General features: G+C 37.9%; 1 protein-coding gene across 2 annotated transcripts; it reads left to right on the top strand.

The window, feature by feature from the left end:
• Positions 1-48,831: 48,831 nt before the first annotated feature.
• On the top strand, positions 48,832-180,117 carry FUT8 (fucosyltransferase 8). 2 transcript variants are annotated; one of them, XM_082059525.1, is made up of 13 exons: positions 48,832-49,121; positions 76,169-76,248; positions 88,614-88,680; positions 99,418-99,511; positions 111,950-112,375; positions 121,591-121,706; positions 121,875-122,040; positions 130,734-130,848; positions 141,967-142,204; positions 163,678-163,924; positions 165,092-165,268; positions 172,156-172,306; positions 177,965-180,117. In XM_082059525.1, exons 5-13 carry the CDS (start codon positions 112,173-112,175, stop codon positions 178,280-178,282), a joined length of 1,731 nt encoding a protein of 576 aa, XP_081915651.1. In that variant the 5' UTR covers positions 48,832-49,121; positions 76,169-76,248; positions 88,614-88,680; positions 99,418-99,511; positions 111,950-112,172; the 3' UTR covers positions 178,283-180,117. The 2 variants fall into 2 exon arrangements, with proteins under 2 accessions (XP_081915651.1, XP_081915652.1); XM_082059526.1 differs by lacking the exon at positions 88,614-88,680.
• The last annotated feature ends 108,241 nt before the right edge of the window (positions 180,118-288,358 follow it).

Here is a 288,358-nt window from a genome sequence, read left to right on the forward strand (position 1 = left end):
AGGGGCAGTGTCTCTTTCCTGGAGATTTACACTATCTCTTGAAGTGTAAATTTGCCTCCCGTTGGTGGGTGGAAACAAACTAGTGGAGCTGAGCATAAGTACTCTCAGCAAGAGGTGTTCACAGTCTGAAAAGGTGATACCTAGGAGCAGATAATAATGTACGTATTTCACCATGGTCCAAAGCAGAAAGCAGCCTGCCAAAGGATGCATGGCTGGTTGTATTGTTCTGGAAATAGTAAGGGAAAAATATACAGATTCTCATAGGAACATTAGATTTCTTTTTGTCTTGTTCCCTGAGCTAATCAGCAATTTCCTGGAAGGCTCCATGTTTCAGTGACATTTCTGTGCCTAACCGAATATCTCCTTAGGGAGAAGTAAAGTTCCTTTGTATACTTCATAGATGGTGTTTCCTTGCCAGTATTTGACAAGTTAGACAGAGGTGGCAGATGGAGTGAGCCATTTCAGAGTGGCACAGGGTCTGTCCAGCCAAAAACTGCAAGACCCAGTGGTGGTAACTGCCACTATGACCACTGCTGGTGCTCAATCTGGTGTTGAAGATTTTACATTTTGATATAGACAGATAGATAACCCACATGATTCTACTCTTTTACTATGTGGTTACAGACAGTAATGCACTGTACCTCTGTTTTCCAACTGCGCAGCGGGCTCTTTTATACTTTATCAGCTTGTTGTGAACTGTATTATAATGAATTCTCTGTGTGAAGAACTTTGAGAATCTCTTGGAACAACTGAAGAAATACCAAGTATTAGAAGTACTTATGTGAGTTACTCGACCACACCATTGCACTGCCAGTTTGGTCATTAGCTGTGGTCTATACCTAATGTTTTTGAGAACAAGATATAATCATAGAATCATTTTTGTTGGAAGAGACCCTCAGGATTATCGAGTCCAACCATAACCTAACTGTGGCATTAATCCACATCCCTAAGAACCTCATCCATATGTCTTTTAAACATCTCCAGGGATGGTGACTCGACCACTTCCCTGGGCAGCTTGTTCCAATGCTGACAACCCTTTCTGTCACAGATTTTTTCCTAATATCCAATCTGAACCTTCCCTGGTGCAACTTGAGGCCATTTCCTCTCATCCTATCTCTTGGTACATGGGAGAAGAGATCAAAACCAACCTCACTACAACATCCTTTGAAGTTGTTGTAGAGAGTGATAAGGTCTCCCCTCAGCCTCCTTTTCTCCAGGCTAAACAGCTCCAATTCCCTCAACCGCTCCTCCTCAGACTTGTGCTCCAGACCCCTCACCAGCTTCGTCACCCTTCTCTGAATTCTCTCCAGCACCTCAACGTTTTTCCTGTAATGAGGGGCCCAAAACTGAATACAGGATTCGAGGTGAGGCCTCACCAGCACCGCGTACAAGGGGATGATAACTTCCCTAGTCCTGCTGGTCACACTATTCTTGATGTGCACCAGGATGCCGTTGGCCTTTTTGGCCACCTGAATTCATCACTGGCTCATGTTCAGCCAGCTGTCAACCAACACCTCCAGGTCCTTTTCTGCCAAGCATCTTTGCAGCCACTCTTCTCCAAGCCTGTAGCATTGCATGGGATCCCTGTTAAAGGAGAATGGAGAATGATGTGAGAACTGCACAATTCTCTTGCTCAAAAGATGACTGGAAGTTATTTAGTGAGTTGATGAATGGTATTGTCAGCTTGCCTTTATGCTGATGTGCCTTAAAGCATTCACTTTCAGTACTCCTTTCTCTCTTTCATCAGTTTTTTCTATAATCAACACTGTCTTAAATATATTTTCTGCTTCTTACTTCAAATATCAGTCCATTTGCCTATTCATTCCTGACTCTGAGGTGAACGGGAGGTGTTTCAGTTATGAAGTCAAGATGCTCTGGTGTAGTGGGTTTGCTGACTTGGTCAGAAAGCCTGGATTTTTGTGACTTAAGAGCTGTGGCTATGCAGTCAGTTCAACCTAGCACAGACCCATGCTTATCACAGAGAGTGGTAATCCCCCATCTTCTCTGCTTCTGTAAGTATTCCTCTGTTCCCCCTGGTAAGGCACTAGCATTTGTGTGGCCAGATAAACTAAATCAGGAAAGTCATCCAGTTAAATTATCTTCCCTCTTCACCCTCTTCCACCCTCCCCTCACTCTTCTGTTCATTTTCCCTCTTCCCTCATTTTTCTTTGCCATGACTTTCTTTGTCCTTTCTTTTTCTGCCAGACCCGTTACCTGACCTAGCTCACCGTGTACCTGAATGGGCTCTTATACCTAGACAAGGTACGTAGTGGGAGTGTTTAGTGTTATGGAGGTGGGCAGAACCATCCCATTCACCATTGTCATGGATTTAGCTTACATTAATGTGACTGTGTAATCACAGACAGAATGGCTGGGGGACTAATTCTTTTCCATCCCTGATCTCTATAGAAGAAGCAGGAAGCTCTAGGAAGTGGTGTCACTGGGGACAGAAATCAAGAGGTTCTTGCTTTTGAAACCTGGGAGATCCAGGAGTTTCCAGGATGCTGTGGAATATACTTATTGATTTAGCTCTGATTTTTGTCAAACTGCAAAGGCAAGCCTGAAAGGAGCATCCCTAGACACAGCTGGGATGATTGTGATGGTATGAGGGTGAGTAGTCATTTTGAAACATGATAATTTAATGTACCCTGTGTGCATTGACAGGCTTCTTCAGATTTTCAGCTGGAAAGGTAAAGTTGCTACCTTCTAGGACAAAATAATGACAAAGGCACATGCTGCACAGCAGAACATTAAATGGTGTCTATAAGACTGGGTTGGAGCCTAATCATAGCTTTGAAGGACGACACTGAGGATCTTAGCCTTCTCACTGCCTTTTTTTGCTTTAGGATTATTTATTAAATTTTTAGTGCAGTGTGGGTAGGTGTGCCTATGTTGTCAAAGGAGTAATCAAGGACTGAGGAAAAATGAGGGGACTACCACAACAGTCATTAAGGAAAACTGTGAATAATAACAGATCTTCTTGCCATTGAAATGCTGAAACCTTTCATGACTGTAAACTGTAGCACCCAGGGGAGAAACTGATGAAATAATTAAGAGCTAAGCATGTTGAAGGTTTTTACATACCAGAATGATATGTATATACTGCTCAAAAGACTAGAACAATTTCCAGAGTCTGAAAGACATAGAGGAGAAGCTAGACTCAATTAAGAAGAGTAATACTTGGGCTGGCTGTCTTTCCTGATGAGCTCTGCTGTGTTGTAAGCAGCCTTCGAAAGGAAGCATTGTTCCTTATACATGGGACTTTGAAAGCTTCAGTGGTCTGGAGGGATCAATTTGAAATGTACAAGAGAGAACAATCCCACAGTAGCAGGAAGTTAGAACACATCGGGAAATGACGGTTTTCTCATTTTCTGAAATAACAAGCTGCCCACAAATTTTGGAACAGATTGTTAAATGATCCCTAATAAAGTAGTTGCTTCTATAGCTAGTCAGTTTACTCACCTATTCGTGAGTATAGAGGCATGCAGAAATTAAATTCTCAGTTATACGTCTTAATTTTTCTCAGCTAGCACACAGAAACGTACGTTTTCGCCTCAGAACTACTGTTGCTACAAGAACTGTAATGACAAAGAAAAGTCTAACATTTGGGGTATTAATCTCCAAATATTTAAGTGGATTTTTTTTAAAGACATACATCTAACCTTCCCCACTTCCTCTTGTTCCCCAGCCATAGCATTTATATTCTGTAATTGGAAACAAATACTTGAAATTCTACATAATGCTTCAAGAACTAATTGACCTGACACTCTGGACTTCTCGTGTGCTTTGCCGAGCTATGCTTTTGAATAATTTACCAAAAGAATGGTAATAAACCATAAAATATTAATCAGGCTTTCTACAGAACATAAGTTGGAGGGTTTTATTTAAGTTGCAAGTGTGTTAATTTCTCAGACAATCAGCGTAACTCTGTCAACATGATCGAATCTGGTTTGTGAGTCTGCTGTCTTTCATCTCAAAGAGGCCTTTTGCTGATGGAGTATATTACAGCATTTCAGTATTAACTTTCCTCCTGCTCCACTGGGATGGATCCTGTCATGTCTGAATATAAATTGTTGAGTCCAATAATGTAAATATAAGAACATAAAACCAGTCATACCTGGTCAGACCAATAGTCCATGTAATTCAATATCTTGTCTTCAACAGTGGTCACAAATAAGTCCTCTTTGGGCCCAAAGACAAGGCCAGTGAGCTTGGAGGCAGTAGGTGGCTGAGCAGCATAAATGTTTTATAGCAGTAAATTTTAAAAATTCTTTGCTCTATTTAGAGAACTATTTTTGGTAGGGGAGTTTGGCATATTTTAATGTGTTTTCTTATTCAGGAAAAAAATGTTTTAATTGTAATCCCAAATGAATGGATCATTGAAAACCTGTGCAAATGGTAGTTTACTGGAATGTCCACCTTTAATTCTTCAATACACAAACTGCTCCCAATTTTTAGAGAGATAGTAGTCAACTTAAGTGGTTTGAAATAGAGACTGGGTGCTAAGAGCATTTTTGGACAAATCAGTGAATATCGGCTGTCAGAAAAAAGTGCCTTGCAATCCCAACCCCTAAGCAGTCTAGTTTTGTTCAAAAGTATTAAAGATAGATTGTCTTTCTGAATTCACTTTTTGCATGAATTCCCAAGAAAAATTATGGTAAGCAGATTGCTTGTATGTGTTCAGTTAAAAGATATTACAATCAAAAAAGTCTGACCAACCTTTTGTCTTCCACTTATCTTGTGAAATTTTGAGAATGGCACCTGTTTATTCTCTTTCACAGCAAGATAACTGATCCTATGGGTGGCAGGCATCACAACCTCAAAAATTACTACTTTTTTTAGGAGACTGAATCAACAATCCTTAGTAGGCATCTCCTAGGACTCTTAAAATCAAATTATTTTGAAGAATGTTGAAAGTAATTCTGGTTCTATTTAGTTGGTTTATAATCCATGTCCTTTCTGTATGTTCGCTTTCACCTTTTGTTTTTGAATAGGCAGAGACATTTCTCGTGTTCTGTTCCCTGCCCATTCTTTCTCAGATCCAATAGGAACAGGGCTACAGCAGCAACATTACACTGATTCTGAGCATAAAACTTATAATCAATCAAATTTTTATATATTTTCATACAAGTAGTCTGAAAGCTCATCTTCTCTAACAGTATGTGTATGGGGACATCAGAAGAGGTGGTGAGAGTTTGAAGTCCCAGTGTTCTGTGTATGATGCCCTATTCTAGGCTGCTTAATATTAGCTGAAATCATCATGACCTCACAGCTTTCAGTTGCCCTGAAGAGATGAGCAGGTGACTCTGGCTGAAGTTAGATAAGACAGTAATGAAGCTACAGAGAAGAAGTGCTCAGATGAAAACGCTCTTCTCCAATAACAATCACTCCCATTGAATGCAAGCCTTAGGGTCCTCTTAGCCTGTGCTGCACAATCAATAGCTGCAGAGGTGAAAAATGTTAATTATCATCTGTGGCTGGCAAGGAGATTGTGCTGGATCCTAATAATGTAAAACTGGCCAGTGTGACTGATGTATTTCTAAGGTACAGACTGGAACCATTCTAAGTGTTCATATATAGGAGTAATTCATGATGGTATGAAATGGAAATACTAAAAAGGGCACAAATCTGTGAATATGCAAAAATCTGCAAGAGGGAAATACTGATTAACTGGACTGTATATCCAGTCAATTGGGATATATCCAATATCAATTGGGATAAAAAATAATTATGATGGAAGAACCAGCTTAGAGGGATCTTAGTGATGTAGCTTCTGAAGGATCAGTTCTGAGACCAGTCCAATTTACAGTTTTCTTTATGATACTGACACAAAACCAAAATTATGGTCATGAAACTTACTGGTGGCCCAAAGTAGGCAGATACCATCAGATGACAAACTGGGATATGCTACAGAAAGAACCAAAAGATCTTAAGGATCTGAGCCTGTGGAACACATTGTTTTTTAATATTTCAAAATATTAAGATCATGTATAAAATTAATAAACAGAAATTTTGTGACATGCTTGGAGTTCATGAGTTGGAAATGACAAAAGCAGACAAAGACACAGGGTATCTGTGAGCTGTCAGTGTAACAGAATCATAAAGAAAGTGCAGTCTTAGGACTTGTATCAAGCAAGTGAAGGAAGAAATAAAGTACTAGTAGTAAGGTACAAGGCATGACTATGTAGACTTAAGAGCAAGCATGTTCAAGAGACAAGAATTAAAGTAGGACAGATGATGATGAGAATGGAGAGTTTACAATACAAAGGGGATTAACAGAGTCTGCCTGGTTTAGCCTTGGGAAGCCAAGGGTGAGAGGGCAGAAGTTCTGAAAACCCACAGTAGAGTCTGGGGAAGGCAGAAACGAAAGAAGGAGAGGTCTTCCAGCTAAAGGGCAATTTTGGCTTTAGAGCAGATCGTACAAACTTGTCAAGAAAAACTGATGTTCCTTCTAATTTCCAGACTTCTGACAATCAGAACACTGACATTCTGAGACAGCCTTTCAAATGGACTTGTAGGACAAGGAACACAAATTATTTGACAATGGACTGTAAGCTGTTTAGGCGAAGGCTGTATTCTATGATTCTTGCAATAATAGCAATCATTAACAGACTCTTTATCCCCCAGCTGACATTAAAAGATCAAATGAGTATTTTCAGCAGCAGTAGAACTGATGAAACCTGGTTTCCCATAGGTTTTTGTATTGGGGTAGGACTCTCCTGTAGACCCTTTGATGTCTGAAAAGAGGCTACTTGCTGCCTCTCCCCAGTAGGGGCATTCCTGCATTTCTACACCTGGCTGCCTAGTTTCACAACACCAGTAAGCACACTATATCCTCTGATGAATTGGGTTAAAACTGGCTAGCAGTGTTTTGGAAGAGATGTGTAATAGTATGAAGACATTGACTCATTTCCTTTGAAAAACAGGCCAAAAAACCAAAGCTGCTGGGGAATAGATTTCTTATGTTAGGGATGGTTCAGCTGGAAGGCTTAAGCATAACCAGATTCAGTTTGCTTTCCAGTAGAATACACACCTCACTGCTCTGACAGACTCTCTGGTAATGGGAAATTGTGTAAGCAGCCTACTGCTCCTCACTGGAGTCCTTGGTCTGTCAACCTGGTTTGCTCTTCAGATTCACAGGACTTCATTTACAAGCAAAGGCTCATGAATGAAGCTGCCCAGAAGCTGGCTGCATTTTTATTCTGAATGAAAAAGAACTCCTTAAAAAACCTGATTTTGGGGTTTATATTCTCTTAGTTCCCTTTAATTTACGAATGACTGGCTGCAATTTATGTTCACGTGGTCCTAGATTAAATCCCAGAAAAAGGCTGGTTGTGATTTTTTGTGCTTTTAAATGAAGCCTGTTATTTTTCAGTTTTCCCGGACTTTATACCAAGCAAAGCAGATGGAGAAAACATTATCTGAAAAGCACTGACATCCAGCACAGACACTGAAATGTTGAATCCTGAAGACATTTGCATTTGCGCCTTTTCAGTTTGCTGCCCAACCTGTCTTCCTGCCTCCTTATTCCTATGGTGAGCACTCTCAACTGGAGACTCCTGAATGTATGACTGTTATGGGAGAGAGAGAACGAGGAAGCAAGGAGAGGTTAAAGGAAGTGTTTGAAGGGACCTAAATTTATTCTTTTGTTGGTGTAACTGTGGAATGTAGGAGTGGTCAATGAAAGTCAAATTGTAACCGAATGAACGTAGCTGGAAAAAAAAATGGGTTTGGTAGGAATCGTTGTGAATACAGGCTATATGTTCCTGGTTTGGAGATTACCAAGCATGCTGAAGTCTTGTTTAGTCAGGTCTTTATGATATGTGAATGCAACTGATCACCTGTATCCTGAGTAGACAATGACACCATGCACACAGCATGTGGAAATGCTGTATGCATGACAAGCGGTATAACTTCTGATGCTGGTTGTGAGTTAAACCAGAGAAAATATTTTTGCTCGAACAGCAAAGGTGCTATGTGGATGGAGACAAAATGTGTGTTTTGGACTGCAGTTTCAAAGTCTCTGTCACTAAGACCTATTCCTGCCCTCAGTATAATTGCGATAAAAACTACAGTGACCTCATTGCTGAAACAGCTTAGTTCTGAGGACAATAAGAAATACTAGTTAATATGCACTCAAACCAATATAACCAGTTTTAATTCAACCAATATTAATGTTTATTATTGCATGTTCTGTTTACACAGTAGTCCAAACACTTTTTAGATGCTAAGCAGCAACAACAAGCTGTTAATTATTATTTTCTGTAATTCACTGAGAATTATGTTCACTGAGAATCATGCTGGAATGCAGAAGTCTAGTTGTAGAAAACCTTCTAGGATATACTGAAAAATACTTTACAGACATGACAGACTACACTGGTTCCAGTTGTCGGAGTCTGATGCTCTTTGAATGTCTCTAGCTAAGGCCTCCTCAAGCTCCTTAATTCTAGTACCTTTAATAACAGATCCAGCTCTTGAATCAGCTTTGTATCCACATTCCATCCTTGCATATCAGCTCCCCCAGAAATGTGTTTTAATCAAAACCTCTTCTCAAAAAGAAAAAAAAAAATTGGTCATTTTTCTTTCAAAGATAATTGCCTACATGTAGGCTGTAAAATGTCACATTACCATACAAAGACCCTTTAAAAAAACACTGAGCCCTGTTGGAAGCACATTCTGTTAGGGTATTCAACTGTCTTCTCCCTAATTCTGGGAGTCTGAAAATGCTTTAGTAGTGCCCAACTTATAAACCCTGTCTTGAGGTGGAAACAGAACACCCTTGTCAGGAGTACTTTGTCCCTGCCTTGCAGCTGAGAAGCCTGAGATATGTTGAAACTAAATGGCTTGGTCAAAGTGCTGTGACAGCACTGGGCAGACAGATTTGGGATATTGCCTGCAAATTCTGTGGTTTTATTGAAAAGACATTCCTTTCTGCTGATTTCTAAGCATTTCTCTGGCTTTCTAGAAGGATTGTGCATGGAAATAAACTATTCTTTTCAAGTTCATTCCTGCCACTGGGCATTACCCACTGCCAGAACCTTCCTGGTCACATAATTATTCCCACAACTGCCATCAGCGTGTTGCAGAGGATTATGCAGCAGGAGCAGATGAACTGCTAAACAGACCCTATTTTCCTATAAATTGTATCAGTAAGGAAGAAGGACAAGAAGTAAAACAGGGGAGGATCATGGAAAGAGGCACAGCTGCTCCTGAGCTCAAATGTCTTTTGCTGGTTTTGAGTTCATGGCTGCAATGCTGTAAATGGAGTTCAGAATTGGAATTAACTCTCCAGAGCCGTAAAAGAACATTAATTAGTGCTCCTTTGTAATAAAATGGGTTCTCCTCATACATTTTAAAACTGGATGAGTGAAACCCCAGAAAAAGGAATGAAGAAAATAATCCCTTCTTTGGCAGACATATAGGCAGGATTCTAATTAATAGGGCTTGTAATTTTTATGATTCTTTGACAGTGGCCTTCAAACCTCTGTAGGATTAATCAGTAAAAGGACTGTAGTCCTACTACTTGGGAGCCTTACAGAATACTTTTACAAGGTATGCAGTAGCCAGGAGAAAATGTCCAGATGGGAATACTTCATCAGCAAGACGTGAATATTGCACTCTTGGTTTTGATTCTGCCTCTGAGTTTTCAATCTGAGGTCAATATTTTTCAACTCAGAAACTCACCTTAAGCAATCTACATTCATATTTTGAGAAGTCTGCTGCATGGAAATCTTGCTACTTTTATGTAGAAGCCCTTCACATAGATTTACAGACCAACAATTGACATCTCCGTTTTGTTATCATTTTTTCCCCACAGTCCACTCAGATTAATGATGACATTAACAATTGACATTTGGTCAGATGTAGGGTTGGAGAAATAACCTGCTATCCTGGCTCAGACAACTCAAGGGCATTAGGGCTTCCAAGCACTAGAGACTTCCCCTCTTGCAGATGACTCTTCTTGAAAGAATAAACAATCCGCCAGGAACATTAGTACCCCATGTACTGCGTGAGGTCTCCTTTAATAAGCTGTACATACTCCTCAACTGACTGTGATGCAGAGATCCTCAGTTCATAACAACAACTGTACTAACCCTGGAACAGCTCTGTGCCACGCCTAATAAATACTGCTATGGTAAAATAATGTGCAAGGCTCTCCAGTCCCAGAGAGAACTCTGCAAACTTATGAGGAAAACTTAATTTTCCAGACATTCTTGTGCCAGAGCTCTGCTTTGTGGGGCAAGTGGTGTGGAGTGATCCAGGAGGAGCTGTGGAAGGAAGACGGAAATTTCTCAAATCACATGTGCGTCTGTGTGTGATGGGGAAAGAAGTGAAGCCTCTTTGTCCATTGGGTGTACCTCAGCCAGGGTATGGCTATATTACACTCAAACTAGTGACATGTTACAGGTGCATCCTAGCTAGGTTTAAACTGCCTCATTTTGTTATTGGTCCAGTGCAGCACAGAGCCCAGCATAAGCTCATTTTCTTCAGCTCCTTAGCTGCGTTTCATTCCCATTTTGATCTCCACTCTGTGAGATGAGTATGGCATGCTATACCCTGAGTAGCTAATTTTAAACCTGGACATATCTCCGTGCTATACGGTAGTCAGTGGGATGGCTATATACCCAGTGTGGCGAGAATACCTTCCTCTTGCTGCTCATCATGCTCAAATCTCTCCATGAGAACAGAGTCTGTCACAACTGGGAGGCAACCCGAACTCTGTTGTGGTTCATTAGGAACAACGAGCCTAGCCGTGCCCACATCCCGTCTGATGCGTTGCTGTTGTATTCTTGTTTCCTGTCTTGTTTCCTCCCCAGTGCTTCCCGCCCCTCTGCTCTACCTGGAGTGGTGTACAGCTGAAGCCTCTGGTGCACAGGCTCAGTACTGTGAGATACGCAGCACAGTTTGGGGCATGATCAGATACTGTGCCTGAGCTAAGCCCTTCTTAAGATAAGAAGCTTTTCTTCTGATCCGTGTTTGTTTGATCCCAGCAGTGTGAAGGTTGATCTAGGTAAGAAATCTGTCCACTGGGAAATACCGTATTTCAAAAATGAATTACATCTGAAAATGAAGGGCCAGATTTTCAGTCCCCAACAAGATTCCTTTGAACAAGAGTACTGACATGGAAGTGCTCTCCACACCTACCTCACAGCCAGCAGTGGTTCCTGTGCCATCATTGCTTGAATAAGCACAATAGCCTTAATTTCTGATTGCTGCCTTTGGCTTGAGGAATATATTGAAGATAGTGGTAGTGGGAACTGGGACACAATGCAGTCTAGCAACCAAGGTTAGAAGAATGGTTTGAAAGGAATCTGTGGACAGAGTGCTCCGAAACTTTTCAAACAGGAGCTGACCCCTGCTTGCTCCAGGGTTAAAAGTTAGAAAGGACATCATCTGCCTTTGATTCCCCTGCCTAACTGAAAGCTCATGCACTCGGCCACAGCTTTTAATTTCAGAACCAGATCCTATTTTGCGCAGAACAGCACCTGCAGAGTCAATAGTTCAGCTAAAATGGCAAACACTCTCATTGCCTGTATTTGGCTATAAATACATCATCAGCTAGAACCAGGTTATTTCCCAAATGGTATTTTCCTATTACAGGGATTAAAGGGCCCAGTGGGTGGAAGTGATTGTTTAAAAAATTATTCTGATACGGGATAGCTTGTTGGTTTATATTCCTTAAAAACCTCAGGTTGAATGAAAACTGGCATCTGCTTTAAATGAAACAAACATACAAACTTCTTCTTCAGATCTCTTTCTCTCTAAAAAAAGCCAGTGTATTCTTTTGTGTACAGCATTTCTGCAGTGAGATAATTCCTAGTTGTTTTCCTTTGTTTGGATCTGGACTGAAAGCTGAGATGAAGGTGTCTGACTAAATCATATTGAAAGAGAGGGAAAATCCCTCAAAGGTGATGGTAAAGATGAAGGAGATAGAATATGTCTTTCCTCATAAAGGACTGCATTTATTTTCGAAATGTTGTGCTAGTGTCTTCTACAAACCACATTCAACAATGAATGGGAAAAGCATCCTGAAGAGAACAGTACTTTCATAAACAGTGTATCTGTTACATTGCTATCAGGGAGCTGCAAAAGAATTTGGATTTTTTGTTATAGTAAATGCTGGAGTTGGTTTTGCCTTGACATACAGTTTAAATGACTATGGAAATCTTAGTCTCACTTTAGAGGTGGAGATCATTGAAGATGAAGATGAATACAGATATAATCACTCTTTGCATGATTGTACCAGCCATTTAAAGACTTCAAAAATATGATGGTGTGGGAAGCTATTGTCTGAGAACTTTCTTCTTCTCTACCTTTTCACAGACTGGAGGACAGCATATACACCAGTATTTTATTTTGCAAGAATTAGGGCTTTTAAAAAATAAAGCAGATGGGAATATCCACTGTGTTTATGAAGCGCAGTTTGCAAAGACTACAGTTCCCAGTCTGTGGTATCACATACATGTTCAAGTGGAGAATCCTTAGAGTATAGCTGAACAGAAGCAGCCACATGCACCACACATTAAGTACAGAAGCACTTTTCCAACAACCCTGATGGAAGTTTACAAGTTAGTTTCCAAACTACTATGTGAGATCTAAATATTCAGTGTGCCAATATCTTGATGTACTGATAAAGCAGAACTCCCCTCTGTACTGGCCTGCCCTGTCCTGTCCTGTCCTGCCCTGTCTCCCAGCTGTTCTGACAGCTTAGCAGTTAAGGCCTATATCTAAATAGAGTTTATATAATACAAGCTAGAAATAAGAAACTTAATTTTGCTAGAAATAACAAAATAAATCAAGGACTCCAACATGAAGTCTTAAGGAAGGAGGTTTTCAGACAAACAAATTTGCTAAGAGTTTCTTTTTGCAGACAGGTTTCATTGAGGAGAAAAAAAAAGCAACTGAACATTTTTTAAACATTTTTTCAAGCAAGAAAATGTATTAGAAGTTATTTTAAGTCCCTGGATTTGTCTGTCAAACTTGATGGTACCTGCACTACAGAAAAGAGCAAGAAGGGAGGTCACCATGCCTCACAGAAGGTGTAGGCTGGTGGAGGGCTCAGCCTCCAGGGGAGGTGTGAGCATGAAGTATGTGCTAGTTTAGAGAGCTGCGGTTTGATATTGTGCTGAGACAAAGCAAAATACTCTGCTTTCAGCTTTGTGTTTTGAACCTAAGATTTCACTTTGGTTATCCAAAGAGGAAACAACATTCTGTCCAGCCTTTATTCCAATAGGAGGCTGCTATCATAGCTAGTGTTCAAGTGAGTAAGAGATGAGTTAAAGGTCTTTCAACCTTCAGAAAGTGTTTCTGCAACTTGGACAAAAGCACTGTGGGGGAACCTTTGGAACTAATAGGCATGTCTTAGAAAAAAGTCTGGCAACTTTGCATCCCATCGTCTGTCCCTCCAAAAAAAAAAATAAAAGAAAGAAGGAAAAGAAAATAAAAAAACAAAAGTAAAAGGGAAAAGGATGCCTGTATTCAGGTTTTGTCTGCATGGGATGAAAACTTGTAGGCACTGATGGAGTGCCAGCATAGTAACCCAAACCCAGTGGGGCTATATTTCTCGGAACAAAGCTTCTTTCAGAGAGCTGTTATTTCTGTTTGAGAATATTGTGCCCCAGCAATGAAATCTTCATGTGTTTTATGCGTTCTGCTGTTTGTCAGTGAAAGTGCTTTATCATTTGTTTGTCACCCGGCAGGACTCAGGCCCAGATCTCCTCTAAGTGGCTGATGCGATCACCTTTCAGTCTGTGACTGACAAACTCACAATCCCTTATTACTGTCAGCATTGTGGGTATGCTGAAGTATTAAAAGCTCTTTCTTGTTCCATCAAAGGAAGAATTAACCTTTTGATCTACTTTGCAGCATTCTGAACCCTGGGTTGTTTGTTTCATGTTAATGAAATTCAATCTTTGTGCAACAGCAGAGGCTTCTTAAATCTTACAATTCTTCAGCAGAGGCTGGGAATGGAAACCTGATCTCACAAGTGTGGTCTGGAGCCTTGTTGTCAAGGTCATTCAGCCTTTCTTGAACAGAAAGAAACGGTAGTAAAAATAATATAAACTGTTTTCTGTTTCATTTTTGACCATTTATTGGATAGCAGGGATTTTTTTTCCTCCCCATCTTTACTATTAGGTCCATAGCAGTCCTATAAACAGCATCTTGTCAAAATACTGTCTCGAAGCAGTCCTGTGAAAAGGTCTTCTGTTCTTAAGTCTGCCGTGAAGAATAGCTGGGAGGTCTGTGCCAAATTAATTATATTAGAGATTATTCTAGATATTTCTAAGCTATGTATGAATTTGCTTCAACTCTGTATATCAAGAATGTGTGTAGAACAGGATTACCGATCACTTTCTCGAAGACTACTGATGGTCTTTAGTCCGAGAGTTGAGGAGGGCATGGTAGGAGAGTGTTAATGACACTAGATTCCTTCATTGATCATTAAAACAGTAGAGCTGGGCAGGAAAGATGCCGGTACATTCCAGCTGTTAGCACAGGGTTGTTTTACAAAGCACAGTTTGCAGTGCCACGCCATGTAATATGAGGAAAAGACACTGGATTGCTGTTCGCAGCAATTTTCCACAGCCATTTTACTTGTTGCAATCCCTTGCCTGGGAGGTATGCAATTTCCATAACGTCAGAGCATGTGTCTCATGGGTTGAAGCAGATCAGTTCTGTGCTTAGGTGGGGAATGCACTACACTTGCAGGATGGTGATCTTATGAACCTTTTTGATTCCTTTTTTATTTTTGATAGGCTGTACAGTACGTGACTTGCAGTTTATGCACTCATAAATCCTTGTGCTTGTAATAAAACTGTTGAAGCGAAGCTTTCACAAAGTATGGTTCAGATAATCCCAGAAGAATTTGGAAGCTTTTTTGGAACTTCTTTTGGCTGTCAGACTGGTGTGGACAGGTGGCTTAGGGTGCATGCATGTGAGAGGGAGAAAGAGAGGGACAGAGGTTTTAATATGATTTTAGGTATCACCTAGTTCTAGACAGGCTGGCAATGCTGAGAGATTAGCTTTCATCCTGGTATATTGGCACTTGCAGTTCAGGCTCCAAGCGCAAATACAGCACAATAGACAACAAAATTCTTCGAATAGCAGCAAGACAAAAATAGGATTGTTTTTGTATCTACATGAAAAAGCAGCAAGACTCAGGCTCTGCCTTACAATTTAAAATGCAATAAATTGTACCAAGTTGACTATGACTGTCATATTACCCCTTGTGTACAGACGGAAATTGAGGCCACAAAGAGGGAGAGTGACTTCCTCAGGATGATACAGCAGCTCTTCAGCAGAAGCTGGAAATAGAAACCCAATCTCACAAATATGGTTTGGAGTCTTAATGTCAAGGTCATTGGCCTCATCAGAACAGAAAAAAATTGTAGAACAGAGAACACAAACTATTTCTCATTTAATTTTGAACTATTTATTGGACAGAAGTTAATATTTTGCCTTACTATTAATGCCGCTCCTTCAGCGATGCTTTGAAACACAAAATACTTCAGGACATGGAAACTGTCTGAAATTGATAAATATTTTGCTGTCTAGTCCCACGCTACATCACTGTTCTTCTCCTCTCGGTTTCTTTCAGTGTGAAAAGACACATTTAAAAGCTGGTATCAATGCTTAATATGTAGACTGTAAAAGCATGAGATATTTGGAACAATACATCAATATTGTGTGGGATTGTGTTATTCTTAGCGCAGGAATTTTCTATTCTCATATAGAAAACTAAACTCCAAGTGTGCAGAGGAGACCAACTCCACATTTCACTGATTACAAGATTTTGCAGTCATACTAACAGCACAGCATTCAGCCTGCATGGACCAGAGCTGCAGAGCAGAGGTGCTTCACCTGTTTTAATTCCTCTTCATGCCCCTGGGAAGCAAATTCACAGGTAGAGAGGCTGGACGTGGTACAAAGGGCTTCCATTCATCTCTGCTCTCATTCCAACCCAAGACTCCACTTCTGCCTCTCTTGGCTCAAACAAGGCAAGATCACAGCTGGGAAAGGTTAGTTCTAACATGAGAATTTCAACAAAACTTAGCACAATGTGCTTTCTAATGAAAGAAATTAGAGTCCTCTTTCTCCTGGCAGGTGTCTAGCTTTTTGGCCAGGTTGTGTTTGCTTCCTTATTTTCACCTTACATCTCCATTTCTTAAATAATTACAGAACTTTTATTGACTTGCCTTGTACTACTTTGAAAGCAAATATAGAGCTGCAAATTTGCACCTGCAAATGTCAGAATAAATAAGGATGTTGTGCCTCTGAACAGTTTCACCCATATGAAAACATAGTCCTAAATTAATCTGAGTAGCTAAGGTGTTGAAGGAAGGAAATTGGTTATGATTTGCCAGGCTAAACTCATTTTTCTTTGCATCTTTTCACATATTAACTGTCTATGGGTTCTCTGGAAACTGAAGCACTTGAGTAGGAAAAAGAGAAACCAAGAAAAGAATGCTTTAGTTAAGAAATTAAAAGAAAATATTTTCAGAATAAAAAGTAAATATTTTTAGCTATTTGCAATAAAACATTTCCATTGTAATTACTGTGGCAGGCCTTAAGACAACTTGCTACATGATTAAGAATACATGACCGTATATTGAGTGTAACTGTCCTCTGCTTTCATATTATTATATATTAATACTACCATAACTTGATCTGAATATTTAACATTTCTATTAGCTTTCTGAGACATTTTTTTGGAGCTGACTATTTGCTAGCATGGAGGAGACGAAAATGCTTTTGAAGAGAGGCAGTATAGAAGATTAGAGAAGTAGGAGTATCCAATTCAATTATTTTCCCCTTGAAATGTTCTTTGCTTCATTTCACAAGATCATACTCTCTGTATCAAAGCTTCTCCATAAGCTTAGTATTTCTGCTGTGCCATCTTTTCTTTGCAAGGTATGCCACCACTTTTGTCCATTTTGGAGAGTTTACTTGGCACTGTTCTCACAGAATATGTCGAGCCTTCCATATTAGATACTGTACTAATAGTTTTTTCCAGCAATATATAGTGGGAGCTGCTGCCTGGGTCTATGGTTTTAAGATTGCTCTTTTCTTCCTACAAAGAGCAATAACAACAGTAGCTTCCCCTTGCCCATCTTAAATCTTCTGAATGGACCGAATCCCAATACACACGTCTATAAACCCCGTTGAAGTTCTGTCTCTAACAACTTTTTACTGCTTTCAACATGGATTTTCAAAATATTTTAACCACCTACTATTCCCATTTTGTACGTACAAAGGAAAAACAGACTGTTTTGCATTTCATATAGACATCTGGGGCAACATTATGTATTTTGTGAGACAGCAATGGAGAAATATGCATTCTGTAAACTAGATAGTACTGAATCCTGTGTGACGGTTAGTTTGGGAGCGAGTATTTATCATCTGCATGATCTCATCTCAGTCTTTCGCTGTTATTTCATATTTACAGCCTAGACTAAATAACTTAATAGTTTTTATGCAGTTTGTCTTTTAAAACCAGCTATGAATCATATATTCTAGACATAATCTTGATCATGGAAACTTCAGCCTTTGAATTATACTTTCTAATGAAGCTAGCCTACTTTGTTGCTTGTCTGGAAATATTATAAATAATCTAAGCAAATAGTATACATTTATATTGTACATCCCTCTTTCTCCTTCCATTGCCTTTTCCCTTCCTCCTGGTAAGAAATCTTCTATTTACTACAGTTTCTTTCAATGAAGATATGAAAGTATTTTATTTTCCTTCTGATTAAACTACATTTCTGGGATCTGATTTTTTTTTATTATTATTATTATTTTTACTCAATAACTTGTCTCTTCTGTGACCAATTAGTAGATACAGTTTTAATTACCAAGTGATATTTCATGGGTGCCAGAATATTGGAGGAAAAGTCTTATAATTGCTATAATGAGAATTAGTTTGCCATTTTATGATCCAGTCATAATTGCCTCTTAATGCTTCATCCCTCAGAGGATCTGATACACATGACCCTAACATATTGTTTGAAATATGCTACCACTGCGTTTTCCGTCCTCTCCCCTCTCCTTTTACGTGTTCTTCATTGCTGTGTTTTATTCTTGGCCATTGGAACATTTCTGAAAAATTTCTTTTTACTTTTTGGTTTGGTTTGTTTGTTTTGATCAGAGAGGGACAAGAAGTTAATTTTAGAGTTTCTGGTTTTTACCAGAGAGTTCCACCTTCTACTGCACAGGGTTCTAATGAATGGCTTAATATTAAATTTAATTATTCTTCACTATAAACAGTGAACTGCTGCTTAAATATTTCATTTTATTATCAACTACATTCCACAAGTGTTCACTCTTTTTTTAGGTGTTTCATGGACCAAAGATTAAAGTACTATAATATACATCTGCTGAGGGTTTTTTTTCAACTATTACTTAAAACTTTTAAAGATTTTTTTCTGTGCTCATTGTACTTATTTCATAATTTGGTATCTTTGAATTTTAATATAATGGTTTGGTAACCAAATGAAACCATGAAGATAAGAGTCATGTTTATCTTGTTCTCCCATAATATGATTTTTGTTTAGGTTGTCAGTTTTTTTCCCCTCCAGGAGAAGTCAGAAGATTTTTATAGATAATTTTGATGCTCACTTGAAAATGTCTCCCAATGTAGTTTCTCCAAAACATGAAGCAGTTAGCATTGATAGCTACACAGTTACAGTTTTCCTCTTCATGGTCTAGGTGTGTGATTCCATATGGAGAAATCCTCTTTTACATTAACCAAAGATCTTCTTTCTTTACAAAGCCTTTCCAGGGCTGTTTCACTTGTGGAAGTATTATTACGTACAATCCTCAATAGCAGCATTTTAGACTCTCTCATTTACATTAAAGGAGATCTATGGGACTCTGTATTTCTAAAAAATCCATATTTGGTTTAAGTTTTAAAATTGGATTTTTGTGACAAGTTGATGATTGGCAAACCGTCTGTCGCCAGTGAAGTGTTTTTACAATCTGGGAGCTGATGGTATCTCAAACATTTCGTAGCATTTACCAGCACATCCATTTGTTCAAGAGTCTCTGTTTTTAACAATTTCATTGTCTTGCTGAGGCCACCTGGTACCTCTTTCATTATATTAGAATCAAGACATTTTGATATCTGTTTCATACTGGCTCTTGCAGCATAAAAAACTTATTGATTTGCTTCTTTGCAAGAGTTTATTTCCTAAAATGCTCTAGAGATGTTAATAGGCTTGCTTTCTTAATATGGCATTTTTGTCTTTAAAGTAGAGTGTTGTTGGATGGAGATATTTGTTTGAAATCACTCAAACTCACAATCTCTGTGACTTCTTCCCCACTTGCAGAGTCTGTCTTTGCCAAATAGGTGAGCTGTCTGGGATTTTCCTGATACCCATGTTCTTGATGCTATCTTCACATTCTTAATTTCTTGGAATAAGTTTGTCTCGTTCTGTAATCATTTTGCATTTTTATGCAACCCATAGTGAGGTACTGGAGGTCCTCAGACACTACTCTTCCCCCAGCTAGAGAAGCAAAATGGGGCAAGATCAAGAACAGTAATACAAAATACTAGCATATGTGAGGTTAAAATTAGGCCTTACTGTTTACCTGAGAAATTACTGAGCTTTCTTGCCTACAGACAATGAAATAATTTCTGTGAATCATTATGTATGATATAGCAGTGAGGCTTTATTTAAGTAGAATTTGTGAGCACCCACAGCGAAAAAAGTGTTTATGAAAAGGAAGCACTCAGGTTCATTGGTATCTAGTATTTTGGAACAAATATCTGGTTAATAACAATTGACAAAGACCATCAAAAGTACCCAGAACCCTGAAGTGAAAATATTTAGCATTAATCAGTAATCACTGTAGTGGTAATTAAACATGATTCTGTCTTCAGCTAAATGGATATGTGGCAAAATCCATTATTGTCTTTGCATTAGCTTGTGTATGCCTCTTTAGGACAGCTCATATGAATGAAGAATTTGGTTTTCTTAACCAAATATGATTTCAAATGAAAAGGGCAAGCTGTTTTGTTATGCAGCTGTGGGCTTGTCAGTCAGTTAACGTCAAATTTCTTTGGAAAGTTCAAATATGAAGTACATTAAGCTTCTAGTAAAGACAAAATCTGGGTAATTGATTTGGGTAAATCAGCAGACCTTACTTGACTTCAGTTAAAAATCTTGCTGTTTAGGTCTGATTAGAGATGCCCTTGTATTTACATGTTTAAAAACTGGGAGTTGCAGAATCCTACCTTATCATGATAGTAGCATTTTTTCCCTGTTCAATGCAAAGCAGCAGGGAATTAGGTCCCAGCTTCCAGTTAAATTTGGAAAATGGGAACAGCAGTGAGAGACAGCTTTTAAATATATTACAAAGTCAAATAACCATAATGCAGTCTCCATTTATTTTTCATCACCTTCCTTATACGTGTGAATAGTGACACTGAAGTGCAACTATATTTAATCCTTGTTTAAATCAGCTTCCGTCAACATAAGCTGTACAGCAAGGTCAAGACAGTAAAACCTTACCCAGGAGTGGAAGTAATCGTAGCATGAATTACATCAACTCTCCACCTTTCAGGGCACAAAACCAAGACCAGTGCCGCAGTGTCTGGGACCTGACCAGGGCCAGGACAACAACAACAAGCATTTTTCAGTGGGCTTTTGGTTCAGAAGGCAATGTCCTCTCCCAGCAGAAAGTCAGGTAACAAAGCAGCCTCTCACTCCTGTGAGGGCAAAACCCTGTCGATGACCAAGGGTACTGTTGACAGAAGGAAGTATGACTCATATTTTGGCTTCAGTAAACTGGAATACTATCAGGGTGACTCTGGAGTTGTATTACTGCTGTTTCTATCACAGCAATGACTCAAAATATAATGAACTGTTGGTCCATGTATGTCTTAGTAATGTTTTCATCTCTGTATCCTGGTACATATAATAGAGATGTTATGAACTGAAAGTCAGTGAATTCTTGGCCCAAATAAGTAAATCATAAATTATGTTTGTATGGAAGCAGCGTAATAGATTCCCAATCTGATGTACAGTTATTATGAGATAAAGAATAATTGTCTTAAGTTTGTGAATTTGCTCTTCAAGATCTCCTACATGAAAGAGCATGGAAAACAATTATCTTGTGAATGAGAAATTAGCTAAAGGAAAATTTCATTGGTCTGAGACAGACGTTTGAATTGCTGGTCTAATGCTGCTGCATTTATACAGAGCCTTTCACAAATCCTGACTGATGTCATGTCACAGAGGCACCCCGAGGTTAGTTTAAGGGACAACAGGGTCCAAAACAACTTTTATTAAATCGGTGAGAAACAGGGTTTTAGCACTCCAAAAGTGACTTAAATACAGGTTCGGATATCAGTTGAGGAAAATTATTAAGGGGCAGCAACTAATACAACAGGCGGTCCACAGAGTGCATGCACATGGCTTCACCCAAAACAATGCTGGAGCCGTCCCTGAGTCCCGGAGGAGTACACGCTTGCCTGAACACGGTGTGGGATTATTTTAAAGAGATACACGTACTCGTAGTGAGTACGGAAAGTGTACACTTGCGATTGTGTGAGGGTAAATTTATAATACACTCGCAATCCTGCGAGGGTTAATTTACTTACACGTGCAAATGTGCACAGAATATCACACGTGCTTATGTGGAAGCACGGGAGGAAAATACACTCGCGATTGTGCGAGGAAATAATTTATACACGTGCTCGTATTGAGCACGGAAAGTTACGCGTGCAAATGTGCACGGAAAGTACACGTGCTTGTATTAAGCACGGAAAGTACGCGTGCAAATGTGCACGGAAGGAAAATATACCCGCGATTACGCGAGGATGAATTTTACACGTGCTCATATTGAGCACGGAAAGTTACATGTGCATATGTGCACAGAAAGTATAAATATACTCGCAATCCTGTGAGGAGAAGTTTTACTCACACCCGTGGTGGCACGGCAAGTGGAGTCTCCATCCCGGGGAGGGGGCTCTCAGCGGCAGCATCTTGCTCGTGCTCCGAGAGACCAGAGACAATGGGCGGAGTCTCGACGAGAGTCCCGTTTTTATATTGGCTGATCAGATCTAACTGTAGGCATTCCAAAAGCTTCTCTGCACCCCCACACTGGCTGTGGGTGCCCCTGAAGCCTCCAAACATCCCCCACACTGGCCACAGGTGCCCAGCAGCTCACTGGCGCCTCGGCACTCCCTTCTCCTAACGGCCCTGGCCAGGGTGCTCTGGGGCCAAACAAAAGAAGCTGTTAGCCTCAAGTAGCAGAGAGAGAGGGAGATGTGCCTAATCCTTCCATACTGAAGGAGGGAGGGGGAGAGAAGGCGAGTTTGCATTCTACCACATATCAATAAGTGACATCATAATAGAACATTATAGAGTGGTATTTTAGATGTTGTAAAGCCCCAAACTAGTAGTGCGCTAGCAGAGAATGAAGCCTCAGGACATTCAGGACATCCAGCCATTTTTTTTTCCACAAGAAATCTGTGGAAAAGTTCCTTTCAGCTATGTTTGTGACTCTCTTTCTAGACTTGTCTTCCAATAATGTTTTCCCTGGCCTACCATGAGTGGGTGAAAACACTACTTAGTGTATTAAAATAGTTCTGAGGACACCGAATGGGGAATGTTGACTTTGCATCCTCTGACTCTTATTTTTTCAGATTGTTGAGTTTGTCTATTGCAAGATTCTCTTAAAATGGCTAAAGGCACAAATGCCTCTGTGACTTCTAGCAATTCCACCATTGTTTTCTGTAAAGGTCACTCCACTGAAGAGAAGCTGCAGTGATCTTTACGAAGGCAAGAGAACCTGCCTGAAAATGATAAAAGAGCAGCCACACACAGAGCCTTTGGTAACTCTGTCATCCAGAGAATGAGTTCCTTGATCTCCTGGGATTACTTCAGTATACTTTTGCCTTGGAATGAGGCTTGGTTTAAGCCATAAACTATTTTTTGTCAGCATAGCTATTCAAAATGTAGAAAATTCGGAAAGACATATGCCAGTTGAAGAAGCAGGAGTACTGAAAACCTTCATAGTGGTACATTTCTCCATAAGGACAAGGATGTCATTTCTACTCAGCTGCTGCTAAGGTTGCTGAGATTGTGTTTGTCTTACCTGAAAATATCCCAAGGCTTAATATGGTTTATATGGCTCTTCAGACAGACCACGGGTCTGCAGGACTGGGTTTCTCTGGTCTGCCCTGTGAGATTGCTGTTGAAACCCAGGGCCCCAACCCATGGCTTCAGGCTTTTCAGGTTATGCCAAGCTCTGGCACAGCTCGCTGCTTCCACACCTACGAATCTGGGAGCACTGAGGCCACTTGACGACTTCCAGGAGTTCAGACATTGATTTGTGCACATCTGTAGAGCCTAAAATGTTTACAAGCAAATATTTGTGGATCAATGAATGATAATTTTTCAATTTAAATGTTGTTTTTTAAATGTTGTAAATAAAATTCTGCCCTGCTCAAGGGACAATCAGTCAGACTGCCAGTGTTCGGAGCCTGAGCTGTCACATGCTGACAGTGCCTAGAGCTGGGATATGTCTGGAGCTCATTTGCTTCCCTGACCTCCCACATCAACCAGGTATTAAGGGGCAGGAAGATAGATACAGGTAGGCAGGAGTAGGTGTCCTGAATCCCACCTTGTCTGCCACATGTCCTGATATTTAGATCCTTAGTTACTGTTTGGTAAGCTTGTGTGTACCTTTTAGAGAAGATCTGAAGACTGCACCTCTGTTCCAGCTGTAAGGGATGCCAAATTTGGAAATATTCTTCCAAAGAGAATGCTAATATTGTTAGACTTCTGGGATTCCAGAATGTTGTTTATCCCCTCAGAAGGGTAACTACTCCATGCCTCAGTTTACCTCCAGTACAGGCCATCTACCTCTAACATGGGTGCTAATGGGAGTATGGAAGCATACTTCAAATGTTACAGAGAAGATCTGCTACAGAACCACGTGCTGGAGCTTCACCATCTTTAGAGAAGTGTCTGTAGGAAGTAGATTCTCCACAGTATCTGGATCTTAACTTGGCCTGAGGCAAGAGCTCCTGCTGACTATATGCCTTTAAGAGGCAAAACTGCTGTTGAGCTTCTGGTGACTTGCCTAACCTCTAAGTTTGAAACAGCTGATTTCAATGCAACTAGAAAGCTGAATGGGGGTTTCTCCACTTCTATCCAGGATGTGACACTTCACATAAGGATCTGTGAAGTAAACTACCAGAGAAGTCTATAGAAGTATAGAATTGGCCAGAAAATGTAATTAAAACAGCTTGAAAGAAGAATGTTTCAAAAGAACATTCTTTGTGAACTTACAAATTTCAGTAAATACTCCTCAGGAAAATTGAATAAAATGAAAACTGGGTTTGAATAATTTCATTTCAGAATTTTGACATTTCACTTAGCATAGGATGTTTTTACTTTAATTCTTTTATTGTTTCCTAAAATTTAACTAGTAGTGAATTTTTTTCTGTTACTACTGCCATGTGCCATAATCTGATAAAAGAGCTGTATTTATTTCAAAAATAATGAATTGAGGTTGCTACTTTGTAATGGTTGAAATATTTTATCTGTTTTCCAGATCAGAGTATCTTCTCTTTGCATCATAATGAAAGTAGTAATAAAAACAGACAGCACTTTGATCTAGAAAAAGTACTTGTTCTAATGAGTAAGAACTTACTCTTCTTATAGATTTTGAAAATGAAGGCGTCTGTGCTTCTTCAGGAAACTTTTCCTGACTTTCTTTAGCATTAAACTGTAAAATAAATACTGTATTCTTCTAGCACAGCATAATGTCAGCGAGACAAAGGTTAAGAAGCATTTTGCACTGGTACAAACGTTGCATTCGCAGCTCATCCAAACATTTCTGTGTCTGGCAGATAGCTGGGAGATGAAGCACCAGTGTCTTTGTCTGATCAGATGCATGGGACCAAAGCCCAGGCATTCAGTTCTTTGACAATCTACCTGCTGTTCTGAGAGACCAAGTGTGCTACACATCTGACCTGGTCTGTACTGCCCAGCTTTCCTCAGCTGGGTTGTGGAGGGGTGGGAGTTGCTTCCATTTATGAACACGCACAACCTGGCTGACCACTGTGTTGGGTAAAAAGGTCTTTCTTCTATGGCTGCCGCAGAGTGCAGCAGGCCAAGAGCCGCTTGATCCATACTGCTGAACTCTGAACGGAGCCTGCTGCAATAACTGGAAAGAGATCAAGAGGGCTGAACAGGGTATGAAGGAGAAAGGGAGTATGGATTTCTGAACTGCCCCAAATTGAGGTAAAACGTTACTGTTGTTTTGACAAAGAAGAAAGACATTCTTCAAGCTAGCTGAAGTGCCAACTAAGCCACTTGAATGATTCTGGGAAAGAGAATAATATTGCCAAGGACAAACTTAGCCTTAAAGAGGTTCATGGCTTTCAACAATGATGGCTATCAGATAATGATTAGGGCATCTTGTCTGGAGCTGAATATGAGACCCAACTAAGCAGAAGAATCACAGAAAGTGCTGATAGAGAAGATATGTGCAAGGTTAAAAGTAAATACTGCCTTTTTTTTTTCTGAGCAGTTTTTGCCAGCTTCTGGGAGTGGCTCTCTATCCCTGCTGAAAAATATTTCAGTATGTTCTCAAGTGCTTCGTTCTCTTCCAGCAGGTTAGATTACTTGAGGGCATATATTTGTCTTGGTATATGATTATGCAATGCATTCTCTAGTGGCTAAAAACTAGAAAGAATCTCAAGATCACATTTGGAAGAAGACGGCAAGTTTTATACATATATCTCTCACCTGTAGAATTATCTCATGCAGATCAACATAGAAGAACAATAATGGCAAGTTGAAGAGAAGGTTGTACTGTTGCTGTCACAGGTCTGTGGCTATGTGGAAGATTTCAGCCTCAGCAACCACCAACTGTCACCACCATCCTCTCCACCATTACACAATGCATCTTTTGTTCAGACCAGCATGAGCACAGTGCTTTTTGGAGAATTGTGTGTGCTCTTTGTAGGTAAAGGACTTCTACAGTTTAATCTAGTTATAGACAATGTAGTTAATGTCATCTCAAAAACAAAGAGAAAAGCAATGTAGATAGTAGCAGGTGTGACACTAACATATTTAGCAATCATGTCCTCTTCTAACATGCTGTTTATTAAATGTCATGGTTGTACACATTTACTCACTTTTTTCCTACTGGCTTGTGCAGTCATCTATTCCCTGTTTAATTTTGCAGACTTGTTAATACATCCTTGTGACTTTCTTCAGGGAGCTTAACCTAGTTTATCCAAATGTCCATAGTCCTAGCTGTATTTAGTTAGGGTTTTTATATTGTTCCACCTCTGTTTCCTGCACAGCTGTGTGTGCTTCTTGCAGATGAAAGATCTGTACAGTCCTAGTTATTTATTGATTACTAGATTCACACTGCTTGGGAACAGGAAGAAAAACAGCAGAGTCAGTGGCAGGTGGAATGATTTTGTCCAATTACAGTTGAAAAGTCTTTGTCATGAGTCCAGTTACACTCCTCACGCCTCTCTCTTAGAGCATTCTGGACTGACCTGCCAGTATGGCTTCCTCAGAAAGTTATCCCATCCACGGCTGCGTACTGGACAAGATTGTCAAGACTGTATCCAGCATTGTGTGTTTCTCTGAGCTATCTAGCTGCTGGTAAATATTGGGTTTTTTTCTATGTTAAACACCTGTGTCCTGTATCTGTGAAGATACTGCAGACTGATCTCTAGAATTGACTGTGAAACCCATGAGAGAAAGCACAAGTGGTTATTTCAGCAAACTCATATCTTTCAGATGGCCCTTTCTGATCAGGAGATGGTATGTTTGGTCATTATTTCTGTTTCGTCATAGAGCAGAAACTTGATATAAAACCCTTGTCCCAAAGCTCATCTATATATAACATTACACAGATAATTAATATAGGGAAAAAATATATCTAGAAGGATGATTATATGTTATAGATACCTGAAATGTGAGATAATCATGATAGGCATGAGATGGTAGTAGTAAAGATAAGCTTCTGGCTACATACTACTGACAGTTAAGGGTTAAATATTTTTTCCATATTTTCCATTTTGTGCTCACATCCTAAAAAGAGATAAAGAGGAGAATTTTTTCTTATAATAGAAATATTTATTTCTCAACTGCAATGTGTGACATGATAAGATGACATTTTAGACTTGGTCTATGTCAGAAAGATACTGAAAGAACAGTTAAGACAACAGCAAGGAAAGATTGTGTTAAAAGGAGCTACCTTCTTTCTGGTAAGTAACAAGGAGAGGAGCTCCTGCCAGCTTGTCACTATAAGAAACAAGCTCTATGATCTTAAACAGTTTTCAACATCTGTGTTTCTGCAGTGGCTGACAGAGAAGCAAATCTGTTTTTTATCGTTGCAGTGCAGGCTGCTGTAACGTCACTGTGGCTAACCTCTGATTGTGTCAAGGACAGGACATTCCAGTAACCTCAGGGCAGGGAAATATGACAGAAAAAGTCGAGCAACAGGATACTATAAATAGGGAGAGAGAAGGAAAAATGAGCTGAAGAAAGCTTTCAGAAGAAAAGTAACTCTTCTTCATTTTGTGTTGTCTTTTGCACGTTCAGAAAGTTTCATTTTTAGTGAAGCTGTGTCTAAAGAAAGATTATTATGTGGCAAGCAAAGCTGGCCAAATATTAGAAATACAGATGCATTTTTTTCAGTCTGGGAAAGACAACATTTTCTGATGTTTTGTGTAAGCTGGAATTTCCATTGCAAATACCAACACATAGGATTTCTGAAATGCAGTATGATCCCTGGCAGCTGCTGGCTGGAATCAGTATGGTGCTCATTGGGCTCAGTGCTGCCCGCCTCCTGAGCACCAGCTGTGACTTTCACGATCATGCTAATTTTGCTCAGTGTCTGCTTCCTTCCCTGGTCTGGATCACTGGGATGGGTCTGTCCTTTGGGTTGCCTTGTGATTTCAGAGTTTCTAGGCCTCTGAGCCAGCTGGCTCCCTTGCTTGCAGAGTCTGAATTCCTGGCGATCTCCTGGAATCCCACCCCATTATTCATCAAAGATGCTGATCCTGGTGCTGACGCCAGCCTGCTCTGATGAATCCATGTCATGTTGGAGAGCTCACAATCAGCTTTGACTGGGACACTGATTAATTGATACTCCCAGAGACACTGATGCACAGGCACATCATTATTTTTAGTTCCCTTGCTGTATAATTACCAGACATAATTCAATATTTCTCTCATGAACAAAGCATTTACCAGTTATGCTCCACCTGCCCCTTTGGCAGCGTCCACAACACAGAATAGCTAGGCAGGCCTGCCAGCCCCTTCCAGCCTTCCTCCTCAAGCCCTGGCACACAGTTGCAAGGCAGAAGTGATCTAATGCCCATTACTCAATTTTCTTCACACAGTTCATCCTTATGTCAGCTTATTCTTTCCCCATATCTGCATCTCTGTACTTGGCCACCTGTGCCTGTTGCCTTCTGTCTCTTCGGTCAGATGGTACTACTGTATTTCACACTGCTGCATATGCTCACTTTTCTTCTTGTCTCATTATCTCCTCCTTCAGTTTGCTGAGCTGTCTCCTGCCCTCCAACCTCTTTTTCCTTATTGCCTGTCACTGGGGAGCCACAGCTTCCTCTTCTCTTTCCTTCTGCAGAACCTGCTGGCCACACTATTTTCACTATCCTTTCCTCTCCTCCTTTTCAATAAATTGCTCTCTTCTGCCTTCTTCCCAGTTCTCTTTCTATTAAATGCTGTCTCAATATATCTTACCTCCTCTTTCAACAATTGTCCTGAAGCCATGACAAAGTCAGCTTCCTTTTTGTCTTGCCTCATTCATCTCCTTTCCACTCAATAACCACAGCTCTTCTTCCTATGGGATTTGTTCCACCCAGTTTCTCTTATTTCTTAAGGCTTATTTGATCCAGCTATGTGTATGTTTATATGAGCATCTATATCTAATGACCCATTTTTAAACCCACTGGTAAGCTGAAACCTCAGTGATAACAGAGTGAAGGTCTTAAAAATACCAACTTCCTGCAGTTTTCATGGAGATTGATGACTGAGTGAAGAAGGAGGATCTGCACTTGCCTCTACTGCTGGAAAGGCTGCAGCATGTACTCGCTCCAGTGAATGCACAATTATTAATTATTATTAATGCTCGACACCAGGAAAACCTTTGGTCAGAGTTCATATTTCCCAGGACAACAGAAAATGAAATCACAAGACATAAATTTGTAAGAAACCAGACATCACAAATTCTGTTGCTCACAGAACTGCTCATTTTTCAGTCTTTCATGTGACCTAATACTCAGTGTTTCATTATTTAAATTTGTTTTCTTTCTTTTTTTATTTCAAATTTACTTTTATCTTGGTTGACTTCCTTAATCAAAATGTCTCATACAAATTTTTAGTCTCTCAGGTCTCTGGTTTGACCTCCATTTATGAACCCATTCTTTCTGCATCTTGACTTCATCTTCTTCAAGATATCACTCTTCATATCTCCAAATTCTCCTTTGTACAATATCTTCTCTCTTAATGTTTCTTCCTTTTCCCCTGTTTTCTTTCTTCTTCATTTTCTCTCATTTTCTTTCTTCTTTTTATCTTGTTTTGTATCTAAGCACCCTTCTCATGGATGTCAGTTCTTTAGTTTTGTAGCTGTTGGCGACTGCCATTGTCTCTGAGCACTCTCCTTATAATCTGGTGCTCTGTAATTGAGAAAATAGCTTTTTAAATGCAGAACTAAAAACCAAAACGAAACACAAAAACCCACAACAAGAACACCAAAACCCACACGCACGCATGCACACACACACACAAACAAAAAGAAAAAAACCTTAGTTTTTCTACCAGGGAAGACTACAGTATCTTTCTGAAACTTCATAAAACTAATTAGTAGCCACAGTAAAAATTCAGCTGCCCTTTTATCAGCCTTGATAACTTTTTGTATAAATGTTCTCATTTTGTCACATACACAAGAAATCTTTCCCTTGTTACAGGTTGAAACAAAAATTAGTTCCTGAGCCACGCAAAGTTATTCTGCACAAGAGTTCATGCAATGAAAAGGCTGTGTGGCTTACAAGTCATACAAATCTTATTTTGCTTATTTTATTCTCAGTGACTTTTCATTAGTAGCTCATGCTTTAAACAATAGTGGACAATGATGTTGGGACCTTCTGAACAGAAGAATATCGACACTTGCCATGGAAATACTTCTAGTAAAAACCAACAAGAACAGAAATGAAAAAAAGCAGGATAAATTGTTCTTTCACCCTAGACTTTCAGCTGAATTGTTTCAGAAATACCAACAATTAATTAAAATCAGCATTTCCGAAGATCCTAAATCACATACTTGCAGAGAGAATTTCTTACATCCCTAAATAAAAATACAACCGATGCAAGAAATCAAATATAGAAGTCTTCTATAATTCAGTGACAGATAATGAGAGGCAACAGAGAAGAAAAGTGCTCTCTAGTGGGCCTGATTATGAGGGATGCTTCTCATTTTCAATTTAAGAACATGTAGAGGCATCTCTGCAGCAGAGTTTTCAATCATTGTATTTCATAATTTCCAGAGACCACACACAACTGCCTGGATAGGAGTGAAATTAAGATCTTGTACTAAGTGAGAATTTGATTTTGCCCTGGGCAATTTCTGCAGAAAATTTTGTTAGTATAATAATTTTCAGCCTGCGAAGTATTACAGGTATAGCAGTACAACAGACAGCTTCATCTCCACAACCAGTAACAGCTTTGAGCGACAGTAGGTACAGCTCCCACTTTCAGTCCTATATTGAGCAAACAGAAATTAAGCAAATAGGAGTAAGGGAACTGCAGCTTACTTGTGTACTATCACATCAGATCATGAGTCTTAAACTAACATGACATAAATGGGCACATCTCACATGACAGGCAATAACTTCAGTTCTGAGTTTTGAAATATCATTTTCATTATTTGGTCTTTATGTCATGCTTAAGCTAGAACAAGAAAGCTTCTAAAAAATATTATTTAACATATGTGTCAAACCCTACTGTGCAGATAGCAGTTTATGCTTTAAATTTGTAATAGCTGGCTGGCTTGTAGTGTACTACTGCTCATGTAATTGCCATCAAACTTTAGTGTTTTGGTCAAATAGTTATTTGCTGTTAAGTACAATCTGCTTCTTACGTGTTGCCTGTAGAGACCTATGAAATTATCAGCCTATGATGAAATAGCTTATGGAAGTGGATTGAAGTTGAGGCTAATAGTAATGGTTATATATTTGCAGTGAAGTCTAGAGAGCTTCCTTAGGTCACTATTTTTCTAGAGACTATACAGACAAATAGTTTAAAAGTGCCTACTTCAGTTACAAGAAACATTTGCTGTATGAAACATGCAGGAGAAAGGGAAAGCAATTACGTGTACATAGTTGGTTGTGTGGGGCTTTTTTTTTGTTTGTCTTTTTTTTTTTTACATAGGGTTTAAAAAAACACCAAATCTGCCTACTTTATCAATGAGAATCTCCCCAAAACAAACATCTCAAGTGAAATCCACCAGCCACAGCAGACAGACTGAATCAAATACTGGTAGAAAAGTGTAAATTGCTTCATATCATCTCAATAGCATTGATTTTTTACTTCAGTTATCACAATGTTCACTCTTTCCTCCTGATCATTTTAGTGAAAACACTTTAAAAGCGCACTTGCCCTACTACCTTAATTTCTTAGGTCTCCTCAAAACCTTCCTTGCCCCTGGACTAACTGCTAAACCTTCCCTCACTTGGTTTATTTAGTTTTTCTTCAATTATCTGTTTGTTGTTGATTCCAATTTGCTAAAATTTCTTGTTAAATACGTGGGATTTAAGCCAATGAAAGATCTCCAGGAAATCAAGTGAAATGTGATCACTTAGGTGGAATATTTTCCCCCAGATCTTCAGTAGCAGAAATAAAAGCAGTGTAAAAGTCGGCCATTATCTCATTAAAATCTGTTTCTGCTTTCAGCTCATAACTTCACTAAATTAGCATTAGAAGAACAGACCTTTATGTTAAATTCATTGCAGAGTTGTGCCAACAAGACTAGTTGCTTTTTAGTGGTCCCTCATTGCCTGTTTGCACAAAATTATAGCAAAACCCTGAACAGTAAATTAAAATGGAACACAACCTTTTTATGTTGAGCTTAGAGTAGTTGAAAGCTTAAGCTTCTGTAGAACTCCATAATTATTGCATAAAGCTTGTTTTCCAGATTTAAAATTCTGAATGATTGATTAATTAAAAACACTTGCAATAATTAATGTGCATGCTAGAGGAAGCCAGAAATTGTTTACATATAATTGCTTATGGTTCATTTTATTGTACATACAAAAAAACTTGATATACTGTCTCTCTCCCAGGACTTAGGACTCCACAGACTAACACTGTCTGGGTGCCTGATTTTAAGTTATTCCCTGCAGTAGGTTTTTCTCTTATTTTGTTCTATTTGTGACCGTGCAGTTTCTGACCATGTTCTCCTCTTTCTTAGAACCTTTATGTTTTTGTGGCAATGAGCTCCTCATTGTCTTTATGCGCATTAATGTACTAATGTAATTTAATACTTTTAGACACTGTAGGAAACATTATCTCTGTTTAATAACTATTGCTATGAAGTACAGAGTAAGCCAGGTTGTTGGCAGATGTTTGCAAATGTGGTGAATTCAATGGCACTTAACAGTATTTTGTCCTTGTCTCTTTGCATGCCATGTACTTCTTTCACAACAAGGGTTCTCTAAGCCATAATCCTACAAAGGGACATAACGTGATAAAATGTCTGTATGTAATTTAGGACTACAAATTGCCAAAAGGATACAAAAAACCCAAACAAACATCTCTGTCAGCTCCTGTTCTACCTGACAGTCTGAGCAAGAAGGGTTGCCCAAGCCCATTTAAATAGTAAAGATATAATACTGGTTTGCAGAGTCATTTATCAAAATCTGATCTGTGAAACTGCAAATGGACAGAGACTGGAAGGCAAAATGACTCAAAGGGCTTTAGTTTTTATAGTATATATATAATTACAAATGACATTATGGTCCATATCAGCTTGTACTGGAAGAAAAGCAAAGATTTGAATTCAGTTTGTTTTGTTCTTCCTTGTGTCTAGGCTGTTCAGGAATATATTATGGAATGGGGACCAGGCAGGCTACTGGATCTGCTTCAGTATTATCATAACATCTTTTTTATGTAATCTCCATTTTGAGCTGATCAGTTGATTTTGATGATACCTGCAAGAGACACTGTCTGTGGGAGATCTGCTTATTCAGAGGGCATGTGTTTGAGTACACATGCTGAATGGAAATTTTCCACCTCATAAAATGGGCAGAAGGCAGATCCTGAGTCTGCAGCTCCCCTGAAAACTCACCCAGAGCTGTAGAGGCAAGTTCACCCACAAAGACTTCATGGATCTTGTCATTCTACCTGTTCCTAGTGATGCAAATTCAGCGTGGTGCTGTTGCTAGATGTTCTTGTCATTCTTCTCCTACAGATTACTAACCAAGGAACCACTGTCTTTGTCCGTGGATGCGCTAATTGTGGAAGAATGGTCTATGGAAGCTCAATGACTCTTAAAGATGTGTATGTTCTTCCAGTTAACCCAAGCACAGCCCCCAAAGTTTACAATTAATAGTTTCACATGTATTTCAAAGCAAAATGCTGCTTCTTTATGTCCAGAATTTCCTCTTAAAATCACCTCTGCCTCTTATAGGCAACCACAGTCTTTTCTGTGCATGAAGATGGAAAGACTTTATGTGACTGAAGGTGATTTTTAAGCTGATAGATATAAGGCCTTTAGCAGCTGGAAAAAAGAGATCACTATGTTTCTCGTAGTGTCTGTCGTTTACTTTGGAAAAGTCTAAGTTGTCAGGTATAAGATACCATGACATTAGTTTTTTTCCTCCATGTGGAAATAGAGTATAATAGTTATTGCAAGCTCATTAGTATGCTTCGAATTTATCTCCTGCTTTATTGTGCACTGATTACTCCTTGTGGACAAGCCCATTAGTCTCCACCAGCATGTTTACGGTTTCCCCAGAAGACATGCGACATGCGACAATGCAGTCACCTGACTTTACAAGTGAACCAATTTGAAAAATCAGTCCCAGTGCATTAAAAACAACAACAACAAAAACCCAAACCAAAACAAACCGAAGAAAAAACTATTAATCTTTCCTAAAATAATTATTTTGCCCACCTCACTCTTTTCTCCTGGCAACACATGAAAATGATTTTATACCACACTACCAAGTAAGTTTTTGTCAACGTTTGCGTAATTACACAATTCACTCATTAATAACGTAACCAAGATAAACTCAAAGTGATGACATCTTTTAATACTGAACTGTTATGTATTCTTTGTATCACATAAAGTATTATTAAGTCTTTGGGGTTACATAGAAATCAGTTAGTCAGACTGTAAAGGTGTCAGACAATTAGGCTAGGCATTTGCTGTTATTTCAAAATTGGCAATTGAAGGTAATCTATTTGATTAAAGAATTAGCATTTCCAAGTTTTGCTGTGCTGTGATTTTGAGGCCTGATTTAGCAACAAGTGAAAACCAGGTTTATTTGGTAGTGTGTTGCTCTAGAACAGGCAGGGAGAGATGGTTAAGCTTAACCACTCCTCCGCATGGAGTGGAGAAGTGGAGGCTTCACTTACTCTGAAATGGATCACTGATGCTTTTCTTTTACCTGAGAACCTGTATTGGGTGTACTGGGCCAGATAAAAGGCCCAGCTAGCCCAGTGCTTCATGTCCAGTGCTGGCCATACAAGAGATGCCTGGGGAAGAACAAGGCAAGCAGGAATGATACTTCCCCCTAATACATTCCTAAGCTCCAACTGTTTTCAGGTCTGGCATTCCTTGGGATGGATGTGTTTTTGAGGTGTTTATTAACCCTTAGAGACCTCTCCTTGAGCTCAAGCAAGCTTTATTAGCTACAGCATCTTTGTGGAAAGAAGTTGCACAGGTCCATCACCTGTCACATGAAGAACCACCTTTCTTGTTGGCTTTGAACCTGGCTGCCACCAGCTTCTTCTCTTTTCTGGACTAAAGAGTCCTAGCTAACTTAAATCATTCTCTGAACAGAAATCTTTCTTTTCACCTTTCAACATTAATGGTAAATTAGACATTTTGCCCTTTGATAATAGAAATTATTTAGTAGCATTTGAACAGTTAGCCCAACAACTTCTATTGCATGGAAATATTTAACGTCTGTATCTTCCTGCATACCTGTCTGTCAGATTCTAAATTGGTGCAGATCTGTTAAGTTTGCTGATTTCAAAGGAGCTCTACCTGTTTAGACCAAATTCAGCTGTGATTCAGGATTTCTTCTTCTATTTATTGCTGGTGATACAAATTTAATAGGTGTCTGAATATTTTTACAACCTTTGTAGCCCTCCTTAAAAAAAATCAATTGCTTAAATGTTGAAAATAATCTCTCTACAGAATTAAATTATAAAGAGAAGTTTGTAAAACAAAATAGAGCTGTGCTTTTTCTTTCCAAATTAAGATCTACTTCCTAGTTGAATTTGGTCTGATATTACTGCTTTGATAAAAACTGGGATTATGAAAACAGTGTATGCCCTAGAAGAGCCTTATATAGCTTATTCTGTGGATAGTATGAGAATACTGAATATTTCAGTAGTGGATACCTCAATGCAAATATGACAGCGATGGCTGGGGTGGACAAGTAACCTCTATAAGTGAAAAGTCTTTTAAATTGTGCATGTTTAGGATGAACATTCAGCAGCATTCAAAGCAAATGTGAGCTTTTATGAACTGAAAAAAAGATTGTAAAATAAGCAAAGTGAAGCTAACTAAATGCTCTATACAAGGAATCTGTGGAAGCAACAGGAATAGGTGTAGGCGCAGCCTGTCTTTTTAACCACCGTGTTAAAAATCAACACGCAAATTGTTTATACAGGAGTCAAAACCAAACCAAGCAAACTACCTCAGAGCTGGGCAGCACTCCACCCAGGCAAGACTTGTTACATCATGCCTTAAAACTGCCAGTGAGAGCTTCAGGGAATATTAGCATTGCAGCCAACATTACAATAACTCAAGCACCAGCTAATGAACAACACATGGGGCATGTAGCTGGGCTTACTTTGCTTTGTAGAGCTGGTCACACTCTTATTGTGAAGAAAGGTTGGATCAGATGATCCTTAAGGCTCCTTCCAACCTGGTATTCTGTGATTCAATACTCAACACTATGGTTATTGCATTTCCGTATGTAAATATTAACTCTGATCTACATGTGTGCACTTTTTCAGCAGTTTGATGAGTCACCTGAGGCAATCATGCAATAAAGAGCTTGTTTACAAATTCTGAGCAAGATAGTATTTAACAGGAAGCAAGTCACACAGTTGACTTTTACATTCAAACACGCCACATGACAAACTATATTTCACATTTCAGATATTAAACAACTCTGTCATTCCTGGTTGTCTCTTGAGTCAAATTTTATGCCTTTATGAGTGAATTTTATTTTCTTTCTGGCCTAGTAAGCTTTGGGCAGAAGGTGGCAGCCTGAAGAATCAGCCGGCATACTGTAGTTTCCTCTCCTTCAGAGATCCAGAGGTCCAGTTTCAACCAGCTGATTTTGTTAAAGCAATGAAATTAAAGGTTGACCAGGGATATAGGCTCTCATACTTCACTAATTAAGTGCCTTTAATTACTGAAAATTGAATGGAGACGCTTGCTGTCAGAGGCAAGTTACTTGGTAACTGCTAGCTGTGGAACCTTCTTAGGCTTTTCTATAAAGTATCAAGTGTACAATTCCTGTGCTCCTTAGAAATATGAAATATATTTCTGTGTTGCAGAAGCAGAACAAGTATGTTTCTTTACAATAGCTCTATGAGTCTCAGCTTACAGGGAACCGTGGGGCCTCCAGCACTGTTTTCAGCAGACGTAAGTAAAGCTGAGAGGCTGCGGCAAGTCACGGTACAGGCAGAGCACTGTACACTGGATGATGTGCTTCCAGAACAGTTGCACTTCTTATCTGCTGTTTCATAGTGCCAGCTTTGGACACTGGTGCCCACGCTGCTATCTGCTAGCTACTCAGACTGATGCATCAAATAACATTATTTTCTACCAGTTTCCCTCAATTCTGCATGGGCAGAGGGTGCAAAGCTTTTATAGACTATTTGCCACTCACACCCTTCAGTGTGGATTCTGGGCCGTATCTTCCTGTTGATGTCAAGGAATAGGACCAATTACTTAGGAAATTACTGCCAACAGCGTACCATTAGCTGGAAGTAAGCTGGGTAGCCTCCTGCAACAAACCGCCCTGACCTTTTAATTTATGAGGCGTTATTTTAGATCGCTTATGGTGTGCCAGGTGAAAAGAGCTATGTGGAGCTCAGCGCCATTCACACTTGATGAACACTTGGATTATACTTATGCTGTTCTGCATCCACATTTCTGCCATTTTCCTTAAGAAAGCTGGTAGCCAGGGAGTTTTTCCTTGGTGTGTATGCAGCAGCATTTTAGTAAGTGTAGCCTCGTACTGTCTTTCAACTTCCAAAGTGACTCAGGAGTACCTGAGGTCTATTACACAATGCCATCAGTGTAATAGCTAATATTTTCAACTGTTTGCCCTGCAGGATCCCAGAGCATTTTCCAAAATAATATACAAGTGTCATTTACTGTGCATGGTAAGAGACTTATTAAATAAGTAACATCTGAACCTTACAGCTGAGTAAATATTCCACCCATTCAATAAAACCTAAAGTCACAGCCTACACAGGCTGGGTCTCAGTAAGAGTTGACGAAAGTTGGCATTACCAGAGAATATAAAATCTAATGAAATGAAATTTGATAGGTCTATTAACAGCCAGAAAGAGCCCCAGGAATAGGGTGTGTGATGAAATCTTATGATAAAAAAGCAGCTCACCTGTATTCACTGAAGGTTTGAACTTTAGAATAAAAAACTTCAGTTGAATTACTGTTCCCCCTAAGATACCAATAAAATAAAACATTTGTCATACCTAGGGAGAAATAAAACTTTGCAACCATTTCTGACAAAAATCATGTCCAATATTATTTGAAAAGAAAATATAACATCAGTACTTGTTATATCTCATTGCTGTCCTCTGAGAGCCACCATCTAACGACCTTAGCTTTTTTGCAAATGTTGGCTTGCTCCCTTTGCAATGGTTGTTATCTCACAATTCTGCAGATCAGAATGGGAAAAGGCAATGATGAACAGATTAATAAAGCTGATCAAAATTCACACAACTAATCAACAGCAGAGCTGATAGGAGAAACATCTTCATTCCAGTTCATCTACTGCAGCTGTATTCATCTACATTTGTAAGGTATATCTAACACCAAGTTTATCCTGCCAGGTTAACACATACCAAAAGTGTCAGGTTTCGTGCAGCTGCCCTGCCAGAGGTGTGGGTTATCCAGCATGGTTACACACTTGTTCTTCAGAGTAATGAAGCTGAATTTTACCATTTACTTTGTAAAAAATTTCAGCAGTAGCCAATCAGTGAATTGAAAATCTGGACAGAATAAGTTGGAGAAGAGTGGATTGAAAAAAAGTATCAGGACAGGAAATGCAAATCAGTATTACAGTGCTGGCGGAGCTGATAGGCACTCCGGCCGAAGGCAGCAGCTGGTCTCTCTGAAAGGCAGATTGCATGATTATCCCACAAAACTAGCAAAAGCCACTTCATATATTTATCTTTCTTGTAAGAAGGAGACTACTGACACTTATAGTAACAAAATGGCATGAAGGTTTCTCTCCACTAGCCACCAATATTAATTTCTGGCAATAGTAGCTATTTGGTTCATGTCAGTGGACATTTTTAAACATTTAAAGATATTGCAGTAGAGATTTGAAATGTCCTTTTACATATGCATGTTCTGATTAAGAGTATCTAGAACTGCATGAAAGTTGTCTGCTTGTGACAACAGCCCTACTGTTTCAAGAGGTGAAATGGTCAAAGGTTTTGTATGTACTTTTATGGCTATACTGATGTTGATATGGCTGGCTGCTATAGAGAACTCAGAAAAAGCAATTGGCAGATGAGACATGACCTGAATTATTTGTTGAGGTGGGGACAGAAGCTGCTTTGCTTCTCCTGGCAGTGCAGAATAGAATGTCAGTCCAATAGGCACCTGCATTTCTTTCTAAGAGGTGCTGTTCATCAGCTTCTAGGAAACACTCCTTAGTTGTTTATGCCTCCAAATCTTTCTCAGGTTTTGACTGTGTGTTATCGATATGTTTGTGGTATGTAGAAATACATGTATAAGTACTTCATAACAATACAATTAATTATTTAACTCTGTAATTGCATTATTATACCTCTTTTAAATTTTGTGTTACTCAGGTGTGAGAGAGATTAAAAAAATAAAGCTTATAATAATTATTACAGGTTTGAAGCCATCCTGGATAATGACTATCCTTTATGGAGTGGCTATAGAAGAACCCTGGAATGATTAAAACCTGCTTTATAAATCCTGCTGCTCCAAGATCTGTGTTATCATTAACATGCTTTTGGCTTCTCAGTGGTTAAGCTGTATCTACGTGTCAGTTTTCACCAGTTCCCTCCCATGGCATCCCTATTTCTGTTATCACATATGAACATGATTGTAGGATTAACAGGAAATAGAAACATCAAATGGAAATAACAATTTGTTTTAAAATATGTTTGTTAAAGATTATGTAAACTTTTCATCCTTGATGTCTCCAGTGACAAAGTAGCTAAGCTGCCTTCAACCCTTCCCAGGAGGCACCTCTTAGAGCTCAAAGAGCAAGTCTCATTTGAACATGATACAAATATGTGCCATGTAGACTGTGTAAGATTGTTTTGCTGCACTAACCATGATAGTGGGTGGGATAAAATATTTTGCCACCTACCAGATGTTTTGTGGCCATCCTGCAAGGGTAAATACAGTTGGGTGGAATTGGTAATTAAGTTTGATTTATTTTTGCTAATGTCAGACTAGATATATCTGTGTTTCTGGGTCAGTCTATCTATAATATCAGCTGCAGAATGCATGGGAAGAGAAGAGCACAAAAAGAGGTTCACCCATTTTGAATCCTTATGTGATAGGAGTCTTCACTTAAGTACTGTAGGCTTTTGGGGGTAACTCAAATTATGAAAGCACATCTCCCTAGATTCAATGTGCAAACGAAAATGTTGTACTACCATTTTAGAAAAGGTGAATTTTAATCTCATATGTGCAACAGCTTCACATCCGAATTTTGCTTCAGAATTGAAAAAAGTTTGCATACAGCAGATAGCCTATTATTAGTACAAATAAAAACAGTCAAACACAGACTTGCTTAGAAAGTAAAAGTGGGTCTTCTAGCCCTCTTTCAGCTATGGCCAAATCAGTAATTGCCTTTGGTAGTTATAACGTCTGAAAGTGAACAGTGCTTTTTGTGTTGCTAAAAGGCATTGCACCAAGTCAGCTTAATCTGGAAGAACTGGTAGAAGAGAAAGTTGCTTTAAACATTGGTTAAATACTTCATCTAAGAACTATTAGACTTTTCAAACCCAGTAACTGTTCATTACCAATGTTGAAAAAAAAAAATCGGGCTGATTGTTAGAAATGCTATGAAGTCATCACTTGCATATTAATTCAAGAAAGATGAAAGCTTATTGCTGAAAGTCAGTTTCAATCCTTCATATTAAGTAACATAACATTTTTCAAAATTACTAGAGAAGTCTGAGTAACTTGGTTTTTCTAACTACATTGAATCTTATATTCCTTCTTGAAGGTTAGAAGTAATTGATTATCCAAAGAATCCAGAGTAAATTAATGAGATAGCCAGTGCTGAAACCTGGCAACAGTTCAGTGACAATAGCTTTGTTTCTCCCCACTGGCTGGCAGTTTCCTGGTTACAGTGGGACACCAACAGAGCTCCCACCAAGTAGGAATGCTGGATGTTAGAAGTAAAACCTTGAACAACCTTGGTGTTTGGCGGAAAACCAACACAGACAGGCATACTGGAGTAGCGTGCTCACAACAGCCCTTCGTTCCCAGCAAAAAGCCTGGTATGTTTTGAACCAGCTGGAGTTTTTTTCCAGGGATAATGGAGTTTTGTAGGGAAGAGAGTCCTGAAAACATCTATCACTATAGCACAGCCCATTTCCAGAGTTGCAAGTACAGAGTTGAAGGGCTTGTTTTATTTCCTGCTGGTGGAAGTGAAGGCTGTATTTATTTTCTGGGAGATACTTTATGACTGTGGGGAGGTTATTGTATTTTTATGAGATACAAAGTCATGCTTTAAACTTGTTTGTTAGCCACAGTCTTTGCTTTGTGCCACGGTTCCTAGAAACAGGAATGAAATTCAGCCGAAGGCCCTGCATATAACTTTTAAATTTCTAGGTAGGATACAGTGTCTGGTTTATTTGGCACTCGCTAGTAGGCAGATCCTTTTTCTTAATGTACTTGCTAATGGAGGGAAAAACTGGTCATTCAAGTTACACGTGGGACATGTGATTTGAGAATGGGCTGATAAGTAAATGGTACTGATCAACTGATTTTGCTTGCTTATTAGCTGTTTTTCCATTTGTGCCAAATACTGGTAGATGCAAAAACAATGAAATGCCCTCGGGAAATTTCAAATTGTAGCTATTGATGTAATAATAAGTTCACTGAAATTAGTAAAAAGCAAAATAAAATAATTAAGCTTAATGAAAACTTAATTGAATAAAATGTGTTTGTCTTGTCTGGTTTTGGTTTACGGAAGTATTTATGTCCAGAACTCAGCAGTTTCATGTGACATGCTGGGCCGGTGCTACAGGTTGTCTTTCTCTGGCAGATCTTTTATTAGCTGATCATCCTTTGAAAGTGTGTGCATAAACCATTTGCAAAGACAATGCTAAGAAAGAGGACAGCTGGGTTCATTACTTGAAAAGGTGATAGCATTTTCCCTATAATCACAGATAAACTGTTCCATGTTTCTATTTCAGGCTGTAGACCAGACCAGGCTGTTCTTGAATGTAAGTTTACCTTCACAGGAAATCCATTGTTTGGAAAGCTAATGGAGCCACCACACCCTGTGCGCACACAGATGGGGCTCTCAGATAAGTTCTTGTTCTTCAACAGACATGAATACCTTCAAATTATCTGATAACGCTATTGTTAAAGTGCCAATACTGAAAATCCTACAAGCAGTGATACCTTTATTTACATTAATTTATTGGGGTAGGGAACTTGATCTGAGCAAGGAAGAAAACTAGCAAGTAGGAACTGTGGTGTCCAGACCAATGCAAAGACAAATCATCAATCTGGAATAAATCACTGTAAATTTGCAATAATCCCAAATTCAAGGTCCGTGTTCTTTTCAAAGGAAAAGAGTGACCTGGTATACAAAAATACTGACAATCCAGAAGCTTTATTTATTTGCCCGTGGGTGTATACAAGCAAAAATCTACTCAGAAGAAACATTGTGGCATAGTTAAGTGCTCAATAATAATCACCACTTTCCCCTTCCCTCTAGTGGTAGAAATAGAAGCTGAGTAAAGCTGGGAAATTTTAATGCAAAAATGTACTGATGATGAACAAGCATGTCTCCTTCATAGAGGGAAATAGTGTCTAGAAGAGAGAATTAATACAGCTTTAACGTACTCTGCAAAAAATGTAGACACCAGAACTCTTTTGAGTATCACGCATTCAGTTATTGTAAAATAAATCCGAGCGAGGAAACCCTCAAATACTGTAGCAATTAACATCTCAGTAATACCACATTAACATATTTAGATGTTTGTAATCACTACTCAGCTCTAGAAATGCTGCCTCTCCTAGTCTTTTACAGCAGAAAAATGATGAGTTTGCCTGTCTGTGTGGATGTATTAGCTTTTCCAGGAGTAAGAAATGTATGGAGACAATCTGAAACATGAGAGAGAAGACTTCCTTCTTGTAGTCTCCATATACACCTAGACCAGAAATTTCATTTCAGATTAAGTCCTACTGAAATAGTAGATCATATGCAATAGATTTAGCAACTTTGGGAGATTTATTTGGAAAATATAGTTGCAAAACTCAATTTGTTTATATGACAGTTCTGAGTGTGTGAAAAATCTGATTTTTAAAGTTATAGTCTCCCTTTGTTTCTTCTACAAAAAGCCTGGTTAAATACAAGTAGATTTTCAGATGAAAACCTAAAGGCACGTTCCTACCACCAGCGTAATCCTGACAAAAATGAAACTCTTACTCCAAAACTTAAGGCACTCAAAGAAAAGGGACAAACCTTTGAAAATGCTTGTCCAAATGGCCAACAGTTTATGAAGTCAAGTATTTCTGTTATAAGCACCTGAAATGGGATGTCGAAGTGGGAAGTGCTGGGCCAACTTCAGGTGGCAGAGCCCACACTGCGGTCAGCCCAGCTTGTAATGCAAGTTGCATTGTAGGATTTTAATCTTGAAGCAGATCTACTGTTTTGGATGATCCAAAACACACTTTTTGGATAATCTGTATTTTACTCACTCACATGAAGGGACAAATGATTGTGTTTGCATAGCTGTACTACTTCTGGTTCAATTTTAAAAAATAGACATTGCCCCTTTTGTCTTTGCATTTACAATACTGTCTTTCAAATATTATGAATGTTTCATCTCTGTTCTGCTGAGGTGCACAGGCTGCTGCTGTGATAGTGAAGCTGTCCCTGCTTCACTCACCCAGAAGTCATACCAATGTGCAGCAATATTTTCCACATAATCACAAGCATCTCTGACGTTTATTGAACATCCACAATGTGATTTTTTGATTACATGACCTGCCCAGCTCATTTTAATAGTGTTTGCACTTTGCTCCTTTTGACCTTTATGTTTTCGTGTGCTGTAAAACCAGTGTGTGAAGAGAAACAAAATGGTATGCCACATCAATCCCTGTCAGAACTCAAAGTGAAGTGTTGTAAAAGTGGAAGCGTCAAGAAAGAATAAGTTTACTCTGATTTATATAAACACTTTATTCAAATGCTTTGGATACAGATAAACAGTCCTTATGCAATATTTGTTATGGTTTCACCTGCTTCAAGCTGGAAACTGAAAGTGTTTTGATTAATGGGACAGAAAAGTTTGTTGAGTTACTCTACAGCTGCAAGTACTTATGCTGAAGCGCTATCTTACATCTTGTAACAGCAATTCGTCTCAGTAATTCAAATTTTTTTTCTTGTTTTGTTTCGGTTCTTTTTTTTCCATGGAGGAGGAACCATTACTTCTACTGCACTTACAATGACTGGCTGTACCTGCTGGTACTTCCTGGAAAATGAAAAGTCCAGATTTTGGTGTTATTCTTTATGGACATCAATGTAAGTCTCAGTTAAAATATTTTTTAAACTTTTTATAACATGAATAACTTATGTTATTTTCAATTATTTGAAATTCTGTTTTACCTGACACTGAGACTTAACAAGTGCAACATCGCATTTCAAAACACTGGAAGAAATAGGAAAAATTCTGAGGGCTAGAAAAGAAACATCTGATGGACCCTTAAAAACATTCTTTAGAATGTAAGAAATTTGGTTTTATATTACATATTTGATAATATTCTTAGGCATTTTTTAAAAAGTTATATTCAACTGTGGCAGTTTCTGTAATTTCCCTGTTGATTGTGGCTTGATTTTCTTTTAACCTTAGCAACATGTTTTCTTCAATTCTCACATTGCATTTCTGCAGATAAAAGCATACAGCTTTCCTGACTGGTACAGTGTCTGGGTACTCATAACAGGCTGACTTCTAAATGCAGGATAAATGAACTGATTTGGATGTCTATGTATTTCCCAGCTCATCCTCCTCCCCAATATGTACAGTCTTTTAGAGGGACAAAGGCGTAACACCCTCCCACCCCAGTTCCATTTTTCAAAATGTAATTTCCACATTTGTTTCTTAAATATACTGGATCTAGGGTTGTTCCTACTTTATATGATAAAATAAAGCTGGCATAAATTATGCAAAAACTTTATTATTCTTTGTAGCCAACACAGAAAAAAATGCTTGTTACACTGGGTACTTAAGTTCTCCTGTTTTATAATGGTCTGCAATAGGTAATATAGAATAGCTGGCAGGAAGTAAACTAGCTTGCAACCCCAAGCTGCATATGGAGCAATTCAGATGAGTGTGGGGTTTAATTCTGCTGTCACCTGTAGAACTGTACATCTCTATAAGCAAAGTATTTGCAAAGTACAGATACAGTGCAATAAAAAAAATTGTTCAGAAAACCTAAAGTAAACAAACTCCAAACCCGACATTTAATAAAAATCGCCAAACCAGTTCCAGAAATATTTTTAAATGCTTCCAGCTCTGGTCATTCTTTCTTTCAAACTTATTTCTATGACTATGACAGCTAAAAACTGAGTTTGCTTTTGATGTTTTTGAGGCAATCATAAAACTCGAAGGGACAAGGACTTAAGAAGTAGGGTATTTTTATAGGGGTTGATGGTATCCATTAACATTGCTTTATGACACTGGAGTTTGGAGCTGGTGGAGAGCAGGAGACACCTAACATTGTACAGAGAAATAAACAGTTCACAAAAATAGAATTTTGCAACCTTTGAGGGTTAAATGTGGACTCCAGCATGTCTTCATGTGTTTCAGGGGCAAAGCTAAAACATCTTTACATTTCTTTTTAACTCAAGTTGCTACTCAGAGTAACTTCTGAGGCAGGTGGCAGGATGTCTCATCAAAGTGAAACTACAGTTGCCCTGCTGAGATTCCACCTGCTATGTAAAAGTGCTAACACCTTCTTGCCAAATTGAAAGAATTACCTGACTCTAGCAGATTTTGAGTCTGTATCAGTTAAAGGCAATTTATTAGGGTTGTGAGATTAAGCACTAGAAAATGTACACTGGACAACTACAACTATTAATTGAAGTCTCTACCTTAAGACTGAAGAACTGTCTGACATAATTTGTTTTCTACTCATAGGAGTGAAAAAGGGCCCCATGTTTTAGTGTATATTTCCCTTCTGAAGAGTTTCAGGGCAGCCACAAACCAAGACTCTGACCCTGGGTCACCTATTGAAGGAGTTGTTGCTGGAGTCACACATAAGGTTCTACACTTAATGAGTTTTTTGTGGTAAAAAAAATAGCTATTGGCCTCTTTGTCTTGTTTGGGAAATGTACTTCTAAATGTACGTACCTGCTGCATTTAGCATTTGTAAAAAGTTAGCACTCTGTAAAAGCACTTCTCTCAGTAGCTTTTCATATCTCTCACTGGTCATTTAAGTTTCTTTCTCCCATTATGCCATGGCTTAGCACTACTCAGGTCACCAGTTCCTCAAAATAAAAATGAGGCTGATAGCAGCAGATAGTTTGAACTTGAATACAAATAAAAATAACTCATAACTACACAAGTCATGTGTAGATTGTTCACATCTCATCCACTGTTAGCTCCAGTGGATATTGGATCAGTCCTAGTACTATATAGTTTTCTTTGGGTTAAGATAATATGCCTATAGCACAGAATGTCATGGGCTTGAAAGTAAATAAACAAGCAGTAGTATCACTTGAAATGCACTTAATTTCACACTATAGTAAGTGCAACTGAAATAATATTCATGACATAGCCCATTTATTGTAGGCCTGATTTTCATCCAGTTTGTGGACAGTGTATCTCAGAACTGTTTGCATTGAAAATACCATACTATTTCGTGGGTTAATAAACAGATCTATGTCCATAAAACAGTATTTTCCCAGAGGCAGCTCTTCAGTTTTCAGATGTTGCCCTGGACAATTTTATTTTCTTTCAGAATCTTTCTTTAGGTGAGAACTTCCGATCAAAATAACATGCTGTTAAATGTGTCATATGGAAAAATGTGCCTTAGTTTCTGGATCATCTTGACGCATCATAGAATGGTTTGGGTTGGAAGGGACCTTCAAAGCTCATCTAGTCCAATCCCCCTGCAATGAGCAGGGCCAGCTTCAACTAGATCATGTTGCTCAGAGCCCTGTCCAGCCTGGCCTTGAATGTTTCCAGGAATGGGGGCTTTCTTTCCTAACCTGCACTGCATGCTCTTTTGGTCTTTTTTCTTATCTCAGACTTTTCAAATGTTTTTCATTTGCAGCACTGTTTTTTGGTTTTGTTTTTCTTTTCCATTAAGAAATCGCAGGGTAGCAAGCTTAGGGTTATTAACGGCAGTTCAGTTTTTCTTACTTTCCTCTTATGCATGCCTCAGCAATAAATCACTAGTGGATTCATATAACAAATGGAAAAAGTCTCTAAGCTCTTTTGAAACAACCTGTATAAACACTGTACCTAACGTAATGTTTTCTGGAATCCAAATCCTTGACCAAGTTTGTTAGTAATTATAACAACTATCACAGGAAGAGAGGCTCGCAGCAGCAACTCGGTACTTGACAGCCACTGGTGATCTCCTTAAGATTTCAACTTCTAAACTAATCTCTAGTCTTACCAGTTAGAAATTAAAACCTTAGGGAAAACAGATATATTCATTATTTTTGCATTTTCAGATCTCTCTGGAAGGTTGCTATGAGCACAGAATATTATAAATCTCCTCTCTGTCCTCCAGACAACGTTTGCAGTAGCTGTGCCCCAAGCTCTGTGTTAGCAGGCAGCTAACACATTACAGTCAGAAAGAGAAAAAAGAAGAGACACTTCCATAGACCTTATAAGCACATTTATGAATGTTTACTAGTTCTGGGAAACAAAAAGAAGAGGGCTCGTGGAACAAACTGGAGAAGACAAGTGTGAACAAATACAGAACAGAGGCCAATATGCAGGACAGCTCTTCTGAGACTGGGAATGGGTCTAAGAAAAATGTTAGAAAACATCCTTCTCTACCAGCACTGATTTTCACACAAATCCTGGGATACTGAAACATAATTCTAGTGCGATTCCCACTCCACAAGTTACCCTCCCATCTCTGCTATTTAATCTCCCAAGAACACTGAAACATTCCAAGTGCACGGTGCGATATAAACTTCGAAAATGTGTACAGGTTTCCCATACAAATGCTTAGGAAATAATAGTTACATTAACTGCCCTGAAATTGCACATCTACCTGAGTTCACCTGTGTTTATGTGCATTTTCAGGAAGCATTTTGATGAGCCACAGAGGCCATATGTGCTAAAGCAGCCGTCAGACAAGTGAGGGGTGCTTACACGGAGCAGGCCTCTCCCATGTCCCACGCTCACCCAGCAGACACCGAGCACGTAACTCATCATTAAATCTTGTGTGATTTCTGTCCATTGCAGGCATCGCTGAATTAAAAAATCAAACTATCCTGAGCTCCGTCGCTGGGCAGACAGAGCAGCGTTGCGGCGGGGAGCTGCCTGGTGCACACAGCAGCGCGGGCAGGGGCTGCGGGCAGCGCCTGCGGCCGCCGGCGAGCACCGACCGGCCCTGCCCGCCAGCGCGGACCGGCTGCCCGGGAGCTAAAGCCGACACTGGCAGAGCGATGTCTCCCCAGCGGGCCTATGCCCTGCAACCCCTCCCAGTGCCTCATCTCCTCGGAACTCCCTGGCAGGAAGGATCGCCGCCGCGGCGCTTCAGCCGGGCGCTGCTCCGCGCACTCGCCCGTCGCCGGGGCGAACCCCCCCACCCCGGCCTTTGCCGCCGCCCTGCAGGGAAAGCGCAGCGGGCTCCCTCCCGCCGCGCCCGCAGCCTCTGCCGTGCGGAGCAGGGGGGGATGCCGGCCCCGTCTCGCAGGCCCAGGGCAGCCGCTCCGGCCCGGCCGCTGGGACAAGGGGACGCAGCAGAGAGCGGAGCAGGGGGGGAAACGACCCCGGCGCGCATGCGCGCCGCGCGCTCCAGCGCTGCATGACGAGAGCGCTCCAGCATCACCAGCAGCCCGGCTGGCGCTCCCATAGGCTGCCTGCTCCCGGCAGGCGCGCGCCCGCGGCGGAGCTCTTCCTAGTGCGCTCGCGGGGACGCGCGCGCCGTCGCTGGCACCGCCGGTTGCTCTCGGCGCGCGCTGCCCGGCGTACGCCGCTGCTCGCTGTCAGCTGCTCGCGCGGCGCTCCCCGCCCTTGGCGCGCGCGCGCTGCCCGTGCCTCTCGCTCCGTCTTCTCAGTCCGCCCGCGGCTCCGTTACGCGGCGGCGGGTTCCTGCTCCTGTCTCCTCACCGCCCTCCCCCGCTCTGCTCGCCCCGGCATCTGCCCGCGCCCAGCACCCTCGGCGACGGCAGCGCGGGCCCCGCCACCGGCGCCGGCACTCGGGTAAGGGGATGCGGGGGCTGAGGGGGAGCCGCGGCGGCGGGGAAGCGGGTACCAAGCCGAGACCGGGCTCCTCAGCCAGCGCTCCCCATCCCTTCTCCGGGCCTGGCACCGCCGCTGTTGCGACTCCGGCGCTGCTCAGCAACCGCCGCCGCCGGGGAGGGGTGTGTGTGTGTATGGCGGGGAGGGGGCCGGTCCCCTGCCGTGTGCGGGGTCCCCGTGGGCTCCCTCACCTGAGGGGCGCTGGCGGGGCCTGAGCCGCCGGAGAGCGCGGCGGGGGCGCTGCGCCCAGTGGGGGAAGGGGAGGCCGGGGCTTGGCGGGCGGCTGGGGCATCACCGTCGGCAGCGGGGCCGAGCCGGGCCCAAAGAGGGGGGTGCGTGGGAGCCCGGGCGGCGGCGGCGTTGCCCCGGGGAGCGCGGCTGCCGCCGTTCCGTGCGCCGCCGCCGCAGGCGGCCTCCAACTTTCCTTGTCCCAGGAACTGCGGCCGTACGACGGGACGCCTTGTTTTGAGAGAGAGAAGTACACGGGAAACGGGGGCTTTATAGACGGACCTTCCAGTCTGGGGCTGCCTGGTAGCTTGAGGAAGTGCTTGTCTTAGAAGGGTGCAGAGCCATCGGTTGCTCCTTGGGGCTCTTCCCACTGCGACCTTTACCGTATTTCAGCACATTTAACTGCTTTGGTCTAGGATTCTGTTACTGATAAGGCTCCAGCGATTTTGTTCACTAGTCAAGTTTGTGCTTAATGTATCCTCAGGTCTTTCATATGTGTGTGGGAGAGGGTACCCACTGTGTTATAGATGCTTTCCAAAGACCAGGCTGTGACCCTCTGCTTTCAGAAGCTCATGATTGAGGGTACAAGAATAGGTAGAGACTATCATGACATGGGCCAGGTTGTACCAAAAATCCTATGGGCATAGCTAGACATTTGCTGACAAATTGCTTGTTGAAAGACTCCAAGTTCTTTGGGGCAATACCTGTTCTAGTGTCTTCAGTGCATGCATGGTTTAGTGTGCAGTACTGTAATGTGGTCAACACACTGTGATCCATATGCTGTGTGAACATGGATGTGGAAAACAGCCATGTGTCTGGAACATTTTCACTTTGTGATCACATGTCAGCTGAAATATATGTTTCAGTATACACATGTACATTTGTACATATATGTTTACTTCCTCCCTCTACCCTAAAATGCAGTGTTTAAGGTCTAGGCATTAACTGAAAGCTAATGGTGTAAATACTTAACAAAGATGGTTTAGGTATGAAAAGGTTTTTTGATTTTTTTTTTTTTTTTAAATCATCCTCCACTGTAAATTGTTAAAAGACTTCAGAAAAGTCTGAACTGAGAAAGCAAATAGATGGCAACATTGCATGTGCTGCTGCTGCTGCTGCTGCTGCTTGGGGTGGTTTTACAGAAGGCTCTTCTACAATTCTTTCCATTATTAAAGAAAGCTGCTATTAGGAGTTGGTGATTATGCTTTGATGTACTTTCAATAACATCTGTTTCTCTGGTTATTACAGGTGTCCTTACTGCCAGATTTTCATTGATACTTACTAGGATCTTGTATGCATAAATACATGTACCTTAAACTGACAAACTAGAGTATTGCAAAGTTTGCATATTTTCCCAGCAACACATAATGAGAAAACCTTTTTTCAGTGTTGAAAGTGTATTTAATTATTCATATTTTCTGAGCAAGCAGTTCATTGAGGGAAGGGTAGGAATCAACCTAGTGTGTTGAATCATTCAAATTCACCCTTTTAGTGTTGTAGCTGCCAGGACATTTGACAACTGGGAAATACAGAGGATCAGGCTGGAAGATGAAGTTCTTCTCTTCCCCCCTCTGTCTTCCCCCCTCTGTCTTCCCCCCTCTGTCTTCCCCCCTCTGTCTTCCCCCCTCTGTCTTCCCCCCTCTGTCTTCCCCCCTCTGTCTTCCCCCCTCTGTCTTCCCCCCTCTGTCTTCCCCCCTCTGTCTTCCCCCCTCTGTCTTCCCCCCTCTGTCTTCCCCCCTCTGTCTTCCCCCCTCTCTCTTCCCCCCTCTGTCTTCCCCCCTCTCTCTTCCCCCCTCTCTCTTCCCCCCTCTGTCTTCCCCCCTCTCTCTTCCCCCCTCTCTCTTCCCCCCTCTCTCTTCCCCCCTCTCTCTTCCCCCCTCTCTCTTCCCCCCTCTCTCTTCCCCCCTCTCTCTTCCCCCCTCTCTCTTCCCCCCTCTCTCTTCCCCCCTCTCTCTTCCCCCCTCTCTCTTCCCCCCTCTCTCTTCTCCCCTTTTGCTTTAAATTTTGGCAGTTTCATTAGCTAACTGAAAAGATATTAGTTCTAGCTAATATTAGAACAAGAAAAAGGGTTAGCTATGCTTGCTGGAGTAGAAGTAGAGCTAACTTACCTTAAGTGAATTAGTAAAGGTAGTACTAAACCACATAGGGGCCTCCTTTTGTTTTGACATCTGTGGTTCATAATCAGTTTATTTGGATGGTAAACAGAGGCTTGATTGTATAATGGAATGTTTATGTATTATAAATATTGCAGAACATTCATAGGATTAATCTGAAAAATTATATTTTTGGTCCATTCTTGTCTCTCTGTAGCTGTATATAATTACTGCTTTGTCTGTCAGATCTATTCTAAACCAATGATATTCCCAGTCTTAGAATTTATGTACAGTAAAAAATAATAATAATTTTACATATACATTAGCTGATCAGTGTCTTCATTGACATTTAAGGGGATAAAGATGAAGAAGATTTGGACTTGAGTATTTAAATCCCATTGCAGAGTCAGAATTTAAAATAAAATGTAATTACTATAATCTTAGGCTGGTCTGGAGGGGGAGCTAGTGTCAAAGCAAAAAGTGACAATTTTTTTCTAGACTCGTTCAAAAGCTTGCTGTTTGGTCATAGAAATGCTTCTGATACAATAAGAAAAACAAATGCACATGATGCGTACTATGTATGATTACATTAATATGCATCTATTTTATATGATGAATGTAATCTGCAAGTGAAGTGATGTGTGTGTATTTTAGGGAAACAGTGCATATGTTTTGCTATTATGCAACAAAAACTATAATCAAAGAACTTTGAAGTTGCAAGATTAAGCTCTCATAAATCATGAAATGCCAGAATTAGGGATTTTTGTAAGAACTGTAATTTGGCCTGTAAATATATGGTTAAATGTTACACTTTTCTCTACAATGTTTCTTTCAGTATATAGCATAGAATGGCATAGATCGTGTTCAGTGAGCAATACTGAATCTTATTTCTTGGTATCGAATAACGTGCGGCCTCACTATTTGTTATGTGCTGTTCGTACTGTACCTTCTTAATTTCCTCTTTTGCTGTTTCATTACCTTAAGTCTAGTGTCTACCTGCAATGCCTGTCTTATTAATAGCACACTTGCCAACATTTCTAGTGCATATGGCAAAGCCTTCATATAATACAGTGTCGTTATTTAATTTTTTTAGCATCTTATTCAGTAATACAGCAAGAGTACCTTGCACGCAAGGGCACAGAGAATAAGGTTAAATCATCTTCAATTTTTGTGATGCGACTAGATTTTTTTTTAACTGAGTGTTAGGTTTTGGGTACTCATCTGTTAAAAATAATTCTTTGCATTTAAACAAAGTGTTCAATGTGCTAGATTAAAAAAAGGCAGGAAGCCTGATGGGCAGGAGGAAGCTTTCTATCATGTGGGACTGTATTACAGCATGTAAGTCTTTAGGAAGGCTGTAATGTGTGTATGAGACTTCTGCAACTTGAGCTAACAGCGGATGTTTCATTAGTAATTTGTAATGCATCTGTGGTCCAAATCCTATGGTCTGTGAATGGTTTTCTGAGATTTTTAAGTGTTTCAAAGTAGTGACAAAACTCTGGAATCTTGGGTTCTATTCCAAGCTCTGGGAATGAGCATGTTCTAGTGGATACTGATTTTTCTGCTTATTCCTTCTGTGGTATCTACTTAAATATATTTCTGTCCCAATCTGTTTTGCCTTATTCTGAAATTTTTATCACAGTCTTGTTTTCCCTACATAAACAGTTTGTTTCTTGCTCAAGGACTTCTTATCTGAGGTCCAGAACTGCTGTGCAGGCAGTTTCTAATTAATAAATTGTTTATCCCAGTGTTCCTTCACTGTTTGAATCCTATCCAGCAATTTGAACTCCTGCCTGCTGATCTCAGGCTTCTGTCCACTATTGTCAGCTTCACATCCAGTTCTCTATCATGGCTAGGATCTGTCTTCTCTGTGTTCTGTGTTTCCACTGGCTCCTGCTCTGTCTTCTAAAGTTTTCCAGCTTTAGTGTTGTATTTCATTCCATTCTACCTGCCTAGCTGGTCTGTGTGGCCAAATGGACTGTGTCTGACAATGCTGATAGAGCTGGCCAGAGTCACAGTGAGGTCCTTCCTTAGCATCCTTGAAACATCTTGGAGATCAGGAGAGCTTTCCGATGACTGGAAAAGGACATATGTTGCAGCCTTCAAAAAAGCCCAAAATTCGGTCCAAGGAGCTAGAAAGCTGGCTGCCTTCCTTTTTCTCCTTGGGAAAATAAGGGCATGGGTGTTCTTGGAACGTGTTTCTGGGCACAAGAAGGAAATGATTTGGAACAATTGGCATGGATTTATCGAAGGTAAATCATTCATGACTAGCCTGATTGCTTTCTATGGTAAAATGGCTGAATTGTTGTATGAGGGAAGAACAGTGGATTTCATTTACCTTGACGTAAGTGAGGCTTTCAACTCTGTCTCCAACAATATTCTTGTACTCACATTTGGACATTACAGTCTGAATGGATGGAGAATTAGATGGGTAAACTCAGAAAGTAGTGGTTAACGTGTCATATGTGGAGGTTGGTAACAAGTGAGGTTCTACAGGGGTTCATCCCATGAAGGTGATGGAGTGTCCAGTTGTGGCTGCAGATGATACCAAATTGAGAGGAATAATTGATATGCATGAGGACAGGGCCTGCCATTCAGAAGGACCTTGGCACTGTAAACACAAGACACATCTGGACCCTGATGAAATTCAACAAGGACAAATGCAAAGCCCTGAAGGAAGAGCACCTTGCAGTGATACAGGGTCGGGACTGACTGGCTGGAAAGCAACTCTGCTGGAGAAACCTGGGGTCCTGGTGGACAGCACTGTGGCCGAGGTCTAGCAGCAGCATGCTCCTGCAGAAAAGAAGGGCAACAACATCCTGGGCTGTATTAACAGGAACTTCCAGCAGATGGAAGGAATTGATTATCCCTCTCTGCTTGGTGCTCATCAGGCCACATAGAGTACAGCACCCAATACACTTCAATACAGGAAAGACAACAGAAAATAATTTGGTGGAGGGCTACCCAGATGGTTAGGGAGCTGGAGTACTTGCACTTTGAGAAGAGTGTGAGAGAGCTGGATTTGTTCAGCTGGAGAAGAGGTAGCTTCAGGGGGATCTAACAACAACCTGCTGGTGTCTTTGAGGAGATCTTTGAGAAGATGTTGTCAGGTCCTTCACTGAGGCATCTGGTGGGAGGACACGAGGCAGTGGTCGTAAATTGAAACAAAGAAGGATCACACTGGATATAAGGAGAAACTTTCTCTCCATGACCATAGTTAAGATGTGGAAGAGGTTACCCAGAGAAGCCTCTGTCTTAGAGGTTTTCAAGACCCAACTGGATAAAGATGAGTAACCTGTTCTGATCTCATGGTTGACTTTACTTTGAGTAGGAGGTTGGACTAGGGACATCTGGAGATCCCTTCCAACCTGTATTATCCTGTAAGTCTACAACTGTGAATGCTTAGCTCTCGGAAGCCTTATACTGGAATGCAGTCAGTACAGACAGAATCTGTGGGTGACTCAGCTATAACATATCAAAAGAAAAGCAATAACAGTAACGTTACAGTGAACTTGACAAAAACATCATTTGTGTGTCAGGATATGCATTTTGCTGTCCCTTAGGAGGATACATGTGGAGTTTAAAGCATGCAAGTGATTAAACTTTTTAAAGTAAAAATTGACTTTTGCAATGTGGTGAAAGTGTATTTTTCTATAGCTTTCCTTGGAAAGGGGAAAAATGTTCTACTTGCAAAGTGTTTTGCTTACACTCAAGTAGCTCATCTTTGAGATGGACACATGTCACAGAATGGGTCATACTGGAAAGCCTTTGGCAACTTAAAAGAAACTGAAAAATGAATCTTCTAGAAGGAAATATCTGGCAGCCTTAAAAATAGCTGATATTTCTGGGTAATTTGTCATGATATGTATATAAATTCATGTTATGTAGCTCAAAATGCGTCATTTCAAGGTGGTGATTTTCTATCTGTTGAATCAGTTGCAGTCAATTCTGAGGTGTGTCCCCCTCCTCCCCATACATGAAACACCAGTTAGTTCCCTCACATAATTATTGTTTCTTTCTGTTCTTTTCCCCCCTCCCTTCCTCCTTTCCTTCTTCCTCCACATTTTCAAAGTGGGGACGGGGGACAAATAAAATAAGAGAAGCAGTCCTAAGATAAAAGGAACTGAGTAACTGTATTGGAAGACTTTTGGCTATAAGTCTCCAAATCGAAAGAGTTAACTGTAGCAAAGAGCTATTGTTAAATGACAGGCTGGGGAGGCTGGGGATTTGTTAGTGTGTTTTGTTGTTGTTGTTGTTTTGTTTGTTTTGTTTTTTGTTTGTTTGTTTTAATTTTAATTTTTGTTATTGAAGCATGAGATGCTGTGTGAGGAAGTCTTTAAATGACCTTTTTGTGAAGATTTTGCTGCTTTATGTGTATTTGCTAACCGGTAGTCTTTAGGGATCCTTCCTAAGACAAGTAGTGATTTCTGTAGCAAAGCATAGTTTCCAGCAAGTCAACCATTTTACTTATTTCCATCAAATATTAGATATTAATAAAACACTGCAGGTATTAGTAATTCTAGATTTTGGTGAAGTTTGTACTGCTACAATTGCTTTATAATAGCAATATTAATTCTGAACATAAATACTTTTTAGGAGCCTGCTTTCATTATATGTTTGCTTCATAACTTTATAGTGGTAAGGTGAATAATTTTCTCTAGTAATAGAGAGTTTCTTTTATGAGACAGTTAATAGCAATGTGTATCACCATGACATTATTAATTCTGCGAGCTAAACCCTATTTTTAGAAGGTTTTGGTACGTTGCTGTATCTTACTGAAGTTGATTCTGACTTGCTGTGTGTTAGAATCTTTCTTCAAAGCATTGCTCTTCCCAAAGGCTTTGTATAAGAACAGTAAGAATTCTTTTCCAACAACCTCCCAATGTTCATCTTTAGTTTATTAAATTACTTATGTTGAACTCCACCATAATTTGGTTAGAACTTGCACAATGTCATGGTAACTTTTTATGGTAAGTCTGATTTGTATGGGTATAAGTACAGTTGTCAAGCTTTTTTCAGCTCAAAGTTCTTGAACGTCTTTGCCTATAAGGAGATTTCTGTTGTTCTGTTTCCAAAATGTGAGCTTTCATATTGCCTGTAGCCTTTGCCTTTAGCTCCATGCCTCTATGATGATAAAACATGTAATATACCTGAAGCAAGTATAGAGGTTTCTGATAGGGTGTACTTAGCTGACATCTTGTCTCTTTCTGGGTGTCGGCTAAGCAGCTTCCTCTGTTTGACAATCAGCAGATGAGTGTATGCTTGAGACAGAACAATTTTTGCTGTTGCAGCATATGTAGCATGTTGATGGTCTCTTTTCTCTCTCCTCTTCTTCTCTCACCCTGAGTTGTATGAGGCTGGGTTTTAGTCTTATGTCTTCAGTCTTCAGTTTTTCTCAGCTGCAAGTGTTTGTTCCTTATTTAGGGCAAGGTTTAAATTCACAGAAGAAAAATATCCTTTTTTAAAAAAAAATATTCATTATTTTGTTTCCCCTATTTATGGTTTTATTTCAGTGAGACACCTTTGTGGTGTTGTACCAAGGCTTACTATGCTTAGATAGCCTCTGCACTTTCTTTTTATGTGGTCTGTTTTTTTTACCTTTTTAAAAGGTTTGGAAAGAGTTAGACACAGTTCACAATCTTCTGGGTGCATGTCTTCACATTTCTGTTTATTAAGTCTGTTTCACAATTCTGCTGGGATTTTTTTTTTTTTTTTTTTTTTTTTTTTTTTTTTTTGTTTTAGTAGAACAACATCTTACTTTTTGATCTGTCCATTGCTTGGGGTGTTTTCAAGTTATAGCAGTTATGGCAGTATGAATTACACCTTTCCTCTGATGTAGCCCACTGTTTAGGACACAGTGGCATTGGAAGATGCTTTCCTCAAGTTCTTCATTGCAGATGTCTAGTCAGTGCTCTGGATTTTGTGTTTAACTCTTAGATGTTCTCTCTGCCACTTTTGTTGTCTTTTAGCTTCAGTGAAGTGGTGCTGGATTAAGTATCAATAATGTTAAGTTTGCCCTACCAGGCTGTAAAGATGGATGGCAATTTGGGTATTATGACAGTTTACATTACACCCTATAACAACATCTTCAAACTCTGCAGATGTGAATAGACTTTGTGTACTTCCTAGGGAGCAGGGGATGTTGACCCTTAGGAGGCTGTTAATGGTTTCTTCTGATGTCATTTTTTTTCTTCAGTGACAGCAGGACCTTGGAATGCACGTGATAAAGCCCTTTTATCCTTCTTCACCTGATTACAATGGATAGCACTCTTAGAGGATGAGAGATTCAGTACAACCTAGAGCAAAGAGACGTTGGTCTCTTGAGCAGTTAGACATACATGTAAGATACAGAGGTTTCAGCAGGATTTAAAATGCTTCTTGGATTTTCCTGTACAACGTATTGCAGTGTCATGCATAGGTAATGATAGATAATAATTCTGTAGCTTCTGTGTCTACAGAAGTGCTGAGAGAACATTGTCTTTCTTCAGTTGATTGCCCTTCAGATCTTTGTATGTGTGCACAAAATCACTTGCTTGCAGTTTATCCTCAGGCATGCTGAACACACATCTCCTAGTTGCTTCAAGCTATTGGGTCAAGAATAGGAAATATCCCAAGTACTGAAATTTGACAGCAGGGTTGTAAAACCAGGTCTTGAGTCGTAACAAGATATTCTGGTATTCTCAACCAGAGATGTTGTGATCCTAGACCCTCCACAGAATGAGTTTGGGACACAGTTTTATAGAACTTTTTTTGCTTACTTCCAAGACCACTGTTTTCTAAAGTCCTACAGGACATAAGATCAGGCTGTCCCTGCTTACAAAAACAGTTAAAATTTTATGACCAACTATATATTCAGTTGGGACTTCCAGGACTCTGCCTTTCCTGGCACATTTTCATATGTAGATTGTGAGTACATCTGCTATTCCAACTGTGTCAACCTCAGCTTCGCTATCTGAATGCTATGGCTGTTTAGGGCAGGCTTGCTTATTCTTCAGGAGCATAGAAGGGGAACCATCTAATCTGTATGCCTACCTAAGTGGATTAGTTAGCTGGATGAATGTCTCCAGTGTCAGTCTGTTCATTGTTCCAATTGATTCCTTGCTGAAACAAACTCTTTTTTTTTTTCTTTGCTATGTGTAATTTTTTTCTCCATGGTCTCACTTTGAGGGTTTATCTATGCTTTCTTACTCTACAGTTCTGCTATTTAAGCAGGGAACACTCATGCCATCTTTCCTAGAAAACATTTCATATTATAGGGATACCCGAGTCCACTGCCCTTTTGTAATGGTATTTTTTTCTGTTTTGGCATCCTACTCTCTTTCTTTCCTGAGGTAAGTTGTTTTTTTGGCTATATCTAGACAGTAGAGGGAGGATCTACCATTGTGAAGCTACTCTCAATAATCTTTGAATGCTCATGGCAATTAGAAGAAGCACTGAAGAATTGGAGGAAAACAAATATCACTCCTTTGTTCAAGAAGGGCAAGAAGGAGGACACAGGGAACTACAGACTGGTCAACCTCACCTTGATCACAGGAAGGGTGATAGAACAACTAATCCGGGAAAGCATTTCCAGGCATGTGAAGGATGAGAAAGTAATCAGGAGTGGTCAGCATGGGTTCACCATGGGGAAGTCATGCTTCACCAACTTTGGTAACTTTCTGGGATGAAATGACTGGCTTGGTAGACAAGGAGAGAGCAGCGGACATTGTCTACCTAGACCTTAGTAAGACTTTTGACACCGTCTCCCATAAGATTGTCATAGAACAGCTGATGAAGAATGGGCTGGATGAGCAGACAGTGAGGTGGATTGAAAAGTGGCTTGATGGCTGTGTCCAGAATGCGATGATTACTGGCACGGAGGCCAGTAATTAACAGTCAATACTGGGGTCAATACTGGGTCCATTCCTTTATAACACATTTGTTAATGACTTGGATGATGGGGATACAAAACTGGGGACACAAAACTGGGAGCAGTGGCTAATATTCCAGGGGTTTGTGCTGCTATTCAGAGGGACCTCAAAAGGCTGAAGAAATGGGCTAGCAGGAACCTCATGGAGGTCAACAGGGGGAAATGCCAGGTCGTGAACCTAGGGAGGAACAATCCCATTTGCTGGGGGCTGACTGGTTGGAAGGCAGTTTTGCAGAAAAGGACCTGGGGTTCCTGGTAGGTACCAAGTTGAACATGAACCATCAATGTGCCCTTGAATAAAAAATGCTGACGGGATCCTGGGCTGCATTGGAAGGAGTGTTGCCAGCAGTTTCAGGGAGGTGATCCTTCCCTCTTCTACTCAGCACTGGTGTGTCTACACCGGCAGTACTGTGCCCAGTGATGGGCTCCTCAGTACAAGAAAGACATGGACATACTGGAGAGGGTCCTGCAAAGAGCCATGAAGATGATGAAGGAACTGGAGAATCTGTCCTGTGAGAAAAGACTGAGAGAGTTAGGGACTGTTTAGCTGAGAGAAGGCTAATGGGAATCTTGTCAATGTATATAAATACCTGAAGGGAAGTACTAGAGTCAAGGTAAGCTGAGGGATGGTACAGTGTACTTTCTGGGTCTCCGTAAGAAAGGCCTGACAACAAATGGCTTAATAAGATGACTGTTTTAGTAAGACAGACTAAGAAGAGGAATATAGATAGCATGTTAGTCTTACATCCTTTCAGAAACTGTCCTCTTCCTATTTGTGCAAATGCCATGTTGGTTAAGGCACCTGTATGATACTTTGTATTTTGCTACAGATTGTTTAGGAAAATAAATGATAAATCTTGATGGCTTTCTGTTTTTATAGATTATTTGACTAATTTTTAATGTTTCTAAAAATCTGAGCTAGTACATGGAGGTATGATTTAGTGTCGCATGAGAAGTGTCAACTAAAATATCAATTACATGGTTATTTTTGAAAATAATTGTGAAAAATAGGAAGCAGAACTGTATCTTGTTAATTTCAGAGTGCTGTCACAAAAGTTGATATAGATTCTAAACAGTCTTCCTCTGACTTTCTTCGTGTTTATATAGCTAATGTAAATTTGGAAACACTTTTCACAACTTTTAAATGTTTATTTAAACATTTTCTCATGATACTGATGTGAAATGTTGCAATATGCCCACACTGTGTTAGAAGGAAAAGGTGCATTATAGTTTCCTGCTGAGATGTTTGTAAATAGTGGGCGTAATTCAGTGATACCTGCAACTCAAACATATTTAGCCAGTACGGTTTTTGTTTGTTGAGGGGTTTTCAATTTATTTGACTTCTAGGGCACTAAAGAATAGCTTGTGTGCCTAATGCTACTGTATGCTATTTCTGTAATTCAAGTGCTTTTCAAAATCATAAACGAACAGGGAATCTTTAGATTAATAATCTTTGTTAGATTAATAATCTTATGAATGGGTAGTATTGTTGTTGCTTAAACTTTTACCTTCCCTGGCAGAATCAACTGCAAGGAGATTGATTATTTCCTTATCTGGCTTAGATGTATCTCTTATCAAAAGAGATGGTAGCTTTAACTGTGCTATTTGAAATCATAAGTGCTTTGGAATGGAAGTGTATGGAATGCTCCTTTGGACAATTATTGTCTTGGTTGATGCTTTAAAATGTTGCATCAATGTGGTGTTTATTAACTGCCATTGCCTGGTGTTGAAGGGCATCTAGAGCTCAGAGCCCTTTGATTATGGCATTTTTTTAGTTATATGTTAGGTCATATGTGATTGTAGAGAAAAAAAAGCTGTGAACTGTGGATTTCCATCTGAAAATTCTTCAGCTGTGTTTGGATGTGCTCTGTGAAGACCTACTGTTATTTTTAAGGTGGATAGTCCCAGGTATGCACAGCTGGTATGAAATAACATTAAAAACAAACCAAACCAAAATACACTGGAACAGTATTTAAGAATAATCAGTGTAAATACTTCTTGTGGTGTGTTAGTAACACATCAGTGTGAAAAGTTTCTGCTGGAACGTGGTAAACCAAAATGGAATATTGTCTTTTGAACTGTGATTTCTAATGTCATTTATACTATTGCAGGGCCTTGTCTTCCCTGACTGCACTTTCTATGTGTGTATAATTGGTGACAGTTACTCAGTCATCATATGTAGTGTGCGGAGAAAAGATACTTATAAAGAAGAGTTATCAGTTCTTGAGGATGCAGTTTGAGCTTCAACTAAACATTTTGGTTTTTTGGGTTTATCTTGCTCTTTTTCAGCTCTAGATTTTCTGTTTCCCAATGGAAATGCATGAAATGTAGTGACAATTTTGTCCTTCTTTATCCAGTAGGTTCTCTAATGAGTTCAGTGATGGACAGTACGAATCTCAAACTGTATCTCTGTAAAACTAAGCATATAGTGAAAGCTGCTACAAAATGTGCTTTTACATCAGGCTTCAGATTACATCTAATGTTTTTTAACATTGTCTCAATGTTTTTTTCTTTCATGCTTCCCTGAATTCTTCCGTATATTGCCTTTTCCTTTCCTCCTGTCCTCTTGCTGGGATCAGGATTTATCAGAACACCCAATTTCACAATTCCATATCTCTTGGTGTTTGAGTACTGCCTTGTCTTTTTGCATGGTGTCTGTCAGCACCTCTTGACTGCTGTGGGAAAGGGTGATCTATTGGCTAAGTGAAGCTGTTGTAATGAAGAAAAACAGAAGCAAAGCTTGTTATGATTTATGAAGTCCTTTGCTGTATGGAAACTAGCTTATACGTAGGGTATAGATTATATGCTTCCATATTATACACATATAGATATACATATATACAAAATTATTATAATTATAGCAGATTATATCTAATCCTGGTCACATAGGGTAGCTTGTGCCATGGTCATTGCATAGCGTAGGGAAACCTGAATTACTACCAATATATACTTGTTTTGGGAATGAATGAAGATCTCTCAGTTGTGGAGCGTTTAATCCACAGTAAATTCATTGCAGCGGGTCCGTTTGCTTTTCTGCATACATTATAGAATGAAAGAGATAAAAAGATGAAATTCAACTTGATTAAACTCAACATGTAACTTTAAAAATGATATTTGCTTTTTATCCCTAAGTAGGGAAGACATATGTGTAATTTTCTAAAAATTTCCTTAATAAATTAAGCATCAGAGGAATGAGAGAGGAATGCAAGATTGCCTAATGGACAGTAAAAGTGGGAGACAGAAAAATAACAGAACCACTTCACAAGGAACCTTTGTGCATGCATTTAGCAATAGTCTCTTCTTAATATCAGACTATTTTAGTCTGTTTGTGGTGAAGCGCGCTCAAGGAAAAGACATATCAAAGATTATTAAAATACAAGCAACTTAAAAGACTGAAAGCTCTCTGAAATGAAATGTGTATTAGTACATGTTTTTTTCCCTAACATTTAGGCTCTATAAAGCTTGGTGTGTACTATTTAGGAATAGTTTCAAAGGCATTTTCTGGTGTACTGAAATATATAAATTGCATATTTTTTGTGTAGTATTCATGCTAATGGAATGATATTCAACTCAAATTTTCAGCTTCATTCATTATCAGGCACCATCAGCCACCTAACAGACAAATTTCAAAAAGGTCTTTCAGATTTTTCTTGCTGAACATCCCTGACCACTTCTTTGATCTTAATTGCTAGAATCTCAGCTTTGATAGTCTTCTTGACCTTTGTTTGAAGATCTACTTTTGATTAGCCTGTGTCTGCTAAGAATGAAGCTGCGGCATGGTCTCGCCTCAAGGGAAGCAGTGTTGTGTCTTCCTTTTTTCTCAGCTTCCTAGATGCTGAACACTACTTGCATCTGGTCATAGCCTTCCCACGGAGCAGCAATGGCAGCAGTATGCAACTGATACCATCTTTGACATCTGCACAGCTGCTGGTATGGTTCTGAATCACAGCAGTGAAGTTGACCACAGTCTTGTTATTGTCACCCTACTGCTATTTGACCAATCAGTTAATAAAAGCAGAGTCACTCAAGCTATTTGACGATAGACTTTGGAATAAAATGCTATGATTTTTATTTGATTCATGTTGAAAACACTCAAAATGAAAGAAGAAATTATGTATGAATTCCTAGTGTAATTTCCATAGCAATATCAGACTGTGTGCTCACTGTGGGCACGTTTGAAGAAGTTACCTTTTTAAGAAAGAAGAAAAAAAAGAGGAAGGAAAAGGATAGACATATAAAGCACAATAGAAGATGCTGTTTCTTTCTTTTAATCTGCTACTACATGAATTGTTTCAGTACATATATAAAAGATTCTTAGTAATTCTGTTGGCATTGGTATTTCTCTTGTGTGTTCACTTCTCTTTCAATATAAATTTCTCTCTAAAAGACTGAATAATAGCATTTGTAGGGGTAACTAGTATTTGTAGTGGGTGGTAACGTGTATGTTTTTTAATTTTTTAAAAACTTTATCTCTTTTATTTGAAGTTTGATAAGCTGAATTAAATCCCACACTTTAAAATAATCCCTTATAATTAATAAAAAGACCCTCTAGATCTTTTTATATAAATAAGAAATAGAAAAAAAATAGATTTTGTTTTTGGCTTACAGCCACTTTACTTTTTGTTGTGTTTTCAATAGCACAATAGTTTTTCAGTGACATGCATGGTACTGTCTTTTTTCTTTTGTGAAGCTTGTTGATTGAAATCTTCCTTTTTTTCTTCTTTTTCTGTGATTGTCAAACATTGTATTCATAGCTTTCTCTTCTGATAGGATAGGCTTTCTCTTTTGAACTAATTAATGTACTCATAACAAATAATCATGAGGTTGTACTGCAAAAAGTTTCCTTCCTCAAATTCAAACACAAGTTTGTTTCTTACTGAGAGAACAGGTTTTGCCTTAATGTCTTTATGTTGTCTGTATTCTCACCTAACAACTTTTTAAATTGGGCTTTCCTGACAGCTCTTTTCAGTCTTTTCTTTCAGTAACCTGTGTCTAGAGAGAGTGTTCTCTCTGTGTGATTTCCTTGCCTCCACATTTCCATATTATTGCTTGAATTTCTAAAGATGGTTACTACTTTGCTGTTGTCTTGGTTTTGTGTACTCCTCCAGACTTTATCTGCATTTAATTTTTGTTTCCTGAAGCTGGTTTGATTTCAAATCCCTTTTTGGCTGCATTGACACTAATAAAGTGGACTATTATCTGCTATTGAGGACAGCTGACATGGACTGAGATTTGTCCTTTCTCTTTATCTCTCAGCCTTCAAACAGGTAGCTGCATGCACAGTGCCATTTGGAAGTTGTCCTGGCTGTTTGATAACCTTTAAGGATGTTTCCAGAGGTTGGAAGAGTGTGGTTGGCCTTGATCAGTCAAAAGTATTTCAGGGCTTATTTTAATATGGTTATTTGCTTTTCAGTGTCTGTGAAAGTTTCAAGCTTTAGTATCTTGATGTAACCTTTTAGGGTAACTTCTGTAAAGCCAATAGTCAAGCCAGTTACCAGCTAGAGGTTAACTCAGTTATATCTATGATCTGCTTCCTGAAAGGTCTATCCTGTGAATCATTAATCTTGTGCTTTGAATGATTCTGCTAGCTGTCTAGAAAAAAAAAATACCCAAATAAAATAGAAGAACCAAAAAAAGCCACAAACAACCTTTCTTAACAGTCTCTCCAAACCCTCATCCACTTAAATTTTCTTCATTGGTAATTTATAGGAGATCTATACTTTCCTTCTTACTTTCTCATTTTAATGTTATGTGGAGTGTTTGGCTTCTGTTGCATTCTGGGTCTCAGAACAAGTATGCAAACCTTAGATATTCAAGGTAAGATTTTCTGCTCCACCATCTATATCTCTCATTCCTGAGCCAGTTATGCCCTCCAACTTTATTTAGTATCTCACTAAATGTGTTTTGTCAGGTGAGTCATATTTTTGTTTACTTTCTGAGATATCCAGCTACTCCTGTTTTATTCCTGATAGTTTTTGTATTAACTTACAGACATCAAGGAAGCTCTGAAGATAGATAGTCTACTGTTTGCCACCTTTTCCTCACTATGCCCCCCATGCTCACTACTCATCACTTTGGAGTTGTGATCTAGATTGCCATATGTAACTCTTGTTATTTTATTAAAAAGGACAGACTTTAATTTGCTCAGTGGTGATATGAATAACAGCAGATTTTTAGCTTGCCAGGATGTGAAGCACAGATGGCACTTCACATGGCTGAGAAGAAGTGGGACTCTGGGGAAAAGAAATGTAACGTATGTTCTCCTGGATTTAAGAGAGCTGATGTCCAGTGCTTGCAGCATTTTCCTTAATTTTTTCCCAAATTTGCACTACACATGCTAGTCTGTAATGCATTAGCAATGTCACTGTAGCATACATGAAACTTCCTAAAGTGAAAAATGTAGGGCTGCAGACATCGAATAAGAGTGTCCTCTGGGAATATTTGGATATGTCAGCTAGGGTCATGTGTATTTTTTTTAATAAAAAGGAAAAATGAATCAAGTCATTGGGCCAGTGTGTCTTGAAGGTGGGGAGCAGGAAAGAAGTTGAGAACTGCACAGTGTCACATTGTGAAATGGTTACCCAGATTATGAAGAAGGCTGAAGTACTCAATGACTTCTTTGTCTCAGTCTTCACCGACAAGAGCCACACTGCCCAAGTTGTAAAAGGCAAAGGCATGGTCTGGGAGGATGAAGAACCTCCCACTGTAGGAGAACATCAGGTTTGAGACCATCTAAGGAACCTGAAGGTGCACGAGTCCATTGGACCTGATGAGGTGCATGTGTGGGTCCTGAGAAAACTGACAGATGAAGTTGCTAAACCACTGTCCATCATATTTAAGAAGTCACAGCAGTCCGGTGCAGTTCTCACTGACTGGAAAAGGGGAAACATAACCCCTATTTTTAAAAGGGGAAAAAAGGAAGACCTGGAGAACTACAGGCCAGTCAGTGTCATCTCTGTGTCCAGCAAGATCATGGAGCAGATCCTTGTGGGAACCATGCTAAGGCACATAGAAAATGAGATGATTGATGACAGCCAACATAGCTTCACTAGGGGCAAATTGTGCCTGACAAATGTGGTGATCTGCTACAACTGGGTTACAGCATTGGTGGATAAGGAAAGAGCAAGTGACATCACTGATCTGGACTTGTACAAATCATATGACAGTGTCCTGCATGACATCCTTGTCTCTAAATTGGAGAGACATGCATTTGACAGATGGACCACTCCATGGATAAGGGATTGGCTGGATGGTCACATTCAAAGAATTGCAGTCGATGGCTCATTGTCCCAGTGGAGAACAGTGACAAGTGGTTTTCCTCAAGGGACGGTATTCAGACTGGTGCTGTTTAATGTCTTTTTCTTTGACGTGGACAGTGGGACTCAGTGCACCCTCAGCAGGTTTGCAGATTACACCAAGATGTGTGGTGTGGTCGACATGCTGGAGGAAAGGGATGTCATGCAGAGGAACAGGTGTGAGAGATGGGCCTGTGTGAACCTCATGAAGTTCAGCAAGGCCAAGTGCATGGTCCTGCACATTGGTTGGGGCAATTCCAAGCACAGTCATAGGCTGGACATAGAATAGATTGAGAGCAGCCCTGTGGAGAAGGTCTTGGAGGTGTTGGTTGATGAAAAGCTCAACATGAGCTGGTAATGTGTGCTTGCAGCCCAGAAAGCCAACGATATCCTGGGCTGCATCAAAAGAAGCATGATCAGCCAGTTGAAGTAAATGATTCTCCCCCTCTGCTCCGGTGAGACCCCACCTGCAATACTGTGTTCAGCTTTGGGGCCCCCAGCCTAAGAGGGACATGAACCTGTTGGAGAGGGTCCAGAGGAGGCCACGAAGATGATCAGAGGGATGGAGCACCTCTCCTGTGAGGACAGGCTGAGAGAGTTGGGGTTGTTCAGCCTGGAGAAGAGAAGGCTCCAGGGAGACCTTATAGCAGCCTGTCAGTACTTAAAGAGGGACTACCAGAAAATTGGAGAGGGACTTTTTGACAGGTAGTGACAGGACAAGGGGTAATGTCTTTAAACTGAAAGAGGGTAGATTTAGATTAGATGTAAGGAAGAAATTCTTTACCACAAGGGTGATGAAGCACTGGAACGGGTAACCCAGAGAAGTTGTGGATGCTTCATCCCTGGAAGTGTTGAAGGCCAGATTTGATGGGGCTTTGAGCAACCTGGTCTGGTGGTGGAAGGTGTCCCTGCCCATGGCAGGGGGAGTTGGAACTAGATGATGCTTAAGGTCCTTTCCAACCCAAGCCATTCTGTGATTCTGTGATTTGTGGATTACATTCTGTGTGACCTACCCTAGCAAGCAAATAGATTAAAAATGTGTTTATATTTGGAATGTTATTAAATAACTTGGCCTTTTAATATTCCCATGAAATAAATCAGTTGATTACGTACTGTCTGTGTACTGTATCACTTTTGTGGACCCTTCTTGATTTATGCCTTGAGAAGCTATGATATGTGAAAATTTAAAGGGAATTTGTACCTTACAGCAACTGTTCTATATTTTCTTCTGGTAAGGATAAGCACTTTATGATTCTGAATTTTGCTCCTAATTGTTATTTGTGCCATTAAAAATGCTGTACTCTTAGAACAAGGTCAAAGTGGCAAAATCCAATGTACCTATGTGATGTGTGCCCCAATGATGAGCAAAACTAGTAAACTGGTAACAACAGATGCAGAGAAGGCTGAGATACTGAACAACTTGTTTACCTCAGTCCTCACTGGCAAGCTGTCTTCCCACACTTGTTGAATGGATGAACTGCAAGGCAGGGACTGTGGGGGAGTGAAGTCCCTCACAGAGAGGATCAGGTTCGTGACCACTTGAAGAACCTGAACATACATTAATCTATGGGATCTGATGAGAGACACTCCAGAGTCCTGAGGGAACTGGCTGATGTGGTTACCAAGCCACTCTCCTTGATATCTGAGAAGTCATGACAGTCAGGTGAAGCCCCCAGTGACTGGAAAAAGGGAAACATCACAACCATTTTTAAAAAGGGTAGAAAGGAGAACCCTGGGAACTACTGATCTGTCAGCCTTACCTCTGTGCCTGGGAAGATCATGGAACAGATCCTTCTGGAAGCTATCCTAAGGCACATGGAGGACAGGGAGTTGATTTGAGAGAGCCAGCATGGCTTCATGAAGGACAAGTCCTGCATGACCAACCTAGTGGCCTTCTGCGATGGAGTAACTACATCAGTGGACAGAGGAAAGGCTATGGATGTTGTCCATCTGGACTTCTGTAAAGCCTTTGACATGGTCTCCCACAACTTCCTTCTCTCTAAATTGGAGAGGTATGGATTTGATTGGAGGACTGTTCAGTGGATGAGGAACTGGCTGGATGGTCACACCCGGAGAGTAGTGGTCAATGGCACAATGTCTGGATGGACACTGGTGACAAGTGATGTCCCTCAGAGGTTCGTACTGGGACCAGTGCTGTTTAATATCTTTATCAATGACATCAACAGTGGGATTGAGTGCACCCTCAGCAAGTTTGTGGATGACATCAAGCCGAGTACGTGCCTGAGGGACAGGACACCATCCAGAGGGACCTGGACAAGCCTGAGAATTGGCCCCATGCAAATATCTTGAGGTTCAACAAGGCCAAATGCAAGGTCCTGCAACCCCTGGTGTCAGTACAGGTTGGGGGATGAAGGGATTGAGAGCAGCCCTGTGGAGAAGGACTTGGGGGTACTAGTGGATGAAAGATTGGACATGAGCCAGGAACGTGTGCTTGCAGCCCAGAAGGCCAGTTGTATCTTGAGCTGCATCAAAAGGCCAGCAGGTTGAGGGAGGTGATTCTGCTTCTCTGCTCTGCTCTGGTGAGACCCGACCTAGAGCACTGCGTCCACCTCTGGAGCCCTCAGTACAGGAAAGACATAGGCCTGTTGGAGAGAGGCCAGAGGAGGCCACAAAAACAGAGGGCTGATACAACTCTGCTGTGAGGACAGGCTGAGAGAGTTGGGGTTGTCTCTGGGGAGACGTTAATTATTCCAGCATTTCAGTACTTAAAAGGGGCCTACAAGAAAGATGGGGACAGACTTTTTCGCAGGGTCTGTCACATTAAGACAAGGCATAGGGGTTTTAAACTAAAGGAGTGGGGACTCAGGCTGGACACATGGAAGAATTTTTTTACAATGAGAGTGGTGAAACACTAGCAGTTTGCCCAGTGAGGTGGTAATGTGCCATCCCCAGAAACATTCCAGGCTCGGGGCTCTGAGCAACCTGATGTAGTTGTAGATGTCCCTGCTCATTGCAGGGTGGTTGGACTAGATGAACTTTGAAGGTCCCTTCCAACCCAAACTATTCTGTGATTCTATGATAAGGAAAACAAAGTGTGAGGAAATCTGTCATTTGGCCTTGTTTTAAGGAATTTTGAGGAATAATGCTTCCAAATCTGTGTCTTGTTTGATTAAAGTAGAATTTCATTGAACGTTTTTATGCCCTTCTCAGACCTATAGTAGTCAAAACTTGTTTGAAGGGGAACCATCTCTAGAAAACTGAACTGCAGAAAAATCCTGTGCACTTCATTGCAAAACAGCTAATTCCTAAGAGCCTTTCTTGGGTGTGCAGTAGAAATTAGATGATTTGGCTTTGATCCTTGCATATTATGAATTTAGTATATTCCACGTTTTCTTTTGCTCTTAGCAGTAAAAAATCTTAAAATAAAAAATATAATACATAATAAATATATAGATAATCTTATATCTATCCTTTTCAAGTATATTTATTAAAAATGTTAATCTTTCCCTCTTTTCCCCTGGGATGTATTCTCTTTCCATATTTGCTTAAGGAAACTTGCTTAGCATCAGCAACTAACAATAATGCTAGGCCGATTGATGGGTATAAGAGAAATCAAGTTCGTTTTTTCAGCTAAATAACTGTGTGTCTCTTGTCTTAAAATTGAAAAGCACATTTTGAGCTTCACTTGGCTTACAGAAAGAAAGTTTATAATTTGTTTTTCTTTAACAAACATGAAAAAAAAACAGTCAGTGTAACAACTTAGCTGATTTTTAAGCTGTTTTGTTGTTTAAACTGCTTCTTTTCTTATAATATTTTTCCTAACATAGGTTTAGTTGCTTCTCTGCCAGCTACTTGTAACTGTAGAGCTGGCACTGAAGTAAGCGACTTCACTAACAAGCTGGTCTGTTTGCTTCTGAAATTGCTAATATTAGAGAAGGCAGGATTATTATACTTAGTAATAGAGATTATCTATGTGTTTGGAGTAATAGAAAGTGATTTAATTAAAATAAATAAATTGCAAATTCACATACTTGAGCGCTGACAAGAACTCCTGGTATAACTGGGCTGGCAATCAGAGGTAGGTTGTCGTCGTATGGCCTAGATCCTCATCTGTTTCATTCTCAGGTGATGTGCCTTTGTGAGAGTAAAACAATTCTAAGACACATCATCTGGTTTCTAGCTTTAAAAAAAAATCATTAGGACCAGCCAATAAAGTGTTGGTTGATTTGCGCTTATGATGGTTTATAGCTCTGATCACATTTGCACGTAGAAAAGATCGAGTCGTTTGGAACAGGAAGAACTGTTAGTGTGATTATGCTGAAGTTGAACTTGCCTTCATAAAGAAGAATGAAATAAAGGGTACTGAGGGAGCTGGTGAAGGTGCTCACCAAGTCACTTTCAATCATTTATCTGCAGTGCTGGCTAACCAGGGAGGTCCCAGTTGACTGGAAGTTGGCAAATGTGACGCCCATGTACAAGAAGGGCTGGAAGGAGGATCTGGGGAATTACAGGCCTGTCAGTCTGATGTTGGTGCTGGAGAAGGTCATAGAGCAGATCAACCTGAGTGCCATCCCGTGGCACATACAAGACAACCAAGCAATCAGGGTAGGTCAGCATGGGATTACAAAAGGCGGGTCCTACTTGACTAGCTTGTTCTCCTTCTATGACAAGGTGACCTGCTTAGTGGATGAGGGAAAGGCTGTGGATGTTGTCTACCTAGACTTTAGTAAAGCCTTTGACACTGTTTCCCACAGTATTCTCCTGGAGAAAGTGTCTGCTCATGGCCTGGATGGGAGTACTCTTCACTAGGTAAAGAACCGTCTGGATGGCTGGACCCAAAGAGTTGTGGTGAATGGAGTTAAATCCAGTTGGTGGCTGGTCATGAGTGGTGTTCCACAGGGCTCAGTACTGGGGCCAGTTCTGTTTAATCTCTTTATCAATGATCTGGATGAGGAGATGGAGTGTACCCTCAGTAAGTTTGCAGATGACAGCAAGTTGGGTGGGAGTGTTGATCTGCTGGAGGTTAGGAAGGCCATACAGAGGGATCTGGAATGGCTGGATTGATGGGCTGAGGCCAAGTGCTGGGTCCTGCGCTTGGGTCACAGCAACCCCATGCAACACTACAGGCTTGGGGAAGGGTGGCTCAAGAGCTTCTTGGTGGAAAAGGATCTGGGAGTGTTGCTTGACAGCCGGCTGAACATGAGCTAGCAGTGTGCCCGGGTGGCCAAGAAGGCCAACAGCGTTCCTGGCTTGTATCAGAAACAGTGTGGCCAGCAGGTCTAGGGAAGTGGTCGTCGCCCTGTACACAGCACCTCGAATATTGTGTTCAGTTTTGGTCCCCTCACTACAAGAAGGGTATTGAGGTATTGGAGTGTGTCCAAGGAAGTACAACGAAGCTGGGGAGGGGCCTGGAGCACAAGTCTTATGAGGAGCAACTGAGAAAACGAGCTGTTTATCCTGGAGAAAAGGAGGTTGAGAGGAGACCTTATCGCTGTCTACAACTACCTGAAAGGAGGTTGTAGCATGGAAGGTGTTGGTCTCATCTCCCAAGTAGCAAGTGATAGGACAAGAGGAAATGGCCTCAAGTTGCACCAGGGCAGGCTGAGATTGGAAAAATTTCTTCATGGAAAGGGTTGTTAAGCACTAGAACAGGCTGCTCAGGGGAGTAGTTGAGTCATCGTCTTTGGAGGTATTGAAAAGATTTGTAGCTGTGGTGCTTTGTATATGGTTTAGTGGTGGACTTGGCAGTGTTAGGTTAACAGTTGGACTCGATCTTAAAGGTCTTTTCAATATTAAACATTTCTATGATTCTATGAATTTGGCAAATAAAGGCTAGGAGGAAATAAGAATAGTCTTTATTGGGTGTGAGGTTGTATATGAGAGAAACAACTCAAAATAAATACAACTGAAGGAAAAACTTAATGATAAATCTTGTTTGTAAAAATCAGGGGGTGAGGTCTACTCTTACAAAATTGGTAATAAGGAGAAAGAAACTCAGTGGTTCAATATGATGCTTTATATATTTATGTAAAAAGGCTGTGTAAGGTGATAAGATTGATCCTGGAGTCAGAAATTAAAAATGAACATATGATATTTCTTGTTACTGGAGTAATAGAAATCTCTGAGAAAGAGACCAAGAAAGTATTTGATTGCTATTTGTCATAAAGTTTCCAGTTTTACAAATTTGATTCTTCAGGGCTACCACTGCTGTCCTGTAGATATCAGAATGGAATATTTATTTTTATCTTTTTGCTGCATAATTTGTTTTTCTGAAGCAGAGGCAATTCGCCTTTGACTAAAGGTGAGATTTTGAGTGAGGTGTCTGATTCTTCCTGTGATATTGGGAAAGTACTCCTGGCCACATATATGGATCTAGTGTCTGTGTTCAATCAGTTTGCCACAGTCAGAGGGGGAAGGGAGGACAGAAGTGCTTCCTTTTTTCTTCCCCCCTGCTTCACTCTTTTGTATTGTTGAGGTGATGTAGGTATTTTCAGCTAATGCTTCTGTAGTAGTTGGAGGCACTTACAGCGTTGCTGACATCCTTGAATTCTCTTCTCTTGCTGTTGTGTATTCAAGATTTGCATATTTTTAAAATTCAATTTAAATTACATGAAAAGTGCTGATGAAATGTTTTGGACTTGGTTTTGAGTGTGTTCTTGTAATGCAAGAAACTGGATTAAACACTCCAGGTGGTATTGAACCCTTTATAAGGATATATTTTTTGATGAATATATTATTTTTTCTAAAAATAAAAGGTAGCAACTCGTCTATGTTTACCGAGGAATTCAAAATCAGAATCGGGAGTATAACTAAGATTTACTATCTGCAAATTCATTTCATGACCTTTGTCTCCAAAAAAGGTCTCTGAAAGTGGAGCAGACGTATCTGGAAGGCACCACTGTCTAATTTATCTAGTGATATTTGTAAATACTATTTAGGTGACTGAAGAGCAAATGCAAAGATTTTTAAAAATTGTTGGAGTTTTTACATTATAAAGGGAATTCTGTTTTCATGGATGCATTAGCAATATTAGGCTGGAAAGTTGTAAGCTTTCGGTAGTTTTAAAGTTTTGAATGACTTGGAGTAAGTTGGCTATTTTTTTCCACATTTCCATAAAAGATCCTGAAACAGACAGTTACTTTACATTAATCGTGATTGTCTTAAAATAAAAGACCTTTATTTTATACCTCTTAGTAATAGATTTATGGATGAAAAAAAAAATGCTGGTCTCCTGCATCTTTGTTTCAATATAGCATTTGTTACTACTTTGTGAGTTATTCTGAGCAGACAATGGGCTACAAGAAAATATTCTAAAACCAGTGCATAGCTGGTTGCAAAGCAATACTCAGAACTCCGATTAAAATTTTATTGTCATACAGGTAGCATCTGCTAAGTGGAGCTACGAATAACTTGACCAGGCTAAGCGTGACTGTTTTCTGTTAAACCAGCTCAACATATTTCACTGATTTCTATTTTCTTTTCTTTTTTTTTTTTTTAATTATTTGTGTTCTGGACAAATTTTCCAGATCAGAGGTATAAACAACATTGGAACTTTTTTCCCCTCAACCCCTCTACTTTTTCAACAGCTGTTAAATAGCTACTTCACTCTGATGGTATGTTAGTGTGGGAATAAAAAGACCCAAATATTCATGCTTTTTTATTGTCCTGTGTTTTTTTGCGTATTTTAGGACAACAGAGTTGAAAATTTTGGGGAGCTTTTTTGTAGGGCATGGTGAATTGCCAAGACTGGTAGGATTCTGGCCTATTGGTATTGCCCATAGTTCTGGTGCTTACAGATAAACCAACTTGTACATTTGTTAGTAGTTATTTGCATTACATGAAATGTAAACATTTCTACTTCCTGTTTACTTTGAGCCAATCTGTCTAAATCTACTTTTCTACACATGTAGCTCTCATAATATACTACCTTCTACCTGTTATTGGGGTAGCAAACACGGACTTACAAGAAAAATACAGCATAATGCTTCATATAAAATTAAAAGTAACCATCATTCTAGACTGTGCCCTAATGGGTTCACTGGAGGGCTTGGAACAGGTGGGCTCCATATGTAGTTTTGCTTGGCTTCCTGGCTCACCTTCAGTTGATATTTTCACCTCTCAAATTTTATGAAACAGGTCGTGTAACTTGTTTGATGAGAAATACAATAAAATAACTAGTTTAGTTTTTGTGGAAAGCTAAAATCCTGATGTTACTTTTTATGCAGGGGTTAACAGTGTTGTATTCTTTTGTTTTGATTTCTGAGATGCTTTATCCCAGGAAATGCTCTGTCGTTTTTATTGAGGACATCCTTAGCTGAAGTATACCCAAAGTATCAACCTCAAATGGAAATGAAAATGGGTTCTCTCACTCTTTCTCCAGGCACTCCATTTTTGAAAGTTCAAGGGGTCTGACCTCGTAGGTGCTGATTATTTCTAAATAATTTATTACATAAAAAAGAAAATACAGAATTCAGTCTTTTTTATCACTGTTGCTGCTTTTGAGATTTTTAGAGTTGCTAGTTCACAGTGTTCATTTAACAGTACAGCTGCTAAAGCTTCTCTTCAAGATATAAAATAAATTTTCATTCAAAAATAAGACTAATTTAGCAGAATTCTCATTGCAGTAAAAGGCAATTATCTGAAGCATTTATCATTTTCTCTTCACTTCTATTCCTGGTACTATTGTTATTTTAATTGGTTTCCTATTTATTTTTCTTCCCCAGTTTTATCCCTTTCCTTGAAGTCAGGTTCACAAATTAGCTTTTTCAACATCCAATTTATTGCTGTTCCAGAGTCTGATATGTACAGCTTTTGATTGCTTTTCTGTTAAATGGCTAACAATCAACACTTGGTTCAGTAGTATACAGCCATTCCGAATTAGCGAGACCACTATTACAAAATGACGTAATAAGTTCATGCCTTGATAACCCCAAAGTAAGACTTTGTTCAAAGCAGTCTACTACATCATATATGGTCTGCTATATATATTATGCACAAACATAAATAAACAAGTGGTACAGACCAACTTAATTTACTTACACCTATTTTAAAGGTATAGCCTGTTCTTTTCCATGTGGCAACTATTTCAGTTTGAGGAGTTTACTATTTTAATTTTTGGCATCTGGTCTTAGGATACTGATCCTATAATTTTTCTTAGTGGTCTTTTCCTAAAGTCTGGCTATATATATCCCGAATGAATCCACTGCCTTCTCTCCCCTTGCTTTCTTCATTTGTTTTCATAGATTCCTTGAGGGTCTATACTTAACCTTCATTGTTATTTTTGACAATGAAGCAAACAGTTTCTATTTTTTCATATCTCAGTGTAAATAGAGGTTGTTAAAGGGTATTAATTTCTGTTTTCATAAAAGTTTCGCTGCAAATCATCTAATCACAATCATATAAAATTCTAAGCAATATTTTTAATAAGAGTGCATGCATCTACTGAATGCTGCATATAAAGAATGAAAACATGGATAAATAAGGATAAAAACTAATTGTCTTCTTTTTGTCTTCTACTTTCAGGAATTACCTAGGCTTCAAAATGAAAGTGAGGAAGAAGTGTCCCCAGAAGTATTAATTTGAACAGTAATTATTGCTAATAAGTAAGTACTTCCCTTCCTCTGTGATGCTGCCTGTACTGAGACAAAAACTAGATGTAAAGAAACTAGATAAAGACCTGCACTACCTAAACAACAACTGAAAACTTCCTTCCTGTTGATGAATCCTTGTCAGCTGGAAAAAGCAAACTTTCCAAAAGAAGGTCAGGTCCTTTGCTTTTTTGTCAGATCACCGACAACATTTTTTCAATTAGACACCCATTTCACCTTTCTGTTCTCTTTACACCCATTTCTCTCCCTTTTCTGCTTTGCCTCTCACCTCTAAAAAGATGAATTCTTTGATAGATACATTATGTATCCTCTGTCTTATGTACAAATGTCTTCTGTATTCTTTGACTGTATTTTTAGGCCCTTTCACCGATATCTGAATTGCAGATATTACATGTATTTCTCACAGATCAGCAGTAGTTCCGTAGCAGCTGCCACAGGCCCTATTCCATGAGGTTTGTCTGAGAATTTTAAGTAACTAGGCTGCTGTGGCTGAAAACTGTTGTGTGCTCTGGGATATCGTAGATCCAGTGCTAGATTTTCTCGAAGGGTGGCAAGTATTAAAAACTTAATATTACAGATCCTTATGTTTTTGAAGGTCTATGCAAGTACCATAATAATAATTTAAATAAATAAACTGATTATAGAAAATAACTCTCTTCTTTTTGAAAAGTTGATTAAAGAATGAACTTTGCTGAAAGGTGAATTCAGGTGTGAATTTGGAAACCAAGCATGTCATGTGGTTATTCTTTTTTAATGCAAATGTAGGAAAGACTGCTATGATTGTTAACTATGATAAGGGTAAGAAGGTTGTGAGATTTTCTTGAACTTTCAGAATTAAAAAAATCACACTAACAGGTCAAGGCAAATTTGTTGCAGATGAGATGCTTTTACTGTTCACTCAACTTCAGTAATGGTTGTCAAGCTGAAGACATTTATAGTACTCTCAGTTATTATGATTTATTTATGCAGTCATAACTGTTGAAGTACTTCGTTAGTCTAAGAATTTAATGAATCGTTACAAGAAAGAAGAAAATGTGGGACTTAAAATGATGGAATAAAAATAGTTCTGAGGCCTCATGGCCAGGACAGAACAAAGAATACGATGGTAGCTTTCCAGGCATCCTGTTTCCAGTTAGGTTGCCTGAAACTGGGTTAGTTGTTGTAACTGCTTACTATTGCTGGAAGGGGTTGTTTCCATTTCTTGAACCCTGCTCTCCTCCATATGTGAGTCCTGCTGAAACCAGTTAACTAATTTATCTTACAAACCCAACAAAAAGGTAGCTAGTTGTGTTTCTTGTTTTTTGTGTTGGATCAGCTCAGGTAAGAGTTCAGAAAGTGTTAAAGTGAGAGCATGAACTGTCCCTTAAGGCAGTGGGTCTGTGCAGCAGTTTGCGGTAAGGCTGTGTTAAAGCTTATAGACTGGAAATAGTCAGTCTGAAGAGACGTGGCTTCTGTGAGAGCTTTAGACTAGAACTGGGTAATCTCTCCAGATCTCTCCCAACCCTTTCTCTTAGTAGGAGTGATCTGTTGATGCTGAATAGAGACAATGATTCAGAGGGAAAAAATCTTAGTAGAAAACTAAAAATTTTGTGTGTTCCAGGACCTGGAAATGAATGAAAAGTACACGTGAAGAACTTGCATGACTTGTCCAAACCTTACTTCTTATCAGACTTGGCTGCTCCCTTGTACATGATATTATGTAATACAGCAATTTATCTGGATCTTAGTTTACAGTTTTGTAATTTTTTTTTTTGTTTAAATGTGAACCTAGATGCATACTTATATGCTTGTTTATACTTAGTTTCTGTACGTCATTTTGTACTACATTTCATACTACCTTGATTTGTCTATAAATGGTGGTGATGGTTGCGTCTTATGTAGAGATGCAGTCCTTCCTTTAGCAAGGACAAAGCACAATGATTGAGAACTGCATGAAACCTCTTTTTGCATTTTTCTGTTCAATTTGTGTGGGAAGATGATTAAGAGGATTTGTGCAGGTCTATAAACTGCAGTGTCTGGAGCATTAGTTAAGCCAGTAATTCTGTATGCATTGCTCAACTACTAAGGGAGATTGAGCAGTGGAGAAAAGCTGATTTGATCTTAATATCTAGGTGAGATCTAGGTAGTACTGGTAGGTTGATGCAAGTTACTAATTAATACAGCAAAGACAATACCTTTCCTGTATTGCTTGTTTATGCAATCTATGGATTATGTTGGATTCCTGCTTCCTGTCAGATTGCATGGCAAACTGCATTCAGAAATATTTTCTGCTGTCAGAGTCTGACCGGGAGAAACCTGATTTAATCCATTGGCCTATTTAATATTTTTTTCTTGATGCTTCTCCCATGTAAAAACATTCCTGTGGTAGTCTTTCCCTTTTTTTTTTTTTCACATTGCATTTCACACTTGGTCTAATCCATTCCATCTGTGAACTGCATTTTTGTAGTTTATTGAAAAAGAAAGACCAAATGAGCATTTTTATTGCATTCTAAACCACTTTCTTATCCTTGCTTGGACATACTTTAAGTTAGATCTATCTGTGACTTTTGAAGATAAACTAATCTCTGCAAAAGGCCTTTATATTTTGAGTTTTAGGGTTTATTGTAGGAGCACCTGAAATCTTGGATAGATATTCTTTATTTCTACATATCTAAGTAGATCAACATATGATACCTGATGGAAAGGAAAAGAAGGGTATGTTGCTGATGTATCTCTGCCCTTTTTATCAAGGTCAAAGCTGGTCCGTCCCTCTGTTTCTGAAGTGTCTACTACCTTTCTTGCTTACTACTTTCCCTGTTGCCTGAGGATCAACAGTCTGCTGCTTCTTCTAACGTTCAGCCTTGGTTCACTGTTTTATTCTGGTAGTCATTTAGCTTGGATTCTTGTTTGAAAGATGACTTATTGCTTGGCTGGCTCTCCGAATATATTCTTTAATAAAAGCGTGTTCTATATAAGTTCTGATGCAGCAGCACAAACAACAGTATTTCATGTCTTTTCTTTCTCAAGAAAAGAGGCTACTAACGTATCCATTGACTTGCATGTTTACTGCAGTGAAAAATGATGCCAGGCTTAGAGACTGCAGAGAAGTTGGAAGACTGGATTAAAATTTAACATGAACCAGCAAATTAGAACTATCTGGGGAAAATGGGATACAAGCCATTAAAGGCAAGCTTAAAATACTGCTTTTAAATGAAAGAAAAATAAAATAGGCAAATACAAAATAAGGAATGGCTGTGACTTCTGAAAAAAAGATTGAGGATTAAGAGCTGACCTTAAGTCAACAGTATCAAAAAAAGAGCAGCACAAAAAAATAGTTCTGAAAATTTGACATCATAGCAGGAGAAATAAATGGAAGCACTGTCAGAAACACTGTGTAACTCCCTCTGCTCAGTTTAGAGTAGAAATGGAGTCAACTAGCTCATTGTGTCCAGTTTTGAGCCATGCACTTAATACATGAAAACGAATCAAAATTTCCTTGCCAAATTGTCCAGAAGACAATAGGACTGATGATCAGAACACTGTATCCCTGACCTATGAGGAGAGGTTGAAAAAACAGAGTATGATTTAACACAGAGAGTAAGTGTTGCTGTTCTAAGTCTTTTGGAACACCACAAAACCTAATAAGCTTACATTTTGACCAGTGGAGAATAATGCAGTGCAGCTTCTGAAGCACTGTCATAGGCTGGGAAGACCATATGCCTGTCTTTGGAAGTTCATAAAAAGTAGTAAGACACATGAGCATGTGTGATCTCTTAGAGGAGAGGGCTCATCTAATAATCTTGTAATAATCTTATTACACTTTATGATTTAATGTCTAGTTTCTAGATGTGGTGTGTTTGTGTGTTGTTTTTTTTTCCTTAATTAGCTTTCTCTTTTGTGAGTGGAGCATGAGGAACACAGCTTTTTGCAAACAGTACCTAGAAGCAGCATAGGATCTGTATTTTAAAGTGGTTTTTATTTTCAAATTTTGTTTAGCTTAAATATTTTCTTCCAATGGACCAAGTAGCTTTTGATCTTGAAGGCATCTAATTTTAAATATTCCAAATCTAAAACATTGAATGTAAATTTGGCAGAATTACAGATGATAACGTGGTAGACATTATTTAGCTGTAAATTCATAGTATTTTTATAGTGCTTGAAAAATAAAATTTCAAATATAATTGATAATATATACCATTTTAAATGTCTGGGATTAGACTGTTACACTAAACTAAAATTAAGTGTTGACAAATTGTTTAAGGAGACAAGATCAGAGGAAATAGCCAGACAAGAAGTCTGTTTTTTTCAGGAATATGTTTCCTGCTTCACAAGTTCCTGAAGTTAAATAGGTGAGGAATTATGTCACCGATTTTTTGTCTTTTTTAATACAGAATAGAGAGTTGGTACAGCCGATTTTGATGAAAGTGTCTGTGAGTTAAGAATTTTTATCTAATATTATAATTTTAGATAAAATTATAGAGTAGGGGTATTAGTCTTGCCCACTTTTTGTTGTTTGTAAGAGGCAATTGTAGTTGTCATGGAGAGAAACATGGAATGGGGATAAATGCTAAGGCTACATCACTAACAGAGAAAAATTCTGCAGTTGTTTTGGCATTTTTTTTCATTCCAAATAATGTAATCATACTACACTGATAATTCAGTACTTCTTCATTGTGTCTATGTTTGTATTATGTTAAATGGTAGCTAATAAACACTTCAGAAATTGGTAGAACCTGTTAGTGCAGGAAAATCTTCCTTTAGCTGTTTTTGCACTTCGTTTTTGGGATTTTTTTGGTGAAGAGAATGAGAAAAATTAGATGCCCCAACAGGATGTAGAAAAAAAACCCCTATCAGGACATGGCTTAATTATAGGGTGATTCACTTGGCATTGATCTCAATTATACTTGTTTTTAATCAGATTGTTTTTTCCTAAGGATATTTGTTGTAGCTCATGTTAACTATATTAAAATTGGTTAAGCAATCAAAAAAGTGTCCGTAAATAGAGAACTTTCAAACCCTAAGGGAGGTTCTCTTAAGGCTGCATGACAGAGGGTTCTTGATCATTGTCTCTGCTGGCGCTATATTACTCGTAATAAATCTCTAAAAGTTGTGGTTTTAAAGATATAGCAATTTTAATGATAGAAAGAGATCACTAACTTAAATTGTTTGGCGGGTTGAACCTGAAGAACTTCTGTTTGGATAGAGCCAAACGGGTGATCCCAGGTATAGACACTAATATTGTATATTGCACTTCAAGAGTTAGAGACAGTATTGTTGTCTAAAATAACAGTAGGAGGAGTGTAGGGCAGGTGGTATTACTACTTTATACAATATTAATGGACAATGGTGGGTACATTATGGCTAGGTTGGAAGTCTAGTCTTCAGAAATAATCTTAGGAAGTAGGAAAGGGCTTAGAAAAGAGGTGTAAGAATCATTCAGATTCTGGGAAAGTGTATCTCATTTTAGAGATTTAAGAAGCCTGTTCTGTCGAAGTGTTACCCAAGAAGTTTTGAAGATTCGTACTTTGATCTTGTATGAAAGGACATTGCTTGGAGCTGAAAACAGACATGTTTGGTAATTAGCTGAGCAATTTATTTGGGAATCTGTCATTCTCTTTCATATAATATGTTTAAACCTTATGGATGGCTTTAGTAAAAGCTATGTATTACCTGGACAAAATGTGTGGTTCTGATGCAAAAAATAGGAAAAAGTTTCAATGATTACTGGGTTTCAGTGATCAGTTTGTGAGATGTCAGATCATGTTTGAAATGGTATTAATATGATCTGTATAAACAAATTCACCTTCCCCCCCTGCACTCAGCAGGCTTTTTGAATTAACCCTAGCAATACATAGTTCAACAAAAATTTCAGAAAACATTGTGACAGAAAACAGCCTTCATTCATACTATATCAAAATAGGCTTTTAAGTGGCTCAACTTATAAAAGCTTTTTATTAAAAACATCCTGTAATATGGCCGTGATTTTTAAACCAATTTATTGAAATAGGAAGAATGTAAATTTGTAGCAAAGGCCATCATTCAACATTTTGCTGTAGGAGTAACACTTGCTTATGGTAGCTTTGCATGTCTTGGTTTCAAAATGCAGCTTTTGCTCATAAAGCCAAATCTAGTATTCAAACAAAATTGGTTTGCAAATGAAAAAAAGTCTGCTGCTAACATTGTTACACTCTGTAGATGCCACATTCTCTGTCTTGTGAAATAATCTTTCATTGGTATTCCTTGCAGTGCAATTTGTCACCAATTTGCTACCATTTCAAGTGCCTAATGGTTATTGCGATTGGTATCAGGCTGTTGTCTTTAGAATTAACCAGTGTGTTTTGGGTAACTTTTTCCCTGCTGCAGTTTGTGTAACGTAAACTGTGCAGATCTTTTTCAGCACATAGAATCATGCTGTTTGGAAGGGATTTCCATTTAATCCAGCCCCTCAATAGCAGGTCCGGTTGGAGCATCTTGCTAAAGTCTGGTCTTGTATATCTTCAAGAATGAAGGTTCCACAACATCTGAGACTGTTGCATCTTGTCCTTCCACTGGGCAGAAAGAAAAGCGCAAACCCATCTGCTGAGTACTTGCAGGAATACCTCTGTGTTTATTATAGTTGTACAAGAGGAGAACGTAGAAAAAGATGAAAAGTTGAGTGATAAGGTGGCTTTTACAAAAAGAGGAAAAAAGAATAACTAAAATGCCTGTGCTACTGTCCATGCCTTTGGCTTTCTGATGCAGTTTCATGCTATCCTTGTTTGGAATACTTTAGGAACATTATTACCAAAAAGTGGATGTCTTTCAAGACACAGAAGAGGGTACCGTAGTAGCATCTGTTAATATTAATTCACCAAAAGGGGATGTACTGGAGGAGACAGACTCTTAAAGAAAGAAAGGAGGCTTTGGATACCAGCATGAGGCTCGGTGAACGGGTGAAGTAAGTTCAGGGAGGTAGCTTGTATTTATATTTTTTATGTTCCCGTGGAAGCCCGACATTCTCCCTCCCCTCCCCGGTAACATCTTCTGGTTGTAACTCTGAGTACGTGATAAGAAAAGGAAACAAAAGAACTCACTCTCAAAGCACCTTGGAACCCATAAATAGCCCATAAAATTAAATAAGCTAGTGTTTTCTGGCAACAAGGTAGAGTTTCTGGTTATGTATTACCAAATTGATTAGTTTCAGACAATAATATGTTACAACCAAGGACATAAAAATAAAATACGTTGGAGATCTGAAATACTCTTTGAAAACAAGATAGTAGTTAATTGGCCAAACTAACTGATTTTTAAGCCAGATTTGGGAGGAAAACTGGAAATATGAATGATACAGAAGGTATTACTTGAGTGAGTTTGTTTGTTTGTTTTTTCTCCTTTGTCACCAGGACACCCTTCTTGTACTGTTTCAGAAAAGTTTTGAGCAGATGCCTTTTCAGTGCCATGGAAACAGAGAATCATATAGGTTGGAAAAGACCCTTAAGATCATAGAGTCTGACTGTTAACCTGCCACTGCCAAATCCACCACTAAACCACATACCTAAGTGCCATGTCTTTTAAACACCTCTAGGGATGGTCACTCAGCCACTTTCCTGGGCAGCCTGTTCTAGTGCTTGATAAACGTTTTGGTGAAGAATTTTTTCTTAATATCCTATCTAAACCTTCTCTGGTGCAACTTGAGGACTGTTTTCTCCTGTCCTTTTGCTTGTTGCTTGAGAGAAGAGGTGGACAACCACCTCACTACAACCTCCGTTCAGGTAGTTGTAGAGAGCGATAAGGTCTCCCCTCAGCCTCCTTTTCTTCAGGCTAAACAGCCCCAGTTCCCTCAGCTGCTCCTCATAAGACTTGTGCTCCAGACTCCTCACCGGCTTTGTTGCCCTTCCTCGGACATGCTCCAGTACTTCTGTACTACTGTCTTTCTTGTAGTGAGTGGCCCCAAACTGACCACTGTATTCGAGGTGCAGCCTCACAAATGCTGATTACAATGCTTGCTATGATTTCCTTTAAATTCAAAGAGCAGCCATAAGCACCAGTGTGTCTAAAATTTTGGCAATTCTTAGTTCACTATTTCTACATTTGGATCTTCAGCTACTCAGTTCACCCAGCAGGCTTTTGGTATCTGTAAGCTATGTTGTATGGTGTACGGTTCTCTTGAGGGTGGGGACAAACCACTCCTGAAATAAACTCTTCTAATTCAAAGAGATTCTCTTGGAAAACTGTAATGGTATTTGTGTTCTCCCTGCTCCCCCTTCTTTGATGTGAACAAAGTAAATCTGTGCTTTCCATCAGTGGCTTTTGGTTGAGGTATCAGATACCTGAAAAACTGACTTTGACTAGGAGAAGGGAAGACATAGCTTAGGCAATGATGATCTCTGGTCATAAAAAGGCTACTTGGCAAGAAGAGACATGAGGCATAAAGTATTATCTGCAGTGCAACAAGACAGTAGAATGTCCACATTAGATAGAAGAAGGGAAGGATTGCTATTGGCTTTGAAAGACAGAACTGAGACTTCATTTTCTTGCTCAAGGAACATTACAGAATATTACAGAGCAATCCCAGTTCAGTTCTCAGTATCATACTCTCCTCTGCCAATGGGTTATCCAGCCTACCTTTGCCAAAGTCAGCATATTACTCATAACATTTTTGTCACAAATACTGTGTAAAATACAATGTGTAACAGTAACAGGAATATTAAAATCTGTGAAATCCATCCTTGTCTCAAGGAATTACCACCTCCTTTTCAGCCAATCAAATGCATATTCAAGGGTCATTGCATCTTCTCATGCAGTGATTATATCACTCCTTTCTCCTCTTTAGACACCATGTAGAATTTCACCTATCAGGCTAAAGGTAGAATCCTTCAGAATGAATATTGGCATTGCAATTCTGCCACTGAATATGTGCCGTTCCAGGAAGATGTTAATGTTTTCACAAAGCCCTATTTTAAAAAGATTGCCCTTTTTGCCCCTTTCTGCCCAGCCATGTTAATATTGATGGTATTTTTTTAACCATAGAAATGTACTCCTTTCCCTTCTATGCTGAAGATTGGCTTAGGAAGGTAGAACTGCTATATGTCTCTTTCCTCTTGATTGATTACATTTTAGAAAATCTGTTGTCTTAAAGTGTCCTTTTTCTTGCAAGTTACAGTTGCAATGTTGAGCAGGAGGTCATGTTTTTAGTGGCTCTTTATATGTGATGATGGGTGTTTATATTTCCCTTCAAACGAATGATCTTGTGACTGATAGTAGTCTGAAACTGCAAACTTCTAGAGGGCAATCATTCCATTTTGCCCAGTTGTCACATGCCTTTGATGTTGTTGTCAGTGTTGTTACATGGCAGTTGTATTTGGCACAAACGTGATCTTCTCTGTCTGAAGAGTGGGAGGAGATTGCTGGTTGTCCTGTAACTGCAACAGTGAGTAATCTTACAACTCATTGCTTTTTTTCACAGGCTCAAAAGCAGCACTCAGCACTGTGCAGCTGGCCAATGAATACTTGCAGCAGTTGGTGATTTTTATGCACCATCTGTATCATACATCCTTTTGCCTTGATTATCTTGTCTTCATTTCAGCATGATTTGGTAGTTGTTGAAGTCAAACAAATATGGAAAAATTATGTATGCTATTGTTGTATGTGTGTAACACTTATCTGAGAAGAATTTTCTTCTAGAGGGTGGCAGAATGAAAACTGGTGTGGTGAGCCACAGGTATTTTAAAAAGGGCACACTAAAAATCAAGAAATGGAGTTGTGGCAAGTGGACTCCGAGTTTTTCATAATTCTCTGAATGCTCTGACTGGCATCCCACAGAGCATTGTAAAATAATCTATTAGTCCTGTCTTAGGCAGTGATAAAGAAGGCTTGGAATGTCAGTCGTATTGTGCACCTTTTTTGAGAGCAGAGGTTAATTAATGCTGATACTTCTGAAAGTATTTTGCAAAAACTGAAAATTGAACATTCATACTACATCAGTGCTTCACAACATATTTGAAACAGGACACTATGAAAACTGCTTCTGTTCTGAAGCATATGCTTTAAGCCAGAAGTAATGGCATGTACATGTACTCTGAACATACTACCAGTTCACTAAATCAAAACTCTGCAACTGATCACTAGATTTTTTTAGCTAGCAGCTAATGTTTAGTTTTGGTTGTTCAGTACAATAGCAGTATTCCAGGGGATGTTGCTAGGATGTGGCCAATGTAAAGTAGTCTCTGAGTTTAGGAGCATTTACAGCAACATGTGTTTCAAAGTGGTTTATTTTGATGTCTCACTTGAGCAAGGAGCATAACAAAAAGCAAAGTCATGAAAAAGGAAAACTCAATCTCTTTTCAGAGAATTAGTGGAATGCAGTTTATGCATTCAAGTGGCTTCAGAGAAAATCTTAAAAACAGATGCTCTCCACCCCTCACTCTGCTTTCATTTCTTCCACGTCTTTTGGAGTAATGATCTTTCAGGCTTGAACTCTACAAATCCCCCAAGTTTGGCAGTACTTGAGGTTTTTCCCCATTTGTGTTCTATTGAAGGATTGCTTATTTCCTGGATTTTGTTTGTTCCTTTTCATTGACTTTTTTGTAATTTAGTAACGGTTGTGAACATATCACCTGGAGATGGAGTTGATGGCAGAGAGCCTGAGATCTTTTTCTGATGCGTGTCAAATATAATCAGTTGGTTCTATATGATTTCCTAAAATCTCTGGATTTTCTCTAGCTCTGTATGTACTGAGACTCAAAACAGGCTGTAAAGAACCATCTGAATAATTAACTAACTGATAAGTTGACAGAGAAAAAGATCAGAACTTTATTGCAATTTAGTATTTATATACATGCATGCTCTGTAGACACTCACTAAGTCCTTGCCAGCTGCTTTTGTTAATGTCTTTCAATAGGGTACTTATCTGTGCCATTTCTTTAGTGACCTTTAAAGTATATGTGTGTCCATATGAACACACATGGGTTTTTTTCCCCATGTTTAATCTCTGTTCTCTTTAGCAGGCATAGCATAAACAAATGCTATTTCCTGTTTCCTTTTCTGTAAACACAGTATTTTTTCTGAAAAGCAATTTATTCTATTACTCTACTTAATTCTGTAACTTCTTTTGATTTCAGTCTAATTCATGGCCTGTTATGATGAGTAATGAAGTTTTTATTTAATCTAGAAAGGCTGTGGTTATGAATTGATTACCTTTCTTCAGCAGGTGAGTTGTTCAGTGTGACTATTTGTTCAGGATTCTTCAAGGCAAGAAGAATTTTGCTATTACCTGCCCCATCCTTCTGGGACAGTTCATGCAGTCAAATTCTAGAAAGGATTCTAGGTGTTTCTGGTGTGTGTGTGTGTGTTTTTTTCAGTTGTATCTTTCCCCACCTGTTACGTAATTGTACAAGATAAAGGAATGAGCTATAAAACCACATTTTTCCTGAGCAATCAGGGAAGACAAGCTAAGAACCATGTTGTTGTTTTTTTTTTTTTTTAATATCAAATATGAGAATTCTTTTGAGATCGTTTTGGTAGAACTCGTTGCAGTGCAAAGTATTTGGGGGAACCTAATGTTTTGCTTTATTGTCAGAATAAATTGATTTATTTTTTGTTCCTCCACTTCATTTTGTTAATTATAATGGTCTCCTGAACATTTTAAAATTACCTTCATTACTAGAATCCGAACTATGAATATGTAAAGAACATTTTGATGGTGTGTGATTGTACTGATTTATTTGGTTTCATGTGAGTGCTTCTTTCATAGGATATAGCTTTATCTTAGTTGGCTGTAGTTCTATACTAGGACCAAATCCTATTCATATGTGTATATATAGAACTGGCTTTGTTGTGTAACTATTGCTTATATTGGTCTCTGAATCAGAAAAATAGAAGGTAGTATATTTAATAGAACTTTATTCTGAAAGAATTCCAAAGCTGATCTTTGGGGCAAAAGATCTGTAAGTTTAGCTTCTGTACCAAGCAAATCTGGAGCACCTGTGAAAAAAGCGTTATTGGGTGTGTGTTGGTAGATCGAAGAAGAGCCAATGTAGAGCTGACCTTGTTGGCAAGGCTCTTTAGCAATCACTTGTAGAAAAATGAGAGTCTACTGGGAAAACAGAAATAGGCTGTGAATTGGTAACTTGATAAGGGAATAGAAAAACAGGAATATATGGTTATTTTTCATAATAGGAAGAGTGTAATGCAAGGATTCATCTTACCCTGCTCAAGGAACTGTTCTGGGTCTTGTGTAGTTCATCATAAGAATAAATTATCTGGAAAGCGGTCTCTTGAGTTTTTCTGAATAGAATCTGTATAGGAAACTTTAGCCTTATATTTGGTTCTAAGTAATCTTGATTTAATGTTTATATTTTAAGTGTCTTTTTTTTTTTTTTTTGTGCACTTCTCTGACATAGATTAGGAGTGAAGAGAGTTAGAAATGACTACATATTGAGATTTTGGAGGAGGTCTTCCTGCAGTCAGGTAATGAATAAAAGAAATCTGAATAGTACTAAATGAACCTGTGAATGTAACATTTAATGAAGATATAGCTATTTGTATTTTGCTTGGTACAGTATGTGAAAGTGTTTTTGAACACTATGTGAAAGACTCAAAAAAATAATTGCATTCTATAAACATAAAGCTGAATTTTGCAGTAAAGTTTTTGCGACCCTTCCCCACCTTGTTCTTGTTTGACTGATATTGTTTTATGTGCAGTTAAATAACAATCAGCAATTTTTTCAGTTTAGATCCATTTGTTCTGGTTCAGGTTTAACAAATGTCAAGGTACTGCTTTAAGTTCATTTCTGGTTCAAGGAAAACAGAGATTTTTTGGGTGAGCTTCTAAATGGAGTTAAATTCAACTCACTACATTAAAGGTATAACTCAAAACAATGGCCTTGAATGTTCCCGTTTTCTTGGTTATGATCTTTATATGCATTGCTTACAAAAAAAAGAACTGTGAAACATGATTTTGGCAGTTGTTGCTGTTTATTGTGCATGTAATTTCTTTTTGTGTATTGTAATACAAATATTCTAATAATATTTTTTAAAGCCTATTCCAGCTTTTGAGTACACATAAATGTTTTATACTTATGTATGACCAAGTTTCTTTAAAAACCTATGATTATTTAGTAGTCAGAATCAAATGAAAATATTATTTGTAGATCTGGTTGTCAGTACACCGTTGTTTTTGCTAGCATCAGGAATCCCTTTTGCAGTTTGGAAATATTAACAGATCCATTAAAAGCAAATCAGAACAGTGAGGGGTTTTTTTGTTTGTTTGGTTTTTTGTTTTGTTTTTGTTTTGTGTTTTTTTTTTAATTTTTTAATTTTTTTTTTTAAATACCACGGTTGAATTTTTGACCACCCAACTCTATTTTAGGTTTCTGTCTACCATCATTGCTATAAAAAGCAAGGTATTCTGGTATATTTATTATAAAATCCATATTCCATTGCATGTGTGTTTTTAAAGTTTAACTTCTTATGTATTACTGAAATAAATTAATAAAGATCCCTAAACTGAAGCTTTATTGGGTTAATGAGAACTGTATCTGAAATGTTTTATATCTCTCTGGAGCCACCTATGCGAATCACAGAGACATAAACTCAGTGTACGTGATTTCTCTTCAATCCCTTGTTGCATAGAGAGTTTTTACTACAGAAATCTTATTAAATCTATTAATACATATTTAGACCATTTTTAAATGATTCTGTATAAAACTATAAAGTACTGTTTTTCATATTTGTGAATTTAGAACTCTTTTGGAATCTCATATGTATTTCTGTGAAATAACCATTGACAGTTTGTAATAACAAATTATATGGCCATCACTCCTTTTTTCCAAAGGAAAATAAAAATACCCTGCCAAATATCTAGTATTTGAAAATGAATTTTTGAAAATCATTAACTAATAAAAATACCCTGAGCTACTATAGTAGTAGAAGGTTGTGATATTGCATGATATTTTTTTTTTGTATGTGCCTGGTTACATTTGTCTTCACTCTCCCTCAGTGTTGCTGTCTTTAGTATTGATTTGAAAAGTATTTATTAAATAGATCAAAAAATTATCTCGCTGTCATATTCAGATAGCTTCTTTTTGGTTTTGTTTATTTAAGAAAGCTTATATCAGTTTTGACCTCCTAATATATGGACACTGATGTCCATCACCACTTCTGCTTCTGAAGGCTGATGATCATAGTGTGAAGTAAAACATCTTGCTACCAGTCCTGTAAATATTTTAAGTATGCTAAAGCATTACACTGACTATAGTAAAAGACTTAAAACATTCCCTTGAGATGAGCAGATACTGTGGTAGTGAAAGCTAAGAGAAAAATGACAGAAGTGACTACCACTCCAGGTAAAAATAAAAAAGCATGAAATTCTCATTTAACCTAGTTGTTATAGTGTAATGAAGGAACTTAACACATTTAAATTTTTCTCTGGAAATTAAAGAGAAGAAATGTTATCACGAAATCGTGACACATTTTCAGAAAGAAATTTGGTTTGAGTCTTCCTTTTGCCATGCAGGATGTTTAACTACGTAAAGGGAGGGCTAAGATTCTATTCCAAATAAATGCAGTGGCATCTGCTAAGAGTCTTGAAGTCATTTATGTGGCAATAATGAACACCTGAAAGGTTGGATTGAGAAACCATAAAACTTTTTTTAGAGGAACTAGGTATCGTAGCGTTTTCAACCTCAGATGAGTTTCTTATTGCTGAGTGTCTCAAAAACTGGATCCAATCTACAAATGTGTTTAAATTAGTATTATATTTCATTTCAAGTTAATGCCTCTTTGGAAAATTTGAAACAGCAGATATATGTGGTCCAAGCTTATTCAAGTTTGAACAAACTGTTAGCAGAAGAGGCAGTTAGGATTGCATCTGAGATACTGTAGTGATATGCTTAAATACTTTGATTCTGATGTCTTTAGAAGCTGATGTTTACAAGTTATGCAAGTTTAGAATAAGAAGATTGTAAAATACAATTCAGTCAAATTTTTGTGTTTGTTTGATTCAGTCTTTATAAAAACATATGTATCTGCAGAAGGCAAAAGCTGTTGGAGAATTAGTACATCTGAAAAGTTCAATCGAGCATAAAGAAACCTTTCTAAAGAAACAATTCCAATGCTTGTTATGTTGGTAGTATTGTGTTAAAAGTGTGGAGGTAGATGGAGAGTGGGGAGAAAACCAGTTACCACTTAATCAATGTTATTTTTTTAAGTTTCTTTTTCTTCATGTACTGCACTTTTTGGAAATTTGAGTAGTAGACATGTATTTTTAGAACCTAAAGCTTATAGTGTTCCCTGAACTTTGAAGACAAATTTTAGTATATCTTAATCTACTTTTTTCATTTTTTTTACCCTGACAGGTTTGAGATGTAATGTTTTATGATTACTTAAATTTTAAATGAAGCCTCTGATTTTGATGTTTTGGCAATCTCAATCTTTTACTCTACATAATGTGATTAGAAAATAGGCCACACACTATTGCACTGAGAATGCGGTGTCGGTATTCTGTGTTCACTACTGCCGTGCCACCTCCCCATAAGTGAATTTAGTAAATAGTTTATTTTTTTGACATCACTTACACAAATGCATGTAAATATAAAAGGAAAAATGAATAGTTATTCTCCAAATTGATGACTGAATATCATTCTGAAAAGATGAGAAATAACTCAGGCCAGTTTTGGAAAATAAAAATGTTTAAAATCACATAGGTAGTCAGGGGTTCAGTTTTGTTTATTTCTGAGCATTCTTGTGTATTGATTGCAGCTGACACTTTGGGAATGTGTGGGTGCTTCTGTGAATGCCAGTGGCAGAAGCAGGATCTGAATTAGGGGTGCAAAGCAGGAACAATAAGTCCTTTGAATACAGACACCATGTAAGCATGTTTTATTTATCACACCATTCTGAAAAGTGCAGTCTGCCTATGCTTCAAATCTTATATATACACATGGAATGTTGTGATTTGCAAATTAAAACGTGAACACTAGTGTTCACGTGCACAGATTTCATTAGGATATAAAAATCACAGAAAAATAAATTTACCTCTTGTAAGTCAGGAGGCCAACTAATACATCCTTCTGTCTTAAATATGGCATCAATTCTTATGTATGCTTATCTTAGATGAACAGAAGCATTAGATTCATCTGCAAGGGACTGCATGCCTACAGAAAGGACATTTTAAAGCTGAACATAGGAACTGTTTAGGAAGAAACAGTAATGTTTTAAGCATTCGGTATATATTATAATGCCAGTATTTTTTCTGTAGTACTTAATGTTCTCAAATTGCTTCTGTGTTTCAAAGGATATAATTTTTTGGGAAACTATACTGGTTGGAAACAAACAATTACAAATTTTCTTTGATCTTGTTTTCTGAATAGCCTGTTTTTCAGAGCCCTTAACTGTGATTGTCCTAATAATGCCATGTTATTCATAGAAGATCATAGTAATTACTGCACTTACAAAACTAATTACTGGGATTTTTTTCACTCAGTTTGCTATGAGGGATGACTAGCTCTCTGATTAGAATGAAGTTATCAGACAAAATGTGTCCTGTAATAGTTTGTTTCCTGCAAGCCCTGATACTTATAAATAAATCATTTTATAAACTATAGATTAAAAGTTATGTTTTGTATTTTATTTTACCATCCAAATGACTTTCATAACATTTCTTCTGTAGAAAGGCTGTATGACAGGCGTGTCAAACTCTTTTTCACCGGTGGCCACGTCAGCCTCGCAGTTGCCTTCAAGGGGCCAAATCTAATTTCAGGACAGTAGGGATGTGGCTACTCCTGCATGTTTGGGACACTGTAGAGAAGCCCCTCTCCTGCACTTAGCTTCTGCTGCTTTTTTTTTTTTTAATTGTATGTTTGTAATTTTTAAATGAGGGTGGTGGATGGATGTTATTGGTTTGTTGATTCATTGTTGCTTTTTTTTTTTTTTTTTTTTTTGGTGAATAATTTAAGGAAAAGAGATGTAGGTTCTTTATCCTCCTCCTTATGAACTCTTATGCCATCCACAATCCCCTTTACCTTTCCAGGTTGTTCTGTCTTAAGACTCACATTGCTGAAAGAAGAATCTGTCAGACTGGCACGGGATGTATTTATTATCTGTGGCGGGGCCTTAACCAGACCCTTCAGCAAAGAGTTTCTGGAGCAGGCAAGTCCCGCAGGAGGTTGCTCAGCACCATGGAGAGCTCATTCACAGGCCAGCGTGGGGAATAACAGGCATCTTTGTCCTAGACTCGTTGCTAAAACTAGGTTAACTATTTAGAAACAAGGGAAGTTGAAAGGAAGGGCTAAAGAAAATGTACACTGAAAGTGGGAACAAGAAGATAATATCTGGTAAAAAAGAGTAGATGAAAAAAGCCTAACTTGCAAGTTCAGGGAGTTGTCATTGGAGGACTGCTAAACATAGGAACAGCTGGCTGTGGCATAGTCAAATCCTTATTACAAAGGAAAATACCACATTTCTCCCAAATAATGAGTTTATATGCAATGATTCTATGAATTTAATGGCTTTCTTTGTGGATAGTATTGTAGAGCTTGCCTAGGAAACAGTAAGAAAAGCACATGGTTGTAAGTTTTTCCTAGTGCTTGACCTTATAAAAAAAGAATGTTTCAAACTCTGTATTATGTTGCTTGTTACCAGTCTGAAATACTTGAATAGCATTTCAGTAGAATTTCATGTGAGAAAATATACAAATGTAGCTTTTAAGACTTATTTTACAATACAATATTCATATTGTTTTAATAATTACAGACTTTATATGAAAAAATTGTTTTATTTTATAAGCAAAAATATTCTTTTTTAAAAAATCAACAACTTTATTTTGTTTATATTGATAAAGTTTTATATATCTACACACATAGACACACAGAAAAACCCCATATTGCATATTAAAGAAAATAGGTCACTACTTAAGGCTGATAGTTTCTAACACCACGATTTGACAGCAAATTTATGAATTAGTAATAGTTATGAATAAAAATTGGAATGCTCATTATCAGTGTTATCTTAATACTTGACGTAAAAGGAATTGAACAAAAAGCTTATACCTTCAAAGCTGTTTTAAGCTCAGTAAGTTTTAAACTCATTTGTCTTTTTCCCTTAATATATGACACCAATTTTGAGAGGAAAAGCTGTTGGCAGCTTTATGTGAGGTTTTGACTTACAACATTCACAGTCCTGTTTTATTCATAGCCTTACAATTATAGAAAGTACTTTGAGTTTTTCAGTTCCTTCACTTTTGAATAAAAGAATAGATCTTAGATCAGCAGTGCACTTGAGCTATGGTGATGGTGAAGATCAGATACAGGAAGCAATCAAGTTTTGGTGGCATGGAGCTCTATGAAAGCTGTAAACCAGTGTAAATTAGGCAGCATGAACCTATATGCTAATGGTTATAAATTGCTTCCCATACTTGAATTAGCTCATTAGATCTCTTTATTGTGCTTTGTAGTGTATACAGTTGTGTCCTGAAGTAAAGGGTTTCTATCTATGAAAACAGAATAGTGTTTAAAAGAAAATTGGAGCGCCAAGGGGAATTTTTACAGTTTAAGATACACATATGGTGTACAGTGGAATTAAACTTAAGACAAATACCTCTTCATCATATGGCAATATTAATGTTTACAATCTTCAATAAAATTTGTCTTATTCTAATAAAAACACTGCAGAAAACAGTTCAATTTAAGTTAGAAAATGGTGATACAAAGCAAGTGTGATTATTTAGATAATGATCACTTCAGACATTCTTTCCCTGATGTGGCCCACTCAAAATTGTATTCTGGCATTTCTTTAATGGGTTGTCAAATCATCCAGTCTCCAAGCCTTCCATGTGCAAGAAGGAAGGCTTTTAGCTCATTCTGTGTTTTGTTTTGTTTTTGTTTTGTTTTCCCCCGTTTCTGAATACCATATAGTCTTCACTATGTTTTGAGTTTGCAAAACCTCCTGGTTGCAAGTAGCACTTCAGTTTACTTATGGCTGCCAAGTGTCATGCATTTTTGCATAACTATTACAAACTCAGCATCTCTTTCATCTGACTGTTTTTCATCTTGATTTATAAGCATCCACCTGAGTTGTGAACTGGTTCATGTTAAGTTTCTGGTTATTAGGTTTTGCATGTTGCTTTGATGCCAGGCAAAAGAAGAAGGATCTTACTTCTGATCTTGCTTCTGATGTTTGGAGCCATTAAGAAATGAGATGGGGAAACTGGTGGAAAAGAAGATTTAATGTAATGCTTCAGCATCAACAAGAATGGAAGGACCAAATATTAGCTAGAAGTTGTCCATCTTTTTTGTCCTGCTCTGTTCTTTCCCCAAGGTATCTAGATTATGTTACCAGTAAGAAGCTGCACTTGCCCCAAGCAGAAGCAGCAGTTACACTTTGGTCCCGGAAAAAACACTGAAACAGAAAGCAAAATGTTTTTATGTCTGATTTTGGTAAATTTGGATTCTAATGCAAAACTATGGAACAAAGTACAATCTTGGGGCTGGTGAGGGGGGAACAGCTTATTACTTTGTGTATTTCGTGGCTGTGAAACCACATGCAGTATGAAAGATGTTATCTTGCAGTTGTGTATTCTAAGTGATGTTAGAAAATTAGTTGGTTTCTTTAAGCTTCTAATGAGTTCAGCCTGATTTTAGGAGCTTCTATGCTTCTATAAATGATAAAATTTGGAGAGCATTAGCTTATTTTTAAAATCAGGCTTTTTGTGGCTTTTGGAGAAAAAAAAAAAAAGTTTGGATATTGTGGCTAAAAGTTTGTATGAAAGATTAGCAAGATCAGTAAGCATGTTTGAATACATTTTAACTAGTTCATGCTAGAGTGCCTCAGGGTCCATTCTTTTAGACAAGTGATGGCAAATCTGTAGCTTACATGCAGTTTAAATGCAACTCGCATTTTAGAATTACATCATGTGACCAGTAGTGGGGTCATGCTGACACAGGGGCTGTTGGTTAATAGAAATCCCCAGCTACTGCAAGGAGTCATCCAGCAGCAGTGAAGTTCAGCAGGATGTTCCACCAAGTATTGTTCAGGGAGGCTTCTGAGCACTTTATCTTTTCAGTGTATGTGCCCTGCTATGTGGCTATTAACCACGTTAAGATTTTGGTATGCAGCCTAATGGGCTAAGAAGATTGGCTTTCTTTATTCTAGACATTTACAGATCTCCAGAAGTATTTCACGGAATTAGGGGTGTTAAGTTCTCTGCTCCATTAAGAACATAAGTTCTAAGTTCTATTAAGAAAGAAATGTGCCATTGTTCATCAACTCTCATCTGACTAACACAGGGCAGAATACCCAGTTCTTTTCAACCCCTTGATTGAAATACTGTGTATTTTTGTAAGCATTTTTGCTGCTTCAATTTAAAGGGAATGAGTGACTGAGAATCCATTACCTCATTAAATCATCTGTTTCAACGGCAGATTCCTTTAGCCGTTTTTACTTATAGGTTTAGGAACTCCTTTCCCCTTCCTTGTGAGCTGAATTTATCTAGGTTAAACTCCTAATCCTCAGATTTTGTTATGCCTTCATTTGCAAATGTAAGAAGCCAGTCAATGTCAGAAATCATTTCTTTTTTAACATAAGTTATGTCCTGCTAACTTCCACAGTCTGTTCCTGCTGTACTGCTTCCAGAGATTCTCACTCTTATTTTCTTTTGGAATGAGGTTTCTGCAAGGGCTATCAGTATTATTAACTTATTACTCTGGAGGAGAATCGTGCTTGACGTTAGAGTTGATGTTTGAATTTTTATTATTCATTCTTGACTGTGATGATATTAGATTAGGGTTGAATAGAGTCAATACAGAAAGTAAACAAGAATACATAAACCTTTGCTCTTATATTATAATCCTGTTCATTTGCTAAGGTAATTTTTATCTTACAAAGACATTTGGTTAGTTCAAATGAGACAAGAGGCAACATCTTTGCTGTGGTTCTGGTTAATGTATTATCTTAATAGTTAAAAGTGACTATAAAACTGAAGACTGCTTTATCCATTGCTTATTAAAATGAGTCCATATATATAATTTCCATGGAGGAGTGTATTGTTTCTGCAGTTGACTCTTTTACCTTATAAAAGCAAAATCACCAGTTACTTTTTGTTGAAGTGTTTCACAGAGAATCTCACATATATTTGACAAGTAACCTGCTCTTTTCCTTTGAAGGTGCAATTCCCTCTTTTGTTTAAAATTATATCAGTTGTCAAAAATTTAGAAATTGCTGTATCTTTTTGCAAGCTTTCAAATGTAATATGTTACCAAAATTGTAAGCAATTATTTATTGCTGTATCTAAAACAAACGCATGCTTAATATTTGCAAACAGTATTTGTTTTTATTGTTGATTTAAGCCTTTATCTAGTTTTGGGAATGTTTGGTCCTGTGATAATAAAACTACTTTTTTTTTTTTTTCCCCTGTTCTCTCACCAGAAGCTATATAGTTGAAGTAAGATTAGTAGTAATACTTAACTTTCTTCTCTCTCTCTTTTTTTCTTCCCCCCTCTACCCCCCAAAATGTATTTAGTAACTACAGGGGGTGGGAGCCTGAATTAGCCAGAGTTTTGATGTTTTTCTACCTATGCTTTCTCATTGTAATGGGTTCCTCAAAGGAGACCAAATGTTTTTTACTTTAAAAAATGACAATTTTTATTAGAACAACAGGATAATTATCATTTTAAGTATTGCAAACTCAGTGAATAGGGAAAACAGAAGAAAAGTAATTTTTTTTTAACAACTTTTTCCCTACCCACATTGTCACTGTGTTTATATTGTTGGTTCCACTTGGCTACAGTTAATTCAGCGACATTCAGCTGTGAACTGCGATCTGCTGGAAGCTTTTCCTATGGTGTGCAAGGTCAGGTGCCTGCTCCCTGCTCCTTACTGCACTTTCTTTGCTGGGGCTGCAAGGTCTTCTACTGGAATTTTCTTGACTGCCATACTGCACAGTTTCTTGAGCCTCCCAGACCTGAGTATAGTCAGGATATCTCCAAGAAAAGACGACTGTCTCTCTCTGTGGGAGGCCTTACCTGACCCAGCCATCTTAAAAAAAAGAATTAAAATAGTTGTGAACAAGTAAGCACAATGCTTCCTGCCCCCCTAATATTGTCTGTCAAAAAGATTAGAGGGCATTTTTAAAAGGTGTGAAGCGATATACATCAAAAGTGTTACTAGAATTCACAAAAGACAGGGCTTGTAACAGCATGTATCTCTCATAACAAAATTCTTCTGAGTTCATTTTAGTATTTATAAGAGCTGAATTATTTTTTTAGGTTAAGAAGTTACAAAGAGAGCTTATGTATTTTGCAAGACAGCAGAAATTTTCTTGACAGTTTGGGAGTCGTATTCTTCTGCTATGGAATTATTTGAATGGGCTGTTCAGTTTATTTGTAATGTGCTTTCTCCATATCTCCAGATTCGTAACAGTTGCATTAAGTGATTATTCTAGTGGCTTTTAATATTTTGACTGAAAGAAAATTAAATTTTTTTGCAGGGTTTCCTTATTTATACTTTCTATAAACCATAATGTACATGAAAGAATATACATGAATACTCTTCTATCCATTTTATGAAAAATAGGGTTAAAAAAAATTCCATCTTTAATGGTGGTGGTAGTTGTTGTTTTGTGTGGGTTGTGGTTTGGTTTTTTTTTTTTCAATTTCAAAGTTTTCACTGGTATTTTGAACAGAGAGTAATGTTTAGAGATGGGGAAACAATTATTCAACAAAACTGCTAAATGGATGAATTACTTTAATTGATTATGTAGATTTATATCTTGCATTCAAAATTTATGACATCTTTCAGCTGCAAATTTGATACTATCTGTAAATATTAGTGAATTCAACTTCAAACATCGTTTTGGGCTTGGTAAATATTAACAAGGGAAACAGATCTGGTGAGACTGGCTTGTACAAGTTATTCACTAAATCAATACGGACTCTAAAATATTCTTTAATTCTTTGATTGCTAGATCACATTGTATTTAGTCTTAGTATAATGAGAGATGGTAGTTAAAATGTTATGATTAAATAAATAATTGATCTTTGTGGAAAATCGATAATTAGTTAAAAAGTAGAAAATGTGATATTTTAAGGTGAATTAGGTTCTTTTTCAATGTTATGATAAAAGTGCAAGTCAAAAGGAAGATGTTCTTGTCAAATGTGAAATGTTTTTGTTTGAAAGTGAAACTAAAGGGACCTTCTCTTTTCTTTTAAACAGTTACTCATTTCACTGGCTGCTGGACTAGTGGAATTACTTGTTAACCTCCAAGCCCATGATGCGCTTGCGTTTATTTCCTGCTATCATGGAACGGGTAAGCTGTTCTTCAGATGTGTTATGCAGTTATGATATTTAAAAATTTACTGTTATTTATGTGAAAGATAATATACATTGTATGTTTGCATGTTATGCATTTTAGATTTTTTTTCACACCAAAAGCTGTAAAAAATGCTGATTAAATTGAATTCCCGAGAAGTTCTGTTATTTCATGGAATCACAGAATAGCTGACTTTGGAAAGTGTTTCTGGACATCTTCTATTCCAACCCTACCGCTCAAAGTGTTGTCAATTGGAGCAGGTTGCTCAGGTCTATGTCCAGTCTTCAGGGATTGAGACTTTATTAACCTGCCTAACCTGTTCCAGTGTTTGACCACCCTCACAGTAAAAAGTATATTCTTAGGCTTAAATAGAATTTTGTGGTTTATTTTGTGCCCATTGAATAGAATAGTCTAATTTCAGTTGGAATGAACCTACAATGATTGTCTACTCCAACTGCATAAGCAACTCAGGGCTGACCAAAAGCTAAAGCATGGTATTAAGGGCATGACTAAATGCCTCTTAAACACTGACAGGCTTGGGGCATTGACCACCTCTCTAGGAAGCCTGTTCCAGTGTTTGACCACCCTCTCCTGCTTGTGACATGGGGAGCTGGAACCTCACAGGGAGTCTACAGAGGTGTTCAAGGAGCTGAGGTTATAAAGATATAATATGAAACCAGGAGTATGTATTTATTGGTTTCCATCTGATATAAATGAGGAATGCATGAGCAGCTATCATTAACTAAGAGAAAAATATATTCATCTGGATGGTTGACCTAGATAACGTTTGCTGTTTTGAACAGCAAGGAGATAATGGAAGGGAATATAGTAAAGTATAAAGTAGTATTAGAAATTCTGTTGGAGTGGAAGAAATAAGACCTTGATCAGTAATGGTATCAAGATTATTATTCTGGATAACAACTCAGGTATTTGTGGGAATTAGAGTTCACTGATGGAGGAGGAGGCTTATAAGAAATAAAAGGTGTGCATACATTCCTTAGTTGATTTCCTACAGCATTCTGATTGAACTTATTGTAAGAAAGATGGGAAATTACACTTACTGTTCTGTCAGCTTCAGCTTGTCTGCTATACACCTTCTTAAGAACTTGAAAAAAAGCAGTTGCAATATTGGTTTGGCAACTTCTGGTATATCTTCACTGATTATCAGTCAGTTTAGGAAATGTATTGCTGCTTCTTGGCTTGCAAATACAGCAACTCTGGAGCTGTCAATCAGCTCTCAGTTTGTAATCTAAATGTGTTTAGTTTTCTTGTTGACTTTATTTTGATTGGATCAGTAATCACTACCTATGATTGAAGGATAAAATTAGTTATACAGATCAGCTGCCTTTGTTTGAAATGCAAACAAACTGTAAGTACTGACTTCTCAAAAGGAGAAGAAATTTGGCACAACAAGATTGCTTACTGAACATTCTGAATATTTGCCCATTTCTTCCTCTGCCCTCCTTTCTGAAGGTGTTTTCATTTCAAAATACTGCAAAGTGGTTTTCAACTATAAAATGTTATGCAGTTAAATTGGAAAAAGTCTCTGTGTTGGTCAGCTCAGTATTTTAGAATACACACTAGAAACTCAGAAATAAAACCAGGATCCTTTAAGGTTCATATTTCCTCTGCTTTGAATTACTTGTCTGTAGTATAATATTTATTCTGCTAATGCTTATAAATGAATCTTAAGATGACTTTTCTCAAGTTGATAATCTTGTTTTTAGGCCTAGCTTTAATTCCTCAGCTCCTGGTAATTTACCTTCTTCAAAAGCTCTGTAACTCAGAAAAGTCATCAAGCTTCCACACTCAGTGGTAGCCTCTCTAAGCAAATTTCAGGAAGGATAAATCACATTGCATCTTTCTCCTAAGTTTGTTCTTGTAGGTTATGATTTTCTTTTCTAACCAAATGAAATGAGTGGGCCTGTAGCTTTCACAGAGTTAAGGAAGCCCCTCAGCACCATCTCTCCCTGCCAGGGAGTTTTCTGTGGTGAAGATGCAAAATCATAGTATTCGAAGGTTTCAGTAGTGAATAAATCTCCACTTACAATGACATTAAAAAGAGTAGTGAATTCTATTGAGACAATGTTTAATACGAGAATAATCTACTGATTGTATCAGATGAGCAGGTCATATTTATTTGTGTAAAATTATAAGGGAGTATATGAAGAGAAAATTGCTCAGAGCAGTCCATACAGATACAAAATTATGCTTTTACAGAAACAGTAGTAAAGATGAAGGCATGGATGTAGGAGCAAATAGTAAACAAGTCTCCTGGTTATGTATACTTATGATACATGTGAGCAGAAGTTAAGAAGAAAAAGGAAGTAAATTTCCACAATAATTAAGTATATGTCTGGAATACTACAAAATATTTGTCCTTGCTTCAGGAAAAAGCAGGGAATGGATAGTTTTTATGGACTGAAAAATAAAATGATATAACTGAAACAATGAACTTGGATAGAAAACTAAAGGAACTTAATTTTGTATATTTTTAGAATGTAAACATTAATACATGTTCTGTGCATGGTTTTCTGTTCTCTGGTTGAAGAAAATAATATAAAAAATTGTATATTAATAAAGGTAATTAAAAAGTTATGGATGAATGAAATAGTTTCTAAATTGTTTCCAGTTAATATTCAGAAAAGTTTGGAAGTAAATTGGATTAAGTGTCTTGGGATTAGTATATTTGAATGCTAGAATTAGAAATAATTACCAGCCCTGGCTTAATCCCAAGTAGTATGCAAAGCATGGGGACAAATTTTGAAAGAAATGATAATTAACAAAGTAGAGCTAGATGAAAATGAGATAAATGCAACACAGGTTTGCCAAAGACAGTTTGGTCTGGATTATTCTAGATTTACTTACTAACTGTTTCAATAAGGGAAAGTAAATTTCTTAATGAAGCTTAATTTGAGAGAAAATGTGTATCTGGACTTCCTTTCAGTAATTTCTTGGCACATAAAAAATAAGATGTCGAGTTAGAGAACATGTAGATGAAAAATACAATCAGTCATTGGAAAAGGAAGTAGCTGAAAGGATGAAGTGACTTGTGCTGCAAGGAAGAGTATTAGACTGGAGAGAGACACTATTAATGCAGTGGATTACATCTGTTATCTTCAGTGAGAGAATGTCACAAAAAAGATAATAGATCATAATGAAATTTAGGTCACAAAGCAGAGGAGTGTTACAAAGGGGGTCAAAAATGGGCAAGAATAATTTTTTACTTGGGATACTGGAGTGGTAGAATGAGAGAAAGTGTAATAACACAAAGTTAAAAGGATTAAAAATAAGAATTTCTGTATAGAAAATGGGCGCTTATCAATTTGAACAGATATAAATGCAAAAAGATTTCGAGATATTATATCCTTGCAAAATGATTGTTTACTGACAGAGTAATGTGGCCATTGAATAGACACATCCAGTTGTGGGACATATCACAGAAAGCAGGTCCAAGGGAGAAATGCAAGTATTTGTTTCATACAAGATAGAGGCAACATCTTGTGTGTTATGTATACAATTCTGACTCCTGATGTTCTGAAAAGACTTAATTGGAACGGCAGCTGGTGCAGGATCTGGAGAATTTGTAAGACTTTGGCAGAGGAGAGCTTGTAAGCCAGTGTATAAGACTCAGACTAGTGCAGAAGTCTGAGAAGGGAAGTGGTTGCTTTCTGTGGATAGACCACTGCGTACAGAATAAGGCAGTAGCTGAACTCTCTAAACTGAGTATACTAGGTCAAGAAAGCACAAGGATAAACTGCTGAAATATAAATTTAGTGTGGAAATTAAGGAAGGCTTTTAAGCATTGGAAGAATGAGGTTTTTAAACCACCTTTCAATAATTAGGAAAGGAAATCCATATTTTTTCTTTTAGGTGGAACTTAAAGAGGTTTCTATGATATGATTACTTGAGTACTGGGACGCAGGATTTGACTGAAGAAGTCTTGCCCATATGACCTAGTTCAGATTATGAAGATGGTGTTTCATTAATCACTCCTAAAGAATGCATTGCATACACCATGGATAATATTTGCAACGTTTCTTATTTGTGTCAGACACTGTGAGAGTCATTTAATTGTTATTGTTGTCCTTTGATCCTTAGTTTTATTTTAATGTCCTAAAAGGGTTATTTCTTTAGGCTCTAATCCTTTGTCAGAGGCTGTGCCATCACAACATTGTTACATAGGAACTGGAATACAAAAGTTTTTGTTTGTTTGTTTGTTTGGTTTATTTGATTTTTACTAGAACACAACAGGTTAACATTATTTAGGGTCACACGCTTTCCTCAGAAGTTAATTTTTGTTAGTGAAATCTTAAAAATCCTAATGTAATGTATTGAAGTTTACTTTTAGAGTGAAACTAACAATGATGTGAAGGTTCAATCTAAGTTGCATGTACAGTGTAACATGCTTTTTGAGTGTTTCACACTTAGTGATAAGTCATTGTGATAGCCCTTAACAGTGAGGTGAATTTCATGTTTCATACGGTGAAAAAAGAATTGTAGGTAATGTACATGCCATTAAATATAATGCTGTCTACTTTAGCTATAGTGATGTTTGAGTTTTGCTTCATGAGTAATTTTTCTTCTTTTCCACTTGCATAAGATACACTTTTGTTTGAGTGAATTTGGGTCAGTAGGTGGTTGAGCCAAAAGTAGACTTGCTTAGCTTGCTTTGAACTGAACCTAAAATATCTTGAAACTGTACATTGCCAAGAAAAAGCGTAGTGCTATTCTGGGCCATAATTCTGAACAGCAAGCAAAAATACACAAGGAGAAAATCACTCAATCACTGAATTTGTTATTGAAAGCATGTTGGGAATAGGAAGTTAAAAGGACCTTATTAAGTCATGGAAGATGTCCTTTCATGTGAAATGAGGGTCTGGGGCTATTCAAGTTTCTGATTTGTAAGTAGCTTTTAAAGCTTTAAAATAACCAGAAGGCATTATGAGAGCAAGATGAGTAAAGTTAGTATATATTTATTTTTTTATTGATTAATCATTTTTACTATAGCAAAAGAAGTTTGTCATGGAAGAACATTATTTTTGCTGATGTTGGAGCTACACTTCAGCCTCTTTTTTTTTTTTTTTTGTTATTTTAATTAAGTTAGTGTTCTCTTTAGTGTTTCTTTTAGTCATTTTGTAGACATTGCATTACATTGAATTGAAGCAATGGTTTTTAACCAAACCTTCGCTGTTAATTTTACAACAAAACATTTTTATATGCTTATAATGAATTGTGCCTTACATGTGTAGTATGCACAATTTGATTTCCTGATTAAAGCATTGAAGCAGACCCTTATTTTTATGTAAATATTCTACATTCTCTTTAATGGAGTCTAAATAAATTTGTGACACTAACCACATTTTCTGTGCTATGCATTTAGCAGTAAATAAATTTTAATTTGTCTTCCTTTCTCACAATGTTGTTTTCCATTCAACTGATGCATTAAAAGTTGTGTAGTCCTAGTGGTTTATAACAGGAAGTACTTATCCAAACTTTTTTGCTTCATTAAATAATCCTGCATGTTTTGTATTTGACTGTTTATAATAGAGCTACAGGATTAAATTAAACCTGAACAATAGCTTACTGTAGGTGATACTTTGCTTTCAACTTAGTATTTGCTTTTAACATTGCTTTGTTCTTATTCTACAGAACTTTTTCCTAATATTGGATTGATTTCTTTAGTAGCTGAAACAGGAGTTTGAAATAACAAATCAATTTATGAGTGACAAAAAACTCCTACATTTAAATACAAAAAGCCTTGATGTTGATTACTACCAATATCTATTTGTTTCTCATTTTTCTTGAGAAGATTTCATAGCTGGCTGTAGTCTCTTCATCTTCGGTCTTCTATGGAACCGGGAGACTCTTTGCTTTCATACGTGAAAGATTTTTCCACCATTTATGTAAGTCCAGACAGCTTTATTTCCCAACGGCTAAAAGCTGTGTCTTCACAAGCCTACATTCAAGAATCCCTGAAGGTTACCAGTTTCACTGGGGCATCTCCAGCCCCACACTGATACTGGCATTAACACTTCTTTTGCAACTGTACTGTTGTGTGCTGCTGCTTCTGCTGAGATTCATCTTTCAGTGCACACCCAGCACCTACACCGGTGCTGTGACTGCGATGTCTGTGGATGGTGGCTGGTTCTTATGAAGGGGAGATGATTTGCCGGAGAGATTGGATTGAAACCCTCTTAACTGGGTTTAGTGATGACATTTAATATGAAAATTAGTTTGAAAAATTGCTGTAGAGATAATTCCAAGAGCTGTTGGGGAGAATAGAGCAAGACATTATTTTTTCATCCCAAACACCTAAGTTAAGTCCTTTGAAAGAGAAAAAAAGAGATATCTTATGATATTATTTTAGAAGGTGATGTTATAAGAATGTAGTCAACTATTCTCAGAATTCCCTAGAAGGAAGACAAGAACTAATCTAAAATTGCAGGTAAGAAAATGCAAATTAGCTAATTGTCGATATACTGTGTTATGACATGCTTATGGACTGGAAAATACAAGAGTATGGGCAGATCCAATCTAACGTAAGATGAGAAATCATGAAAAATCTCAGGGAAGCCTAGTAAATTAAAATGCATGGCTTCCTCTGGCAAAAGAAATGTAATTCTTGTATTCTTAGATAAAGGATCTTCACTATATAATAACATTTTAATAATAAAACTTGTAATTATTATTTAGATATTTTCCTGTTTCCTGCTTCATAAAATATCTTTATTAATACTGCTTTCCCACACCTTTTAAGTTTAGTGGGCTCTTATTTTGATATTCAGTATCAGACGATGTAAATGACTATGTATGTTATGATGTGTCTCAGGTTTGAATTATTGGGTTTGTGGGCTGCTGCTGACTTTTCTCTAACTTTAGGCTCATACTTTCAGTCTCGGCAGCTTAGTTTACAGTATGAAAACTCATACTAAATAAAATAAAAGTACGATAAATATTGACATTACATCTTGACTTTCTGTCAGGCAGGTAATTGTGGTATACGTCTGCATGTGGAGGTCTTTCAGAAACCTGATAATAAGCTGTAGAAATTGAACAGTTTTTAAAATGTTATAGTTTTTCCTTTTTATTTCCCTATTGGTTCTTTTATTTCTGCTAGTCTTTTATTTATTATAATTTAATTTATTTAAAGGTCTTGTGTGGACTTTGAAATACTGAAATACTTTGACATTTTTTATTCCCAGAACAATATGAAATGGAAGAAAAAAGTAAAAGGCATATTACAGTACAAAGCCAATGGTTAAGAGTGGTTAGAACTCATGTATAATTAGAAGCACCACTTTTTGAGGTACTGGCTGACGGTTTAATGTTAGTTCAGAATGTTCTTCCTATTTATTCAGATAGTTTGGAATCGTTATTTTATATTTAACTGTACTGTGACCTAAGTTATAAAAAGAACAATGACATCATTAGAGATTCATAGGAACCAGAAAAAACATGCTGTCTTTTACATATTATATAAAATGTTTGAATAGTTTGAGAACTCTGTGTTCTTTAAAACATAAACTCCACTAATTGTTTTAGACGTAATTTTATTTATTTTCAGGAGGTAAAAACTGGCTTACTATTAAAGAAATTTAAATTTAAAGTGTCAGTACATTAAACTCATTTGTATAAAAACAATGTGAAGGTGCTACAAGAACAATGAAAGTAATTAATGTATGCTGTTGATTGCTCAAGATGTACAGTGATGTAAATAAAAATGATATTAGCTATTTTTCCCCCTATATACGCTTGAAGATATTATAAGCTCTTGAGAGTTAGGAGTAACTGAACAAGCTTATCCTCAGAACCACAGACAGGTACCTGATAAGTACACTATCATTCCATTTTCTTCCTCAAAAAAGATTGTTTGATATATCTCCTGTCTGAATGACTATATTTTTTTTTAAACCAAACACTCAAGAAGTTACCTTTTTTTATTAGTGAGTTCGAAATGGTTTTTTGTAACGTAATGTAGGATAGTTAGCCCTTTAAAATGTAGTCTTTTTGTGTTTGATAACACAAAACCTTTAATAACATTTAAAATATTGCTGGTTTAACGTTTTAAACATTATTGTAAAAGTACTCACACCATTTCAGTTCAAAGGCTTATCTAGCCTGATGTATCTCCAAGACTGGCTTATAGTGGATGTCTAGGGAAAACTACATGAACCAGGATACCGTGGTGATATATATTGGCCTGGTATATTCTCCAGTTTCCAACAGTTTGTGACTTGGGATTCTGAGAATATTGGATGGTGTCTTTGCGGGTAGCCTTTGATGAATTTTAATCTTACTTAAAATGGTCTAATGGCCTTTGAAATGTAAACTTTTAACACTTGCAGTGTTTCATCAAAATTAGTTTCATGCTGGAATTTCAAACTTTGAGAAATACCTTTTTTTTTGTTTTGAATTTAGTCAAATCAGAAAGTTTTAGTCATTATTGCCTTGTACTAGAAGTAACAACAAACAATTATGCCCTGTTTACTTTCTTATACTGTTAATGATTTTTATTGATTTGGTTAATTAATTCCTGAGTTGTCCTCTCTACTAGTCTGTATAGCCACTCGTACTTACTGAAGATTATTCTCTTTCTCTTGGCTAATTTTTGTAACCCTTTTCTGTATCGTTTCTATTTCTACCATATCTTTCTTTTTTGTGTTGGTTCAATCAGAATGATATGAAGTAATCAAAGTTCTAATACTGTGTTTTTATGCAATGGTATAATGGTAATCATTTCTGTTGGGGTTTATTTTGGGGATTCTTTGGTTTGTGTTTTGTTGTTGTTGTTTGGTGTTTTTATTTATTTATTTATAGCCTGTGAAGACTTGGTTGCTTTTTGACCAATGCTGAGCTGATATTTTATAGAATTACCTGTCACAACTAAAGTCCTTTCCTGATGGATAGTGATCAAAGGTCATCTATACACAACTCTACACACTGATCTAGACTGATTTATCTGCAATTTTATTTCTTTGTTAGATAGTGTCTTGATGTCCTTGAGTTCGTTGCTGTCAGCTTTTGTACTATATGTGCAGATATTCTTACCTCACTTTTCATCTTGTTTTCCAAATCAATTATGAATATATTAAACTGTATGAACTCTACCATGAGTCCAATGAGGTTGGTCCCTGGTCATTTGTTTCTCTTAAACTGATGACCTAGTCTTACTGTAAGTTTCTTCTCTTTTAATGGGGTGGTGGCTCACATGATGAACTGTCTTTTTCCATGCAGCTTAGTTTCTTTGAAACAATTTGAGGACCTTGTTGAATGCCATGTGACATATTGAATAGATCAACTGTGTAACAATTAGAACTGCTTCTATCTTGCCTTTGTGTTTGTTCACATCTTCAAAAGAACGTTAATAAATTTATGAGGCACAATTTCTCCTTCCAAAAGCCATGTTAGTACTTTTTTACTTTGATGACATTCATCCCTGTGTCTGCAGTTTTATTTCATCTTATTATTATTTCTGCCAGTTTGCCTGACATCAACATAATTTTTTTTTTCTGGCCTGTAGTTGCAGAGATCCCTGCTGTAGCCCTTACAAAGAATTCAGTTTACTTTCTTCATTTTCCATTCCTTTGCTACAGGTGATTATAAGTGAGAGGTTACATACTACTGTTAATAATTAAACCATTGCGTTCTTTAATTGCTTTAGAACTGTTGAAGAATACCATCTGTTCCTGTTGACTTGTTAAATTTGTTTTGTGGATTGTTTGATAGCCTGTTCCACTGACACTGTTGTTTGAGACAGATCAGTGCTCCCTCTTATAAAGAAGCTACCTGATTTGTGAGTCTACTTAAGCTCCTGTGTTAACAAAAAACAGTTTGAAAAAAAGAAAGTCGGTATTTTCCTTGCAAAGTACTCTAAAAATTTCTTCTATGCTCTCGGAATTTGTTGACTTGGAGTCTGTAGTAAGCTATGTGCTTAGGATAAAAGTTTTAGTATTAATTTTTATGTCTTTAGTGTACCAGAATTTACAGTTTTATCTATCTAATAATTTGATCATGCTTGTAACTTTTCAAAAGGGTACTTGCTTTACGAATTATAATAGTCACATTTACCTGCTGTTTTAATCAAGACCATGATATCTTTCCAGGTGGCATGGAGTCCACTTGTCTTCTAAAATAGTTAATCTTGAAATTAATCACAGCTGTAGTTAATTTTTTTTACTTTGTTGCTCTTAGAATGAGATCATATCTGAGGATGTTATGGAGACTTATAAAGTTGTCTTCCAGCAGAAACTTCTTGATCTAAGTTTTGCAAACTGCTTATGATTAAGTCAAGAGTTTTTCATAGTTGCTTCTCAAGCAGTAATTTTATTATGTCTGTAGCATCTGTTTATTCTCATCACAATTCCCAGAATAATAGTTACCCAATCGGTAGAGGAATATTTGAAATCTCCTAGTATTTTTTCTTTTCTCTGCCTTCACAGACTTTGTGATTTCACCTAGTTAGCTGCAGCCATAGTCAGCCATTTTCAGGGTGATTGGTAGTATGGACGTAAGAATACACTCTCCCACTTCAACTTTCAAAGTCAGTCCATTGGGGGTTTATGTTAATAATTCCTGCAAGTAAATAGGCTTGCTTCACTTATAGCAGCAATCCTCTATGGGTTGGGCATGGCCTGTTTCATATAATGTAGGATCTTTTTACTTGTGCTGTGATCTGTAAAAACTGTTGAAGAAATCACTGTCTTCCTGAAGGCAGTCCTATGCTTTTGCCAAGCTAAAGCAGAAGCTATGTAAAGCTTTCTCAGAGACCTGTAGAAAATGAGACACTCCTACTGTGGGATTCTGACATCACGTTCAAAGAAAACCAATCTGCTTATAAATCACCTTGCCACAGATACTTTAGAAGGAAAAGCCTGACAAAGGTACTACAAATGTTTTCCATTTAATTGGCAGTATTCAGTTTTCAAATAGTTTTTCTTATGTTCCATCTTACCAGTCTTCAGTGGGATTTTTTTCCCTCTTTCAAAAATATACAAACAAAAACTCTTCTGCAAGATAACTAGAGAAATTTTTCAGCTTTTTTAATACCGTGTTAGAATTTTTGTATCTGGAAGTGCGTGCTCCAGGCACATCTGCATGACTGGGTGAGTTTGGAAGTTACTGCAAATTGGGAAGTCTTTTCTCTGAACTTGAAAATAGTCGGAATTGAATTAAAAAAATCCTAAATGAAAGGAAAAAAGAAGTTAAGGTGAAAGAAGTTGGGCATGGGTAGCATCTCAGAGGAAACGTGGTGGATTTACAGATTTGAGAAAAGGAAATATAGATTATTTTGGAAATTGAGTATAAACAGCATACATATGGCTTTTACAAAAGGTAAAAATATCACATTGCAGAGAAAGAAGAAAAGAGGTGAGAAGAACTTAAGATTTTGACCATGCTGGTTGCTTAAATCTTAAAATCTGTTCTACATAGAGTGAGCAGATTCTTACACTCATTTAGTGATGTTTTGCCAAGTAGAAAATGAGTTGAGGTGATTTTGCATTTTTTGTTTAATGATGCAGTGTTTTAGATGATGGAAAGTATTACCTTTAGAGCATTTTTTAACATTTTTATAGTATTAATAGGACTTGTCAAAATGCGTTTGATAGTTTTAAAGCAGAAGAAAAGTGTTTCTAAAAATTAGATTTCTAAAGTCATATCTGATTTTTAAATGTGTGATTATAGCACTGCCACATAGGTTCTACTTTCAATCCCCCTTTTTTCTACCCCTTAAATGTTCAGTGTTTGTATCTGTTTTAGCAAGTACAGCGGAAGGGTAAAGAGAGAAGTTGTGTTGTCTTCCAATTTTAAGCAAGAAATGAAATTTTTGGGTTTCATTGTAGGTGAACATTTCAGGGGCCACTAGAAATTTAAGAGTAAGATATACAATGGATTGATTGTTTAGAAATTACTGCTTACAAGTTGCTTGATTGGTATTACAGCTACTAGGCCAATCTACTTGCAAGTAGTAGAATATACTGTTAGAATGGCTATAACTCTTCTGTTACAGGGTGGGCATCATGATAGAAATGGAGAAGAGAGTTCATAAAAGTGAAAAAAGAAGATAAATTTGTAATTGAATATAAGCTCTTTGTTGATAGTATAAGAGACTATTGAGTTTACCACAGATGATTTTGAACTGTTTTAATTCATGAAATGACACACGAATGGGTAAACATTTCTCTTACAAAAAGTAGCATTTATTATGGCCATTTCAAAACTAAAATTAATTGCATATTCTTTAAGTGGTTCATTCTTGAACTCAGTATAGTTTTTGTGGAAAGTTAAAAGTTTTTTTTTTCTTCTTGGTAGAACGCAGTAACATTGTTTATCATTGTTTCTGAATGTTAATGACAGTACATTGAGCTTAACTGCACTCCAATATAATTTTATATGTCAGAATTATAATTTCAGATTTTTTTATTCTTTTCACAGACTATAGATGAAGAATGATGTGTTATTAATGCTTTCTGTGTACAGCCCGATAATGATCTTCTTTGAGGAGCTGCATTAAGATAAACACTGAAAATATTCTTCCTGTGGTACAATGTGGTGAAGCAGAGGAACTGAAATTGTCCACTTTTGTACAAGCTAAAGACTTAAAATGTTTGTTATTTTGTGAGCAAAAGCAGTTCTGGAGTGAATTGAACTTCTGAAAATGCGGCCATGGACTGGTTCCTGGCGTTGGATTATGCTCATCCTCTTTGCTTGGGGAACTTTACTTTTTTATATTGGTGGACACCTGGTACGAGACAGTGAGCACCCAGATCACTCTAGTCGGGAATTATCCAAGATACTTGCTAAACTTGAACGTTTAAAGCAGCAAAATGAAGACTTAAGGCGAATGGCAGAATCTCTCAGGTAGGATCTAAAACTAAAACTTTTCAGGAAATGGTTGAAATATGAAATACCAGAAATTAAATTTAAAGAGTTGTTTGTGTTTTTTTTTTTCAATCATGTTTAACATTTAAAAATATAGATAAGTGTTTTAATCAGTGCTACAACTAACTGAAAATATGTTGCAAAGCCTTTGAACAAGAAATGTACATTTAGTTTTGGTCTACTATATTCATTATTTAACAGTCATTATTTAATGGTGACAAATGTTACTGTCACAATAACAGAATTCTGTGGGTGGTTAATTTCTCAATGCCCATTTCAAACACGTGCAATTATTATGATGTTCAAACCAGTTGGAACAGCTAGTGACTTTTCTACACTAATGCATGCAGTAACTGGAAGAACTCGTTTTAAAAGTGTTGAAAACATTTGTACAGTTTGTTGAACATAAACTTGGATTTGCTGAAGAGGAGCTTCATTAGACTGCTGCATTATACGAATTCTTTTTTTTTTTCTTTGTCTTGCTGCTAAACTTGTAGCAATACTTGTAAAATAGTAGGATCATATCCCTTTTTAAAATTATTTGTTATGTTATGGATGGGTACAATTACAATTTAAAGTGTTTTCTTTCATCTTTTCAGACAGACAGCTTTTAACATAGACACCTGGTATCACCTTTCCTGAGAACTTGCAAGGGAGAGTTTCTTAGGCAGGATGTGTGCCAGAGTCAGATTGGACCTAAGTATGTGAACATCACCACATGCAACCTAAAAGTCCTTATGGATCGTGGGGACAGAGAGGAGCAAAGCTCAATACAAGATTTTACAGAATGGAAGGGTGATGTTTATTTTAAAAATCTCTTGAGTGACCTGAATTCACTTACTGTCTCACAACTGCATATTACAAGCACCAGGGCATGTGCGTAGCAGTGGTCTGGCCAGGATAACCTGCATAGAACATGGAGAGCAAGGGGCACTTGCTGTTGAGTCTTCATCATGGCTCGTGGGTGGTTCTTGCTTGGCAATGAGAAACTGATTTAGGACTTGCCTTTTAATACACTTTAGGAGAAGATGCCATTTTGGATCTTCTACCTTGCTATTTTGCTTCATAAACCACAGGAAAAAATAACAATTGCAAAAATCTCTTCCTTTTCCTTACTAGAGTGTTTTATGGTTCTAGTCCTGTTTTCTAGTCTGTTTCTTCCCTTCATTTGAATGAAATCACACATATGGACATCATAGCAGTGAAATCAATATCTTTCCTCTTAACACTATTCCAATGTTTCTTCTGGTGCATTCTCTCTCTTTCATGCATAGCTGTGGCTATTTTATCTGATAGGCTGGGAAGACTCCCCTGCCTGGCTGAAATTTCTTTTCAGTGCACTAATATATGGTAAAATCTGCATTGTCAAAAAGTTTAATATACTTTTGTTGACAGAATGGTGTAATGTAGAGTATGCTGCTATGAAGAAACTTAAGCAAGATCCTAGATTTGAGTAAATACAATATCTTTAAATTCCTTTAATATTAGACAATAATAGTCAACCTTAGGGTTTCTTGCCTCAGAGAGGGAAGTATTTGGTCCTGAATGTAAAGATTACCACCCTCTATGTTTTCAGCCCCCATATTTAGTTACTTTTATTGAGCAAAATCCATGAAATGGTTTTGATAGAAACTTCACAAATAGGTTTGAGAGAGATCATGGCTGATCTCCATCATTAACATATTAAATCATAAGTGTGATATAGAATTTCAGTATCTCATGTCTTTGCCAAATAGAACAAGTGGTTTTAAAAATAACTGTTAGCTTTCAGATTGTCCCATTTACAGTTTTGTGGGAAAATGGCTATTGAAAGTGAGGCATTAGCCAACAGTCCATGGATTCAGTATCTATGTCCTGGAAGAGATCACTCCTGCTATGAACATATCTAAAGTAACAGAACACCTCTTAACTTCAGAAATTGAATTAGACAGAAAAGATGACTTCTGTTCCAGTTAACATCTTAAAGTGAAGACGTAACTTGTTTTAGGTTTTACTGGTCAAAGGCAGAAATACTAGAACTAGTATTTGAATATTATTTAGTTGCTAGATTTTATTTTTTTTTTTTTTTTTTTTTTTTTACTGAAAACTCTAGTTACTGATACTGGCTATAAAATCTGAGTGGTTAAGATGACAGTCTTTACATCATTGTAGCTTATAAAGGTAAAGCCTGTTGCCAAGTTGGATTTTGTTGCTCTGACGTAAAAACTTGGTTTTGATGCCTTTCTACACTAAGATTTTATATCTAGAGAACTAGGGGTTTTTGTTTGTTTGTTTGTTTTGTGGTTTTTTTTTTTTTTTTTTTTTTTAAATTCCAACAGAAAATAAGCACTCTTTTTGCATTGAAGATCTAGAATATATTATGGCATGCAACAGGGTTAAGCTAACACAGGAATTTAAGTAAATTTCAATAAGTCTAACTTCAGGAAAATTGTATTGATAAACAGGCATCTGATTATCTACACTGATTAAAGTACTTTGACATAATGAGATAAAACTTTTGGATGGTAAAAAGCTCTAGGTTAGCAAAATTTATCTTATTGGACAAAGGAGTCAATGGTAGAAAATTAGCATTAATATGTAACTGTGCCATTTATAATAGCTAGTTAGTGTGGGGGTGAAGTGACAGAAAGCAGGTATGGTTACAAGAATTCAGTGCTTTAATGAAAGTATAAGTTGTAACAATTCCCATTTTGAAGTTAGCAAAAACTGGTATTTCATCTTTAAGTACATCGGGACCTTAGTTATATGGTAAAATACATTTCAATAACGTACATTTGAATTGCTTAGCATTTCCCATTGTAATGGGCTCTTGTGATTTCAGTGGCTTCCATCTCACCTGATAAAAGTGTCAGTCCTCTGGCATGGTTGAAAACAGGAGCTGGGTTGTGCTTGGTTTCATCTAGGCATCCAGGAATGACATATGACAAGAAGTGATCTTTCCACTCCGAGATTCGAATGCTCTTTTGCTGTCAATTTATGTATCATCTCCTCATCCCCAAAGACAGCAACAACAAAACATGCCTTATGGAACACACCTTATGTGCATGCAAAATCAACCATTCAAAAGTTGAGAAATATTGTATAAAATCTTGCTAAGCCCTCTTTTGCATATTTGATCTTGTAATATTTCCCCTGTTTGCTTCTTGTCACACAGGATATGTGAGGAGTAGAATTAAGGTTTTAGGGCAGTAAGAGGACTGTTTGTTTGTTTTGTTTTGTTTTCCCCAACACTTGTATGTTTGATTTCACAAACGACATCATTTTCTTCTGTTTTGTTTTGGTTTTTTTAATATTTGTAATTAATTCCCATTATTGATTAAGAATAGTTCATATTTTTGTAAGGATTTTTGGTGAAGTTATTTTGAGCTACATTTTTTTTTAATATGTACATTCAAAATAGTGCTGGTTGGAACAGTCACATCATTTTGAAAATTGCCTGAAGTAAAAATACGAATAGGAAATGAATACACTTCTGTAGTGCACTTCTGATGACTTGAAATTACTTAGGCACTGCTTAGGCTTTACACATGCACTGTAAAAACTTAGGTGAGAAGTTACTGTAGTTCTTCTTTTGCCAATATGATACTTTGTAAAAACCTTACTTGTGGGCTATAAAGAGGCACAGATGTATATTAGTGATGCAGAAGATAAATGTAATTAAAGTTGTTTTGTGTTGCCTGAGTTATAGAAAGTACGTGCATGAATATTGTGGTTTAATAAGATCTGGAGAGTTACCATAGTCGTTACATGTTTATTTGTGAGAATAATTTGTGAGCAAATCTGGAAGAGCTCTTTCAAGAACACTTATTACAGATGTTGTAGGTTTCAAAGCAAAAATCAGTTATTTAAAGGAAACTTGGTAGGGTGTAATAATCAAATCAAAGTATTACATACTGTTTCATTGTTTGCCTGTAATGTAGTTTTACCTGAAAATTTTATTTACTAGTACAATTATGATATGACTGCTAAAGTCCGTTACTGTTGTATCACAATGATATAAGGCTTTTAGGAGGAGGAGAGCTTAAAATTACTACTTCTGTAAGGTCTGATTTTCTTAAACAGAAACTGGAAACATTGTGTGTATACCTTAATCTGTGTCCTAGGCTTCCATTTTTTTGCAATACATGAGGGATTCATAGTATTCATGTACGTCTTTGTGTCTGGCTGGGTGATAATATAATTTTTATCTTTTATGGTATATTAGTGGTTTCCTCTCCTGGAAGATAAGCCTGGCAGTATGAGTACCAGTAATTTCAGAGTTTTTTTCAGGGAAACTGGATTCATACCGTGTTCATATTACTAATACATCACTTTTGGTATATATTTACATACTAGAGTCTGTTCAATATTACATTTTGTATAACCTGCAATTCTTTTAATATGCACAATAACCTGTTTCTTCATCTGAATGAGATTGTGTTATAAAGTATAACAGGAATCAGAAAGGGCAAAATGTAATCAAACAAATAAAACCAAACACCAGTATTTCTAGAAATAGTTCTCATAGTTCTGAGTGCAGCTTTGGAAAGAAGAGGTAGGATTTTAATTTTAAAAGAGCATCATAGTTGCTTTACTGTAGTTGGCATTGAGGCTGGTATAGAATCCAAACTTGGGATCAATTAGTCATAAGCAAATCTCTTAAAGTACTTCCATCTTCCAACTCTAGGCAGTTGTTGGGCCCAGTAAGCCTGTAGTAAGCATTGAAAGGTACTTGAATGCAAGAATGGCTTTGGGTTGATAAAAATTTAAAGAGGATTTTTAAATACTGTTTTCTACTACATGTACTCAAAGTGTCTCATGTCTGAAGCTGATGGTATTGCAAAGGCCAGTATGCGAGGGAGGAAAATCATTGGACTATATGGTGTGCATCTCTGCTCTTTTTCCTGTTTTTTTGTGCAATTCAGAGTTAAGGGAAAAGACACATCTTCAGTGGATATAAATAAGCACTGACCAGGGCTGTACTGATTTAAATTGCTAAGAGATGTTGCTCACTCTTTATTTGCAGGTAACATTGAGTGATTTCAGTTTTATTTACTGAGGAGGTTATATTTTAGGAAGGTGAAGTGACAACTTATTTTTATTTGATTGTGTGTGTTAGTGGTCATTAATAATTAAACATGATTTTCTTCCTGGGGAAAAAAAAAAAGAGAAAGAAGAAAAGCCATTCATAATGTTGCCTTAGTTAGTTGTAGACCTTCCAGCTCCATATGAAGAACTCAAAAAGATATAAGTAAAAGAATGAGAAAATATTTGAGTGTGAATTTGTGAAATCTTACATTTTTCCTTTTGTTGATAAATTAATGTAACCTTTTGAATAGCTTGGAAATAGGAAAAGGTTACAATGGTTTTTAGAATTTATTTTTTGTTTTAATTTTTTTTAACAATTATTTTACGTATTATGGCAGTTCTTGCACCTAAACTGAATGTCACTACAATTATTTTTTGAGTGGGTCTTTCTCCCTTCAGAGATTCATGAGAGAGAGCGCTACTTTGCCATTGGCTATGTTACCTGAAGGTGATGAGAAAGTGGCCTCAGTGATATGGATGAATTCTTTTTTCTATCTTTAAGTGTAGCTGGATTACTAAACAAAGGACAAAATAGAAATGGATTATCTCTACAATACAGAGTATTTTTGATGTTTAAAGTTATACAGTAACATCTTTATTTAATATGAGTTCATTATGCAAAAGATAATTTCTGTATTCTACAAAGTGGTAGGAAACAGCATGCAAAAATTGCACCTTGTAAGTACTGAGAAAAATAATTCAAACAAAACCACTGTTCCGTTTATTATCATGGCTTCTCATGTAAGTGGATTATAATTTTGTTTATTTTGTGTTTATAACTTAATTCACAATGTTGTCATAGCAATAAGTGAAGTATAGTCTGTTCTAAATTCTTTCTGACTTGTTCCTTTATTGTTGATTAGAATCATCATAGTTTAGATAAACTTACTTTAAACTCCTCAAACTTTAAGGAGCAAGTGAGGACTTATTTTGATATGAAAACTTATGTATATCTTTTTCAACAGGAATTCTTAGTCATAAGTAGGTGTTGTTCCTAGGATTTTCTACATCAATGATGCCGTGAATCTAGATAAGGATTTTAATTCAAACAATTTTCCCTCAAATGTTGCCTTATCTCCAACTCAGTTGATGTACTTGTAGAGGGCCGTAACAAGCAAGCTGTGCTGGTTGCAGAGAAGAACCTTTTCCTTAATTTTGAGACTGGATTAAAGTGAGGAAGACAGCAGTTCCAAGTCTGATGAGGTAACAGATGTAGAGACAAAATTGCAAAAAGAATAAGTTATTATAGTTTTATACTGAATTTTTGAAAGTCCAAACAACTAGCTGAGGAGAATTCCCCCACCCCCATGCTAGCTCCTTTTATCTAACAATGTAAGTGTCCTAAATGTTTTTATTGCAGCATGCCAAAGCAAGTTGGATGTTAAAAGGCATGTACTTTTCTTTTTAAATATGTTAATTATATCAAATGGTCAGAATTATTTGGGTTCTTTTGTATCATCCACAACCATCCTTCTGCAGGATTCTGTAATGGCTACACTAACAGACTTTCCTTATATTCAGAGGATGTGTGTGCTGTCTGAAATTTTTTTGTGGTAATGATTTTGTATCATTTTACATTATTGTTCTTCACAAATTCTACCTTTAGGGAATGTGACTTATACAAGATAAGCCATTCCACTTTCTGCTAATTTTGTGACTAGTTGTTCTGTCAAAATACAAATTGTGATACCAACCTGGCAGATCAGAAATCTATTTCAACCTTGTGCTTTTAAAATAGTGCAAGAGTTTAAATGCGTTTCAGTATGCTTTTAAAAATCTATTTATATTGTCCAGTATGGTATCATATTTTACATTTGTTGCACAAACAAATTCACAAATGTATTGTTCATACAAAGGGAATATATTTATGGAGTGCACATATTAAAGATTAAAATATTTTCCTCAGTTTTGTCATGCATGTTCCCTCAGTGCATAAAAGTGCCAATATATGAGCAGTTATTGATCATTCCTTTTTATTTACTGTCATAGTTTAACCCCAGCCAGCAACTAGGCACCACACAGCCATTCACTCACTCTTCCCTGGTGGTATAGGGCAGAGAATCAGAAGAATAAAAATGAGAAAGCTCGTGGGTTGAGATAAAGGCAGTTTAATAAGTAAAGCAAAAACCACGCACACAAGCAAAACAAGGGATTCATTCACCACTTCCCATGGGCCGGCAGGTGTTCAGCCATCGCCAGGACAGTTGGGCCCCATCATGTGTAACAGTGACTTGGGAAGACAAACACCATAACTCTGAATGTTGCCCCCTTCCTCCTTCTTTCCCCAGCTTTATATACTGAGCATGATTTCATATGGTATGGAATATCCCTTTGGTCAGTTGGGGTCAGCTCTCCCAGCTCCCTCCAAACTTCTTGTGTATCCCCAGCCACTTGCTGGTGGGGCGGTGTAGGAAGCAGAAAGACCTTGACACTGTGCAAGCACTGCTCAGCAATAGCTAAAACATCCCTGCGTTATCAACACTTTTTCCAGCACAAGTCCAAAACATAGCCCCATAGTAGCTACTCTGAAGAAAATTAACTCTAGTGCAGCCCAAACCAGCACATATACCTTGGTAGCTTTAAAACACAAATAAGTATTTTGCAGCAGTTTAGGTATCCTTAATCTTCTTTCAATAGGGAACTTTAAGAGTACAGAATTTTTTATTAAAATTCTGTCAGGCTGTATAGCTTCCTCTTCCACCTCTCCCACCACTCTCTGAAAAAGGGGGCTTAAATGCTATGCTTTGTATGATATACCTTTCTGATGCTCACATTAGGTATTTATTCCCTTCAAGTGTTCCGGTGAAAATGGTCTTTTCATCAGTTCCTAAATTTTTATTGGTATTTAATTATCGAGATCTGAGAGACATTGAAATTAATGGCATCTCAGTAGGACCTTTAGAATGCTGTCATTTCTGGTTTAGGGTGAAGATACTCCCTCTAACCACTGTTTTCTCCATACTAGAGGAATCTTTCATCTGGTGGGGGGGTCTCCCCTTACAATGCCATGGAACTCTGTATGTGTGTGTTGTGAGACTATCCCTTTCTTTTTATGTTCATATTCCATTACAAATGGAGAATCATCTTCATGTTCTGCAAGAATTCTGTATTTTTTACAGTTCTCATGACTTTTCATTATACATCTTCCTCCTTTCCTTTTCAGGGTCAGCTCCTGTGAAAGTCTTATAAAAGGTGGAATAATTTTTAACCCTCAGCTCCACCAGAAGTGTCATTTCTCTAGCAATGAAAAGGATTTGTATTTTCCCTGCAGTAATTTCTAATTTGCGAGGCACATAGAAGATAGCATCTAATATCTATCCTTTAATAATTTCAGTTAATTGTTATGTAGATTCAAGTTGAGATGTAGAGAAAACCTCAGTAGTACCCCCAGGGCTGATTTATGGCTCAGATTTCAGGATACGTATTCCTATGCTCCTGTGCTTACATACCAGAGATTTCACAAATGGATTTTACAGTTACTGGTGTTATTTTAGGTGACCAGCAGTTTAGAGTACCAGAGTTGTCATAAAAAATTAGTGTGATGGTACATTTAAGAAGTTGGCATCTTGTTCTGAGTGCACAAAATACATTGGAATCATCTTGTGCCAATGCGTAGGAAGACTTAACTTAAAAGTGGAGTTCCTGTACCGGAGGTCTGCTCCTCTAGGAATATATGGCCAGCATTCAAGACCAGAATGTGTTTCATGTGTGAATATAAAAAGTAGCGAGAACTCGAGTCTTGTGGAGGCACATCCCTCAATTAGGCTTTACTTGTGTGCCTGTCAGTCCAACAAATGATCTGAGTTAAGCTGCTGCAAATATTGTTTTCACAAGTAGAGCCTAGGATTGGTCTTGTCAGTGAGTGGGACTCTTGTAAACAGCACAGTTTAACACCATGTTGAATCTGTGTGCTGCAGCTGTGTTATACACTGTTTTTCTCCTATGGGATTGAGGTTTTAAAATCTTTATGTTAATACGTTTAATTTCTTCTGGTTTTGCCAAGAAGACTTATCAGCAAAACAATGTGGAGCAAAAATGAGAGGAGACCTGAACTGTTAATGCAAATAACTTATCAAATAACAATAATATTTATAAATCATATAATTTCTTTATTTTCTATATCCTAGGATACCAGATGGTCCCATTGATCAGGGACCAGCTGCAGGAAAGGTACATACTTTAGAGGAGCAACTTTTAAAGGCCAAAGAACAGATAGAAAACTTTAAGAAGCGGACAGGAGATGGTTGGTAGATAAGTTTTCTTTTACTTCTAAAACAAGTTTTGGTATTCATATCACAAATAAATTGGTTTCTTAACAAATAATTGAGCTACAACTGCTGATGCTTTTATGCTCTTTTGTTGTTTTGTGTTTTGTTTTGTTTTGTTTTTTGTTTTGTTTGTTTGTTTATAGGAGGCCTTGGAAAAGACCATGAAATATTGAGGAGGAGGATTGAAAATGGGGCTAAGGAACTTTGGTTTTTCCTCCAGAGTGAATTGAAGAAGCTGAAAAATCTAGAAGGAAGTGAACTGCAAAGACGCATTGATGAATTTCTGTCTGATTTGGGTCATCAGGAAAGGTATTTGTACTAGTTGATTCTGCATATATCTTGTAAGGATTATGGATTGATTTAAATAAACTACTGATAGTCTGCCTTGTAGACCTCTGGAAGTTATGAGATGAATCCCACTATGGAAGTCTGAAACCACTGTGGTACTGGAAGAAGTTTGCATATAATGCAAGCAGTCACAGTTGTTCTTTTTTTTTTTTTCTTACTTAAAAATCTCTTAGGATAAGTTACTGGTGTATGGGCTAGAATATCGTGTCTGAAGCATGAACATACAATTATTGCTTGTATTTAATGGGACATAAAGTGTACATCCAGCTTATGTCTCTGCAGTTTAGAGTATGACCCTTTGACTTGTATATTTTCCAGAAGACCCAGGTCCTGGATGCCAGTTGTTACTTTTCAGTTGTATATGTCTATATATGTGCATATATGCATATTTGTACATATAACAAAACCATTCAAAAACCTTAAAAGTCTTTATTTTAGGTATCTGATTGTGCCTTTCATAAATGCTAGAATATAAGTTACATTGATTATTGGCTTATTATATAATTGGAATTACTTTTAAATTGAGTATTATCTTAATTTCAGGACTGTCATTCTGAAAAGTCACTTCTTTTTGTAATTAGAATTTAACAGAAAATTTCAGTTAGAAATAACCTTTAATTACACTATCATTATTATGTTGTTCAAACATGTTGGAATTATGTTTTCAGTTGTTGTTGCTCTTCTGGCTTCCCCATTGTTGAAGTACCTTTGTATTATACTAAAACATTCTGTATGAGTTTTGTTCATGCTGAACAAAATTAATTGAGGAGGTGTTAAAAATTCAGTAAAATCTGTCTGTAAGTTTGTTATATTTATAACTCTATTTCCAACAGGATTGCAATGACAAATTTTGTCTCATTAGTAAATGGTCATAAGAAAATAGTTGTATTAACTAAATATGCCACCTTACACAAGTATCTCCCAAAAAAGCTGAGATCCGCAGGTATGAACATCAGTAGTAAAGCATAAGTCATTGCTGGACCGCTCTCCATCATCTTTGCCAAGTCTTGGGAAACGGGAGAGGTGCCCGAGGATTGGAGGAAAGCAAATGTCACTCCAGTCTTCAAAAAGGGCAAGAAGGAGGACCCGGGTAATTATAGACCGGTCAGCCTCACCTCTGTCCCTGGGAAAGTAATGGAACAGCTTGTCCTTGGTGCCATCTCAAGGCGTATCAAGGATAAGAGGGTTATTAGGGGCAGTCAGCATGGCTTTACCAAGGGTAGGTCATGCTTGACCAACCTCATAGCCTTTTATGAGAATGTAACAAGGTGGATGGATGATGGCAGAGCGGTGGATGTGGTCTACCTTGACTTCAGTAAAGCCTTTGACACAGTCTCCCACAGCATCCTAGTTGCTAAGTTGAGGAGGTGTGGTCTAGACAATAGAGTAGTGAGGTGGGTTGCAAACTGGCGTAGGGAGAGAAGCCAGAGAGTGGTAGTCAATGGTGCGGAGTCTAGTTGGAGGCCAGTATCTAGTGGAGTGCCCCAGGGGTCAGTGCTGGGGCCAATATTATTCAATATATTCATTAACGACTTGGACGATGGAATTGAGTGTACTATCAGCAAGTTTGCTGATGACACTAAGCTGGGAGGAGTGGCTGACACGCCGGAGGGCTGTGCTGCCATCCAGCGGGACCTGGACAGGCTGGAGAGTTGGGCGGGGAATAACCTAATGAAATTTAACAAGGGCAAGTGTAGAGTCCTGCATCTGGGCAGGAACAACCCCAGGTTCCAGTATAGGTTGGGAGGTTACATATTAGAGAGCAGTGTAGGGGAAAGGGACGTGGGGGTCCTGGTGGACAACAGGATGACCATGAGCCAGCACTGTGCCCTTGTGGCCAGGAAGGCCAATGGCATCCTGGGGTGTATTAGAAGGGGGGTGGTTAGTAGATCAAGAGAGGTCCTCCTTCCCCTCTACTCCACCCTGGTGAGACCACATCTGGAATATTGTGTCCAGTTCTGGGCCTCTCAGTTCAAGAAGGACAGGGAACTGCTGGAGAGGGTCCAGCGTAGGGCAACGAAGATGATTAAGGGAGTGGAGCACCTCCCTTATGAAGAAAGGCTGAGGGAGCTGGGTCTCTTTAGTTTGGAGAAGAGGAGACTAAGGGGGGACCTTATTAATGTTTATAAATATATAAAGGGTGAGTGCCATGGGGATGGAGCCAGGCTCTTCTCGGTGGCAAACAATGATAGGACAAGGGGTAATGGGATCAAGCTGGAACACAAGAGGTTCCACTTAAATTTGAGAAGAAACTTCTTCTCAGTGAGGGTGACAGAGCACTGGAACAGGCTGCCCAGGGAAGTTGTGGAGTCTCCTTCTCTGGAGACATTCAAAACCCGCCTGGACATGTTCCTGTGCGACCTCACCTAGGTGTTCCTGCTCCAGCAGGGGGATTGGACTAGATGATCTTTTGAGGTCCCTTCCAATCCCAAACAAACTGTGATACTGTGATAAGCTTTGAAAATATTGCTTTAAAATTAAAAAATACAAATAATTTTAAATTATTTGGAAATAATGTAAGCACTCTTTAAAACATAGTTTAAAAATAAGACAAATTTGACAATGTGAGCAAATAATATAGTCCATTAAATTTTGTAATTTAATCTTCCACAATTCCAAAACCCAGTTTGTCACAGATTGATGGAGTTTAAAGTGAAAAGGGACTATTCAATTATCGGGAGTTATTATTTATATAAAATAAGCCCTACATTTCATTCAATTACTTCTCCACTGGGTGCAATGATATATGTTTGACTGAAATAAAAGTGGTGCTTGACTGAAGCAGAATTATCCAAAAGACTTGAGATCTTCAGTTAAACAGTCTACTGAGAGAGAAACCGCCACTTCCCTGGACAGTTTGTTTCAATAGTTACCTCCACTCAGAAGTATTTGTCTCTAGAGAAGTTATTTCTGTTTGGGTTTCTTGGGCTTCAGGTCATTTATTCTTGATGTACCTTTTAAACTACCTGTGCCGAAACTGGAGCAAGTAGTCTAATACGAGACTTACTGATGTCTGTCATGGGAACAAAATCCCTTGTGTACGCATTACCGCTCTGGTTGTGATCGAGCCAGGATCACATCAGCCAGTTGCCTCAGTGGAACCTTGAATAATGTTGTGTGTTTGATGCTGGGAGGTTTTTATGTCCCTGCCTCCCAGGATGAATCCTTTTCTTATTCCTTTCCATCCTACACCAATGACTATTAATTCATGAAGCCAAACTTGCAAGTTCCTGTACTTCTGATAGCCTTATCTTCTCATCTCTCTGTACTTCAGGATGAGGTGAGACCCATACTAGGAATGCATACTCCTTTGCATTGGGTGATAGAAGTCTGCCTTGTAGACCTCTGGAAGTTATGAGATGAATCCCACTATGGAAGTCTGAAACCACTGTGGTACTGGAAGAAGTTTGCATATAATGCAAGCAGTCACAGTTGTTCTTTTTTTTTTTTTTCTTTACTTAAGACCTTTCTTGTTTAATAAAAGTATTCTTTAGACTGACACAGTGGTTATCAAAAGCAGAACATCTTGGAGTCTGTTCAGTCTTAGTAGTAGATCAGTGTAGTCCTTCCTGTGTGGTGAGGTCCCCAAAGAAGACTGAAGTAATTTAAGCTAAAACCAAACAGCCAAAAAGTAGGTTTTATCAAAATAAAATGTAAATGATATTTTTTACAATATGAAAATTCAAAGCAATTGCATAAGAGAAAACAGATACAAAAATATTTCTACAATATTCAGCCTTGGTGTATTGGTGTATTTACAACATTGGCTTCGGGCAATAAGAGTATCTTGTGTTGCAGAATGCTCTACTTGGTTGCCTCTAGTCCTGAGGAAGTTCATTCTTTTGCCTTTGAGGTCGGGCTGTCTGCTTCTTTCACTTTAATCTTTCAGTCTCGCTGTGTGAATTGCAGGAGAACTCTCAGCCCCGTGAGTGCACGTCCTCTGGCCTGTGATGGGCTGCTGAATTGGGGCTGTTCTGTGCCCTTAGGAGGCACAGTAGCTCCCAGGAAAGGAGTGGGATCTTTTTCCCTCCACACAGTCCATCTGGTCTCCTCTGAAAGGAACATAAGTTTAGAATGAACAAATCAGATGCTCTTATTCACTCTGAGAATGGCAGCTTTTTGGTGTTGGGTTTTTTTTTATTGCTGGGTTGTTTTTTTTTTTTTTAAGTACCTGTGTACTTGTTTTTTTTTTAAGGGTTTTAACAAGTCACCGAATGCCCTTTTGTTGATGGTGATATCCTAAAAAATTGTTACCTATGTAACCTGTGTAAATGGAACATTGCGTGTGAAGCTGGTATAACTTATTTATAGACATATATCTATTTCAATATGTATGATAATATTATAGTATATACATAAGTATTTTAATATATATTACAATATTTGGATGATAAAGATGTTAATATTAGTGTTAATTATGAGTACTTAGCACAGTTTTAATCCCTCCTTATGTGCGAAAGCAAGTAAAGGGGTGGGTTTTGATCAGATGATGACATAGCTAGGTAAGTAAAATGGCTAATATTTATTTTTGTTTGTTTGTGAGGAAAGCCTATTGTGTCATAGAGAAGACTTGCTTTTTAGGAGATGATAAAGACAGTTTCTATGACTCTGGTCACAGTAGTATTAGAGTTTTTTGTTAAACTTTGCGCTGTTATCTGAATAGTCTACTACTAACAGGATAGCACGTCTCTTGTTGGATGTCTCGCCATAGGGAAGGGGGTTGTTGAGAGTGACTTCATCTTAGCCATGGAGAGACTATTTGATATAGAGTTAACAAAAAAGAACAAATCAATCCTCTAGTTGTCATTGTTATTTCCTACACTGGCATTATGTTTTTTGCAAAGTGGCTATTACTGAGTTAGTTTCATTCCTTCTGGGGAACAGCTGTCGGCTTTTGTGGTAGCTGGCCAAGGTTTGATACGTAGTGTTTGGGCATATTTTCACATTATTTCCTTTGAATTTGGTGGAACATATCACAGCTTTTTTCTTTGAGGTTTTATTTGTTGATGTAAAGTTTCTACAATGTTTAAATCTAATTTTGTCATATGGCTGGAATAAATGTGCAGACTGATCTTGAAAAATGTGTTAAAAGTGCCTGCCCACCCCACTTTATGACAATCAATTGCAGATGAAATATACGGCCAGAATCTTTACTCCATTCAAAATGCTTTCAAGAGCAGCTCTAAGATTTACTTTATGATAAGAAGCAAAAATAGCAAGAAGTTTATATTGTTGATTAGTAACACAATGAAAGACCAAGTTTGACTTACTGAATATCTACAATACCACTGTCTGAAATTCTTTCTGCCATTTTATCACCCCAACAGCCTCTAGTAATCCTGTGCAGGCTCATCTTTTGTCTGCATTTAGTCATGGATCATCAGTTCATCTACTTTTTAGCTCTCCACATGGAGCCTGCCTCTGGTCTTTGATATTAGTTCATGCCTCTTCTAAATCTCTATTAATAAGCCATCATGATGGTCTGTCACACTCAGAAGAACCTAGCAGGTGTAAATCTAAAAAAATGCACATTTCTCAGCAGTAGCAATCAAAGAAAGAAGGTCTCTGTGACTGAAAGTGTGTTGAAATGGCACTACCCTATAATCATTTCCGTATGATAACACCTGTAAATTTTTCAGTTCCTGGTTTACTACAGAGTTTCATAAGAGTAATTTTTTTTTAAAAGAAGATTGTGGAAACTGTCTAAAGCTCTTGCATGAATTCATAAAATTTCCCACAAATTATTTGACATTGTTTATAATTTGTACTGAGCAAAGCTGCCTTTCCCTAAAGCGCTGAGTCACTGAGGCTCTGTAAGGACTTTCATAATTCCTTTTAACCTCAAAAATGATGGAATATAATTCTATTTCATCTGTAAGGCTGATTATTTAATCTTACCTACTGCCTTTGCTTTATCATGGTTACTGTGACCAGTAAGATAGAAAATAAAATTTGGCCAATACTTTTATTTTCACTCAAAAATAGGAAAAATTACCTAACTGCTGTGAGAGAATTTTTCCTTTTTTCCTCTTTTTCTTTTTTCCTTTTTTCTTAAATTTGTAGGCTTTGTATTTTCAGTTATCTTATGCAAATATTTAACAGAAATGTATTTCTAGAAAGCGGAAGGAGAGTATACTGACTACTTATGTGACGAGTATGGAAGAGACTATTTTAAGGCCAGGGACAGACAACATTTGAAAATTGTTTAAAATGTGGCTGTGGTTGCGCAGCTGCTTTTCATGGTAGTAAGGATTTTTTTTTTTAATGTTTAGACCTGAAATTATGGTTTTTCTTTAAACATCCAACATGGTTGCATCCTGATTAGGAAGAAAAATATATTTAAACTCCCAATAAAGTGCATGTATTTCCTTTTTTAATTTGCCTACTAGCCTGTAGTGCTTTCTGTAAATTCGAAGACACGGCCTTAAGAGGAGCAGACTCTTCATCTGTTCAGTTATGTGTGTGTAATCCATTGTATGAAATCTACTGAATCATTAATTCTGTTCCAACTGTCCCTAAACTGTTTTTGTATGTTTCTTTGAGTATATCTTTAATAGTTAGTGATTCAGAACTAGTTAACTGATGATACTTCATTTTTTGTCCAAAACCAGAGTAGTAGGGTGTTTCAAACTTGGTTACATTGTAAAAGAAAATCCAATTTATATGGATTGAGATTGGAATATAAATACGGTACTTTCAATTGATTGACAGAAGGTGAACATAACTGCTGCTGAACAATTTGGATATAATGTTTTGTACAGCAACAGTAGATGATATAGTAAGTCAGCATCACTTATCCTGTGTAGAAGTATGGGTATAAAAACCAGAATGAGTGTATGAAAATTGAAAGATTCAGGTCCATAAATCCAGTTATTAGCAGGAGAAGGTTGTCTGATAACTCTGCTGATAATGTTAACTCTGTCCCAATTGGATTTATCACAATATTTAATGCTTAAATATTGTGTCATTTGAGATAGTTACCTAATAGAGATACATCATGTGCTCCTCTCTCACTTGCCAAGCTTATATTATATTATATTATATTATATTATATTATATTATATTATATTATATTATATTATATTATATTATATTATATTATATTATATTATATTGTATTATATTGTATTATATTGTATTATATTGTATTGTATTGTATTGTACTGTATTGTACTGTATTGTACTGTATTGTACTGTATTGTACTGTATTGTACTGTATTGTACTGTATTGTACTGTATTATGATATATATGTATATATAAAAATATCTATATTATACAAGGGATAGCCTTAGCTGACAAGGTTTGTGGCTCCAGTACTAACAAGTGCTGCCAACAACAGTGTCTTGTATTACTTTACTGACAAGACCACTTGAAAGTTTGTTAGGACATATGCTTGTCTTCCCATCACATTCTTTTTTGTCACCTCCCAAATTTCTCTGCCTTCTGTTGCATCTCTTCCTAGTGATCAAATTTGTGCTGATCAAGAATTTCAGGCAGTAAATTGCAACATATGAATTTCAGCTGAAAGAATTCAGAAAAGTGGTTCAAAATGAAAACTTTCATATTGTTATGGCAAAATGTTTAGCAAATTTAAGTATTCTCAGTCTATAAAGCCAACTCTGAAATTATTGGTTTTGAATTGGGCTAACTGTTGCTTGTAGAATAGCCATTAATGTTTTTACAAGTATTTTTAATGGTTTGTCTCTAGTTTTGCATTTTCTCCCAAAAGCCATAGATATAAAAAAATTTTTCTTGAGTGGTAGTGTTTGGGCTATTTTTCAGAAAAATTCTGGTTAATCTTAGCAAATAAATGTCATATAACATTTTGTTTCTAATGACAAGGAGTTCTTTATCCTTTTATTTGGCTATGGAAATGTGATAACCCTAAGAAGAGGGTCTCTAGTGTATCAGATAACCTCAATTTAATATTCGATAGTTTCTCGAAATTCATGTTTTATAGTCTAAACTTGTAATATGTCCTTGAATCTGTTTTGAATTTTTAAATTTTCATTTTTTCCCCATTTGAATATTAGTAGCATGCAGGCATTCTTAGCAGACAGAATACTTACCTTCTTCTAGGGTCAGGAGGAGCTCATGCCACAGAAAACACTGCTTCCTAAAGCTTGTAATAATATTGTGTAGTTAGTTTTCTCTAGTAAAAAAGAGAAGGATTACTGCTGTACCTGTGCTCAAGGTATTTGTAATGTTACATTCTATATAAGTATAGTAAGATGATTGTTGAAGGAAAAGTAACAATGCATTATAATAGAAGGTACTGTAGGAATCATTATTGTACTTCCATTTCGTTCCACTGGATAATATATCTAGCATGGAACTATTCTTTCTTTTTAGTTTCCTTTAACACATACGAGAAACAAATGCTTTGTAGCAGGTCTAAGGGTTTTTGTAACCCATTTCCTATTTAATACTATAATGACTTATGGATATGGAACATATGTTAAATGGAGGACACAATCAGTCTGTCTTGGCTGCTGTTTGAATTGTGGGGTAGGAGTTGGCATGAAGAAACAGTTTTTGAGGCTGTAATTGAATTATCTGTTTAATTTGTCTTTGATTTAATCTAATCTTCCAGTTTAGTAATGTTAAGATTGTTTTCCATTTTTTAAAGATTGTTTCCCATTGTTGTCTGCAGGTCGATAATGACCGACTTGTACTACCTCAGTCAAACAGATGGAGCAGGAGACTGGCGAGAAAAAGAGGCCAAAGATCTAACAGAATTGGTACAGAGGAGAATAACTTATCTACAGGTAGGAGGGTAGAGCTTTTAGATCAATGTAAACATTTATTTATGTATGTGTGTATATATATCCCTTAGTTATACCCTTGTAATAGAATAATTACATGGCATTTTTAAGTGAATGATTGTCTACAAATGAATGACATAAAAAATAAATTAGAATATTAGTTTCAAATATCATTTTATATGTATATGGAATGATAGCATTTTGAACAAATATTTGCATTATGGGTTTTTGTAGTTGGTTGTTTTGGTTTGTTTGTTTGTGGTCTTTTGGATCTGTGGTTTTCACAGGGCTGTATTTAACTGTTTGGATTCTTTGTTTTATTAGAAAAGATAAGTCTCTGTTTCCTGTTTTTGATTCTTTAGAGTATCAGAATATATACATGTATCTGCACAGTGCTAAAAATAAAATTATGAAAGTCCTTGCGTGAAACTTCTGAATAAGGAGCCTATTTTAAAAAATGAGTATGCACAATTCAAGTGCTTATATAGTATATTGTCCAGCAATAGACTGTTTCAACAGATGTGTGAGGCTGCTTATAGATGCTCATATTTGTGAGTGCATAAAGCCTTTTTAATATATGTCCTTGTGTGTGTCTATAACATTTAAACAAAACTTAATCTGAAGGTTTTGGAACTTTTATTCATGTATGGTGATCAGAAAGATATTTGATGTAGTCTGTTTTATTTGTACTTGGTTTGTTTTTCCTTGCATGTGTGCCCTCACCCTCTTTTTTCATTTGGTCACCCCTAACATCTGATCTTTCCTCTACATAAACAGCTGAATTTGGTTCTCAGATTTTCATTATTTCACATCTCACAGTTCAGCTATTGGAAACTTCTCTTCTGTGACCGAACTATCTATTTGTTGCTTGTCAAACAAAAAAAGACACCCTTCTGTGGAAAAATATCCCTGTAAATGATGCAGGAGACATCACTTTATTGCCTTTCTTCAACTCCTTCTTGAGATCTCTTCCTCATTCTTCCATTTTTGATGTCACTGTTTGGCAGAGGTGTACTGTAACTACTTTTCATGATGATTAATCTGGCCTTTCTCTGCCTGTTTCTCTTCTTTCACTGTATCCATTTGTTGTCTTACCTAAGAATCTATATGTTTCTGGAAAGTGATTGTCTTCCTATTGTATGTTTTACAGTGGTCAGGGCTATAGTTCAAGACTAAGACATCCAAATATGTACAATGAATAACAAAAGCAGAAGGAGTTTAGGAGAACAAAATGTCAAAATTGAAGCATAAAAATAAATGCTTACATTGTTTTCTAGTGAATTTGAAAAAAAATTCCTTACTGAGTGAAGAGCTGGGAGATCAATTAGCTTCTCCTAAATTTCATTTGTATGACTATAGTCTATGACAAAGGGCTTTCTTCTCTATAGAGATAATTTATTCTCATTTAAAAAAATTGTAGAAAAAATATTAAGAATGAAACCAGTGCCAAGTCACAACACACATAGAATCCTAATATTTCATATATGTAGCACAACTAATTAAAGCCTTTCAGAAAGTGTATTGTATCCTCAGGCACTTTGTTTATCCTCATTATCTTGAGAAGGAAACATGATGAGCATGAGCAGGTGATTTACAGAAAGTTGTGGCATTAGGTTCAGAATTAGAATTAGGTCTAACATACATGGCTCAGTTTTCATCAAACAGACCACTTTTGTTTCTTTTTTATTTATAGATTCGTTAAAAAGCAGCCAATTATAAAATTTCTGTCATGGGAAGAGCAGAGCATTTTGTCATATTTATGCATTTAAAATATTATTAATCACTATGGTTTAATCCCGTAACACTGAGAATCACGTAAGAAAATGAGTATTACCCTCCTTTTTTTCTTCTATTTATTTATCTTTTTTTTTTTTTTTTTTTTTTTTAGTATTTTCTGTATTCTAGAGGAAATTACATTGGTTTTTGTTTTTCATCATTGGTAAATTCTAGAAATTAGAAACATATAAATGTATTACTGCTGCACATCAAATTACATATGACTTCTTCACATGGAAGGATCTAGAAACTATACAGAAAGAACATGCATTTCCCTTGTAATTGTCTTTGAGGTTTAAGGTGAAGAATGGTGATATGTATTTTCCAAAAAATGTAATTCCAGCTTTGATAAATGTTGATATTTTTAGCATTGTAATTGTGCAGGTCATCAAAAATAGCACTAAATTCTTGGGTTTAGCAAATATGCAGCAGCACATTAAAATTATGTGGGTATTTTATGAATAAATATTACCCTGTTTATTCTATATGTCTTTTAGGTTAGTTGAAATATTTTAGCTGTATTGGATGCTCAGTTTTTGTTGTACTAAAAAGTGAAATAGAAATGTGTGATGAGCCTTTTCCCACTAAACTGTTCTTTCTTTCATATGCTTACTGTGTTTCTTTTTATTAATCTCTTTTCAGGCTAAATTTGCCTAAATTTTCAAACATTTATAATTTATAACACCTATAATTTTTTTTCTTTCTGATATCTTCCCTTAACATTAATTGTTCACCAGCCTATTAGAACTGAGCATCCACTACTTGAAAAAGAACAATAGACTATTGATTTATTGAATAGCACCAAGCTATGTTTTTTTCTTATACTGCTTTTTATGCAGTCTAAGATATTATTTAGCTAATAATAGGTCTCCCTTGATTTCATGTAACTATGGAGCTATTGAATGTGATGCCCAAGATTTTTAATTCAGCTGAATTTTGAAACATGATTTTTTTTTTTCTACTATACTTACTTTAAATTTAGTTATTAATACAAAATTTCACCGGTCTTGGGTCATGCCTCCTTCGGTTAGTTTCTTCTGGAATTCATGCCACCCTTCTCTAGACTCGACTAATTGAAAATTTCTTAGGCATTTACTTTAACAGCTTTGCTTTTTACCAGTTCTTCTGTGTTTCGTGCATGAAAGTATGAGTCCTGCTAAGATAACTAGAGCCATTTCTCTGTGTATTTGTCATTTCTCTCTCCTTTTTGTAATCTGGTTTTGATCTTTGACCACACTGTCCCTCATGCCATGACTACTGTATTTCTTTGAAGGTTGTTCGCTAAAAGACAAAACAAAATTTTCAAAAATCACACTGTGACAGGAAACTGTGAACAGGATAGTTTAGTGTCTACATATGTTTATAGATGATCATTAACCACCAGGTGTATACTGTTAACATCATTCATACAGAAGATTCAAACCCCAAGGCATGGAAATTCTCAGCATGTGCAACATTGCCCAAAGCTGGGGTAGAAGTAAGCCAACTCCTCAAAGGCAGAAAATATTCTTTCTTATGAGTAATTATAGTCTTTGAGTTGAGTCATTCACCTATACCATTACTACCATCTCGCTTTTTCTTTTTATTCTCATTCTTCTGTTTGAAAACAAACAAAAAACGAGGATGCAGCCTCTTGCCTGCATGCCTGTAAGCCAGACATAAGACTTTGGAGCCCTTCTAAAGATTAAAATATCTCCTGTCTTGAATGACTGTTGTAAGTAATCATCCAAACCTGGAGTGTGTCCATGTCTACACATTTGGAAACCCAAGTTGACTTATTTTGTAGTGTTACTTTCAGGATTTTGAGGTGTGTAGGGCTGACTGTGAGTATGCAATATAAAGGAGTCCATGGTCTGAAATTACACATGTAGACCTCTATTCATAATATAACTACAATAAAAATATAAAATAAAATAAAGTATTCAACAACCCTTGCCTGCCAGCTCCATGCCGAAAAGAACTATCTGGAACTTTTTTTTTTTCCCCTGGTGAAGAGTAGAAGCACCATATAGTTCTCTTGCTGGTACATGTCGAACAGTGACAGCTGTATTATTTTGGGACATCTCCCTGGGAAATAATTTAGCAGAAGGATTGTGAATAGCGATGACTGCTACTTCATCTGGATGGCATTACCATAAATTTGCTTTAAGGAGTCTACATTTAGCTAGTTCCCTGTAGTTAGAGCAACACTCTAAAAAGCTAGGAACTTACATTTAAGCAAAAGACCTTATTTTAAGAGATGTTCATTATGAAACTATTGAAGAGAATGTACAAGAGAAGTCAGACAAGGGCTCCTGTAGTACTGTATATTTGGAAAGTGGTAGAATGAGTAAATGATTATGAAGGCAACAGTTTGTTTTCTTCCCCTTTCCTTTTGTGCTTATTTTTGTTGTGTGTATTTTAGGAAGTTTGTGATTCAGCATGCAGTCTCCCAATAGCAGAATATTTTTGTCTCCAATTAAAAAAAAAGAAAAAAAAAAAAATCAAAACACTTTGTTTGACTTTGAAAGTTAAAAATATAAGTAGGTGATAAAGGTTACTAAGTACTCAACAACATCATCAATTATAATAGTCATAGTTTGCCATTTTCATACTATTTATTTGGGGCTGTGTATGTATGCAAAGAAGGGAAAGTTGCTTATAGGACTTATTCTGAGGTTTCTGGATTTCCCAGTTTTTTTGGTGATTTGATATGTCACTTCAGTTCTTCTGTCTTAAAGTGTACTAAATCCTCCCTCTTTCCCTTCCATTCAAATGAATGATATATATTTTCGATGAAAGTACTCATGCTAGACTGACAACAACAACAAAAAAGGCAATAGGCACTCTGTGTATGTGAAAAGGGATGTACCCTTCACAACTCTAAGTCTTGAAAAGTGTAAACTTGTATCCTTCAGTGATTAAAATCTGATACGTTATCTCTTCCAAATTATTCCACTTCAGTCATGAGAAATTATGGTATGTTCTGGCAGTTGTAGCATGCTGTTGATGTTGATAAATCCAAACTAATTTGAAACAAAGGCAAAAGTAAATTTCACAGTGGAAAAAAACTCACAGCAAATTCTCCATCAGCAATTACTATTTTTCTGGGAAAGGAGGACACTTGCTCTTCTGGGACAAGAGATGATTTATTTCATGCACAGACCTTCTAGTGCTTCAGTTTTCACATGCAACCCAAAACCTACCCATTGAGAGATTTATTTCTACTTTTGATGGATTCTCAGGAATGTTTGTAGTTTAATAGAAATTTCTCTCTTTTTCTTTTTATTTCACCTGTATACATTTTAATAATTACCAACTGAAAGTCTTTGGCAGATTGAAATTTAAGTGTGATTATATTTGTAATTTGACATTTTGTCCAGTGACTGAGCATTGCTGTGTTTTTTTGTTTTTTGTAGTTGCACATCTCTGGCTCTTACTCATGCTTTTTGTGAACAGATTCTCTCATTGTATATTGAACCATATTTATTGTTTGATAAGTTCATCTGTATTTTGCAGGTTTTTTTTCCAGGTAGTTGTATTGATTGCACGGCACTGGAAGAATGATTTGATTCCTTCCTTGTAATACTAGAAAAGAAAATAAAGTTTAGGCATATGAATTAGTCAAAGCATTTAAAAAGTTAATCTTTGGGGTAAAATAGGTTTAAAAGTGAAACAAATCAGTTAAAGAGAAAATAGCAGACAGCAATATTGTATACTACTAAATTGTTAGAACAGTTCCTAGTGTACTTTTGACTCGTATCAAGTGGCTTTCTCCCAACCATTCTGTGTTTGAGACTTAGCACAAGACACTTTTCACAAATCTGCTGTGTGTGTGGTAACTCCCTTTTAAGAGGTTTAGGAAGTTTGGTATCATGGATGTAGTACTTTCTGTGCCAGCTAGAATAAGTCTCAGGCACGTTTGATTTTGCCTATGTTTATATGTTTCAAATTATCGTATTTCTAACACTTTTAATTTTCTTTGTTTTTTGTTGCTTTTGTTGTATGATAGTAAGCTGAACCTAAAAATACCACAAACTGTAATTTTGGAGCCACACATTACGTAATGAAACATCACAATATTTTCTTAATCTTTCAGCAGTTTATGGAGTTAGTGGAGTGTGTTTTCATTTTACTCAAGAGTACTCAGTCACCCAATAGGAACAGGAAACAAAAATGAACTCATGATACAGATAATGCGCTAGAGAGCATTAGGCCTTTTGATTCTTTTGTTTCATATGTAGAATTATGCGAACAGAGATGTGGTCTGTTCTCACCACTCTTTCTGGTGATTCCATTTAACATATTGCTGTTTGTTTAAGTGAAAAATAAATACCCACTCAGTAATGGGTATTTCACACTATACCTATAATTTCCCCTCTAAACTTTTTCCAGATTTTCAAGTTTTTTACAAGATAATACTGATTTATTTTAATTCTTCTCAGGATTTCAGTCTCTCTTTTGGTTTGTTTTGTTTTAGTTAGAGATAGAAAATTAAGGCCAAAAAGTTGTTGCATTTCAAACAATATATTTAAAATATCTGGTATTAATACTTTAATAATCAGTATTCTGCAAACTTTATGCTAAACAGCTTGAGACTAGCAGTTGCAGAAGAATTTTACACTATTAGCTCATTCTCCAGCTGTGTCATCTTTGACTGGATATTAAACTTGTTGATTACAGTCATCTGCACTGAATTTTGAATTATGTATGTGGAAGAAGATACTATTTAATATACATACACATGTACAGTTGACTAATACTGTTGAGCACCAAGATCTTGGAGTTACCACCAATACTTCTGTGAAAATATTTCAGTGCTCAACAGTATTTAAACAATGCATCTGCCTCAGGGATAGACTGTGCAGTTCTAGTCCCTTAGTGTCAAAAAGGATATAATAAAACTAGAAAACCTGAAGAGGAAAGTAATGTAGATCATCAAATACATGAACCTAGTATCTCTGAGAGTAAAGACTAAATAGATGAAGATTTCAGTCTACAAACAGAGCTGAGAAAGGGGCGTGATACATAGAGGTCTACAAAATCTTGAGTACCCTGGGGAACTTGAGTAGGCAATGACAGTCTAGTCTTTTCTAAAGAAGATATACTTCAGTACAAGACTTCTACTGTGCTGCTTTTGCAGAATTAAATTTGAGGTTGGATTTGACAAGGATTACTTATTTGGGGCAGTCAGTCATAATAGCACAGAATCTGCTTCAATCTCGTTAATAATCTTGTAAAGATTTATAGTGGCAGCATTCCTTTGAACCAAAATAATAATAATTTTATTTAAAGACTAATGGTTCCTGTTTGCTACAGCTCAGATAAAATAGCTCTTAAATGGACACAGGAGAACAATTTTAAATAAGTCTTATGAAGATGAAGTAGATACCAAAGTCAGTTATTCAAAAGAAGCCATTTAAGGATATTCCTTCAAACAGGCAGACCGATGAATGTTAGTTAAATCCAAGATATAACACTAGTATTTCATTACTAATGTAGTTTTGTAGGTCTGCAATGTAAAAGGTGATTTCTCAGTTCCATTAGTAAAGGAAATGTCAGACAGACTTCAGTAAATCTGCTACACTCATATGGCCTGCGTACCTCATTACAAAGGTTGACAAGTATGACAGAAGAATTCGGGAGATATTTTTCTTTCTGAGAAAACCTGGATATACTGTTCTCCTTGTAACCTAGGCAGAAGGGGTCATTTGGAGCCTAAAGGGTGGTAAAACTTCTTAAAGGAAGAAGGAACTGGAATCTGCCAGTGCTTAGAAACAGGAAGGAATGGCATATTGCCTTTGTTTGAGAGTTTAACTGTGTCAATTTAGTGGAAACCTTGAATTTTGTGAGAGCAACCCCATATGCCCATCTTGTTGATGATGAAAGACCATCAAATCCATTTTCCCAGTAATAAAAATCCACTTCTATTTTAGGTGACATGTAACATTCTCGTCCATAGAAATACATGATTTTAACCTTTTTACAGTTCTGGAAGTTTGCTACTATTTTCGGTTGCACTGTTCATGGAAGTCGGTTGTTCGGCCTGGAGAAGAGGAGGCTCTGGGGAGACCTTATTGTGGCCTTTCAGTATTTAAAGGGGGCCTATAAGAAAGATGGGGACAGACTTTTTAGTGGGGCCTTTTGCAACAGGGCAGGGGATAATAGTTTTAAACTAAAAGAGGGAAGATTCATGCTAGACATGAGGAAATAATTTTTTAAAATGAGGGGGGTGAAACACTGGCACGGGTTGCCCAGAGAGGTGGTAGATGCCCCATCCCTGGAAACATTCAAGGCCAGGCTGGACGGGGCTCTAAGCAGCCTGATCTGTTTTTTGGGTTTGGTGTTGGATTTGGTGTCGGGTTTTTGTTTGTTTGTTTGTTTGTTTGTTTTTAATGCAGTTGTATGGCTGTTACATTACAGGACTTGACAATCCCATAGATCCATTCCATCCCTCTCTTGATTATGTAGACAACTCAATTAGATCTAAGAGTCTGTGATGAGCAGTGTGGTTAGGGATAAAAACAGAGTATGTACTGCTTATTCAAATCAGAGATTTATAATCTCTTTCTGTGACTTTATGCCAGGATGAAAAACCTTTTATCAGTCTTCACTGGATTTGAAATTGACTGTTGCTATCCTCTATTAGCTCGATACTTTTATGGGTTGCTTTGGTTGGCAGGTTTGGCTTATGAACGCACAACATATTCTGATGCATGTAATGTGATTGTATTTTTTTTTCCTCTTTGATGGTTATTAATTCCACCTTTTTCAGGAATTCTCAGTTGAAACGGCAATGTATCTAAGTATCTCTGCTTTTTTTTCTCAATAAATATTATTTCTCAAGAAATAATTTAACCTCAAATAGTGCCTTTTCTTAAAACAATTTGAAAAAAAACACAGTCATAAATAAATTGTTTTAACTAGCTTTCTGTTAAAGTCACAAACTAGTATTAGTATATTGTCTTTCTAGTCAAGTCTCCAAGTGATGTTAGAACCCAAGTAAGTGCATTATATTAGCATTGGTAAGCAGTCATAGTATCGAATTGTTTCCTATGTGATTCGTACTTGATTTCCATAATATTGTTAATAAGCTATTTTAAGAAACTTGCATTTGCACGCAAAAAATTAGAGGGCACACCTTATTGAAGTTTATACAACTTCAAATATGTCATAAATTAAATGGTTTCATTTTCAAGAGGGCACAGGTATTTGAAGGTAATAGAAAATGTAGAAACATTATCTGTTGGTGTTTTCTAAAATTTCTCAGAGATTTTTGCTTTCAGAATTGTTTCAAAAGAGTTAGTTTCAATAAGAATTTTTTTCTATGTGGAAAAACATTTAAAGACAGTCTTACCATGCTACCAGTCTTTACCATGTCGGCATCTCTAATGTATGTATTGTTCCTTTTTGTGTGCTTTCTTTAAAATAAGTATTTTTTTAAATGTTTAAACAAAAGTATTTTGCAAAATTATTAATTCATTTTAAAAATAAATAAAATTCTGTCTAAACTAAAATATATCTTATGAGAGACTTGTGTGTCCTACTTTTTGATAAATACATTTTGCTAATGGTTTACCTTTGGCCATAATAGTGCTTTTTACAATGTAGTTATACTATGTTACACAATGGTATTAAAACTCTTGTGAGATACTTTATATAAAGTATAAATTATTATTAACTAGCAGTTAAAACACCTTTCAAAAATAGAAGTTAAACAGATAAAGAAATGCAAAATACAAATTTTCATCTTCTACAACTGAACACTTATGTCTGCTTCTCACAATTCTCTAAATGACAGAAAGAAGCTTCTTGTATTTGTTTGTTAGCCTAATTTTTCACTTAAAAAAAAGCAACAAAAATATACACTGCTGTCTTTGTTGTTTGAGCATAGGTAGTTTTTACACAGTAACAGTTAACAGCAAAAAATTCTACTTCCACCTACTACCATTGCACTTCATTGTGTGATATAAGTATGTCTGTATATTTAGGGAGGAGATTTTCTTGTGGAATTATTTATTTGTGGACTTTCACACAATACTAGAAAAAACCCTCTTTCTCTCCTAAAAGACTGTGGGAACCAGATTTTTTATAGTCTCAAATATACCTGTTAGGTTTATTCTGAAGTTATCCATTAGATTTGTGACAGCAAGAGTACTGGTCAAGAAAAAAAATGAAGAATAGAAGTTTTATTTAATTTATTGTTTTTCATTGCTAGTTAGTCTTAGAGTCAGATGTTTTTACCTTAAATAAAAAAAATCAAATACTGCAGTAACACTTTTTAAAAATATTTTTTCTTTTTTTTCTTTTTTCCACAGAATTGAGGAACAACTGAATGCACAAATTATTTTTTTTATTAAGTATTTTAGGGCTCAGAATATTCAGAGTATCTTTAAGATCACTTGATGGAGAGATCTCAGTTGTCCAGCCAGTGACTGTTGGGTTTTGGAAAGATCTGATTTGTTGCAAATTTACAGAAGATTTTATTTAAAGCTGCTTAGATGTGAGAGGAACAGAATTTATATTGATGCTCAAATATCAGTTTTCTTGCAGCTTAACTGAAAACTAACTTTTAAAAAACCTTTTTGGAATACAGAAGTATGTCTAGAGACATGCAAGCGTGAATGTGTACAGCAAAGTACTATATTTTACAGAAAGAAAACCTTCTGTAGATTATTTTGTTGTATTGTCAACATACCTAAAGATATTTTTTAGTTTGCACTTTTGAACATAGAATTCACATAATCTAGACATTTGCCTCCTTTGTTGTATTTTTTTTGGACTGTGGAAGTGTAGTATATTATTTTATTGAGAGTGCATGCAGCTTAAAATACTATCATTTATCAGTCTGCTCAGGTATGTGTTTTATATTCTGTATTTGGTATGTGGTCAGTTAGTCTGGGAAGCAGTCCATTAATATGTGTTTGATTTATTCTGTGTCTTGTAGACAGGTGGACATTTTCTTTTGTTGGATGACATGTGTGTTCATTGAAAGAGAACTAACAAACTTGGAAAAATGCCAAGGGGAAATGCATTCCAACATTGAAAATCATGTTGATGAAATGTGAACTCTGAGTCCAAATGTTAGCTTATGCTGACAGATTTACAAATGAGAAAGTAATTTAAAATCTTGAAGGTATTCTATTTTACATTAGGATCGTGAAGTGTGTTCAATAACCGTTCATGTTCACAGTGAAGAATTCACATAAAATTTTCAAGGAGCTGAAGCTTACTCATCCATTTTAATAGGAAATGTATTATAGCAAGATGCCTTGTGTGATTTATGACATTTGTCAGTTTTTCAGAAAAAAGTATGCCTTTGTGTATATCTTCTCTTCAGCTTCTCTTTTTCATCCACACTTACAGAACCCAAAGGATTGTAGCAAAGCTAAGAAACTCGTCTGTAATATCAACAAAGGCTGTGGCTATGGTTGTCAACTTCATCATGTAGTTTACTGCTTCATGATCGCTTACGGCACTCAGCGAACCCTCATTTTAGAGTCTCAGAATTGGCGCTACGCTACCGGTGGCTGGGAAACTGTGTTTAGGCCTGTAAGCGAGACATGTACTGACAGATCAGGTACCACCACTGGGCACTGGTCAGGTAAGACTTATTAACTCAAATATTTTCTCCTAGTTTTTTTCTGATTCATTCATGTAGAACCATTTTGATACCTCTTTCTTTAATGTGATGTGGAGTGTAATAACTATGACTGCAATTGTATACGTAAGCATCTTTTAAATATTATTTTTGCATTGTATTGAAAAAATATCATCCTCATTAAGATATCTCTGCTTTGACAGAGATTTTTTAATACAAAATTTTTGTATTTCAGATTTAAATAATAATACTGCAGCAGTCTGCCACTCTTTTATGTGCCAGATATGAATCTGGTTTTTACAGGAAGAGAATATTAAATAGAGGCTGTTGTAAATTTTAAAATAATATAGCATGTTTCAAATATAAAGCAAAAGAAATACATAGCAAATGGTATCCAATAGTCATTCACACACCAACAAAATAATGAAATAACTTTTAATGTAAAACGAACTGACTCAAAATGCAGGTTGTAAAAACAGTGGCAATGTTATAGGCCAGTAAGTTGATGCATTCTTATACTAGGTTGAACAATTTTGCTAGAATAACTGGATAAGCATTCATGTTTGGAGGACTGGATAATTTTGTTTGTCTCAAAGTAAACAGCATTCATTTTAATGGAATTCTCACAGTAAACATCTCAAACCGTTATTAACACGTCCACAGTTTTATATTTTTTTCTATGTATTTAAATTTTTTTCAGGTATTTGTCAAAATTGAGTAGGTATACAGCACCACTGGAGATGGCTGTCAGTATGCTAAGTTTTTTGCTCTCAATTGATGATAAATATTAGGAATATTTTTTTAAAATTGAGTTTCTGCACAGGCAATTTTTGTGTGAACAGTTGTCAGCTTTTCAAAACATACATTTTATTGACTCTTCCTCTTTTGTTAGGCGTACTTATTTTTTCTGTAACTGGTATAACAGTGGGAGTTTATAAATGTTACAAGAAATGCAGGGAAGACACAGTTGATCAAAAAGATTACAACTGACCCATGACTAGGTAAATTTAGTGAGATGTCTTCAGTGATAAAGGAGATTTTTGTAAAAAACCCCATAATTAAACAGTTGGATTAGAGAGAGATGGAAGTTTAATTTTAAAAATACTTTGTGTTATTGACAATTACAGTACATATAATTATTAGATTAGAAGATAAGCTAACAGTTGGTGGAGAATGTGCTAAGCTATGGGCAAAAACAATTTAGAGTGGGAAACATTAAAGAAGATATTGTAGCACTTTTCAGGCTATATCTGTTTTATTTATCAGCACTGATGTGAATTTTGATTGTTAGCATGTGGCATGTTAATCTTATCCCAGAAAGGAATTTTGGCTCAGTAGCTCTGTGCTTAAGGACAGATAAAAAAGGACTTATACTTTCATTATTTATGTTAGATGTGCCTACGGACTCAAGAATAGACTCAAGAATTTCTCTCCAGTATGTCCTGCAGGATGTATTTGGCAGCAACAGTTGTGACCTGGATTTCATTGGGACATTTAAAAATTTTGTAGTGATTTTCAGTAGATGATTGTGTAAACTACACTCATCAGTAAGAGATAGTGCACTGATGAGGTGTTATTTTAGCATACAGTTTTCTCTTTAGAACTGCAAGAGCTACAGCATGACTTTTGCAGACCAGTACTATTCCAGTGCTATAGAGACAATATACAGTTTGTCTGTTTGGACAGCAAGCAGAGCTTTTCAGTTCTGGGTTGACAGAAACTATTTTCCTCTGCACCATCTTCATTCTTTCTCTTCTGTTGCCTATCCCTGATACACAGATTTTGAATGGTGTGTAAAGTTAGATGCAGGCAAGAATGGCCAGATCTCCAAGTCATCAGAGGCTGTACATTGTACACTAGAGCCACAAGAAATATTCCCCTTCACACATTTCTGACAGGTACAGGGTTATCCTGTGTTTCAGGAGAACTTTGAACTAGTCACTGGGCTTGGAAATTAATAGCAATGCAGAGATAGATGGAAAAAAAAAAAAAAAAGTAGGATTTCCTTCCTTCCTTCCTTCCTTCCTTCACTTCATCTGTCTTTCTGTCTTTGAAATGTTGGAACATGTGGCCGGTGTCATAGGCACTTCCAGACAGGGAAAAATTATCTGTTCTGACAAGTGTCTCAGGTTTCAGTTGTCATTCCATAGTGATTGTGCCTCTCATAGTTTCTAAAATTATTTGAGTCCTCAAGTCTATTATAGGCAGAACTGATACCTTTCAAGGATTTCTAGGTACATATAGTGGAATTGTCTGTATCTTCAACAATTGTACTAATTGGAATGATTGCTTTATAGTTATTTTACTTCCTACTGAAAAATTATTGGGAGTTGCATTATATGCTATATTTTGTTGTTTTTCTGAGAGCAGTGTGTTATTTTGTTTGTTTCATGTGTATTTTTTTTTCTAGAGAATCAGTAACATTTTTTATTCATGTTGGATCCAATAGTTCTTGAAGGTCTTTGTTATCTGGCTCATTAGCAGTTTAGTGAGGAAGTGTGCCTTTGAGAATATGTAGAGGAAGGGGAGTTGTCTATGCAGTGGGCAACTCAACCCCAGGCCTATTTGAGTCCAGTCATAAAAAAAATTAAACTTCACAGAAGTTTCCTTGATCTAACACATTGTATATGTCGAAGTGTCGATGAGATCTCGTACTTTCCACTGTTGTCTCTGTGTGCTGGTTTGACTGGAAATGGGTTAATTTTCTTTGTGCAGTTAGAAACCTTTCTTTTTCATAGCTAGCATGCTCATTGTTTGGACTTAGTTTGCGAACAAGCAGGTAACACCCAAGCACAGAGCTAATGTTTTTAATTGCTCTGGTTAGAGAGCCAAGGGCATTCTGAGTGCAATGCTTCCAGCTGTCGAGGAAGGTGGGGCAGAGACGGGACAGAGCTTGATTGACATCCAGACTCATCAATAAGAGTATTACATCCCGTTAGCGTCATGCTTCCGGTTTTGGCTCTTCTGATCTCTCTGGTTCTTCCCTCTCTCTCTCTTGGGGTAGCCAGGAAGTTCGATTGAGACGTTTAGCCCAGCCTTTTGCCATTTTTCAGAGGCCTCTGGGCTTTTCTGCCTTTTTCCTCTTTTCTCTCTCTGGGATCAGCTTTAGGAGCACGTGTGGCTTGCTGGGACTGGCTGCTCAGTTGTGGACAGAGCTTGTAAGGAATTGCCTTGAGTATCTTTTATTTCTCTTTTATATATATATTTACTAGGAGTGTATTAGTATTTTGTTATTCAACTGTGTTTATCTCAATCCAAATTTCCCCCACTCCCTTTTGATTCTCTCCCCTGTTATGGGGCGGGAGGCTGGGGGAAGGGGATGAGTGAGTGGCTATCTTGGTTGTATTGCTTGCTCAGGTTAAACCACAACACACTGTGGAAAAGGTTTTACAAATATTTTTCTACTTCAAAGTATTCCTCAGCTGTTTGTAGTATTTTTAGAAGGTTCAGGTACAATAACCTTGCTGAATTCTGAGGAAGGCAGGGCAGCGTAAATGTTATAGGGAGCTGGAGTTTAGGATAAAATGTAGAAACAGTACTTGCCTTTCCAAAGCAAGCACACAACTCTAGTTCAGTAAGCTAATATTTTGTTTTCTGTTGGCACTAAAGAACGTTTCCAAGTCCTGATTTTAGATACCACACCAAGAACAATGCTGATTAAAAGCAGAGCTTTTTCATCATGAACATAGTTTCTTGGAGAGGTTGTGCAGTCTCCATCTTCGGGGGTCTGGTACTCTGCAGCCTGGCACTGGGGTGGCAGCATGTTCCCACCACAGCTCTGGGAAGCGGTGTCAGTTGTGGTGGATGCAGAGCTTGGAGAGGCCATGGCTTTCTGCTGAGTGGATACCATTGCTCCCTGGTCGAGCTGGCAGAGCTTCAGTGCCCTCCTGCATGCTCTTCCGTGCAAACTGCCACACCACACCCTTGCTGATGCACCACACCCTGCTTGCCTGCCTTGCTTGCTGGTGCTCCCTTAGGGCACCTTTTATACATGGGGGTGGGGGATTAGCTGCTGTTGCTCCTGACCCTGCCGAGGTCTTGTCAGCCACTGCTGTGTGAGCTGTGGGCTCCTGGAAGCTCTCAGCTTCCCCACTCTGGAAATCCTCCCTGTGCACTTTCATTCAGCTATGAAGGACAAACTTTCTGTGGCCAGCCTGCTGGCCAGCCACACACGCTATGAACTGCATTAAAGTTTCATCTTCTGCAATGGCATGACCACTGATGAAGAATGACACTGACAATTGATCTCTTTGACTAGCTTCAATTGGCTTCAGGAGGAATCCTCACTGGATATTTAATTGCCAGTAAATCTGAAAGACATTCTGTCTTGCTGAAGATTTCTATATATGTTTTTAATGCCATTCTAAATTTATAGAGATTTTGAGTTATTTTCTTTTTTAAATCCCTGTACCTTAACAGGGACAAATAAGACTGAAATTCTTAACTGTAATTAAAACCAGTTTGCCCACAAAACAACAACTTTAATTTTTTTTCTCTACAGCTTCTGAAATCAGCATAGGATTTTCTGGATTTTCAAAATATATGTATAAAAATGCATTGACTTTTATACATTTCCATTTCTCGTAAACAAAATTTTTCTCCTATAGTGTACTTATTTTGCTCTGTATATTGGTTTTAATGTTGTCTTATGTATCAAAAATATTCGTACAAGTGAATGCTTATAACAAAATAACAGTGTAAATTACAGAAAATACAGAAATAGGCCAAAAAGTCAGAAAACTGTATCATCATCTTAAAGAAATACTTTGATGTCATTTGCAGACCTGCATAGATAATAATTTAGTAGATTGTTCTTCATGACAAAATTGTTTAAATCTGTACATTTATATTTCTTTTTAATTAAATTGCCTCTGCTTGACACTTTTATTTTAGTTTTATGAGCAACATAAAGTTTTGAGTTTTCTGAAGTCATTCTTCAGCGAAACAATTTAGATAGTAATCTCTTCTACAAAGAACTAAGAGGCTTATATAGCTGATAATATAAATATATTTAAAATATTATTGGTCTCATCCTCTCCTAAGTAGGCATAAAAGCTAATATTGTCTGTTTCAGAAGAAATTATCATGGTTTTGGAATTTGGGAAGTAGGGTGAATTTCAGTAAGCAAGCTGATGGTAGTCTGGTGGCAAGAGTAGTAAGACATGTTCTCACCTGTGCCGAGAATTAGAGGTCATCTCATGCCTTGTCATCTCTGGCAGGAATCGTTCTTTGCATTTGACATGGCATTCCTACAAGTCAAGTTCAGTTTTTCTAGCTTAAATATGTTGAAAGAATGAGAATTCTATTGCAGGTTTTTGCAAATATAGGACTTATTTTAATCTGTGGCATAATTTTTCCTTTTCCTTTGTTTCATTCACTTTCATACTCTCATTCTAGAGGAAAAAAAAACTTAATAAGAGATGGTTTTATGCACGTTCTTTTTAATTTTAAAATTATACCTTGCCTGCAATTGTAATATAGTTGTAGTTAATTTTTCTTTGGTATCTATGGCCAAACTATTTATCAATAATTTAGGTAGGAATTGTATAAGAAGCATGTATGACTTTCTAGTCATAAGAACCAAAACTTAGATAACTTGTGAAGACATATTTATCATTTTTTAATTATTTTTTTAAAAAATAGTTATATTGAGCATGAATATTTTTACTTGCCAGGTAATAATGTTCTGTTATCATTGCAGCATGCTAAAACAAAGTAGGTCTCTCATGATTTTTCCTTGCTTATTTATGGTGTCCTTGTGGCATTCCCCAATAATACATTGAAGGAGGGCTATAAAATAACTACATAAAAGAATGGAACCATACCATACATGGAAAAAGAAAACAGATTAACAGAAAGGACAGATTCATATATGATGAGAAGTCAAATCTTCATTGCATGACAGGGAATGAAGGGATGTGGAGGTAAAGAATCCAGCTTAATGTTTTAAATAACAGCGTGTGCTCCTTCCCTTAAGGCCTCAAGCCAGTAAGATGAAAGACAACTTGAAAAAGGAAGCCTGAAACAAAGTTTCCTGCAGTTACCTTTGAATATTGGCTTCGCTGCCTCCAGCCATGGCTTGATGAATGGATGCTTTTAAGGCAGGGCTACCCAGAGGGGAAAAAATGGCAGAGCTCTTCACTTCGTGGTAGTACCAGCTTTTAAGTATTCATTGAACTATAATCTTAAAATATGAATTAATTAATATGCTTATATGTATAATTCAAGAACAAGGATACTGTGGGTACACAAAATTAATTTTTAATTTATTGAAACCAATCAGGCAACAGTCATCAAAAGGACCAAATGAAAATTGCGAACTCAAACCATAAAAAGTTCTACAGAATTAATTGCAATAAATAAAAAAGTTTCATTCCATGAACTAGATCTTCCTTGACAGTGGTTTTTCTTTTACGTAAATCAGATGAATGTTTAGTATTATCCTAAAAACCCTTCAACTTGCATACAATTGTATGAATTGCATTTTGCTCCCATATTTCACTTTTCTTTATAAAATCTTGCAGAAAAATTAATGAATTTCTAATTCTTAGTATTTTTTATACACTGACTTTCATTATTTACATTTTAATTCAAGCAGATTTACATTATTGTGAAGCATATTGGGGAATGGGGATTTGAGAGAAGAGAGCAGAACAGCAGTCTGTCTTGTATTTTCCCTTTATTTCACTAGCATTAATCTTGAAATCAAGCTGCTAATACTGTGTAGATTTTTTTTGTTGTGAAGGTGCTTTTTAAGAATCTCGGTATGAAGACGTGTGTATGTAAACATGAGATGCTCTGTATGAAGACGTGTGTATGTAAACATGAGTAAATATTTGAAAAGTGTTAACTCTTAAAGCAAAGAGTTTGACCCTTCATAATCAATGATTCTTTGGCAGCTACCGAGGTGAGCAGTGCTGGCTTCAGTTCCTGAGCCAAATGGGAGTTCATGCTGTCATTTATTTACTGTTTGCTGAAGGGAGCATTTTAATCAATGACCTCATCACCTTTTTGGTATTTCATTGATTCATGGTAGTTGTTCTGTTAGTTTCTGGATTTTAAATTCCTTATTTATTTCAACCACTCTACAAATTAAATGAATAAATAAAATTTGGGCAATTCAAACGATATGAAAGTGAGGGCTACAAAAGCACAGCCAAGTTCTAGCTCTAAATATTCAACACAAAAATATTTTTTTTCAGAGCAAAGGTTCAGGTTTATTTAAATGTAAGGAAAGAGACAACACTAGAGATTGCATGCAGAGTTGGGACTGAGGTTGATAAAACTAAACCATCTCTGGAAAGGCAACATGGTTGAGAAGTTTTTCCATGTCTCTTGGCATTTCCAGTGTTGTCAGCAGAACCAGAATTGATGGCTACTGTGATAATTAAGCCTATGAGTGCTAGAAAATCTTGCCCAAATTCACAATTTAGGTCCACTTCAGAGAATTAATCTCCCTATTCCAGATTCAATGTCTTATGAGGACATGTCTCCTCATGTTGTTACTCCTGACCTTTAGGCTTTGAGTGTGGGTGAAGACCAAAGCAAAGATGGATAATGGTTTTAAACTAAAGGAGGGGACATTGAGGCTAGAATAAAAAAGAGGATTAAATTTTTTCGATGAAGGTGGCGAAACACTGGCACAGGTTGCCCAGAGAGGTGGCAGATGCCCCATCCCTGGAAAAATTCAAGGCCAGGCTGGACGGGGCTCTGAGCAACCTGATCTAGTTGAAGATGTTCCTGCTCATTGCAGGAGGGTTGGACTAGATGACCTTTGAAGGTTCCTTTCAACCCAAACTATTCTATTATTCTATAAACTTAGTATTCTAAAGAATTAGATCTGAGTTTTCAGAGCAATGCAGTAACCTAAGAGAGCGAAGTGTGATCTTTATTTATACCTAAGTGGAGGCTTATTGAATAGTAGCAAGAAGTTATTTTTGCCTTGCAGAGCAATGGCCAGACTGCAGCACACTGCCTAGTTTTGTTATCAGGCATACAGAATGGATGTTGATAAATCTGAAAGGATTCTCAGAAAGAACTGCACTGATTCAAGGCCAGAAAAATCTGCTTTACAGTAAGAGATTAAAGAACGTCATTCAATTTAAAAATGAAGCAAGTTTAAAAAGCTGATCCAGCCACATCTTATAGCTATTTCTGTATGGGAAAAAATTCTGCTTGTAGACAAAAAGAGTGTGGCTGGACAATTCAGATTGGAAATAATGTCTAGTATTTTTTTGTGAAGAGATTGGCTGACTACTGTAATAATTTATTCAGGGGATATGGTTAATTCTTGATCAGTGAGTTTTCATTTCATCAAGATTAAATATGTTCTTGAAAACCACAGATTGTCTCAGTTTCAATCTTTTATTATTTTCCATGTGTAGTGTAGAAAGTTTTTATGATTTCAGTGACCCAGATGAAGTTGCAGTCTGGTGTACAGTAAACAGGCTGGGATGAGAAAGGTTGAATAGAGCCATCAGCAAGGGAGTAGCTGTGCCTTGGATGAGCATGAGTCCTTTATTTGAAACAGTCATTTACCTGCTGTTGCTTAAGAGAAGATTGGAACTGCAGAAAAACAACTGGAAAAATAAGTTGACACATTTTTTTAAATGTTTATTTTACTTTTTTGAGTGAGGTGATTGAATTAATGAAAAGAAACACAAGTTATAACTGAAGAGTTAGATGTTGTCTTTGAGTATTCGGCAATACTTTTTCAAGTATCAGATCAGTGCTTAACTTTATGAACAAAACTGTTAGTGGAATAAAAGAAGGCAAGTCTTAGAGACAAAGGGAAGTCAAATTAATTTAACCAGCTGATCTTACAGTGAAGGAAAACACTTTACGTATATAGGAGAGGTGGGATAGAGAGGGAGAGAGACAGATTTGTGAGATTGGGCCTACTTAGCTATGCATAATGTCTTTGCAGTCATCGGGAGTCAGAGATGGTTATAAATTCTGGAAAAATATATTTTCTAATGGTTAAAAATTGACTTCAAGATGCTTTGGAACATTTTAAAATCCTCTTCTGATTAGAAGTCTTTGGATCAAAAATATTCTGAGTTTATACTATTCAGAAATAAAAATGAAACTGGTAGAGACAAACTAAAAATAACACAAGGGGTAATGAGGCAAAAATTTTGGTATATTTCAAAAGCGATTACATTCTTTCCTGGTAAGAATTCTATCTCATGAGACATAAGTAAAATAAATTGCCTTTTTTTAAATTTTGATTGACAATACGTTTACGCTGATGTTATGAACAGCAGACCAGACAAAAGTACTGTAATTCTTTTTCAGTTTTACCACTTCTTAAATTAACAATTAGGCATGCAACATTTTTTATCATTGCAATTCAGTATTTAGTGTTGCTTTATATGAAATTTACATCCTTTATAAAATATAAGTTGATGCTTTCTGGATCTCAGAGAAACTGAACAGCATACTTCGCTGTAGCTTTACAAGTAATTTAAAAGACAATTTGTCATCCTGTTTTGAACCATTGGTAGAAGAGATTGTCATTTTTTTTCCTGCTATGAACCAATTCTCATTAACTCTTATTGACACAGAAAATAGTTTCTGAAAGTAAAATCTTCTCATATATGTAAAAAATCAGCAAAGTATAAAGAAAGTTGTAATTAGAAGATATCTGGTAATGTAATTGAATTCAGTTCCAAGAAAACTGTTAAATATATTCCTGTTTCTTTTTTTTCCCCACCTTGTCCTTTTTTCAAGAGAGTTTACTGAATATAGAGTATCTGCCCATTGCAGCATAAGTGAAGAGTCCAGCCTTCCTTTAGTCCTAAGTTAAATTGTAGCTTAAAAGTACATTATTTATTTTTAATTATTTTAAAATTCTTGCTACAGCTTTTTTCTTGTTATGAAAATATGATTATCCAAAATCAGAAAAAAAGTCTTTAGAGTTCATCTTAAGAATATATTAGTCATTGTCATAGCTGCATTTATATATAATAGATTATTGCCTGAAAATTGGAAAATGGTGTCTGTAATTATTGTTTCTGTTACAGAAGCACCTAAAAGCATTGTTGCATTTTTAAGGAGGCAAATATAATGAAGTTGCTTGGTGTTGTTAAAAGGCATTTAAAAAGCAACTAGCAAAACAAAAAAACCCAAACAAAACACACAGACAACCAAAAACTTTTGTACAAATGAGAAAAATAGGAAAGAATATAATTTCTAGCAAATTACATATGAAACCATCCTAAGGAAGGCCAGAAAAGATTTTGAGGAGAAGTTTGCTAAAGGCAAAAAACTTGATAATAAATCCTTTTTCTAACACATCAGAATTAGAAAGCCTGCCAGAAAATCTGAAGGGCCAATCAATGGTCAGAGGTTGAAAGAAAGACTGAAAGGAGAAAAGGCTGTAGTACAAACTATGAAAATCTTTCATATCCACACTCATTATAGAAGAGCTTAGGAAGGCTCCCATACTGGCATCTTTCTTAATAGGGAACACTTTGGATGCTTTTTCTCAAACAAGTATCATTGACAGCATTTCACAACAAAACATTTTGTTTATAATTGCTAATCATTTATTATTGCTGTTCTACAGAACAATGGGAGTTAGCTAAAGGAATATAAATTTTCAAAAAGGTTCCAGCAAGTCACAGACTGTGTATTGGACAAGCTGACAGAAATAATGAAGAATCAGTTTAGGGAATACACAGAAAAATATGTTACAGTGGAGAAGAGTAAATGAGAGTTTTATAGAAGGAAATGTCTCAGAAATTCAGTAGATTTGAAAGAGGCAAAAAATACGTAGGTGTGGAAGACTGAGCTCATTTCATATATTGCACTTCAAGAACGCATTTCAGAAGGCTTCCCCAGATGTAACTACCATGAGGTAAAAGAGAAGCTCCTGATGTATATAAAATTGGGTTAAAAGAAACTTCAGAGGGCAAGTGTAGAAATTCATGATTAATATTTGTTAGAGGAATCAGTCACCAGCAGAGACTGATGCAAAATTTACATTTCAACTTATTCATTGTCTGGCAAAGAGATGGAGTGTGAGATGGCAGTATTTCTAATGATAATAAGATATTTTTGTTAGCGAAGGTGAACATTCTGCCTGAAGAGTTGCAGAAGGCTCTTGCAGTAGTGACTGTGAAATAAAATAGCAGATAAAAGTCTGTGTTGATAAAGACCAGGCAATGGGGAAGAATGACACTGAAAATGCATTCAGTGATGAGATCTGACTACGTATTGCTATTTAAGAAGTGTGGAATCACATCCAGTAGTCTCCGTACCATAGTAGCATGTTTGCCTAAAACTGTGCACTTAAACTTGCTTTTCAATATTTCACCTTCAGTATTAGAGAGTGCCTATTTAAACTGTAATACTAAAGGGACAAAGCGAGTTGAATTCTTTTGCCCCCTGCTCCCAAGTTTAGAGTAAACCCCTGCTGATGATGTGGTGTTTTTGCTGATATTTTACACTTTTTGTGTGTAAGTAGAAAACTACATACTTCAGTTTTCTGCACAGCTGTTTTCACAAGAATACCACTGTCTTTCAGAAAAAAAAATATAAGGATAAAGTATATAACCAGCTGTAACTTTTTCACAAAGAATGTTAAGTGTGATCAGTATTAAACTCAAGTAGCTGTACACTGACAGTCTGTTTATTCCTGAAAGATCTAATGCTTGGAAATTGAAATTACAGGAGATGCAGTCATTTCTTGTATATTTCTTTTGTTTTTGCATAGAAGAATGTTGGCCTTTGATCTTTCAGTGCAGTTGTGGGTTTTTGTTTGGTTGGTTTTTGGTGTTTTGTTTGTTTGTTTTCCCTTTGTAGCAATACTTTTAGCATTGTCTTACAGCTTGTGACACCAAGTTCACTTGTGCAAACCCGAATCTGCCATACTAAACTAAATCCACTTGTATTTTAATAAGTTCTTAAAAAAATACATCTCTGTGCTCTTTTACACCGTAATCAATCAAGCCCACAATACTGAGTGTTGATTCTGATTAAGCCATTTATATAGCCTAAGCATACTATTTGTTCTCATTTAGTTGTATGAGGAGTTATGTTAAGTCTATTATTGATAAAGGAATGGTGTTCTTAGAGGTTGTTTTCCATGTCAGCAGCATTTTTCAGCAGAATGGGAGATAAATGGGAGATACATTGCTTTTAAATACAGCCATTGTTCAGTAATTTTTCCAGTGGCAGAAGTAAGAATGTATGTATTTCTTTAATGTTTTAAGTATATAATCATGCTATCTCTCCAGTAATGTTCAAGGAGCAAAAATGTGGAGGTTTTATACAATGATTTCTCCTTATGTCACCGTTAATTTGAATTAACATTTGATGTCTATATAAAATGTGATTAAGTTTGATAACAGCTCCATGCATGGGCAGGACCATCAATAGGCCAGCAAACACAGTGTTCAATGAGAATTATTTAAGTATGATGGAGTGAATGAAGGTAACCTAGAACAAGGGAATTTTATTCAAGAATAAATATGCCCACTGAATTAATTATTTTCAAAATAGCAGAGGCTTATTTCCCTACATTTCTTGATTGTGGGAAGTTGAAACACTGGCATTATTTTCTAGACTTGGAAATCTAAGGAGTACATGAAGAGGGCAAAAAGGACTTTTGACTCTGTAGTGGTACCAATGACTGATCACATATTTGATCACGTATTTTATGCTGTTCATATGAAATATTATTTTTTGAAGCATGGCTTTCCCATTTCCCTAAAAGGTTGATTTGCCTCAATCTGCTAGGAAAACTAGCACTAGTAGGTTAGTGATTTACTGCAGACTTTTCTCACAAGCATTAAATCATGGATGACAAATCATAGATTGGTAAACAAATGCCAAGTTTTCATTACAAACTGTAAAAGTTTTTTGCTTAACTGTCACTCTTCTAAGCATTTTTCCATAAGCAAAAAGCTACAAATTGGCATAATATTAGAGTTTATTTGATTTAAGGTAACCATTTTTTTACTTGAAGTTGTACTGTAGCATGTACACTAGGGAAGAGTACAAATATATTTTGTGTTCAAATGAAAAAAATCAGTGTTTTTTGAGTATCAAGAGACAGCATTAGGCAAACTGAGAGTAAAATTACCTCAGAAGTATTTTAGGTCTAAAACAAACTTTACACAGTTTCAAATATTAATCTGAGTTCTTTGTTTGGCTGCATAAATTTCAATCCAAACTGAAGCATTCTCAGATTTTGGGGAAATTGTCACCTATATCCTAGTTTTGAGTTACTTACTAACACTTTACACCAGTCATTACAATGTAAGCAATGTTATGGTTAAGTAATACAGCTTTTAAGTAATATTTGAACAAGGATAATCTGAACTGGCAGCTGTGGCATTGAATTCAAGTCATGGAAGCATTTCATCTAAACCCTTCCTCTGTCTTGAAAATGGTTACCACCATTTCCAGATGAAAGGCATCCCAGAGCACCTCCAGCACTAGCGGTTATCACTCTGATACTTGGGAATGTATCATTTAATATGGGGTCATCCTTTCTATTAATGCAGATACTATTAATTCTGTATAGAGAGGCTGTAGTTCAAGGCTGGACATTTCATTCATTTCAGTATCACTTTGCCAAATCCTAAAGGGTTCTTGTCTTTTTGCATTTGAGTACCGAATTAAAAAAAAAAAAAAAAAAAAAAACCAAAATGTCAACTAATTAGTGAAAATCTATTCCTTTCATAGATTCAGAATGTCATACTGAAAAATGCTTTTATTGCTATATATTTTGTTTAGACATGATGAATGAACTAAGTAGGCAAATGGTACTCAATACAGTTTTTCCACCATGTGAAATAACTGAAAGCTGGACCAAGGCTTTTAAGGCAGAAATAATTTCTTGCATTTTATGTTTGTTTCTCAATCTTTAGGCCTTCAGCCTGCTGATTTCTTCCTAGTGGTGCAAACAAGGAATTTGGAAACCTGCATTTTGTTCCATTGGTATTCTGCCTACATTGGGAGACACACATTTATTTTGTGTATTGAAATCTCATTACTTATTAGGACAGAAAGAACACTTTTTATCTTTACGTTGTGGGTTTGATTATGGATAGGATTTTCAAAGAACCAGAATGATGTGAGGAAATAAATACTACTGAAAGTCAGTTGGACTTGTGTTACAAAGATATGTTGGTTGGTCAGGAGCTCTGGAAGTTAGGATTTTTGCTGGAGCAGAAATAAGGCTACCATCAGAGTTTTATTTTTTGAGACTGAGCTGATAAAACAGTATCTTTGGCAGATAATTATATTAACCAAGTTTCTTGTAAGTGCAGAGGTTTTGTCATTATGCTGTGTCTTTCTATCTGCTCATTGTTGTTTTTTTTTTATCCTGACAGCACAAATTCTGATTATTGGATTAATTTTGGCCAAATTTGACCAAAAGAAATAGGTCTTGTTAAAGTCTCTCAAAAGTCCTCAAAAGAGGCAGCCTGGGTATGTGTATAGAGGCAATGAAGTCAGTATTCAGGCCTACCAGCAAGTGAGAAGCAGTGACTGATCACAGACATCACTTTCTGGTACAGAGAATGGTAAGAGACACAGGAGTAGGTGAGAGTAGTTCCAAGAGTTGTACAAGAGAGTAGAGGAAAGGATGCAGGAAAACAGCCTTGGGAGTGCTGGGTTGAGAAAAGTAATAGATGTGTTGGCATGTTTGAAAACAGTTTGGTTTATTCCCTCCTGAAGCTATCAAGAATCTGCCTCTTGGGGTGACAAATAGGACAACACAACCCATATGGTATATAAAACCTGAAAAAAAAAAAAAGACTCTATTTTCAGTTTACTTAAAAATGAATTGCACCAAATTTATGCAATACCTGCCTACCTTAAAAGGTCTGATTAGCTAAAGGATGATTTAAAAATTAATAAGTGGAACACTAGTGAGAAAGTAATCAGAAACCAAGTTCAAAAATTTTGTATTAAAAATGTACAAAGCAAAATCTTAGAGCAAAACCACTTAGATATACAAGCTATATTTTACATTGATGACTTTAAGAGAAAAAATAGGATGATTTATTGCATTTTAATTCCATTTTATATTTCAAACTAGGGCATTAAGTCCTTACTAGGTGATTGTAATTATGTTTGGAAATGCCCAAAACATAGTTGTAGCAGGTGCAGTCTGCAGTACAGGAGAGATAAAAGCATACCTTTTATTTCTTCTGAACTAGTTGACAATTCATAAATAGCATAACACACCATGACTTTGCATAGTTTCCTTTTTTATTTTGTGTGCTTCGCAAAGAAAAGCATTAAGATATCATTGAAGTTGATGAACCATGAACCTACTGTCTTTGCAATATCCAGCAAGACAATGAGGAGCCTTGTGAGAGTTCGGCACAGTCCCTCTCAGCATATCCCATGGTAATCTAACAGCATTCCTAGCACTCTGACTATTCTCTGTGATTGAATTTAGAATTGTTCACTCAGTTGGGGTGAGGTTTCAAATTTATAGTAAGTCTTCCAGGTTGTAGAGCTTTGTCAGGTAGAGCTGTGCTTAGTCTATGCGAGTTGATATCAACTTAAATAAGTATTTTGTAGAAAAAGGAAAACAGTGAAGCTATTGCATCTTTATTTGAGTTTATTCAGCTCTGTTTCCAGCAACGCAAACAGAAATTAAATTGAAATTCTCATTTACACAACAAGAATGTCCTTTAGCGCAGTATTCCTTGAAATACTTTTAAGGACAACTTCTTGAAAGAATACTTTGAAATTAGATGATGAATTTTGAAATAACAGGAAAATTAATAAAGTGCTCAAACAGGTTAGGGAGCAATTAAATAGTCTGGACATCCATAAATCCATGGGTCCAGATGAGATGCATCCACGGGTGCTGAGGGAGCTGGCTGAAGTCATTGCTGGACCGCTCTCCATCATCCTTGCCAAGTCTTGGGAAACGGGAGAGGTGCCCGAGGATTGGAGGAAAGCAAATGTCACTCCAGTCTTCAAAAAGGGCAAGAAGGAGGACCCGGGTAATTATAGACCAGTCAGCCTCACCTCTGTCCCTGGGAAAGTAATGGAACAGCTTGTCCTTGGTGCCATCTCAAGGCGTATCAAGGATAAGAGGGTTATTAGGGGCAGTCAGCATGGCTTTACCAAGGGTAAGTCATGCTTGACCAACCTCATAGCCTTTTATGAAAACGTAACAAGGTGGATGGATGATGGCAGAGCGGTGGATGTGGTCTACCTTGACTTCAGTAAAGCCTTTGACACAGTCTCCCACAGCATCCTAGTTGCTAAGTTGAGGAGGTGTGGTCTAGACAATAGAGTAGTGAGGTGGGTTGCAAACTGGCTTAAGGAGAGAAGCCAGAGAGTGGTAGTCAATGGTGCGGAGTCTAGTTGGAGGCCAGTATCTAGTGGAGTGCCTCAGGGGTCAGTACTGGGGCCAATATTATTCAATATATTCATTAACGATTTAGACGAGGAAATTGAGTGTACTATCAGCAAGTTTGCTGATGACACTAAGCTGGGAGGAGGGGCTGACATGCCAGAAGGCTGTGCTGCCATCCAGCGGGACCTGGACAGGCTGGAGAGTTGGGCGGGGAATAACCTAATGAAATTTAACAAGGGCAAGTGTAGAGTCCTGCATCTGGGCAGGAACAACCCCAGGTTCCAGTATAGGTTGGGAAATTACATATTAGAGAGCAGTGTAGGGGAAAGGGACGTGGGGGTCCTGGTGGACAACAGGATGACCATGAACAAGCACTGTTCCTTGAGGCCAATGGCATCCTGGGGTGTATTAGAAGGGGGGTGGTTAGTAGGTCGAGAGAGGTCCTCCTTCCCCTCTACTCCGCCCTGGTGAGACCCCATCTGGAATATTGTGTCCAGTTCTGGGCCCCTCAGTTCAAGAAGGACAGGGAACTGCTGGAGAGGGTCCAGCGCAGGGCAACGAAGATGATTAAGGGAGTGGAGCACCTCCCTTATGAAGAAAGGCTGAGGGAGCTGGGTCTCTTTAGTTTGGAGAAGAGGAGACTGAGGGGTGACCTTATTAATGTTTATAAATATATAAAGGGTGAGTGCCACAAGGATGGAGCCAGGCTCTTCTCGGTGGCAAACAATGATAGGACAAGGGGTAATGGGATCAAGCTGGAACACAAGAGGTTCCACTTAAATTTGAGAAAAAACTTCTCAGTAAGGGTGACAGAGCACTGGAACAGGCTGCACAGGGAGGTTGTGGAGTCTCCTTCTCTGGAGACATTCAAAACCCACCTGGACATGTTCCTGTGCGACCTCACCTAGGCGTTCCTAGATGATCTTTTGAGGTCCCTTCCAATCCCAAACATACTGTGATACTGTGATACTGTGATTCAGTTAACATTAAATAATAGTATTGATCTCTACTTGAAACAAGGTGACATTTTGCCATTCAAAGTGATGTACATCCAACAAAAATACCCATCCAAATGCAGGTCTGAGCCAACGTTCAAGTGGCAGGAAGTAAGGTAAGGGAAAATGACAAAATTTCAAAGGTCATTTTGATCCAAATCAACATTTTTGGGGCTTCAAATAAGTTGAAATGAAAGATATAAATAGGAAAAGTTTCTAAATGAGCTTTATACCAGGATGACAAAGATTAAATTTGAAAAGTAGACCATCAGTAAGATTATGCCAGATCACAAAAAAAATGATATAAGTCCTGTGAGCTATAAAGTAAGCGATTAGGCACATTTGGATACTGTAGGGAAGCAAACTTACGTTTTTATAACACACACAGTCCATTTCAGTATTTGAAAAGTAATCAGTGGTACTCCTGGAAACTGAAACTGTATTGCTGATCTGTTAGTGATGAACCTATAAAAAAAACCCAGTTTCTTTACAGTCCATGATTTTGTTCCAGAATATGTTGTTGTGATAAAAGAATGACTATTGTCAATATTGCAGTACTTTATGACTATTACAAAAACACTCAATCTTTTGATTACTTAGTGAAGTAAAAATGGATTAAGTTGCAGAACTTTGGAGGACAATTATTTAGATGAATCGAAACTGAGAAATAGGACCTGGAATCGTATGAAAGTTAAGCTATAAATAGAATTATAGAGGCAAATTTTGGCAGCCGTAAAAGCTTCACACTGGAAGTAGTAGCTTGAAGTATTGCTGAAATGTAAATTACCAATAACAACTCTAGACGTGTCTTCCAACCTAAATAATTTTGTGATTCTGTGATCAAATGTCAAAGTTGGACCTGTACTGAACAGGGAATTGCACCTGATTGACATGATGATACTGTGATTTGAACTACCAACATGAGAAAAAGATAGAAGCATTTGTATGGATTATTACCTTTTATAGCTTATTTATTTTTTAGCAAAATACAGCTGGGAAGTGGAAGAGCTAAAGTATTTTAAAATTCAGAGAATACATAGCTGAAAACTCAAGAAGTGTGTGGACAAAAAGATCATTCTGTGTTTTTAACCCAACTTCACTATCTTCAGCTGATCGGCTACAACTCAGATCAATCAAGAATATGACAATGTTTTTGTAATGGATATGCTTGTCTATCCATCTGACAGAGTTTTTGTTACCTACTGTGTAACTGATTTTGATTGCAGGTTATTTCTGAGCAAACTGAAACAATGTCCTCATACCCAAAATTTCCCTGGAAGTTTTTTAAACTATGCTTGTTGAGATAGGACAATATCATTGCCTATTAGGAGTCTTTCCATGAACACTGAAAAAAAGTGATCAGGAGGATAAGAAAGCTGCTGCTTTCCTATATGGCAATTGCAGAGTTGTTTACTCCTGCAGGTTACTAAAGAGTTACTCTTCACTGGTTTTGTCCAGGATAAAAGCAAACAGTTGCCGTAAGTTTTACTGCATCTGCTATCTCATGGTTTTTAGAGTGAGTGTAGACTAATGGGAAGTGTTTTCTTCATTGTTCAGAATGATAATAAAAGTAATAAAAACTAGAAAGAAGCTTCCTAGAATTGTTCACTCAGAGTGCACTCATTAGCACTTGACCTAGTAGTTAATTTTGCACAAGCAAGTTGGTTGTTTTGCCTTAATGAAATACATTTTGTTTGTTTCTGATTTTGATTCACAGCAAGTCTTGCAACTTCATTAGTATTCAAACAATGTATCACATACAGTTGAAAGCTCAAGTCTCTGTTGGTTTTTTTTTGTTTGGTGTTTTTTTGTTTGGTGAGGGTAGTTTTTTGTTTGGTTGTTATTTTGTTATTTTGGGCTTTTTTTGTTTGTATTTTAATTTTTCTGTTTTTTTTTTTTTTTTTCCCCATTTGTTTTGGGTTTTTTGTTGTTTTTTATTTTTTATCCCCCCCACCCCACCCAGATCTGCTTTGGCTTTCTTGTGATTTTGGATATTTTAATCTAGTTTGGAATATGCTGAGAATTTTCCTGGCCAATCTTGTTTTCTTCAAAACCTTAAGACAGTCCATGGAAATTTTTAGAAGCATTGAACAATGTATTGGGTGCTTTTCAGGATCAGAATGCAGGATAGTGGGTCAGATTGTTCGATCAGCTTTAGCAATAGCAAGGCTTTCCAAATGGCTGTCTTTAGACAGCAACATGTTTTTTTCAATGATAGAGTAAAGTTTTAAAACTTGCCAGTGATACCATACTTAATAAAAATTCACCTTTTTGTATGTACCTTAACATCTCTGCTTTTTCTTCTCAAAAGAATTGCAGCAAGTTTCCTTCTGTAACTTAAGATTAGAGGCTTTTTGTTCCCTTGGCTAAGATTGCTTTTGTTTCTTTTGCCACCCTGTTCTTTCCTCCACTCTCTATTGAGGGGGGGAGGGTAAAAAGGATTGAACCTCAAGCGTTCTGTCGCACTATTCCCAAGCTAAACGTTTTATGTCTAGACTTCTGACTAATATTTCACATCTGCACCTGATTTTGCACTTCCCTGGCTTCAGGCTGCTTTTCTTTATTGCAGCTTTCTGAAGACACACTGATAAAATATTATCCATTTTATTATACGGAAACTTAAATGCTCACTATTTTTACTAAATTTGTGAACTTTTACTAGATCTTTTCCTGTGTGATAGAATAGATAGTAAAAATATGAACTGGCTTCTTGAATTAAAAAATATCATCCATGCCTGCAGTACATATTCTATGGGAAATTCTTCTAAAATATACCTTTAAAGTGGTGTTATATAGTGCAGTATTGAAATATTAACATATAGATGTAAACAGATTTTCCAAATTAATTAAAAATTAATTGCAAATCTGCCTGATCATAAAAACATACTTGATATTTAAATAACCACATCTCAGGGAGTTAGTGCTGAATATTGCCTAGTTTTGGTATGTTCACTGGTGTTAGTCTAGCATTCTGGCAATGTATGACTTAATCATGCAATTGTCATATTTCTAGGACTTTGCCACAAATACACTGAAATTCTTTTTGGTGCATACAAAAGTGTTCTAACTTGAGGGGTTTTTAACTGTTTTAACCTATCCTTGCACGAAATTGAATTTTTGAGCCATTAGGTTTACTTGGTGAACAGTTATGTGTGTGATTTGCTTATGTTTCAAAGAGTTTTCTTTCCTGGTTGGTGAGCACTAAACAGAGAACATCTTTGCTAGTAAACACTGCAGACAATGAAAATATACTTTTGGAGAAAATGAGCACACTAGAAATCTTACCTGAAATGTTCAGTGTTTCAGAAATGTAATGCTTTGTATTATGTTGTGATATATTATACTTTATTTCAGTGTATTAAAATAGCTTTGAATTATCAATTATGCAGACACTTATGTTTGTGTAGTTTGTAAAAACTTTTAAAAAATGTTAAGTGGCTATTGAGCCTTGAATGAATGTCCCACCTAAAACATCTGTATATGCAACTTCGGTAAGTATTTAACAGATAACAAATTCTTACCTGTACATAAAACAAATTTTCCTTGATCTCTTTAATTTGACAGCTATCTTCTTAGTTCAAGTTCTTCAAGATGGGAATTGTCTCTCTGCCCCTTTTGCCCCTTCCGTCAACAGAGCAGCTAATTCAATTATTCTAATGATGCCTAAAATGCTAAGATCTAGTGCAATAAGATGTATTCAATAGAGCAGCAGGGTTGTATACCTTTTTTCAAAATTTCTTATGCCTTAAAATATTTGTTTATTTTTTTAGAAAGTAACTGAATTTTAAGCATTTTAGATAACAAGTTTGTCAAAGTAATGGTGTCGTTGTAAATTAAAAGGTATAAATATATAAACAGGAACACTTTTTTTATTTTACTAACTTCCAGCTGACAAGAATTCAAGGACCTTCAACTTTGTTCTGCTGGAGTTGATTGTTAGATGCAGTTCATATATGAATTTGGTCTAAAACAATGGGTTTTATTATTCTTTTGAATGCTGTTTTGAAAAGGTAGAGCAAGGGTTGGGCAGCCCTTTCAAAGTTGAAGATGCAGTTTAGCTGATACGTTGGACTGTTACATGCCAATGATAAAGCTTATTAATGAAGTAAACTACTTGACTCATCCTAGTATGTATTTTAAAACAGGTGAGACTAATGATAAGGATGTTCAGGTGGTGGAACTTCCCATTGTTGACAGCTTACACCCACGGCCACCGTATTTACCGTTGGCTATCCCTGAAGACTTGGCTGACAGACTAATTCGTGTACATGGGGATCCTGCGGTGTGGTGGGTCTCGCAATTTGTGAAATACTTGATTCGTCCACAGCCTTGGTTAGAAAAAGAAATAGAGGAAGCCACGAGGAAACTTGGTTTCAAACATCCAGTGATCGGGTGGGTATTTAGTTTTCTTTTTAACTCTCTGTGCTTTAATAAGTGTATGTAGTGATCCCTCTTCAGGACAAATTGTTTTATGATGGTTATTCGAGAGTCTCAAGTCTCAAGCATTTTGTGGGGAGTGTGCTTTCTAGATTAAGCTGTTATTTTTTAACTGTGCATAATACAAGTTGATTGCAAGTACTTCTTCAGCATACTTGCCTACCTGTAGCTGGATAAATATGTAAAAGGCAGCTCAATTGAAGGGGTTTTTATATGTCCTTCCATATCTAGTAATGTAATACAGAATTTCATTCATGTAATTGCCTTACAGCTTGTATTCCAGACGCTTTTCTGTCTGGGTCTTCTTTTCAAGTGCCTTATAGCCTTTACATTTGAGGAAAAAGGCTAAGCCTACATTTTACATGCCACAATCCACAACTAATTTTATTGTTGGCTGCACCTGAACATGGTATGTGTCTTTCCCTTTCCTGCTGATGTTTTCACGATTGTTGTTTCTTAGCAGTAACTATGAATTGCAAAGGTTTGTATGGGGAAATATGGGGAGAAGGAAGGAAAGCACCAATGGGCAACAAAGAATAGCTTGTGAACAAAAGGTTTTACTGTCATGTAATGTGAAAAATTGTGCTGCTGTTGAGCTAGAGTCTGCAAATACTGCTTCCTTTGACAGAATTTTCCTTCAATTCTTACTCTTTCTTTTTGTAGGAGTACACAATAGGTCTGTCCAAATGTTAGTTGGCTTTTGAGCATTGGGTTGGTAGGCCACTTGATCACTGGTGGATCTGAATACTTGTTTGGTTTCAAGCAGATGGGGAAGATACATTTTTAAGTACCTTCATTCGAAGTCTGTATTGTAGTTGATAACTTCTGCACAAACAAAACACCTTGTATGCTATAACAAAATCTCCTTAATTAATTTCTTTCAGTTACCCTTTCCCTTCCATGCAAGATTATTATATTGCTTTCAAGAGCAGACTGACAGCTGACTTCATGTTGTCAGCATGTCCTGGTTGACATCAATGAGTTTTAATCCTCCCTTGTTTTGTGGAGGGATTCAGTTATAATATTCTAAAAGCACAGGTGTGAAATTTAAGGTTAAAATTTCAGTTGCTAAAGTATGTATTGTATTTATAAATTGAATTCCTAGTTTCTGCCTTTTTCTAGTGTTCATGTCCGAAGGACAGACAAAGTAGGAACAGAGGCAGCATTTCATCCCATCGAAGAATATATGGTACATGTTGAAGAGCGGTTTGAACTTCTTGCTCGCAGAATGCAGATTGACAAAAAAAGAGTGTATTTGGCTACAGATGATCCTTCATTGTTGCAAGAGGCAAAATCCAAGTAAGATGAATTATGTTTGTATTACAATTTGTTCCTTCTGGCTAGCCTTACAATTTCTGACTATTGTGTGCACAAATCTTAGTATCTTTTTTTTTAATTTTGTTATTGTTTGTACAATTAAGATAGCATTTCAGCTTCCAGTGATTTTGATTTTTTTCTCAGATATTCTCTTTTTTGGATTTTTTTCCCAAGTGTGTATAAATTATGAATATACAAAAGTTATTATACAAAATACATATTAAAGAGAAACTATTCAGAAATATTCTAAAAACTAGTTAATGTATTAAGAGGTTTCACCTGTCCAAACAATACCTTTCTGTGAATAGTTGCCAGAGAAATTTTTATAAGTTGATTGAAAAACTTCTGATGACTTTTTCAGAAAGACTTCTGTATCAACAACTTAGAAGACTTACACCCTACATGTTGAATAATTTTAGAGTTTGTCCTTGAATATAAGTGGGATTCTCAATCTGTAACATTGTCTCTGTCCTGTTTTTGCTCTTTGTCCTCTTCTAGCTCCCCAGAACATGGGTGTAACAAGCTGCTCTAGCTATAGGATATCCCAGCCTGCTGTAAAAAATATAAATGTGTTAAAACCTGGAAATGTGCAGCGTGCATCTATTTATTCCTAACATGACCTATATTTTCCTTTAAAACACTCATTGTTAAGTTGCATGTTTTGCAAGGTGTCACTGAGTTGGCAAAACCTTCTGTTTAGTAAAAGAAAACAGATGCATGTGGAAGAAAAATGTTCCATATTTAACTGTATCTTTCTTGGGTTATGGTGTTTCTGTTACATAAACAATTTCACAAATGCTTATTGCTGCGACTATGGAAACTTGGATAAGTATTTCAGATTCATTGAGGTTAATCTTACCTGTTACCAAGTACAGGTTTTCCTTTTGAATACTATTTATTTATCTGTCTACTGAATAGCACCTGTTTCTGTTTCCAAGATTTTACCTCCCTTGAGCAGAAGAACAGATATTTTTTTTTTCATTTAAGCAAAGAAATGAATACTTTTTAAAAATCAAGATTTCTCAAGAAAGGCAAATTTTTGAAATGTTTATTCTTGGTAGACATGCTTGGAAAATATATAAGATAATATCCTGGATTACAAATTTTCTTTGGCATATACAAGGTAAGCAGAAAATGTTATTTTGTAGCAGAGGAATTTTTTACAGCATTGCCAACCTGTGTATTTCAATTGTGCTGTTTCTATTTTTCTTTCATATCTATAAAGGGCTGCTGTTTAAAATTATGGAGTTTTGAAAAACTAAACGAACATACACAACTCCAGATGATGGCAATCTAATCCTGCCTTTTTTGTATATGTAGAGACAAGAACAGTAGCAGAAACAATTATGATAACATGACATTTAGAGTTCAAATCTGAACAATGAAAAGACAGGTAATACAAAATTGAGGTTACACTATTTAATTCATTACATTGTCCTAAATAACTTTAATTATTGTTTATAACATAAGAGAATTCAATATTGCTGTAACAATCTTAGTTATGCATTTTTTCTTTGTGTTCAACTTTCAAGCCTTAGCACTGTACACTTCACTTTTGTGAATAATAGTGAGATGCACCTATGTAAACATGTTGTCCCAAGTTTTCAATAACTACAAAAACAAATAGTGAAATTGTGACTTGCTCAGTAAAACAATCATTAATTTCATTAAGCATTGCAGTTTCTGTGGCACTCAAAGGTCCACTCCAAATCAGTTTTCTTGAAATATAGCACATTAGGACAGAATTCATTTTGTATGTTTTCTTAATAAAAGCCGTAGACTCCCTAAGTACTGAAGAATTTATGTGTTGCTACTGAGTTTTCAGGTAATAGTTTACAGTGAAACATGATTTCCTAAGTTGCTTGCACCCTACTGTTGCAATCGAGTAGAAGGCCTTTGAAACTTCCTGTGATTTCATAGAAGACAGGGTGCAATTTGATCTTTCAGCATTTAAAGGCATCTGAAGGCAGGTTAAGGTCAGGTTTTGGAAATAAAGAACCTTTTCTTCCACTTCTTGTGAAGAAAACTACAAAGTAGTTTACACTTCTGACAAAAAAAGTTCTAGTCGCTTTGAACAACCAAACGTTGATAGAAACAACTGTCACATTGTACTGCAGTAGCTTATGTTGCGTTTATTATTAGGTACACTAATATTAGCAAATACTAGATATTATATCTCTTTTTACATGAAAGTGATTGGCTGTCAAACAGTGTTGGCATTTAAATAAGGATTGAGACAACATTCACATGAATAGATGTGTTGCTTCTTTTAAGAGAAGTATTTCAAAATATTCACAGTCATGAGAACAGAAATGTTATGATGTAGGTTTTGGAAACTTCCCTTGCAGTCAGATGTCTTATCAACTGCAAGTAAAGTAGTAAAGACAATGGAGGCAGTACTATCAGTTTGTAGAGTTTTTTGTTTGTTTTGTGTTCCGAAAGAAAGAAGTGATATATATTAAGAATGAGGATGATGTAGAGCAACATGATAGAGAGGAGCATGGTTGAGAGTTCAGCAGCTGTAATGATTATGGGATTAAAGCTCTTGACAACTTCTGGTAAGCAGAGGTCATGGTATTTGTCCTAGATAAGTGACGTGTTATGGATGGAATATATTGCTTGTTCTTTGATTTAATAGTTTTCAAATACAAATTTTTTAATTTCTAGTATATGTATTTCTAGTCTATAACATTTACAGCATCTTCTCTATTTATTCAAAATAATGCAGTTGAACATGCACATAAATTCTTAAAAAACATATTTAATACCTTTCTGGTTTATATATGAATTCATTTAGGTCTATTTCTCATGTATATGAACGCTAAAATACAAAAAATTATATTCTTCCTTTCAGGATGTTTACCTGTGAAGTCATTTGTATTTTGCTTTTTCATTTTTTTTGCAGTAATTTGCCTCCCTCATGAGGTCAGTTGGGTTTTTTTCAGCGCTTCTGAAAACTTTTTTCCACCCCATTCCACTGCTTATTTGCTTGCACAATAGCAAATTAATGTCTTTTCTCCCTGTGTACTATCTGTAGTTTAGCTGTTGCGACCGCACCTGCCTCAAGTCATACTATGCCGGATATATAGAATTCAGATGTGCTTCAAAGTTCTTGAGTCTAATGAACAGCTCATACATTTTTCCAATTTTAGAGCAAGATGTGAACATGTAATTCTTACTCCATGGGTTTACACACGTGCTCACGCTCAAAGGGAAGAAAACGTGCATTGCCCGTTCAGAATACTTCTCCAGTCCTAGCGAATTGAGAAGAGGACCCTGGGACTTGCCTCAGTTCGCACCTGCCGCACAGTGTGGCACTAAGCTATACTTACACAACTAGGTGATCAGCTTCTGAAACCAATTGGAACTTGAAATAGTCTCATAATAGTGCTTGATTTGTATCCTTATCTGAGGCCAGTAGGTACAGGAAGGAAAGATTTTAAACTCTCTCTTCCCCACCTTCTTCTGATTTCTTCTTTTCCCATTTTCCTAGCTGGTGGGGGGAAATCCTTCCTGACCTGTATATTGGTTTCAAGAATCTATTATTTAGCTTTAGAAGAATTAGATTATATTTTTAGATATATGGAGGAGATATACTATGTATATGTAGTCTGATACAAAGAAAACCATGTTATTCTGGTTTCCATTCTTTGCTTTTATCTTTGCAGTTTATTCTTTTCTTGTTATAGAGAAAAGAATGTGTGGGTAGTTTCTTTGGAAAGGTAGGAGGGATCCTACAAAGCACTGTTTTTAGGAGATTCTGTTAGTAAGAATATGACATCTTTTTATTTATTATTCATTTACCACGCAGTCAGGAATTCTAGTAATAGGACCATTGCTGAGTTCAGCTTAAAAAGGAAAAAAGTTCCCCAAAAGCTTACAATGTAAGTATCACATTAATCATAATATAAATACAGATGGAAAGGGAATAGAAGGAAGCAAGAGCTAACTATAGAGCTTTAGAAGTTTCATTTCCTTCATCCTTTGTAGTCATTGTGGTAAGAATAGCTTTAAATAGTATCTAGAGCACTATAGTGAGTGGGAAGGAGAATTAAGCCTTACCTGTTGCAGGAAGTCAGTAGGCCACATATGGCTAAACTTCAGAGGGGTATAGACTTGGCCTTTTACTGTACTTTTCTTTATGTTCTGCTTTCAGTCTGTGCTGGAGACGGGATGGTAGACTAGAAGATTCTTTGGTCACACTGAGTATGGCTGCTGTTATACTCACATTTTAGGTTGTTTAAAAGAAGCCTCTTTTCCCAAGCATGAATATAGCATTGTGTGTGGGGAACAGCATAAAAGTGCTCATTTGAATAAATTTTCAAACTTGTGTGTAGATAAATGCTAAGCTTCGATCACTGATTTGAATAAATGGGTCCTGAAGCTGTTGGTTAGGTGAATTTGGATCAGCTTTACAAAATGGAATTGGAGACCAGATTTAAAAGAATCTTAAAGACTTTTTACAGAATAAAGGAGGAAAAGAGAAGATTTTAAATGTATGCATGAGAAGATCCAATATGACACTTTTTTTGGTGTGCTTAATTTATTAAGTTATTAGACTGATCTTTTGCTAGTAAGAAATCAGGTTCTTCAGGAAAGGTTTTTTTTTGTCTCTGCTCAGCACGTGGATTCTGATTTTTGAAGTCTGAAGAAAGTGAGTAATTTTAGAAGTATTCCTGATGAAGAACTTGCAAAGGGGTGTGCAGATATCCTTGCTACATTCACTGTCCCTAGAAAATGACATCTTCTGTTAAGCGTTCTACATGTTGCTTCTCTCAAAGTTTTGTCACTGAAATAAGACTGATGCCCATCTCTGTTCCTCAGCAAGTTTCACAGTATAGTATGACATATTTCTGTTTGGTCTGTACTTTTTTTTATTAAGAAAAATACCAATATGATTCACACAATGGAAACAGAAATAGAATGCATCACAAATATTGTGTTGTCATCTGTTGTAAGAACTGGTTAAATACTGACAAAAATGCTAGACATGAAAAGCAAAGAAAATTGTTGCAATAGACTTCATCTTGAAAAGAATATTTCTTGCCATACCCTTCTGTAATTTCTCAGAAGAGGTCTTATCAGTTATTACAAATATTCCCTTCCTTCTTCCTACACCCCTTTTTATTTTTGTTTGTTTGGTTTGTTTTTTCTTGTTTTTAATGTAACATGAACTTCCCCTGACACTCATGATCAGATGTACCCTTTAAAGTTGTCATGCTACCTCTGGGACATTACCATACCTATATTATTTCTTGTTAGAGTGGGTGTTTCTCTTAGGAAAATATAATTATTAAAATCACTATGAGGATAAATTAAAATTCTTCCTCAAATATGGAAATTTGATATATGACTTTTTGATTCACTCTTGAGGTAATTTTCCTGATTTGGTAGTCATGGCTAGTGAATGTTGGATGGAAAGGCCTGCTATATTTGCCCATTTCACTTTTGAAGACACTTTCCCCATAGTTTAACATTAGAATAATAATAAATGAGGCATATTTTTACAAGAGGTTGTCATAATCATGTCTACCATGTGTCCAGAGTTTATGCACATGCTGTGTTGTAGTATACAAGTGTGTGCTAACTTCAGAAACTTTTCAAGAACTTCTGAGTGTAAACCTTATTTTGAGCCATGTTCAACACAGGACTGTCAGGTTTTGAAGCATCTAGTTAGAAATCTAAGTTATTGTTGCTCCAGCATTATGGCCTGCTCTATGTTCTGATTTTCTTTATTAAACAGTATAAGAATGATTAATTATTGCAAATGTAATATTAGCTGTCTTACTGTCTTATGTAATATATTGCTTTATAATTGCTATGAAGTTTTAAATTTGAAAAACAGATTTTATTTAAATTATTTTATAATTAGCGCTCTAGTTGAAATGTTGTATTTGGCAGGCTAGTCACATGAGTTACGCTTCACGACTGAAATGTAATTATTGTGTAACAGCAATGTAATTATCATCTTTGTTAAATCTACCTGGAATTTTTCATATAAAATGTGGTTTTGTTAGGAGTCTGACTGAAAATTTAATTAATTTGTGCTACTTTCCACAGTTCATTTTGGATTTCAGTTCCCTAGTAAGGGTGTACAACCGTTTTGAGAAAGAGCATTCTTTTTCAACATTTTAAAAGTATTTTATTTGCTTTTAAAGTCATTGTTACATGTCATTAATGTTAAATCTTATTTCTAAAGTAATGTAAAGGGTTTATATTTCAAATAAAAATATTTTTGCTTAAAGTTTCACTAGTTAGTTTATGATGTCTACATAGGTAGATTGACATGAAATTTTACATTTATTTTACTTCCTTTTAAACAGTGAATTGCAAAATTTGTTCTCCATGTGACCTTAATAACTGTGAAAGACTTAGTTAATTTTAATTCATTTAGACTTCTTTGTTTAATATGACCCTTTTACAGGTGACTGATTTTCTTGCGCAGTATCATAATCAGTATCTAATAGAGTATGATAGTAAAAGATAGTCCAGTAAAGACATAATCCCATGTTCTATTTAGTAGTAGAAAAAGCAAAGTGATCTGAGTATTTTTCACCTAAAATCAGGAGAATTAGCAGTATGTGGCATATACTTCCTGATGTTTTTTCACTTCTTTCATAGTGTCAAATCTCAGACAGACTTACAGCATCTTTTCTTTTTTTCTGTATGAAGAGAGGGCAGGCTTGGAGGGAGCAGTATCATTCTAGAGTGTTCAGCAAAATTTTTATTCATTCCCTGTAAAACAGACTTACTGAAAACAAAGTAACAACCTTATCTTGCAGCAAAGATGATGCTGCTTTAAAAAAAAAAAAAAAAAAAAAAAAAAAAAAGAGAGACTTTGCTATTAACAGTGTATTGTATTTCCACAGGTATCCAAATTACGAATTTATCAGTGATAACTCCATATCCTGGTCAGCAGGACTTCATAACCGGTACACTGAAAACTCCCTAAGAGGTGTTATTCTGGATATTCACTTTTTATCTCAGGCAGACTTCCTGGTCTGTACATTTTCATCCCAGGTAAAATGCAATAAAAATACAATAGAGTATACATACTAGTTCTAAATCTTAGTTTCCTTCATGCTCCTGTTCTTATTCTCAGTGCTCTCTCATGAAAATTTCAGGGGAAAATTAAAGGCTCGTTATGCTATCTGAACATTTAGAGGACTGTAAGCTCTTGTTGACTACTTGTCTTTAATTGAAGTTACAAGCTTAATTAAGACATTTGAAATCAGCAAGAAATAGTATTAAACATGTTTAAGCATTCCTTGTTTTGCATAAATTTAATATATACCTTCCGTCCATCCATTTCTACACGTCATTGCACTCTACTACAGTTCAAACCTGTCTGCTGTTGCCTTAGTTGGAAATGGAACAGAATGAAGAAAGCAGACATTTAATTTCTCTTTGGTCTATTATATCTCTAGCAATCCAGTGGCTGTGCAATAAATGTGAATTCTGGCTACAGTAATCCATAGGGAGTTCTTGTTGCAGATAATTATATGCTACAAGCTTCCATTCCTGAGTGGTCTGATGAAACAGGTTGGAGTCGCTTAGAAAATGGAATCCTATAATTATCATCATTGGCATTTTCTTCTATTATGTAATATTGTATATTGATTTCATATATCATGAAAATCATAGAAATGTTTAGGTTGGAAAAGGCCTTTAAGATCGAGTCCAACCATTAACCTAGCACTGTCAAGTCCACCACTAAACCATGTCCCTAAGTGCTGCATCTACACATCTTTTAAACACCTGCAGGGACAGTGACTCAACCACTTCCCTGTGTAGCCAGTTCCAGTGCTTGCAACCCTTTCGGTCAAGAAATTTTTCCTAATATCCAATGTAAATCTCCCATGGTGCAACTGGAGGCCATTTCCTTTAATCCTGCCACTTGTTGCTTGGGAGAAGAGACCAGCACCCACCTTGCTACAGCCTCCTTTCAAATAGTTGTAGAGGGTGATAAGGTCTACTCTGAGCCTACTTTCTCCAGGCTAAACAACCCCAGTCAATGTCAAAGGCTTAACTAAAGTCTAGGTAGACAACATCCACAGCTATTCCCTCATCCACTGTGAAGGTCACCTTATCATAGAAGGAGAACAGGTTAATCAGGCAGGACCTGCCTTTCATAAACCTGTGCTGATGGGGCCTGATCATGCATGTGCCACATGATAGCGCTCAAGATGATCTGCTCCATAACCTTCCTCAGCACCAAGGTCAGACTGACTGGCCTGTGGTTTCTTGGATCCTCCTTCTGGGCCTTCTTGTAGGTGGGTGTCATATTTCCTAACTTCCAGTCAACTGGGACCTCCCTTGTTAGCCAGGACTACTGATAAATGAAAAGTGGCTTGGTGAGCACCTCCACCAGCTCCCTCAGTACCCCTGAGTGGATCACATCTCGCCCCATAGACTCATGTGTGTCTAAGTGGTGTAGCAGGTCGCTCAGCATTTCCCCTTGGATTATTGGTACTTCAGTCTGCTCCATGTCCTCCAGCTCAGGGGACTGTGTACTCAGAGAACAACTGGCCTTACTATTAAAGACTGAGGCAAAGAAGGCATTAAGGACCTCAGGCTTTTCTTCTTCCTTTGTCACTGTTTGACACTGTCCCTATGACATCCTTGTCTCTAAATTGGAAAGATGTGGATTTGACAGATAGACCGCTCGGTGGATAAGGAATTGGCTGGATGGTCACACTCAGAGAGTTGCAGTCAGTGGCTCAATGTCCAAGTGGAGACCAGTGACAAGTGACATTCCTCAGGGGTCAGTATTGGGCCAGTGCTGTTTAACATCTTTGTCAGTGACATGGACAGTGGGACTGAGTGCACCCTCAGCAAGTTTGCCCCAGGCTGTGTGGTGCAGTCACCCTGCTGGAGGGATGGGATGCCATCCAGGGGGGACCTTGACAGGCTTGAGAGATGAGCCCATGTGAACCATATGAAGTTCAACAAGGCCAAGTGCAAGGTCCTGCACATGTGTCAGGGCAATTGCACACACAAATACAGGCTGGGAAGTGAATGGATTGAGAGCAGCCCTGAGGAGAAGGACTTGGGAGTGTTGGTTGATGAGAAGCTCAACATGACCCAGCAATGTGTGCTTGCAGTCCAGAAAGAAGACTGTATCCTGGGCTGCATCAAAAGAAGCTTGACCAGCAGGTCGAGATAAACGATTCTCCACTTCTACTCCGCTCTGGTGAGATCCCACTTGCAGTACTGTGTTCAGCTCTGGGGCCCCCAGCAAAAGAGGGACATGGACCTGTTGGATTAAGTCCAGAGGAGGGCGATGAAGATGACCAGAGGGCTGGAGCTCTTCTCCTGTGAAGACAGGCTGAGTTGGGGTTGTTCAGTCTGGAGAAGAAAAGGCTCCATGGAGACCTTATAGCACCCATCTAGTAACTGAAGGGGACCTACAAGAAAGCTGGAGAGGAACTTTTTGCAAGGGGAGGTAGTGATAGGGCAAATGGTATTGGCACTAAACTGAAAGAGGGTAGATTTAGTTTAGATATAGGCAAGAAATTCTTTGCCATGAGGGTGGTGAGGCACTGGAACCGGCTGCCCAGAGAAGTTGTCGGTGCCTCATCCTGGAGGTGTTCAAGTCCAGGCTGGATGGGGCTTCGAGCAACTTGTTCTAGTGGAAGGTGTCCCTGCCTATGTTAGGAGAGTTGGAACTAGATGATCTGTAAGGTCCCTTCCAACCCAAACCTTTCTATGATTTAATGATAATAATGTTTGTTTCAGCTGAAGTATGACCACTGAATGCATATCAGTGAAAGAGGTGATCATCAGCCAAGACCTAGGGCTGTATGTCTTCAGTGCCACACAGGTCTTGGTGTTGTGACAGTTCATACTCTGAAGGAAGAATTACGTGGTCTTGGATAAAAACTTAATCAGAAAACTTAAGTTTTCTGCTGTTATGATGTTCAGATAGTTGTGTTAAAAGTGGTAAATGTTGGCTTTAAATAAAACACCAGGTACAGACATAGATGAAATACATTTTAAATAAAGGTGCAAATGGCTTGGGCAGAATATATTGTCCTTGAATTGTAAGTTTTTGAGTAATTTTGAAATACAAATGCTATAATTGACATAGTTAAGGTGATACAGGCTGAGGGGGACCTGTGGAGGTTTCTTGGTACAACCCCCTTGGAGGGTAACTTGGGGGTACATTGTGTCTTTGAGCTCCAGTCTTATCCTGCTTCTCCCTGCATTTGACAATAGTCAGGTTTGCTGGATGACATATTTGGTTTTCCAGAGTTGCAGAAAATTCTACTATAAATTCTACTGTATTAAACTGCTACTCTCAATAGCTGGGACTCTGAATTTGGTCCAACCCTCTATTTAATTTATTCTGAGCAATTTCTTGTGCATTAATAATTTAAACTCCTCAAAAATCATTTAGCACCAGTTTTGCTGGTCATGCAACGATGTGGATATCTACAGTATTTTCATATATTGGGCTTTTCTAAGGTTTGTTGCAAGTTTTCCCTCTTTTCAGAAAGATTTATTTTTTATCAGTTGGAAGTTAGATCCTCTGATCTCTAGCATTTGAACTACTATCTCTGTCCTTTCATCAATGAAATAAACGGTTTGGGTAGTTACTTTGGATTAAAGGTAAGCAAGATCAGGCTGTTAATGGCCATCTTTTTGAAGAGAAAGTAAGGATGAGAATGTAGTCTAATTTATTTCCAGAGTGATTTTGGAGTTTCGCATTAATCAATTGTATGCTGATTTTTTTTCCATTTTCCTACCCATGCCAAAAAGAGTCAAAACTTCATTACAGAGGTACTAAGAGAAAATTACAGTATATGTGAGTAGAATTAGGTGCCTTAGGAAGTCCTCTATGTTAATTCTTATATATGCTACTGAAACTAAATGAATACTGATAAAAGCTGAAGAATAGATATTTCATTAAAATACTGTTGTTAAAGAAATTAGGCCCATCATTTTCTGTGAAGTTAAGGGAAACAACATATCTTAGCACTGTATTTCAGCAACATTACATTAATTGAGATGTATAGAAAAGCCACATGGTAGTTACGCAAATCTTAACGTAGTAGCAGAATTAAGATTGCAGAATTAAGATTAAAACAAAGAGCTTTTCTGTCCCTTTGGTCTTCATTTAGATGAGATCATAGCTCCCTCTGCCTGACGTACATTTCTTCATAATCTCATTTCCTTCCAGGAATTATTAGTCTCTGTATTTTGCATTGTACATATAAGTATGCAGGCTGTAAAACAAGTGAATCTATGAATTAAAAATGGGAGGCTGGCTTCAACTATAGTTCTGCATGTGGTCTCTTTGCCTGCTGCCCTCAAGAGCTTACAGTTTAGTTACCCAGGTTTGGCACCACAAAGGAAACAATTGCTGAGAGATGTTGTATGTTTTATGTCAGGTATGCAGGACACTTACGCTCACTAAAAATCATTTCTACTGAAAATATTTGAAATCCTTTACAGAGTGTGTATCCTCCTGTGGTGCACAAACATGCGAAGAAGAAAAGATCAAAAGCAGTCACAGAAGCTACAAAATAAATTACTTCTTACCAATGTATGGGTAATCAAATTTGCTTCTGTATTATGGGGTTTAACAAATTGTTTGAAATAATGAACTTCAGCCCAGTCTTCTGAAAGCTACTTCTGAAAAGTTACTTCAAAGATCAGATAGACACAGATAAAAGGAAATGATTACATTTTTAGAGCAAATGCCTCTCTCAGAGAAGCTAGAAATGTACAAATATCCTTAGAGGGAGAAAAGTAAATTCAAGCTCTACTATATTTACACAGAATTAAAATTATGAAAAAGCTCAAATGCTTGTTCATATTAAAGAAGGTTGCTGTATTGTTAGTTTATCAAGCCTTTTCAAACTTAAACAAAATCAGAGAAAGATATGGTCATGTAGATTAGAAGTCAGAAAGGTCACAGTAGCCAAGTCAGACACCTGACTGAGAAGAGCTTTCTAGCCAAATGTTGAAAAGAACTTTGTTTAATATAGCGGGAGCCTTTTGTGTTCCTGACAACCCTGACAGATACAACACAATTCTGATGTGGGAACCTGTTGCCAGTCTGAAAATTCCCTTCATAAAATGTGATACAATGTTATTTCAAAATGCATCTTTCTCCTCACCAACATCGTTATTGTCTTGCTGAAATTAAGTTTCATTTAGTTGTCTTCCAAGTTGCCAACAATAATTCTATCACTGGTCTAATCTTAACATAATTTTAAAGCCTTGGACTTTTGGAACTGTTGGATAGTGGAAGGTGGAGCTTCCTTTAGAAAGGTAAATGTAAAGCCTCATTATTGCAGAATAAATTTTGAAAATGTAAATTCTAAAGGTTCAAACGGAAGTAAAATACAGTTTTTATTAGTAGAAAAGGAAAACAAATTTGCTCTTACATTTGATTGGCTACATAAAATTAATTTAAAAAGCAGGATGGCTAGTGTTCATATAGGTGTTTTCCATTTTTACTGAAAAGTAGACTGTTATCTGTTTATTTATTTACCAAATCCTATCACCACAGTAGTAATTAAAATTGTATGCTTCTTATTAGTAAATATGCAGGTTTTTTGGTTTTGATCCTCTTGTGAAATTTCATTTTTATGCATTGGTTGCTGACTTCCGTGGTACATTGCAGGCACACACAATATTTATGACTTCTCTTCTGTTTTTGTTTCTAAGGTTTGTCGAGTTGCCTATGAAATTATGCAGACATTGCATCCAGATGCTTCAGCGTATTTCCATTCTTTGGATGATATCTACTACTTTGGTGGACAGAATGCCCACAATCAGGTTGCTATTTATGCTCATCATCCACGAACTGCTGATGAAATTCCTATGGAACCTGGAGATTTAATTGGAGTAGCTGGAAACCACTGGGATGGTTATTCAAAAGGCATCAATAGGAAACTAGGAAGAACAGGCCTGTACCCATCCTATAAAGTTAAGGAGAAAATTGAGACAGTCAAGTATCCTACATACCCAGAGGCTGACAAGTAGACTGACGACAAGGACGACGTTCGGCAGTAATTCTCAATTTTGATTGGTTTGAACCAGCCAACACGCTAACTAATGGTTTATATGGGATTTGAATTTGCATTTTAACATGCAGTTAAAATCAAAGCCTTTAGCAATGAAACTGGATGAGAACCTGAGAACAAATGGATGGGCTATTATATGAACTTACTCTTAGACAGTTTTTGTTATATGCACTCTCACACATGCACACACAAAACTGCATACAACAGGAAAACGGTTGTTTTATACTTTTTGTCTCTTTTCAGGATTCATCCCAGTCATTAGTTTAATGTGAGCTTTGGGCTCTTTTCTCTGCCATTAATTGACAATAATGTTCAGACTTATAACACTGCCACATTGTGTAATTTGAGTGACATGAACATATTTTGTATGTGCAAAATTTAAAACATGGTGCCTATATTTGAAAAACTTGTGACCTTTTTAGAAGAGCCATCCCTATTTCACAGTGGGCAAGAGTCAATCTTCAACTGGTGTTACCATGACCACTGAACTTGCTTCAAACAATAGATTCAAATTTCAGACTAGATTTCTTTATAAGTTTATTTTTAACATTCCATTGATTACTTCTCGTCATTAATAAAATAAAGGATACATCCAACATCAAAGAAGTCACTGTCTGTTAGGAACTTTTGTAAAACAATGCTATGAACAGATTCTTTAGTACTCATAATGTTTCTGGACATTGTCTTTGATTGAAAACAAATCAAACAAACCACAAAATGACAAAGAAAAAGTAGCTGGAATTTCATTACATTTTTAAATGCTCATTAGTACAACAACTGCTTAGGGACACAGTGTTACTCTGTTCTGTGGACAGTGGGTTTCAACACAATTACTTCAATGGCTCAATTTCTTACATTTACTCTAGCACTGTTCTTTTACCTTCTGTGTTCCTCTTCTGAAAATATTTTTTTAGGGTATTGTAGATGGCCGTTGACCATTTTGGCATTGAATGTAGTTACTTGTAAGTGGAATACTTCAGGTTGTCACATTTATAGAACCAGTCGATCTGGAGTACTCTAAAAAAATCTAACAATTTACCCCAAAAATAGTAGCTTCCAAGAAAATATACACAAGGATGAATTTTATGCATGACATAAAATTGTTAGTAATTCTTAGTGTTCCAATATCTGTTTCTATTCTGCTCTCTGTTAAGAAAAGAGATAATTTACAGAACAATTTTCCAAAAAACTTTCAGAATTGGGGGTTGTATGTGTATATATATATATATATATATATATATATATGCATATATATATATATAACTCAATGTACAAGACATCAAGAGATTATTTCCAAATAGAAGTAATATTAATAGCCTTATACAGGTTCTAGTGCAAGCCAGTCTGGAATACTGGAAGCGCAGAAAATGGATACTATTGAGTCACTGAGAAAATGCCACATAAGTAAAGATTTAAAAAGCATGACTGGTTGACCTTAGAAAAGCAAAAGTTTAAAGGATATTTAATTATATTTATGAATATACCAAGGGCAGTGTTGGTATAAGGAATGGATGCACTTGACCAAGAATTAATTTTAGGCTGAAAAGTAAAATGAAATCTCTGGCAGCGTGAAATTCTGCAACAATCTTCCAATCGACATAGTGGCAAGATGGAACTTGACTGGTATGTAAATGAATTAACAAAGTGGTTCTCTCTGACATTACTTGCAGGACTGATCGTATAGATCCCTTCCAGTTATGTGTTCCTCAACTGAAAAACTGTTTTGTGTCTTGAAAAAGATCAAAGTTGAAAAGTACTGTGGAAAATCTAAAAAAAAAAAGAAAAAAAGAAAAATTATCTTTTAATAGTATTAAATAGACACATCAGTAAAAATGTGCATAAATACCAAATGGGATTTAAAGATGGACTGAAGGATAAAGGCAAATGAATAGGAGTGGCCAAGAAATGCTAAAGATGATGAATTTTTATGACTAAAGATGGCTAGAGTTAACTGGTGTTTCTATATTTTGAAACTACTAAGGAAGCTGTTTAGTGTTAGTTTCCTGTGTAAGTGATTCTGATAAATTTTCCACTAGCTTAACCAAACCTGTGATATTTCAGAGGCACAAATGTAGGCTAAATTATAACTTCTTTTTTACTCAAATTTGAATTGTATGTATAAAGCTATTGCTACATTTCAACTTGGAAAAAAAAATCCAAGGCCACAGATACTTCTTCCTCAATGTTTCAATCAATACATTTTATCTTTGCGAAAACTAATTTAATTATTTCTCCACAAATACTACACTATTTGATATTTGTAGATTTTGAAAATGTTTTGGTTTTGAAGCTCTTTACTTACAGCTTTAGAGCTCATCATTTCCAGCGCATTTCTTAGAGTGCAGAAATAGTGTTCATAAATGAATTAACATAGGAAAATTGCTCCATAGTCAGGTAACTCAGCTGAAATGACGACTAAAAAAGATCAATAACAGAAGGTATAAGACAAGCCCAAAGGCAAGAGCAGATCTTCTGATATAGTAATGAGACAAATGAAAACAGTGATGTTATAGAAGATATATAATGTGGCAATTCCTGAACAGAATATATCTGGCAAAATATTGGCAAGGTACATGTGCCTCCTTACGTATTCTAAGTACCTAATTAATAATTAGCTCATCAACTTTGAGAAAATGATCATGAAATTATATGAAATTAAAAATTATTGTTAATAATTAACAAATGTACTAATTATGATCCTGTAGTGCTTATAATGCATTACTTGTCAGAGGAAGAAAACTAGCAATAGGCTGTATACTAGATGCATCTGTTTCTAGCGATTTGTTCTGTTTAAGACTACCATATATTTAAATCTTGGAATCATAGAACCTTGGGGCATTAAAACTGAATTTGTTTTATATTAAACAAAATGAATATTAGAGACTTTATTCTCAACTAAGGTGGAGTCCAGGTAGTATGGAAATATCTATGGGTAACTGAAAATGAGACCCCCAGATTTTTCACAGAAAAGTGAAATAATAGGAAATTAAAAAATTGTCTTAAATACCTGAAAGAAAGCTGAATCTTTTGAAAGTTGTGAACTTGTTAAGATCCTAACCAGAATGCTTGCAAGCAAGCAAGTATACGCCTTGTTTCTTCCATTCACCTTGTAGCTCTGCAACAATCCAGTGATGTAATTTTTGCCTCATACCAAACCACCAAGTTTGACATCCATAAAACAAAGATAGCCCTCATACTCAGAGAAGCTAATGTTCAATTAAATTTTTCCTCTTTAAAAAGCATTTGTGTGTGTGTGTGTGTGTGTGTGTATGTGTGTGTATGTTGTGCTCATAAAAGGAATATGAACAGTACTCTTTTCGTTCTTTGCTATTTTACATTATCGTTGTCACGTTTTCTGTAATAAGGTATTTGACAGGTACATGTAGTCTCTGGAAACTGAATATGCTACTAGCTTCTTACCAGCTGGGCTAAGAAATTTATTCTAGGTAGTTCAGTTGATCAGGCTTCTGTGTCATTGGTGCACCTGGAGACTGGGGTCAGCAGCAGCAGTTTGCAGCTGCCACTGCGGTGACACCAACCTGAGTTCTGTCCTTGATTTTCAGTCCAGCCTACAGTCAGACGCGTGGGATTCCCAAGCCTCTCTACCAACATCCTTTCCCTGTGAACTGCAGAGTATTATGGATTTGTTCGTGAAGGATGATGTTTTATTTCAAAACTTTTAAATATTTACCTTCAAAGAAGTCTTTGTCTTCCCTTATACCACTGAATTTTAAGGAAATTTGCAATTACCAGAAAGATTTCTCTCCACCAGTTTTTCAGAAAAGAAAACTGATGATACCTTTCTTATGGAGAGATATGCACAATGTGAAGATTTCCTCCATAATGGGTTTTCTGTTTCTTTGGTATGCAATTGTAAAGTAAGGGTCTTGTCTTCTGAGCTAGGAACATAATAGAGTATGAAATTTTCATTACAAATTATTGATAAGGAGAAGGAGATTTTCCTTCATGCCTGTGGAGTAGTACATGTGGAACTTTTTCAAAACAGTGAATTGAGTTTCTTTGCAATGTAATCCCTCGACTGTCTGAAGAATCCAAGTAAAAATCTTCTGTTTAGCTTGGGAGTCAAGAAGGAGAGAGTCTAATAAGAAGACATGATATTGTACTTTTAATTTAAGTTGCAATATAAATTCATAAAGCCACAAATAAACCTTTCACTGTTAGGTTCAGGACCTCTGCCAGCAAAATTGTTCTGCTCATTACCAGAAATACTTAAAATTTGCAACCCTTCTTTTGACTTTGCCTAATTCTAATCCCAGTTATGTGTATAAATATCATGCTGGTCATATTGTGGTCATTGGTTGTTACTATATTACAGTTTCATATTTGGGTGGCTTGGGAGCAGGCTGTCAAAGGGCACAAAGTTTGTTTGGTTTACTTATTGTGTTGAATTAAAATTACCTTTAAAACTCACAAAAATCCCATTTCCCTAAGGCACCACTAGAATTCTATTTGTAGTCTACAGATTTTTGTCAAGATCCCCTATATGTACCTGCAAGCTTATCAGAAGCAAGACTGAAGCAAATAAAGTTATGCATAAATATCAACCTCAAACAGGTTGAGTTAGACTTTGTAGTATCCTGTTCATTTCTAAAAAGCATGAAATGTGGAACTGCATGATGCAAATAAGAGGATAGTATAAAGTTTCCACGCCTGCAAAAAAAATGGCTAGTCTGTTTGCTTCTGTCACTGGCTGGGTTCACTGTGTACCAGATTGTTTCAGAATCAAAGTACATAAGGCAGAGGTCTTCCAGCATTATTACAGGCATCTGAGAACCCCTTCCATTGGTGTGTTTGCTGGTCTTTACCCCTTTTAGTACCATGTATAAATAACAAACGATGCTGATCAGGTTTGCTTTTCAGTGGAACCTTCCTTTATTTTATATGCTTGTTTCCTTTGACTCAACATACTTATCAGCAGAATCCTACTGCCACTGTAATTCAAGCACGTTTCAATTAATGCAAAGGCATGCCAGTTGTTTTCACCAAAATGTCTTTACTGTTGCTCAAAATTAACTTCATGCTCTTAGGCTGACTCATAAGGAGACGCTGCTGACAGAAGGCACTATCTCTGCTGGAATATACTGTACATCTTATGTAGCTGCTGACACATACATGTACTGGTTTTACTTTTAATTTTGCATTATTTTTCCTCTTTATAGAGACTCAAGATTTTGCTTTTAGTATATTTATGAAAGGTTTTCTTGAGCTTGGCAAATCCCCAACTATCCTGCATTTTCTTCCATTAGCCCCACTGTCTACCTTATTCTGAGCCTGATCTACCATGGTTGTATGAACTTTCTTCAAACCTTTCTGCTTAGTGTGCTTTGATTTCCTTGCCTAGTGGCTAGTGGTCACTTGACCAGGAATCCAAGGGACAGCAAGTGTCTGTATGTGAGTTTTCATAACGTGAAATCATATTTCTTGCAGGTTTTTTTTTTTTTTTTTTTTTTTTTTTTACAAAATGCATTTTTCGTGTTTTTCCCAACTGGTATAGTCAAGGATTTGAAGAGAAAACACCATAATCAGATGTGCCTAACAAGTGTTTAGGAGGCTTACAAGGCACAGAAGTTCCTTATCTAACAAGATTTAAAGCTCACACTGTAGCAAGTTTCTTGACCAGATGAAAGATGTATTCTTATAGCATTCCCTATTCATTTTTGGCTAGCACCTATTATACACTAATGCCTGCAGCTTAATATGCAACCAACAGGGACACAATCTAAATGCAGTCTTTTTACAGGACCATAAGAGACAGGTCCTTTTCTTCAGTCTTAGAATGCTTTCTTTTAGCTTAATTTCAGTGTTCCTTCTATCTTTCTTTTTTTTTTGGTTTGGTTTGATTTTTTTTTTTTGGGGGGGGGGGGGCTGGGAAGGGGAGGGCTTTAATACAGTTGCATGGTTTTCAATTACTCCACTACAAGGAGAACCACAAGGATATTACATCTCAGCTGTGAGAGTCCACTGAATGTAGAGATTGCTGTCCAATTCAGCTGTCTACAAGAGATTTATCTCTCAAAGAAGCCGAGTGTGTCTGCTGATATCTTTCCAAGCAGTAACTACCTGGAAGAAAGGAAGGTGACCAAAAAACAGGACATGCAACTTCCTCCTTTGTGAATGAGGAGTTGGGAATCCATTATGTCCAATGCTAACAAATGTATCTCTCTAGAGCTGCTGATGTGTTATGACTACACTTTATTACGCTGATTCATATTAGCTCATGTACTCATGTTTTCGAGTGTGTTGCTCATTCTTTTTGTCCAATGTTTAGCTTGTAAGACTGATGATCCAGGAGTCTCCTTTGTTTCATGTTTCCACTACACTTCCCACAGTGGGATTCTCATAATTCAATAGCATCCCGAGACAGTACAGTAATATGAATAATAATTGTAGTAGTAAAATGTTTTGAACATTTCATCTATAATGCTAATTTCAGAATGATTTTATAGTGTTTGCTTTTATTTCTGTTACATTAATATTTTCATAGAATCACAGAATACCAGGCTGGAAGGGACCAACTATTGCTTGTTTCCCATCGTGTGTATGAAAATAAATTATTAAAAAAAAAAAAACAAACCAAACCAAACAACCAAACCCAAGCCCAGATATCAAGAGTTGCATTCAGGAAGTATTCTTAGTTCCCTCCTACATGCTGATGACCTTTGTTATTGATAGGATATTTATATGTTTGGTTCTGAAACAGCACAGTGATTTAAAAAATTACCTTGCATACTTTGTTTGCTCTCATTCCTTCTCTTGGGACTTAGTAACTGAACATATGTATGCTAAACCTATTTCAGTATGAATTGAAACAGGTTCATATCTATGCCACTGCTGATTAGGTTTGTATGTATTAGTGAGAGTTTTGGAAGTAAATATCCTTCATTTCTCTGCTTTTAAAACTGAATGTAGGAGAGTAAGTGTAACAACCATTGGAATAATAGGTTTTTGTCACCTGTTGTTGAACTGGCTAGAGCTTACTCAGACGCCTTCTTGTTCTCAAGATAACACATTGCAGGAAGTTGCTATAGAGAGACAGATGCATACGCTATAGACAGTTATGCACCTAATAGGTACATGTTGAAGAGCCTGAAGAAACCTCTAGAGCAGGGACTCATTTTCACCAGGGGCCACATCAGCCTCGTGGTTGCCTTCAAAGGGCCGAATGTAATTTTAGGACTGTATAAATGTATGAGTAGTTACTACTCTAGATGACGAGGATGTGACCAAGGTAATGGCTGGCTGGACATGAAGGTGTTCCAGTCTGCTTTATCTGCCGATGTAATTGACTGGAGGTCTTGTTCTCTTCCTGGGCTGCCCTGCAGGATTCATTTAACAGACAGACATCATTTTGTCATGACTTCCTTCTGGATGGATATTGGTTACAGAACACCCTGCTCCTTTCTAATAAGGTGCATCCTGTTAATGCAGATGCCCTGCTGTACTATCTATGTAGATGTTTCCCTTGATACATTCCTTCTGGGAAAGCTATACACAATGGAACAACGACAACAATAAAAAAACAAAACAAAACCAACCCAAACAAACAAAAACAACAACAAAAAGCCATTATTTGCTAATTTGAGTCTGATTTTTTTATTTCTGAGATACCTGTGATTTGCCTTGTTGACCTACAGAACCACAAGGTAGATTTAAACTTATTTTCCGTGGCATATAGGTTACTACTGTTGGCTGTAGCCATCAATTTGATGCTGAAAGTAAGCTTTAAGCCTCCGTGAGAATTTATGGCTCTTACTGCTGTCAGAGAAAGAGTTCTGGCTCCCCTAACAGTAGATGTATGGAGTCCACAAAAACTAGTTTGGGCTCATTCTGTGTGATAGACTTTTTCCTACTAACATTGCCACTCTTTTGCCTAAGTCCATTTTATCCAGCTTTACTTTGCTTTAGAATTTATCTTACAGTTGCAGGGGTACAAGGCAATGTCTGTGCTTGAAAGGCAGCTGTAAGTGAGTTTTCTAAGCATGCTGCTAGTACAAGGCAGAACAATGTCCATTAATCTCTTAATTTATGCAGTATCTTCTCCAGCAACTTTTCTACCAGTGGTGCCATCTTAATTTCCTCACTGTCTCTGTCTTATATGTGCAACGGTCTTCTGTTCATTCAGATCTCTAAAACACCTGCATATGTACAAAAAATGAAAAATGCAATTAAATAATGAAAACATCTGCTTTTTCATCAAATTTTGTCATCTATTTATTACATTTTTGAATTTCAAGTTCTCAGAAGCAAAAAAATTATTTTGTTATTGTTAAGACTTGTTAAACCTGAAACAATAAGTAACAGACAAAAGGGTTTGTTGAAGGAGTAAACCTTTTGCTAAAGCAGAAGATGGTTTAGGCCTAGTACAAACATAATAAGAAATAGAAATCACATTAAATTCCTAGAAGCAGAACTGCATGAAAGATTACTCTGAATTACAGAGTAAGAAATACACAGAATTATAATTTTTTCTGTTTCTTTCCCTGTTAGTGTAACTAACTCATCTAAGTTGCTGCTTATGTGAGGAATCAGCATTAATTAGCATATGTTGAACTGGACGGACTCTTCAACGTACAGACTGCCTGTCGGAACAACTATATGAAATTTTCTCAGTAATTTTTAATCTTAATACAAAGCCACCTTGATGTTCTGTTCTAGCATTTTAAATTTTTGCATCTTGAGGTTTTCAGATGACCGCTAGTCAGTGGTATAGAACATGAATGATAGAACTTCAAGTATATCCATCTGGAAAGAGTAGAAACAGCTGTCTATGCATAAGGCAATACATTGATATGTCATGTTAATTAATCATTTTAATTTCAGTTACAGAATTTGCAAAGCGTGAAACTGTGTCACGAGGATGGAGCCAGGCTCTTCTCGGTGACAACCAACGGTAGGACAAGGGGTAATGGGTCCAAACTGGAACACAAGACGTTCCACTTAAATTTGAGAAGAAACTTCTTCTCAGTGAGGGTAACAGAACACTGGAACAGGCTGCCCAGGGGGTTGTGGAGTCTCCTTCACTGGAGGCATTCAAAACCCGCCTGGACACCTTCCTGTGTAACTTCATCTTGGTGTTCCTGCTCCAGCAGGGGGATTGGACTAGATGATCTTTTGAGGTCCCTTCCAATCCCTAACATCCTGTGATTCTGTTTACTTCACAGCAGTATGGCTAACAAATTATTTGTGAAATCATTGTCCATTTTAACTGGGATGTTCTTATTGAAGAACAGTAGCTATGACTAACAAGAGGTTTCCATACTGTTTTGGTTTGAGGTGTGCCACTTGTTTGTTATGGCAAACATACAATGACTGAATAATAAAGAATGTAACCTACATTTTACTATTGCAGACAGATTCAAAGGCTAGTTGAGTCCCACCCAGCATCCAAAAAAATTCCTTTTGGGAAACTCCCCAAATCACTTGAACTGAGAAAATAATAAGTTATTAGATAAAAAGGCTTATATTGAGTTCGGAGAAAGGTCTCTGGAGTCTTCAAAATTTCTGTCTAGGAAAGATTTAGTTTTCAAAGTGTGCATCGGAGCAGTACACTGTACTCATATTTGGTCATTATTACTATTTGTATGAAGATCTATTAATTTTATGTTACTCCGATCTTACGCTTTTTCAGAAGTCCTAGCATTTGTCAAGATTGTATACAACAATAAAACAAGGTACGCTGCCTAAGCAAACAAGTGTTCTCCAAATTTCCAAATGCTTTTCCTTCTGTATATGTTATTATTAGTGCTCTGGAATTGATGCATGCACGCATGATTAAATGACCACGTCAATACCGAAGCTGAGTATCTCTAGCATGCTTGCAATTGCAGAAAACTTTTTTCCAGTAATCACAAACAGTAATTCCTTAGATGAGCGAATCTTATCTTCAACTGTAGTATTGTTTAGCTATGCATCTGTTTGCAATGAAAGGAAATAAGCCTTTTTTCAAAGATGGTTGTAATCTGTGTTTTCCTGAGGATGCCTCTTTTATTCCAAAGTCAGGTGTGCTGATAGATGCATTTCTTAACAATTCTCTTGCTTCTGAGACTTCTCAAAAATTAGGTAAAGCACTTTATGCTGGTAATTACTACCTAGACAAGACAAACTTAGTTTGCAGCGTTGGTCAAATTCTCTGCTAGTTTTCTGGGAAAAAAAAGTGGTGATTTTTTGACTGATGACAAAGTATTAGTTGCACACTCTAACTCTTCTCAACCATACCTAGTAAGATTGCTTTTGTATGCATTCCTGACGTGTACAGGCTATGCTCAGTAAAAGGCTAATCTGAATATCAGAAAAAAAATCTACAAAGAAAGCTTAGGTAGGGGAATAAAGGTTTGGGGTTTTTTTTTGTTTGTTTTTTTTTTTTTGTTTTTTGTTTTTTGTTTTTTGTTTTTTGTTTTGTTTTTTGTGTGTGTGTTTTATTATTATTACTATTATTATTTTGTATTCCTAATTGCAGCTGCTGATGATAATGACCATAGTTTTCTTTGCACGCTTTGGGCCACTCCCAGGAATTACTTCATGTGTACTTGCCAGCAATTAGAGTCTTCTGTTTCTGTTTCATCATTACAAGGCTTCCATTGAATCATAACCAAAGCTCCTAAAAATACTCATAGATATATACAGTTCAGGTTTCACAATGTCCCTAATCTTTACTTTTTGTATTGGGCTGTTCAAAATTTGTCTTTTTTGAGAGACTGACAAGTTCTTTGGTTTGCACCAGAAGTTTTCAAACTAAATATGCGGTAGAGTGCAATGCTGTGAATGGTCAAAGCCACTGATGTCAGTATAATCCAGCATGTTCAAAAATTTTCACCAGCTTTGATCATTGGCAAGTACAAGAAAATAACATAGACTTCTTTATAGACCTTTTACAATGCATTTTGAACAAGTATTGTTCTGGATATGTCTTCTAGCCAGTCATTCCTTCCGTAAGTGCTGAAAAAAGACTGATTCATTCATTCATTTATTGTTTGGGAGAAAATGACAATTGAATAGGAATAAACATATGAAGAAAGACAAAAGTTAATTGCTTCGATCTAACAGATTTATCTTCGTAACACATGGTCCCATATGTATTCCATTTTTTTCCAACTTTCTCCTTCGTTTCATGTTCCTTTGTGCCTCATGAAATCTGTAACAGGAAAGAAATTACTAGAATTTTCCTTTACACTGTGTGTACACGGCTGAAATGTACTTATGAACTGGAGGGTCTCAGTTCTCTGACCTTAGGTGTGGGAACGCATGCCAAACCCCAGTCAAATGCACACAGCAGCAATACTTCTGGAAAACATAAGCTGTCATATGGGTATGTATTTTTCAATTATTAAGAGTTTAATATTGAGATAGTTGTGCATCTTCTCTCAGTAGTTGTCTTACATATTTATTGCTCTCAATCATTGTCGTACATACTTATTTTGCTCTTCAGTATGTTGTGTCATGGGTGTTTTAGTTATCAGCCACTACACACTGGACTATAATGGCTCTTATGGCTGCTGGTTTTGAGGGTTTAGGGCAACAAGAGCAGACCAGTCCTCTGTCAGTTCTTTACCTCACAGTGTTGGTTAACAAATGGAATAACAGTGCTTTTTCCCAAAGACATAGTTCCCAAATTCATAGTGCCATATTTATTTTTTAGCCATCAGCCATTTAGGATTATTTATCTATGTCCTAGAATGTGTGTATATATATATATATATATATGTATATATGTCATTCTGTCTATTTTATTTTTAGCCTTTTATTTTGAGAGAATGTTGTTAGAGCAGACTGAGTGCTTCTATGAGAAAATTTCAGTCACTCATTTCAGGATTTTTTCCCATATTGTCCAGGTATTCACAAACAATGGTGACTGCTGTAAATGTGCAGATGGCAGTGTAAATGAGGAATGTTTGTTACCATTTAGCTCTGATCCTCTAGCTTTATATTTTGACCTTGCCAGAACTTGGAGCGTGCTCAATCATTTTCTGGAAAGCATAATTAGTTTTCCTTCTTCATTAAACTAGAAATAACACTATCATGGGGTCCCAAGGAGACCTGAACTGCAGGTCTCGAAATTTTGAACTAGCTATAATATTTAGCTTCTGTTGTTGCTTAGAGTAATTGCAGTGATTCTAGCACTGCTGCAGTGTCTAGTCTTACATCAGCATCAGCTAGATACTAGCTGTAGCTATTATTGCAATGGACTCATATTGCTGAGAGAAGTCGCAAGATTTATTCTCTTGCTCAGCAGTATTAAACAATGCATATTAGTGAGACTCAGTTATCTCTTTGAGAATTTAACTGCTTGGAGGTAAAAAGTTTTGTCTTTATCCAGGTTTGGGGGAAATGTACTAAATGCAATTCAGACAGCAGTTTGATTTGTTGCGCGGTAAAACCTGCACATCCTGCACAGATCCATATATTCTTGTAGCTGGAGAAGAAATCCCACAGATTTGTTTTCCATATGGTTCTATCAGTAGCCTGTGCATGCATGAAGCTAGAATTATGGTCACTTGATGGAAGACTAGATGTAGACAATATGGTATCTGAAATGGTACGCAGTATGTGTACCATTGCATGTGTTATTAAGAGCTCTACAGTAAAAACCCATTGCTAAGCAGAATTCTGAAGTGAAGAAAGGGGACAAAGGAACAGAAGGGTGACAGAGAGGTCAGTCACTTAACTATCCCTACCTTGAAGCACAAAACCAGTATGCATAGCATTCGAGTGATTGCGATTAAAAGTTGCTGAAGCTAGCTGTCAATTTTTATTGAATAGAATGTCTAAAATAAATTGGATTTATGACATGAAATAGGTATAACCTCTATATACACTGAGCTGTTCCTCTAGGTAGGGTATTCACCATCTGTTGCAGAATGTTCATTTATTTAGCTGAATTTATCAGTCCCTCATATTCAGATTCATTCACTACTTTTTCAGTATCATTTATTCAACTGCATTATCATTTGCGCATACTGTTGTTCTCTCTTTATTTCTCTATTTTCAAGAATCATGTTGGTCTTTAGAAATGACACTATAACAGCTGGAAAATTAGCCTAATATGAGCATACATATTCTGGACAGAGGCTAATACTAATTGACCTAAGTGTTACTAACAAAAATGTCATCAGGTGGTGATCTCTGTCTGCCTTTGCCCTGCCAACATTCAGATTAGAGCAGTGGCCGGACTAACTCAGGTTCCAACCTGCCAGTGTGTAATACAAGCATTAAAATATGTGAAACTTAAGAAACTCATGTTTAAGTTCATACTGTGTCACCATTTATTGACATTAATAGTTTTATAAGTTTTTCATTAAAATATTTTCTACGTTTAGTCATGTGCATTTAATCTATTTTCAAGCAAAATAATTGACATTTTCTAGTAAAAATGAAGTATAATTTAGGTATCAGAAATTAGAATAGGAAATCTAGACTGATTTGCACATTTGAAATGATGGCTAAAAAGGCAGAAAGCATTTAAACTACTCATTTTTTTTCTTTGGCACATTTCATTTTCTATAAAATCAGGATGAAAAATGAGGAGGAAGAATTCTGAAACCTGAAGATTAATGACAGTGCACATTCTTTCAGATAAGGAACATTGTCATGGTTCTTGATCTTTATTTTGAAATGGCTTGAAGTAGGTAATCTCATTTAGTTTGAAAGAGAACTCATGTTTATGTTTCAGCTTCCAAGAGGTGTTAGCTGTTTTGGTTTTTTTATATCATTACATTTTTCCGTGTTAATTAAAGGCACAGATACTCATTCTCATTTCAACACGTATTAAGCCCCTGTTGGAAAATTATTCCCCACAGCATCACAGCTCAGAGAAGCAGGTGTTTGACTAATGTTCAGTGAAGATGAAACATTTCATGACAGATGTTCAGAGAAAGAGAAAACATAATCATTATTGCTGGGTAATTATAAATTAATTGAGTTTTGCTTTAATTGAGCCTTAGTCCATAAGTGCTGGAAGATGATAAAACTGTTGAAAAAGTCCTAATCATCATGTATGTCCTTATCTCAATGATCTGCTGCCTATACTCCGGCGGAATACAGACATACTTCAGATAGTTTTAGTGCACCAGTGAGGTTAACAGCAGCAATGTAACCACAGTAAAGTCAAACTCATAATAGGCTAATTAAACCTTCGCTCAGTTTAACCCTAGATTGAACATACCTACACAGCACTGAAGTCCTAATTGTAGATGAACTTTAAAAAAAATTTACTGGTAAGCTGACTCTGCATTCACAAGCGTGCTAGTTGCTCTTTTGAGAATATGTCCTGAAGACTAAAATTAATGTAAGACACTTTTATGCTAATTAAAGATACTTATCATCTGGAATGGGGAACCTTATTGAAGTCAGTTCACAATTTTAGTCTTTTCTGCTGGCAAGCTATCCTAGAAATGATAGGTTAATTAACATATCATAACCATGGGGGAGGTTTTAGTTTGCTTTTTTTCCTGGAATGAAAAATGACACTTTAGCAGGTGAATTTGGCAAGAGCATTGTATCCTGTGAAGAGATCCGAAGTCAATGTTTTGTTTGAAAACTGTAGAGTTTCTCAGGTCTGTTTACTTGTGACAACTGTCTCTCTAGAAAATAAATTCTAAGGGAGAAGTTAAGGCTATTTAATGGATATTTTATTTTGAATTTAGTAGGATCTTTATGTTTGTACTTCATTCTTCCATGACACTTCCAAGGGTAAGGTGTGATAGAATAAAATGTTTTCTTTTTGTTTGCTACCTGTTATTGTTGGCCTGTTATGCCTTGATGGTAGATCCCTTGTAAGATAAAACTTTCAAGCATTCTCCATTATCCCTGGTTCTAATTATTCAGATACTTACTATCTGAATAACATTAATTATGATTATTCTGAGAACAGGAAAACGATTTCCTGCTGCAGAACAGAAAACCCTGTAGAAGTAAGTGTGAGCGCTTTTTGGTTTTGTGACTTGTGACTCCTTTTTTTTCCTTTTTTTTTTCTTTTTTTTTTTTCTCTCTTTTTTTAAGGCAAAGGCTATTTTTGACTTTGCCAATACAGAAGGGATCTGACTTCTGACACACTCACACTTTTAATTTTTCTCAAGTTTGTAAATACTTATTTAATTCTTATTTAAGCCATACAACTTTCCTGCAAAATACTGCTATATTACTTTCCTGACAAGTTCTAGTGATACCCCTCCTCTCTGAAGCATAAGTGTGGAGCCCACTGAGGTAACATAATTTTAGCAAGATAATGCTTTCTGTACTATTAAACACTGAGGGTTTAATTCCTGATCATAATCTCAGTCCAGGAGAAATGAAAGTTCTAATCAATTTTTCTTCTTTATTCTCATCCCCTCAAATGTTATTGCAATTAACACATTCCAGAAGGTTCACTAAAACTGTGGTTTTGATCATTGTATTCATCATTCAGATGAATCTGGCATAAACAAGACAGGATTAGCAAAGTCCCTGTTCAAGGTTAACTCAGACTGCTACTGTGAGTATTGATATCTTCAGTCGTTTTTGACAGGATGAATAAAGTCCTACCTTCTTGAATTTAAAATGGAAATGGTGTTCGCTGAGATTGATCTCTCTCACCAGTCTCTGAGACCAGTGAGAAAGACTTACCCTTGGTGGAGGAGGGAAGACTTAAACAAACTGGCAATACTCAAGTCCATGAGTGAACCTGACTCAGCAAGTGCTTGATGGAGTTGGCTGATGTCATTGCAAGGTCAGTCTTAATTTTTTTTTGAATGGTTATTGTGTTTGGGGGAGGTTCCTAAGGACTAGAAGAAAGCAAATGTCATTGTTATCTTCAGGAAAGGCAAGACAGAGGATCCTGGGAGCTACAAACTGGTCAACTTTACATCAGTCCCTGGAAAGCCATTTCTAAACATATTAAGGTGATTTGAGTAGTTGACATGCATTTATGAAAGGAATGTCATGCTCAACCCCTCATAACAAGGCCAGTAGCCTGGTGGAGAAGCTGAGCAGCTGGGTTGCTTGTCTAGGGAAGGGGAGATTGGCAAAATGACTGGAAATGTGGCAGAAGCCCTTGACTTCTGGAGGTGACTGCTGTCAGGTGTGAAGGAAACGTATCCCTTCAAGGAAGATGTTATGCCACCATGGAGAAAGGTATCCAGTTGAACTGAGGGAATTTCTGTGCTGGAGGCAATTTATGATGACCTGGAAAGACAGAGAGGGGCAAATGGTGGATGAATTGGTTGGTGAACTCTGGCTGTAGGAGAAATTCTCTCTTCCTCCCTACAGGCCTGTATCTCAGCTGTGGAGAAACTTTTCTGGGAGTTCCAGCAATTCAAAGAGGATATCTCCTACTCCCCACCTCTACGAACCAGTATCTCAGGTATTAGGAGTAAGATTGCCTCTGCTCGATAGAGGATATAGTGGGTACACACCATGGGCCACCATGTGGTTTTATGTGTGTGACCATGGTAAGGACATGAGGAAGTGGGATGGAAAATCTACCTCAGCCCTGGAGGCAGAGATGCATGAGCTGCAAGAATAATCACAAAAGAGAGTTCTTCCAGGAAAAATGCCGCTCCAGTTTCCAGTGAGCAGTTCCCCAGAGCAGAAAGGCTGATCTTAAATTGTGATCTTAATAGAGGCACTTCTGACTTGTGTTTACAAGAAGTCAGTAACAAATACTATGACTAGGACTAGAGGAGCCCTGCCTTCAACCATGTAGAGAAAGGGGACAACTGAGTTTATTGGACTGTGTGGATTTGATGGCCTGGCACATAAGACCCACAGGAGTACAAGGCTCTAGTGGACACAAGTGCATGATATACCCTCATGGCATCAAGTTCTAATGGGCCAGAACCCATCTGTATTTCTGGACTGTCTGGGAGATCCCAACAGCTACCTATACTGGAGGCCAGAACGAGCCTAACTGTGAACGAGTGGCAAAAGCACCCCATTGTGACTGACCCAGAGACTCTGGTGAATCCTTGGCATAGACTATCTCAGAAAAGGGTATTTCAAGGACCCAAAAGGGTACCAGTGGGCTTTTGGTATAGCTACCTTAGAGACAGAGGAAATTAAACAGATGTCCACCTTCCCTGGTCTCTGAGAAGACTCTTTTGCTGTGGGGTTGCTGAGAGTTGAAGAACAGGTGCTGATCGCTACCACAACAGGGCACTGGCAGCAATGTTGCACTGAGATACCCCGGTTCTCCTCCATACGCTGACTTGTCGACTGGCGAACCAAGGACTGATCAGCAAGACTTGCTCACTCTTTAACAGTCCCATATGGCCAATGTGAAAGTCTAATGGAGACTGGAGACTAACCATAGGACTATCGTGGTCTGAATGAAGTCACATCACTGCTGTGCCAGACAGGATAGAACTTCAATACAAACAGGAGTCAAAGACAACCAAGTGGTATGCCACAACTGGCATTGCTAATGCATTTTTCTCAAACCCTTTGGTGGCAGAATGCAGGCTACAATTTGCTTTCACTTGCAGGGGTGTCCAATGCACCTGGAGTTGAGTGCCCAAGCTCTACCAAACGGCACTGGAACAGGACAAAGCTCCAGAACACCTGCAGTACACTGATGACATCACTGAGTGGGACAATACAGCAGAATAATTATTAGAGAAAGGGAAGAAAATAGTCCAAAGACTTCTGAAAGCTGGTTTTGCCGTAAAACAAATTAAAGTCAAGGGACCTGCACAGGAGATCTGTGTTTTAGGAACAAAATGATAAGATGTACGTTGTTGAATCCCAATGGATGTGATCAACAAAATAACAGCTATGTCTCCACCAACCAGCAAAAAGGAAACACAAGTTTCCTTAGGCGTTGTGGATTTTTGAAGAATGCATATTCCAAATTACAGTCTGATTGTAAGCCCTCTCTATGAAATGATCCAGAAGAAGAATGGTTTCAAATGGGGCCCTGAGCAATGACAAACCTTTGAACAAATTAACAGGAGATCGTTCATTCAGTAGCCCTTGGGCCAGTCCGGGCAGGACAAGATGTGAAAAACTTGCTCCACACTGCAGCTGGGGAGAATGGCCCTACCTGCAGTTTCTGGCAGAAAACACCAGGGGGAGTCTCGAGGTTAACCCCTAGGATTTTGCAGTCAGGTATACAGAGGATCTGAGGCCTGCTATGCTCCCACTGAAAAACAGATACTGGCAGCATATGAAGGGATTTGAGCTGCTTTCAAAGTGAATGTTGCTGAAGCACATCTCCTACTGGCACCTCAACTGCCGGTGCTAGGCTGGATGTTCAAAGGGAGAGTCCCCTCTACACATCAATTGATGCTATGTGGAGTAAGTGGGTCACACTGATCACACAACAGGCTTGAACAGGAAATCCCTGTCACCCAGGAATCTTGGAATTTATCATGGACTGGCCAGAAGACAAAGATTTCAGAATATTGCCAGAGGAGGAGGTGACATGTGCTGAAGAGGCACCGCTGTATAATAAACTACCAGAAAATGAGAAACTATATGGCCTGTTCACTGGTGGGTCCTGTCATATTGTAGGAAAGCATTGAAGGTAGAAGGATGCTATATGGCATCCTATACAACAAGTTGCACAAACTGGTGAATGAGGAGGTGAATTGAGCCAATTTGCAGAAGTGACAGCCATCCAGCTGTTTTTCAGACATTGCTGGTCGAGAAAAATGGGCTGTACTTTATACTGACTCATGGATGGTGACAAGCACGCTATATGGGTTGCTACAGCAATGGAAGCAGAACAACTGGTGGTGCAGAGGGAAACCTATCTGGGCTGACTCATTGTGGCAAGATATTGCTGCCTGGGTAGAGAACCCCCTTGTAAAAGTATGACATGTAGATGATCACGTACTCAAGAGTCGGGCTACTGAAGAACATCAAAGCAACTAGCAGGTGGATCAGACTGCTAAGATTAAAGTGGCTCAAGTGAATCTGGACTGGCAACATAAGGGTGAGTTGTTTCTAGGTCTGTGGGCCCGTGACACCTCAGGCCATTAAGAAAGAGATATAACATGTAGATGGGCTCGTGACTGAAGGGTGTACTTGACCATGGACACTATTACACAGGTTATGCATCATTGTGAAATGTGCTGCAATCAAGTAAGCCAAGAGGTTAAAACCTCTCTGGTATGGGGGACAATGGCTGAAATATAAATATGGGGAGGCCTGACAGATATTACACTCCTGCAAACCCGCCATGGCAAGCGCTATGTGCTTACAATGGTGAAAGCAGTCACTGGATAGATGGAAATATATACTGTACCCCCTACCACTATCCTGGGCCTTGTAAAGCAAGTCTCATGGCAACACGACACCCCAGAAAGAATTGAATCAGACAATGGGGCTCTTTTGCAAAAGAACCTCATAGACACCTGGGCCAAAAGTATGGCATTGAGTGGGTATATCACATTGCCTATCATGCACCAGCCTCCAGTAAGATCGAAAGATGCAATGAGCTGTTAGAGACTACACTGAGAGAAATGAGTGGTGGGACATTCAAACATTGGGACACACACATTGAGCAAAAGCCATCTGGTTAGTCAACACTAGAGGATCTACCAATCCATCTGGCCCTGCCCTGTCAAAACCTTTACATACTGTATGACAGATGGAGCCAAAAGTCATGGACTAAGTGAACTCAATGGACATTTTAGAGGGAAGGCCCATAGACTAAGAGAATCACATCTGTGTGTATACATATCAAAAGACAGGAAAGGTGATGGTGATTAATTGGGATTTTTTTTTTGAAAGTGCGGGACCTGGGCATGATGTAGATGGTATAGGATAAGAGGTGGATGTTGCCCTGGTTTTGGCTGGGATATAGTTAATCTTCTTCCTAGTAGGTGGTACAGTGCTATGTTTTGGATTTAGAATGAGAATAATGTTGATAACACACTGATGTTTTAGTTGTTGCTGAGCAGTGCATACACTAAGTCAAGAACTTTCCAGCTTCTCATACTACCCTACCAGTGAGGAGGCTGGGGGTGCACAAGAAACTGGGAGGGGACACAGCCAGGACAGCTGACCCCAACTGACCAAAGGGATATTCCATACTATATGATGTCATGCTCAGTGTATAAAACTGGGGGGAGTTGGCCAGGGCAGTGATGGCCACAGCGCAGGGACTGGCTGGGCATCAGTCAGTGGGTGGTGAGCAATTGCATTGTGCATCACTCATTTTATATATTCTTTTATAATTATAATAATAATGATTATTATTATCCTTTCTTTTTCTGTCCTATTAAATGGTCTTTATCTCAGGCCACGTGTCCTACCTTTTTTCCAATTCTCAGCCCCATCCCACTAGGGAATGAGTGAGCGAATAGCCATGTGGTGTTGAGCTGCCTGCTGGGTTAAGCCACACCATCACCTCTACTCAGAACTGGTAAGGCTTTGTCTGGAGTGCTGTGTTCAGTTCTGGGGTCAACAGTGCAAGAAAAATATGGACTTAGAGTGAGTCCAGGGAAGGGCCAGAAAAATGATTAAGGGATTGAAATATCTCCATTCTTGGAGATATTAATAACCTGTCTGGACACAGTTGTGAGCATTCTGCTCTAGCGGATACTGCTTTGAGCAAAGGGATTGGACTAGATGATCTTGAGAGGTCCCTTCCAACCTCAGCTACTCTGTGATTCTGTCTACTAATCTAGAAGAAGCCTCTACTAATATAAGAAGCCTTTGCCTTCTTATATTTAGAAATATCAGTGCAGAATTCCAAGTTCATTTTCCAATGTGTCCATGTTAAGTTGAGTCAATTTTTGAATACATTATGAAACTGTTTTGGAGGTAAGAATTACAGTTGCTTCCATCTGACGAATTAGTTTCAGTAAGAAGGATTTGGTAGCCAAAATGCTACCCTGAATTCCCCTGTGCAACACTGTATTTTTAAAAACTTGCTTAACATCTATGTGCTAACTCTGTTCATGTCAATGACACCTCAAGTAGCATACTTTGAAAAGGGTTTTTAAATGTTCCAATGATGTTTACAGGTCAATAGAGAGCAGAATTTTTCTCTTAAAATTGAATTGCCTCTGCAAAACTGAAAATAGTAAAAAAAAGTTAAGATATTACAATAATCATTGATACTGCTACGTGAAGCTGGTTATATACTGGAAATTAGAGGAAAAATAGTATTTGTTTATAGAGTGACTTTTCATGAATAAATCTGCATATAAAACTATAAATTAAGCTTAAGGAAAACAACCTATTCAGTGTTTCAAGTGTAATGGAAAAAAATGAGTGCCACTTTTTAGAGCAAAAATAATATCTTCCCTAACCAAGAGACACACACTGAGGCCTGCCTGTGCAGTTATAAGAAAGATCTTAATAATCTGGAAGATCTTCAAAAATAGTCTGGAAAAGCTGCTGAATCATTATAGGACAGTTGTTGAGAACAATGTTAGTAATGGCTTGTTCCTGCTCTGTAAGTATAGCAGCTCCTTGTAAGCTATTATGTTTTAAAAAAGGTCACTTTGAAGATTTACCTTGCTGTTAAAGTTCCTTTTGATGCCAATCAGCCTAGGAGGAATTGTCACTGGTGAAGACTTGCATAATACTGTCCCCAGTATAGTCCCAAAAAATAATCAGGTAGTAAAAATTATAGTCCCTATCCATGGCCACAGGAAGACATCAGGCAACCAAAAACCTAGTATATAGCCAGACTGGTTTGATAATTTCTGTAGTTTGAACACACATTAATTGTACATAGTTCCACATTAGGTTGCTTCTGAGTTTAGCTGAATTATGCAGCTGACAAGCTTACTTACTCTGTGGATCTGCAGTGGTTTTTACACTTACTGATACTGTGAGCCACAGGAGTATTGCCCTAAATTTCCTTGTGTACTGAACATAATGTATCTGAGAGAAGAGATTTAAGCAGTTCTGACATTTCTTGTGGCATATTTTTTTTGCCTCCCTGAGCTGGAAACCGTAAGCTCTTAAATCATTATCTAAAGCTAAAGCTTCTACATAGACTCATGGAGCTGCGTCTTTCCTTCCACTTCACAAATTTTGCTTCTGCAGTGGTATTAACATACACACTCATTCGCTATTTTAGCCAGAGTAAATGTTGCAGCACTAACTATCTTCTCCCTGTCTGCTTTCAGCTAAAACTTAAACTGTTCATGCAAAAGAAACAGACAGCTCTTTAGCATGCATTTTATTTAGTGTTTAAGTCGTTTTCACTTAAACATATGACTTGGGATTTAATTTGAAAAACTTGAAACATACTTATTTTTTTTCCTGTAACAGGAGCCAGAGCAATTGCCAAGAAGTAGAAAAAGCAGAGTGATATTTTTAGTGGATAACTGAAGTAGCAACATATTAATAAATGGTGATAATAGCATTTGTGAGATTACTGAAGGGAAATAGAAAAGGCTTTGTGTGTTCATAGAGCTCATTGAGTTTAGGCTTGTAAAATTTTTTGTACCATTTTAAGAACTTCTAGAAGCTTGCCTTCAGGGTGCTGGGAATTGTGTACACATGCAGCAAAAATATATCAATGCTTTGAAAAGCTTTTAGCTTGTTCAAAGAAACCTCGAATAAACCCTGTCAATAAGTATAAAATAACAGTGTCAGAATAGAGGGAATTTTGTTGGACAGTTATAAAGACCAAAAGCATATTTAGTATACCAGATTCACGTTTAACTATCAGATCAAAAAGCCTGAGTTCTTTCTGTCTGTATTGTAAGCATATGCTTGGAGTTGAAAACTTATATATTCTGATAAGGCCTCTAAAGGACTTTCATTTTTTTTAACTGCTAGGGGAGAATAGACATTATTAGCCAGAAAGTTAAAATGAACACTGAACTCCTAATCTAGTTATGGAAGGAACAAAATAAAAAATGTGGACTCCTTCTTAGGAGAGCCGATAGTGAACCCTCTCTTTAGATTGCCTAACATTTCATATTATGTAAGATTTTCATAACACCTTTTTTTTTTTCCCCCCTCAAAGCTGTAATATTAATACCTTGTTGTTTTCACCAACCTTCGAAGTTAGTCAGGGTCAAAGACATGTAGCTAGAGACAGGTCTTTTGTAAATCTTTTGAAATTATCATTGAATTTTAAAATGTGACAAATTACTATTTCCCTCCTTTCATTTGCATTTCGGAAAAAGATTTTCATAGGCTGCCAAAAATGACTGAATACAAAGACTACAAGTCCATGCTGCTGCTATGGTGGGACAGTGTGTATTGGGAACATTCAGGACCTGCAGGAGCACCTACAGTAGAAAGAAACTATGCTGATAGCAACATGTGGTTGATTTGTGATTGATCACCTGACCCCAAAATACGTCCATTTTTCCTGAGGCTTCTTAAAGGGTAAAAGAGGAAGGGAGAAAAAGTTCTATATCCTTCCTTCTGTTCTACCAGCCCAAGCACACGACACACTATCACATCTTCCACTCTAGTATGAAAACCTTTGTTCAAAAGCAAACGTTATTTTGATTCTAAAGTCATGTTCTCAGACATTGTACTACCTTCATGGTTCCTCATGTGAATTTTATTATTTTCATTTAAATCTTTGTATTATAATATAGTTGTTAATTATATGATCACATTATGTATAAGAGTTGCAAATCATTTAATGCATGAGATTTTTTTATGTAAGGGAAATGATTACAGTATGATGAAGAACTTTTTTTCTGTAAGGTTTTATTTTTAATACAACATCGAATGTAAAGAAGGAGCAATAATGTACACGGAATAGTAGTCTGTGTTTAAAATACCAATTGTAAAGGAAGAGGCAGCATGAGGAAAATAATATGGATAATGTTTTTCTAGAAAAAGTAGTCACTGTTCAGTTGAAAAGTTTACTCCTTTCCAAAAGGAAAATAGTCTAGAGATGTGATGACCTGAGCTGGTAGGGATATCATTCTGCATAGCTTATGTGCTGTTTTTTCAGTGTTAGAACTGTGCAGAATATTTTCGTAAAGTAGTATAAAAATGTAGGAAGAGGTAGACGGTTTAAGGGAAACCCGCTGGGTTTATAGAAAAATTTGGAGGCAAGGCAAGGAAATATTGAGAATTACAGTAAAAGAAAGAGCAGTCAGTGAGCATTTAAAGTAAAAGGGATGTGATAATCGAGAAAATTATTATTATGAACATTTGCAAGTAATCAGACATTAGAAAAAATAAATATCAGGATCTTCGAATTTTAATGATTATAAATAATTAGAGCAGGGGATTAGAAATTATAGAAATTTTATGCGATTTGTTTTGAAATATGTTCACTGAAATACTTGCAGGAACATAGTCAAATATTTTTTTTCTAACAACCCGCAGCTCCAAAGCATAGAAGGCTGGGACCATGACTGCTAAGGCTGGAGAATCCTCAGGAGGTAGGTGTGGTGTGATGGTGTCTGGTACTTCAATCTCCAAGTTCAGCTGTTGGTATTAGTGTTTATAAAATGGATAATGCAAGCAAAACAGTGGATAAACCGTCAGGATTCCCACATTTACTTACTTGATCGTATTGGACCTCCTAGTAATGAAAGATACCTGCAAAATATCTGATGAAATCTAAGCAGAGAAAACATACATAAGAAGAGGCTTAGTGTAATACGCTGTTTACACTAATTAAGGCACATTTACATGTACCTCTAATTTTGACACAGGTACTATGGAGATTGAATATCGATGCATAAATTCTTTTCTTTCTTTCTGTTATGCAGCTCAGAATGTGAACGCTAAAGCGTGTATGACGATGACCTGAAATTACATCACAATATTTTTTTCTTCAGCCTTTGGTCTGTGAACTTTGGAGGAAATATAGCCCTAAAGATGGATAATGTTCAAGAGGACTAATGTGCATTTTTCCCCCTTATTCTTTTATTAATGCATAATGAATATTGTAAGTAACAGCAAGTTATAAAAAAATGTGTGCTGTGATGATGCTGATTAGGTCATAATTTCGAATGCACTTTGAAGAGAAACAAAATTGCAAACTGCATAAATACCTATGATGCACACTTTTCTCCTTTTCTGGGGACTGTATGGGGTTTTTTTGCATTTATTCTGGAATATATAGAAGGTATGACATGATAGAGGTCAAATTTGGAAGTAGGAAAATGGAATGAAAACACTTCCTGGTAAAGTTAGTGATTACGCAAGAAATATGTCTGGATAGTCAATCAGACATGCAATTGGCACTTACATACACTGATAAGCAGCTATGCTTATTTTAGCGAAGTCTACCATGCTGTCTCTGCAGCTTGGTGAGGCCTAAGTGAACCAACACTATGCTATACAGGCAAGAAACTGGATAAGAGAGGGTCTGCAGAAGGAAATAATGCAGTGTGCACTAGTGGCCTAAGTAGTTGCACAGCTTCTTAAGCAGTATTTTAGTCATACATTTTATACTGGAATTTGTTTTATTCTCAGCAATAGCAAAGCCCTATTGTTTCAGTGTTTTTCTTTATTGTTTACTAATACACTGGTATTAATACAGAGCTCTTAATGATTAACTGTCTGCCTCTAAGGATCAACATGCCATTTGTTACAAATGACTTTCACATTCTGGAATAGTCCTAGGACTTGGATATTAGTGTACCATGGAGCACTGAGAAGTGAGGAAGATATATGTGTCATTCTTGAGGTCTGTTTGCAAAGTCTCTGTGAAGAAGATCTATACATTTAAGTCAGAACACAAGGTACACGCGTTACCAGAGCTGCACAGAGCTGTGGTTTGAAGTTCAAGTGGAATAAAAACATGCACTATAGTAGCTCAGTAGCTCAACATGTATTTATGTTTTATAAAGGTACCTGTACATGATTCTAGATAGTACTGTCACATAATTATGTTTTCTCAGTCTGTTCATGTCAGAAAAGTAATATATTAGTACTGTTCATGTAAAACAAACAAATACAAACAAACAGACAAAAACCCTTGCAAATTTTAAATATATTATATTTACTTTCTAAATGAAATCAAAGGTACAGATCTATGTGTATATATTTCTATGCAAAAATGCTTGGCATGAACACTGGCCTTAGAGGGCATGATAATTGAATATGTGAGATTGTTTTAAAATAAACAACTGTTAGGTAGCCTCCCTGATGTTAGTTTTATAAATTGCTGCTGATACTGCAATGACTTGTGTATTTCAAATTAAACCTAGTTTAGAATAATTTCTTTTTGTACTGTTCAAACCCATCAAGTCAGTGTAATTGTCACTGCAGGGTACTAGTGATATGGTAAGAATGCCTAGACTCACTTTCTCTGGAAGAAATAAATGCTAAATAGAGAAACTCCCAGCAATTCTAATATAATTCTCAGATTTTGAAGAAATAACATTTTTAATACGTTCCACTCAATATTCTGCCCTGTGGTCACCCTCACTGGATTAAAATTTAATCCAATTTATTAATTAGCATATATCATAACAATATCATGCACAATACATATGTCATCAACAAATATATACACTGTGTAGACAGTGTTATGTTCTGTGTTTCTTTGTATGTTCCACTTGAGGATATCAATGAGACCTAAAAAGGTTAAATGGAAGTAGACTGGTTAAATTCTGCAGGATTTTTAATTTATACCTGAAAATCGTTTATTCTGTCCACAAGATTTTGTGTTATTCCCTTCTATGTTCTCTCATATAACAGACAATATAATCCTGGGCACTGTCATATGCAGATATTATATTTTCTGATGTATCAATGGGTGAAATCCTGGCTTCATTAATATAAACAAGAGGATGTTGAGTAAAGCAAGGTTTTCACTTAAGTTCTTCTTCTGCATGTCCTTTCAACTGTTTTGTTTGGAATAATAATAGGGCTTTTCTGTTGCTTATCCCAGTTAAAGTGTCAAAGATGCTTGTAAGTTTATTTCTGACGTGAAATGGTGATAAACCTTTCCAGGCAAATACCTCTAAGTAAAAATCATTTACTCTTCTTTGCTAAGAATCTTGTAATCAAAGACAATATATAAGATGAGGAATCTTATGCTTGCATGGGAGCTAATATCCCGATTAAATACAGTTCTGCTGTGTATATAGGACAGTCCCAGCAGTGTTTTTCAGCTGTGCAGACTGACCCTTTTCCAACCCTAAGCTTGAGAACAAGAACACTTCATTCATCAGATCAATATGAAAATAAAGGTTTTTCATCTTCTGATTTTAGTTTTTCTTGGATACCTGTTAATGTCCCATTTTTGAGATTGAGCATTATGATATTAACCTCTGGTCTTTTAATCCCCCAGAATTTTGTATCCATAACATAATAAATAGCTGTGCTCTGAGCAAATGTCACTTTCATCTAGGTTGTTTGGACTCCAACAGCTTTGTTTTCAGCCTCTAGAGGATGTAAAGCATCTGTAGTAACTGTAAAACAGGAACCAGTTTGTTTTGTCCAAATCTGAATTGAGTCTCTTCCATCTCAGACACTATAAATGTGAAAATTTAATGAAGTGTAGAAAGAACAGTGGTACTATAAACATCATTACCTACCTATACCTGATGCATCTTCTCTGTTCTTTTTACAAAACTGTTCAGGTTTTCTCTGAAGTAAACTAGAAATTTTCAATGAGTGAGCTGAAGAAAAATCAGAAAGTAGTGATGTTGATTCCAACAGCCTGGATTTTAGACAAAGGCTCTGGTAAGTACTCACAATACTGTGACAGTGCCAAAATATTTCTGACCTTTTCAAGTTAATTGCCTTGAAAGTCACTGGTATTCTACTTTTGTTACTAAATCTTTCCCAGTGTTCATAATGTAAATGTTTTCTGAGTCACATAGTTTAGAAAATCAGAGATTTCACAATGTGATAATATAGAAAGTACCTTGATATGACACAAAGGAATGATTAGGTAATATCTGGTTACCTTTCTTTTCCTCTGACTGATCTGTTTCTGATTATTCCTATTACCTCTCTTCTTAAAAATGTAATTAGTGGACTGTTCTACCTGGGGAAAGTTTTGCTAAGGAATAAGGCAGTAACTAAGGCTATAGTAAACAGATATATCTTAAAATGTGGGCGAGTATGGAAAAGTACATTTAATGCAGCCCAGTATACTGTTGATCTTTGTTTCAAGGGCACATGGTTAACCATCTGTCTACCAGGAACCCCAGATCCTTTTCTGCAAAGATGCTTTCCTACTGGGTGGCCCCCAGCATGTACTGGTGCCTGGGGTTGTTCCACCCCAGGTGCTGGACTTCGCACTTCCTTCTGTTGAACACCATGAAGTTCCCGTCAGCCCATTTCTCGAGGTCCCCCTGAATAGCACAATTCTCTGGCTTTTCAGCCACTCCTCCCAGGTTTGTGTCATCAGTGAACTTGCTGAACTTTATGTCTACCCCATTACCCAGCTCATTAATGAAGACATTGAACAGTTTTGGACCCAGTATTGACCCCTGGGGTGCACCACTAGTTACTGGGCTCCAACTAGACTTGGTAGCACTCATGACTGCATCTGCCCATTCAGACAGTTTTCAGTCCCTGCCCCATTCAGCAGTGGGTCCACATATTCCTAATCTTCCTTTTACTACTTATGCACTTGTAAAAGACTTTACCAGGTTCAATGTCAGGTGGGGTCTTGCTTTTCTAATGGTGCCTCCGCATGCTTGAGACAGTGTCTCTATATTTCTCCCAGGTTACCCATCCCTGTTTTCACCTTCTGTATACTTACTTTTTGTCCGAGTGTTGCTGGGAGTACCTTGTTCATCTGTGCAGGCCTCATGAAATATTTTGCCTTGCTTTCCTGCTCGCTGTGATGGACTGCTCTCTTGGAGAAGGTGATCCTTGAATATCAACCATCTTTCTTGGACCTCTCTTCCCTTCAGGGCCTTATCCAATGGGACACTGTCAAGCTGATACCTGAAGAGGCCAAAGTCTGTTCTCCTCAGGTCCTGGGCTGTGATCTTGCTTTTTTCCATGCTTCCTCCTCTCACGATGGTCAGCCCCACCATCTCATGGTCACTGCAATCAAGGCAGCATTCAACCTTCCCACTACCCTGTTTGTAAGCAAGGTCAAGCAGAGCACCTCATTTACAAATGATGTCTGTACCAACCCCATTAAGAAGGGAAGATATGCAGTTTGTTGTTTAAAGGAAACAGTTAAAGTTGAAAGATCCCCCCCTCAAAATCCACCATTAACTCTTCAGAACCCTTTATTCCAATTCTGTTGTAATTTTCACAGGGCCGTGTAATGAATACATATTCAATAGGACATCAGTTGATGGGACAGAGATCAAGTACATCTTTTGGTTACTGCTACCAGAGTTATGCTGGAAGGAGCTATTTTTGGGGGCTTTTAGTGCTCTCTGTGTGAGAGTAGAAGAACATTAATATTTATTAGTCACATGAACACCTAAATTTACATTTTATGTCAAATCAACAATTATGAGATATGTAGGTGAGAATTTTTCAAGTCATCTAAAAGCAAGGAAATGAGCAAATTTTTTTCAGAGTACATTTTTCAGCTTGTACATAAAAGTTAACACTTAGCCATAGATTTTTCAAGAAAGTTCAGACAAGATAAATATACCCTATACCAAGGAGAAAAGCTAAAAAGATGGAGCTGAGACAGACAAGCTGGACATGAGATGTGGATGGGGAGGAATCTGTCCCCAACAGTGCAATTTGAACAATGGAAAGCAAGACTGTGCTGACAAATTTTGTGGCCTTCTATGACAGGGTTGCAGTGTTGGTGGATAAGGGAAGAGCAAATGATATCATATACCTGTACTTGTGAAAAGCATTTGACACTGTCTTGCATGACATCCTTGCTTCTAAGTTACAGAGACATGGATTGGATGGGTGGGCCACTCAGTGGTTAAGGAATTGGCTGGATGGTAGCACTGAAGAATTGTGGTCAAAGGCTTGATGACCAAGTGGAGACTGGGGACATGTGGTATTCCTCAGGGGCTGATACTGGGCCCAGTGCTGTTTAACATCTTTGTTGGTGACAAGGACAGTGGGACTGAGTGCACCCTCAGCAAGTTTGCTGGCAACACCAAGGTGAGTGGTATGGTTGACCTGCTGGAGGGAACAATGCCATCCAGAGGCACCTTGGCAGGCTTGAGAGTTAGGCCCATGTAAACCTCATGAAGTTCAACAAACTCAAGTGCAAAGTACTGCACATGGATCAGGGCAATCCCATGCACAAATAAATTCTGGGCAGTGAGTGGATTGGAAGGAGCTCTGAGGAGAAGGACTTGGGGGTGTTGGTTAATGAAAATCTCAGCATGAGCCAGTGACGTGCTCTTTCAGCCAGAGAGCCAGCATTACCCTGGGCTGCATCAAAAGAAGTGTGACCAGCAGTTTGAGGGAGGTGATTCTACCCCTCCGCTCAGCTCTGGTGAGACCCCACCTGGAATATTGTGTTCAGCTCTGTGACCTCCAGTGTAAGAGGGACATGGACCTGTTGGAGTGAGTCCAGAGAAGGGTGATGAAGATGACCAGAGGGCTGAAGCCCCTCTCCTATGAAGACAGGCCAAGAGAGTTGGGGCTGTTCACCTGGAGTAGACAAGGCTCTGAGGAGAACTTATACACCTGTCTAGTACTTAAAGGGGGCTTACAAGAAAGCTGGAGAGGAACTTTTCGCAAGAGCATGTAGTGATAGGATGAGGGGTAATGGCTTCAATCTGAAAGAGGGTAGATTTAGATTAGATATAAGGAAGAAATTCTTTACCATGAGGGTGATGAAGCACCAGAACAGGCTGCCCAGAGAAGCTGTGGATGTCCCATCCTTGGAAGTGTTCAAGGCCAGGTTGGATGGGGCTTTGAGCAACTTGGTCTAGTGGAAGGTGTCTCTGTCTATGGCAGGGGGCTTGAAACTAGATGATCCCTAAGGTCCCTTCCAACCCAAATCGTTCTATGATTCTATGACAAACTTCAAAGAGGTCAATTTACATGTCAAATTGTGTGTGTTTCATGAAGCTATGAGATAAGCACTGTTTGAATAACTGATGGTTTTGCTTGTTTTTTGTTTTTTGTGGTTTTTTTAATTCCATTGATTTCCAAAACCAATTCCTTCTGAGGGGTTGATTGAATGATACTTAGTTTGAATGTCTCATTGATAAACAAATCCTTCCAGGTATAGCTAAGCACTGCTTGCTCAGAAGTATAAACCAGTAGTATCAACTTTTCAAGTCTGGATAGGATACAATGCTGCTAACAGTAATGGGAAATTAGAAATTGGAAATATAAATATAAATATAAATATTCTTTTTACTGTATAGAGGAGTGGAATGCTGCTAACAGTAATGGGAAATTAGAAATTGGAAATATAAATATAAATATAAATATTCTTTTTACTGTATAGAGGAGTGGAAGACAGCCAGACAAGTGTTCATGTGATTCAGTCTTTGGATCATATATTATAAACTAAAAAAAAACCCAAACCAACCAACCAACCAAACAAACCCAAACCAAACAAAACCCAACCAACAAAAACCCCAAAACCAACCAAACAAATCAAACAAAAAACCAACCAAACAACAACAAAACCCAAGCAAACAAAAAACCAAAAAACATATAGATTCTGAAGGAAAAAAAAAAAAAAGGTAAATCTAGAAATTAATCTAGAAATTAGTTCTTCAAAGATTTAATGAGAAAGAATAAGGAGAAGAAAGGCAGAAGTAGTATCCATTGCCGTAGTTTCTAGGATACCTCTGCCCAAGATTCTGAATAGCCATCAGGATGGGTAGGGTATGCAGTGTTTTATTTAGCTATTGTGAAATTAAAAGGACACAGTTCTGCACAATAAACTTTCTGACAGTCTTGGTCTAGCTTGATATGCTTCTGTTGAGTAAGCAAAAAATTTGTTCACAGTTTCTTTTATGAAGAATGACAAAACATGTTTGAGAGAGAGGCAGCAAAGACTCAGATGTAGCTATATTGTTCCTTAAAATCTACAAAGCAAGCAGAAGAGAATTTGATTTATTGATTTTAATCTACAGTAAACTGACAGGACACTTTTGTCCTGCAGTGCACCTGTTAAAGAAAATATAATTGCAGTGAAGTAGATGAAATAGATCATGGAAATGTTTCCTTCTGGTGTTTCTTCTTGACAGATGTGCTAAATGGTTATTCCTTTCTTCAGATGGTTCTCACACTGTAAAATATGACCTGCTTTTTCTGTACTACATAAGCCAGGCAAACTGCCCATGCACTAGCAGAAACAAAATAAATGACCTTTCTGAAACACTGGAATTTATCAGAGCTCTTTAACTGGCACTTCAGTTGTGTGTGCTGTAGACATTTGAATTGTGACACCGTTTTTGTGACTTCAGACTTCTCCTTTCTCCACATCAAATATAATTTATGTTGGAAATGAACAGACAGTGAGAATGAATACTGAGGCTTTATTAATCTTTAAAATGTTGAGATCCAGGATTTTTTTTTAACTGGAGCAACTTTGGATTCTTTAATTGAAGGCATTGCAAGCTAATTAAAATCACACCAATAATTCTGCAGAGGGCAGTGGTTCTATAATAATAGAGAAAATCATGGGAGTGGAACACTTCTAAACAATACCATTAGAATTCTTCTAACAGGACCCAGTTAATGATCTGGAAAGAGGACAAAATCAGATGTTATGTTAGACTTAGGAAAGTCCAAAGCTGGGTTAAAAATAGCATATGCAGCTGCACTGAGATACTGGGGACATAGTCCTCTTCCCATCTCCTCCCTCTCAGCAATATTTTACTGTTTTGAAAAACTGATATAACTGTTTAATAAAGCAGCAGCTGTGGAAATAAAAAAAATAACATTACCCTGAATATATTTTTTTGAGTTTCAGTTGAGGGAGTTAGCTTCTTTTTCTATCTAATTCAACTCTCTTCGTTATTCATTAATACTGAATTTGTAGAAGAATGAACATAGGCACAATAACTTAGAGGAGTTGGTTCATTTAAATTTCTAAATGGGATTGTATGTGTTGTTTACTGCCCTCTGAAGTTCAAACAAATCTATTAACCTGAGTCTGAGTGATGGCAAAATATTACTCTTGCATTGTTGAAGCCAGATATTCTTTAAAAAATATTCAAGGAAAAAATAACTAGCCCACATCTAGGGACTCTAACATATGTCATTCAGTGAAAAATTACTTACGCATTCAATACATCTTGAAAGGCTTTATTAAAGCATAATACAAATTTTCTCAGAGCACTCACACATGCCAGAGGGCAGATTAATGAGAACTGGATAGCGAAGCCACCTGCCTGATTTCTGTACTGACAATTTGCTGGAGTTTTAAGAAGTTGCTGAATATGTCTGTAATTTTTCATTGCCAGAAGTACAGTCTTAGATGTTCTTTGGCTTCCTCTTCAATATAAATGGCAACAATAGAAAATCAGTCTCAGCTGCAGGGATGCTTGTACCACTTATGGCTGTAATGCCAATAGAGCTGTCACATTCATCACCTGACATGGTAATTATGTAAATCTCAAAGAGGAGGCACTTGGTTTGCTGTAGAGTTTTGTGGCTCCATATTGACAGCTGCTTAGCCGGAGTCAGAAAGATTATTATAGTAAATTGCAATTAATTACAAAATTGACACGTACCATATTGTGATCAAAACTGATATACCTCTCACTGGTTTTCTGAGATCTTAAATAATTAATAAAGCTACACTGGTTTGAAGAGGTACACTAGTAAAACACTGCCTCTGCTGTAGTTGGTTGTATCATAATATACTCCACTTCAAAGAAAGAAAAAAGTCTAAAAGTCTTGCAAGTTTCAGTGATGCTTATTTCTCAGCTTTTCAGAGGTATCTCTGGTAAAATGCTATGAAAATATTAAATTCCCTCTCAGAGAAGCACAGTGATATTTTCTTGTGTTTACTCAGCTCTTCTTCGTTCTGTTTTTGATTAAAGAGTCCTTTTACATCTCTCCTGGTTATTGATTAATGCTAACTGTTGCAATCCTTAGTAAAGAAACACACCTCTGGTGCAGCTTGTCAGACTATCAAAATCAGCCGTCTTCAGTCATGCTGCAAGGTGCAGCCTCTCTCAGTATCATCATCTGGCAGTCGTGGTAAAAGGTTTGTCTAAGGCAGAAGCTTCATCTCTGGTAGCTCGTCTTGGAAATGTTTTGAGGAACTAGCAGCTAATGTCTGTCTACTGCTTCTGAGTGTTTATAGGGTTGTTACTGTAACAGAAATGGCAGTAGCTATCCAGGTCTTGGTCTAATTTATGTAGTGATTATCAGGTGATAGAGGTGAACAGACTTTTAAACAGAAATATTTGGGGAGAGGTAGCAGAGTATCTTATGGCAGTTTAAAGTACTGAGAATAACAAATAAAATAAATTTGCCTCTAAATGCACTGCTTAGGGGTCTGGTCCTCATTTCTTCTGACTGACAGATGTGATGACTTGTTGAATATTCTATATAGAATGATCTGAGGGGCATTATAACCTGTGTCCTACTACATAAGTCATCATATTGAAAAAAAAAACCCTATAATTGGAACAAAGTACTGTTGTAGACAGCTGTCTCAGTAGAGATTCTAGGAGGAAACAAAGACTAAGATTCCTTCTCAATTCAAGCTGCTCTTTTCATCTACACTACTGGCATATTTCCATATCGTTATTTTAAAACATGAAGTCAACCCTGTCAGCAATTTCTTCGTACTCCAGACTTGCAGATCGTTTGCTGGAACCTTTACTTCACCAGCATTCTTGAATGCCCTTGGTTTTCTAATGGGATTCCATTTCTGTGTAATCCTCTCTGTGGAATTTTCCTGCATGATTCTTGTCATCCACCTTTTTATTTTATTACTGCTACCTTATTTTCAAAAAATGAAACAAGATCTGAATGTCCATAGATGTTGAAAAAGGTTTGATTGAGGTGAAAATACCAAGATCATTTGGCATAGAAATCTTAGTGACCAGAAATCAGATATATAATCCAAGTTTCCATCTCTTCGTAATTCAGTTCAACAGTGTGAAATCAGGGTATGGCTCCCTACAAAAAGGTGAGATTCTATGTGGAAACCCATGTAACCAATCTGAATTTGAAAGCATTTAAACTCAAGTAAGTCATCATTGCCCACAGGCTGGAGTAGAGTGTGCCAAAAGTTCAGTCTTCTAAATTAAGAACTATTTAGATGTACCCCCAGCTACAACTTCCAAAAAAGATCTGGCTTCCTTATTCCAACTCTCTAGAAAAGTTGGCATCTTTCATTCCTTAGGTGCAGGAAATTCATAACAGGTTTCATCCCAGGACTATAAGAGTCTGACTCCTGAATCTGGAGGATTTTTTGCTTTCTTTTCAGGATTGTCTGTGATTGGTGCAACTAGGACTCACTTTGCTACCTCTGTTGAATTCCTTCCTTTTTGGGGGAGAAGGTTCCAGGACTGGCAGGTCTGGCAGGAGCAGAGTCACGGTGCAGCCCAGGAAGCTGCAGCCCACAGGGACAGAGATTGCTCAGAGGAGCCGTCAGCAGGACCCAGAGATAACTGAATGAACTTCCTTGCGATCAGAGGAGAATAGCAAAGGTCGATGCAGTTCAGAAAGCCACTGAACTATCCAAAGCTGTGTCTACAAGCAAGGATCTGTCTCCAAGGATGCAATGAGCAGAGGGGATAATTGTTTATGAAACTCTTTAATTTTCATTCTGTCTGATGTAGTAACTTCTTACACTTTAAAAGCTGGTTTACTTTTTTTTTTTTTTTTTTTTTTTTAATATATATAACCTGTCCCTTCTTCTGTTTAAAAGTCTTTTGTCTTCTCACATTATATTTCTATAGAAAAAGGTCTAAGGAAGCCCAGATCAAAGCTCTAACCTGTACTAGCTTCCTACAAATCAGACATTTCTGGGCATTCTGTTATTTTTATAGTTCCTGTCTGTAAAGGACACCCTCAGCTGATCTTTGGTGTGGCTTTCTGTTGGTCTTGCCATGATGGTGGAACTAATAACTTCCTGAAAGTGAAACCTTTGCTCTGCAAATTCTGGTTAGTGCTTCCTTCTACGCCAAAGCTGTGTCTGTTTTCAATGGCTCTTAAAGAAAGTGCATATGTTTTCCTTTTCTGGCCTCTGGATTTTTCTTAGCTACTCTTCTGCTTATGTGCTTAAATCTGTAAAACATGTAATGACTCAGCTTGTTTGAAATATGCAGTTCTTTTCTTTATGGTGCAAGCAGCAAGAGACCTAAGCAATATAGTTGACTTTGACTAACTGTGGGCAGCAGGGTTCTTCCTGTGCTTCACCAAATCTGCTACAATGCATGGATTCTGAGAGGAAATGAAGTCTAGTGTCCTGAGGGTAGATTTCTCAGCCATACGTGGGACTAGAGAAGTATTTATATTGTCACTTGTGACTAGGATGGATTTTTTTTCCAGCTGATTCCAATTCTTGCTGCTCACCTCTGTGTTTTCTCACACCTGCTTGTAATATTCACAGATTTGTACAATCACACACAAGTGAGACAATCTGCATGAAAAATTCATAGCAGGTTTTTAGATCAGGGCATTATTTAGGGCTTTAGGGAATGTGGTATAGTCACTTGTTACGCAGCAGTGCGTCTTATCAGCAGGTGCCCTTGCCATGTTCAGCAAATGATACTTCTGTTCCTTCTCTGGCAGGTGGTCTCAAAACTACAAGTGTTCAGTGCATCTGGCCCCAGTGCATGGGGACAGCATCAGCATAAAGACTGCCATTTCTAATTACTAACAAATCAGAAACTGGAGCGGGAGGATCCTTCCAGTCCTGACTTCTTTTGAGTCATGTGCCACTCCTAAGCTGTAGCAATGTGTAATTAGCCAGTTCATGTTTGTTATTCACTGCAAAGCTCCCTTCATAGGACCTTTCTAAAAAGGCTCTACCTCATCTTTAAGTATTCTTGCTGGGCTTTTCTCATCTAAAGGAAATACAGCAGGAAGATCAAGAATTAGGGCTATAAAACCACCCAGGTAAGGACACAAAAGACAGTGAGTAAATCACCAGTGTTGCCTGTTGATTCAGACAGGTAGGACACTATGAAGAAACAGTGTTTCACAGTCATTGTCAATCTTAAGGTTGAAAAGCGTTAAGCCAAAAGTAGAAAATGCACATCCAAACATTAGACCACAATCTCCAATATAAGAAGGACCTGGAAGACATTATGAGGACTTGATGGCTACTGTCATCGTCCATCATGGCCAGACTACTTAGTGCTTGTGAATATATGGATATGAAATAATTATCACAAAAGAATGAATGAGTTAAATCCATGAGAGAAGGACTGTGAGTGAAATTAGTTTTGATTGAAATAAAATTCCGTTTCCTTCCTTTATGATCTGTCACTGGGTTTAGTCACAATACTTGTGCAACACCAGCACCCTGAGTTAAATTCAGAAACACATAACCATTTTTACATTGTATGAGTAACAGTGATATTATGACATTTAGAGGAGGCAGGAGAGGAGCCTCATAACATTTGAAAATTGAGTAAGTGTAATTCAAAACTTAGGAAGGAAGAAGCAGGAGGAGTGAATTATTGTTCCTTTCCTTAGCATGTCAGAGGGTAAGTAAGGAGGTCCTGTCACTATTAACCCAATATTAAAAACACATGTTCTGTTGAGAGGTGGCTGCTTTTATTAACATGAATTACAGTCGATGAAGTTCATTTCTGTGGATAAGCAATCCTACATTTCCAAAAGTGTTTTACTTATGGTTATATGCATTGTTTGTGTAGCATTTAATTCTCATTGTTTGCTGTGTTTCTCAGTGAGAACATAGTATTAGACTGTAGTGTCAAATCCACAATTCTCAGTTTGCTTTTAGGTCATATACTTTGTAAAGGCGATCTGTTCAGCCATAGCCTTAGAATGTTCTTGCTGCTTAGCATTTGTTGAGGCTCCCTGTGCTATTTGTGTGCAGAAAAGAAGACATACCTACATTCACATACTGAAGCAAGAAAGAGAGAAAAGGAAACATGAACCGGGAAACACGAGGGTGTTTATCTAGACCACTGTCCTAGGCTGATGAATTTCCCCTAAGCAGAGAGGGAAGGACATTGCTGTGGTGCTCAGCACTGGCTTTATGAAATGCCATGTACTCCTTACAATGTCACAGGCCCCTCTGTGCTAATGGGAATTTTGCCTGCTATGAGTCATTAATACCGAGATGACCATCTGCTTGTTTCTGCTTCTGGGTGAAGGCAAGGACTGCCTTTTTTCACATGAAGTGGATCTGCAGCCAATGTTTGTTTTTTAATATCTTTATTAACGGAAGAGCAAGGGCCTGCATCAAATGAATAATTATCCTAGAGGCTTGGTGCCCATTAGTGACACAGGAAAAGCTGTCAGGACTGTGCAATCCTGAAACCAATAGTGGGAGTTTATAGCATTTGAAAAGGTGACAGCTCAAAATCTTCCTCTGTATTAAAGCTCTGATAATGTGCTGATGTGGTTTTACACAGAAAACTATGGCCCTCCGATATTAGTCACCAACACTCATTAGTATCTTCTACAACACAGGGCACAGTGCTGCTTTCTGATATAATGCATTTGAGTCTTCTCGTTATAGTAATTTGCACTTTCCTTGCAGAGGTTTAGAACATAACCATTTTTATTTTCATATTATTTGTGCTGGAACACTAACTTGAAACATTGCAGAGCAGTTGAGAATGATTTTGTCTAAGTGAAAACGTCAGTGACTGTCAGCTTAGAGAGATGTGCGGTCTCCACTAAAGCATCATTAGCCTTTGATTCAGTCCAGGACCAAATACTATCGAAACGGGTATGAAATTATGTGACATTAAAAGGATGTAGTAGGCTACATAAGAATTAGTAGCTAAATTCAAGAGTGTTATTGTTAATTGCACCCCTAGTGTTAACCTAATCTTTCCTACTGCAGTTTCTAATTATTTTAAGAACTGTCTAGTAGAAGTTTTAATGTGTCCCCTACTCCTTTTCAGATGGATGTTTATTGGCTGATTACAGAATTTTACAAGTAAAAGCAAAGTTAGTGATTATTCACTATATTCCATAATGATCTAAAACTGCTTAAATGATCAACAAAGAAATTTTAATGGTTCAGCTGACATTTAGCTTTTGAATGTTGTCATGAAACAACCAAACATTTCCTTTAATGACTTGTCTGGGAATCCCAGATAAATAATGCCAGGGATGAAATACATTATTCTGTGTAGTGTTTTCTTATTTGTTTAGACAGATAAGACTGAATATGTTGAACAACATGTGTAAGTGTAGAACCAAGAGTCCACCAAATCTGACTATTTTTACTGTCTTTCAGGTGTCACTTTCAGGAATATAGTAGCTGATCATTGCTAACTGAAGTCAAGAGAAAGATTTTCAGTGGTATCAGACAGAGCTGCCGTTATAACTTTTGTGCCAACAGAAATTCTGTCTAAGAGAAATGCAGCACAGAATACTGAAGCTCAATATATCCCAGTTTTGTGACTGGATGGAAAGCGGGGCTGTTCCTAACCTATGTTAGAGTAACTGGGGTTACTCCTCGTATAAAAGTTGGGATCTTGTTTGTCTGCGAAGTCCCAACTATCCCCAGGAAGTGGAGGATCATCAGAGAGACTGTTACAAGTCACCCATACTTGAAACATCACTATATTGCACCGTATTCCTCTCAAATACAGGAACTAATATGCAGATGATGTAAAAATTAAGCCTCTGTTGCATATTTTTACTTGATGTCCCTGACGAGTCAAATGACAGCTTTTCACACTTTGCTATCTTTTTATGCTACATGTATCACCTTATGTCCACATGGCTGCCAAGAACTTCTGATAGCAGCAGTAGTAGTAATAATAGGACTTACACTTTTATATTTCTCAGTGTCACAAAATGGTTGAGGTTGGAAGGCACCTCTGATCCACCCCCCCTACTCAAGCAGGGCTACCTAGAGTCAGTTGCTCATGAACAATTCCAGAAGGCTTTTGAATATTTCCAAGGATGGAGATTCCACCACCTCCCTGGCCAACCTGTGCCAGTGCTCCGTCACCCTCACAGTGGAAAAGTGTTTCCTCATATTCAGAGGGAACCTCCTCTGCTTCATTTTGTTCCCATTGCCTGTGTTCCTGTCACTGAACACCAGTGAAAAGAACCTGGCTCTGTCTTCTTTACAACTCCCTTCAGGTATTTGTACATATTGATGAGACCCTCCTTGAGCCTCCTCTGTGCTAGACAGTCCCAGTTCTTTCACCGTTTCCTCATAGGAGAGATGTTCCAGTCCTTTCATCATCTTTCTGGCTCTTTGCTGGCCTCTCTCCAGCATGTCAATGTTTCTCTTGTACTGACGAGCCCAGAACTGAACACAATATTCCAGGTGTGGCTGCACCAGTGCCAAGTAGGAGGGAACGATTGCTTCCCTTGACCTGCTGGCAATACTTTGTCTAATGCAGCCCAAGATACCATTAGCATTTTTCAGCGCAAGGACACATTGCTGGCTCACAGTCAATTTGGTGTCCAATAGGACCCTGATGTCATTTTGTGCAAAGCTGCTTTCCTGCTGGGTGGCCTACAGTGCGCACTGGTGCCTGGGGTTGTTCCTCTCCAGGTACTGGACTTGGCACTTCCCTCTGTTGAACTCCATGAGGTTCCTGTCAGCCCATTTCTCAAGGTTGAGGTCCCCCTGAACAGCAACACAACCCTCTGGCTTATCAGCCACTCCTCTCAGGTTTGTGTCATCAGTGAACTTGCTGAAGGTAAAGTCTATCCCATCACCCAACTCATTAGCGAAGGCGCTGAACAGTTTTGGACGCAGTATCGACCCCTGGGGTGCACCACTAGTTACTGGCCTCAAATTCAACTTTGTGCCACAGATCACCACCCTCTGGGCCCTGCCATTCAGCCAGTTTTCAATCCATCTCAGTTTTGCTTCACCTCAGTTTGCTTCAGATTTTCTTCATACTGAGTATGGTTTATTACTCAAATCTAAGTGGAGCTGAAGTAATCACATCTCAAGAGAAACAATTTGTTTAAAGATATTTAATTTTAGACTTGCAGTGGTTAGGTAATGGAAGTGGATGTTCTGATCTGTCACTTTAACATTTTGTGCAAATTCCTGTTAAGAGTTTTATTTTAGATAGCTGATGGTAGTATATAAAATACTGTTGCTTTATTTTTTATTTTCTTTCTTCACTGACTACTTTACTACTGAGTAGTGTTAGATTTAGTTATCTTTTCTGTTTGCTGCAGGAATAAGGGAAGTACTTGTAGACCCCAATGCTGATATTTTCATTTCCACCTGTAGAGATGATAAAATAAGTTTCTGCTACTCATTCACCTCTTGGCTTCTCTAGCAGCTCATACTCGGTATGGACAACTGGATATTTTGAGAGGTCCCCAAATCACTGAATTTTGGCCATTTAAAAGTTATCAGAAGACAATTCTCTTCAGCAATAAGTTGTGTTCAGAACAGTGTTGTCTTGCTTATTCTAGAAGTATTGGACTAAATTTTGTACTTGTTGGTGGATTGTGGTGTTCTTTCATCTGAACATTCAGGTTTCTGCATCAGGATGAGATTAGATAGCATGAGCTACCTTGTAATACAAAAGTGTGACTATGTGCTTTACTGAACAAAATCTGGAATCACCTATGTCCTGTACTTGTGCTTTTCAAATTAACAGAGACTTCTGATGATGGAACTCTAATAGGGTGATTTTCAGCCTACTCGAATGAAGAAGAAAAATGACACAGGCCATCTCTAAAATAGAAATGTGATTTGGTCTTTGAAAGAGATTAAAGAATTGTTGTGTAGTTTTATTTTGTTCCTAAACCTTTCATTTTCAGTGTCCCTTTTATAGATAAATGCCTTGATGTGACAGGAATTGTTAAATACTGAGAGAACACCTATTTTTATTTCCCCTCGCCCCCAGTATTTCTGGTCAGAGCACAGAAGAGCTTGCTTTACATTGCCAGTTGCAAAAATCCAAGATTCATCAGAATATGAAGGTTTCTGGGTGCACCATCGACTCTTTGAATCTTCTGAGATTTGTCCACAATGTATAATGTATCTCAGTCATGAGATTGTGGAGGGTGCATTCTTAAGACTTCTAATGTTGGAGAGTCAATGGAAATACCAAAATTAACATGACAATACTTATTTTTAAACCAAACTTTTCCCTTAGAGCTGCTAGTTTTGTTTGTTGGCTGTCATGCCTCTTGTCCCAGGGGTAGCCATTCCTGGCTGTTCTTGTTGTACTGTGACACTGACAGCTTTTTGCTGCAGGGGATCTTCACATATTTTCCCCCAGTAAAGAGACAGTAATATAATGTCATTTTAGCTGTTTTGGGGAACAGACACAGTGAGAAAGGCAAACACAAAAGAACTGGAACTGCAGGGCTCACAGGATTAGCAAGTGGCTATGAGGTGCCTGTATTCTATTCCTGGCTCTGTCATTGTCTTCTGCTATTGTGAAGTAGTAAATTAACCTTGTTCTGGTACTGCAGCACCATTTATAAAGTGGGAATGATAATGCTTAGCACCACAAAGGGGCAGTGTAATTCTTTGCTAATTAATATTTATAAAGTGCCAGATTATCCATTGTTCTGCACCTTTGCAGTCATTTACATTTGTGCAAAATGAAGACAAAGTGGCTGAAAAGTTCTGCTGTATTTTATACTGGCTTTGCGAGTTTGAAGGGCTGTACAAAGATTACAGCAATGGAGAATCTGTCTCAAGTAATTTTCAAGATACTTTTGCCTGTAGGCATAGACCTACTAATTCAAGAGTGAAAACACCTATAACAGATATAACCACAATTCCCTTTCTTAGAATATGGCACACAGGAAAGTTACTGTGGTGTTAGTTAAGGCACAAAATTGTAGGGTGCTACTTCACAGCAAGCAACTTGTGTGCATGTTCTTACATCCTAATGTAGTTTATCTGCCAATGAAAAAGGATTAAAGTGTATTTACTTACTGTGAAAGTGTAAAAATTAGCAATCTAGCTTTATATTGCAATAAACCACACCTGCAGATGTTTTGGTAAGCCTAGTGATCAAATTTATGTACTTCTCTTGCTGCAACATTGTAGCAATAGTTTTAGGGGTTATGAGGAACACGCGAGTTCAATGATCCAAAAGAAGTCAAAACATTTGGGGTTTGTTCCTTCAGCTGCTTTCTTCTTTTTACAAGAGGAGCCTTTGGATGTGAGCATACCAGTCGTGTTTACCTTCTGGAGATCTTCCAGGTGTCCCTGATAGGTTAATAGAATCACTACTCTGTCATGATTCTCGTTTGGGCTGTCCAGAAGGCAGCAGGACAAACGGCCATCTTAATTGATGAAAATGAACAAAGAAAACAGCTAACAGAAAAATCTTCAAGTCAGCACAGCAAGAAGATGTCTGTTTTGTCATTTGGCAAGAAGATCTTTGCAGACCCTTCTGGCAGGCTGACTCTGATCAATGCCTGTTTACTGTGCTAAACCCAGCTTTTCTTGCCACTAAACTTTTTTTTTTTTTTTAAATCTTACTGCATGTCATATTCTAGGCTATGAGGGAATGAGTAAGGGGTGTCAGTAGTTTTTGAATTATGAAAAGGAAATTTATTACTTATTAGGTTGTTTATCTGCTGTTCTCATAGGCTGAAGGCAGAAGGTGATTGTGGCTTTGTTCCTGCTCAGTTCAGATTTAATTTGAAAAATGGTAGAAAGAAGAAATTTTATTCAATTGTTGTCTGTTTGTCCTCAACACTTCGGTTTGCATTCAGCAGTGGCCAGAATCATGTATATGTTAATCACAAAATTGCTTTAGTGCACATTCTTATGGCCTCTTTGATTATGGGCCTGTCACCAAGAGCCTGGCTGTTCAGACTACTTTCTGATTAATCATGCTCTTCTCATCAGACACTTCACTTGTAGAGTATTGCATAATGATCCTCCTCACTGAGAGTTAAAGGTTTCCCAATAAATAGCAACTGTGATTGTTGGGAACTCCAGACAGTGTGGTATCCATTAATTAAAGTGATAGGAAACTATTCAGTCTGCAGCTTGTCTCTAGAAGATTAGCACATTAAAATATTCACTCTTTATGATTCCAAGCAAAAAAGTAGGGTAAGAAAAACACTGGTTGAGGTGTTATGAAGTAAGCATGAGTGTGATCAGGAAGTATGAACTGGTATTAAATTAATGCCCTACCTTGCAGGCTCTGTGGTGGTTCTCCATCTGCTCTTATTGCACAAACAGAAAAGTGTTTTCTTTTGACATCTGTTTCGTGTTTGTGTTTGCTCAGAGAAAGCATCAGGTAACTGAAATAATCCAGTTCATCCTGTCATAAAAACAAGGACAGAGAGGCCTGCATCCTATTCAATCTATCAATCTATAGCCACTGTAATATGTGCTTTAGTTCCTTGTCCAGTCTGTAGCTCAAGAAACAAGATTTCTACTGCTTCCCTGGGTAGAGTCCTCTGCAGTCTGACACCACGGGTAACAGGCATGTTTTCTTACATGTGACAATGGACCAGTTAGAAAACTGTATTGCTCTCTTGATATCCTTTAGTACAAAAAGTAAAACAGGTTCCAGAAGGTGAAACTGAGTGAATTAGGGAGGCAGAGAGCGAAGCACTAAAATCTGCTTTCATGCCTTGTCTGCTGCATAAATGTTCTGAAGATTCAAATCTTTGTGTTGCGTGCCCCCCTCAATATTTACTGTTTGCAGGAATGTCTTCTTGTTCTGTAGCACTGCAAGATGCAGGGGCATAAAAAATCTGGCACTGCCAATTCCATGTGATGTGATGATGGGTACACTATACTTTATATCTGTATGTACATTATGTATGTGTATTATACATACCTTGGAAAGACAATAGATCAGTGATCAAAATAGTGATCAATGATAGATAAGTCACTAATCAGTCGATATAAATAATGGCACTGGTTTGGTAAGGCTTTTTAGATCTTGAGCAAAGTGAGATTTACCTTATCAAAACAAGGGTTTGTCCTAGTAACCAAGTTGTTGTGGTTTACAAAGTTACTGCATAGTGCCCGACTTGCAGTATTGTTTATGAGTTCACCTTTAGCCCATGGAGAATGTAAAGAAAATTTGATTTAGTTTAGTCAGCAATTAAGGAATCTTAAACTGCATCAGATTTCCTCATATTGAAAGGAAAATAAAGGTAAATAGACACAGCATGGTTCAGTTGAGTCAGGGTAACCTGTCAGACCACAGCAAGGTGACTCTATACATTATTCCTTATTCTGCTCTACAGACCACAGAGAGAACAGAGAAGCAGTATAATACAATAGCTGATATAAGGCTCCTGAATTTCAGGACATCTTCGTTCAGTCTCTACTTTTCCACTGACTTGAAACATGACACCCAAAAATATTATTATAAACTCCACACCTTAGCTTCTCCAAATGTTGGCAGTGGATAATAATTCTCAGCTGCTCTTGGAAGACACTTTTATATCCTCTAATTAAAGGTCAAATTTAATGATATAGCCTTCCATAAAGAAAAATTGATTCAGCTTTGTTATGTACCAGATTTTTTATTAATAGATCCCTTAACTGAGAAAATTCCTCTGTGTTATCAAGTAACTGACAAAATCTAAAATACTTTTTAGGTGTGGCTTAAGTGCAGCTAAAATAAGATACACCTTCAGTCAGATGAGTGAAAACTGTTTGTGAGGATGAAACTGAGCCCTAAATGTCCCGTTAGTGTAAGACTTATACACCAAGTTAGGCACAAATGCTTCTCTCTAAGCCTTTCTGGGGCAGGTGGAAATCATGCATGCAATTTATTCTGTTCTTGTAGGGCATGTAGAGGGATATCTGGCCTGTTTCTTTAAATGTACATCATGTAATGTGTTTTCCTGAGAGAATGAAGGCTACAGATCTGTGCCTGGCAGTTTGGGCATAAACCAGTAATTCTGTGGTAAGTCTTCTATTATTTGGGAGGAGGTTGCACTGTCTTATGGTGATTGTTAAAAAACCTCTGACTTCTGCACTGGTGAAAGTTCCATTTGGTAGTGAGCTCTTCTTGTGTCTGCGGACTGTTGGCCCTGGACTTACACTAGTACATGGCAACATCTAGTGAGATCACTGAGCACCTGCCAGGTAGAAACAGACTTTGAATGTGGCTGTCATGCGGAGCTGGGAGAGACAATGGGTCAGATGCATCTGTGGAATAAGACTGTCTTTTCTGAAATGTAAAGAAAGAATAATAATATGAAAACTAACGGGCAAAGTTTTAATTTGGGAGTTATAATTGGAAATAGCATTAATTTAAGCAAGTCATATATTTTCCCTTAAATGTCCCCAAGTTTCAATCCAATTATTGTAAGTTGGAATTTAAAGTTTAAATTATACTAACACATTTTAATACATTTTACGTCAATTTATTAAGGCCTCCACATGTACAAGTGCAGTTAAATTTAATCTGAAACTCAGCCTTAACAAAATAATTATTTAGCAAGTCTCTGCAGTCTGCCCAGATCTGTTGAAACAGAAAACATATTATTTGATCTGCTACATTTGAGGTAGGAATGGACTGAGTAAGTTTCCCAAACTTTAAGAAATGGAGAGAATCAAGAATTAAAGGTAGAACAAGATTAGTTCCTACAAGCCTCTTGAGAAACATTCGGGCTCATATCGAGTCTCTCAGTATCTCACAAGGAGCTGCTTCAGGGAGTTAAATTCATTAGAAAAAAATCAAAGCGTACAGATATCCTCTTCAGAATGTATTTATTTTACAAACAGAGGATTGGGTGATCAGTGCTGGCAAGTGGGAGAGGAAGGAGGACATGACTGAGAGTGAAGGAGATGTGGTTCCTCTTAGCAGTAACACTAAATTTGATTGCCTCAGTCATATAAAAACCCCACCAGTAGCTGAACAAAGTTGCTGCAGTTTTATTCACTGAAGTAAAAGCGTGAAGTATTTTAAGCCAAATGGACACTGGTGAATGAAATCCTTTTGAAATTATCTTCCCTTTTGATGAGTTTTTCAGATAAGAATTACACTTGAGCCAAAAGGTTGTCATCAAGCCTTTGTTTTAATTTACACTTTGATCAAGTTATTCTGTCATAAACTTCCACATCCCTAGTTCAGCTTTTCCATAATTTTATTTCATACATTGTCAAAAAAAAAAAAAATTACTAGAAATATTCTAGTGAGAAACACTCTAGTAAAAATTCAGTGAAAAAGCTGTTCCTGTCTTCAGCATAAAATGAGATTCAAAGGCACATAGTAATGCAGTGGCAGGATATTATATGTTTTTGTTAAAGATTTCAAACATTTCAAATATTTTAAGCCAAATATGCTCTAAGTGGTTTGTTGATTTATCAATGACATGTAGTTAAGAGCAATTATTGAACTACACACTCAGGAGCTATATCAGCAATACAATATCAGGCACTTAAAAATGTTAATGAACATCTGCAAATGCCTAAATACTCTTTAGCTAATCCTAAAAGTTTTAATGCCCCCTGCCCATGCAATGAAATGGCTGGGTGCACATGGGCTATGTGGGTTACAGGCAGATGTCCCTCTTCAGGCTGTGTGGTTTCCCCTATATGCCCTTTCCTCCTGTTTGAGATGCGGTTGCTCTGCCTCTGTACGGACCTGTGCCACTTGCTACAGTCCACCGATGCACACACTCATGGGAAAACACCCCGTGGGTTCAGGTGTCCGCGCTCATTGTACCCCGTACTGGTAGCCCAGGAGCTGCACATAGGCTCCCCGTGACATCTGGGAGGCACCTCTGACAGGGACAGGCAGGGACCGGTGATGCCAGCAGGGTGATTCCTGGCGGTGACAGACAAGGTTTGACTACTCATGCCTTTACTCCCATGCATGTCTCATTTGATACAAAATTTTCCTGCCTTTTTATATGTCTTTTGAGGCTGATTCCTCCTTTGTTTCAAAAGTCTCTTTGTAATTCCCCAGTTACTGTTTAATCTGGTTGATGTTTGTCTTCCTCTTTAACATGACCAGCTTTGACGGTCTTCATCTTCTTTAGCATGACCAGTTTGGGGCAATTGGCCTCCAGATAGTTTTGTGTATTCAATACTTACACACACACACGATTTATATTCATATTTTAACAGGTGGTGTTACCCAGGCCATTCGCCAAGGGTGGGCCATGCAAGCACCCCCACAGCACCCACATCTATTAAATGAATATTTCTAGTATCCTGCACAGGTCATCACACAGACATCTCTACTGTCAACACCTGCTCGGTGTTTGGCATTTATTCCACTAAGCAGATCAACTAAATGTGTTTGCTGCTTATAAATTAACAAATGGTCACATCTGTGAAAAGCTTTCAGACAGTGAATGTAGAATGAGTTTAATATTAACCATTACTATTTTTATGAGTAATAAAAATTAATAATATTGTATGACAGAAGTGGAAGAAGTGAAAAAACTCTGTGTGTATCCGTTCTGGATTCTTTTATTTTCATTGACTACTTCTATCAAGCAAGCAGCATAAATAAGGACACTATCCACATGTATAAACTAACGATGTCTCTGACTTTTACCTGTGTATTCCTAAATTATCAGAGGATTATATCTGATAATGAATGAATAAATGCATAAATTCAAAGCTGTACAGAAACTGTTCACTACCAGAGATGAAACTTACCTTTGCTTCCAGCCTTGGTAATGGTCCTGTTTACATACACAGAACATTTGAACCAACTTGAAGGTATTTGGGTTCCTCACTGACATAATTGTTTCCTTAACAGATTTTGATAAAGCTTTTCATCACTAATTAGATTTAGAAGATTAAAAGCTTGTCAGCATTTATAGACTGATTCCCACATGTTTCAGAAAGCATATTTCATGGATAGTTAGGGTTTTTTTCCCTTTTTGCCACTGATTATCAGACCATTACTTTGTGTCAAAGTTTCTCACTAATATTAGTGTTAAGATCTATTAAATCTACCGAAGGAAGATAGCAAAATCTCTTTCTGTGTTTAAGAACGTGTAAGAGAGAGAGGCAAACTGTATATCTGCATTTGTATGTGATACTACATGAACTGATAGTTACAAAATCTCATGGAGCTCTATCATGCAGTCATCAGATTTCATTACCAAAAAAATTGTGGGAATTTAATACTACAATTTATACAGAAATCTATATTAGAAAGTGAGCAATCAGGAGGGACAGTATAACATTTAGAATCTCTCTAAATCAGAACAAAAAGGCAAACAATAATTTAATGTTCCAGAAAAAATAAATAATTGATTTTGCTTTTTTAATTGTAATGTTTTCATATTTAATTTAATTTTTAGACATGTAAGTTTGTAACTGGTTTTTGAAAGTAGTGTTGTGTTTCCTGTGTGGCTATGAAATTGATATCCTCATTGATAATAGAGGCTGAGTAAACCATACTTAACCTGGTGATTCATAATTCTTATACTAACTCATAAGAGGGAAATGGAATGGTTATTGCTGTAGCATAATTTTAAATTAAAAAGTCTAGGCAGCTCTGCAGATTAGTACTTTCTAGCAGAGAGTTTTGGGATATTCTATTTGGGACCCAAAAGGTGGTTAAAATTTTGACTCAGGCCTGCCCTTGAGGATCAGAAACTTTGAATGATTCTCCTTGCTCTTATTGCCCCCCTGCTGCCTAAAACTTGAGTAGCTCCCAGCCAGTCATTGAGCTGGAGCTCAAAGTCACGGAGCTGCTTCACTGCAGCTTCCCCTGAGACAAATTATCTGTGGAGAGGATTCATTCCGAAAGTTACTATTCCTCTTCTTCAAGGTTATTTTCTAAAACTGCTTCCACTTTTTCCTGTTTTAATGTCTTTCCTTTCCCCATAATCCTTTTGATTTCCTGTCTCCTTTTCTCTTTTGTCTGCTTTGTGTGAACTTTTTTCTGTGAAACAGAAGCACTTGCAGATTTTCTTGCTTTATTTGTTGCAGGAATGCAATATCTTTTTAACAGTTTCTGTAGTTTACTTTAAGGAAGATGTTAATAATTGTAAACATACTTTCCTATCACCTTATGTATTTTCCCATATGTATAAATGCAGCATATAAATCACTAAGCTTTGCTTTTAAAATGAATTTTATTTTGTATATTCCTTAAGTCATCTGCTTCAAGATTTTCACCTGCACCTGACAATTCAGTTCTGGGTTTTGCTGTGGTACCTGGTTGTCCTGGGTGGCTGACTGTTCATATTTCCTCTTGTACAAGTGGCTTCACAATAGTCCTGAAAGTGGTACTGGGCATTTAAAGCCTAATGTTCCATCCCAGGGGGAATGGACTACTGTGTGTACAGCAAGTCACTGTTAGCACAATCCCAAGATTGGAAGATCATTATCATTAACTCTGTTTCATCTTGCATGTAGATTTGTTAACAAAACACATTTAAGAGCATTTAAGTCAGTGTTGCTTGTGCAGGAATCCCAGATGAAAAGAAACTCGAACTCCTAAAATCCTCTTCATGCTCTCTTTATTCACTGTTTACTTTCTCCTCTGTTTGTTGGTTGGTTGGTTGGGTTTGATGAGGGTTTTTGTGCTTTGTTTGGTTTTCTTTTTTTCTTACTTTTGATTCTCCAGTCATTTAAATAACATCATAAACAAGTGACTACATTTTTCTTATTTAATCATTCATTCAAGTAACATACGGGATGTTAGGCAATATGTGGTCAGTCATTCGCTGGATTTGAGAGCAGAGGCAATTTAAACTTCTTGTGGTTGGAAGGCAGCAGAAAGGTCATAGACCTTGCTCCTCTTTCTTATAGCAGCTGGGAGGATGGAGGCAGATGAGTAGACCGTGTTGACTTTGCTACTGGAACATCCTAGTGTCCATTTCTTTATTTCTCCTTCTTTCTGTGAAGCAGAGAGTTTATGCATTGAATGTGTTCCAGATTACACAGAAGAAGAGATAATAAATTTCCATCAGGATGACCTGTTAGGAGAAGCACAAAGTCAGAATGTGTGTGTGCTGTTCCTTACTGTGCTACAGACATGTTAAATAACTTTCAACAAGTCCACGAGTTTTCTTTAGTATTCCTCTTTGCATGATGCCCACAGAGAAAATATGAGATTGAATATATTTGTTTTGCCAAGAGTGAGTACTTCTTGAATAGGAGGTACTACAAAAGTGCGAAGTATTAGTTCTTTGACATGTAAAAAATGAATTATAAAGTTAATATTTATTTTTGTTGAAGTTTTATGTGCACAAAATTAGATTGGTAGTAATGGCTGAATCAGTACCAAACTGATCAGATCTGAGTCAGTAAAATAAAGTAAGTAAGCTTTAATTTCCTGTTTTCATTATTCTGGAATGGCTTTTACAGGGAAGAATTAATAAAATATTCATTGAACAAGCCCTGTTAATATTACAAGTAACAACATATTTTCAGTGATGAACCTTTTTGACTCTAGATATGTAACAAACCTTGAATTTATTTCAATATAAACATCAACTAAGCTTGAATAATCTTTATTTCTCTAGCCTGCATCTGATTAAAAATGATCAATTTACTGGAGCATTTTCCTATTTACTGTTTAATCAGTAATTTGTTTCAAATAATAATAAAAAAAACCTTCTCTTTAAAACAAAACCATGTTACACTTCTAGTGTCTGATGGGAGATGAATACTGAGGTTGTATATTCCTGAAGGTCTAGTAATGGGATCAGTAACTGTTGTGACACACTTGGGCTGTGCATGACATCTGGAAATTTTTGGAATCTGAAGGAATTTGGTGTAAGAAGACTGGGAGATGGAAAAAAAACTATTTGTGGAAGCATGAAAAGTAAAGTACAGTTTCACTGCTGCAAGGGACCACTGAGTATGAATACTGGTCCGCCCTCATGAGTTGCATCACAATAACTGATGGGCCCTAGCTTACATTAACCTAATTTCCACATAAAAATGAATTTCATTCATAGGATACTGAAAAGGCTTATGGGGCTGTCAGATTGTTGAGAACTGCCAGTGTTTGGATGCTGGCTTGCACTGAGCACTTGAGAATACTGTAAACCCAGGAGAGATTGACAAGGGCTGATTAAAATGGTTCCTAGATGGATAAAAGGGACAACACATCAAATTAACTATATATGATGATGCATTGTCCTGTTATTGTAGCCTACAGTGTATATTGGTTGGCTTATCAAGCTGTTGGGAAACCTAACCATGGTGGATCGCTACAGACCTGACTCTTCTTCTCCATGACTGGGTTTTTCATGCCTGTCTGCCTTTGGGCATGCTATACATTTTATCAAACACAGAACATTTTTTTTTTTCTTCTTCTTTTTCTTCTGTGATAATCTCTTTCTCATAGAAAATAGCCTTCAGAGTCATCCACAAAGAAACAAATCCACGTATTTAGGGGGAAGGGAAGATAGCCTGTTACTTAGTACCTTAGTTGTAGTCTTTTCCCAGGCTTTTCTGTACAGGCAGACCTATACTAAAAGATAAAATATAAGTTCCTTTTTTAAAGTCTCACCTCTGCTATGTTCACAGACTTTAAAGAATGGCTTGGTCACAACATCTACAGTGATGGATCTGAATATCTCTGTGGCTTTTAAAGCATTAGTGGTCTGTGATGAGCAGTACAGGACAGTTATGATGGATGGATGGATGGATGGATGGATGGATGGATGGATGGATGGATGGAAATTTTGGTGAAGCTTTGTAAGCATTTGCTATATATCTCTTTTTAGTGTATCTGCTTACCCATTTTATCACTGATACAGACACAGTTATGATTTGCATTTTCTGGATGAGTAAATGTCTAATGCTATAAATTATTCATTACACCTGTGTAGTTCAATCGGAACAGGAGACAATAAACAGCAAGAAAAACAGTAATAAAAGCAATGAAACCTGTGCTAGAGTCCATTCTTGCTGAGGTACTGGCAGACCTAAGAGATTGCCCTAAGTTGCCCACAAAGATATCCTGCTTCTTTTTATTAGAAAAAAGCATTTCCATTACACGGTGTGTGTTATTGATCTCTTGTGTAGCAATTTAAGGTTTGAGCAGAGTTGACACTTTATGAATGGTACGGAGTTACAATAATGTTCCACGCCACCGTTCATATTTTCTTGCGTCTAAATCTTGCTGAATAAACTAATTCCTCCGATCAAAATGTTATCTCTATTTAGTTTTGGCAGGAGTGATTTACATCAATTTAGGGGTTTATTTAAATACACAGTATATTTAAAATGTATTTATGAGTAACACTGATTTTTTTTTTTTTTAAAGCTTTAAAACCAGCTTTAAAAAGTCTTGGCAATGTTTAAGTAAGCATCTCAGTTCAAGGATGGTTTTCTGTCTCTGAGCCTATGTCTGTCATCGCTACTATATTAGCTGGCATGGGACTGAAGTCAGGCCATACAATAGTCTCTGGCATTCCTTGTTACCTTTTATAATATAGAGTATTAAACCCAGGATTCAAACACTGAAAAATGGGAAAAAGTAGAGTTTTGACCCCTGAAGCTTTAATACAGCAATTATACACAAAACTTAATGAAGAAATTAAGATAAAAAAGGACACTTCATAGTCAAGGATAGATCCATCCTTCTTCTGATCATGGAACATCATAGTATCTTACTGAGTTATCAGATAAATTTATTCTTCGTGCCAAGCCTTGCTTCCGCCGTGTCTTATCAGTGCAATGTATGTAACAGGATTTGGGAACAAAACTTGGTTATGTTTATAGAGTGACAGGAAAATTCAGATTGGAAGGGAGCACAGGAGGTCTCTAGTCCAGCCTCAGGTCAGGGTTAGCCATGGGGTTGGACCAGGATGCTCAGCTGAGCCTTGAAAAACCTCAAAAGGAGGCAGCACAGCCTCTCTGGGCAGCCTGTTCTGCTGCTTGACTGCTCCCATGGACAAAGGTTTTTCCTCATATCCAATCTGAGCTTCTCTACTTTCAGCTTGCACTCAGTGTCTTCCCAGCATGCAGCACTGTGAAGAGCCTTTCCCATAACCTCCTACAGGTACAGGCAGGCTGCTGCTAGGTCCCCTGAAGCCACCTCTTCTCCAGCTGAACAACCCCAGCTACTTCAACTTTCCCTCACAGGACAAGCAGGCCCCAACCATCGTGATGGCCTTTTGCTGAACTTGCTCTTCTTTCCTGGATACACTACTGTAGATATGGTCTAACAGGTGCATAGCAGAGGCAGATGATCACTTCCCTTGATCTGCCATCTGTGCTGCTGTTGACACAGCCCAGGATGCTGTTGGCTTTCTTTGCTGCCAGGGCATAGTATTGAGCATGGTTTCCACCAAGGCTCCCAGGACCTTTTCAGCACAACCGCTTTCCTGCTTGCTCAAAGGCATGCTGTAAAGATCAGATCACAAAATGAAGACATGAAATATTTTCTTACAGTTTCCAAACAAGACATTTTGACATATTTTTGTTCCTTATGTTTTGTTTGAGCAATGAAAATTCAATTACATTGATCTAATTTTGCAAAGAACTAGGGTTATGACAGAACTGAACATCATTCTGTCTGCATTTCTTGAGTCAGTTATAAATGCTAACCTCTCCTCCTTCTCAGGAATATCCTCTCTCAACAAGGTTTAAATAATATTATTCCATTTATTCAATTCAGTTTGATTGAAATCTGTGTTACGTTTCTCATATTTTACTGAGATATTATGGGAGAGGAAAATATAATATGTGAATTGGCTGTGCAGGAAGAAAAATGCTAAGAAGATGAAAAGTGAAGCAAAACCAGTATCTGCCAGAAGTCCAGCAGTTATTCTTTGACAACTGACTTGCAAAATGGGGACAGGATTTGTATGTTTAAATTATACCAGTAAATAAATAAATGAAGCCCTTATGCAGCATTTTATGCAGGATACTGTGGACTTTATAGCTTGCTGGTTTGCAATTTGTAGTGAGAAAGGACAACAGATTGGAAGAAGCCAGCATTAAGCCATAAATTAATGTACCATGATGTGTTTAAATCCCATTGTGAGCTAATGTTAGATTGTCATTGGTTAAATGCTTTCAAGGACTGATATTAATAACATTCTAAAGCAAGGGATGTCAGTTCCCTAATGGAAGGGGGCCATTCAGGCAACATATTTGATGACTGGTCAGCAAGCTGGCAACAGCAAAGTGTATGCATGAAGACAAGGGAAAAGGAAGATCAGGGGATCATCACCTAATCCTTCCATCTTAGACTATCAGAGATGAGAGAAAATATCAGTTTTTCACCAGAACAGTTTGTCCTGCTGGGCTTGTGTGATGCTGCAGTTCCAGGAACAAAAGCAACAGGGGAATATTATTATTACGATACTGCTCTGAAAATGAGATAAAGGAAAAGAAAAAAATCCTTCTCCCTAGTTACAAAACATAAGTTGTTAAAAATATCTTTATGTCTTCCAATTCTACTGTAACATTCATCCAAAAGGCGTTTAAAGATTTTGTCACTAAAGTCACTTTGCTCCCCATCCTTATGGATGGGCATCCATTTCTGCTGTGTTCTATTGCAGCTAATTAAAAAATGGGGATTAGAAATGAAATGAGAACAAATCTTTAAATGAAAATATTGTATTGTAGTAGAATATGATGGAATTTAGCCATTTCCTGGAATAATAACCAGGTTCTTTGGGTTTGTTTTGGGAAGTAGTAAGACTATGCTTGAAGGCATATACTACTGGGTCTGTACAATTTCAGAATATTTCTCTTTCTTTTTTGTCTTGAGGAGGTGAAAGGACATTTGGGGCAGAACTATATGGTCAACAGTGATCCAGCCTCTTTATCTTTGTACTGTTATAATCCATAGGTGCTTAAATGTTCTCTTATGCCAGAAACAATTCTCCCTGGGCTAAGTCAGGTGTGACAGAAAATGAGATTGGTATGGGGTCAGACAATATGACACTAACACGCATGCTGCACTGAGGAAACTTTATGATTGCTTGAAAGACATGAAGCTGGCTTGTATTAGTTCTGAATAGAAGGTATGAGGGAGTCTGAGGTGGGAGAAAGTTTGGTATTTATATTCAGGATACTGTTGGAAGCTCTGCCTAAACCTGGTTGTGCTTCTGGACATAAACATTGCTGATGTATTTACAGGGATTGGTTGAGTCTGTACCCAGGTGGTATCTTGTCTTCTGCTGTTACAAGACAGGCTTTCATTTGTGAGACAGGAATGGAGAAAATGCTTTTGTTTTAAAATAAGAGCTGTGGAGATTTCAGTGTGGGTGATTGAGTGATAACCAAGGATATACTTGCTGTACACATTTTTTAAAGAAATGAACAGGAAAAAATAGACCAAAACAAAACAACATTTTTCATAATGCAGGACTTGATTACTTTGACCTGAAACATTCAGCAGCACAAAGGCCGTTAAACCAAAGGATGACATATTTTCACTAGTGGAAGAGAAGATCAGCCGATCATGCCCTGCTGACTGGCATATAGGGAGAGTTATAGTCTCCATAACTAAGACAGGTGATGTAGATACATCCTTTGGAACGTGTTTTCTGTGTGCCAAGGAGCACTCCCTCCTCTAGCACACAGTGCAGCTCTGACAGTTTTAGCTGCACCTTTGTCATGGTTTCAACGTCACACCATTATATGGGGTTGATTACGTTATTATTCTGCCTTTGTTAGCACCAACTGTACCTTGGTGTCAGATTTCTTTCTTCTAGAATGGAAAAAGAGAAAAATCTCCTGTGTGTCCACAGTGACCTGTTCTAAACTAAATGGTAAATTCACAATGGCCAAAAAGGTGATATAGTGAATACCCTGCAGGGTCTTGTTCTAGTGATCTTCTGAGAGAGATGGGTGTTCCTTTCAAATCATTTTATTGGTTAAATGTAATCAGCCAAAGTAGTCCAGTCCTCACAATTTTCTAGAAGATGCGATCGCAACCCATGAAAGGAATATATTAGTCTTTATCATTATTAGTTTTTACATTAAGCACTGTCACTTTCTGTTAGAAGGTAGCATTTTTATGAGTTGTTTGAAAGCAATGGAACAGTGAATTTTTGTGTTTGATTTATCTCAAAGGACATTTTATGCTTTTGGCAAAATGCTAAATGTTTCTCGGTGAATCCAGGTTAAAAAAAAAAAAATAAAAGTGAGGGGGCTAGTAAGAGTGGCAGATGGGGTAACACTGTGATAGGGAGATAATCATGGGAATGTAACTGTTTCTGAAGACTTTTCTGTTTTAATGATATTGTTGTTTGAGGAAATCCTGAATAAGGACTGCTTACACCTATTCTGTGTGAAACAAAAATCTCAATAGTTCCTGGGTGCGGTTTACTTCTATTTCTGTCATGGGAACAGAGTTGTGGTCTGTCATGGTGACAGACGTAGTTCTCAATACTGCCCCAGGCATCAATGCAGAAGGTGTCATGTGGCTGTCATAGCCAAAAGGAAAAGAAGACTGCATGGATTACAATTGGTTTTAAGCACTTTGAGGGTGTTTTGCATGGCACTTTAAACAGTTTAAAAATCAGCAGTGGTCCACATGCTTATTTGGCAACCATCACTTCAGAGAGGATCACAGAGCCTCATGAGGCAGGGGTCATTATCCATGTCTACTGCCTGTGTCTGTGATGAGAACTCCCACCCCTTTTTAGAAAGACAGAGAGCAGAAATTGTGTAGCAGATGTGTGACTCTTGGCACAACACTGGGAGTGACAGAGAACTAATTTCTGCTTTTTCCTTCCCCACATGACTATCAGGGAAGCAGTGAAGAAAAACAGTTACTGCTGTTTCCCATACTTCAATTTCCTTTGTGTACAGAGAGAGAAGAAAACAGAAAGAAAATGGAAAGAGAGTGTGCCAAATAGGAACTGAAAGAAAGCTGAATAGCAAGAAAGGTCAAATATCAGCTAATATTTAAGGAAAGCTGAATAGCAAGAAAGGTCAAATGTCAGCTGATGACTGAATATTGAAATGTGTGTCCATCCTTAAATGACATGATTTGGGGTGGTCACCCCATGCTTCAGCGTTAGTGAGTGAGAGAGATTAGCACAGCTGAAGATCATATGTATTTACAGAGAAACCTTCCATCCTGTCCGGAGAAACTCTTCAACTCCACATCTGCCCATCCCTAACCTACAAATTCAATCCCCAAATCCGAATTAGTCTTCATCTGCATCTCTTCAGTCCTGTTGTTTTTTATCAGGGTTTTGTTTTCTTTTTGTTTTCCCTGGCTTTGTTGGTCAGAGTGATGTCTGTGTCTTCTCTTACCTGGCATGGTGGTGCAGCTGAAAGGCTCACAGGACATGTCTCCATCACTCATTCAAGCAGGCTTGGACCAGAACTGTCCTGCTCTGCTGCACCTCTCTTCTTTCCTCCAGCCCTTGCTCTGGGGAGAATGGTGTGACCCTACAGAAGAGCTCTTTTCCCCCCTTTCGGGAGGACACTTAGTCAGAAGTGGCTTCCCAGGGGAAAACTGGAATTCATAGGAGTGGAGAGCCGCTCAGCCAGCTGCAACCACCGCGGTGTGACTCGAGAACAGCACAGGCAACGCTGTAACGAGCAAGACGCTGCCAACTGTTACTTCATCTGCTTTGAGAGTCTGGGAGTAAAGAAACAGAGAAAGGGAAGGAAAGTGCAGCCAGAAGCACTTAAATATCATTAGAGTTATGTAAATCAGGCAAGTTAAAAAGACAGAACTGAAGTGTTATTTCCCTCCTGGGGAGTTCTGGGGCTAAGTGGAAGGGGGAAGGGATGTCTTGAACAAGGATGAATTAACAATTTTTCTACAATCTGAGATCTTGTGGACAGACAGGAAGTAATCTTGTATCGATGTCTTATTTTTCCAGGTTGATAAATATAAATGCAGAATATAATCCTTTAGGAATAATATTTTTCAAAAGCTTCATATCTGGCTTTAACATTTTAATGCACTGAGTGTTGGCTGATGAAATAAAAATAAAGACATTTATGTGAATTTTTTTTTGTTGTTACTCTATCGAAGTGTTTAAAGCAGTTCACTTTTAACTGCACATTACTTAAATTATTTTGGGTTGTACGTAAGTAATTCAAAGCTAAGAGTAACTAATAAAAACAGGGCTATTAATGACCACAAAAAATCATTACTTCCCCAACTCTTCTCATCCAAGTGCAAGATCCATTACACCTGTAGCTTTAAATATTGAAAAATTATTCCCTGCAAATATTTCTGCTAGCAAGGATGACATTCAGCTGGGATACAGAAGGCTGGTGCAAAGCAGCCTGCCCTGCACAGCTCTGCTGTAACCAGTGTGTGTGACTGATGGGAGCGATCAGTTCTGCTCAGTGCTTGCCCTTCAAGGGAGTTTTGGTCAGGTCAAGATGGGATGACTGTATTTATAATTGTGTCTCTCCAAATGCCACAGATCTTTGCATAGAGATTCAAAATTAGGAGGAGTTGAGTTGTGGTGGTATATGAAAGACTAATTTGAAAAGTGTGGGCTGATTCCAAATAATCCTCTGGTCCATGTGGCAAAGGGCAGTCAGTGGCATGTCATGAAATTCTAGATCAGTACTTCCTACATTACAGATTTCAGCTCATGCCTCTTCTCATTCATTGTATGGGAAAACAAAAATCTTACCCCAGTTAAGGCTTTAAGGATGGAAATATTAACATGTGGAGATGTGACTTTCTACATGAAAGGAACTTACTGTAGCAATGCCACCTGCAAAGAGAGAGGCACACTGTAATCAGAGCTCTCGGCAGTGTGCAGAGAAGCAGCAGATGAAGAGGTGAGGAGTTGACATAAGTGCTGGGGAGCATCCAGCCAGGAGCAGTGCAGGTTTTTATGGAGAAAAAAAGAGTGAGCACAGAGGAGCCGGCAGCTAACAGAACACAAAGCCTGGGCCCAATACTTGGAAGCATTTTTGCCTGAAACTGCCAGTACCTCTGCACTGCAAAATACTGTCCCACAGAGATAAACAAAAAAGAAGGAAGGAAATCTGCCTGGGATTACTTTGCTTCTAAGGAGCATTTTACAGCTTGCTCTGTACACCTAAGTAACATAAAGCTTCACCTTCAGGCTCCAGCGTGTTTTGGAAATACCCTCATTCACAAAACATGGAGGTTGAGGCTGATGAAGGTTATGACTGCTGATAAATCTAAGCATTTGTTACAGATACTGGGTTTAAGCATAGTTTATAGGCAAGCTCCTGACTCCCAGTAGCAGAATAAAAACTCTTCACATCAAAGCAGTGAGGGATTCAGAAACTATTCATAATAAGCAAGTCTATCTCATATCAAATGAGGTTGTCTTAACAATGTATCTTGACACTAAAAATGTGCAATTGTTTTTGCCATATTGAGGAGATGTTAAATTTCAAATATTTGAGAGATATTGTGCTACAGTTGCTATTCCAGAGGTTTTCTGTCAGCCCAAAGACATTCAGCTCTAGATGTGCCATTAAGGAGTAAAGACTGGATGACAATTCTTGGTTTTATCTGAATGGGAAGAGTGGCAAGTGAGACTGTAAGTGCTGCAGTTCCTGAGAGAGGACGTTTTCTGGAAACACTTTTTTGGGTGTATTTTAGCAGCTAGTTCACCTGAACAGTGAATGCCATCTCCAGTGCAGCCCTTGTGAATGCGCAAGATCAAGACATTGGTGGGATGTGCTGCAGCATTATAGCCTACTTGTTGTTTTAGAAATATTATTTTTGTCTTCAGTGTTGCCCACTGGACCTGATCAAAGTGGGATTTTTCAGCTTTTTTGCAGGAAAAAAATAATCAAATCCTAAAAGACTTAAATAAGTACAAAGTCATTAGGAATTAGTAAATGAACCACATATGAGTAAAAAAATGCCTGAATGTTGAGCATTTTAATGACTAATGACAGGAGTTTTTCTTTGTATCACATCGTGGATGTGTACACACCACAGTGTCTTTGCCAACCTTCTGATCTGGGGGCAGCAGTAGTGTGATACAGGTGATGTAAATTGTGCATCAGGATCAGCAAGCCTGCTTTGCCTACCAGCTCTGAGGGAGCACTGCTTGAAAGCTCGTATTTAAACTCTAGGTCTTTCCAACACAAATGGTTGTTCTAGCTTTTTTATGAAGTTGTTTGAGTTTCTTAGAGCTGTTATACTCTGCAGTAGGACAAAATTCACATTAAGGAGGAATGTGTGACAGTTCTTAGAAGAGGCAGAAGATATTTTGTTTCAAGGAGGACAGAAAAACAGTCTTGGAAGAAAAATTGACGTGTTTCAACCTTACAGTAAGATGCTGTTTTGATAATATTGCAACGGGACCGTACTTTTCAAAAAAATATCTAAAAGGTGTCTTTAAATGTGAGCCATGGGAAATTGTACAGGTATCTGCTAACTGGGCCACTCTACTTGAGAGGCCTTTGACGTGGGTCGTAGGTGAGACTAAGTCATACATCCATAACACTGTTTTATTCATAAATCTTAGCTAAGAGATACAGAAGTGAGTTATGCTTTCAGACATAAAGAGAAAAGATGAGCAGTGGGCTGCACTTTTTAGAAACCTGAGAGCTGTGCTGTAAAGATGCAAAATTATTCCCAGTTCAGCAGAACATCACCTGCAGAGCTGCAGTCCACCAGTAATAGGGAGACCACAGCCTTCCCCTCAAACAAGCAAGAAATGGATAACCTTAGTGAGTCAAGACTCAAACCTAAGTTGGGAAATAAGAGCAGCTGCCAGTCAAAGAACATATGATAATAGGCAGGGATTTCCATCTGATGGTGAGTTCAGGACTCAGTCAGGGCTCACAGACCTGGGCACATGCTGAAGGAGAAATCCTGCGACCTAAACCAGCAGCAGCCACTGTATCACAGGCTTAGTGATCTCCCACACCTGTGAGAGGCAGCTGCTTGGGAGCTGATATGGTTCATGGTGCTCTCCAGCACCGAAGCAGTCCTGCTGAATTCCTGCAGGTGTTGTCAATGGAGATTTTCCACTCTTTCAAAACCAAGGAGGTGATATTGTATTGCTGCTCTACCTTGACATTGCCTGGGGGTGCAGAGGAAGAGGCAGCCAGAGCTGATTGTGCTCCTGCCTTGGGGTGGTGTCTTATGCAGTTCTCCAGGATAGGAACTTGGGAGCTGCTCATGCTGGTGCTCTCCATGGTTCAAAGCAACCTGGATCACCCACAGTACTGCAAAAAATGTCTGGCTGAGATGTGCTATAGCCCAGTTTTCTATTCCCAGGTGCTACAAATAGTCAATTGCCTTTCCACAGAGTTTGTGTAAAACAATTATATGACTTAAGTAGATTTTTATAGCCTCTTCACTGAGTTGTAAATATTTATCCAGAGTATAAAACGATGGCAAATCTGAATGTACACCTCAATCTCAGTTCTTCTGTAGCTTCATCCAGGAAAAGGAGCAGGTCAGTCACCGTGCAGAGGTGCTGAGCCTTTGAACCCACTGGCCTTGGCTATATTCATGTGAAATAAAACTGTGACTAACTGCCTACAAGCGTGGAGATTTTCTCATTTTAGGCAGCATAAAACCATGGAGATTTGGTCCATCAAATCCATCTCTCAGCTCCCTTTCACAGCTTTTATTGAAGTGCCTAACACTTAATGAGGCTTCAGAAACATTTGTGCAATTCTTCCGAGTACTTGTGAAGACCTAAACCAAGCCCTGACTATGTGATTCCAGTTTTATTCTGCTGTGTTTGGTCAGCTTTTTAAGTTATCTTGCTGAGAATAACCATCAATTCCTTGATTTTTCTTTGAGTTTATTTCATCTGTCTTCTTTACAGTGCTCTGTAAGAACACTGACCTCGTGGCACTGCTTTCCTTGACGAGTGATGTCTTCAGTTCAAGTTGGAATGTGTGATTTGCATAAGGCAAGTAAAATCCATCTCACACCCTGTTTAGAAATATTAGTTAGAGAGTAGAGCAGTATAATGGATTATAGAAGGAGGCTGCAAAAGAAAACATGTATCTCACAAAATGATCATTAAAACCAAACCCAATATGTATTTAAGAAATATGAATGTAAGAAATTCTTCTCCAGGGGCCCTGGAAAGACAAATCCACAAATACTCTCAGATCAATATCAAGAAAAGAAAAACACAAGCACTCTTTTGTGAGTCAGTGAGGATACAGATCCAAGGTGCACAGGGCAGGAGGTGAGGAGGGTTATAGTCAGCCCTTGGGTGCAAAGAATAAAGCCCCTACTCCCAGCAAGTGACCAGCTACCCATAAACCAACTGAAAATGAGAACCTGCCTTCTCTAGTTATGTCTGATAGGAACCTTACATCATCTACACCTGCTTCTCATGCTTAGATCATTTACATTTCTCTGCCTCATTCAGTTGGAGAGATGGATAGTCATGACTTTTGTTAGCACGCTGAAGTTAAACATCTGAAAGGACTGCTGGTCTGCTTCAACTTGGTTGTGCAGCAGCTGTAACTTAACACAGTGCCAGTATCTGAGGTATGGTATTTACTATTTTTGATGGTATTTGCTATTTTTGTGTTTTTCAGATGCCTACTGTGTGTGTCAGTATATTATTTTAATCACAGTTCCTTTTCTCTTGATTCTGTGAGTGCATTGAGCTGCTTTGCCTCCTGCGACAGGCAATTGTATGGTGATGTACCAAAGTGGAAGGGGTGCTATCTCTGAATTCTTCTCTTTCTCTTAGATGCTAAGAATTTGCTAATGTGTTGTGGCTGTTTTACAAGCTGCTGTGATGCATAATCCTGTTTTAAATAGCTATCAGGAAAGCATGCAGCTATTCTATTTCTCTTCTGGCGGACCTAGCATGTCAGTCCTGGTGAACAGGCACTTCCTATGTCATGTTTCATTGTTCCGACCTTGAATTTATAGGCTTGTCTTCAAAGGCAATTGTTTCCACCTCAACCAAGGGGAAGTTCATATTTTGTATGAAAAATGTGCATGTAAGAAATTGTGAGAGAACCAGAAATCCTGGCTCTTTTTAGACTCAGCTGGAAGTTAAATACCGATTTCAGTGAGGCACGAGAATGAACCTGAAACTCACTGCTTAATTGCTCCAAAAGGCAAAGCTTCAGGTTTCAAGTCTATTTTGTCCTTCCTGTTGTTCTTTATTCCACCTCCTTTCTTCAATTTGTTTCCTTTAAATAGCAGTTCTGTCTGTGTATTTCTTCTGCTTACACCTAGCCCTAATTTTAGGCACAGGCAAAATGGAGGGTGGCTGCCGACTTGGCTGTATGGCAGTGTTAGACCTGGTGAAGGTGGCAGTGGCTGCTGCTGAGAGAAGGGTTGGGGTATGAAGGGTGATAGCAACAGTTGGCTGAAAAAAAGAGGTAATGGAAAAATCAATGTAAACAAAGTTGCTGCTCTCAGACATTCAACTGCTCTTTATCCCAGTTTCTGTTCTGTTAGCAAAAGTAACCTGGCCCTGTTTCTCCTCCTGTAGTGGTACTTATATTGCTAAGGATACTCACATCAAATCTGCTTATAGGTTTTTCTCCAGTGACAGTCAAGGCTAATTTTACTGGAATTAAAGAAAAGCCCTTGCTCTTTTGACTCGAATACCTGTTGGATCTGGGTTACAGCTTGTTAGAGACCTGTGACTTGATTTAGATTCCCATCAAATAAAATACTGCTAGTGGGAGTCATGTCTGCAGGATTCTCTAAACATTTTTGGTGATTTCATGTCCTGGTATCTTAATGCGTCTCAGTTGTTTTACTGTCTGGTTTTCTTTCTTAGCTTAACAGAGGCAAATGGGGAGAAAGCTTTAAGCTGTCTTTGAAGCCTAGTTTTTGTTCAGATTTTTAAAAAGCTGAAATGTAAATAAAAATGCTGCTACTTGCTTTACTTTTATTAAATTCTAGGCTGGTCATATAAGCCAGGATTGTTCATGTAGGCCAACTAATAGCTTCTGGACTGTGCTGTGGGCTCATCTATCTTCTGCACTGTTAAATCTTTGGTCTTGCTGAACATATTTTGCCTTTGGTTATACTCGTTTTAGATGGCGCAATAGTAAAAGTAATGAGTTTTTCTGAAGATGGATGGAAAAGATTGCAAAGATGTTTGTTTAAAGATTTAGCAAGGGTCAATAGGAAGTGAATTTGTCTCCTGGTAAATTTATGATGAGGCCACAGCATCACTTAGTTGCATTATCTGAGGACTGTTGCTTGAACACTCTGCTGTCTTCTGGGTAGTTTTATAAGTGATTCTGTCTTCAAACCTTCTGTACATTCTGTAAAGCTCTGTAGCAATGTTTATGCAAGTTTATTTTTTCCTCGCAGCAACTGAGTTTGAATAGACTACTGCTGTGCACTTAACAGCAACACAACACTTTTCACTCACAGAGCACTCACTGGGCGCCTCTAAAAGTGGTTGTGTTGGAAGTGGGAATATATTTTATCCAGAAGAACACCAAGCATAGAAAAAAACCCAAATGACTCAAAGGTAGCATAAGAAATCACTGGCATAACCAGGACTTTAACCTGTTGCCACCATTTTTCATGGTTATGAGGTACCTCTTGCGCATTGGAAGCTTCCTCTATTTGATGTGACACTTGGAAAATCAGCCTAGGCTCATGTTCTTAGCTTCTAAGTCCATCTAGAAAGCTAGGCTTATACAAATATGTTTATGTTTCATTCGAAGCTGGTGTTAAATCAGCTGTGGCCACCCTGGGCCAGTTCCCTAAGGATGTGTTCAGCTTCTTATGTTACTTTTGCAGTTCATGCTGTTATAACTGCAGAGATACCACAGCCCAAATGAGCTAATTTAAATCTGCATTGAGTTGCATTGTAGACAGCCTAAACTGCTCTTAGCTCTTAGTGAATGCCTATTCAGTATTTTAGAAACTCGGTTTACTGGCATTGTGAGCTGCCGGTGGGATGAAGAAGGCTGTTGAGAGTGTTGGCCCCTGGGTTTATCAGTCCTTGTGATTTGTGCAGTTATAAAAAACTGCTTGTAAATGTTTCCATTAGAGATGTCATCTTCATCTGTGTGTATAAATATGTTGCTATTTCTATTATTTCCCCAAACTGTCAATTGTTCATCGATCACACTGACCACTGATCACGCCCACTGAACTCCATGTAATATATTACTTTCTGATCAAAATGGGTTCGTTTGCCAAGTGTTGCAGGGAAGCAGCCTGGCAGAAATTCATACTTAGCTGATAAGAAATGTCAGGGCTGAATATTTATGTGTTAATTGTTATACCAACAATATGCTTACATCTGTAATCTTGCTTACAGTATCACCACGGGATTACCTCAATTGAAGACAGAAAAGATTGGTGTACACAGATCATGTCAGTCCATTACCATGGCCTATTACAGGGTTCCCCTGCCCCCCCCCCCATGATGGCTTCTTAGGGCTTGACCAATCTAATATTAAAGAAATCAAGAGGTGGAAGATTTCACTATGTCCTTTGGGAGATATTTCTACTCTTACACTGTGTTTTGTTTTGTTTGTATTTTCTTTTTTTCCTGATGTTCATATCATATTCTAGTTTCCCAAATTTCATTCATATTAGTGTTATTTTATTATAAATGATGGTGCTGTAGAATCAGTATCATATTTAAATAATATGGTAAAGTAAATTTAAAACTTAACAGAGGCACTCTGTAGATTCTGATTTATATTTTTTTTTAATGGCTGACATATGCTATCAAATATTAACTGCCACACTGGGACCTAATGAAAACCAGTGTTACCCTAAAAGTGCCCAGAGTTTAAAAGTGGTAGAGTTTTTTGTTTGGTTTTGGGTTTTGTGTGCTTTTTGTTTGGTTGGTTTTTGTTTTGTTTTGGTTTTGTTGTGTTTTTTTGTTTGTTTGTTTGTTTGTTTTTTTGTTTGTTTGGGGTTTTTTTGTTTTTTTTTAACTGGCAGCTATATGCTTGAATGTTTTAAACAAAAGCAAAGGCAATGTGACAAAGTGACTGTATTTCACTGTAATGTTGTGTGTTGAAGAGAGGTGGGCCAAAGAGCAGCATGGCTGTTATTGCTACTAATGTAGCTATCCAGATATTTCTACCAAAGTGGAAAATGGTAAATGCCATATGGATAATCTAGCAATGCTCAAGCCCTTCACTATTTCCTTTATGGCCAAACAGGGCCACGTGGTCTGCAAAACCAGCTGTTTCTTAACCTCGTGCAGTCACAATGTTTCTGTGTATTTGTCCAGTAAATAGAACAAAATTGCTACTTTACATTTATATCACTATTTACTGAGTGTTGAACCAAAGGAACTTGTGTGTATTTGTTCTGCATATGCTTTTCAGAGGTGTGTATGTTACCTGTTGAAGTACAGCACTGTCAATTTGTGCAATGGAATCACTGTCAGTTCAGATCATTTTTCCAAACAGTTCACTGTAAACTTAGTGGAACAAATGAGTGCATGCAGTCTGAGGAGCAGATAGGAATTATGCATCATCAAAGCGATGCGTGAACTGCTGTGATGTTATTTTTTTATAAAAGCATGAACAGAAGCTTTAGTTGTTGTATTATTAATATATGTTATTGTGAGAGCTGGATGAAACCTACAAAAAGCCCTATTTAATGCTATTAGAAATGTCAGGTGACAAGAGCCTGGATACTATTTTCTCTTACCTTTCCCTTTACTCAGACCTAATGGTCTTCTCAAATGCTCTTCCTTGTGTAGCTTTTGCCCTCTGCTGGAATAAAGCAAATGCAAGCCTGTGTGTTGCTACCATACAATTTTATAAAATGTGTGCTTGATTTTGCTGTTCCCTCATGGATGAAATCAGTTTCTATTAAAGTTTGTGTTCATTTTGATCTAGGAAGCATAAAGTATGCACGACTACTGTGTGCCCGATTGCTCTCTGTGGGCTGGAGGTTTCTGGTTTGGTTATAATCTTAATGCCAGTTCTGCATGTTGGAAAATCTTGGGTTGCTCTGCTGGTCGGAGCCAGCGAAATACCTGGAACAAGAAGTCCTGTATGATCACCCATGGCTGATGACGATCATCTCTAAGCTCAGCAGTTTACATTCACAGGTACTTTTGAAACTGTGTAATGGCTCCAGGCTGGCAGCATTGCCTTTCTGTTTCATTCTAACCAGAGGGAATCACTGCCCTGCGTGTGGCGACAGGGTCTGCACACCAGAAGCTGGGAGATGGGCGCAGTGGCTGCTCCAGCCATCAGAAGCTACAGAAGAATTGAAAATAATAACTGAAATACTTGATTATAAAATTAATGTGCTCCTGCCTGTTGATATTGCCTGTAACCTCCACCTTCCCCCAAATCCTGCAGTGATAAGGGTTTGAGCACTTGCAGTTGAAGCTTGCTTTGTCTGGAGGGAGCAGTTCAACAGAGAACTAAATGCATCACTTCCTGTTTTTTAACTACTATAGGGTGCCCATCTAAGAGAAAACTATGGACATTTCTAGTAGACACTGTTTCTGGCACTACACTGTGATGGTATAGGGGTGATTCTGTAATGCTGCCTCTGTGGAAATAGCCTGTCTTGAGCTTGTTACTGCTATGATTGTGTTGGCTTCTATGCAGGTATTGCTGACAATGTGCTTCACTGTTTAACCCTTGGCCTATTTTCAGCTCTAACCAACTCCAGCTCCCCACTGTAGCGAATTCCTTGTTTGTTGTCCTCCCTTCATGCACAACCCATCTCTCTTTGATCCTTCCCTCATTCTGTCTGTCTCTCCCCTCCCACCACATGTTATGTTTGCTTGGCTTTGCGAAGAGCCCTCCATAAGTGAATGCTGAGTTACAGCACTTCCCCATCAGAAAAATCCGTAATCCCAGTTTTTCCTTGTTGTGTTTCAGGGGTGTAAACACTGCTCATTTGCATCTGGCTTCTGAGGCAGATGTTCCGTCCCTCTGTCTTAAGTAAATTGTATTCACGAAAATGCAGAAGGTTAGCCTTAGCCTTTCAGAAATTATTCTCTCAAATCCTCCTGTGGAGTAGGAGAGGGAGGAGAAATCAATATCTATGTGGGGGTGGGAAGGGGAGAGAGAGGAGGGAGGCAGGGAATAGCTGTATATAATCTTGCAAAATCCTATAACCAACTGAGTGCTGCCAAGACAATTCTCTGGACTCTTCAGTAAAGAACAGGTCACAGGAGAACCCAGATTACCCTTCAAATGAATAATCCTGGAGTCAGGAACCAGATGAATTTCTCTCTTTTCTACCAGAGTTAGAAACTTTCAAGTCAGTCAGAGAGGGGCAGGAATGGTAAACTGGCTGCTTGGTAACAGTGTCTCAAATGTGCAGCAACAGCCTGGTTAAATAACACTGTTAAGGCTGCATGCCCAAATCTGTCACAAATATTTCCAGACTGAAGTGTGGCTATGCAACCTTAATGCACCTGTAAGTGTGTATTCTTCATAAATAATTCCTAACTGTATTTTTCATAACATTGTTCCCCTGTACAGCTTCGCATCAACCTATGCACAGTAGCTATCTAATATAGGGATGAATCAGGGGAATAGTAAAGGAGAGTTGCTACAGCAGGCAGACCAAGTGTATGTATAGGTGTCTGTACTGGAACAAGTACTGTTTATTATATTAATCAATGACACAGTGGGATCAAGTGCACCCTCAGCAAGTTTGTGGATGACACCAAGCTGAGTGGTGCAGTTGACACACCTGAGGGACAGGTTGCCATCCAGAGGGACTTGGACAAGCTTGAGAAGTGGGCCTGTGCAGACATCATAAGGTTCAACAAGGCCAAGTGCAAGGTCCTGCACCTGGGTCAGGGCAGCCCCTGGAATCAGTACAGGCTGGGGAATGAAGGGATTGAGAGCAGCCCTGTGGAGAAGGGCTGGGGGGTACTGGTGGATGAAAGATTGGACATGAGCCAGCAACGTGCACTTGCAACCCAGAAGGCAAACTGTATGTGGCCAGCAGGTTGGGGGAAGTGATTCTGCCCCTCTGCTTTCCTCTCGTGAGACCCACCTGGAGTACTGCATCCAGGTCTAGGGCCTTCAACATAAAAACAACTTGGACCTGTTGGAATAAGTTGAGAGGAGTGGCATGAAGATGATCAGAGGGATGGAGCACCTCTCCTATGAGGAAAGGCTGAGACAGTTGGAGTTCTTCAGCCCGGAGAAGAGAAGGCCCTGAGGAGACCTTCTTGTGGTCTTTCAATACTTAAAAGGGGCTTGTTGAAAAGAAGAGGATAGGCTTTTTAAGAGGGCCTGTTGTGATAGGGCAGGGTGTAATGGTTTTAAACTAAAACAGGGTAGATTCAGAGGAAGAATTTCTTTACAGTGAAGGTGGTAGATGCCCCACCCCTGGAGACATTCAAGGCCAGGCTGGGTGGGTCTCTGAGCAACCTGATCTAGTTGTAGATGTCCCTGCTCATTGCAGGGGGTTGGACTAGATGACCTTTGAAGGTCTCTTCCAATCCAAATGATTCTATATGATTCAAAGTTTTAAAAACTGTCCTGGGCAACTACATTCAACTACTGTTTTTGTGTTATACAAAGCCATTCACATAAAAAATGTTTTATCAGAGGTGGTTACTGGTTTTGTGTGCTTGGAACCTAGAAAATAATGAAGCCTGGGGTCTGATTTGCAGAAGCACTAACTAGGTAGTGGTGCAGTTGGAATATAGATCTACAGACAGATAAAATAATCATAGAGTTGGAAGAAAATGAGATATTTTGCATCATGTAGTGGGATCAACTATACCTTTATCGGTTCTAGAGATGTTTGTCTAACTTGTTCTTAAAATCCTCGGTGACAGATCCTCCAAGCAGTTGAACATGCAGTGTTTATCACTCTTCAAAAAAAAAAAAAAGATACCAAGTGTTTTATCTCTATTATTCATCTTGCAGTAGTGGATAGGACAAGAATAACTGGCTTAAGCCGACACAGAGAACATACTATTGTCTTGGGAGGGTGGGAGGAAGGGTAGAAGCCTTTTATGTATTTGAAAACTTTTGGTTTCCCTCAGCTTTTTAAGGCTGTATGGTGCTTATCTGTTTCATCTGCTTTTTGTAGGTAGACGTAATTTAGCTTTCTATAATTTTAATTTCTCTCACCTGGATGTTCTTTGACTTGATTTTATTACTCTTGGAGTGTCTTCCCCCAGATGGGTAGAAATATTCCTAACGAGGCTTCATCAGTGCTCAGTGCAATAGAAAGGTAACTCCATGTGTCTCGCAGGCTCTTTTCAGTGTGATTGAGGAAAGCAGGAATTTGCACTCCTACCTCCTATTGGATTTTAATAGGCGCCAAACAGCTGTTCCACTGGTGTTTTTTCCGGAAATGGGCAAAACAATGTGACTGAATATTTCCAAAATAATTTAGCTCAAGGCGGGGAAAATGCTTTAAGGTAAGTAGTTGCAGTCTGGTAATCACCAGATAGGCAACAAGAAGCCCCAGGTAATCTGGAAATTAGCTGGTCTCAACTCTACCTGTAATAAAGCTACATGTAGCCTAAGTGTCTTTGCAGGCCTTCAGGCAGATTTTCCTTACCTTTCCAGACAAATGGAAGTATCTTTATTGAATGAAAGTGGTCAGAAAACAGACACAATGGCATGAACTTCACCAGCCAGTAACTTCCACAGGAAACTGTGTTAGTGGTTGAAGAAAAATAGTTTGCCCAGTGAACTACCATCCTCATGTCTTGGAGCATAGGGATGTGTAAATGTTTTGGTTTTACTCTTTTGAGATCTTTCTTGTAAGCTGACTAAATCAAAACTCTCCTCACATTGGATTCAATGCTGATAAAGATGTAATCTACCATGTTACAGCTGCTTTCAACGTAGTGAAGATGTGTACCTCTTTCATATATGAGTAGAATACTTTACTAGAAAATAAATCTTCAGTACAGGTTGGTCATTATAAACACATCAAATATCATATCCAGCACCTGCTTCCTGTATTCTGGAAAACATTTGACTATTAGAGAAGGCCAACCCTTGACTCAGAGGCTCTGTAGTTATAATTAATTTTTCAAATGAAAAGCAATGCATACTGTCAGCTGTTTCCAGCAGGTTTCTGGGTTTGTGTTGGCAGGCTGTGCAGGGGGACACACTGTGGTTCTCAGCCCCTTATGAAGAATTTACAAGAATCCCTGTAATACTTTATTCTGTGGTTAAAACCTTCTTTTGTTTAATTCTTGTTGTCTGCTTCCACATGATTATTTACTCAAAGCTGGCATCAGAAATGGACTTATGTAAAATGCTATCCACAAATTCTGGCATCTAACTTGTATTTAACCCCATCAAGTGAAACAGTGTATTAGTTCAGGGTGCTGGAAAGTTTGTGGTGGTGGTCAGGCACTGTCCAGCCTTGTCACTGTCAGAGTTATTAGCAAGATTGCTCTAAGGTACTACAGAAACTGTTGCATTAATGTTATGTTCTCGTCAGTGTCAAGAGGAATAATATTTGAGCTTCAAATATGATGGCAGGAAAAAATGAAGGACATAGTCTTAAGGGTGTCTTACTGCCTCATTCAGAGCAGCAATTATCTTTCTCAGACCCAGATACCAAGACTGACTAGATATGAATAAAAAAACATTAAAATTTCCACTAATAAATATGTTAGAGTTCTAATACCAAGAAACGTGAACATTGTAGAACCAGATACAATTCAAGTGGAAGGCTGAGGATATCCCCTACTTAATAAAACATGCCCAAGTGCTAAACAAGGAACTGCTGGGCAAACTCAAGTGGAAGAGGAGAGTTTACAGATCGTGGAAGGAGGAGCTGACCACTTGGGAAGAATATAAGGCTGTTGTCAGAGGATGTAGGGAGGCAACTAGGAAAGCTAAGGCCTCTTTAGAATTAAACCTTGCAAGAGGGGTCAAGAACAACAGAGCTTCTTCAGATACATGGCAGATAAAGCTAACACTAGAGGCAATGTAGGCCCACTGATGAACGAGGTGGGTGCCCTGGTGACAGAAGATACAGAGAAGGCAGAGTTACTGAATGTCTTCTTTGTCTCTGTCTACTCTGCTGGAGGCTGTCCCGAGGAGCCCCGTACCCCTGAGGCCCCAGAAGAAGTCAGGACAATGGAGGAGTTTGCCTTGTTTGATGACGACTGGGTTAGGGACCAATTAAGCAATCTGGACATCCAAAAATCCACGGGTCCGGGTGAGATGCACCTGTGGGTGCTGAGGGAGCTGGCTGAAGTAATTCCTAGACCATTCTCCATCATCTTTGCTAAGTTGTGGGAAATGAGAGAGGTGCCTGAGAACTGGAGGAAAGCAAATGTCACTCCAGTCTTCAAAAAGGGCAAGAAGGAGGACCTGGGTAACTATAGACTGGTCAGCCTCACCTCCATTCCTGGAAAGGCAAAGGAACAACTTATCCTGGGTGGCATCTCAAGGCATATCAAGGATAAGAGGGCCATTAGGGGCTTCAACATGGCTTCACCAAGTGGAAGTCATGCTTAACCAACCTCACAGCCCTTTATGAGGACATAACCAGGTGGATAGATAATGGCAAAGCAGTGGTAGTGGTCTATCTTGACTTCAGTAAAGCATTTGACACAGTCTCCCACAACATCCTGGCAGCTAAACTGAGGAAGTGTGGTCTGGATGATCAGGTATTGAGGTGGACTATGAACTGGCTGAAGGAAAGAAGCCAGACAGTCGTGGTCAATGGGGTGGAGTCCAGTTGGAGACCTGTATCTAATGAAGTGCCTCAAGGGTCAGTACTGGGACCAGTACTATTTAATATATTCATCAACGACTTGGATGAGGGAATAGAGTGTACTGTCAGCAAGTTTGCTGATGACACCAAGCCGGGAGGAGTGGCTGACACACCAGAAGGCTGTGCTGCCATCCAGTGAGACCTGGACAGGCTGGAGAGTTGGGCGGGGAAAAATTCAATGAAATATAACAAGGGAAGCATAGAGTCTTGTGTCTGGGCAGGAACAACCCCAGGTTCCAGTGTAAGTTGGGGAATGTCCTATTAGAGAGCAGTGTAGGGGAAAGGGACCTGGGGGTCCTGGTGGACAGCAGGATGACCATGAGCCAGCACTGTGCCCTTGTGGCCAGGAAGGCCAATGGCATCCTGGGCTGTATTAGAAGGGGGGGTGGTTAGTAGGTCGAGAGAGGTTCTCCTTACCCTCTACTCTGCCCTGGTGAGACCACACCTGGAATATTGTGTCCAGTTCTGGGCTCCACAGTTCAAGAAGGACAGGGAACTGCTGGAGAGAGTCCAGCGCAGGCCACAAAGATGATTAAGGGAGTGGAGCATCTCCCTTATGAGGAAAGGCTGAGGGAGCTGGGTCTCTTTAGCCTGGAAGAGACTGAGAGGTGACCTCATTAATGTTTATAAATATGTAAAGGGTGAGTGTCACAAGGATGGAGCCAGGCTCTTCTCGGTGACAACCAATGACAGGACAAGGGGCAAAGTGTACAAACTGGAACACAGGAGATTCCACTTAAATATGAGAAGAAACTTCTTCACAGTGAGGGTGACAGAACACTGGAACAGGCTGCCCAGGGAGGTTGTGGAGTCTCTTTCTCAGGAGACATTCAAAACCCACCTGGACACACTCCTGTGTAACCTCATCTAGGTGTTCCTGCTCTGGTGGGGGGATTGGACTAGATGATCTTTCAAGGTCCCTTACAGTCCCTAACGTTCTGTGATTCTGTGGTTCTGTGTTCAATAGCGCCGAATTTTAAAAACCTTTAGTAGGATATTTCTTACAGAACATAGCCTGAGTCTTGCTAGGTAAATGAAACGTTTTTCTTCTTCATTGAATTATCTGTCATCCATCTTTAATTGCTGTCATTGATGTGACTGAGCAGAAACCATTTGTCGTGGTTCTTAATAACCCTTTATTAACTAATTAAGGCAGTGAAGCTCTGAAATGGCTTCAAGTTAGCCTCAAAACTGAGGGAAGGCATGCTAAAGCTCTTAGTTTTTTAAGTGAATTGCTGTTACCTGTTCTTTTGTATTCACTCACACCCTTGGAGCAGTGGGAGTCCCTTATGTTTTAAGGAGGCTGCAAGCACGCATGTTTTTAGACAAAGGATGATTTTTACTTTGTGACAGACACTGACATTTCTCTCTTACCTCTTCCTGGGAAACTGCTTCCTCAGATGATAATCGTTTGCCTGCATACCCTAGTCCTGGTTCTGCCTGAAAACTCCTGAGCATAGTTTCTTAGCTGTGGATCTTCTTGCAATATTAACAGCCAGCCCAATTTGTAAACAATGTATTGAGGAGCATCAGCACCTCTATGGTGTCTGTATTGATTTGACAAAAGCATGTAAGGGTTTCACTTGATCTGCTCTCTGAAATTTGGAGTGAATTGGACTGTTCTGGTATTCTTTTAGTCTGTTCTATTCATGATGGGAGAGATTGTGTGCAATAGGAAATCCTTCTTCAGTGGAGCTTCTCATGAAAGATGGAGTTGAGCAGGGTTGTATAGTCATATCTACTCAACTTCTCATTTTAGTACTGCAGATCTTGACCTTAGCCTGTGACGTACTGAGGGTAATTTGTTCAGCCATAACAAAGTTATTCAAATCCGAGTGTCATGAAATCAGCCAGCAGCAGATCTACAGTGTTTCACTGGCTGCTTTATAACATCATACAAATACTTTCATCTTGCAATTGGTATCCAAAAGGCAAGGTCATATTTCAGCTTGCCCAAAGCTGTAGCCCTCTCTCTGTTGTAACTGGAGACTCCAAAGTGCACCATTCTTGACATTTTTCTCTCTCCTAATTCATGACAAATACCTCTGTGCTTCTGGAAAACAAACGTATCTTCAAATACATTAGTAAAATTGTCTTTTGCATAAAGGAGAAGTAAATGCTCAGTACAGATCACTGATTTAAATCTTTGGCTGTATTTTCTTGTCAGAGGCACAGCATGCGGATGCAAGTTGCAGAATGCCCAAGCAGGTCTTCTAAGTTAGCTTGCTTTTGGTGACAGATCATGCGCGTGACAGTGCAAGGACAACCTGAAGTCCTCTCTTACAGCACGCCAGATTGATAATTTTGAGGGATAAGCTTTGAGACATGTGGAGACAAATCTTTCCTTCTGGTAGCATAGCCCTTAGTGTGAAACATGCAGCTAAACTGGAGTTTGAGAGAGAAAAGTTGTTCAGAGAGATTCTATTGCCACCTCTCAGTCATCTAAAAATCACATGTTCAGCTTGTAACCGTGAGTGTTATGTGCAGGATGATGAAACTAAATATCGCTATTTAGCACTGAAGAAGTAGAAATTGTTGGATTAATAAAATGAGAGAGGGAATTAACCATATTTTTGGAAGTGTTCTTTGATATTGTTGTGCTGCAGTCAGTGTGCTTCTGACTGAAGTGAAATGAGCTGTTTCTGACATTTTAAAACAATGAAGGTGCTCTATTTCTTAGCATAATGCATACCTGCACTCTTAAGCATAAACTTTTTTGCCCTGTGATGGCAGCTTGGTGGTGTCTGTAAAATGATTATGAGACTTGAGCCTACCTAAGGCTGAGCTGGAGCCTCTCTTGCAAAAATTCCCTTAAAAACCAGAAATCTGAAGTCCAACGTCCTGTGCTAAAGGACTGAACTACCTGTAGAAACAACTTTTATTCCCTTTTTCTCTCCTTTTGCCCTCCACAACAGCAGCATCAATGCACATGTGCAGAGCTTGATGTGTGGGTGTTATGCAGTAGTTCAGACTCTAAACAGAGGAACTGGGTCTCTGGATCCATTGATCTTTCCTTAGAGCTAAATTCGGGCCATATTATATTTTATGTTTTGGAAATTGTAGTATCAACTAACAGGCTCAAGAAAAGCTGAAGGGAATAATATAGAGATTGAGGAGGCAAAGAATGAAAAACAGTCTAATCAGATTGAAAGAGACTTTGTACCCAGTGCTGCATACAGATAATAAGATATAGTCATATGCCTGGCTGTATTGGGACTTCATTGTGCAGCTGGGTGGGGAGGGGCAGCAAGATTAATCTTTTGAGAGAATGTGATAGAGGTCACCCCCAGGGAGGACAACAGACCTGATGTAACAGCTTCTCTACTGTTTCTTACCGTGTAAATCAAAGCAGTTCTGTTGATGTGGTGAAGAAAAAAACCAACCCGAAACTTCTTGTGCAGTGGTGCACTCTGGTGCTGTAACAGTGCCTGGTTGCATGCTGACACTGGCCATGAGGACCTTTATTCAGATTAAAGGATTATTGAGCGGTGGACAGTTCAGCTCAGGATCTTGAGAATGCAACATACCTTGAAACTTCTTAGTTGTGGACAAATGAAATTCTTCCTGTTATTGGTGGTGCTGCCTGATTTAATTTCAAAGGTTAATCAGTTGTAGATGTATGTAGCAACCAGATTTTGGTCAAGAAGGCAAACTATAGAAGTTGAGAGTCTGCAATGTGTTAATGGTATACATGGCAGTAGCATGTTCTGGTAAGAGTGATCATGCAACTTTGTAATTATTGTTAAATAGAACTCTTTGTAAATTGACTTGCTCTCCTGGGAAGATAGTAGTTTTGGAGTTTTATTTTTTAACTCTTGGCCAAACTTGAAATGTAAATGTAAATAACAAGGGTTTGGTATTCAGCTGATTCAGCTCTCTCAGCTCTAAAGGTTTCTCTCATTAGTTACACCTCAGGTCCTGTGAGGTGCCCTATAACTGTGGCATCTCCCTTTTGTCTTGTATGTGCTCAGGAGGGAAGGGGGAATAGGAGATGTTGTGCGAGACATCTAGGCAGCAGAGGAGAAAGAGGACCCTAGGATGGTTAAGGTCATCTGTCACCGAGGCAGCATGCTCAAACAAATATAAACCAATGTTGAACTCAGCCAAAACAGAATAGCTGATTCCACTTGGGAAAAAAAAAAAAAAAAAAAAAGTGTTTTGCATCAGCTTGGCTCAGATTTTTTTGTTTAGGCTTTACTGAAGGAAAATTGTAGATGTGTGCCTTTCAAAACATTAACCCAGTAAATTTTCCTGAAGGAATAGGATTTTTTAACGGAAAAATTCTTCAGCCTGATCTGTCATTCAAGTCTAGTGTGTCTCAGGGCTCTGTAAAAATGTTCAAATTGTGCAAATCTCTGTCCTAAAAATCTATACAGTCTAAATATATAAATAGATGGGGGTGGGGGGATAAAAGGAACACCTTGCAATGAAATGAATATGGTAGTTGGCTGTTTTACAAACTTCTACACTCGATGCCAAAGCTTTTGGGCCTGAACCCAAACTCAGAACTCTCCAAAGCTTGCCTATGGGTAGCAGAGATGGCACTACCAAAGCAAAAGGCAGAGCAAGCCTGAGTGCTTATGAAAGGAGAGTCTGAGGTGACAAATGTGACAATACACAGAGAGGTCTGTGCCTAGAGGTGTAGGTCAGGATATTCCATGCAGGGGCCAGTTCTTAGTGCCCCAAACAGCTGCGCTTCACGATAGACTGTGCATGTTGTATTGTTGAGAGAAGGCTGAAGGGCCGCATAGAGGAACAAGCTGAATTGCTCTTCTCGTCCTGGGGTGAACTGGTCTTACAGAGACCTGTGAATGGTAATACTGCCTAGAAGGCTGAAACTGCAACTATTTTTGATTTGTTGATGTGGCTGAGTAAAATAGATCGTGGAAGACATCTGCTTTGGAAATGTATTTGGCACAATAAATAACATATACATGACTGTTCCAGGAAATATTGCTGTGACATTTACTTTTTTTTTTTTTTTAAAAAAAAAAAAAAACCAAAAAAACAAACAAACCCAACCCTGTATCCTTACCTAACCTTTTTTTGAGACTGAGAGATTATCTACTTTAAAGAAATAGCCCCTACGTTCCTTTCCTCCTCTGAGCAGTGGTTTTATTATCTCAAGAGTGCTACAGAGACCTATGGCATTTTGCAGACACTTCCAGATCATTACTCAAAGGGATTTATAATTTGATCCCTGGTCCTACATAGAGTTTTTCAAGAACCAGCCGTTGGGTCTTGCAGAGCCATGGCAAAATGATTGAGGTTTTCGGGTTTAAGTAAATATAGTACAATGAAGGAAAATAAGAACAGCAAATACCACCACCTCTCCAAAGGACCTGAGCAGATAAAGAAAACAGCAACTAGTATGTAATGAAATGCTTATTGTTACCTCTGTATCTTTTCTACTCCATTTAAAAAGAACACATATACAACACTAATTAATTAATTAGTTTGCTAAAATTTAGAAACAGTGGAATAAAGATCTGTGTGAAGATGAATGGTAGAAAGAAAATTCCAAGAAGAAAATGGAGGAATGAGAATCCAAAGTTTTGATTTTTGATTGTATCTATGTCTGATGATTAATAGAAAGTCTCATGAATTTTAGTGTTGCTTTTTCACAATATTTTGGCAATGATCTTGACATTTTGGGTTGAGTTGCATAAATGTTCAATAATCTTGTACGCATTGTTTTTTATAATATAGACTTTTTGATGTAGCAGTTGACAGCATGGTCCCCTGAAGAAGGAAAATGCAGGCTACAAATAAGAACCCTAAATTAGTGTAAATGATCGTCTTGAGGAGACTGGCTCATGATTTTTTGCCATGTGGTTTGCAACACTGGGAAATTAATTAAGAAAATAATTGCTGCATGTTGTAGTGGCAACATCCTCCTCCACTAAAGAACTTGGAGCTGAAATTAACCTACCAATAATAAAAATATACATGGAAAAGGTCACTGAAATGGAAGAAACCAGTAGAAAAAATAGTAGTAGATGAGGAGATAAGTTACCTGCCAGGTGTGTGTGGGATAAAAAGCAGTCACCTACAGAATGCCCTTACCTGCTTTCCTATCAGCTTTGGAGTTATTGTTTTATTCCTTCTTTCACATCTTGTGGTCTGCTCTTTTCCTTGTAGTTCTGGTTTGTGTTTGCTGGAGTGCATGCACTTGCCTGTCGGTGCCTTGTTTTTAAAACAAAGCTATTCTCCATGAGGTTCTGGTGTCATTGCCATTGAGAACAATCTTCAGCACAAGAGGAGAACTCATCCTCTTCCAATGTACATTTGCAAGAGTTATTGGTATAAACAACTTTCTAACATCCTTAAGGTTTCTCTTATAGTCTTCTTCTCTCCTATAGTCTTCTTCTTATAGTCTTTCCATCTTTACTGGTTTCATAGTTCTTATTAATTTCAGCGACTTTGTGCCATTGCTAAACCATGTGTGACCTTCCAATGCTACCTTGATCTCCTCTGTGCAGAAACTCTGCTTCTGCAGAAGGCTGGTATTCAAATAAACTGTGACAATGATGACTGTAACATTTTGTGTAACAGCAAAGTCAACTCTTCCATACACCCCTGTATGCTTGATAGGAGCATGAGCAGGATACATGTTCAGCTCTGGCTGAATGGTACTTACACAGCATCAAGCCCTTTGCTGTTTCTCATGCTGCCCTGCCAGCAAATAGGCTGGTGATGCACAAGAAGTGGTGGGGGGACCACAGCCATAACAGCTGACCTGAGCTGGCCAGAGGGATGTTCCATATCATACTACATTGTGCTTAGCAATAAAAGCCCAGGGAAAGGTGTAGGAAGTGGAGATATTTGGAGCTGTGTCATTATTTCCCCAATTGTTGTTCCACATGCTGAGGCCCTGCTTTCCAGGAAAGTGCCTAGTTATCTGCCTGCCAATGGGAAATAGTGAATAACTTTCTTTTTGCTTTGCCTGTGCACGTATCTTTGCTTCACGTATTAAACTGTCTGTATCTCAGCCCGTGAGTATTCTTGCTTTTGCCCTTCTGATTCTCTTCCCCCATCCCTCCTGGGGGCAATGAGGGAGCAGCTGGTGAGAGGCTTAGCTGCCTACTAGGGTTAACCCACCACAGTATCTCATGTCCAGATATAGGAATACTGATCAATTAAAGGACTTGGGACACTATATAGGCATATTAAAATGAAGGATAAGAAAGGGGATTACAAGGAGTAAGGCTAAAGAGCCCTTCACTCTATGTAGGTCTCCACTCCCCAAGAGCTGGAGATGTTATTGCTATCAAGTGCTGTACAGAGCAAGATGTTATCTTGAGTGTTGCAGAAGGATTTAACAGACTAGGTGATGCCAGGTCTAATTCCCTCCTTTGACTGCTAGTCTAGAACTGCTGTCACAAAAGCATGTCTGATAGCCCAGAGCTTACCGATATGAATGAATCAGAACAAAACTCACAGGGGATGTACCCAGACCCTTTTGCCCTGTTCTTGCCAGCTCTCTGCCTTGACAGCAGTCCAGCTGTCAGCCATGCTGCAGGAGGAGATGGGTTAAACATTATTGGGCTTTCCTTCAATGGCTGCTGTTGCTTCTTGGCTGCTGTTGCTTGCTGAAAGTAGGAAATTACATGTATTTCTATTTGCCACAAGATAGCACTGTTGTGGGCAGATGTGTGGCATAGTTTCCCTTTTCTCGGTAATGACTTTTATTTGCATGTTCAGAATGGAACAGCATGTTGAGTTAACTCTTAACAAATCCTCATCCTTCTTCCCGTCTGCCCATTTACCCAAATCTACTCCTGGCAAATAATTTTGTGGGGATTTTAAGCACTTCAGGATTTTCAGCTAATCCATTTCCATTGACATCATAGCTGCAGATTAGCCAGGGTGCATCTGCACACGCACACACTACCCTTTATAGGGCAGAAATAGTCCTATAGGGCTGACAACCATCTCATTTGCTGCTCCAGCCCATACATTTCTGAGTCACAATCCCATGTGGGTGGATGTCAGTCATTTGAAGTTTATGTAATTCTTAACTATATTTAAAAAACACATACTTTTTATTTCTTTTGTGGAGAAACATCCTATATCATTAGTTCTCAACTTGTATTAGACCAATAAAGGCCATTAGTTTTCCCTGTGGCAGAAAGCCTGCTCACTATTTGGCAGCTGCCCTTGGACCATATCCTTGGAGCAGATGGCTGGTCGCCTGCCAAATAAGATACAAATTAGATTTCCAGATGATTGAATGGTGGTGGCAGGAAAAACAGTCATTCATCTTGACTCCTCCTCTATTGCAAATCTGGTTAATCAGTGAGAACATAACCACTCACCATTAATGCATGTGCACTGCACAGCCAAGATATCAGTGGATAGTCCCTCCTGGGAGAAGGTGGGATAAGTGAAAATCATGGAATTATTTGGGTTGGAAGGACCTTCAAGGGTCATCTAGTGCAACCCCCTGCCATGAGCAGGGACATCTTCAACCAGATCAGGTTGTTCAAAGATCTGTCCAGCCTGGTCTTGAATGTTTCCAGGGATGGGGCATCTCCTGCCTCTCTGGGCAACCTCTTCCAGTATTTTACCACCTTCATTGTAAAAAAAAAAAAAAAAAAATTGCTTTCTTCTGTCTAGCCGGAATCTCCTCTCTTTTGGTTTAAAACCATTACCCCTTGTCCCATTACCCCTTGTCATAATAGACCCTGCTGAAAAGTCCATCCCCATCTTTCTTACGGGCCCCCTTTTTTTTTTAAGTACTGAAAGGCTGCAATAAGATCTCCCCAGAGCCTTCTCTTCTCCAGGCTCAACAACCCCAACTTTTTAAGCCTGTCCTCATAGGAGAGGTGTTCCAGCTCTCTGATCATATTGGTGGGCCTCTTCTGGGCCCCCTCCAATAGGTCTATGTCATTCCTGTACTGAGGGCTTCAGGGCTGGACACAGGACTCCGGGTGGGGTCTCACCAGGGTGAAGCAGAGGGGCAGAATCACCTCCCTCGACCTGCTGGTCATGCTGCTTTTGATGGAGCCCAAGATACTATTTGCCTTCTAGGCTGCAAGTGCACATTGCTGGCTCATGTCCAGTTTTTCATCCACCAGTATCCCCAAGTCCTTCTCCACAGGGCTGCTCTCAATCCCATCTGCCAGCCTGTACTGATTCCAGGGGTTGCCCTGACCCAGGTGCAGGACCTGGCAGCTGGCCTTGTTGACCCTCATGAAGTTCACATTAAAGGGAGATGTTTTGCTCTTTGCAAACATTTGGTTTATAATGAATACCAAATCTGTCTTCTACACAAGTGAATTGCCAAGCCTCATTTAGTCCATAAGGAAAGCAAGAAATTAGTATAATAGATCAACAGTACCGATAGCCTGTCTCCATCAAAGTCCTGCACTGGCTTATAAGTAGGCTGAGCTCCCGTGCAGCAGGAAGATAATTGGAGCGATTTTATGTGGCAGATTTATTTATGATCAGCTTGTACATTCAAACACCAACTCCACACTAGCTGCATTTGTGTATCTGTGATCAAAGTATATAGGAGTGCATGCTGTTTGGCCCAGGAGGACAGACAAGGAACCTAGTTACCTGCCCTTCTCTTATGTATTTTTTCTTTCTGTATTTTAAGTAAGCTGCATCTTTATATTTGAACATGGTTGTTTCAACATAGTCAAATGTGAACACGTGATTGCTGACAGTAGATGTAAAAGCAGGACAAAGGGCATTAGTTATGTTCCAAAACCCTTGGAAATGACCACAGACTTGCCACGCACTTGTGAAGGGGAGCCAGGCTTCTCTTGGAACCTAATGTTCTAGTTAGATAATTAGGAAAAAAGCAAAGAAAACAAAATAGCTTTGAAAACAGAGTTGGGGGAAAAACAGATTTTTTTTTTCCTGTGGTAGAAAAATAAATACAGTAGGACCAGCAGTATGCTCAGTTGAACAAATATGTTTCCAATGAAGTTAATGGAGTTATACTGGTACAATTGTGAATGGAATCTGGCTTAGCACAGAAGTCAGGGACTAGATTTTCAGTTGATTGAATCAGATGTGGTTTCTGCTGAAATCCACGGCGTTACGCTAATCCGCAAAAATTGAAAGAACTGGCCCCAGGACAACTGCAGTCTAGAGACTGCTTCTTCTCTTCCATATTCAAAATTCAAGTTTCTCTGTATATTTTTCTTCTCTTCTTTTCCCTATAAATAGTGGGGAGAGAAAGCTTTTTAAACCTGCACTAATTTAATGAATCTTATTTAAAATATTATTTTATTCCAGAGGTTAATTCTTTCTTAGTGTATCAATGGTGCATATATAGCTGTAAAAGTGTTAGTTACTGTGCAGGAAAAAAAAAAAAACACACTAAACCTTAAAAAGATAGAGAAAAATATTTATTGCAGCTGTATCTAAAAATGGTTTGTCAATTTTCCACCCTTGATTAAAAATGCATTACCTTCTGAAGCTGTTCTTTGACCTAAAGAGACTTAAAGCTAAAGAAATACATACAGATATTTAATTTTTAAAGAAGAAATCTAGAGAGGATGAGGCCAGAGTCAGCACAAAGCTGTTCAGTAGGGTCAGCACCACTTGGGTTTGCTGTCCCAAGGGTGGCTGGGGAGTGGGCTGCTGAGCCTGGGTGGGGGTGCGCAGGGAGGACACAGCAGCACAATGCAGGGCCTGGGAAAGGGAGTGACACAGGGACAACCACAGGAGTTCTGTACAGGGGACAGAGCTGGGAGATTACAGTGGGGTGTCAGGGATTAGCAAAGGTATCGATAAATCACAATGGTTAATAATAGCTAGTACGGAAGGTGAGGAGAAGGAGTCAGCAGGGTTAGGGGAGAGCATAGGAGGTTTGGGGGGGGTTCTCTCTTCTCCACCGTTTTCTTCAAACCTTTTTCTCCTCTGCTCTTTCTTCCCTCCTGCAAGGAGGGATTGTGTAATGAAGTGACAGGGCTAAGATAAAGTTTCACAGCAGAGTTCTGGAGAATCAGGTTTTCATCTCCTGCTTGTGCTCATGATGAGGCTGCAAATGCAGGCAGCAGCAGCTGTTGCTGTTGTGGGGCTGCCTCAAACATCCCTCAGCAAAACCAGAACTGTGCTGGCAGGAGACCTGCTGGGATGGTCACAAAAGAATCTCACCATAGCAAAGCAGGGTGTTTTGCGACCCCAGACTGTGGTGTATTTTTTGTGTATAGGTTCTCTGGATGAGACTTCAAAGTTTGGCTGTGCTCTGAAAAGAAACTAGAAGGGCTTTAAAGTTTCCATGTCTGTTATTTCTCAAAAAAATATGCTCAGTTTAGAAGTAAAAGAAGGTTCCTTGTCCTGCTGTGTCTTTGAATGTTTGAGCAGAACTTTTTCTCTGGCTTTCACCTGTTACAAAGACATACTGCCCTAGATTTAGACCCTCTAAAGCTATATCCACGTTTGTTGAACAGACATTTTTTCCCTATTTTCACCTAACGTTTGTTTATGTTAAAATCTTAGAGCAGGCAAAGTGATAAGAATTCAGGTGTATCTAGCTAACCGAGATAAATCTACAAGTTGCCCACTGTTACATTTCAATAGTTCTTCTGTGTAAAATATATATTGCCATCAATGCACTAGAGATTTAGAAGGAACTAAATAAGACTTCTCGAAAGACTCTTTTCCTAGTAAAAGCAACACCAGTGCTACACCAGTGACACTCCATTGCCTGAAAGCAAACAGCTATATTGATTCAGAGTCACTTTAGTTAACTTCCCTTGGCTGTATTTGCTCTGAATTGGTTTCACAATAAAAAAAACAGTGGTAGCCTAAAATCAGTAAGCCTAAAATCACTAAAACTACTGCACTAAAATCAATAAGCCTAATAGTCACTACATAAAGAAAATGCATCTGAAGCTAAGCCTGTGTCCTCATAGAATCTGTTCACCTTGAAAATACTAGTGAATTTATTTCTGATTTGGCAAAGTTGATAAGAGGTTGTTGGTTTTTTATTTTAATTTTTTGATGGGGACACTGAGGCATAAGCAGTACAGGACACATCTGTTCTAGTGCACTGTCTTTGGCACAGGTCATATTTGAGCTAGAACTTCTGGAATTTCTATTTTTACCTTCCTATAGCTTTTTTAACATCTTGTTATATGCTGTATGCACACACTCAGCTTGCAGGTCTGTATACGCTGCCAGTAAAATCTGTTTTGGGAGCAGTGTGTAGGCAATATGCACATAGGGAAGTGACATTTTTCAGCAAAGCTACTTTTCAGAAATCTTGTGGAACCTTTAAATTCCCATGAACTGTATTTATCCATTCATTCACTATTTCATTTTAATCCTCCTCCCTTTTGAGGCAGGAATCTTATACAGCTGACATGGATCACCTGGGTAAATTGGTACTATGTACAGAAGTGTATTAATACTTATGGATGGTGGATGGTCAGTCTAACAGGACAGAGCCTGGCAGCCCACTCTATAGAGGAATCTATCACTTAAAATAACTGACAGGTGGATGGCACATGTCTTATTTGTCTTTTTCTTCTCTGTTATGAGTCAGGTGAGCACCAGTTACTAAATGGTCCTTCTCTCCCCTAGCAAATTTTTCATGTCAGTGCTGAACTTTCCTCCCAGGCTTGCTCTTTCCTCTCTCCCATCATTTGTTAACCCTTATTAGAATGAGTATGCCCTAATGGACCTGTTCTGTCCAATGTATTCATGCTTGCTTCAAGCAGTCTCAGGTCTGTTTTAATTACTGTTCTTTTGGTAATTACTGTCTCTTTCTTCACACTCTTTTATTCCTTTTTCCCCACTTTAGTGATTTAAGCCTTTGAAAAGAGGTTTTGCAATTTTGCAACCTCAGACAGAAGTCTGTTGATCAACTAATACTGTTTCAATTCCTTGTTGAATTGCAGTTTCTCTCTTAAGCTGTCAAGGAAAGCAAGAAAACTTCATATGTTATATTACAGAAAAATTGTTCACAGTTCACAGGAAGAAGTATCCATCACTTCTACCTATTTACAAAAGTTAGGCTTCTGGTGTTTTGATAGGGAACAATAAGAAAGGACAGATAATAAAGATGTCTCAGGAGAAGTTTATCCTCAAAATTAAAGTCTAAATGATATAGAAGTATTTGTCTTACATTTTCACAGCCACTATAATCCTAAAAAAACCCAAAAATACCCAAACTCACAAGCAAACCCCCAACACCCTCCCTCCGCCAATTAAGAAAAATTTAGGTTTCAGTTAAAGTTGTCATTATCTGTTCATTTAAAATCTAAAAATAGTCTTACAAAAGGTGCATGTTTGGTGTTTAGATCTAATTTCAGCTAAAATTGAATCAAACGAGACTGGATAGATATTAGACAGACTGTCATACTTGCAAAAGACAGAATAGATTCTATAAATAATCTTATTCAGTCTTCTGCTGCTTATCTTTGTGTGGTGTGAATTGTATACAAACTATTATAATGTGCTTGTGGACGTTGAAGATGTAGCCGTAATGATGTCTAGGCTATGGTGCTAATTGGGCCATTTTTATGGAGCGAAAAAGAGAGAAACTATGGTTTCTTGTATGTTCTGGTTAAGATGGATAAATATTTGCAGATATGGCCCTTATGTGATTCGTGTGGAAGATGCTGATGACATTTTCAGTTTCTTGCAGAATTGGATCTTAGGCAACTGTAATAATAGATGTGCTATAAATCACTTTCTTTAGAGCTCTGTGTTTGCTTGATGATACTGTGATCTGTGATCTACTATTAGTATTTCTTATAGGAGCCTAAATTAAAAACATCAGTTCAGGAAAAAAAAAAACAGAAAACCAATAACAAACCTGTATAGCCTATTGAGCTGGGCATTTTATTGCTGTATCCATAAAGTTGTAATTAGAATGAAAAGAGCGTATGTGGGAGAAAAGAAGTAGGGGGGAAGGCAGAAGGCTTTGATCATACTTAAACTTCCACTGCTTTCATTACTAATTGTCAGCCAGTGAGACCCTGTAGCTGATAGCCAGTCTAAACCTGTTCTGAAATATTAGGGAGTAACTAAAACTTGCATCAGGGACGGATAATATATATCTGCTTACTAAGAATTTTTTTTTTTTAATTTTCCTTAGGTGTTTGGTGTTGCTGTCAGCTGTAGAACAGGGAGCTAAATAAACCAAAAGCTTGAATCAGGTATAACAAATAATAGCTAATTGATAACACATTTTTGCTTGATGAGTATTGGTCCCTGCTTCATATTACTCTCTGTATAACAGCATCCATTTCATGTTCTTTGGAGCGCTGAACAGAGGGGGGAGTTAATCTTATCTTCATGTTTTGTCTTTTTATTTCTTTTTAAATTTAATTCAGCCATGAATCTCTGATTAAATGTTTGTCCTAAATGGCACATTTGCAAGGTCTTCTTCCAGTTCACACAGACTTTCACTCCAATTAATAATTTTAATTCTGTATGTAGTGAGATGAAGATAGCCGATGCTGGCAGCCACTCCAACTGCATTATTCCACGTCTGTCTATGATGCATGATGTTTAAACATTAACCTTTTCTCTGGGTTATACCATTCCAGATTTTAGTGCCAAAGTATTTGTGCTATGCCTTTTTCTTCAAAAGCCTTTTTGTAGTCTTGCTTACTCCTGCTATAATGCTCTAATTTGCCACTTGTCTCAAAATGTAACTTTTTTTTTTTTTTTTAATTTTCCCCGGGAATGCAAAATTTCCACAGGTTATTTGTTCTGGGTCTTGAATGTTGTATCTCTTTGTATTTTTGGTTTTGCCCATATAACTTGCAGGTTTTTGGATGTCAGCAAATGTCACAGTGAATGGTATTTTCTCTGGTATTTTTTTGTTTGGAAACATTGCTAGACTTTGATATTTCCATACTTATTTTTGTGAATATATATTTTTTTCTTTTTTATTATTTTTTTTTTTTTGGTGATTCCTTCAGTAATGGAAGTTTTCCTGCAATCATTCTGCTACAAACAATCACTCAGGTACCTGATACAGTTTCTATTGAATCACCTCTAGAAGTCAGAATAATCCCAGTGGCATTCACAGCAATTGATGTCCGCTAAAAGGCATTGCAAAGAAGAGCCACTGTTCATGAAACTCTACATGCCAAAATCCATTTAGTGCTTCCTTTTAAGAGCCCAAACTGAGAAAATGCTGAGTTTTGTTATGCTCGACAAAGTAACTTCTTGTTCCCCAACCAAATGCAAGTAGGTGGATCTGTTCTGATAACGCTGTTGGAAAGAGTATTTTGATATGCTTAACAGTTGCTAATTTAAATGCACATTTTCTTCAGAGTATGCAGAATCCTACACTCTGCCCTGCTGCCTGCAGGTTTTTTGTGTTACTGTCTGTACTTTTTGACCTCTACAGGGAAAGTAAGTTACACGCACCTAAAAAGAACCGTGTTAGTGTATCTCATTCCCTTTGGGGTATCTGCTTTGCTGACAGGAGTTAAGGTAGAAAATCAAAAGGAAAGCTCTAGAAAACAACAGAGGTAGTATTGATTAGGACCAGCCTTTCCTGACTCTGCATCATTTCTACACCAAACCTCAGGCTGCAGGGATGTTAGTGACTGAAAATGCTGAGTGAAGCAAGAAGGTGAGAGGACAGGTTGTGAGAAAATTGAAGCTGATAAAGAAATACACAAATAGTGAGTGTCTGTCTGTCGGACTCATCCCAAAGATGGGAGTCAGCTGATCTTACCCAAATTATCATTCTAGACTGAGCTTCTGTAATTAATTTTGTATAAATGTCCTTTGTCTTAAGCTAGTATCCAAAATTTAAGGATACTTTTGATCATTGAATAATCCCTGTCTCTGAACAAAAGAGATCTAAAAAGAGATCTAAAAAGTGGTGTATTGTCTTGCTGGCCAGGTGTTAACGTGAGTGACCCATGCAGCAGGACCCCATTGTTTTCAGACAAGGGAGGTAGAGAGGCTGTGGCTGTTACCTCGTGGATGTTACCTCCTTCTCTGGAGACATTCAAAACCCGCCTGGACACATCCCTGTGTAACCTCATCTAGGTGTTCCTGCTCCAGCAGGGGGATTGGACTAGATGATCTTTTGAGGTCCCTTCCAATCCCTGACATTCTGTGATTCTGTGAAGGGTCCAAGGCAGAGTTTGACCTGTAACATCCTTCCTTTTTTATTCCTCTTCTGTTGCAGAATGTGATTGCTGTAGTGCTCACATTTCTTGCACTTTCATCCACATGATTTTTCCTCTCTTTTCTTTATGTAAAAATCTCATTGAGCACAATGTTTTGGTCTGCTTACATGTTTTTCATAGCATGATAGATGTTATTCCAATAAGATATATCAGTCTCCTTATGCTCCTTCTGATCACTTGGACATGTTTGTTTGTTTATGGTTTTTTGTTTGTTTGTTTTTTTGTTGTTGTTGTTGTTTTTTTTTTTTTAAATGCAGAATGAGCTTAATAACATTTAGTGGGGGTGGGCCTCATCACACATTTGTTACATCCACAAACAGTCAGAAATGTACAAAATATGGGTTCCTGCCAGTAATCATAAAAGTGTAGTTGTACTTTATTATACCTGGCATGTGACACACTAAGACTAATTTAATCCTTTTTATTGTTTCCTTCATTTGGAATTGCAGTATTAATCAAATATTACAGTTGTCCCATCTGTACCTGTCTGTCCTGCTACTTTACCCCATTATGAACACTTGAATACACAATGATCTTACTTTTAACCAGAGACAATGCTTCACATTGCTTTTTCTTTTCTGAGTTTGTTCATTCAACATAGAAACAGAGGTCTTCTCTTGTACTACTCATGAAAAATTTTATTGCTGCTGCACCATAGTCATGATCAAGCCTATGTTTTCTACTGATTAAAATTTCAAGCTTTTGAGAAAAATATATATCGCTCCCATCTGAGACTGGAGAACAGCCAATACTGCAGAACAAAGAAGCTTGATTCCCGATAAGGCTAAGTACTTTGGACAGACCTCAGCAGGCTTCCCACCTCTGCAGAATGTAGAGAGAATAAAGTATTTCCAGTGCTGCCACTCTGGACCCTAGAACAGCTTTAGTTGAATTAGAATTTAGAACCGTATATAAGAATTCATTTACTCAGTAAATTAAATGCTTTTATGTGAGTCTGGGTATATTTAGAGCTTGGTTAAGAGGCTCCCACAGTAGTTTGAGTACTTTTTTCCCCCATGTTATTCCTATTGTCATTAATATTTATAAATCTTAATTTAAATGAAAAAAACATTGAAATGAAAAAAACATTGAAATGACAGAATGTGTTGGTCTGCAGTCAGCTGGGATGAGAAGTGACTTTCTGGTCCTGGGCCACCAAAGTCATCAATACTCTCTAACCAGTTACAGTTGCAAAGGATCAGTGCATTAAGATTTGAAACAAGATTGTCACACCTCAAAGTTACAGTTAAATACAAGTCTGAGGGTCAGGAAAAACCTGCTGCTCAGGGCTATGTACATTCTGTACGTGGCTCTGAATGCTAACCCATTAGCGGGCAAGGTGCTTTTTATTTAAATGTTTATTTCTTCTGACTGCATATTACTTAAGAATTTATTTTCAGAGTTAACTCTTGAAGAAGGGTCTATCTAAAATGAGGATCAGTATATTTAATCACAGGTTGAACGATTTTGAGGTAGATGCTAGAGAACTGCAGAAAATACTTGGTACCTGGTGAATCAATGTAATCTTGTAGTATAGAATTGATACTATGTTTAATTTTTTGTTGATAAGTTTGGTGGCTGAGGTGCCACAGCCAACATGAGTTGTAAAATGAAGGTTTAGGACTTTGTGCAGGAATTATGCTGTTTTATTCCACCACAGAAGGAAAAATTCTGAATGAGCCACATTGAAATTCTGACCTATTTAACTCACTAGTTTGAGCTGTGCCAGTGTAGCGCTTTCTCTTATGGCTCCACACTCCCGTTAAAATGAATATATCCATCTGTCTGCATCAGAAGTGTGGGACATGACCCTACTAATCTGGTTCTGAAACTCCCTCCAATTTTTCATTGCATAATTCAGATCTCTCTGCAGGTGTGTCTGTGTCAGGGAGTGGTGAGGGCAGGTAGTCTGGTGAAGTATTGTTCTGCCCTGATTTCTTGGTTTTAGCTAACATTTTGGGTCAAGAATGCCTTTTGGACTAATTCTGATCTGTCCTCTGGAGTTCAATTTAATTTTTACTGCAAATGCCACTTCTGCTGTGCCTCCTGCTCTGAGGTGTTTGTAGCTGTTAAAATCTCTGTAAATCTCAATGAAATAAGGTTTGTTTCTTGTGTTGCCCTCTCCCCACCCTTTAAACTCTTATTGGGACACTCTGCAGGCTCCACTGACAGAAGGTGCTCTCCTCCTGGCCCTGGCTTTGTCATGCACTGGGTACATTTAATGTTCTGCTCCCTGCTGTGGTTTGAGGGCTCTAGCAAGCTGTTATCTTCCTGAGTAAGAAAGAGCTCTAGGGAGAGACATGCTAGGCTGATGGTGAGAGAGAGAGGAGGCTTTTAGATACTCTGTGTGCTACCTGTCAAAGAAGAAAAACACCAAGTTAGAATAAGCAGGAGGAGTCTCCACAGGCTTGACAGCTGAACTTCTGAATGAGCTGTAAAGTGCTTTTTAGCTCTTCTGTGCATTGGCGTTTAAGATGGCAACTGCTCTTGAAGATGAGCATTCTCTCTGCCTTCTACTGACTTCTGGTGCTCACCCAGAACACCATGGAAGGTATAAGGAAGATGCACTTCTCAGGCTTGCTTCAAGAAATTAGGGCACTGGGGCTTAGTCAGCTCAGAGGCTCTACTTCAAAGTAGTAAGCCAACACACAAAAAAATCTCAAACGCTCTTCTGCAGAGGATCATGTGGACTTCCAATTTTCATTAAATGTCCTAAATCAAGAGTTACTCATGCTGAAATCTGAAAACTTAAATCTTCTGTCAAATGTGACAGCATATATACATATATATATATGTGTGTATATATATACACACAAATATACATTTAGCTAGTAGTTTGGCAAATATTAGAAGTGCTTCTAGAATGAGAACTTGGAGCCTGAGAGTGGCAGTCGAATTACCCAGATTCAATGAGGTTAAGGAAGCTGAAGGAACTTTTTGACTGCTTACTTGTAAGTGATTTTGTAAAGAGAAATTTTTCCTCTGCCATTGCTCTCTTTGATAGAGCTGTTATAAAAGTTAAAACATTTATCAAAACTGCCACAGATCCTATGACCCGTAGAAGGACTATCAGACCTTAATTGCAATAGCTGTGTAATTTTAGAACTTCCCTTCCCTTGTTCACCTACTCTCTGACCTTTATGTCAGTTTCTAATATCCTTCTGTAATTGACTCTTTCTAGTACAGGAAACTATGGCAGCAGATGCATCTTCTTAATACAGTGGAAAATCCAAACAGTGTTGTCAAATGCCTAGCAAATATACTTCTAAGCAATCAAGTTTTTGGAAAAAAAAAAAAATAGTTTGAACAAGTTTCAGTTGAAAAAGGAATGAGTTTCCCCAAATCTTGAGGTTGTGGGTGTTTTACTTTTAATAGATAAACCTCAGTAAGGACTTAAAAGACCATCTTCAAATTTGTGCTGAACATAGCTATTTGTTTCAAGAGTTGCTCATTTCAGTGAGATGTGCTAATGGAAGCAAAACCAAAGTTTACCCTGCTTCAAGGGACATTGAAACAATTGACGCAGGGCCTGAAGAGAGGAACTGGAATAGCCTCTGAGTGTACCCTAAGAATAGTTGTGTATTCTCATCCAAAGTGAGGTTTCTATATCATGGATGTTTCTATATCTTTTCTGCATCATTATACCTCTCTATATTTTTTCCTTTAAGAGACTTCTGTTTTATCACTTCCTTTTCCAGCTTTCCCTGCATACCATTGTATGACTGATATAGGAGAGAGTGATTGGTGGATCTACTAATTAATGCCCTTACCTTTTAGGGTAATCATCAACACTAACAGTCATGTTGTGGTTTAACCCCAGTCAGAAACTAGGGCCATGCAGCTACTTGATCACTACACCCTGACAAGTGAAATGAGGGAGAGAATTGAAAGGGAAGGGAGAAACTTGTGGACTGAGATAAGACCAGTTTAATATGACAGCAGAGAGAGAGAAAATAATAATAGTAAAAACAATCTATATACAAAATCAGTAATGCACAATGCAATTGCTCACCACCTGGTGATCGATATCCAGCCTGTCCCTGAGCAGGAATTGCAAACTCTGGTCCCGTATAGCTGGTCCCAGAAGAACTAAGACCCAGACATCAGTTTGTGCTCAAACATGCTTGTGCCTAACAGCCAATCCGGGAAAAGAGAGTGCCCTGGTCTCAGACAGCTGATCCCAGAAGAAAAGAGAAACTAAATAATGAGATGGAAAAACTGGTTCCAGCTATACATACACCATGAAACTAAATGTAGGGAATATCTCATTGGCCAGCCTAGATGTCAATCTAAGTACTGTCATGTTAGGTTCTCTCCCAGTTTCTATGTCCACCTGCAGCTGGAAAGTTGAAAAAGTCTTTTGTTTCCTTTCCAACAGCCAAAACATAACTGATTCCTCACATTCTTTTAATGCCAACTCCTAAACATGGCCTGGCTACTGGAAAGAAAAAAAATAACTCTGTTCCAAGCAAAGGCATGGGAAGATCGATATGTTATCACATTATTCTCATACTAAATCTACAACAAAATACTACTATCTACTAAAAAGAAAATATTCTAAGTACTATGAGAAAAAATAACTTGATCCCAGCAAAACTAGCAATAGTCAGTAACTGGAAATGCAATTAAAAAAAAAGGACTTTAGTTCCAGGCTACTCTAGTTGGAAGTAATGTTTAAATAAATCGAAGTATGAGTTATTAAGATGATGTTGTTGGCAGTTATAACAACTAGATTCCTAGAAATTACCTCCTACTTTTAAATGCCTAGTAGCCACAAACTTAAAAATAAAGACAGTTAATTCTTGTTGAACTATAACCAAACGGCCCACCTACAGTTTTGCAGGACAGAGTAGAAAGAACATTAGCAGGAAAAGAATGTACATAATTTTACATGTCTTATTTATGCCTGGATTTAGGGAAACAAGCCCTAATACACTATATTTGCTTTAGACATTGTACTGTCTTTTAGTCCATAAACCTTTTCTGCTGGCCGTGTCTTTTCTCACTTGTTATTAAAATGTTTAGGATACTGGAGATTAGAGGGCCAAAGATAGATCTTTACTTGGGTGTTTGAATCAGAAAATTGATGTGTCTGTATCACCTATTCAGAATTCAAGAACAAAACTGATAATATAGCTTCTATTATTACGTATAGCTATCAATCAGGACTGAGTAGTAGTCTGCATCACAAAAATCAATAAACCCTACCAAACTCAAATAATGTACTTAAAACAACCTCCCCCTTCCCCCAGTGAAAAGTTTTCTGGAACTCCTTCCTCCATAGTGTGCTGTTTTGGCTGAGGTAAAGTTGATTTTCACAGGAGGCTGAGAGGGGACACAGCCAGGACAGCTGACTCTAATTAGCCAGAGGGATATTTGATACCACATGACGTCATGCCCACTATATATCTGGGGCAACTGGCTGGAGGAGGGAATTGCTGCTTGTGGGAGCAACAGTTTGAGATCCTGGCACTTTTTTATTTCTAGGACTGGCTGTTCAGTGTGATCATGTTCAAGCACAAACTGCTGTCTGGGTCTCTGCTTTTCTGAGATCGGCTGTACAGGACCAGTGTTTGTGATCACTGTGGGCTGGGCGGCTGGGCATCAGTTACCTTGGTTGGTGAGCAATTGCATTGCTCTTTGTATATTCTTTTATTGTTATTATTTTTGTTGTTTATCTGTCCCTTTGCTGTTCTGTCAAATTGTTTTTACTCCAAACCACAAGTTTTACCTTTTGTTTCCCGATTCCCATCCCCATCCCGCCGGGGAGAAGGGAGAGGAGTAAACAAGAGGCCATGTGGTCCCAGTAGCTGGCTCAGGCTAAACCAGGACACACAACCACAGGGCGCCCATGGTGCTACAGAAGGGAATGGCACAGAGAATATCTGTGTGTAGGGAAAAGCACAAGCCTGTAAATACTAGGTAGTCCTGTGGCAACCACTGAATGCAGGACTCCTTGCCTGATTTCTCTCTATTTTGTTTTAAAAAATAAGCTTATGACAACTGAAGAGACAACCCCTTGTGCTAAGAACTGGTTGTTTTTCAAAGGTTAGAAGGCAGATATATACTTCATATCTCTATCCACCTCTTAAGTTTTACTAGTTTGGTTCTATCTAGGGACTGCCAGAACCAGCATGGGCCTCCACTTTCTAGTCTTTAAGCTCTTTTGTGTCTCATGCTGTTCTAACCACTTTGGGCCTGGGTGGGAATATGCATCCATCTAGAAAAGAGTTTTCTTACCTTACTGTTTCTATCTTGATTTTGCTTCCTTTCAAGGGTTTATTCAAGACATCAGCTAGTACCATCCTTTTTGAAATCAACTGTGGCTTGAACAACAGCTGTTTCTGGAGATCAAGGATCCATCATCAGTTTAATCCTCATTAACTATTAATAGATCACTTCAAGATACTCCTTTAACTACCAAGGTAAGTGAAAAGTATACATATTCACAGAATTTTCTTAAATTTCACAAGTCAATTAAAATTTCACACTTTTTTATGACTGGCAAGACAGAGTTACTGTCTTTGAGAGAGCATTTTAAGGAAAGACAAAATCCAAATAGGACAGAAAGAAAAGAAGCACAATCCACGCAGCTTATCAATAGAGTAATCTGCAGAACGAAAACTTAGATGTTGCTATTATGCCTACCAAAGAATACAGGAATTTATGGTTTAATAAGCAAAAAGCCATGAATAACTAACTGCTGTGCTAAAGCTGTCATACATAAGAAACTGGCGTGAACAATCTTCACTTTTCTGGATCAAAACATTCTAACATTACAGAAACACTGTGTACTAATCGGACCGTAGTAAAAATTAGCTAGAAATCAATAACAATATTTACCTTTTCCTGATTTTTTTTTTTTTTTTTCTTGTTGGGGGGGAGGGTGTGGTGTACTTCTATATCTAAAAGTGTTCATCTTTGATACCAACTTAATACAGGTAAGCATCTAGCATCTAGCATTCTGGGAGTACAGGCCATAGCTACGCCACTTAGTGTAAGCACAGACTATAATGAGACTGTACAGAGTTAATTGATAACTTTCCTGACACAAGTGTCTGAGCCCTGAAGGTGTCTTCCTGTCTTCATGAATTCAAGGCAGGCTACGGGAAACAGCACAGACTGGACATCTAGATTAAGAAGCTGAAGTTGTGCAAGTGACATTATATGTGGGAGTCATAGTTAAGGTTAGTTTTGTCCAAGATCAAGAAGTCTCTTGGAGCACATGGCATCAAGTTTCACTGTTAAAGTATTACATTATTCAGTATCACTATCCATGAAGACTTCACAAAAATCCTAAAATCAAAAACTAGATGTGGAAGATGTAGCTTAATACACTTCATGCTGAATCTTTGGTCCTTGTTTCCAACCCTTTGGAGTACCTGGGACAATCCAGAGATCTCTTACAGTTAAATGTTATGGTGCTGAACTAAATTAAAATCTTGTTTCCTTGAAAAGGCCAAAAGATTTCTTCCATCTTTTGGGAGATGCCAGATTAGCTTTAGGGAAAGAAGGTTTACAGCCTGAAAGTTTCATCATACACAGGCCCAGTTCCTTTTAATTTTTTAGAAAACATTACGTATGGAGCAGATAGGAGATATTTCAGTGTGTGAGATCGGCTGCTGTTATTATACACTATGAATCTGCCTTCTGGTTTTAACTCAGAGCAGAATATTGAGATGGCCAGTGGCTCTTCGAAATCACAAAATTATTTTAATTCCTCTCTCTTCTTGATCCTCCTCACTGACTTTTCTCTCAACTGCAGCTAAAACAGGATATTGAAGGTTCTTCTGGAATTCAAACGGAAAATAATAACACCCATGTCTTTTAAATGACAGTGACAGAGCTTTGTATGCCTGTCTTTAATGTGAGGCATTTCAGATTTTCCCACCCTGAGTTCACAATGGTGAAAGGTGACCTAGGCCAAATGCCAGAATGATTTAAAGTATTTGACATACAAAGAGTTGTTCTCTCCTACCTGCACTACACTAGACAGCTTTGGTGGTTCAAGAGCTCAAAACCCAGTTATCTTAGTCTTTCCACTGTCCTCTACATCACCTAGTTCTCAAATATCTTTGAAAGAACAAGCATACTGTTTTGAAAATATGAATAGGTTTAGCAACTAGAATATAGCTAGAAAAATAAATAATTTGCATTCTTCTTTAGATTGACTTGGAGATCTACTCAGCATGTTTCCTGTTTCATAAATGCTGTTGTTTGTGTACATGTGTACAGGCCACACTTAAATAGCATAGCTCTGAGAGAAATGGATAAGATTAAGTTTTCATGCCTATGGTGTCTCTAAACCAGTGATGGGGGAAAAATAGGAAAGAGAAAGTAACAAGAAAATAACAGAAATTTAAAGAGTAAACATATCCTACAAGTTGTAAGAAAGCATGAGGAAGCACCAGAAGCCACTTCAGTGAGTTGGAAATGTGCTTGAATCAAGTGAAATACAGCTAAACAACAGATTGGTAAAAGCTCAGATGGAAAGGGAAGGGAAGAAGTAATCCATAAACAACACAGAAATAGAGTGCATGTTTTGTCTGATATAATACTATCTCTTTGGCCTGAATGAGAGGTAGAAATGGTAATAAGGCATGGCTTGAGACACGCTGAGTAAGCTGAGTAATAGAAAGTAGCAGAAGAGATTAGTTTCTCCAGGGAACACACAATGTGCATCAGTCTAGCTAGACAGCCTTGCTTCTGCGCATTCTTTGTTTATAATGCAGCTGCTCCCAGCTGTCAAAGAAAACTCTGTATGATAATCTCTAGGCATATCACTATAATTACTTTACATATATTGAAGAAAGTATGAACTGACAACCTACTCCCTTGTTGAGGTTTCTTAAGCAGAAAAAAGATTTCACAGTTGGTGTAAAAAGCTGACTGGTAGAAAAGGACCTGGGGTTCTTGGTCAACAGCCGGGTAAACATGGGTCAGCAGTGTGTCCAGGTGGCCAAGAAGGCCAATAGAATCCTGGCTTGTATCAGAAATAATGTGGCCAGCAGGACTATGGAAATAATTGTCCCCCTATACGTAGGCCACACCCTGAATCCTGTGTTCAGTTTTGGGCCCCTCACTACAGGAAAGACACTGAGGTGCTGGATGGTGTCCAAAGAAGGGCAATGAAGCTGGTGAGGGGCCTGGAGCACAAGTCTTAAAAGTAGCATATGAAGGAACTGGGGCTATTTAGCCTGGAGAAAATGAGACTGGAGAGAGACCTTATCCCTCTCTACAACTGCCTGAAAGGAGGTTGTAGTGAGGGGTGGGTGGTGTTGGCCTCTCCTCCCAACAACAAGCAGTATGATGAGAAGAAATGGCCTCAAGTTGCACCAGAGGAGGTTTCGATTGGGTAGTAGGAAAAATTTCTTCACTAAAAGGGTTTTCAGGCGTTGGAACAGGCTGCCCCGGAAAGTGGTTGAGCCATCATCCCTGGAGGTATTTAAAAAATGCATAGATGAGGTTCTTAGGGATGTGGTTTAGAGATGGACTTGGCAGTGTTGTGTTAATGGTTGGACTAGATGATCTTAAAGGTCTTTTCCAACCTAAACCATTCTATGATACTATGAAAAAGTGTTTTATTACTACAACTAATGTCCCATCTGGAGTCAGTACCTTCATAGAGATTTTAAATAGCTTTTGCTCTGTATATAAACCAAGTACTTGTCCCATCATATTATCTGAAGATAAGCAGTGATCCAAAAGTGTCAATAATGTTTACCTTTTTTGTAGTTACACCTCGTAGCTTCATATATAGGCTGAACATTTAATCTGTCCCTTTTATAGGAATGAAAAGCCATTGATGTCTGAGGATGGAGAGTGAATTGATCCAATACCCATGGAAGCTACAGTGTTTTTAAATATAGCATTGTGTTAATTACGATCTCATACTGTAGATAAAAACGTTAAGAAAAAAGACTAAAACTCTAGTAGATGAGTTGTCATTGTTTTAGCTAAGTATTTAATTCCCTCACTCAGAGATCCTTTGTAAGGATTATTTTAATCCTTAGATCACTGGTATAGTTGATAGGGACTGACTATTAAGATGGCTGAGTGTGATAATCAAATTCCCATTCTACATGATCTAGACAGCCCCTGCAAGAAACACACTTTCCTTCCTGCTAGACAAATCAGCAAAAGAGGTCCTTGGTCAAGGGAGAACAGGTAGAGTGCTTCCACTTCCATGGCTGTCAGTTATTTTTTTTTCTACTGAGTGCTAAATTTCAGTAGAAGATTTCCTTAAACCCTCAACCTTTTGTTCTTCTCTTCATTATTTCCTTAAGAATCTTTAAGAAGAACTCCCTTGGGATTGTAATGTTGGAACTCTTTTTAGATTAAGAGCGTTTGTTTAAATAAACTTTCCCGCTTTCATTAAAATCACTTTGCTCTTCTTAATTAAAACCCAACCTTTGGAGTATAATAGTGATTACAACCTGATCTTCTGCTCTGCATACTGAACTGGGACAGCTGCTCTAGTTCAGAGTACTATAAAGAATGTTTAACTGCAGTTTAAACATGGTCCTAAGTCTTTTGAAATGGGGAGAACTAAACATTCTGACTTTCAAGCCCAAGGTGCTAAATGTTTTTCAGTCATTTCCATGAAGTATCTGAGATATCATGCTCAAAAGAACTTTAATCAAATATAAAACAGGTTGTAAAATCAGTGAGATGGCCCTGAAGAAAAGCTTATTCTGTTAATAGATGCAGTTGCCATACAAATACATCAGTTTACTCTATCAATATATTAACTGTTTTCTAGCTAATATTGTTTCCATGCAAACCAAGCTGCATAATCGTTGTGCAATGACAGTACTTTTAGTCAGAAAAAACATGTTTTATATAACACACAGCTCAATTAATTATCTAACTATACTAGAAAAGTCCTCTTTCTAAACACAAAACCAAGACAGATGTCTTAAATACTGTAACTTGTGCTTTAGCACAAAACCTCGTTCCTGACTTTCTTTAAGTGAATGTGTGTTTGAGGCATGTGTTCCAGCGTGGGAGAAGCTGGGTGGGGGTGAAAAAGACACACCCCAAAAATGCACCAGAAAACCTTATGATCAAACCCCTTAGTTATGCTGAACCAAATTACAGAATTGCCTTTTTTGTTTTAGTTGAATGTTCAGACTTACCCTGCATATAATCAGGCCCATCCCTAGTTGATCTCTAGGGATCCTAAGCAGAAGCAGCAAAACATTCCAAGTGGAAGCTTGCTTTCATACACTTAACAATAGTGGAGCACGGTGAAAGAAACTTGTCTTAGGGCTAGTGCTAGGACATCAGGGTATTTCTTATTAGGACAATATACAGAAAGCATGGATCATCAGCTAGTAGTGTTAGTCTAGTCAATGGAGCCATTGCCAATTTAGATAAGTTAAGGATTCTGCCCACAACTCTAGTTTTCTTTCCCACCTGCCTTTTTGGAGGGTCTGGAGCAATTGTCTGCTTTGGAAATTAGAACAGTGAGATGCAATCCTGTATCTCAGTGACAAACTGAATAGCCTTGAGCAAATGGCCTGGGGAAGTCTCCAAAATAGGATTGTAATGTGCTCACCACTCTAATTACATGCAAAACGGTATAGACACAAAGCACTAGGTTTCCAAGGTAGCAAAGCGAGGAACAACATTACAAAATGAGCTGGTCTTTGGTCTGCAAGTGTCAACTTTAAGCCATTGTATTTCAAGGTAAGGGAAAGAGTTCTGTGTTCTACTCTGCATTATTTGAAAGAAGTTTTTAAGGAACAGATTAGCAGAAGGAAAACAAGTCGTGTAGATAAAGGTCAGGAGGCAAAAGGAAAAGTAGTCTAAGGTGAAGTGTCTATTTCATTTCCCTCCAACCTCTGTTTTAACAGTTAAGCAAGACCAAAAAATACCACCAAGCAAAAAAAATCCACAAAACCAAACCAACCAACCAAAAAACTAAAGCAAAAAACAAACCCAAACAAAACATAACAAACAAAAAAAGCAAAAAACAATGACAAACCAAACAAACCAAACCAATGCTAGCCTAAAAAAAACCCCAAACCAAAACCCCCACACCTTGCTACTTATCTGCTACCTAGTGACTCTTGCTTTGGCTTATGAGTGAGGTACTGGATGCCACTGTAATGGGGCCAGCCCTTGTGATGTACGTACTTTTACAATAGATGCCAAATGCTGCACAAGTATCAGAACTGGTTTTGTTCAGGAAGTTTCCAGCTATCAAAGTTATTAAAAAGTCATTATTAAAATTATTATTGACTTAACTCTACAGGAACTTAATGAAGAGTCATGTAACTTTCTCCTGCTATCCTTCCCCACTTTGAGTTGAATCCTACACCTCAAAATTAGTGACTAGTTAAAGAAACGTGATTTCCGAATGATGGTAACTGACCTTATCGCTGCATCTCTTGCCCTGGGGTGGGAGCAAGCGCCTTACTGGAATTCTTCTAACAGTTCAAAATATTTCTCAGGGCTAATACCATGTGACCTATTTAAAGTGTCTAAATATTAATGTTCCATTTAAATTGCTTTTTAACTCCTATTTTTTATTAGTTGCATCTTCAAAGACAGCTTTGTGTGCCACTAAATAATTAATCATTTTTAGTAATAGATAGAACAGCAGTAGTGGTAGTGTAATTTGCACCTAGAAATGTGCTTGCAAAACATTCTGATTCTTCACTAGGACATACCAGAAAGTGCAAGTATCATGGTCTTAAATTCTAGGTGTTTCTTTAAATGCTAATTTTTTGCAAAGGCTTTAATTCCCCATATAGAGGCACCAAGCACCAGCCCATTTTGTTTCTGGCAAAACTGGATGAAAGCTTATTTCAAATTTCTAATTAATTTTTTTTCTTGCTGCATAAGGAGTCCTAATGGGATTCCTCAGGGTAGTTGGATGGGTTTCTGACTGAATTACAACTGGCCCGATTGCGTGAATATTTCATTTAAATGTTGTGAACTGAAAACAACAATTAACGACAACCTGAATAATAAAGAGCACTACTTTACCTTCAATCCTCTCTTCTCCCACACTTGATTCAAATTAGATGCTTAGTCACTGGGAAAACAAACAAACAGAGCAAACCGACCTAACCCACTAAGAAAAAGATAAGCAGGAGTCACTATGTGAGAAGAGGATACAACTATAGTCATCATCATCGAAGTCAGAAACACTTTGCCTGGAGGTTATTATTTTGTATGTGACACTGTTGCAGAACTGCCCTTATGAAGCCTGACTGTGCTCCAGATCTGCCATTATTCAATATACTGCACTAACTTTGGTTTCTGTCCAATCTCACTTAATGTAATTTCAGTCTATCTTCTCATCTTGTATTTATCAATATAGTCACCAAGTTTTTTACTAGAGAAACACACTGCCCATAGGTTCCCTGGGGAACACTTGCTAATCTGGCTGAAAATTCTGAAATAGATTGTCCAAACCCTCCCAGACTGAGTCACGGGCTTTTAGGTGAATTGCACACACTTACAAGTTCACATTTTGGCCAGGGCAGTTAGGAGTCATCCAGCTGTGTCTGATTCCCTGGCTGGATTATAGATGTCTTCTAAAGCATACAGGCATATAAGCTGCTACTTATGGTGAATACGCTAGAATCTGGGAAGTCTTATAGCAAAACTAAATGAGGGTGGGCTGGGGAAATGGTGGCTGATAAGGACATGCATTTTCTTCTTATCTGTTCTGGAAAGCCACTATTGACAACGTTGACAGGTTCTGTATGCACCCTCCATTTAGAGAGTCTGCTTTTCTTGATTTTGTAAATTTGTCAAAGTCTTAAAATTAAAAAGCTCATAGGAATTGGTCTAAATCTGGCCAAAGTTCCAATGTTTCAAAAATATTCTTAGCAGTTGATGACTGATAAATCCTTGACAACTAGAAGAAAATAAGTTTATTAATTATAACCTTTATCATTAATTATTAGTGATCCACAGTGTTAATCACAAGTTTAAATTGTCAACCTGATTATCATAATTGTGACAGCACAGTTACTAAATCAGGACAAGTTATTAGGAGGACTAATGTGTTCCTATTACAGAGTTTTCAATCTGTATCAATATCCACAGCTCAGAATAAATACCTCCCTCTGTTCCCACATGAGTAACAGCTCAAATTAAGCAGCAGAGCTATACTGGAAAGAAAACAAAAACAGAGCCGGTGAAAAGGACAGGAAATAAACCCACAACTTAATTAGCCTTCTGCAGCAGCAACCATGGTGATTTCATACGTAAAATGGAGTCAGCACAAAGCACTGCAGAAGAATCAATGTTACAAGCCTCATACGGAAGGACATGGGCTTATTCCAGCCCCTGCAAACTGCTCTGGTGCTGCCTGTCCCTTCTCAGCCGCAGAAGAATGTCTTTCACTTTGTCTTATTAGTGTGATACCATGTCATGGGCTCATTCTTCCACAGAAAAAGGAGCCCCCCCTACCTAATTTCAGTATTCCTCAAACTGATTTTCAGTTGTAAATACACCGAAATTGCATTTAATTATTTAATGATGCCGTTATTCTAGAGTTTGGGGTAAAGTAGCAAAGTTCTGTAGACTGTAGCAAATAGTAATAATATAATTTAATATTTATATAGATAGAATTATAATAATATAATTAAACAAATGTAATTTGAAGTATACTCTGTATATTATTTTTTCTTCAGGGTAAACTTCACAGTTAGTGTGTTTATGAAGCATTTTCCCTTCCATGCAGTTTTTCCTTTGTTTTTGAGCTACTATCCTCACACTAGGAGCAGTTTTCTCACATGTATTCTGCCTGTATTTCTCATTCTAGTTTTGGTTCCAAATAAATAAAAATCTGAAAGGAAACTCAGCTGAAAATGACATGATTTGGATTTTAGAAGAAGTCCTCACAATAAACCATAAGGGTTTATGTTGTTTTTGGTGCAACTGTGTGAGTTGACTTCAGTATTGCTGGGAGTAAACCACAAATTTCATCTTAGATATTGGAAAAAAAATTGAATTTATAAACTGAGAACTGTAGTTTAGACCAAAATCTCACACTAGTTCTGTGCATCAATAGGCTAAACTACGTTTCAAATCACCCTGCAGCTGCAACACTGATTTCAAACTTCCACCAACAATAAAAACATTCAGACTGGATTTGGATTCTATACCTACAGTCATCTTTGGAACAACCTTTAGGAAATGTTTAGCCATGGATCTGTATTGATTTCAGGCCGTTTACATTTAAAAAACACATCTGAGAATCCGTTTGGTTTAAGCCAGACTTTGACTTCTAGGGAAAAGAGGGGAAATACAGTTGGGGCAGGCAGGCATGAGCTCAAGTTATAGTTATAGCAAATCAATTTTACCTCTGTTCTGCAATTTAAAAACTACGGAAAATACTGGGCTTTAAACAGCTGGTGTTGAACTTACTATTTGAGCTGGCTGTAACTCAGTCTGTTTAAGTGAAGGTTTGATTTCAGGTTATTCTCTGTGCGTGCACTGATATCAGTCAAAGTCCCATTTTGACTGTGCATTCAGATTATGTGATTGTTGAGTGGTTGGGGTGTTGTTTTTGTTGGGGGAGGTGTTTGTTTTAAATTTCCAAGTATTATTGACTTTATAAGAGATATGTTAATGGGACTCACAGAATCACTGCCTCAAGTCTGATTCTGTTTAAAAATAGTTGCCCTGGACAACAAAATAAATTCCTCTAATAAGAAAACTGCCTCTTAAAGAGAGTTGTTGCTTTACTGACAAAGAATATTATCTCCATGTCACAGTGGCGATCACTGAGCTCACACAGGTTGGTTCTCTGGAGTTGAATGATGGTGAGCCTGTGGCAGATTTCATGGATGCACTGGTGTGCTAAGGCAGCTGCACTGCGTTTGTGAGCACAGCTGACTTTTCTGCACTGCAGTCCTCAGAGCTGGCTACAAATGTTCCTGGGATACATCAAAGGGTTTATTTTGTGACAGTCAATTTTGCGATGTGGCTGTATCTAGCATCCTTAGGCAGAAGTTATCTGTCCTCAAGTGGAAGCCACTTGGGGAGTCTCCCGAAAAAGCACTGTGATCTTGGTTGTAAAAGTTAGAGCTACGCTTATTTTCCTTTGATCACATTCAGCCAAACCTCAGAGTAATCTACGTGTGCCAGAAGTCCAAGGAGGGAGGAAGAAACTGTATTTTTCATCCGCACAACTGGATAGATCTGTTACTTGAGAGGAAGGGCATCTGCTATAAAAATATTACATTTATCAGAACTGTGTGGGCATCTATTATCAGCCCTTGCATGATGTAGCTTCAACCAGCCATTTATATCATTATAATATTCAGGCTATGTCAAGAGAGATATCTCTGCTCAGTGCTGCTGGGGCCACAGCTGGAGTGCCATCTCCTGTTCTGTGTGCCCCAACACAAGACAGACATGGGCTTCCTGGAAGGAGTCCAGCAAGATTATTAAGGTACTAGAGCACTGGTCATACAAGGAGATGCTGAGAGAGCTGGGATTGGTTGTCTTGGAGCAGAGAAGGCTCAAGGGGGATCTTATTAATGTATGTACCCAATGAGAGGGTGTAAAGATGGTGGAGCCAGACTCTTCTCAGTGGCAGCTCATGGCAGCATGAGCGGCAATGGGCACAAGGCTCTAAGGAGACCTTATTGCAGCCTTTCAAATACTAAAAATACTAAAATATACTCAAATTCTAAAAGAGGGTATATAAATGGAAGAAATCTTTTACAATGGGAGTGGTGAAACAGTGGAACAGGTTGTCCAGAGAAAGGTGGTAGGTGACCCTTCAATGGAAGCATTCCAGGCCAGGCTGGATGGGGTGCTGAGCAACCTTGTCTAGTTGAAGATGTCCCTGCTTATTGCAGGGAGTTGGACTAGATGACCTTTAAAGGTCCCTTCCAACACAAACAATTCTATAATTGTATGTTTCTGTAACAGGTTGTCCAGAGAGATTGTGGAGTCTCCGTCCTCAGGGTATTCAAAACCCACAGACATGGTTGTGGACAACCTGTTCCAGCTGACTGTGCATAAGCCAGGAGTGGTTGCACTAGGTGACTGCCAGAGGTGCCTTCCATCCTCAATGATTTTGTGATACCAGTCAAATGGAAAGCATGCTGTGGGTGGGCTTACACCAACAACTTATATTGGTATCACTGGGATGAAAGTCTACTATGAACTTCCTCCCCAGTCAGTGAAGTTATGTGGTTTACAAAGAGGGGAGTAGGCAAGGTAGAGTAGAGAGAGATGCTTATCTCCCATTCCTGGAAACCACCCTGCCATCGCTACCAAACCAAATTTTGGTAGCCTGTAGATGGGTTCACAGGCAAAGAGACAAAAATATGTTTTGCCTAAATGATGAAAAGCCTTGAAAACGCAATATCACACATTCTGAAACACTTTTTAAAATGCACCACACATTTTGGTTGTGCTGCAGAACTGTTTTACTGAGTCTGAATCCCCACTCTCACATTTTTTTGTTCTCTGTTGTTTTAGGTATGACCTTAAAAAATGTGCTGAACAGCATTGTAAGAGTAAAACCTTATTTCTAGAGAAAACTGGTTTAAAGATTTGCCAACTTTGTTTTTCATATGGAAAACATTTTCATCAACCTTTATATTTAAGCTACTTCAAAGAAGTTTCATTTTGGCAACACAGGAGAAACATTAAAAGCATCCCGTTTGACATTTTGGAGAGTAGAGCATTTTGATTTTGGTCCAAAACAATGTCTACATTAAACTATTTTTAAAGTTCCATAAAATTCATAAGAGGTCAGATTAGGGGGACATATTTTTATTTTAATCAAAATCAAAAGAACTTAATTTTCCCAAGACATCAGAGCTTTCCTCCATGAATTTCATTTTCCAAATAACCTAAAATGCCTTATTTTGTTTGAAAATGTAAGAAAATATATTCTTTAGAAGTCATAAAACTTCCCACTATACAAAAAGCCTGTTGTTCATTCCCATTTCTTTTATAATGAAAGTTCATGCATTTATGGCATTAGATTGCTGTTTCAAAAACCTACAAACAGTCACAAATATAAATTAATATAAATCATCATTTTATCAATTTACTCATCAGAAGTATCCTGAAAATAAGTATGTACAGGGTACATACTTTTAAACCTGCACTTCTCACATCTTTCAAGGTGTTAAATATCCTATTTATTTTCTATTTGAATTTAGAATTCTCGGAACTGTAGAATATGCAGACCCAGGATTACTGCATTTTACATGAATATAGTCCTTTGTCTAGTCAGATGAACCCTACTGCAGTCAGAAAGGAAAAACTGTGTGTCTTCATTGGCAGGCTGCAGGTTACAGGTACAAAAACATGCAAGACAGACAGCCCCCTCTGCCTTACATGCAGCAGCCACACAGCTTGTTAAACTTTAGATTGTAGCATTTTTATTTGTAGAAATGAGTCAGAGCCAGCTGGACAGCTGTATTTCCAGAGCCCAGTTGGAAGTTCTAGTGCCAATACTTCATGTCTTTTCACTGTTTAAAAAGAAAACTAGACAAATTGAATGTAAAATCACATAATGATTATCATAAGTTATAAAAATAAACTACACTAAGCTTTTGTGCACTTTTTATAAATAAGGGGATACAAGAGGAGTTAATTTAAGAAAAAAAATGGTCATTGCATACTCTTTTTTTTTCTCTGCTTCCCTAATACATAAAATTAGTTCAGTTAGAAGGAAAAATATGTTAAATGCTGAGCTCTCAAGGCTGTAATGTAAATGTTTTCAAAGTTTCTAATGCACTATCAGCTAGTTTCACACAGGAACCCAATTATTTAAGTACCACTTTAAACACATAAACCAACAATTTAGATCCTCAACACTCCTGCTCAGCTGCTACTCTGGAGATACCTAAACTTGTGTGGCACTTTGTTTTCCACTAGACAAGGACATTGCAGCACAGGCTGAGTCCTGGTGGTGATTAAGCTGCTTGGTGTCTAGTGCCTGGGCATCTACCACTCTTGGCATTTCTCCTCCTAACTTGAAGAATAACCCAAGGAGACATTTGTGGTCCAAATACCCCAACTACCTTTGACTTTCTAGAAAACAGGTGCTGACTGGGATGTTTTCCTTTTCTTCAGTATCTTCATCACTGAGGTACTCATCTGCATAATTTGGTGAACAGAAGTGGTCACCTTTCAAGAGAAGGTAGTAATCATTAGTCTTCAGATTTTCTCCCACTATGGCCTAGCAGCTATGAAAGTCAGCGTGTTTCACCTTTGTCCCATTCTTAAGACAAATGCTATTCAACTCTCTTCCTAACTAGCCCTTCTCAGGGCACACAGCCCTGTGCCAATGTGCAAGATCAGTTCTGCCCCTAGAGGGAATACGAACAGCACCTAAACTGGGGTGTCAGTGGGGACTGTGTTTTGCAACTGCACCCTACATCTCCTCTTCTGTCCCATGGTCTTTCAACAGCACAGCTGATTTACTTGTTTTATACACAGAACAGCTTTTGACAGGATGGAGACATTGGATGGGAAAGGCAAGTCTCCTACTTCTCAGTCACATGAATAAATGAAGACACTCAATCCATAAAATATCTACTTCAAACCCCACTGCAAAACACTCCTGAACAGCCTAACACTTTGTAGAAGACTAAAAGCCACAAAACTGTGTTACAACTACCACAAGTTCCTAGCCACCTCCAATAAGCAATGAATCAGGTGACAATGTCCAGAAAGCTCAAGGAAAATAGATCCAACCATTACCTGTTAGGATGCAAATTACTAAGCAAGCTTGACAAAATTTGTGTTTGTCCCCAGTCTTGTTAAATTTGGGTATCATTATGTTCTATTTAATGTGTCTCATCAGACATACATTTGACACAACTTATTTTATAAATCAACATTTGGAATTTCCCCAGGTAGGGATTCTTCTTCCTCATGGTTAGTTTAGGAATAATTTTTACAAGTTAAATTGTACTTACATGGATTTCATTGTTTAAGAAAAGGGAACCTTTCATTTTTAACTTCCATAACAGTACTTAGTTTTATAGTTTCTTGCTTAGAAGTGTAATAGCTGAAAAGAAGATAAAACATGTTTACATGCTAGAGTGCCTTTCCCAAAACTACAGATTTGATAATGTTTTCGGTCAAGAGCAGTGAGATCATATCCCAAGGGCACGCAAACTGTTTTTCAGTGTTTTCTTGACTTTCAGGAGAGGCAGAAAATAGCAGATGGCAATACACAACACTTTCTGAATTATTTTAATGTTTCCATTACGTGGATTCTGGATGAAAAGCTGTCATGTACCTTACATGTTTCAAATCAACTGCTGCATGAACAGTGAGTATTTCAGAGGAGATAGCTCATGACCTGGAGTCCATTAAAAAACCCCAATCAAATCCCCTCCTGTCCCAGTCCTAATCAAAAAGACCCAAACCTACTGAAATCACTCTGACAATGTAAAACAGAATGACCTGCCCCTGACTTAGAATAATTTGCTTTCTTAATATGCTGTTCTGTGGTTTTCACTTAAAAAAAAAAAAAAAAAAAAGAACTGGAGTGATTCCAAATAGCTTTTCAATTATAACAAATTATAACAGAATTCTTAGTCTAGCAGCTTAGAGACAGTA

Source organism: Streptopelia decaocto (genome assembly GCF_964273445.1).
Source record: "Streptopelia decaocto genome assembly, chromosome: 7".
Taxonomy (NCBI): Eukaryota; Metazoa; Chordata; class Aves; order Columbiformes; family Columbidae; genus Streptopelia; species Streptopelia decaocto.

Coding starts and splice junctions, on each gene's coding strand:
- FUT8 (XM_082059525.1), top strand. CDS start 112,173: ATGCGGCCATGGACTGGTTCCTGGCGTTGGATTATGCTCATCCTCTTT. Junction 122,041..130,733: donor GATTTGGGTCATCAGGAAAG/GTATTTGTACTA, acceptor TGTTGTCTGCAG/GTCGATAATGACCGACTTGT. Junction 130,849..141,966: donor GGAGAATAACTTATCTACAG/GTAGGAGGGTAG, acceptor CCACACTTACAG/AACCCAAAGGATTGTAGCAA.